The 288358-nt window shown below is 44.4% G+C and overlaps 5 protein-coding genes, 1 long non-coding RNA gene, 1 other non-coding gene and 1 pseudogene across 17 annotated transcripts in view; 5 read left to right on the forward strand and 3 right to left on the reverse strand.

Annotated features, from left to right (window-relative positions):
- The first annotated feature begins 3041 nt into the window (after positions 1–3041).
- Positions 3042–48970, forward strand: GFPT2 (glutamine-fructose-6-phosphate transaminase 2). The gene is made up of 19 exons (XM_043466976.1): positions 3042–3159; positions 18557–18664; positions 22111–22209; positions 23092–23217; positions 25480–25538; positions 26188–26322; positions 28028–28089; positions 29615–29694; positions 30130–30247; positions 34659–34822; positions 36196–36291; positions 36371–36468; positions 36740–36860; positions 40459–40616; positions 40767–40881; positions 43554–43681; positions 45543–45710; positions 46757–46918; positions 48116–48970. The coding sequence occupies exons 1-19, from the start codon at positions 3153–3155 to the stop codon at positions 48158–48160; spliced, it is 2049 nt and encodes a 682-aa protein (XP_043322911.1). The 5' UTR covers positions 3042–3152; the 3' UTR covers positions 48161–48970.
- TRNAC-ACA lies at positions 15193–15264 on the reverse strand. Its single transcript has one exon. It is a non-coding gene; the product is annotated as a tRNA-Cys (tRNA).
- On the reverse strand, positions 20013–21564 carry LOC122440573 (protein tyrosine phosphatase type IVA 1-like). The gene has a single exon (XM_043466983.1). It carries the CDS (start codon positions 21031–21033, stop codon positions 20521–20523), a length of 513 nt encoding a protein of 170 aa, XP_043322918.1. The 5' UTR covers positions 21034–21564; the 3' UTR covers positions 20013–20520.
- On the reverse strand, positions 40225–40540 carry LOC122440574. The gene is made up of 2 exons (XR_006269125.1): positions 40427–40540; positions 40225–40274 (listed from the first exon to the last, which is right to left on the reverse strand). It is a non-coding gene; the product is annotated as an uncharacterized LOC122440574 (long non-coding RNA).
- An 8584-nt stretch (positions 48971–57554) lies between the features above and the next one.
- MAPK9 (mitogen-activated protein kinase 9) lies at positions 57555–123013 on the forward strand. 5 transcript variants are annotated; one of them, XM_043466978.1, is made up of 12 exons: positions 57561–57802; positions 72413–72583; positions 84070–84199; positions 88531–88589; positions 91457–91595; positions 108789–108954; positions 110400–110471; positions 113954–114136; positions 115562–115686; positions 117049–117112; positions 118364–118435; positions 119967–123013. In XM_043466978.1, the coding sequence occupies exons 2-12, from the start codon at positions 72462–72464 to the stop codon at positions 119981–119983; spliced, it is 1149 nt and encodes a 382-aa protein (XP_043322913.1). In that variant the 5' UTR covers positions 57561–57802; positions 72413–72461; the 3' UTR covers positions 119984–123013. The 5 variants fall into 5 exon arrangements, with proteins under 5 accessions (XP_043322914.1, XP_043322913.1, XP_043322912.1 ...); XM_043466977.1 differs by having other exon boundaries at positions 57562–57802; positions 119972–123013; XM_043466982.1 differs by lacking the exon at positions 57561–57802 and adding an exon at positions 73037–73240 and having other exon boundaries at positions 72447–72583; positions 119972–123013.
- Positions 123014–138895: 15882 nt separating this feature from the next.
- RASGEF1C (RasGEF domain family member 1C) lies at positions 138896–232966 on the forward strand. Of its 5 annotated transcripts, none has more exons than XM_043466987.1 (14): positions 138896–139468; positions 195858–196040; positions 196209–196331; positions 197468–197605; positions 203871–204071; positions 204976–205050; positions 214344–214433; positions 215994–216096; positions 216638–216717; positions 216799–216894; positions 220336–220431; positions 222352–222475; positions 229007–229079; positions 229578–232966. In XM_043466987.1, exons 2-14 carry the CDS (start codon positions 195864–195866, stop codon positions 229600–229602), a joined length of 1401 nt encoding a protein of 466 aa, XP_043322922.1. In that variant the 5' UTR covers positions 138896–139468; positions 195858–195863; the 3' UTR covers positions 229603–232966. The 5 variants fall into 5 exon arrangements, 4 of the variants coding, with proteins under 4 accessions (XP_043322922.1, XP_043322919.1, XP_043322920.1 ...); XR_006269126.1 differs by lacking the exons at positions 138896–139468; positions 229578–232966 and adding exons at positions 139475–139661; positions 228420–228584 and having other exon boundaries at positions 229007–229062; XM_043466984.1 differs by lacking the exon at positions 138896–139468 and adding an exon at positions 139475–139661.
- LOC122440576 lies at positions 168654–169382 on the forward strand (annotated as a pseudogene).
- A 34776-nt stretch (positions 232967–267742) lies between the features above and the next one.
- RNF130 (ring finger protein 130) overlaps positions 267743–288358 on the forward strand; it is a 140126-nt gene continuing 119510 nt past the window's right edge. The window contains exon 1 of one of the 3 annotated variants that reach the window (XM_043466989.1): positions 267743–268430. In XM_043466989.1, coding sequence (XP_043322924.1) covers positions 267986–268430 — 445 coding nt within the window. In that variant the 5' untranslated portion in view covers positions 267743–267985. The remainder of the gene's footprint in view (positions 268431–288358) is intronic. The other 2 variants (XM_043466990.1, XM_043466988.1) reach the window with 2 other exon arrangements.

Raw genomic sequence — 288358 nt, forward strand, 5'->3', positions numbered from 1 at the left:
CAAGGTTTGCTTGGCATTTCTGCTCCCAGAAGGGTACAAAGAAATAAGGAGGAAGAGGTCATCACTCCAAGCTGTCCAGGGGCCACAGCCCAGCTGGGGCAGTTGGAGACTGGTGGTAAGGTCCTTGATGGAAGTCCCTGGGAGCTGGTGACAGCCCAGTCAGGACTTCTGCTGGAGTCAGAGAGTGGCTTTCATCATACCATGGACCCTGCAGTCCTCCCGAGGCTCTGACAGAAATGTCACAGCTGAGAAAACAGCTGAACAGGGCTTGTGACCAGGAGATAGCAGGTACCTTCCGTGTCCCCCAGAACAGCCACAGGACTCAGATGAACTGTGTACGGGGTGCAGGAGAGCAGATCTTTGGGCTCTTTGGAAGAAATCAGATCAATGAGCAAACCGTCTGACTTTAAAAGTTGACTTGAGGGTGAAAAAAAAGTGCAGGAAAAGAAGCCCTCTCTGTGGTTGCCATTTGCAATGCCGGTGTAAGCTCCCCACTGGCCACAGGGGTCACTCCTAGCCATGGCGATCAGCCTGGGCACTAGACAACCAGCACTCACTGGGAGTGGGCTCAGGGCCCTGCTCCACCCGGCCCTGTGGGCTTCTGACTCCAGCTACCCAGGGTCACCCTTCTGGAAGCACAAGAGCAGGGCCAGGCTGGGGAAGGTATCTCTGAAGGGTCCCATATCCTCCCTCCTCCGAGAGGAACCAAGTTGAGTCTCTTGATCCAGACCAGCCCCCTGGCTCCTGGTTTTGTGACTTTGGTCAGATTGCTTAATTTCACCAAACCTCAGGGCCTCCTGAGCTGCCCCCACCCAGACAGGTCCTGGACAAGGTGAGACCAGGAAGGGGCTCCAGTCAGCAAGACCTTATGTGCTAGGGCCACCAGCAACCTAATTGTTCTCTTGGACCTCCTCTGGATCCCAGTTCCAACAGATTGAAGTAATTAGGATTAGACTTGGTTGCAAATGACAAAAGTCACTTCAGAGTGCCTCAAGTGAAGACAGGAATTTACTAAGCCCTGATATTAAGAAGCTAGGGATAGATTGTGGCTTCAGGTTGAGCTCAAACCGGGGGCTCCAAAAATATGTATCTTTCTCCATCCTAGGGATCTGCTTTGCTCTGGGTCCTTTGCTCTCAGAAAGCCTCTCCCCACGCAACCCTGGATGTGACAAGAGTGTTCTAGGCATCACCAGTCTGCCAGCTGGACAAGGGACAAGCTCGTCTTTTCTGTTGACCTCCCTCATGTCCATAAGCAGATTGTCAAGGGCCCAGCATGGGCCACACATTGATCCCTAAACCAACAGCCGAGTTACCTATCGGTTATGTGGCCAGCCCCAGGCCACTGTCCTCCCAAAAGTCTCCCAGGGACTGGTCCCCAAAGCAGGGCAGCACTGCAGATACCCCTACAGGGGTCCTAGCATTCATGCCATTCACCAGAGGGAGCTGTGAATTCCTGGGGAGGATAGGGGACAGATGTGGACCCTGTTAGGACCTCAGGGCTCCTGGTGTCTTGGTTCTATCAGAGGGCCTAATAATATCACCCTATTCCCTCCTCAGTTACAGAGGGTGGAGGTCAGTCTGGGGCAGAACAGCCTCATCTCCCAACTCAAGGTCTAGCCCTCAGCCCCAGGATCTTTGCACGTATCAGTACCTCCCTTCTTGAGTCTGTTGACTTCCTTTGGCAACTGCCCTGGTTCTATACTGACCTGCACCAGCTCCAGCCCCTGCCTAGCTCCAGGCAGCCTGGCACCCTCCACATCAGCCAGGTCTGTCCGCTCTCCCTATACCCCACCCAGAACTGCCCAGCTCTCTGTGACACTGGACCAAGTGTCTGCCTCCCCACCACTTTGTAAGCGCCAGGAGGGCCCAAGTGAGATCTATTTTTACTGATCTTTAGGGCCTACTACTAGGACAGGCACGAAGCCAGCTGCTCAGGAAAGAGGGAAGGAGTGAGTGAAAGGGACAGAGCACTGTGGAGGGGAAAAGCAAATGTGGCAGCTCCTGAAAACCACCTGTTTCCCAGCAGCTCTACCCAACCAACCCCCTCCTTACTGTTGCTCAGCCTCAGTTTTCTCAAAGGTCCAATGGGTACAATAAACACTTCCGCCTGCCAGGTCCTGCAGAGTCTTATGACGCTAGAGACAGATTACACCAGGAAAACTGTTCTAGACAAGACGTAAAAAGCTTCGTTTTTTTTTTTCCCCCTCTAATACGACTTAAGAGTATCTGTTTAGAATTTCAAGATTTTTTTTTTTTTAAGTAAAATAAAAAAAACACCAGATGGCCTCAAAGTACGCAAATGTTGGGGCAGTTCTCGTGACCTTCCTCCGGAGACCAGGCTGAAAGCGCAGAGAGGGGCGGGGGTGGGGGGGGCAGGAACTCAGGCTTCGGTGACTCACGGCGGGGCCAGATTAGGGTTCCCGAGCTTAGACCCGCCGAGCGCAGGCCAGCTGCGCCGAGAAGTGGGCCAGCACACCTCCCTCCGGGACTGGGCGGCTTCCTAGGCTCCCCCAGCTTTGCTCAGTGCTTGGGGAATCCCGGCCTCCGATTTCCGGCTCTGCAGTAATCCCAGGTTCAAGTTCTGACAGCGCCCCCTCTGCCGGATTTTGGCAAAGTCCCATTCCATCTCTGAGCCTACCTGTGCGCTGAGAGGAGTCTAGCACGCAGAGGGACGCACACTCGAAACGCGGTTTATTATGCGGGACGTAGGGCTCTGTGACTTACACTGGAAACCACATTACATCTCGGGAGGTAGGTTTCATTGCTATGCCCATTCTACAGATGGGGAAACTGAAGCACAGAGCGACTCAGGCCCCTGCTCGGGGTCCCACCACACCTACTCTGTGGCTGAGTCTCGATCTGAACTCAGGAAGCTCCCTGCGACCTCCCGCCTGTTTCCTGCACCCACGTGTTACAGCGCCGGAGCCGCCCCTCGTAGGCGGCTTGCAGACTCGCGGGGGCCGGGTGCCCGCCGTTGTCACGACAACCGGCGGCCAATGGGGAGCGGACAGGCGGGAAGAGGCCCCGCCCCGGCCCCGCCCCTGGCGGCGGGCTCCCGCTATAAGGACCCGAGGCCCGGGCGCGCTCGGGAGAGACGGCGGTTAGCGGCGAGCGGAGGCCAGGATCCAGCAAGGGCGCGAGCAGCAGCAGAGATGTGCGGTGAGTGCAGTGCCCACCGCCGCGGCGGCCGCGGGCTCCGGAGTCCCAGCATCTCAGAGCCTGGGCCCGAGAGCCGGGTGCCTCGGACTGGAGGTGGCGCGAAATGGGGGCGCCGACTGAGGAGGGGCTCTCGCGGGCTGGGCCTGCCGCCGAGTTGGCCGTCCCACTGCAGGGTGAAGGAAGGGGTCGCCTCACCCCAGTCTGCAGCCCACATCGGGGAGGGAATTGGTCCTGTCCTGGGCCCTCGAAACACAGAGGTGTGTTTCCTCTGCACCTCATGTCCAGTGGGGAAAGCGCCCCCAAGTCTCCCACAAAGGCGGCCAAATGCAAGCTAGCGTGCTCCCTGGGCTCGGGGTGCCCATCTGGCTCTCCATCTCCAGCAGCTGAGGAGAGGCGACCACACCTGCTCCGCCCCAGTGGTGTGGGGAGCGGCCCCTGGTGAGCCCGGGAAGGGCCTGTGCGTCCTCCTCGCTTCCCAAAGTGAACTTCTTGTCCCTAGAAGGGTGGATTCCGTATTGTCGCCCCTTCATTGCAAAGAGCGCTCGACGAGGCGCAGGGAAGGAGCAACAGTAACCGCCGAGCGTCGGGCGAATCTGGGAAAAGAAGCCCTAAACTGGGAGAGGGCTGGGGCCCCGCCTCTTGAGTACCGCGGTGACCCCTTAACGGTGGGGAGGGCGGCCCAGCCCGGCGCGCGCATCAACGATCCCTTACTCTCTCTGTTGGGTCGCCTCCCTGCTGGGGACACGGCTGAGAACTTCTGCTGGGACAAAAGGTCACTGTGCTTTTTTTTTTTTTTTTAATTGAGTGGGATTCAGTTACCCATTTCAGCCTCCTGTGGGTGGAGGACCTGTTGGAACGTTTGAAGCCATGAAAGGCCTCTGTCTGACTTTGCTGAGGGCTACTGGGGTGGAGTGTGCCAGCGGTGAGCTGTGGGCCAAAGTCTGTACAGGCCTTGTTTCTGAGGCCAGGCACTCCTGTAAACCGGGAAAGGGACCGACTGATGGAGGAACAGGCCCCAGACTTTTGGGATGCCGCTGCCCCAGGTCAAACAGACATCAATTTAAATTCCGGAACTCTCAGCAAAAATGTCAAGATTCCTGGGCATCATTGGTATTGTATATAATGGGTTGCCTGTAGGCCATTCCTGGGGAGAGAGAGAAGGCAAAGGTGGCAATTTTGCCAAAAGGCTTTGGGTTCCAAACTCCTTAGTGTGGCATTCAAGGCCCTTGGCCGCCTGTTGGTCTTGGAGCCAGACCGAGATCCTCCCACTGGGTCTGCCCCTCTAGCATGAGCAGCTTCCCTCCTTCCTCTCAGATGCCCTTTTGCCCTTAAGACCACCTTGACTTTCATCCCAGCTTCAGTCTGTAACTGACCCATCAGGGCTCTAACCCACCCTCCTGCCCTCAGTGAAGTCAAGTCTTGTGGAGTTACTGCGCGGGAACGTTGTTTCCTTTTCTTGTAGCCAAGAGAAAGTCTTAGCTGGGCGCTAATGTGTCTTACATATTTCTGATTCTTGCACAGAGGAAGCTGTCCTGAGCTCGGAGCTTACAGAAATAGTGGGCTGGAATTGAACCCATTGGTTTGGTTTGTTAGTGTTTTTCTTGATTATTGTATGGTCTGTATATATATGGCAAGTGATACTGGTTTTCCTTTATGTCTGTTTTCCTTTTGTAATGAATTTACTTATTTAAGTTTTGGAACTTTTGTCAAATTTATAGAAAAATATTCAAGAAACGATTGTGCATTTGGTACCAGGATAGTGCAATAATCATGAAGGTGCTCTTGGAATAAACCAGTTACCCCCTTCACTTTACATTTGGGGAAATTGAGGCCCAGGGAAATCTGTGCACATCTTTGAGCAGTTGCTTTCTTTGGACTGACTGGCTGTGGCTCCACTGGGATGCCACCTCGAAGCCATCTCAGAGCTCAGATCTCTGGAGCTGGTTCTGCAGGGGTCAGCAGGAGTTGAACTGGAGGTCTTTCCTTATCAGTTGCTGATGACCAGGCTCTCAGTGGCTCCTGATCCCCCTTCTCTTTGCTGCTTCTCCCCTAGGAAGCTAGACCCAGTTTTAGTTGACCCTTTGTGCACTATGCAGATGACCCTCAAAGTTTCAGTGAACTGAGAAGTTTAGCCTGGCAGCCCCATGCCAAACCAGCAGACAGACAGCTTTCTGTTTGGTGCAGAAACAGAAACTTTATTTTTTTAATTACTGTACTTACCAAGCTACACAATTGGGAGATTTCACATAATTAGGTAGGATTTTGACTTCCCTTGAAAAAATCCAAAGATGAGCAACTCTGAGTCCATGTTTCTGAATAGTTTACAGTGGCCCCTGGAATGACAGGTGCAAACTCCCTTGTTCTCCCACGCTGACTCAGCTGCCTCACTCACACATGTTAGCTGATGGCCCCCGTGCAGTCTGAGCTTGGGACCCCAGCGTAGTGGAGACAGGGACACTGACTTTCCCCAGAAGAGAGGGAGGGGCCTGGGACAGTGCCACAGGTCTGATTTCAAGATTGAACTCTCCCGAGAGAAGAGGATGATAGGCATACCAGACTGAAGGCACAGCATATGCAAGGGCATGATGGCATGCATGCGTGGGGGTTTGACAGAAAGAATTGCATGTCCTGTCTGTGAATTCTTAAATCTTCCCTGTCCTTCATATATATGTCTGTTTGTGCTCAGTCACGTCTGACTCTTTGCAACTCCATGGACAGTAGCCCTCCAGGCTCCTCTGTCCATAGAATTTCCCAGGCAAGAGTACTAGAATGGGTTGCCATTTCCTACTATAACTGTATATGTTTAGTAACCTTTTTGTGGGCTATTATTCATCCTACTACAGTTGGATTCTTGCTTTCAGATGCTTTCCCTAAGAATAGTCCAGTGCTGCCAATCCCACATAGCAACAGATTGTCCGGCTAGCCAGAAGCATGGTGACCAGAGGGCTCCTGGTCAACACCCACCTCCTCTGGTCCCAGCACTCCACTCTCAAACTAGAGCCGCTGCAGTCAGAAGGTGAACATGGGCATCAGTTAAATACCCCTTCCTTCACTGGCATCATGCTACATACCCAGTTGGACCAAGTAGTTTTCATACTCTCTCTAAAAGTCAGTTCCCATGTCATATAAATAATGTGCGTCTTGCTCTCCATGCATGCAGGTGATACCCTTTCCACTTACCTCCTTCTGCAAGACACAAGCATGGTTTTATTCCCCAGAATCAAGACAGGCCAGGACACACACACACTACACACACCGTGTGTTTACTGCACAGTGGTCTTTCAGGAGAGTTTGTCAGTGCTTATGGGGGTTTGCTTGCCTCTTGTCTTAGCGGAGGAAACAGCAAGTCAGGGAGATTACTTGACTCAGGAGAGCTCATCTTTTTGTCCCAAAGTTCTTTCGGCTCTCAGAACCCTGTCATATTCGACACTCCCTTCCCCCTTGTAACAGTTCAGTTCATGAATGGATGCCTCAGAAGAGACTGGGCTTGAGTTGATAGAGCTCAGACTCTGGGGTCAGGTCACCTAGCTTGTTGCCTCTCCAAGTTACAGGAATCCTGAGAAACAGAATCTCCTACCCAGTGATGTGCTGATAAATGTTAAACAACTCTTTAGCTCGTTCATCAGTTTCTGTGGTATGAATACTCTTACCATGGCTGATTTCAGGTAGGTCATCAAATGTGAGGTCCCTGAGCTTAGCACTGGGAAGCGATGCACACAGCTGGTCCTTAGGAGCCAGTCTCAGCAGCTTCCGAACACCAACGCCCCTACTTGTGGGACTTTTTTGGCACTCTCGTGCGGAGGGCTGCAGCGAGGTTGGCAGAGCAAGGACTCTGCACAGACTGCTACCCTCCTCCTCATCCTCCTCCTGCTCCTCCTCCTCTCCATCATCATGCCATTTACCCGTCAGTCTTATTCATCAGGGGTTTCCCGAGTTCTGAGAAACCTTCTGGAGATTTTGTGATATAAGATTAGCAAATGGGGCTTTTTAAATTGAGTTTATTTTTATATTTAGCAAAATTTGCTTATAAAGGAATAGGAACTTGAGGTTACAAACACTCTTTGGAGAAAGTTCTGAAGACACATTAGGTGCAAAGCCAAGAAATTTCATCTAGTCATCTGCCTCTTTAATTTTCAAAGGAAACATTTCACTGTAAAGAAAAAAAAAAAAACCAGTCTAGCCTAATATGGCAGTTTGAACTATTTTCTTGAAAGTTTTTTAAGTACAGTTTAGAGTATTTATGTGTCGCTTCCCCTTTGTTTTGGTGAAGTGGTGAAATGCTGATGGCACAGGGACACCACGAGTTTTTTGAAAATGCCTTGCTCACCTTTACCGCAGGAAGCAGAGTCTCCTGTTATTCCCGGGGTTCAAGCGCTGTAGTAACTTTAACCCTCGGAGCCCCGAGGAGGCCTGAGGCAGGGTAAGGCTGTCCCCAGAGGAGCCAACCCCCTCCTGACCCTGAGCCAGGCCTCGGGGCTCCTCTGCCTCCACTTGAGGACCCAGCTGTGGGACCTCCGTCTTGACTCACTTTACTCTCGCTCTGCAGGGAAGCAGCAGGAATTGTCCTCCCTGCTTCATGAATAAAGTAGCCACCCCTGGTCTGCATGAGGGAGGCCTGGACATCCAGAGAGGCCAAAGCCCCCTCTTGCAGCCCTTGTTCTTGGCCTGGTGGCCTCCATCCTGGGGGGCTTCACCTGGAAGAGTATAATCCTACCTCCCCTGGCATGCCACACACACAGACACATCTGACACTCAAGCACAAACTCACACACAGGTGCTCACTCACACGATACACACCCAACACACATACCTGGCACTCAAACACACACATGCACACACTCTCTTACACACACACACACACATACACCACACACATGAATTCTATGAGGCAGAGATCTCACTGGCCATGCCTTCCAGTTTAGGACTCAGAATATTGTCTAATCTCTATGAGGCTCATGGACTGAGGACATCAGATGCTTCAATTCTGAAAAGCATTATTGGTAGTAGTGGAAAGAGCAACCTCTGACTGGAGGGTGCCAGCCTGGCTGGGTGGTGACATAGCCCTAATGGAGTAAGCCCCTACCCTGTGTGGGGTACAGGTGGTACTCTGTCTGGGACTGTCCACCCTCAATCATAGGGCAGTGCTTTTCACTGGGAAGCTGATCCTTGGAAAGGTGGAGATGTTTTCCAAAACTGTAGCCACAGAATCAGAATATGGACCCCAATCCACCCTCTGTGAAGTTAGACCTTCTTCCCTCATTGTCCAAGCCCCAAATGACCCCTCTCCCCATCTTGTACCCCTATACCCCAGGGGTGGTAGGTTCCATGAGTTCAGTGATCCTAGTTCTGACTAGAAATCCAGAGACATTGCCCCTCCTTGTGGTCATTGTTATAATAACAAATTCACTTGAAGGTTTAAAGCACCCCTGCCTTCATGGATGGATCTCTGAGGTGCGTTTGGTCCTGAGTCCCTAGATGATCTCTCAAGCCATATTTGAAGGGAGCATTAGAATTCTCAGACCCCCAAGGTGGGCTGGGCCAAGGGGCTGCAGTCCCCTCTCAAAGGGCTTGCCCCTGTCCTGCATCACATGTGCAGTCTCTTCTGGAGTCCCTCTGTGTTTATCTGTGTTTTTTTTCCCTTTAGAACCTTTTCTCACTCTTCTCATCAGTTTTAAGAGTGGGACCCTGAAAACACAAAAAACCTCAAATAGCCAAAGCAATCTTGAGAAAGAAGAATAGAAATGGAGGAATCAACCTTCCTGACTTCAGACTATACTGCAAAGCTACAGTCATCAAGACAGTATGGTACTGGCACAAAGACAGAAATATAGATCAGTGGAACAAAATAGAAAGCCCAGAGATAAATCCACACACCTATGGACACCTTTTCTTTGACAAAGAGTCTATAAATATAACAACGGAGAAAAACTTTAACAAGTGGTGCTGGGAAAAACTGCGGTCAACCGACCTGTAATAATAAATGAAAGTAGAATACTTTCTAACACTGTACAGTCACAAGTCAAAAAAAACATAATAACTTACACAAATCTGGATTAAAGATCTAAATGTAAGACCAGAAACTATAAAACTCCTAGAGGAGAACATAGGCAAAACACTCTCCGACATGAATCACAGCAGGATCCTCTATGACCCACCTCCCAGAGTAATGGAAATAAAAGCAAAAATAAACAAATGGGACCTAATTAAAAGCTTTTGCACAATGAAGGAAACTATAAGCTAGGTGAAAAGGCAGCCTCCAGAATGGGAGAAAATAATAGCAAATGAAGCAACTGACAAAGAATTAATCTCAAAAATATATAAGCAGTGCATGCAGCTCAATACCAGAAAAATGAAAAAGTGGGCAAAAGAACTAAACAGACATTTCTCCAAAGAAGACATACAGATGGCTAATAAACACTTGAAAAGATGTTCAACATCACTCGTTATCAGAGAAATGCAAATCAAAACCACAATGAGGCACCATCTCATGCCAGTCAGAATGGCTGCCATCAAAAAGTCTATAAACAGTAAATATTGAAGAGGGTCTGGAGAAAAGGGAACCCTCTTACACTGTTGGTGGGAATGCAAACTAGTATAGCCACTATGGAGAACAGTGTGGAGATTCCTTAAAAAACTGGAAATAGAACTGCCATGTGACCCAGCAATCCCGCTGTTGGGCTTACACACCAAGGAAACCAGAACTGAAAGAGACACGTGTACCCTAATGTTCATCGCAGCACTGTTTACAATAGCCAGGACATGGAGGCAACCTAGATGTCCATTGGCAGACGAATGGATAAGAAAGTTGTAGTACATATACACAATGGAATATTACTCAGCTATAAAAATGAATACATTTGAGTCAGTTCTAATGAGGTGGATGAAACTGGAGCCTATTATGCAAGAGTGAAGTAAGTCAGAAAGAGAAACACCAATACAGTATATTAACATATATATATATATATATATATGTGGAATTTAGAAAGACAGTAACAACAACCCTATATGCAAGACAGCAAAAGAGACACAGATGTAAAGAACAGATTTTTGGATTCTGTGGGAGAAGGAGAGGTGGGATGATTTGAGAAAATAACATTGAAACAAGTATATTACCATATGTAAAATAGATGACCAGTGCAAGTTTGATGCATGAAGCAGGGCTCTCAAAGCTGGTGCTCTGGGACAACCCAGAGGGATGGGGTAGGGAGGGAAGTGGGAGGGGGTTCAGGGTGGGGGGACACATGTGCACATGTGGCTGATTCATATCGATGTATGGCAAAAACCATCACAGTGTTGTAAAGTAATTATCCTCCAATAAAATAAACTTTTTAAAAAAAGAGTGGGACCCTGAAAAGCTGTTTGGAGGCTCTGGATGCCAGGATGGCAGAGTGGGTACAGGGTATACCCTGAGCTGCAGTGGTTGGGCCAAGGTAGCCTCTGCCCCAGGACTGGGCATTTCTACAACCAGCTTGGAGGGATTTTGCTATCCCTCTTGGGCAAGAGAGGGAGTTATGTAGTGAGAGCCTGCCTTGCTGTGGCTTGCCTCTGCTCTGTGGGGAGGGGACTGGATGAGAAGACAAAGCTGGAGTCAGAAAAAGGAGTGTCCCATGGAGACCTCCTAGGGGTCAGGGGAGGGTGTATCAAGGTGGCCTGGACCCCACCAGGGAGTTCTGAGTGTGTCCATCAGCAGCCAGGTGGGCATCTCCCCACAGGCCAAATCCCATCTGCTAACTATTTCTCATCCCTTGGGGGTAGGATTCTGAGACAGGTCTTATGCTAATTGGGGGAGCAGCAGTGTTGCGCCGTCTGAAGTCAGGTACACCTAGTTGTGAATTACTCAACTCTTTGGCCTTGGAGCCAGAAATGCCCTGTCTGTCCATGGGAGCCACAGCCTGAGCATAGGCATTGTGAGGTTTAGATAAAATGAGATTGACACATGGGAACGCTTCATAACCGATCATAGTAATGGTTGTGATTTACTCTGCAGCCCCTTCTGGGATCCTTCCTCAGGACATGGTCCATTTATCTAGAAGGCTCTCCACTCCAGCCCTAGGATGCTCATAGTACATGGTAGCTAGGGGTGGGTAATGCTGGGGCATATGTCTTTGTGCTTGAGTGTCTTGGGATTACCACTGGAGCAGTGCCTTCCTGCCCCAGTGAAAGGAGCTAACACGCAGGGACATCAGGCTCAGCACTACCTACCTCTCTGACCTTTGTGTCCCCAGTGTTTACACTCCGGGGTTCTCACTGCTCATGCGTTGAGAGTGGCTGTCTCCAGCCCAGCTCAAAGGTCACCTTCTCTAAGATCAACTCCCTAAACCTGTTCACTTATTGATACATTTATTCATTCAAAAAAAATAGTTACTGAACATCTAAAATGTACCAGGCTCTGCTCTGGGTTCTGGGCAATGAATAAGCAATGGATAGACAAACAAGACATGTGTGGTCTCCATCCTCATGAAGGTTATAATCCTGAAGGGAGTCAGACAGAAGATGAGAAGGGAAGTGCTACACGGAAAATAAAGGGCTGTGTGACCTTTTAACAGTTGGGAGAGGGGACAGCCTGCAATAGGCCAGGTGGGTGACCTGTCAGCTGGCCCCTGCAGGATGAATTGAAGCCACCTCTTCAGAGAGCCAGGCCAAGAGTCCTCTGCCCCTTTCCCACCTCTCAGCATCTAGCCTCTCTGCCTGCAAATCTCCTGAGCAGGGGGATGGTCCCTGTGAACCACGTCCTCTCATGACTCACCCTGCAAGGCCCCCTGACTGGGCCGTCTCAGCAGCACCGAGCTCAGTGATGTGGCCCCTGTGGGTCAGAGAAATGTGTATGGGATGATTTACATCTTAATGAAGCTGTCACCAGATCACACATTTGGTTTAACCATCATTTCCCCAAGGAGAAAGCCAAAAACAAATAACAGTAAAATGGTACTGTTTTCCTTGTGGTTTTATTTAATCACTTTTCAAGAGCTTCTTGTGCCGTATGCATACCTGCATTTGTGCCACATTCTCCCCAGGAGGAAGAAGCTCCTCGCCTGCTCCTTTTTCACAACCACAGACACTGTTCCTGCTGCTTTACAAAGACTCCTGTGAATTCTCTCAATAGCCCTGGGAAGTAGGTGCCGCCATCACCGTGCTCCCCTGGGAGCTCAGTGACTTGCTCCAGGCCACACAGACAGAACAAGGGGTGGGCTGGGATTTGAAATCAGCATTTGGCAAAGGCAGCAGGTGGTAGCTGCTGCCTTCTGTGCTTCTCACCATCACAGACTAGTGAGCAGGCGAAAGAGGAGTCACTCAGGTGGGGTGACCCTAAGGCTGTCTTTTTCCATATGAGACTGGCTGTAAGACAGGGCTTTCTCACTTGTGGAGGCTACTGTTCCTCCAGGTGAGCAGAGCTGGGGAGCTACAGTGAGGTCGAACTGGGCTAGATGACAATCCTGTACCCACCACTCTCTAATTATATATGTACAATATGTATAGCAGCGCATAGTAAAATACTATATGCAGGCACATGGCAAAATATCCTGACTGTACACTAAGGACATATGCAGCAGAAAAGAAATCTCTGCCTCTTGTCAGCATCCTCATCAGAGGCCATCACTGTTCCCTGGGTCTCCCAGCAATACTCTGCATGTCTTCCTGCCCCACCTTAGATAATTTACACATACTCTGCAGGCCACTGTTGCGCTTGACACATCTTGGAGATGTAGCTTGTTTTCCAAGAGAACACACAGCTTTACCATATGCTCTATGTAGGGCTGCCTGCCTGTGACCCCGCAGTGGCCGTGTGTGGCTGCGCCATCACTTACTTGGGCCCTGCTAGGCATCAGGCTGTCCCCAGTCTTCAGCTACCACAAACAGCACTGAGCAATTATCTTCATGCGTGTACACTTGAATCTCAGCACAAGTATCTGCTGGATGCATTCCTAGAAGTGCAGAAGCTTGATCACCAGATGTGTACATTTTAATTTGAGAGATTGCAAATTGCCTTCCAAGAGAGTGCACAAATTTAAACTCTTATTGTCAAAAGCTGGTTGATCTTAACTGATTTCATAGGTAAAAAATGGATTCTGTCTGCAACTCTTATTGCTGATGGAAGGGATTCCAGAAGGGAAATCTGACATGAATAGCAAGCAAGATTCCTGAGAAAGCAGCTTTGTATGCTATATCATTATTTTTAAAACAGTAAGAGCCTCATGGAGGTGCTGGTTTATTCACTCTCATCTGATAGCATGCAGGGAGAGTGCAGCCAAGAGCAGAGGAGAGAAACAGTGCTTAAAAGAACTTACTGAACACATGTTGGTATGCTAGAGATTTCATGTTAAAAGTTAGATTTATGCCTTCTTGCGCAAAGACCTTGAAAACCACTTCTTGGCAACCCCTCTCACCACAGTAATCAACCAAACAGTGTCTGAGTGGCTGCCAAGCCTCCCAGCTGGGTGTGGACACAGCTGGTGCTCCTGAGGGCCAGGACCCTTTAGCCGTTCCAGCTTGTTCCAGCCCATCAGGGACTGTGGAGCAGCAGTCAAGGCAGCCGCAACCAAGGAGGCTGTTGTAGATCTCAGAGCCAGAGATGTGTATGTGCCTGACATGAGTTCAGAAGTGAAGTGTGACCCAGAGGAAAGGGAATTACAGGGGAGAATTTAAGAGCAGAGCCATATAGCACTCTTTCGGAAGGGTATTTTGGATTTAAAATAACTGGCCTGTGGGTGGGCCTTTGTGTCATTTGCAATGGCTGTTAGCTCCGTTTTGCGAAGTGCAGGTATAATTCTAGAACAATTCCCAAGGTGCCAGGAAAGTTTCACAGTTTAAAAGATACAAGAATGGTTTGTGAGTTGCTCCATCCTTCATACAGCCATCTCTCTCATAGCTGTGTGCTCTTTACATTGACTGGAATTTCACCATATCCCTCCAGGGAACTTCCTGCTCTTTTTGCAAAAAAGTTAATATTATGAAAAGTTTTACCTAATCATAGATTTTGGTGATGGCTACACAACTCTGTGAATATACTTAAAAACCATTGTATTATATACTATTTCAAGTGTATAATATTATGGTATGTGACTTATGAGAAATGCTGGACTGGATGAGGTACAAGCTGGAATCAAGATAGGTGGGAGAAACATCAACAACCTCCAATAGGCAGATGATACCACTCTAATGGCAGAAAGTGAAGAGGAACTAAAGAGCCTCTCAATGAAGGTGAAGGAGGAGAGTGAAAGAGCTGGCTTAAGACTAAATATTTAAAAAAACTAAGATCATGGCATCCACTCCCATTACTGAATGGTTAATAGAAGGGGAAAAGTGGAAGTAGTGACAGATTTCCTCTTCTTGGGCTCCAAAATCATGGTGGATGGTGACTGCCGCCATGAAATCAGAAGACGATTGCTTCTTGGCAGGAAAGCGATGACAAACCTAGGCAATGTGTTGAAAAGCAGAGACATTACTGAAAAAAGTCTGTATAGTCAAGGCTATGGTCTTTCCAGTGGTCAGGTACAATTGTAAGAACTGGACCATAAAGAAGGCAGAACGCCAAAGAATTGATGCCTTTAACTGTGGTGCTGGAGGAGACTGCGGAAAGTCCCTTGGAGAGCAAGGAGATCAAATCAGTCAATCTTAGGGAGATCTATCCTGAAAGTTCACTGGAAGGACTGATACGGAAGCTCTAGTAGTTTGGTCATCTGATGCCAACAGACAACTCATTGGAAAAGTCCCTGATGCTGGAAAAGATTGAGAGCAGAAGATGGACGGCTGGATGGCATCACTGTGCAATGAAAGTGAACTTGGTCAAACTCCGGGAGGTGGTGAGGGACAGGGAGGCCTGGTATGCTGCAGTCCATGGGGTCACAAAGAGTCAGACGTGACTGGGCAACTGAACAGCAAAAACATATGACTTGTATCCCAACGGTGGTTTAGTTGCTCTGTCGTGTCCAACTCTGTGTAACCCTGTGGGCTATAGCCTGCCAGGCTCCTCTGTCCATAGGGTTTCCCTGGCAAGAATACTGGAGTTGGTTGTCATTTTCTTCTCAGGGGATCTTCCCAAACCAGGACTTGAACCTAGATCTCCTGCATTGTAGGCAGATTCTTTACCAACTGAGCCATCAGGGAAGCCCCTGTATCCTATTAGAACTGTTAAAAATTTACATTAAAAAGTAATGGTCTTTTTTTATATTTAAGTAAGTTGACAAAAATACATCTTGTGGCCAGACATGTTTAGGTTTGAAGTGTAGGATAAATCGTGAGCTCCTGAAGCACAGATGCTTAGCTGGGTAAATGCTTCTCACCTGACCTAGAAGACAAAAATAACTGACTACCAAAATTATCCTTGGCCATTTTTAAAGGAAAATGTCTGTAACTGCTCAGAAAGCACACTGTGCATGTTTTAAAATATAAATTCTGCATCTTAATACTTGTGTGCAGATATATCCTATATACAGTAGCATACAGTACCTAGAAATGCAAAATATAATTTTTAGCACTGTATATTTTATCATCTTTTTTTGACTGTGTCTAGATTAATTTTAGCAAGTTATGTTTCACGTGATGTGACCCTTGTTACTGCTTCAATTCAGTTCAGTTCACTTCAGTTGCTCAGTTGTATCCGACTCTTTGCAATTGCATGGACTGCAGCATACTAAGCCTCCCTATCCCTCACCATCTTCTGTAGTTTGCCCAAGTTCATGTTCATTGATTTGGTAATGTTGTCCAGCCATCTTCCTTGTCTATCACCAACTCCTGGAGCTTGCTCAAACTCATGCCCATCGAGTCGGTGGCATATAATATTTACTTAATTGAAGTTTAATCATTCATTCAATTATACAGTATTAACTTGAATCTAATCTAGAAACATTACAGAAATATCACATGAGTGGTTTGCTATATAATCATTATCAGTCCTCAGTTATATGCTGGCAGTTTGCCCTCTCCAAGGTTTATCTTTGGCAAATTTTTTCTCCAGTTTTATTGAGATATAGTTGACATATAGTTGACATGTAAGTTTAAGGTACACATCAGTTCAATTCAGTTGTTCAGTTGTGTCTGACTCTTTGTGACCCCGTGGACTGCAGCACACCAGGCTTCCCTATCCATCACCAACTCCCAGAGCTTGCGCAAACTCATGTCCATCAAGTCGGTGATGCCATCCAACCACCTCATTCTCTGTCATCCCCTTCTCCTCCTGCCTTCAATCTTTCACAGCACCAGGGTCTTTTCCAATGAGTCAGTTCTTCGTATCAGTTGGCCAAAGTATTGTAGCTTCAGCTTCAGCATCAGTCCTTCCAATGAGTATTTAGGACTGACTGGTACACAACATAGTGATTTGTATATGTATATATGTATTGGTATGTGTTATATAGGTATGTGTTTATGTGTATACATGGGCTTCCAAAGTGGTTCTAGCGGTAAAGAACCTGCCTGCCAATGCAGGAGACATGAGAGACGTGGGTTCAATCCCTGGGTTTAGGAAAATCCTCTGAAGGACGGCATGGCAAAACCCACTCCAGTATTCTTACCTGGAGAATCCCCATGGACAGAGGAGCCTGGTAAGCTACAGTCCATGGGATTGCAAAGAGTCAGAGATGACTGAAACAACTTAGCATGCATTCATGCATGTATATACATGTTGCAGAATGATTACCCCCAGTAAGATTAGTTAACATTCATCACCTCACATAATTAAAAATTTTTCACTGTGATAAGAGCATTTAAGGTATACTATCTTAGCAACTTTGAAATATACAATAGAATATTATTAACTGTAGTCACCATGCTATACATTACATCCACAGAATTAATCTTATAACTGGAAGTTTCTACCTGTGGACCACCTTCACCTAATTCCCTCACCCCTTACCTACTACCTATGGCAACCACTAATCTGATTTCTTTATTCATGAGTTAGTTTTTTTTTAGATTCTATATATAAATGAGATCATACAATTTTTGCCTTTCTCTGTCTGATATACTTCACTTAGCATATTGTCCTTAAGATTCATGCATATTGTCACAAATGGCAGAATTTCTTTCTTTTTATGGCTGGATGATATTCCATTAATATTACATATATATATATATTCCACAGTTCCTTTGTTCATTCATCCATCAGTGGACTCTTAAGTTAATACAGATTTGTGGTCATTTTATTCAGCACCCCTGGAGGCTCAGACAGTAAAAGAATTCACCTGCAATGCAGGAGACTCGGGTTCAGTCCCTGGATTGGGAAGATCCCCTGGAGAAGGGAATGGCAATTCCCTCCAGTATTTTTTTCTGGAGAATTCCATGGACAGGGGAGTCTGGCAGGCTACAGTCCACGGGGTCTCAAAGAGTCGGACACAACTGAGCAACTAACCCTTATTTCCTTACTTAACACTATTCCACATGCATTTATTGAACAAGGACCATGTGCCAAGACACAGTAAGAAATATAAAGATAGAAGCACCTGTCTGTGACTTTGTCAGGAGATTTAGATGTCTCAGGATGTAAGAGCACTGGGCACCACCTGAGTAAGTGAACTCTTCTGGCCAGGGCCCGGATAAGCCTGCCCCAGAAGGTGGGGTTGGAGCTGAACTGTGAGAGAGGCAAGTTTTCCTGTGTAGGGCACAAGGACAGAGAGATGATGTTTTGGAACACTCCCAGAGCAAGATAGACACAGACCCAGGGTTCATAGTCTCAAGCACTGGAGTGGAGGAGTTTGAAAAGAACCAATATGATGACTGTTTTTTCCTATTTGGTAAAATCTTGTTTTGATATATGATTGCTGAAAATAAAGCCAAACAAAATCTTCTTGACTGGTAGGCCTTCCTTGATGATAAGGATTCTCTGTGGGGCCAAGAGATGATTTTATGCTTGCTATTGTGTAACAACAGTGCTTGTTGAATGTAATGCTCCAAGCCGCAAGGCCAAGTGGAAAGTGGAACTAAGGTCCCAGCCCCTGCTCTTACCTGTGGCGGGAGGCCGGGGTGATCTCCTTATCACTCTTCCTAGGAGTGTTCGGTGCAAACCAAGGAGTTCACAGAGCGGGGACTTCCAGGTGTCCCTAGGTAGTTGCTTTGTTTTGCTGATCTTTTCTGTTATAAATGCTGCCACAGTGAACGATGTCTTCTGCAAGTATGTCCATCAGAGAAATCATGGAATTGCAAGGCCATGCTGTGTGTGTGTGTTCTTCACAGGCTTCGTGAGTCCTTTAGTCACTGCAGGAGGACTGCATACCATACCCTTCTAGAAGCAGGAAGGGAGTTCGGCTCTTCTTCCGCTGTGTCTGGGGAAGGCCACACCGTCCTCTGCAGGCAGAGGAAGCTCTCCGATGAGGCACGTCCAGCGGTGTCTGTGTCCCCAGAAGTGTTTTCTTCTAAACATGAACCAAGTGTTTTGTAAATGTATGATTTCCCCCTCTTTTAACAGGAATCTTCGCCTACATGAATTACAGAGTCCCCCGGACAAGGAAGGAGATTTTTGAAACCCTCATCAAGGGCCTGCAGCGGCTTGAGTACAGAGGCTATGACTCAGCAGGTAAGCTCCAAAGGAGACCACCATGCAAACATAATGCTTGTTCATTAAAGAAATTTGAAAATTTCTATAGAAAAATAGAAAGGAAAAACAAGGGTAAGAAAAAATCCACCAAAAGTGCCCGCCATCAATATCAATACCTCTTCTGGTCATCTGGGGTCTGGGGACAGTAGAAGTGTCATGCAGTTATTTATTGTTTTTACCTAATTACAATTATGCCGTTCTGTAATTTTGTATTCTTCTTTCACTTGCCTTGTCATTTTCCGTTATCCTCAATGCTTCCTAACATAATCTAAGTGACTGCACAGTACTCTTCTGGATGGCCATCTCACAGTTCACTTCTCCATCCACATAAGAGGTGGCTATTTAGTCTGTTCCCATTTTTAATTAAGCAGCCTTAGGAGAAAAAGAAGAGCCAGATAATTATATATCCCTATAAATTCTTAATTGGAAAAGGAAAAGGCAACCCACTCCAGCATTCTTGCCTGGAGAATCCCATGGACAGAGGAGCCTGGCAGGCTACAGTCGCATGGGGTCACAAGATTCATACACAACTTAGCGACTAAACCACCACCACCACCATAAATTCTTTTTTTTTTTTTTTGACGATAAACGCATATCATCATTTATTTAATGTTTAAGCTCTTGCACTAGATTCTTACAAGCTGGTGAACACTGACAAATTATTTCTCCCACAGAACTATAACCACTTGTTCCCGGACAGTATAAATATATGGTTGAGCTAACATTAATACACATCACCATTTTATCAATTACATAATAAAACAAATTGTCAAGTATCCAAATATTAAGTTACACAGCTCAAAAGGTATATAAAATATTAAATGTCTGCTCAATTCATTAGCAGAAACCCACTTTTTTTTTTTCTGAGGGGCTGGGAATCACACTTCAAACAAAACTAAGTCGGTAAACAACTTCAGTAAGTATGAAAAAAAATTACAAGAATTTCAGAAATTTTGATTAAGAATTATTTTAGTTACAGTAACAAAGTATTTCTACCTTTTAAAAAAATATTTACTAAATTAAAGCATATATTCTACATGTTCTGCACAAGACAAAGGCAACATTTTACTAAAAATACTTAATAGCCCCCTCCCATTCTTTTTTCAGCCCCTCCCTGTAAGTTGCACCCCAAAGTGCAAACATTAAAATGAACTGTAAGGCTTTTGTCTGGAGACATTAAAGACATGTGCTTCTGTACAATGTAGATTTTCAAAATGGAGGCCTTCTACAACATAAAATGAGATTTATAGAAAGATATTAAATAATCACTGTAAGACTTGGTTAATTAAAAAGGGAGCAAATCTGATGTATACTGGTATGAATGTGGGCGATGTAAACATATTGTGAGCAAACAAACCTCATAGGCCCTACTATGTTTGAAATGATGCAAGGAATAAACCACATAAGGTCCAGAGTGTTCATAGTTCCTGGGATTTGTTCTATATGATACTAAAAATATACAAGTATTGTGCTGGGTATTTTGGCACCTAGTTTTTCTAAATTTCTTACGTATTGGTAAGATTCTGGCATGGAAACAGATTTAATGACATGACTCAATACTGCATGATTTCAGGAAAGGTCAACTGGTACAAATTATAAGCACATATTAATGCTGAACAGCAAGAATTCTTTACTAGTATTCAAATAGGTTGATCATAACCTGAACAGAGACTGCAATTCTGCCAGGCCTGTGGCCTGGTAAAACTGCTTTTCAACACTCCTATGGAAGCTTCATCAGACTTATTCACCAAGTCAACTGGGCTATCTGCTATGTATGACAAATTCCATCGTGTCTCAGGTTCCACTTCCAAGCAATGGCATCATGCACCCTGGTTTTACTGAACACAACAGTTGTTTCTATGCCCATTGGAGTCTTTGAAGCGCAGCCGCATTTTAGGACGATACTTCTCCAAATACAAAAGTTGCTTGCTGTTAAAAGCTCCTCGTCTCTTTTGTCTTATGAACTGTATTGCATCTTCATATTTCATTCCACCTTCAATTAATGCTAGGGCAACAAGCACTGGAGCTCTGCCAAGGCCTGCAACACAGTGAACAGCAATACAACAACCAGGGTCTTCACGAAACTTAATCTTCACAAGACTTAACCAATCATCAACAATTTGGTTAGATGGTGGTGCGCCATCATCAAAAGGCCAATCGAGAACATGGATGCCTTCTTTCTCCACAAGAGTAGTGTCATAAGTTGCTTCACATACTCTTACGATTGTGGTAACTCCATACTTCTTAAGTTCCTCTATAAATTTGCTTAACGTTGCATTAGTTGGGTTGTGTGTAATAAGAAATCTCATGTTCCTGTACGTAACTTCCACAGGAGCTGGGCGGTTCATTCAAGCCATGTTAATTTAGTTAAAAAACACTCAATAGGGATATGAAAGAATTTAAAAAATTGAATACAGAAATGATGCAAAGAAACGCAGTCAACTTCAATATACTCCACTTGAAATTCTCAGTGCTTTTAAGTATGAAGTTGGGAATAATGAATGAATGAACCTCTTAACAAGAAGCAGCAATTCTTCAATCCAGTAATACTGAGGCAATAGAAAGGAAGTGCACTGAGGTTTACCCCATCCAGATCAGAACTCTTGTAAAAAAATGCTCTGTGGATTTCAATTCAACACTTCTGTGTCCAGGTTAACCAGTCTTACGGGGGCTTCTTGGTTGAGCAGTAATGAATTTCTGCAGTTCACTTGTCTGCATAGAGGTCGTGCTGTGCCTGGCAGTAATCTCCACTGCCCTTCAGAAACTCCATAAATGTGTGACCGAGAACACCACAGAACTGAGGAATATGTCTACTCATTGAAGATTGTGGCCTAACCATACAGCCGGTCCCGAGGCGGAGGCAGCAGCGGGGCAGGGGCGGCGGCGGGCGTCGTGCGGCGGCGGCGGCTTCACGGGCGGCGGCGGCGGCGGCACCGGAGTTGGTTCTGCAGTGAGCGGCCCGGGGAAGAGCGCGCAGCCTCGCCGCCCGCAGCCCAGGCACCCAATGTCCATAAATTCTTAATAGAAAGCAAGATGGAAGATTGTAGGAGCACTAGTGCAGTGGAAACACTGTTGTTACAGTGCCAGAGTGCAAAGCACAGAAGCTTCCTTAAGTGAGCCCACTGCCCTTGGTGGCAGACACGGTGGCACGCCTCCTGCAGGCAGGCTCCCAGGAGTTACCCTGGGTGAGCAGCCGCAGCAGGGCTCAAGCGTGTGTTCCCTGCCTGCTGGGAAGCACTGCCACAGCCGTGGCCTCCTCTTTCCAAGCTGATGTTCTAACACTGTCTGCTTCTCTTCTGGGCTGCAAGCCTAAGGAATGAGAACTAATAAATTCACAGTTGTATAGCCCTCCCCTGGGTTGCTCCCTATAATGACGTGTAAGAGACAAAACAAATTCCAATACAAAAATCATGTTTACTTTACAGGTGTGGCAATTGATGGAAATAATAATGAAGTCAAAGAAAGGCATATCCAGCTAGTCAAGAAAAGAGGAAATGTCAAGGCCCTTGATGAAGAGCTTTACAGTAAGTGGAGGACTTGCCGAGTTCGTAGCAAATACAGCCTAGGCTGCTTGAGAAGCTCTCATCCCAGCAGCATTGGAGACTAAAGACGTTAACTTATTCGTCTTTAGGAGGAGGGTTAAATCCATGTTGCAAAACTGCTGCCCAGAGCCTGGGATGGTTTATTTCAGGTGACGGTGCTCTGAGTATCTCTTTTTTCAATATTTAGTACTTGTGTATTTTAATTTTTCTGGCAAATGATACTGCTTTCCCATTTATGGTGAGTGAAGTCGCTCAGTCATGTCCGACTCTTTGCGACCCCATGGACAGTAGCCTGCACCAGGCTCCTCCATCCATGGGATTTTCTAGGCAAGAGTACTGGAATGGGTTGCCATTTCCTTCTCCAGGGAATCTTCCCAACCCAGGAATCGAACCCAGGTCTCCTGCATTGCAAACAGACGCTTTAACGTCTGAGCCTTAATTTTTTTTTTTTCTTTAATTATTTATTTATTTAGCACTGGGTCCTAGCTGCAACACGTGGGATCTTTTTTATTATAGTTGAAGCCAGCTCTTAGTTGCAGCATGTGGTATCTAGTTCCCTGACCAGGGATCAAACACGGGCCCCCTGCATAGGGAGTGCAGAGTCTTAGCCTCTGGACCACCAGGGAAATCCCTGAGCCTTTATTTTTAAAGTGAGTTTATTTCAAGTAAGTGAGTTAAGTTATTGATAAGTACTAAGTAACACAAGGGTCTGGCAGAAACTCCCAGAATGGGGCCTTTGTGGTTTATGATGGAATGTACTTTTGGTGTGGCTGATGTTGTCTCCGTTTAATGAAGCCACCTTAGGTAACAGCATCATGTCAATGCTTATTTTTAAAGTGTGGCAAACATTTTTCCTTCATCTAGAACAAGACAGCATGGACTTGAAAGTGGAGTTTGAGACCCACTTTGGCATTGCCCACACACGCTGGGCCACTCACGGGGTGCCCAATGCTGTCAACAGCCACCCGCAGCGCTCAGACAAAGGCAACGGTATGTAGTACAGCCTTGCTCCCCTGTCCCAGGGGCGTGACTGGCCCTGTGACGTGTGTGTCAGACTTGATCGACACTCAGCACCACCTGGCTTCTCAGCTGCCCTGTCTTCCCTGAGTATCCAAACTGGTGACCCTGGGCCCTGGACAGGAGGCAGATTCAACCTGGCCTCCTAAGTGCAGATGCCTGTGGGTAGTGCTGACTCCATGGGCATCCACAGGAACACAGTGGCCCTTCCCACAAATTCTGTTGGCCCTGGGGACCCAGCCTCAGGGGGACTTGGTGGTGCAAAGGGTTGAAGACCTGGGCATTGTTTCTCGACTAGGGACCAGGGTGTTCCAGAGGGCAGAGTGCCTGAGGAAAGGTTTGAGTTCATCTCTCATCCGGCTGTACCCAGCCCTGCCTCTGAAGAGAGTGGTCCGCACCAGGGCAGGTAGAAGTGCTGGTCTTGTCTAACACCTGAGGTGCCTGCTCCAATCCTGACCTTCCAAGTCCCCTTGCAGCACGTCAGCCGCCAGTAGGCCTGGGCCCACATGGCTTGCCTGAGCCCCCAGGACGGCTCTCTGTGTGGCGGCTCCCTTAAACGGTGCCCCCAGCTCCTCCACACACAGGCAGGACGTGTGGGTTCGGGGCTGCCGCTGGAAGCTCTCGGAGACTCTGTGCTCAGCCCCCAAGGGTGATAGGGCCTCTGGGAGCAGGACACATGGGCATATGAGAAGGCAGGGGATAATCCCTGACTCCTTACAGGGCTTCAAGGGCGACAGAGGTCTGAGACATCATCTAGAGGGTCACCACTCTAGTTTGGGCCTGGTCAGGTCGGAAAACCCCACAACCCACACCTGGTCATGATGGGAAGAGTGTCCGGGAGAGAGAATGATTTCTGGAGTCAGCCAGGGCCCCCAAACCCCAGGCTGATTCCCGAATGCAGCATAATGCAAGTTCTTGCCAAGCATCGTATTAGAGCAGGGGTCAGATACATAAGAGTGGCTGTGGGGTATTTAATGAACATGTTGAACATGGTAGTCACTTCAGTCGTGTCCAACTCTGTGTGACCACATGGACTGCAGCCCGCCAGGCTCCTCTGTCCATGGGGGTTCTCCAGGCAATAATACTGAAGTGGCTTGCCATTTCCTTGTCCAGGGAATCTTCCTGACCCAGGGATCAAGCCCTGGTCTCCCGCACTGCAGGTGGATTCTTTACCATCTGAGCCACCAAGGGTATTTATTGTGTTGGCTGAAAAATTTGTTCTTTAACATCTTAGGGAAAAACCCTAAACAAACTTTTTGGCCCACTCAATACGATTAACTAAACACTTGACAAGCCTCACTTGCTGTTAATTGTTGTGGAAGTCAGGCCACAGGAGACAGCACCTCCCTGGTGCCTTTGCCCCTGTTCACACTGGTGCCTGGAGGCAGCTTCCCCTGCCCAGTCTGGGAGGGTGAAGCCTCTTCCAGAGAACAGGAAAGCCCAGGGCATGCCTCTCAGCAGAGCAGCCGCATCACCCCAGCCTCCTGCCCACTCACATGATAGGGTGGACCCCACCTCAGTGCAGACAGTGAGTCTGTGTCCCCAAAGCAGGGAGGCTCCAAGCAGATACCCCACACCCAAACTTGGAAGTGCCTGCCCTGACTCAGGATGAATAATTGAAAAGAAAACAACCGGGAAATAAGATTCGTAAGGTTTCTCTAACTCATCACTGATAGCCGAAGAGCATTCTTTCAAGGAAGACTAATACCCAACAGCTGCATTGCATACAAAAATTACACAAAGAAGTCTTTTACAAAGAAAACACAGATTCTTGAAAACAAATTATTGATGAGAAGTTAAGACAATAGGCTCTGATGAGAGAAAGTGTGACAGGGTTAAGAAAACAATGTGAGGAAACAATGTCACAATAGACATGGAAAAAAATGGAGAAGGGAGTGGATATGAAGACAGTTAATAGATAATGAAGGGTTAATCATCTCACGTGACATAAATACCAACGTCTATTTCATGATATTGTAGCCCACAAATCAGAACTCAGTGCATGGCCAGGCTGATGGATGCTTTTTATCAAAGGAGAAAGGTGTTATTTCCTCGGGTTTAAATTGAAGTCATGGCAGATGTCAGTTCTCATCTCTATAAATGAAGTTTGCTTAACACAAGTTTCTGTATAAGCAAAGTTTGTAGAGTTTCAAGCTGTCAAATTGTCTGTCTTCACATCTGACTTGAACTTCACATCTTCATAGCATTTCTCTCTTGACTAAACTTTTCTTCCAGAATTCGTTGTCATCCATAATGGGATCATCACAAATTACAAAGACCTGAGGAAATTTCTGGTAAGATACGGCCCCTGGGTAACATCTAAGTCAAGTGATATTGGTCTTTCCTAGAAACTTTCCAACCGTCTTATTTCCTGCCAGAAAAAAAGGCTGGAGCAAATTGCCATCCACTCTTGGCCACGTCACCACACTGGACGCAGACCTTATCCCTAGCTCAGCCTCCTTCCCAGATCTCCCTGGAGGAGAGGGAAGGGCATTCACATTTACCTCAAATGTTGTTTCAGATTCACAGCAGATTCTAAAGAACAAAGTGTATTCACTAAATAACACACCGACTCATACACCAAATGGAATGCAGGGTGGGAAGACAGACGCAAGTGTTTCAAGTATGAAGAGGTTGTGGTATTGGTTGGGAGGTGGTGGATTTGACTCAGTGTATTTGATCATTTTGATTGCTACATTTTTTGCAATGTCCAGATTAATTGCAAGGACAAGCTTCTGAGGCGGGATGATCTCAGGGAAGACTAGAGTGACTCAGCTGTGTTAGGCTGTGGGATTCAGGCAAACATTTCTCATCCCTTCCCTGTTTTCCTTGTTCTCGCCTTAAGTCACTCCAAGGACAAGTCATAAGGGAGGAGAGGGAGCTGGCCAGGCCAGCATTGCACAATGCCTGTTATCTGACACTTTGTCCAACCAAATATTCCAGGAAAGCAAAGGCTATGAGTTTGAGTCAGAAACAGATACGGAAACCATTGCCAAGCTGATTAAATACGTGTTCGACAACAGAGAAACTGAGGACATTACATTTTCAACTCTGGTAGAGAGAGTCATTCAGCAGCTGGTAAGTTACAGTTCTCAGTTGTCTAAACCCTCCCTTCATTCCTTTTCAGTTTTCATCGTCATTTATTAGGCAAACCCGCACCAAGGACCTGAGGACTAAAGATGGCTTATCCACAGTGTCTGGCCTTAAAAGGTTGCATCCTTGTAGATATGGGAGGAGTTCTGAGGTTTGGTGGGGGACTGCCCAGGAGAGACCCCTCTTTGGAGAAGGAGGTAGAGTAGGCCCTCTGTGGGATGGTGGAGGAGGAGGAGAGGGCTCCAGACTTGCTGGAGTCCACCCTCTGAGCGTCGGTGCCGTCCGTAGTTTCCCCAAGATGGGGGCAGTTTGGAGACAGTGTTCAGGGCCAGGAGTCTGGAACATCTGGGGTCAGAGGCTTCTTTGGGTACAAACACTGCAGTTTAAAATATGTGACCCTTTGGTCTTTTCAGTTTTTTTTTTTTAAGTAAGTCTACTGTTAAACCCTTTGCCCTATGACTCCTGTCTTGGGGGACCTTAATTTAGAGAACATATTTATAAATAAAAGCCTGTCCCATAACTAATGCACAGTGAACCAGTTTAGTTTTGCAGCACAGTATTTCCTCTTTCCCATTTGTAATTTTTTTTTTTTTTGTAATTTTAAATTTTGGGAATGCATCCCAGTGGTGGCCCTTTTAAACGTCAGCGGTGTACCCGTAGCAACACAGAGCTCTTTTTGGCAGAGACTGGGAAGAACTTTTCTGTTCAGTCCTACTTCATTGTTGACAAACCAGCGGGATGAATATCAGGCTCCTCAGATTCTGTCTAAACCCCCTTCATCTGGGGCAGTTTGAAAGACCCTTAGAGGCCTGGAGTTGCTGGCCCTGGGTATCTCTGGCACACTGGCCATAGCGTGAGACCCTGGGTGTGCCCAGGTTCCCAAGTCTTAGAAATCCAGACTGATAGCTGGTTGTACATAAGGTCAAGTAGGGCCCTGGTTAGTATGGATGGTCAGAATGTAGGAGAGAGTTTTGCATCAAGGTTTTAAATAGGGAGAGTATTTGGAGTCTGGAGATAGGAGAGCTGTATTCTAATTCTGATTTGCACAAACCAACAAGGTAAGACACAGAGTCGTTACTGCCATAGAAATAATAATTATAACAACTCATGCTTCCATGGCAGGCACTGTTCTAGGCACTTAAAATGCTTTGGCTCACAGAAATCGTACAGGATGGCCGCTCACCACGAGGCACAAAGAAGGCTGAAACGATTGCCCAGTTGATGCGAGGAGCCCGAATTTGAACCCAGGCACTAACGTGTGTGGCGCTAAACATAGTCCTAGTTTAGCCCCTTTCATCCTCATGATTGCTCCCTGAGTAGGTACAGTCCCTGAGGCCCAGGGCCGCACCCCTGCAGTTCTCATTTCCTAGCCGCAGCAGTCCACCCAGGTCATCACAGAGCCAAAAGCTGTTCCTTCTGGGCCTGGACAGGGTGATGTGTATTGCTCCCAGTGAAATCCACAAGTTCCGGGCTTTGGTGCTTGATTGTGGTGTGGTCGGTTTCTCGTTCCCCTCCTGACATCCCTGTGCATGCGCCATCCTGCATTCAGAACCCTGAGTGAGTGACCCCAGGACCGCCTGCAGTGAAGAGGCCCCAGGGAGAGTTGTCTGCAGTCGTGGACTGACTGGGCTGCAGCAGCCTAGCTTAGCCAGAGTGAGTTGTTCTTCACTCTCCTTTCTTGTCTTTTCAGGAAGGCGCATTTGCCCTGGTTTTCAAGAGCATCCACTACCCTGGAGAAGCCGTGGCCACAAGGTAAGGCAGAATGCACTGACATTTCCAGTTACAAATAAATAAAACAAAATCACTTAGCTTGAGGCACAAGGTAGGAGCAGGGCCTCTGGCAAAGTGGACGGTACTAAGGGACAACTGTGGCTGGAGTTTCTGATTTCTTTAAAAGAGAAACTAGAAAATTGGATATTTATTTGAAATCTCTAGATTTTTTTTTTTTTAGGAATTGACAACAAATTCCAACTGAAAATAAAATTGTATAGCAAGGGCAGATCCAGGTTTCAGGTCAGTTTCAAAGATTCCCTTTAGAAAAAGCATGTAAAATTACGAACATGAAATTAAGAACAAAAATGAATGTTGATTTGAGTCCAGTAAAGAAGAGGCCTTGAAAGCCAAGAGCTCAAGCTTCATCACCTTCATGCCGGGTGTGACCCAAGAATCAGCTGAGAGGGCCTGGGTCAGCCCACATGTCCTTCTGTTAGAGCCCAGTACTGTGTGGGTGCAATTATACCACCCACCTGTCCATCTGTCTCTCCATCCACCATTTGTCTATCTACTCATTCATCTGTCCATCCCTTCTATCCATCCATCTGTCTATCCATCCACAGTCAGTCTGACCATCTACCCATTCATCTATCCATCACTCCAACCAATACTTGTTGAGCACTTACTGCGTGCTGAGCCAGGGACCCAGGGACACTGGACCCTTAAGGACTGGACAGTTGGTTGTGCAGGAGGGCAGACCTGGGCTGAGAATGTCGTTCTCTGGATGGGGGCTGGGAGGCAGTGCACAGGGGGCCCAAGGGGAAGCAGGTGTCGGCCTGGGTAAGGCAGGCCGAGAAACCAGCGTGAGCAAGGAGCCTCGAGTGAGGGATCTGCAGTTAGGCCAGGATGGTGACAGGGAGGGGCGCCGGTGGGACTTGAGGCTCCTATAGTCTCAGTGTGCACTTACTGACACCTTCTATGTGCCCGGCATGGGTGACAGCAGCAAGCAGGGCTGTCTGGACACTACCCCGTGAAACCCAAGAGCTGGTGGGGAGCCGGGAGGTGGCAGAGGTCCAGCTCCGTAGGATCTAGGCCGCCCTGTGGGTGCAGGCTTCATGCTGAAGGTGCTGGGGAGCCATTGAGAACGTACCTGTGGCCCAGACTATCACAATATCAAGGCAGGAAATAATGTGAATGTTTTATAATTTTATTTTTCCTTGAACAGGAACTAAATTGCCATTTGGAATTTAAGTATTTCAAATTATAGAATTATAAAATGCTCGTTGGTCCCTGTCACATTTTGAAGCTCCTTTTAAAGTCTGTTATCATGATGTTACTATTTTGAATGCAGAGGAAGGTAGTGTGAAGAAGCAATAAAAGTTTATTTTTCTAAATTATCTATAATTAGTGGTTCTATAACTTCTGGGACAATCTTTGGGATCTTGGAGTTACTTTGCCCCGGGAAGGGGGCTCAATGTGGGTACCATTTCAGTGTTCAGAGGACATCCAACCCAGCCCAGGGTGTCAAGGCGATAGGTAACTCAGTTCCCTCTTATTCTTACAGGAGAGGCAGTCCCCTACTCATCGGAGTAAGGAGCAAATACAAACTCTCCACAGAACAGATCCCCGTCTTATATAGGACACGTAAGTTTCATGAGAAGGACTTGAACAGCGCCACAGTGTTCGGGGGCAGCAGCTCCCCTCAGAGGCAGGATGCGTCCCTGCACTCTGCTGGGACCAGGTCCAGATGGTCTTCATGCAACTGAGACTTGGCTCCGTGTTTTCAAAAGCTTTTTATTGTGTATATTTTCAATTACGTACACAAGCCAAGGGAGCTGTATGTGGTTCTGTTACATAAAGGCACCCATGTCCTGATTTGAGTGTTGATTTGGTTTGTTTTGTTAGCAGTCAATTCAGAGCTCTTCCTATCTGGAGATCTTTTACACAATTTGGCTGATACAGACAGAGCTAAAAATTGCACATTTCTGCCACACGTATTCAAAGGGGAAACTGGCTTCTTCCTGTTGTTCAGAGGAAATAGTTTGAACAGGATTTGTGATCCTTCCCTTCATTTTCTAGGCAATATTGAGAATGTGAAGAATATCTGTAAAACGAGGATGAAGAGGCTGGACAGCTCGACCTGCCTTCACGCTGTGGGCAATAAAGCAGTGGAATTCTTTTTTGCTTCTGATGCAAGGTAGCCAGACCTTGTTTCCTTTCTTTCCGAGGATTATGGAATCAAGAAAGACTGGCTGAACACCCTCCTTTCTTACTTACCCCCTCATTTGAGCTGCTTTCTCAAAGCTCAGCAAAGGGAAGAGGTGACGGCCCTCCCGAGGGAATCCTCGCCCAGTGACCACTTTGGGCATGGCTGGCAGCAGCAGCCCTGGTGGCCAAAGGCGAAGTCCACTGATCTAACAACATATGGGGCTGTACAGAATAATTGAATTAGTTGCCAACATTGTAAAACTGGGAAATTTTCCATAAAAATCTAAACGTCTGACTTTCCTGGATAACCAGCAGACTTGAGCACACCAGACAGCTCCCTCCAGTCATTTCTGCAGCGATTCAGAGGCTGCTCCCTTTAGATGAGCAAGTGTCTCCAGACCTTCGGTCCTTCCTGAGCCTCGCCTGCCTTTGCCAGAGTCTGCCCATTCATAAAAGACAGAGTCAAGATTGAGGGTTCTGGCCCAGTGGATCCCAAAGTCCACATTCTCATCAGTACACCAAACAGTAACTCTGAAACTTGAGAAAGTATGCTTCATGCCCATTTTAGTGTATCCAAAAAATGGATACACACAAATACACTCAGAAAAGACAGAAGCACTTTCCTGCTAGTTGAAATAGAAAACCATCATGTGCGCTTAGTCGCTCAGTCGTGTCCGACTCTTTGCAAGTTCATGGACCGTAGCCTGCCAGGCTCCTCTGTCCATGAGGATGCTCCAGGCAAGCACACTGGAGTGGGTAGCCATGCCCTGCTTCGGGGGATCTTCCCAACCCAGGAATCGAACTGGGTCTCCTGCATTGCAGGCAGATTCTTTACCAGCTGAGCCACCAGGGAAGCCCTAGAAAACCATCATAAACACAACCATTACTACCTCCTTTATCCAAATCTTCATTATGCCTTTTTTCCCCACCACCCTCTGGCAGGGCCTCGATGTGAAGCAAGACCTCCCCAGGTGAGGTCTCCCGGGAAACCTGAAGTAACGGGGATCTGCAGCCCAGGCTGCAAGGCCTGTTTCAGCCCCCAGCCAGCACTGTACTTCATGCTGATTAGGAAAGGGCAACAGTTCCCAAACTGTGTTTCTTAGTGCACCATTTCAATGAGAAACTAATATTTCAGTGCTTCTAAGATATAGTTATTTTATAGATTTTAGCATCTATGAGTAGCATCTTGCAATTATAATTTGCTATAGTTTTAATTTTTTAGAAGCACATAAAATAATCACAATCTTAAGATCAATATTACCTTGTATTCAGTGAAGTACGGTAGATGTTTCTCAAAAAAAAAAAGCCATACATGAAAGATTAAGCAATTATTTATGGCAATATGATCATATACTTTTATATGATTATATAAAGTCCACCTGATAGGCTGTCAGAAGTAATACTTATGGGTCTTCAGAGTATAAAGACGTGGAAATTTGACATCCCAGGAGTAGCCACTTTGCTGTCAGCTCGAGATGGGTAGTAGGGGACCACATCCACCCTATCCCCCACTCATGTCTCCATAAGTGACTGGTACAGTTGACTCTCAGCAAAACTTTGTTGAACAAAAAAAGTAATCTATTTACCACAGCTGGAAAAAAATAAATTTAAATAGAAACAATTCAGAACCTGTTTGGAGAAGACTGCAAAAGTTTACCATAAGAAACAAGAAGAGATTTGAATACAGGGAGAGATTCCACATTCCTTGGTAGGGAAGTCATGTCCGACTCTTTGCAACTCTATGGACGATGCAGTCCATGGAGTTTTCCAGACCAGAATACTGGAGTGGGTAGCCGTTCTCTTCTCCAGGGGATCTTCCCAACCCAGGGATCAAACCCAGGTCTCCCACATTGCAGGTGGATTCTTGTACCGTCTGAACCACCAGGGAAGTCCAAGAATACTGGAGTGGGTAGCCTATTCCTTCTCCAGTGGTTCTTCCTGACCCAGGAATTGAACCAGGGTCTCCTGCATTGCAGGCGGATTCTTTACCAGCTGAGCTACCAGGGCGGTCCTAAAATAAATTTAAATAAAAATAATTCAAAACCTATTTGGAAAAGACTGCAAAAGCTTACCATGAGAAACAAGAAGAGATTTGAATAAAGGGAGAGATTACCACATTTCTTGGTAGGAAGGCTTAATGTTGTTATGAAGACATTAATTGGTTTACAGTTAATTTCATAATTTAAAATTATTATTAAAGAAATTTACTCTTCTTAATCTGTAAATTCAATTCTATCATTGAATCTTTGACATTCTTTTGTTTGTGTAAGTTTTTGGAACTTGAAAAAGTGATTCTACAGTGTGCTGTGTGTATAGATGAAACAATACGTATTGGAAAATAAGAGTGACGGAGGTGACCCTCTGGTGTATGAAGGCATGCTGTGGAGCTCTCGTGACAACAGTGACCAGCTTGCCCTGTGCACTGGAAGCTGGACACAGTGAGGAGGGCTTTACCAAGACTCCTTGTAGTCGTCACTACAGACCTCTAGAGGAGGCACAGTGGTCACCTTCCATTTTGAAGTTGAGGAACCCAAGGCGGGCTTAGAGGGGTCGTGTCTGTGTTGTCCAAGGCCACAGGCTGGTGAGAGACAGGGATGAGGACTCCACCTCAGGTCTAACTCCTGGGCCTGTAATCTTGATGACTCCCCATCCATTCTGTAAATTAAAACAGTCGTTATATTTAAACATGCAGATTACATGCACACGTAAATCAAGCACACATGTTAAGCCCTGTCTGAAGGAAAGTACAGTCAGTGTAAGCGGTATTTCTTTACTAGAGATTGAATCAGGCCATTTTTACTTCTTCCTGTTGTTGACTGTGTTTTCTGCTTTTTATTCAAAGAACATTTATTGTTTAAAATATTTTTTCTAGTGCAAGCGCGTTCCATCCTACATTATCTTTCTTCGCTAGGATCTGGAGATGCCTCTCTTAGAACCATAAACTTGATTGTTTTCTCTTTTTAGCTTTGTATCAGCAGTTTTAAATCTCATTTTTCTGCGCAGGGCACATATTGGTGTAGCACTTGGCGGAATGAGCGTTTTTTCCTCTCATGGCCCTTCAAGCACCACCTTCAGGGTGTTAAGTGTGAGTTGCTCAGTCATGTCTAAGTCTTTGCAACCCCATGGACTATAGCCTGCCAGGCTAGTCTGTGCATGGAATTCTCCAGGCAGGCATACTGGAGTGGGTAGCCATTCCCTTCTCCAGGGGATCTTCCTGACCCAGGGATCTCCTGCATTTGCAGGTGAATTCTTTACTGTCTGAACCACCAGAAAAGCCCACTTTCATGGCTTTTAGCATATCTGTGTACCACCTGTACTATTGCTTACCTTTCTTTTTCATTTACCATCTCAAGGGAAAAATCGTTACTACTTTCCACACAGAGAAAGTTAATATAAAAATAAACGCCAATGACTGCACATTTCATTACTGGGTAGATCTTGCAGTTACCTTTAAGTCCCTCCCTTGGCTTGCATGCATGTATATGTGTGTACAAGAAGAGTCATTTGTCCGAATGAGTTTCCCACTAAATGGATTTTGTTGTGTGCCTCCTCCGTGGTCTTCTGTATTTCCTGCAAACAGGAGTTTACAGTTATCTAGAAACTTGATCATCAGGTTTGATTTTTTTTTGGCAAGACTATTTAATAGGTAGTGTGTATTTCCATCAGGAGGCTCTCTGTTTCATTGTCCTTTTGTAGTGCTGTTAAAATCGGTATCACCGGCCTTATTCATCCATTATAAAGCTGCTCTCAGAGTTTCATCTCTTCGTGTCAGTAGCCACTGATAGACCTTGATTAGAGCTATTAACAATTATAAGTTCATAGGTTGATTATTATAATTCTGTCATTCCTTATTAGCTGTATTTACCTCCTCTAAAGAGAAACTTGTCTTCGTAAAATGTGGTTATCCTGAAAGACAAATCATTTGGAAAGGCAAGATAAATGTTTCATACTTTCCCTTTATGATTCAGAATAATATGTTAGTTCTTGAACATTCTCCACAGTTGACATTGTTTGGATCCTGATTTGAAGAAAACAATTATAAAAGGACATCTATGAGATTATTGGGGAAATTTGAACCTACTGGATATTTGATGATATGAAGGAATAACTATTACTCTAAGATGTGATAATGGTATTAGAGTAGGGTTACAAAATAGTTCTTATCTTTTAGAGCTATAAGCCAAAAGGTTTACAGATGATTTGATGTCTGGGGCTGGCTTCAAAGTAGTTCTGGGGGCTGGAAGGGACGAGAGGTATGAATTAGTGTAACTATGGCATATGGCAAAATGCTCTTCGGTCCTGCTGATACGGACCCACAGTTGAGACGCAGTGAGTAACTGCCACCTTGTAACTGTCAAGGGTCGGCCCTGTCTCTGACACCCATGTTTTCCTTGCTCCAGTGCTATCATAGAGCACACCAACCGGGTCATCTTCCTTGAGGATGATGACATTGCCGCAGTGGCTGATGGGAAGCTCTCTATTCATCGGGTCAAGCGTTTGGCTAGTGATGACCCATCTCGAGCCATCCAGACCTTGCAGATGGAATTGCAGCAAATCATGAAAGGCAAGTGTCTTTTGAGAGTCCCTGTGCAGCAACCTCAGGGGCAGGTACTCTGTGGGGGAGACTCTCTTCCCAGTCCAGGGCGGGCACCACAGCCTTCCTGCCTGCTCTAAGCACTGGGGTGGGGCCGCAGGTGGTCTGTGGTTCATGTAGCTCAGGGAATGTGGGGTGCCTGGCCTGGCTACTCCAAAGGGAATGTCTGACTGTGTCCAGGCACCAGGTCTTCCTGCTTGATCTGACCTCAGTCCATCAACTACCTCCCCTCAGAACTCTCTAGGACACATTCCTACAGGCCTGCGGTAAACAGGACTGCTTTCTCCTCGCCAGGGGAGCCCGTCTTCCTGCACCCACACTGGTCTCTGTGCACACGCTTCTCCACAGGGCCACCTGGGTAAACTTTTAAGAGCGCAAATCATACCCCCTTATCCTGCTGCGTAAAGCCCTCCGATGGCTTCCCACTGCTCCTTGAATAAAACCCACACTCCCAGCAACAGCCCACAACCACCCACACCCAGCCGGGCACCACCTCATGCAACCCTTTCTCACTATGCCTCTGTCCACCCATCCGGCCCTCCTCACCGTTACTCAGACAAGTGGAGTGCTTGCTTACCTGAGGGGGGCACTCACTCAGCTTCTCACAGGACCAGCTTCTTTTGGTCATTTCCCCCAAAACGTCGCTCCCTCAGAGAGCCCTTCTCTGATCTGTATCTGCTGCGGCCCCACCTCTCCTCACTTGCTCTGTTTGCTTCGTGTCACTCTTTCTACAAGTTCTCTGCCGAGGGCAGCATACGAGGACACTGCAATGCTGGGCATCGTGCATCTGTATGTCACAGAGGGCACTCACCCTGTTTGCACACCTGTTGACAGGCATCAGGCGTAACACCTGTCAGGATGTCTGGGATATTATCTGGTTTCATTCACATCAGAGCCCTAGAAATATGTGGCTCAAAAGGTTTTTTTGTTTTTCATTTCAATACAGAAGTTAGGAGTGTATTTGGTTTTAAAAAGTGGCCTATTTCCTTGGACTTGCTTCATGCGTACTTTCCTAAGTAGGAGGGTAGAAGGAAGGAAAGCATTATGCTTTCTTGTGGCCTTGCCAAGAGGAGCATGGCCCAGGAAGGCCAGCCACGCGTTTGTTGCTTACATCCCTCCCTCCTTCAAGCTGCAGGGTGTGATATGCACAGTGAAGACAGTAAGCATACCTGACCTGACTTGTCACCGTGAATCTCAGATGGGACAATACCTGGAGATACCCTTCGTAATCTGTAGTGGCCTTTATACGTGTCCCTGTGACTGCATAACTTTTCTTAAAAGCTAAGCAGTGGTAGTGTAACAAAATTAAAATTGACTCATCTTGTTGATGCTTGTTTGACCAGGTAACTTCAGTGCATTTATGCAGAAGGAGATATTTGAACAGCCAGAATCAGTTTTCAATACCATGAGAGGTCGAGTGAATTTTGAGACCAACACAGGTAATCCCTCATCCGAGCCCTAGGCCTATGCGTGGTCCCTGCGTCATGTCAGCATTAATGCCCTGCATGTGTCCTGCAGTGCTCCTGGGTGGCTTGAAAGACCACTTGAAGGAGATCAGACGATGCCGACGGCTCATTGTGATTGGCTGTGGGACCAGCTACCACGCTGCTGTGGCCGTAAGTGCGACAGGCTCGACCCTCGATTGTGCCCAGGAGGCAGTGTCGGCTAGGGCATGATGAGTCTTAGATCCTGTCCTGTGTTTGGCCTTCCAAATTTGTTGCCATGAGCCAGTATGAGAACTGGCATGGAGCCATTTCTTCTGCAGTTTGGCCTGTGAATGCCTGAATTTCCCTGCCCACCTGTATGTAGCGATGTCTTAGAAGCTCAGCTGTCTTTGTCCCTGTAGTGTCTGTAACTGACTCCAGTTCCCATTTTTGTTGGCTTTAGACGCGGCAAGTTTTGGAGGAACTGACCGAGCTCCCTGTGATGGTTGAACTTGCTAGTGATTTTCTGGACAGGAACACACCTGTGTTCAGGGATGACGTTTGCTTTTTCATAAGCCAGTCAGGTAAGGGCTATAGGTTTCCATTAGTTCACCTCAGGGCTCTGTCCTCCCAGTGAGGCACTCCACAGCTCCCCCCTCCTTCATCCAGTGATGTTCTCTGCACAGACTGTGCACCACATGCTCTGAGGCTCAGAGTCACTTAACCCTCAGAGTCATCAACTACTGTCCCGTTTTATGAGGAGGGCCATGCAGCAGTTTTTCCTTCTCCTGACATTCCAAGTCCAGGACTTAAGAGCCCCCTCACCGAGGTACTCATAAATGTGTGTTGGGTTTAAATTAGAGGAAAGTTTAATGCTCCTGGTTGATAGTCCCTTTGAGAACTGCTTGGGCACCATGCAGTGCTCACGCAGTCCAGCAGTTGGAGGCATAGACACTCTTCACATGTAGAGAATCCAGGCTACCCTCTCTCAGCTCAGGAAACCCCGCCAGGGTGACTTTCTAACATTCTGGAGCATTTGTTCCAGCTCAAGGCAGGACAGAGGGTCCGGGAGGTGATCCACAGCTGTGTGCTTGGAACTCATATGCATGAGCTCTGGGAGAATTCTTATAACAGTTAACTATGCAGAATTCCAAACCTTTATAGAAGAGAGTCTCGCATGAGGAAGCACCTAGCCTAAGCAGTTATGTTATGAAATAGCTCACCCATTTTGTATCATCATAGCCACTTTAACCCCTCTCTTTCACTGGCTTATTTAAAAGTCTATATGAAACATGTTATTTTATCCATAAATATTTCAGAATGTATCTGTAAATGATAAAAGAAAAAATATAACAACAGTGTCATTATCACAACTGCAGCATTAACAGAATGCCCTAATATCTCTTTATGCTGTTTTCAGCATGAATTATCAATAGCGTTTCCATTTCAGTGACAAGCTAAGAAAAACTAACACTGACATACCCACTATCTAGCTGACCACCTCGTTCCCAGGTGCTGCCCTCTAGCTTCAGTTGCCACTTACCTTTGGGTTTATAATTCTGTCAGAGCCTAAAAATGTTTCATGAATTGATGGAAGCCATTAACCAAAGAATGGAGGTGCATTTAGTGTGGAAATTTTGCAGTGGTACCTCATGAGTGACTTCATAGAAGGAGTTTAAAGTTTCATTTTGTTTAGCTCTTTACATTAAAAATTTTAAAACTATCAAAAATGGGGATACTGATGAATATAGATATGTCCCCAACTCCCAGCCCTGGCCCCCACTGGTGCTGAGAAAGGGCCACGTGGCCCATTGTGCTAGATGCAAGTCTGAGTGGAAACAGGAAAGGAGAAGTGGGCCACAGTTGCACCAGCCCGCGCTGGAACAAAGTTAGGATGGCAGAGCCAAGAGCGGTGGCTGTGTGGACATTGAATGTTTGATTTTATGTTCCGGATCATATCTAATTTCACTTGAGTTCTTTAGGACTAACCAACAGGGACTTCTTGCTGTTTTATGCGTGAACCTATTTAAGTTGTTTTTTAATAAAAATAATTTGAGTCCACACTTGGAGGCTACAAGAAATGTTTTCCTCTAAAACAAGATCTGTTTGAGAAGCACCATTTAGGGTCATTCTTGCTTTTTAAATATTAAATTTCAGCCCGTTCTGAATGAGATCATTTAGAGTCCAAAAAAGAATACTGGGAGCCAGGCCCAAGCCAGGCCTACTCCATCACCTATAGCTAATTGGCCTTGAGCAACTGAGGCATTGATTTCCTCCATCTCTGAATACCTCATCCTAAAGGGGAAATGGAGGTGATGCCTCCCATTGGGGAGGAGCTGTCATGAGAATTCAGTGGGACAGTGGGTGAGAAACTACTTGTCACATAAATAGTAGCGAAATCTTGAACCTGAGAATCCACCAGGGCACAAGGCCAGACAGAGTGGGTTAAATAGAAAATGGAAAGTGAGATAACAGAAGAGTAAGTATAAACCACTCTGTCTTATACGATTCAAGAAAAATTAGAGAAGACCAGGGACAAGAGAGTCTTAAGCCATTTTTATTTTTTTTTCATTTATTTTTATTAATTGGAGGCTAATTATTTTACAATATTACAGTGGTTTTTGCCATACATTGACATGAATCAACCATGGATTTACATGTGTTCCCCATCCTGAATCTTAAGCCATTTTTAGAAAAACTTGTCTCACATATTTTTCATGAAAACCTCAATTATGGAATTTAAATGTTCTGTTTAACATTCAACCACACACAGACTTTTAATAAATTCCTTCCAAATTAGTTCCACTTAGGAGTCAGCTTTCATCTAATTACAGAAATGATCACAGTGAACCACATTAACTGCATTACTAAACACCCAAGTGATCAAGTGATTCCCATATGCCTCTGCGGTGGCAGTCCCCATGTGGAGGCCCCATCCTGTTGAATAGTTTGCCAATTGTCATGATCAAGGTTTCAACAGCCCTAGAACATGCACTTCACACTAAACAGTAAAATGAGAAGTGATAAATTAATTTCAAACTTTGAATCCAAATCCCCATGAATGTTTTATTTTCCTATTTACTTTTAAGACTAGAGAATTCTCCTTTTTTTCAAGATCTAAGTGCTAATTGTGTCTCTGGCATTCAGTTCAGTTCAATTCAGCCGCTCAGTCGTGTCCGACTCTTTGCGACCCCATGAATCACAGCACTCCAGGCCTCCCTGTCCATCACAAACTCATGCCCATCGAGTTTACTCAAACTCATGCCCATCGAGTCGGTGATGCCAAGCCATCTCATCCTCTGTCGTCCCCTTCTCCTCCTGCCCCCAATCCCTCCCAGCATCAGGGTCTTTTCCAATGAGTAAACTCTTTGCATGAGGTGGCCAAAGTATTGGAGTTTCAGCTTCAGCATCAGTCCCTCCAATGAACACCCAGGACTGATCTCCTTTAGGATGGACTGGTTGGATCTCCTTGCAGTCCAAGGGACTCTCAAGATTCTTCTCCAGCACCACAGTTCAAAAGCATCAATTTTTCGGCGCTCAGCCTTCTTCACAGTCCAACTCTCACATCCATACATGACCACTGGAAAAACCATAGCCTTGACCAGACGGACCTTTGTTGGCAAAGTAATGTCTCTGCTTTTTAATATGCTGTCTAGGTTGATCATAACTTTCCTTCCAAGGAGTAAGCGCCTTTTAATTTCATGGCTGCAGTCACCCTCTGCAGTGATTTTGGGGCCCAAAAAAATAAAGTCTGACACTGTTTCCACTGTTTCCCCATCTATTTCCCATGAGGTGATGGGACCAGATGCCATGATCTTAGTTTTCTGAATGTTGAGCTTTAAGCCAACTTTTTCACTCTCCTCTTTCACTTTCATCAAGAGGCTTTTTAGTTGCTCTTCACTTTCTGCCAGAAGGGTGGTGTCATCTGCATATCTGAGGTTATTGATATTTCTCCCGGCAACCTTAATTCCAGCTTGTGCTAATAAAGAACATCTTACCTTAAAAAAAAAAAAAAGAATCAACTAGAAAAAATTGTTGACCACACATTTTCCTTTCTAAACACACACAAACTGTCTGGGCACCAATTTCTGCCTATGAGCCAGAAGCAAATGAGTCAGGGGTGGAGGTTAAGGCTGGCAGAGCCACATACCTGTGAACTGAAAAGAAGGATCTGTGTGGCAGGGGAGACTGCAGACACGCTCCTGGCACTGCGTTACTGTAAGGACCGCCGAGCTCTGACCGTGGGCATCACCAACACTGTGGGCAGCTCCATCTCCCGAGAGACTGACTGCGGCGTCCACATCAACGCAGGGCCGGAGATCGGTGTGGCCAGCACGAAGGTAGGAGCCACGTGGGCACCCACAGGAGGGCCTCTGCTGGGTGGGGAGCAGAGGGGAGCCCTGGAGGGGAGCCCCAGGATCTGTCTCATCTTGAGCGGTCACCACATGCACATCGCCCCAGTTCTGCTAGCAACACTCTTCTGTCCTCAGGCTTACACCAGTCAGTTCATCTCCTTGGTGATGTTTGGTCTGATGATGTCTGAAGACCGCATTTCACTGCAAAACAGAAGGCGAGAGATCATCCATGGCCTGAAATCTCTGCCCGGTATGTTCCAGAGCTCACCTGCTCGTTGTCAAATCCTGTGGACTGTTCCTGGCTGCTCCTTTGCCTGACTCTCTCCATAAATGATTCTGTTAATCATTCCCTTCTCCTCAAAACTTCTACTTACTGCTAAACTGTAGCAGCCCCCTCACTGGGCCAGGATTCCAGTCCGCACTTGTCCTTAGGCCTTGGAGCCCTGCACGCTGGGCCCCTGTGCCTCTGACCCTTGCCAGCTCCCTTCCCTTCCGGGGCCTCCCTCACCAACCTTCTGATCTTCAGCAATGCCAAGCGCTTTTCACCGGAAGACATTTGTACTGGCTCTTTCTTCTACCAAAACCCTCTTCCTCCAGCTCTTGATATGACAAACAGCTCCCGTCACCCAAGTCTTAGCTGAAAAGTCGCCTCCTGAGACCCTCCTTGGTAACCTTAGTAGGGGCCTTAATCTGTGCAACACCATGGATTGTACTTTCCAGGCTCCTCTGTGCATGGAATTCTTCAGGCAAGAGTACATGCCCTCCTCCAGGGGATTTTCTCAACCCAGGGATCGAACCGGGTCTCCTGCATTGCAGGCAGATTCTTGCCTGCAAGAATTGGGAAGCCCAATCCCCTGCTTAGCTCTCTATAAGCAGGAACCCATTTCTTTCCTTTATAGCACATGCCGTGACTTGAAATTACCTGTTCTCCTGTGTATTGGCCTGTCTTCCCCAACCGTGTCAACCTAGTGAGCACCAACTCTACGTGTCAGAGTCACTGCTGGTGTCCAGGTGCCCAGCCAGGGCAGACAATCAGGAGTTGCTCAGGAAACATGAACGGCCCCAAGGCTCTTCTGGGCGGGGCTGTTCCCAGTCTTACCAGACTTTCTTCTGCAACCAAGGGCAAAGAGAAGGCAGTGAGGGAAAACCACTGTGTAGCCATACAAGATCTCAAGGTCTGAATCTGACCAAGACAACGTTCTAAAAATTTATTAACAAGAAAAGCATTTTAACTTTAAGCCAGGTAATAATCCTGCAAGAACAGGACTCTCTTCTGGTAAGTGGGCAGTTATCAAGATGTGACCCAAAGATCCTGGGGGTCTAAAAGACCCTTTCAGTGAAAACTATTTTTGTAGTAACATGGTATTCATGATAAATAAGATGCTTTGCCTCCCCCTCCGTGTGGACATTTACAGTACATTACAGTGGCCGCCACTGGCACTTTCAGCAGTCTTCAGGGCTGAGGCAGTACAATGTTCTCATGACCAAAATGCAACAACTTCACTTAGCAATGTCTTTGATTATGTGGCAAAATGCATTAATCGTACTAAATTGTAACACTTTTTAATATTCTATGTGACAAATGGGACGTATGCAGAAAGTGCTTCTGCTGCACCCTGAAGTCCGACGGTTGTTCCAGAGAAAAGCGCCCTGTGGTTGACTGAGTAGCAAGCTGACTTGGTACTTGGCAGACATTTTCTCAAAAGTGAACCAACTTAGCCCAAAACTTCAAGAAAAGCTGATGATAGTATCCATTGCCAACGATAACCTTTGAGCTTTCAACCAAAACAGGATCTGGAAAACTTGCAGCTGTCAGCTCAAGTGTGACGACCTCCCAGTACTCAAAAACATCTCTGATAAGCTCACAGTGATTTTAACAAGTCTGATTTTTTTTTAAAAAATATTTTATAATGTGTCCATTTTTGGAAGATTTGAATAATCCAGTGAATCAATATTTTGCAAATGGCCAATGCAGTGTTACAAAATTATGCACATGTAAAGATCCATTTAAGCAAGTATACATTTTAAGTTGACAAAGTAGGAAATTTTTATTGATATGATCTCAGATACCACATTTGCACTTACTATTTTAAGAAATTGTCACTTCTTAAGTTTGTCATAATATCAAAGACATTCACAATTATTTGAAAAATTTATTTAGATACTCTTTCTTTCTCCAGCTACAAATCTGTGAGGCCAGATTTTCTTCAACCAAAAAACATATTGCAATGGATTGAATGAGGAAACAGATAAGAGAATCTGTCTTCTATGAAAAAGTCAGGCATTAAGGATTTACAAAAATGTAAAACAGTGCCACTCTTCTCACTGTTTTTTTTTTTTTTTTAATTTCATGGGTTTATTGTTATTTTTAAATGAGTGATTAATTTTCTCAGTTTCTAATCTGGTAAATATTGATAGATAAATCCCACAAAAATAAAGGCAATAAAGGCTCTTAGAAATTCACAATAAATTTTAAGATTATAAAGGAATCCTGAGACCAAAGAGTTTGAGGAGTGCTGGTCCATCTCACACAGGCTTTTTTTCCAGACATAGCACATGGCCAGATAAGGAGTATTAATCTGGAGTGTCAGCTCTGGCTGGCCAGCTGGAGATTTAGCCTCACTGACCCTCTGTTGCCTTGCCTGTAAAATGGCGCTAGAAATAACACTTCCCTGCTTACCTTATGTGGTCAGGAAAATATGAACACAAATACAAATCACCGTCACAATAAAATCCTAGCCGATAACAGAAGCTGTTTCCCATAATCCGCATTTAAAATTCTTTTAAACTAATGCAAGGGAGACAAGTGTGTAAGCGATGTGAGTTCGAAAGCCTTGTCTTATACACCATGACTTTTCTCTGTGAATCTTGCTCTATAATTGGTGTGACTGGCTCTCCCCCTCTGCTCTGTGCTTGACTTAGAGCTGATCAAGGAAGTGCTGTCCCTGGATGAGAAGATCCACGACCTGGCCCTGGAGCTCTACACGCAGAGGTCGCTTCTGGTCATGGGGCGAGGCTACAACTATGCCACGTGCCTGGAAGGAGCCCTGGTGAGCACCCTCTGCCCAACCCCCACTTCCACCGGCCCCTGAGTGAGGGCAGGCGCAGGAGACACCTCAGGAAACGGACAGGAAGGGGGGCAGGGCATTGGGCTGGGGGAGGGGAGGGTGTCGCTCTCTGACCCAGTGTTCTAGCCCTGCTGACACAGAGATGCTGGTCTCTCCTGCAGAGAGGGGCAGGGCCCAGAGCCCTGGGGTGTGAGCCTGCACCAGGCGCTATCCGGGATAGCCCATTCAAACCTCATGAGCATCTTCTGAGAGACTGGCAGTTATTGTTCATGTTTGACCCAGGAGGACATTGAGCCTCCAAAAAATTCACCTTGCTCAAGATTACATAGTAGGAGTGATCAAGCTAAAATTCAAACTCAGTTAAAAAAAAAAAAAAAACACTTTGCTCTTTTCTATTACCACAAGAAGTCTGTGTGGGAGGATTTGGGCAGACCAGAACTGCAGGGTAGAGTCTCTACAAAGTTGCCCGTGTTACTCCTCAATCTTCTGAGGTGAGGTGCAGGAGATAAGCATAGAAAGCCGTGCACTTTTTATATCAATGACTGGCTGTTTTGCCCACTGCAGCAATAAAGATGTGGCTTGAGAGAAAGCTGATGGAGTAGGGGCAAGATACCAAGACCACAGGGCTACTAAGAGGGTGGAAAGAGATGCACAGAGACCCAAGCCTAGAGCTTGGCTTACTCACTCTCCACTTGCTGTTTATGGGTCAGATGATCAAGCAAGGTAAATGGGAGACAGTGTCAGAAGGGCGGCAGCATCTATAACTCAGCTAGAACCCCCTCCTCTCCCTGTGGAGCAAGTGCCTATAGCCCACCACTGCGCCCAGTTGGAATAATGATGCCACTGGTGGGAAACAGTATTACAGGAGGTAGGGAATTGGGGTGAGGTGCAAGCCATGAGTTGCCTGATTGCAGTAAGCTTCAGCTCCCACATCCTTCCAGTGGAGATTCTGGCACCTCTGAGAGGCCAGGCACACAGCTGCTCAGGAGCAATAGTCTCATTGCTCGGGCGGGGCACCTTTTGGTACCTGGGGTGCTCAGCTGCAGCTCCTGAGTGTGCTGGTGAAAGATGCATATTCAACTATGTCTCCAAGTTAGTCCTGGAGGAAAGAAAGAAGCTTTTACACTGCTGCTGGCACAAGTCCGTGGCCCCTCTGTGGTCGCTTGGGTACAGTACTTCTGCTGTCTGCAGCATCCAGGGTGGAGCCACACTTCTAACAATGTTTCCCTGACCCAAATAGTTCTAGGGGAGTTGAGAAATGTTTTCTTCAACACTCTCACCAGTTCAGTGACATGGCTTTAATGGTAACTGGAAAAAAAAATGGATCTCTCTAAACATAGGGGGAAACTCCATTAACACCCCAGTGTGTGTCTTTTTGCTTGATAGTTAAGTTGGAGCAACACTTTAGAAGTTATTAATGATCTAGAATTGAGGGATTAGTTAATCAGATAATTAAATGAAGGTATAGAATACAATGCCATCATTACAAACTATGACTGTTAGGGAAACCATGGGGCTGGCTCAAAAGGAAAGGGGAAAAGCTAGATTGATACTGACTTGCCCATCACGGTGGGGGCAGGATGGCTGTGCCCCAGAGCTAGCGACTGAGGATACAAGCTGTGTGCTGGGCTTTGTGCGTGCTCTAGACAGCAGGTAACCCTCTTCCCTGGGCCTGGCCTCACTGGCTGCCCTCAGTACCACTGACCACTCCAGTGTGTCCATCTGCCTGTGGACCTCGGCTCCCTGCTTCCTGGATCATCCTTTCCCTGGCTTCCCTTTCTCCCCACTGGATGATCTGCTCCCATTAGCAGCATTACACTGATTCCGCCTCATGTTTCCCCAGAAAATTAAAGAGATAACCTACATGCACTCAGAAGGCATCCTGGCTGGAGAGTTGAAGCACGGCCCCCTGGCACTAATTGACAAGCAGATGCCTGTCATCATGGTCATCATGAAGGATCCTTGCTTTGCCAAATGCCAGAACGCCCTGCAGCAGGTCACAGCTCGCCAGGTGAGGCCTTCCGCCAGGCTGGGTCACTTCTCTCCTGTTCTCTTCCACTCATGCCCACTTCACCCACTGTTGGCCAGCACCAGCAATGAGTGTTCGTTCCTGCTGGTGAGCAGGTGTGAGCACACACTTCTGGGATCCCTCACGCATGGTGCACATTCAGAAAATGGCTGGCCAGCCTGCAGCCATGCCCACAGAAGCTCCTAGGTGAGGCCCAGTGATCCAGACGACCCGGAGGGGTCCTGGATCCGAAACATGAGACCAAAGGAGGTCTGGTAGAGATCCCTGGGGAGCAATTCTGATATTGGCCACCCAGAGTTAGATTTCACAGGTGAAGGACTCTGTCCTCTACAAGACCACCCTCATGTCAGCCACCAACTGCAGCCTTTCGGCTTCCCAGCCCACCCACATTTCTGACCAACTGGATCCAAATTCAGGAGTTTCCATTACTGAAACCGCCCCCCACCCCCAGTTTCAGTAGTCCACTAGAACTTGGAAAACACAGGCTGCTTCCTCTGCCCCAAACAGTCTTCCCACCTTTCTTCCAGCAGTTGGCCTCTCATCATTCAGGTCTCTATACAAATGCCTCCTTTTCAGAGAACTTCTCAAACCCTCCCAACTGTCTCCCAATCATGTTACAGGGTTTTACTGCCATGGTGACATTTATCGGAAATTCACTGCTATTTATTGGTTTGCTTATTGACATTTTTGTTTTCCTACCACTTGACTATGAGCCCCTAGAGTAAGGGGTAAGAACTCCTGCTCTTTGCAAGGCACACTGAAGCCACTCAATAAATGCGTGCTGAATTAATGCAGCAGGAGGGTGCCCCACCACCACAACCCCGGAAGCATAGGAACCTTTTTGACAAAAGCCTCCAAACTCTTTGACCTTTACACAAATCAGATACCTCACCTGACCCATAACTCCAGCAAAGACAAAAGATCACTGTTATTATTGCAATGCGTTGATCTTAGAAACTCTGCTGTGTGTGACGGATTGCTCCTTTCAGAGATGACCTGCATCTTGTGATCACATTTCTCTGTCTTAGGGTCGCCCGATTATACTCTGCTCCAAGGACGACACCGAGAGCTCCAAGTTCGCATATAAAACGATCGAGCTGCCCCACACCGTGGACTGCCTGCAGGGTATCCTGAGTGTGATTCCACTGCAGCTCCTCTCCTTCCACCTGGCTGTACTCCGAGGATATGACGTACGTCTAAAAATTGCACCTCATCCAGCAAAGGGGAGAGACATAATCCCAGAGTTCCATTTGGCTCTTAAATACTTATTGGGTATAAATATTCATAAGGGCAATATTTTCATTTAAAATAGTTTTTTAAAGTAACTTATACCCCCTGAAAACAACGACAGGAACTGCAAGATGTGTGAAGACCGTATTAAACCATAAGCTTCTCACCCAGAGGCAATTTGATGAGCAAATTTAATATCTTAGTTTGGTCTTTTCCTTGTGCCTGTAAATTTTTTAAGATTTTTTGAGATAATATCAAGGATGAAATTTCACAACTTTCTTTTTAATATATTACAAGTGTATACAAGTTCTCAGATCTTGAACTTGTAAGCAGCATTTGATCATTGCACAATATTCCACCACAGTCTTATAACATAGATTTTAACAGTGACTTAATCAGTCTTCTATTGGTTAAACTGTTTCTAATCTTTTGGAATATCTGCATAAATAACAATTGCAGTGAATTATCTTTGTGCATATGTACATCTTCCTCCCATATTAGAAGGTTTATCCTCAATCTAGCAAATCATTCAACATTTTGGGATTCCTATTTCAATTTCTGTTCCAGAAAAGAACCAATTTATGATCTCACCAGAAAGTGTGTGTGCAGATAGAAGTTTTATTACAATTTTATTCTGAGGAGCTTTAAAAAATACATATCAACACCAAAAACAATATAACAAACATCCGATGGTACATACATCATCCATCATTGACATTTATTTCTTCTCTTCTTTAATGTTATTGTAAACAAAATAAGACCCTGTAGATAAAGTTGAAGCCCACTTTATCAACCATCCTCAGTCACATTTCCTTCCCAAGCCCCACCCTTAACCAATATTTTAGTGTGTCTACTTCCAAGAAAAGTGAATTTTTAACAGTACAAATTGAGCTAGCTGTTTTTAATAGCATGAATCATATCCTTTTAATAGTGTTAACACTGCATGACAGATATCAGGTGCACCATTAACGTTTACTGTATAAACATAATTGTTTCTAGAATAAGAAATCCCTTCCAAGATGCAGGTCTCAAGGAGCTCATGGTTGGAGGTGCCCAGGAATATTCATCTTCCTATTGTAAAGTACATTGAGAGCTGGCTTTACAACAGTGTGTTGCTGAGACCTGTGGGTCTGAGCAGCTACTTTCTGTTGTTTTAGGTTGACTTCCCCAGAAATCTGGCCAAGTCTGTAACCGTGGAATGAGAACAGAGAGGAGACCACTGCCACCTTGAAGACCTGTCCCAGTGAAACCAAGTGGGAAGAAAAGCTGGCATTCGGCGTGTTCTCAGTAGATCCCGATAGAGCTTGACAGCTTCCATGTGCCTTGTACCCAAGTGCTTTGCTTACAGCAAGTAGTGTTTTCTCTGTGTCCTGACGTTGCCAGAGGAGAAGGGAATCATTGTTTACACATGGGGATCTGAGCAGACTCTTCCAATACCGTGCAATAGAGATACAGCTCTCTTCAGAGTAACTGTGAACCTTTTTTAACCAACACTAGTTAAAGACAAAGTATTTATAATGACAGTTGTATAGCTTTTAAGTTATTTTTCTAGTATGTGGCTTTCTGTAGCCAACGGTGCCCTCAGGCTACCCAGTGCACCCGGCCCCCTGGCAGGGAATGTTCATCTCAGATCTGAGTGCCAGGCATTGCCCCTCTGGACTCCTTTCTCCTGTCCCATCCTCTCTTGGCTGCTACTGAGTCCTGTGCCCTGACCTCGAGGAAGCTCCCCCCCACCATCTTCCTATGCCTCCATAGGTCTATCACATTGCAGCTCTTTTCAACAGTGTCTTCTCATCTAAATCTCTCCGACTGTCCAACTTCTCTTTCATCTCATCATGGTTCTTTTTCAGCCCAGGCAACATTTTGGTCCCTGCTCCTGCCCATAGTAAAAACAGCCCAAAAAATCCCATGCAAGAGAATAGTTTCAAGTGGGCTACCTTGCCCTCTATTTAAAAGCATGCACAATCAAAGTACTATGCAATTTTAAGACAATAAATAACAGTAAAATTTTGTGTGCGTGTGTGTGTTAATCTTGTTCTTTTTGTGTACATATTTTTGAGGGCCCCTCAAAACAAACTGAGCAGTAACTCATGGGGGCGGCCCTGTTTCTTGGTAGCCACTGGCATTGCCCCCATACCCATGACCCGTATGCTTCTAGGAGGAAAATGAGGACTGTGTCGGGGTGGAACAAAATGCAGGAGGTTTGGAACTCTGGAATGAGTATCCACTCGACAGAAGTTGGAGGGGGTTGGGCCACGAGATGCTGCTTGAGATGGCTGCCCAGAGCCTGCACACAGCATACAGAGGTGAAACTCAGATTTGTACTTTTTTCCCCAATGATCCTATAAAGTTACCAATTTTATTAATAGAATCAGGCAGGAAGATAGAAAGCCAGAGAGGCAGTTCTGCAGTTGGAATTTGGCTCCCTATGAAAGTGCCATCCCAGATAGCTCGAATGGTGTCTTCATGGCAACTAACTGATATGTCGGGCTCTAGAATACCATCAGATCTTAGTTCTGAATTACCTGTGGGCTAGTCAGTGACTTTTCCATCTCCTCCTAGGCTCTCCCCTGTATAACGGGGGTTGGAAACTGGGGGACTACATTTCCAGTTAAATTCCACCAGTGAGAAGCACTCCCTGGAGATTTGAAAGTTTAGAAATTGTATTATTCTTTGAGAAATTCGTATCACTTATTTCTGCTCTGGCAGAAGCAGATGGGGGGTCCTATTGTGGCCCTTAGCGCTGATACACCCACTATGGCAGTGCTCCACACTGCTGGCCACCAACAGAGGCTTCCTGTGGCTCCTCCAGGATCCCACTTCTGAAGAGCTGGCAGGAACCCGAGGGGCCCTGATGGCCTTCTCAGACCTTCCTTCTGCCCTTCTTACAAATAAACAAGGGTGTAAGTTCTGCTGGAAATGCCTGCTCTGGTTTCTGTCCTCCTGACCAAACAATGACCAGAACAACTTTTGAGGTTAGGAGACTACAAACTAGCCAGAACATCTTTATCTGAACAGGAACCAGAAAAATGTATTTCATCCTTCACTTCTGAAGTGATGACTATCCTCACTTCCATACTAATTGATCCCTTGCTTTTCTTTATAGTTCTGTTTATCATATTCACATAATAATATTCAAACAAAATTACTACCTAGTCTTGAAATCAGAGGACAAGCACACATCAGCCATGCAGGAAGAGCAGCACTGGCCCCGCTGGGCAGAGGCTCCCAGAGGAGGTGAGCAGAGCAGTCCTGGGGCACGGTCTGACTTCCGTTTCTCCAGGAGGTGACAAGGCCCTTTCTGGGGAACTTGCAAGCAAAACCACGAGTGGGTTTGAGAAACAGGGCTCTCCACAGACAGGTGTCAGCCAGGTGCTGGACATGCAGCAGAAGCCGGGTCAGTGAGAGTGGCTGCTCTGTCTTCTCTACTCCTGAGCCCACTGTGGTCTACTTCCTGCTCTCGGGGAAAAGCTGAAAACCCCTGTGAGTGATGTGTGTGTCCTCAGCAGAGCCTAAGAGGAGAGACCCTCCTTACACATGGTCAAGGCAAGCTCTGATGAGAATCTGGGCCAGTTCTCCTGAGCATTCTGTCCTCAAGTAAAGAAGGTGACCGGATGGAAATGGGGGTCTTGGTGATGACAGGCCATGTGGTTCAGCTGCCCTCCCCATCAGCAGCAGAGCTGTCACTCTGGGGTCACCTTTCATCTTCCTCCAGGAAGTCCCGCCTCATCGCTCATCTCTCTTGCTTCCTGTCTCATAGTCTTCTTCTGAATTTTCTTTTTTGTTCTAGTGGAGCACATCCTTCTTGAGTAAAGATGCTGGGAGGTAAATGTTTTGAGGCCCAGCATGTCTAGAAATGACTTGATTACTCACACTTGATTGAAGGTTTAGCTAATTATATAATTCTAGGTCAGATAAAAATGTTCCTTTCAGAATCATAAAGGCAACGATCCCTTATCATGTTCTCAGTATTGCAGCTGAGGAGTCCAAAGTCCCTCTGGTACGCCTGTGTCAGTGACCTCCTTATTTCCTTCCTTTTGGTCCCTATGTTCTCAAATATCACAACAAGGTGCCTTGGATCTCTCTTCATTTAGTGTTGACTTCAGTCTGATTACTCATAACTGTCAGGTCTGGATGTTCTCTTGAGTTACTTTCTTGTAGACTTCATTTTGCTTCTCAAGCCTTTCTGTTATTCAGAGGTGAAGCTGCTGGAGCATATATCTCAGGGGTAGAGACTTTGACTACAGAAGTCAAGCTACTAGAATGACCTGTAATTTCTCATCCTTTCTATGATTCATCTTAGCTTTTTGTGCTACTAACTGGGAGGTTTTTTCAGTTTTCTCTCCCAACCTGTCTACTACCAAGATTTTTCATTTCTTCCAAATGATTTAATTTCCAAGAACTCTTTTTTTTTTTTAAGCTCTGATATGTTTAACTAAAGCCCATAATTTATTCATATGTCCATAATTTGTCTCTAATTCCCTTTTCCTATTCAAGGACATCACATGTCTCCTTCTGGCTATGAGAGTTTCTCAGACTTCCCTTGTTTTTTATTACTTTGACAGTTTTGAGGACTATTGGTGGATATTTTGTAGAATGTCCTACACTTGTATTTGTCTGATGCTATTCTCATGGTTCTCATGGTTAAGACTGGTGTTCTGTGTTTTGGAGAGGAAGACTCCAGAAGTAAAATGCCATTCTCATCATTTCACATCAAGGGTACATACTGTCAAAATGTCTTATCACTGTGATGTTAAACATGGTCATCTGACCGAGGCAGTGTTTGTCAGATTCTCTATTCCCCAGGGCTTTCTGGGGAATCTGCTTTCCATACTGAACTCTTTAGAAGGAAGCCACAATACCTACCCCACACTTAAAGAGCAGGGAGTTATGCTTCACCTCCATAGGAGGGACGTATCCACATAAATTATTTGGAATTCAGTACAGATTTGTCTGTTCTTCCCCACTTTTTTGTTGTTAAATCATCTATTTCTATTACTATGAAACTCATGGATATTTATTTTCATACTTTGAGTCACAACCTAGAACTAGGTTACTTATTTTGTTGTTCAAATTTTCCAGCGATGGCTACTGGGACTCCTTCAGTGGGCTCCTGTGGCACGCCCCCTTGTTTGTGGATGTGCTTCGGAAGCACTTCCTGTCTTGCCTACAGCCTGCTCTAGGCTCATCTCGGATACTCCCAGACCCTGCCCTAGAATCAGCCATTGCTCTCAGGACCCCTGGTTTCCTTTATTTGAGAATGGCATTAGAAACAAGACTTAGGCTCTGAGTGTCTTACTCCCGGGATGTCATTACTTCTAAGCCATCTCAGCTGAGAGCACAAGACATAGTTTGTGCGCTGAATTTTTTTTAATGGTGGTTCTTGTTTCAAGGAGGCAATATTTTTTCATATCCTCTGAAGCTTGCGAAGATTTTTTTTTTTTCCTGTTGGAATTTCCTTCTCTACATAGCCTATTTTTCTATTTGATTTGTCTTAGTTTTCTTTGCCATGTGACCATGGACTGTTCAGTCAGATTCAAGGTAGGTGGAACAGTCCTGGGCACACAGTGGCACTTACTTTGATGCTGAGATTCACCACTGGTCAATGTGGTGGGGGACTTGTGGGCAGATGGGGGGTCAGGCCTTTCCTTTAGTCTTCAGGGTTGGTCAGACTTGCAGAAAAGTTTTCCAGTCCCTTGCGTTTGAGCAAGGGTCCAGCAGCTGGTACTCTGGGAAAGACCTGGAAGAGGAGTGCTGAGGATCATGGCATTCAGTCTTGGGGCCATGGGGTCCCCATTTGCATACAGCTCCCATACTTTCAGCTATGCCCCCAGCTCGGACACCCTGCTTCTTATCACTGGAAAGTAAAATCCAGACTTCTGCCTTTCCCAACTGTTTTCTACCCTTTCTCTTTCCATGTCCTCATATGAGGCTGACTGACCAGCACAGGGGTGGGAGTGAGCTATTCGAGTCCTCCTATGGGGGTTTTTCAAACTTGATTTGAGACAGAGGGCCATCCCCTCAGGTGGTGGGACAGCAGAAGGTGATATGGGAAGAAGGAAGCTGACACAGAGGAATGGGATGGGACAGAGAGCCTCCCTCTGGCTGCCAAAGCCTCACCCTAGCTCTCAAGCCTGCAGTACAGAGACTAGCTTTACCCCTGCAATCCCTCAGGTGCTACGGTGCAGGAAACTCCCCACATTGTCCCCACTGGCTTAAATGCAGTGTGGCTTTCTATAACACAACTGAGAGTATTGACTTGAACCCTCTGGCACATCTCTGGTCCTGGTAAGGGTTGGGGAGAAGACAGAGGAGGGCTTAGGGGAGTGGAGGGAGAGCAGGCCATGTAGGGGGAGACTGAAAGCCCACTCCACATGGAACCAAGGCTAAGAAAAGCTAATCCCTTGCCCAAAGGACCATAACTGAAGTGGAGAGCCTGACTGGAAACCAGGCAAAGAGGCCCATGTGGGATGGGGAGGTGGGCAGTGTCTGCAGCATCCAGGGCAGGGAAGGGCAGCCAGAAACAGATTCTAAAGGGCCTCCTCATGGGCAGGCCAAGGGCAGAAGTCCCCAGTCAAAAACCAAGCCAGGTTTTCCTGACTACTCCTCTCTTAGCCCTACACCCTATCCCCAAGACCCAACAATTTCACCTCTTAAAGTTTTTTTTTTCCTTTACATTAAGTTTTCTTTGTATAATTTACACACATTAAGTCATCTCTTCTTAGGTGCACAGTTCTGAGTTTTGATACATATATAGTCATACGCCTGTGTGCTAAGTCGCTTCAGTCATGTCCGACTCTGTGCAACCCCATGGACTGTAGCCCATGAGGCTCCTCTGTCCATGGGATTCTCCAGGCAAGAATACTGAGTGGGTTGCCATTCCCTTCTCCAGGGGATCTTCTGGACCAGGGATTGAACCCATGTCATAGTCATATGAGGGCCACCATAATTAAGATAAAAATAGAGTATACCCAATATCCCAAAAAGAAAGCTGACTGTGGAAGAATTGATGCTTTTGAACTGTGGTGTTAGAGAAGACTCTTGAGAGTCCATTGGACTGCAAGGAGATCCAACCAGTCCATCCTAAAGGAAATCAGTCCTGAATATTCATTGGAAGGACTGATGCTGAAGCTGAAGCTCCAATACTTTGGCCACCTGATGCGAGGAACTGACTCACTGGAAAAGACCCTGATGCTGGGAAAGACTGAAGACATGAGAAGGGGATGAGAGAGGATAAGATGGTTGGATGGCATCACTGACTCGATGGACATGAGTTTGAGCAGGCTCTCAGAGTTGGTGATAGACAGGGAAGCCTGGAGTGCTGCAGTCCATGGGGTTGCAAAGAGCTGGACACAACTGAGCAACTGAACTGAGCGGAACTGATCATCCCTAAAAATTCACTTGTGGCTCCTGGTAATTATCTCCCCCCACCCTCTACCTTGACCTCTGGCAACCACTAATATGACTTTGCTTTTCCCAGAAGGTCATATATATGGAATCATATGTGGTCTTATGTTTGGTTTCTTTCACTTACTGTTTTTAGTACTTTTCCTTGTTGTGCACTTGCCATCCGGCCAGCTGTCAGGCAATATCCTACTGCACGGATATACCACAGTTCCTTTCCATTCACTGAATTATGGACACATGGGTTGTTCCTAGTTTTTGACTGTTTTGAATAAAGCTGATATGAACATTCTTTATGTGAACATGCTTTTATTTCTCTTGGGTATATAGCCAGTGATGGGATTGCTGGGCGATATGACAGGTATATGTTTAATGTCATCAGAAACTACCAAACTGTTTTTCAAAGTGGATAAACCAGTTTGCTTTTCCACCAGCAGTGTATGAGAGTTCCACAACATTGCCAACACTCGCTATTGTCTTTTTTAATACAGCCACACTATTGGGGTGTGTAGCGGGGTGTGTACTGATAGTGGGTTGTAAATTAATTTGCATTTTCTTAAAGTTTTGAAACAATTTTAAAATCAGTTCCTTCCTCTTGACACCTGCTGCCTTGGACCCAGGCCAGCTGTCATCTTCTCTTACAAGGGCTTTAGCAATAGCTCTTTAATTGGTCTTGTGATCTTACGTCCCTCAGCCCTGAAACTTCATGTGCCTTAATGATCTTTCCAAAACAAACATCCCATCACATTGCTCACTTCCTTTCTTAACACTCCACAGCAGCTGCCCATTACCTCCATAGCCAGGTCTCCACCCTGTGATGCCCCAAGGCCCAGTAGGAAAGGGGTGAGTGAAGTCGCAGGCAGAAGTGGGTAATAGGGAGTTAAGACTGTGGTGAACTAGGGTCTCACCTAATGGGGCAGCTGCCACTCAGTTCCAGCTGAAACTATGGGAATGTGAGCCTCACGTTGCCAGAGCTTTAACTATTAGCCAGACAGTGAAACCAACAATTTGAGAGTTTTCAAGGTGAAAGCTCCCAATTTCTAAATGGTGGCAACTAAAAAACATAGAAACCTAGAAAACTCTCAGGGTTAAACAAGGCACTTAATAAGCTGAAGCCAGCCTATGGGCCTCCAGTCACCCATGCCAGTCCACCCACCTCAAAGCCCCCATAACTTTCCAGTATCCCTTCTCCACCTCCAACAAGAATAGCTGACGTGTGGTTCCCTGAACACAGCGTGTAGGTCTTCACCTCAGAACCGCTGGGTCTGAGTGCTCTGTCTGCCTAAAGCACTGGCCCAGCACATTCCTGCTGCCTTTCCATCCTCAGCTGAGGCTTCCTCTTGTCCAGGAGGCCTTCCTCAACTGCTTTTCCCCACCTGGCAGGCTAGATCAGCTGTCAGTCATGCCCATATGTCCCCTTCTCCCCCATCCCTGCAGTTCTCAACATACTTGTGGCAGAATCTTCTCACTTGTTAGCCTCCACTGGAATTCTGTACACTCTTCCAAGTACAGGCCAGCTCCCTGACCCCTATCCTGTCACTTCAGCTGTGTCCATAAATGTTCACTGCATGTCATAAGCCAGAAAAAAGCAGAATCCTTTCAGAAAACTACATGACATGCTCTCCTCTGATGTGTACAATGATTTTTGGAACTCACTTTGCATGGGGTGATTGCTGCAAAGTCAGGACTGCAGTGTATCTGAGAATAGGCGCTCCTTTCTAATCTGAGAGGCACCTAGGAATGCTCCTTTGTAAACCAACAGCTCCGACAGCCAGACCTCATTAGTTTCCCATAATCCTTGATGGTGGCAATTGTTGCTTCCTATTTTCTGTTGTGCATCCAGAACAGGTATGGTTGGGTGTGGGCAGGAGCCTATCAGGTGGGCCCTTATCAGTGCAGGCAACACTCAGGAACTACAATTTCAAACACAGATGGGCCATACTTAGTTTTAGAAAACTGGCTCTGGTAGCCAAGATGAGGGTGGCCTAAGGGGAACTCTGTACCTGGATCCCTTCCTCTACACTACCCCCCTTCTGAGGGCCTGGTGCCCCCAGCCTGGCCCTGGGTCACAGGCTTGCCAGCCTACCCAAATTCTGCCACTCTGCTCGGAACCCCTTAGCCCCTTAACTTCCCCATTTGCAGAGTCCTGCTCCTTCCCTCCAGTTTGGCCCTTGCCCTGGCCACCCTATGAGGGCTGTTCCTCCTTTACAGTTCACAAGTCTCCCCGTCCCCAAAGTCCTCTCACCCCACCCACTGACCTCTGAGATCTTCCCCAATGGGTCCAGCCTTCGTGCCTCACTTCTAGCTTTGCTAATGGAAACACGGATCTGACAACAACTCTCCCATCATTTCACACCTTCAGACCTGCTGGAACCAGATCCAGAGGCTAGCTGGGGGAGATGCCTCTGAAGAAGGTCACTGCCAACAAATCACAGGCCCTAAGGGCCCTCAGCACTGCACTCCCTTCCCTCCATTTCTGACTCTGCCATTCTCTGAGAAGACCCAGGAATGATCCTTTGTAAAACTACAGCTCTGAGAGCCAGACCTCCTGAGTTTCCCATAATCCTAGATGGTGGCAATTTTTGTTCAAGAGGCTTGAACTCTGCTCCAGGCTCACCAGCCAGTCTTCTCCTCCCCTCTGTCACTGACCTGCCGGGCCCTGGTGCCTACACATGGCCATCTTCTCCCATGCCTCGGCTTCTGGCAGCAACCCTCAAACTCCTTCACAGTGAGAAAAGGAATCCAAGGTCCGTTCCTCTCGTCTCCACGTCCTTGCCGCCTCCGCCTCCCAGTCCTGGACGCCAAGGCCCGTCGCCCTGGCCCTCCCCTCATGGACCTTCTCCGCCTTCCTCCAGACCGACTCGCCGCTGTCAGTCTGCACTTGCAAGCCCAGCGGCCAGGCTTTCGGTTCCGTCAGTCCCCTTCTCTATCGCCTCCCAGCGCGGTGTTCGGCCGCCGCATCGCGGGCGCCTGTAGAGCTCAGTCGGCGCGCCGAGCCGGGCCTGCGTCAATAAGACGCAGAGCGATCGGCAGCGCGGCCGCCGAGCGCCGCTCTCCGAAGAACTGGTCAACCAGCGCGGGGCTGGCCCCACCTCTCCTCCGGAGCCGCCCGGCAGTAGCCCCAGCCCCGCGCGCGCGCGATTGGCCGCGCCCGCCCAGCTTCCCGCGCGCTGATTGGCCGGCGCACGGATCGGTCAGGCCGGGCGCCGCGGCGGCGGCTGCAGCGGAGGAGAAGCAATCCAGACCGGAAGGGTCCTAAGCGCCCCGGCGCCCCTCACACCCTTTGCGGCGGCGGCGACGGCGGCGGCGGGGCGGAGCGGTGCAGAGCGGGGCGGGGCGGCCGGCCGAGCCCGGGGCAGCGGAGCCGCGAGCAGCTAGCGCGCTGCGCCGCCAGTCCGCCCGCCTGCCCTCTCCCTCTGGCGCGGCGGCGGGGAGGCGAGGTGAGCCCGGCGGGCGGGTTAGGCCCAGCGGGGACTCTGGGACCGAGCCTCGCCGGGGAGGGGCGGCGGGAAGGCCGCGGGGCCAGGCTCCGCGGGGACAGGGGGGTGCGGAGCGGGAAGACCGAGTTCTGTGGGCCGACCGGGGTCTGCGGGGTGCTGGCGACCCCGGCCGCAGCCCCTCGTCCTCCAGGCTTGCCGCAGTCACCCCCTTAACGCCCGGCTGTCCTCGCCCCACAGCTGCGGGCTCGCTACCCGCTCTGGCCCCGGCAGACCTGCTGTAGGGTCTGTGGGCGCCCCCTCCCCCGCCCCGATTGTTTGGCACCCAGCTGCATACCTCCTCCCGGATGCTCAGAAGCCTGGGATCTGATTCCTGCGACCTTGGCGAAGGCACTGATCCTTGCTGTTCCTCTGTTTTCCCCTCGGCAAAGTGGGGGAAATGTCTCCCCTTTTTGGACAGGGTTGTTGTCAAGCTCTATGAATGTGTGTGAAAGCCCCTGGGCAGGAGCCCGCCCGGTGCACACTTGTGGAAAAATGGGCGGGATCCTGCTCCTTGCTGGTTTGAGTGTAGCAGAGTCCGCCCAGAGTCCTCCATCCGCGTGCTCCCCAAGTGCCTTGTCATTGCATACCCAGTGCCCAGCAGTGCCTGAGCGGGCCCTGACCAACTCACCCCCCGACAAGTCCCCCAACCCGGACCACTGGTCTCCTAACCTACCCATCTTACTGGCCTTGAACATTCAGCCCTGTTTACCTCAGGACCTTTGCACTTGTATCCAGTGATTGGAGTTGCCTCCCGGATCTTTGCACAGCTGACCCCTTCTGGTCCTTCTCCTCACATGTTTCAATTTACAGAATGCTGTTCTTGACCACCCTTTTTATTCCTTTAGTCATTCTGTCTCATTACCTTAATTTTCTTTCCAGTATCTGGTTTGAAACTATTCTATTGATTTGCCTGTTTATTTTCTGTCTCTCCCATTAGGATTATAGCTTTATGAAAACAGGTAGTTGTCTGATTTGTCCACTGCTTTATCCCCAGTGCTTAGAAAGCACGCAGTAAGTACTCAGTAATATTAGTTAAGTGAGTGAATGAATGAATGAATGACGCTGCCAGCCTGTTGCCTCTGCTTTCTCTGTTTGTTTAGTGACTTCTGACTAACTTGTGAAACTTGTATGCAGATGGTAGGTTGCTTTAGTTTTGTGAAACATTTTAATGTCCTTGACCCCTTTATTTGGTAACTATCAGAACAAGCTGTAATATAAAATCTGACATTTTTATAGTGTTTTAGCTCTAACTTCCTTCCTCGCATTCAGGACACATTGACTGAATTCTACATTATCTAGGTCAGCTTTCTGCTCAGCCCTGGGGACACAAAGGCAGTAGCAACAGGGTCCCTTCCTCCAGAGAGCCCAAGAGCCCTGTAGAGAAAGCAGACATGCAGACAGTGCTGGGACAGCTTGCTGTAGAGGACGGGCTGTGCTGTGGGAACTTGGAGGAGGTGGTGGTGCTTGGCTGGTGCTGGAGTTGACTTGAATGGCGATGAGAAACTTGTCAGGTCTAGGGGAAGGCAAGAAGTGGGGAAGGGCAGGGTGAAGGGGGAGCTTCAGCCCAGTCAGTTCAGTTCACTCACTCAGTCGTGTGCAACTCTTTGAGATCCCATGGACTGCAGCACGCCAGGCTTCCTTGTCCATCACCAATTCCCGGGGCTTGCTTAAACTCACGTCCATCAAGTCGGTGATGCCATCCAACCATCTCATCCTCTGTCATCCCCTTCTCCAATATTCAGCCCAATATTGGGGTCAAAAATCAGCCTGTGGGGCCAGGTGTGAGAGATCGGAGTAGTGGAGACCCTTGAGAACCAGACGCCACTTACCCAGCAGTTTTTAGAAAGAAGTCAGAACTTGAGATTTGTATCTGTACTCTCTTCATTTTTAATTGTTGGCAGTAGCTTATTTTAAAATGTTTTCAGTGCTATGAGCCAAGCAAATGCAGACCTCATTCAGTTTTATTTCAGGATTGTCGGACTCCGGACTTCAAGGCAGGTTGTTTAGGAGGGAAGAGTTGCAGTGAGCTAGAAAGGTAGCCCAAGATTAGGGGAGCTAGGCCCTGTTTGTCCAGGAACTCTCTTTTGTCACTGGAGCCCTGTGATAACAGCTAGGAAGCCTGCTAACCTCCACTTTCTACACAGGAGGAAACAGAGGCTCCCAGAGTTTGGGCAGTCTGTTTTGTACCAAGCAGCTGGAAAGTGAAATTTGAACCCAGGTCTCCCATAGATCAGCATTCTTTCCTGAGTCCCTTAGGTCTGAGTATTTTCTTTGGCTCTTAATTTGTTCTGGAAGAATTAAATCCAATCTAGATAACGTTTCCCTTTAACCCTTTTTTTCCCCTTCAAAAGGATCCTACAGGGTTAAAGACAATCCTATTTTGGCATAGTTGTTTCTGAAGAGTGTTGATTTTCCTGAGTTCCTTGAGGAGAATCCACTCCTGAGAACTTAATTTTCAGGTTGCCGCTTTGAATAATTTGTTGACAGATTGAAATGTGTTTATTTGACCTTCCTAAATAAGTGTTAGAGGGTACACCTCAATTTGTCTGTTTAAAATAAAATGTCTTAACTTTCTGGATAGAGAAAAGTGCAGATGATGCAATTACTAGTGAGTAAACCAATGTATTTCATGATATATGAGGTAAAACAAAACCACATTTTTTCCTTCACACTGTCGATTTGGCAGTAGGAGGGCATGGCAGCTCACTCCAGTATTCTTGCCTGAAGAATCCCATGGGCAGAGGAGCCTGGCAGGCTTCAGCCCATAGGGTCGCAAAGAGTTGGACACGACTGAAATGACTAACACACATGCACGCACAGCTGTTTCTGATCTAGTTATACTTGGTTAAGAAGGTGACATTTTTACATAATTTTCCTTAAGAATTATTAAATTTGTATTTGGCCTTTTGTGATTGTATGAACTAGTTTCAACAACAGTCTTTGTTATAACTGTTTATTATGAGAAATTTCAAACATGTAGGAAAGGGAACAGAGTAGTATCCAGCTTCAGCAATTACTAACTACTGGTCAACCTTGTTCATCCCTGACCTCATGCCTACAACTCTCATACACTCCCCCCCACACACACACACTGCACTTTTATTTTCAAGCAAATCCTAACTATCATGTCATTTCACCCATAAATTTTTCAGTTTATGTCTGAAAAATTTTTTAAATAAGAATTCTTTTAAACTTGGAAAAGCAGAAATTAGCCATTCTGTCATATCAAATAGCCAGTTAGCATTCAAATTTCCAGTTGTCTCATAAATTTTATAGTTTCTTTAATAGTTTCTTTCTTGGAATCCAGATAAGGACCATTTATTGTGTTTGGTTGATAATATCTTTTAATCTGTAGATCCCTCTTTATTTCTGTTTTTCTTTTCCTTGTTGTTTATTTGTTGAAGTGATAATATTTCTGTTATTGGGATTTTACTGATTGTACCTCTGCAATGTAATTTCTCATGTTTCTCTGTATCTCTTGAAAATTTGTAGTTGGATTTAGACTAGGTTTGGTTGGATCCAGGGAGCCTTCTTAGGTGGAGTGTGCGCTTCCTCTAGAGGCAAGTAATCTTGCTTGACTCACTGTGATGTTAGCCACTGTTGACACTCAGTGCCTGGGCCCTTTGATTCATTAAAAGGCCAAATATTTGGGGGGACAAGTTTGTGTATCTTTTGCACAGCAAGAATTCATTTTTTATAAAGTACTGTGGGTCTTCTCAGATTTTATATTGGCCTTTGGATTGCCAGTTAAAATATTTTTAACTGGTGCCTCAAATCCTCTTTGGAAAATGTTGGACTATAAATTAATAGATATAGAAATAATCAGCAAGAGTAGTCTCAATTTTAGCATAGGAATTCCTTATAGCTAAGGAAATTTACTAGATATTTGAAAGTGGAATTTAGCAAATTTGATTTTCTTTAATTTCATTTGGTTTTTTGGTTCATTTTCTTGGTTTTGGATTTTATAAAATATTCTACTCCCTCTTTCTCCTAGCTAATTTTACCCAAGAACTTTTCTTAAGTAAAGACTACATGCTCTAAAACATTTCAGGCATAATAAAAATAGATTCTAAGGCTATATGGATTACAAATGAGGTGGGGTTTTTTTCCCCCTCCGTTGTGGCTCAGATGGTAAAGAATCTGCCTACAGTGCAGGAAATCCCGGTTCAATCCCTGGGTCGGGAAGAACCCCCGGAGAAGGGAATGGCCACCCACTCCAGTATTCCTGCCTGGAAAATCCGAAGAACACAGAAACCTGAAAACAACTGAGCAACTAACACTTTCAGGTTTTCAAAAGCGAGGTGTTAATGTTAACTGTCTTTATGTTAAATAAATTCTGGCCTGTTTTAAGGTTGTTATTTAAAGTATTTCCATACCTGAATTATTTGGCATTAGGAGAATGAACAGTGTGAAAACCACCTGTTAGCTTGTCTTTCCAAAGGCCAGCATAGGAAAAACCTGGGGATTTGGTTTAAAAACATATTTTTACTTAGAACAGTTTGTTTAAACAGCATAGCTCCACTATCTACAATGATTCTGAGAGAAAGAACAAGAATAATTGCCTTTAAAACAACTCCTTTTCCCTAAAATATATATGTTTATACATACACATATGTTTCTACAGATTTGTAAATAATTTAATATGTTACACTATTTGAATATTGTGTATCTAAATTGATGCTGCTACTAGTTTGATTTCAGAATATCTAGGCTTAGGGATGCAAACCAGATAGTGAATCCCCTAGCTCTGATTCTGGAATCAAATCTGTTTTTCTAACTCTTAACTGTCAGAAACATAGTTACTATTATATGTTGTAAAGTGGATGACTTCTAAAAATTTCATGACACATCATCTATCTGCCACACCCTAGAATGAAAAGTAAATTCTGTGCGTTGCTTCCTATCGTATCGTTCATGGAGGTGCTCACCAGTATTAACCATGTCAACCTTTGCACTTACCAGGTTCTAGTTCACATTTTCAGAATGCAGATATTTGTTTGGAACAAGCAGAATGAGTGTGGTAATATCTGTTCTGAGGTCGGCTAAGGTGAAACCATGGCCTGTGCTGAGCACTGCGCTGGCTGTCCTCAGAGGTAGACTCTGCAGTTATCCCGGTTCTACAGATGAGTGTAGTCACTTGCCCAGGTTCACTCACCCTGACTCCAGAGCTGCCTTACACTTACCGTCCCATTTAGTTTTCCTTTAACAAGGATTTACTGGGCACTCACTGTGTAATTAGCAGAGGACTGAGAAATAGAGGAACTCACAGAGCAGAAGGAGAGATAGACTTGCAAGGCAAACGAATACAGATCGTGGGGCCTGGAAAAGGGGGAGTGCCTGGCACAGTTGGAAAGGAAGGCCTACTGAGGGAGACTTGCAGGAAAAGCAGGTGCTTGCCCTGGACTTAGGAGGATGAAGTTTGGCCAGGAGCACAGAACGGGGAGGGAAGTCATATCAGGCAGAGAGACCTGAAGGTGTGTAGTAGCTGGTCTGCTGCTCCCAGGGGGGTTGATAATGCTTGAGAGTGAGCCAGAGGCCCTACAGAACTCCTCTGCTGTTCGCAGGATTAGAATTTTACTCTTTTTTTTTTTCCCCATTTATTTTTATTAGTTGGAGGCTAATTACTTTACAATATTGTAGTGGTTTTTGCCATACATTGATATGAATCAGCCATGGATTTACATATATTCATCCTGATCCCCCCTCCCACTTCCCTCTCCACCCGATCCCTATGAAAAGAATTTATGATTATACTACCCTTATGTTTGAGTTCCTTCAATAGTGACCGACTGTGTTAAGAGCAAAATTCTAGTACTGTGTTAAGAGCAAAATTCTAGTGCTCAGGGCTGGTGCACTAGAATTTTGCTCTTAACACAGTCGGTCACTATTGAAGGAACTCAAACATAAGGGTAGTATAATCATAAATCCTTTTCAACAAATCTCTTTTAATTCTTATTTTGAAATAATTACAAATCCTAAGAGGTTGCAAAAATAGTTCAGAGAGGTCCTGTGCCCCCTTCACCCAGTATCCCCCGACGGTTGCATGTTTATGTAGCTATAGTACGATACCAGAACCAGGCAGTTAGTGTTGGTACAATGTTTGTATAGTTCTATGTTGTTTTATCACATATGGAGGTTCATATAACCACCGCCATTGCCATCAAGATACAGAACTATTTCATCATCCCAAAGATCTCCCTTGTACTACCCCTTTATAACCACACCTCCCCCCGTGCCCCCCACCATCCGTAACCCCTGGTAGCCACTAATCTGCTCTATATCGCTGTAATTTTTCATTTTAGGGATGTTGTATACATGAATTATGGACCTTTTGAAATTGGCTTTTATCACTAAAATTGTCACTAAAATTTCATAATGCCCTATGACCTACCCAAATTGTTGCTGAGTATCAACAATTCAATCATTTTTAGTGCCGGGTGGTAGTCCATCGTATGGATGGATGTACAGCAATTTGTTTAACCATTCACCCACTGAAAGACATCTGGATTTCTTCCAGTTTTGAACTATTACATATATAACTGCTTGAGCATTCGTGTAAAGGTTTTCATGTGCACAGACCATGGATTGGAGGTATCAGGAATGGAGGCTGGGAGAGCACTTTGGCTGTTGGTGTGTCTTGGGCACAATGAGGCGTTTACTCACAACACTGGGTATCCGGGCTGGAGGTGGGGGGGACTGATGACTGCAAGGGGCCAGTAGGAGATATTCTTGCTAGACGCTTAGGATCCAGCTGTGAGTAACATGATAGCCAGCTACTAGCTGTTATTCTGTGTCTTAGCATATGCCATAACTTAAGAACTGATGTTCAAAAGAGTGGCTCTGAGATGCTGTAAGGTTTCTGGTTATTCAGAAAAGATAAAGTTGTGCTAAGATCCCTGGAGAAGGGAATAGATACCCACTCCAGTATTCTTGCCTGGAGAATTCCATGGACAGAGGAGCCTGGTGGGCTACAGTCTTTGGGGTTTCAAAGAGTGAGACACGACTGAGTGACTAACACACACACAGGCATACTATTTTTAATGAGAATAAAGTAGGAAGAAAGAACAATTTGATTAAAACTTTTAGCAGCAAGCATTGAAACAAAGAAGGTGATTGTGAAAATCTGCTTTTAATCACAGCAGTCAGTTCATTTAAATATTGAATGCCCTGGGTGTTCTGAAGCATTAGTGTAATTAAAGGTTTGATTCTGTGGATCACTGCATTATCTTCATCATCAGAAGAAAAGTGTCTAGGTGGGTTGAAACCAACCAGATGTGAAGTCCTGTATTATTTTGTCCTGGTCCTAACTCGCCCTTTGACAATCACTTTACTTTCTAAGTAAAATTAGAGATATTCCAGTACTATATTGGGAAGAGCATGGATATTGTAGTCAAATACACCTCAATTCAAATCCAGGCTATGCTACTCTCCAGCTGAGAATCTGGGCAAGTTACTTCCTGTCTGCAAATTGTTTCTTCATTTGCAGGGTGAGGATAGTACCCTGGATCTCACAAGCTGTTCAGTTCAGTTCAGTTCAGTCGCTCAGTCGTGTCCGACTCTTTGAGACCCCTTGAACTGCAGCACACCACGCCTCCCTGTCCATTACCAACTCCCGGAGTCCACCCAAACTCATGTCCATTGAGTCGATGATGCCATCCAACCATCTCATCCTCTGTCGTCCCCTTTTCCTCCCGCCTTCAACCTTTCCCAGCATCAGGGTCTTTTCAAATGAGTCAGCTCTTCACATCAGGTGGCCAAAGTACTGGAGTTTCAGCTTCAACATCAGTCCCTCCAATGAACACCCAGGACTGATCTCCTTTAGGATGGACTCTTTGGATCTCCTTACAGTCCAAGGGACTCTCAAGATTTTCTCCAGCACCACAGTTCAAAAGCATCAATTAATTCTTCGGCACTCAGCTTTGTTTATAGTCCAACTCTCACATCCATACATGACCACTGGAAAAACCATAGCCTTGACTAGGCGGACCTTTGTTGGCAACGTAATATCTCTGCTTTTTAATATGCTGTCTAGGTTGGTCATAACTTTCCTTCCAAGGAGCAAGTATCTTTTAATTTCGTGGCTGCAGTCACCACCTGCAGGAGAATGTATGTAACTGTGTACTGAGCCTGGCCCTCTTGCCTCCCTGTCTCGTCTCATCTACCTCAAATCCATTCTCTGTAAAGGGGTCAGGGTGACCATTCTTCAGCTTTTTATTTAAAGTGTTTAGTTTTTAAAATGTGAAATATGTGCATAGGTAAAAGAAAAAAAAATGTTATAATGTCAGGAATGAAAGTCTCATTTTCCACTGTTTCTCTGCACTTGCTAGTGTATTGGCTGTGTTTGTGTATTTTTCTGTACAGTGGCATTTACTGCATGTACTCTTCTTTGACTTGTTTTATTTCCTGATACATCTTAAACATCTTTCCATATCAATGCCTAAAGTCCCTGCATTGTTAATGGCTTTATTATGCTTTTATGCCATAATTTATTCAGTCATTCCAAGGGTACTTTTTAGATGATTTCTAGTTTTTTGCCTGTTACAAGCAGTGCTGTAAACATCCTTGCACAGTTGTCTTTGCATCCTTGTACATGTATATTTGTCAGGTGCATTTATATAGAATTGTAGTTGCCAGGTTAGGTGTCATGCAGATTTTTCCTTAGATATTACCTATTTTACTTCCAAATAGTGTTTTACTAATTTATGTAATTTATACTCACCAGTATATGTGAAAGTACATGCTTTGTCACAGCTAGGTTGTTACTTGCATACAGGTCTTGCCTCCTCCAGGAAGCCTTCCTCTGCGTCTGCCTCTCACTCATGCATTCCACTTGTTCTCTCCCTCTGCACACCACTCTGCTGGACTTCTGCCATGCAGACAGCGCATACCCCCAGGACACTTCCTGTATGGTATGATAATTACATGTTGGTGGTTTGGAGGGAAAGGATTGTCTGACTAGTACTCCATGGTTTCCTTGGTGGCTCAGAGAGTAAAAAATCTGCCTGCAATGCTGGAGACCTGGGTTCGATCCCTGGGATGGGAAAATCCCCTGGAGAAAGGAATGACAACCCACTCCAGTATTCTTGAATGGAGAATTCCATGGAGAGAGGAGCCTGGCGGGCTACAGTCCATGGGGTGGCAAAGAGTTGGACATGACTGAGCGACTGACACACACACACTCACACTCTCACACACACACTCACGTGCGCGCACACACACACACACTCACACACACACACTCTCACACTCGCACACTCTCACATTCTCACACACACACACTCACACACACTCTCAGACACACACGCTCGCACGCACTCACACACACACACACTCTCAGACACACACACACACACACCCTCAGACACACGCACACACACACTCTCACACTCACACTCACACACATTCACACACAGACACACTCGCACGCACGCGCACACACTCGCACACTCAGACACACACACTTGCACACACACACACTCACACCCTCAGACACACACTCGCATGCATACACACACACTCACACACACTGTCTCACACTCACACACACTCACCCACTCACACACACTTTCACACACACACACACATCCCTCATGTTTGGTTCACAGCAGGCTGTCGGGAAATGTTTGTTGGGAGAACTCAGTAGTAAATAGTAGCTGACATCTCCCCGAGACTCACACTGCACGCTCCCCACTGTTGTTTCCCATTTAAATGTTGTAACTGTGTGAGGCTGTGCTGTGCTAAGTCACTTCAGTTGTGTCCGGCTCTTTGTGACCCCAGGGACTGCAGCCCGCCAGGCTTCTCTGTCTATGGGATTCTCAAGGCTAGAGTACTGGAGTGGGTTGCCATGCCCTCCTCTAGGGGATCTTCCCGACCCAGGGACCAAATCTGTGCCTCTTACATCCCCTGCATTGGCAGGCAGGGTCTTTACCACTGGTCTTTACCACTAAGCCCCAGAAAGTGATAGTTAGAGCTAATTTTTTTATTTAGAAAAGTTAATCAGAGATTTAATACTATGTTTATAATACCTGAATTGTTTATATTTAGAATACTAGAGGTAAAGAAAAAATTTTAAAGCATTCCTTACTCCAGGCTCTAAATAGATAGGAATGTTCCTCCTGCCCAGTGTTTGTTCATAGAGTGGGTAGATTTTACTCCAGTATCCTGTAGGATACTACAGGAGTCTCCAATCTTGAAGAAACAGAGTTTTTCAGTTAGAGCAATTCATTTGACAAGCATTCATGAAAGCAGCATGGTAAGTGGGGAGGGTGTAGACATGAGGCAGTTGCCTTTAGCAAAGGCCATGCCGCTTCCTAACCTTGAGGCATCCACTCACCACGCTCAGGTCTGTAAGCGCAGAGTGTATCCTCCTAGGAGCTTTCTCAGTGGATCATTGGTTGGCATTTAATAATGTCATATGAGAGGGAAGACAGGCCCTCCCTCCCTTTGAGGAGCTCCTCGCCTGGCAGAGAGGGGCAGAGGCAGACCTACTGAAGCTGAGTGACAGGCAGCGGGTCCCACTGCTGGGCGCCGAGGTGAGGAGCCAGCCCCTGCTGGGGATGGGAGTCAGGTCAGGGACTCTGCCTTCCGTGTGTTGGTAATGTGGGTGCCTGAAGAAGTCTTACACTGCTCAATTTGTAAATTGTCTTCTGAAACCTGGTTGATGTCCATTTTGTTTGTGACTGTTTCTTTTGTTTGTTGTTGTTTTTTAGTAGCTGAGTAGTGTCTGACTCTTTGTGACCCCTTGGGCTATAGTCTGCCAGGCTCCTCTGTCCATGGGATTTTCTAGGCAAGAATACTGGAGTGGGTTGCCATTTCCTTCTCCAGGGGATCTCCCAACCCAGGGATTGAACCTGCGTCTCCTGAATTGGCACGTGGATTCTTTATTGCTGAGCCCCAGGATCACGAGGTCCATTTTGTTGAAATACATCTCAGGAGTTGATTTCATTAACAGTTAATTTGTATGTTTTCTTCTTTGGGCTTGGGGTTCTTTCTCTTGCTCTCATGAAGCCCAGGCTTGGCAGAGGAGGTGGCCCTAACAGATTCTTTGTTAACTGACTTTTTTTTTCCTGCCTGATAAAGGCAACTTATTTTAATTTAAAAATTATTTAAAATCTTGAGATGAAATTGTATTATTGATCTAATGATGTAATATAGGGGGCTTCCCTGGTGGCTCAGATGATAAAGAATCTGCTTGCAATGCAGGAGACCAGGGTTTGATCCCTGGGTTGGGAAGATGCCCTGGAGAAGGGGATGCCTATCCACTCCAGTGTTCTTGTCTGGAGAATTCCATGGATAGAGGGCCCTGTGGGCTACAGTCCATGGGGTCGCAGAGTTGAACACAACTAAGAGAGTAACACAATGATGTAATATACTTCCCCAATTCACAAAAGCTAATCTAATACTGTACCAGTCAGAGTATGGGTTACAACAGCTGTAGAGAGAGATTTCCAGAATTATTCAACATGATCTAGATTAATTTATGCCAATCTCAGTGTGGACAGGTGGACCAGAATGGCCCAGCTCTGTTCCACACCGGCATTCAGGACTCTGGCTCTTGGGTGATTCTAGTGTCTTCAGCATGTAACTTCTGGGACTACAACTGCTGATCACCCAGCCACCAGCAAGGGAGAAAGATAGATTGAAAGGCAAGCAGCTTTCTGTTTAAAAAATGATCTAGAAGTAACATCCGTCATTTCTGCTCACATCTTATTAGGTAAAAGTTGGTCGTCTGGCCACACCTGGCTGCCAGGAAAGTGGCCAGATGTCTTCTCTAGCTGGACAGCTGTTTGTCCAGCTGGAACAGGATGGCTCCTATTATTAAAGTGAAGGGAGGAGTGGATCCTGGAGTAGGTCAGCAGCCGGGCCCTCTCATACTGTCCCTGGCCTCTTTAGACCTATCCAAAGTCAAACTCTCCAACTCTGCAGTTGTCTCCTGCCTACCTTCCACTGTTTCACCTTTATTTCTCCCCATCTCCTACAGGGCAACAAGTTACATACATTCTTCCTCTAAGCCATGCATTTCCTTCTTTTCCCCACCTACCAGATCCTGCCGTTTTTTGTCAGGTCTGCCTGTTTTGAGCCCTGCTCATTCCAGTCAGTCCCTTTCTCAGCTTCCCGAATGACCTCTCTGAAAAGCAAGTCTGAGAGCCTGTGCCTCTTGTGCTTTGATGCCTCCACAGCCGTTAGGCCCAGGTCCAGACCCAGGTGGCTCCCAATGGCTTCCAAGGCTCGTGATGATCTGGCCTTGTTTTCTGTCTCCAGTTTTTCCTGTAAGACCCAGCAAGACCAAATCTCAAATGACTTGTCATGCTTAGAAGGCACCTCCAGCTCTCTGCACATGCTCCTTCTCTTCCCTGCACCTTAAACCCCCGTCCTTCTGGCTTTAGGGCCCTCCTTGCATTCACTCACTTCTGGGTGTACACACAGTGTGCACTCTCTGTAAATTCGAGACCCAAAAGGCAGGCAGGCTGGCTGTTCTGGCAAGGGACATGGTCCACAGTGGTACTCAAATGCTTTGTGAATGACCATCGTTGCTGGTACATTACTATATGGCAAAGAAACAGCAGATTGTATTGACTCCTGGCTTTTCGCTGAGTCTGTCTCTGATCCTTTGCATTTGTACTCCCCTGGTCAAGCTGAGCCCCGTGTCTGAGCACAGACTGTGAGCTCTGTGCTTCTACTCTCTGGCAAGATTGTCCAGGGCCAAGGCCTCCTCTTCCATGAAGCTCTTCTTGTTTCTGCACTCCTGCTCTGTGGGTTGAACGTCTTTTGCCTTTCAGATTTGTTTACATTTTGCTTATGGCCCTTACCTCTTTGTAACTTAGATTACAATAAAGATAACAGACTCATTACTCATATTTCTTCCTCAAAGAGTGAATTAGATGATGCTTCAAGACCAATTCCTGGTTGATCTTGCCATGTCTTTTGTATTATTTATCACTTTCTTGTTCAAAGGCACCCCACAAATGTTGAAATGAATTGCCTCAACCTCTTAAAAACTATAAATAAATTAAGAGAAGGATATTCCTTCAGATGTCAGTAAAATGGAGCAGCATCATGAGGGAATCATGAGCTACAGTATTATAGGGTCAGATCAGCAGAAGTATATTGAATGTTAACTCTGTCCCAGGGCCCAGGCCCTCCCTGTCCTGGAAATACAAGGTGCCACGGTGATCAAGATGGACCTGCCCGTACCCTCTTAGAGCTTAGGCCAGCTTCTCACAGCTGCATGGCTTAGCCAGCTCACTAAGCTTTGGGTCGCTGCAGTGTAGCACGGGGCTGGCGATCCCTATGGGTCATCGTGAGCACTATGTCAGTTTATCTGGTGCAGTGCTGGCCTCCCAGAGACAGTCCTCAACCAGTGTGCAATGGCTCTTGGTCAGAGTGGCTACTGGTGCTAATAGCTGTGCCTCAGTCACTGCCCTGAGAATGGTAAAAAATACATATATATATGAAGCAAATATAAATTTTATGAAATACGTATCACCAGTACCAAAAATCCCATGAGTAGACATTAAATGTTAGGTGGTGGAACAAACAGGCAAGAAGTTGGGGCAGCTGTAGAATAAACTTTAAATTCTGTGTTTTTAAATAGTGTGGAATACTTACCTAAATGATTTTATTGTTGGCTTTTTAATTTTTAAATAATGACCAATATAAATAACTTGCTAACTTTTGAATAAACATTGTCAGACAGGAGCCAGGAAACTAAGTAAGGGTAGCTTCCTGCCAATTGATTTCTGTTTTTTTTGTTTTCTGTATAAAATCACAGAGGCTCCTGCAGCGTAGAAATCTTAGCTTACTGTCTGAACCACAAAAAGGCTGCTCTGGGGCTGCGAGTTTATACTCATACCTTGTGATTAACATCACAGTGTCCATGTTATTGACTGTAGGTTATGACAGAATTCTCTGTCTGTATTGAAGCCCACTAGTGACGTGGGCTGCCAGGAATATAGGCTAGCTCCAGAACCAGCTCGAAAAGTTAGGAACACACTCACCAGTATGCATGGTGCTCACAGATGTCGCCAGCCCTCCAACACCCTGCTGTCCTTTAACTTAGCACTTTTATAATCACTTTGACATCAGATTTGCTTTCTGGTTCATCCCTTTAGCCTGAATTTGCGGACAGAGCAGAAGCCTGGTTCATTTGTTTTTCTGCGTGGACATAGACATGTTCATTTTGCAACATCTCCGGAACACCTCCATGTCTGTTTGAGACAGTTCAGCATAATCTGGCCCCACAGGAAACTGATGCGAATTACATAGTGACGTGGTCTTGTCATGGCTAGTAAAAATGTGCAGATTCTTTTCTCCAAAGGTGGTGGTTTCCTAATCCAGTCCCTTAAGATGTGGTCATGCGGGGTCTCAAAGTTCCTTCCCTTCATAATAGTCTTGTACATTAAGATAGATGTCTTTGTATTTTTTGATTATTGCTTAAGTTCAGAACTTGGTCTGAGTTTTATCAGCTTATAACCATCATGTCTTATATACCAAAAGTTTGAAACACTATTAAGTGAGCTATGCATGTATAATTTCAGTAAGAAGGCATGTTCATTGTTTTTTTTTTTCAAGGAATCTGACGACTGTACCAGTTCTTTGGAATATTATATGACACTACATCATGAGTGACAGTAAATGTGATAGTCAGTTTTACAGTGTACAAGTGGCAGACTCAACTTTCACTGTCCTAAAGCGATACCAGCAGCTGAAACCAATTGGCTCTGGAGCCCAAGGAATTGTTTGGTAAGTATGGTCTGTTTCAGTAGTGTAGATTGAGTTTTTGTTGTAATAAAAACTTAATAGTTCTAAGCTGTCAGAATTTAGAAAACACTGATGATAAAAAAATACTCTTTGCTATAGGTTTATAAGCTAAATTGAATCAACCTCTTGCTTTAGTTACATATAGTCAGATTATAGGATGCAAACTCAAATTCTTAAAAATGCTGCATAAATTTAAATAGGTAGAAATTTTTCTTTTTTCTTTGTTTCTTTTTTCTTTTTTTTTTTGTTTCCCTTTTCCATTCCCCCTGTCATAATGGTATTAGAATAATAGGTATGACAGTGAGTTGTAACCGAAATTTGGAGTTTTATTCATTTCTTCATCCTGGCCACCCTTCCCCCCTCCCCCTTTTATTCCCAATCACTCCTATTCATTTCTAGGCGCCATCATTGCAGTGCCTTGCCCTTCATTGGCAGGATGAGGCCAGTCAGTGTCATTATCACCCCATGGATTAACCAGGAAGGGATGCCGTATGAGGGGTTGGGCTGGCCGTCTCTTCCTTGGTGTCTCACTTCAACTATGTGTCCAGCCCAGCCGTCAGAACCGTTGGTCTGACCCTGAACCTTAGTCTCTTGCTTGGTAAGACAGTCAGCTGCCGCGACATCACTGGCCAGCTAAAGGTAAAGTTTTTCACATTTTCTAGACTACAGTTATCGGCACCTCCCAAACTTTTTATCCCTTAGTTTTCTGGGCAATATCTTTTCTTCTTCTTTTGGTCAATAAAAACAAGATTGCCTTTACGTCTAAGAGGAACTGTGGTAAAGCTAATGATTACAGCTGGTAGGTGAAGGGAATTCAAGATAAAAGAGAACTCTTGAATGTTCTGGTTGGGGAGTTTATACTTTATTAGAGGTATTGAGTTTAGAGAATCTGCATCTGAGGTTTGTAACTGATCCTCTGTTGTAGAGACATATAATCAGGGAAGGTAGTTGTTTTCTTCAGCCTAGGTAGTTAGAGGTCCTGGGAGCTGAGGAGTTGGTAGTCCAGAGATTCCTAGAAAAACTAATGACGGAGAAGGGGCTGTTGGGAAAGAATGCCTGGCTTGCATCTAAAATAGTGGTGATCTTAACTTTCAATGGATAACTTGTTATATTGGTACTTAAAAACCCAATGTACCAAGAGAATTTTTAAAGTGAATGGATGGCTCATATTAGGATACTTTGATGTCAGTAAGAAATTCTAGATGTAAAATATTCTTTTGATTTATAATATATCTCTTATTTGGAACTGAATGGTAATTTGACATAGGAAATTAAGCAAGACAGATGAAAAGGACTTTTAATGTAATAACCACATTTAGAGGTTGATTAGAAGTTCATAATTGTAAATGGAGGTCTTTATAAGGGTTAGGCAGTTAAAATTAATGACTTCATTACAGCATGGTAAATGACAACGAACTTACATGCTACTTTATAAAATACTGTTTCTCAGGGATTAGTTTTGATTTCCAGTTTGCATATACTACTTCTCATCTTTGTTTTTTTAAAGAAATGTTTAATAATGAAATTACTCACCATGGGTGTATATTTTTCATTAAAAAATTCTAGTTTTGAAATGAAAGCTTCTAAATGTACCATTATAAGCTAAACCTCCTCTCATAAAAGCATTGGTAGAATTATAATATAGAAAGTTCTGAATTTTGAAAACATTTTAAAAACTAGGAGTCCAGAAAATCATCTGTAGGCAGTTGATTTTCAAAAAGGGTACCAAGATTATTTAAAGGGGAAAGAGCACTCTCTTCAGCAAATGGTGCTGGGACAACTGGATACCCACATGCTAAAGAATGAAGTTGGACATCATGTGGAAATTTAGCTCCAAATGGATCAATGACCTATATATAGGACTTAAAACCATGAAACTCTTAGAAGAAAACAAGAGGGGAAAGCTTCATGACCTTGAATTTAGAAATGACACCAAAAGCATGAGCAACAAAAGAAAAAAATTGGACTTCATAAAAAAATTTTTTTGTGTGCATCAAAGAACACCAACAAGAGAGTGAAAAAACAACCCACAAATGGGAAAATATTTGCAAGTCATATATCTGACCAGAGTCTAATACTTATAAAGATCTTTTACAACTGAGTAACACAGAAGACAATTTTAAAAAAAGAGCGGACAAAGGACTTGAATAGACATTTCCCTAAAGATTTATGGCCACTAAACATGAAAAGATGTTCATTGTTAGTCATTTGGGAAATGCAAATCAAAACCACAGTGAAGTACTTCACACCCACTAGGTAGCCATAATCAACAAAATGGAAAATAACAAATTTTGACAAGGACGTAAAGCAATTAGAACCCTCATACATTGCTGGTGAAAATGTAGAATGGTACGGCAATTTGTAAAAACCAGTTTGGCGGCTCCTCAGCAAGTTCAGTTCAGTCGCTCAGTCATGTCTGACTCTTTGCAACCCCATGAACCACAGCACACCAGGCCTCCCTGTCCACCACCAACTCCTGGAGTTTACCCAAACTCATGTCCATTGAGTCGGTGATGCCATCCAATCATCTCATCCTCTGTCATCTGTCATCGCCTTCTCCTGCCTTCAATCTTTCCCAGCATCAGGGTCTTTTCAGATGAGTCAGCTCTTCGCATCTGGTGGCCAAAGTATTGGAGTTTCAGCTTCAACATCAGTCCTTCCAATGAACACTCAGGTGTTAAACACAGAATTATTATATGACCTAGTAAATATTCCTAGATATATTCCCAAAAGAATTAAAAACAGATGTTCAAAAAAGACTGTATATAAATGTTCATAACAGTACTGTTCACAGTAGCTGAAAGGTGAAAACAGGCCAACTGTCCATCAATAAATGAATGGATACACAAACTGTTATATACATACATGGAATATTATTCATAAAAAGAAATGAAGCTCTGATGTATGCTGTGACACAGATGATCTGCAAAAACATGTTAAATGAAAGAAGCCAGACCCAAAAGGTAGTACTATTATATGAGTCCAAAGTAGGTACATCCATAGAGAGAGGTGCAGATTGGTGGTTAACTAGGACAAGAGAGAGAGGAATGGGGAGCAACTTCATAATGGGTATGGAGTTACCTTTTGGGGTGATGAAAATTTGGGGGTTTATTTAAAGGTGGTGATTGTACAACACTGAATGTGCTAAATGTTACTGAATTGTTCACTTTAAAATGGCTCATTTTATGTTTATGTGATTTTTTTTGAAAAAAAAATGTAAGCTGAAGGATGCCTTAAATTAAGGATATTTGTCATTTAATAGATACTCTAGTATTATAATATTACATTAAATATTATAATATTTTCATTTATACAGTAAAATATGTTGTCATTTTTTGTAACTTATTTAAATTCTTTTAAAATTATTTAAAAGAAAATACTAAGAGTTAAGTGAAAGTACGTTTAACTCTTAGTATTTTCTTTTAAATAATTTTAAAAGAATTTAAATAATAAAATTTTAAATAATTTGTTGGCAATTTTATTAACATTTGTAGGAGCAACTGTCACCTCACATACATGTAGATGCTAAAATTTTAACACCATCCTGAATCTCATGTCTTGCAAATTCCATTTCCATAACCTGAATTTTTATTTTAAGGAAAGATCAAAAAATGAGTTTTGCCCATTTCTCCTTAAGAAAGAAGTCATTATTTTGAACTGATTAAGGTAGCTCTAAATGAACCCCTGCATTATAAAATAAAACAGTTTATTTTATAATCTTTGATGTAGTTATTCACTTAAGTTTGTAATCCAAGCTAGTTATTCGTTACCAAATCAAAACCTTTAAGTTGGGTTAACGTTGCTGATTCATGAAAAAGGGGTTAGTTAATTTGATTCAGATTACTGATACTTTCTTTTAGAAATGTTTGTGCAGGTACGAAAATTATTCTTAGACTTTTGGGATGTTTTCTTTTGGCGTTTAGATGAGGTGCTATCATAAGAGCTGGGCCTAGATGATTGGAGACCTGGTCTCCATTATTACTTTATCGCTCCTTTCTACCAGAGCCTGTGCTGGCTTTCTATCAGCCGGGGAGGTGGGTGACTTCTCACCTTCTTTCTAGGCTTGAGGCTTCACGGTTCCCCTGAATTGCAACACTGATGGTGCTGGCAGTCCTAGTTCCAGACTGACAAAAGAGAGACTTCCCCCACTTGTCTTCGGAGGATTTTTTTTTTTTCGGCCCGTTTTGCACAGCATCTTGAATATTGGCATTATGCTTTAAAAAGTCCTCAGAAGAAAAGTGTTCTTTTTGTACAAGGCATAAGGAGAGGGTATTTTACCTTGTACTGTTTAGATGAAGCAAGAAACTATGAATGGTTCCAGTCAGACTCCTTTCTTCCTTATCACTGTTAGAAGGGCCTGAGTATCCCTACCATCAAGCCCTGACTTTTAGCCTCTTCCCTCCAGTGGTCCCTTTTCTGCAAACCTGACAGAATCTTTCCCATGTCCATCACTTTTGTCCCCACTGCATCTCCTGGTTGGGGAATTCTCTGCAACCCTGCTGGTCTATCCAGACACTATCCCCGGTCTTTTAAGACTTAGCTCTGAAACTCCAGATAGTCTCGGTTCATGCCTGGAATAGAGCCTTCTTTCTGGTTAAACAAAATGCTGGACTGATGCACATGTGCACACTCGTGTGCACATGCATGCTCCAGGACTGTAAAATAATAAATTTGTGTTTTAAACTAGTCAATCTGTGGTAATTTATTATAGCAACAATATTAAATGAATATATGTGTGTTCTTACATTTTTGAGAAATAAAATATCATAGTAGCAATAATGCATGGTTTATAAAAACTTGTTAATCATCTAAACTAGAGCTTTATAAAGACATTGACATTGAAGTCGCTCAGTTGTGTCCGACTCTGTGTGACCCCATGGACTGTAGCCTACCAGACTCCTCCATCCATGGAATTTTCCAGGCAAGAGTACTGGAGTGGGTTGCCATTTCCTTCTCCATTATAAAGACATAGGGACAGGTAAATTAAAGTGCAGGTACTGATATAAGATTAAATGGAGGAGCTGGGATCCAAATAAAATATTTTGACTCCTAATTCTGAATTGTAAAACAGCTGTCTGATTTATTTGCTTCTATGTTTTTGTTGTTCATTAAAACTGTTAGTAAAATAATTAGGAAGTAACTTTTTAAATGTTTATCATTTGCAGTATTTATAAAATTAAGTTATTAGTAGAATTAAATAGTTACAAGCTCTATAGGAAAAATGTGTGCATGTTTCTTTCATGTAAATTCAGTTTTTTTTTTCTCTCCATCTAAAATCTCAAGCTGTTAGTCAGAGCACTAAGGAGTACTTGTTTTACAAAACAATTCTATGAAGTGTTTAACTTCTTTTTTTTTTTTTTTTTGCTTTTTAAAAAAAATTTTAATTATAGTTGGTTTACAGTGTTGTTAATGTTTGCTCTACAGCAAAGTGGTTCAGCTGTATGTATAAATGCATTCCTTTTTTAAAATATTCTTCTCCATTATGGTTTATCATAGAATACTGAATATAATTCCTTATGCTATCCAGTAGGACTTTGTTGTTTATCCATTCTGTATATAGTTTGCATCTGCTAACCCCAAATTCCCATTCCATCCCTCTCCAGCCCCTCTCCCTCTCGGCAACAAGTCTGTACTCTATGTTTGTGAGTCTGTTTCTGTTTCATAAATGTTTATTTGTGTCATATTTTAGTTTCCACATATAAATGATATCATATGGTATTTGTCTTTCTCTTTTTGACTGACTTCACGTAGTATGTTAATCCCTAGTTCCATCCTTGTTGCTGCAAATGGCATTATTTCATTCTTTTTTTATGGGGGAGTAGTGTTCCATTGTATACATGTACCTCATCTTCTTTATCCATCCATCTGTCGATGGACACTCAGGTCGTGAACAATGCAGCTGTGAACATAGGCGTTGCATATGTCTTTTTGATTATAGTTTTGTCTGGATATATGCCCAGGAGTGGGATTGCTGGATCATGTGGTAGCTCTACTTTTAGTTTTTTAAGGAACCTCCATGCCATTTTCCATGGTGACTGCACCAGTTTATATTCCCACCAACAGCATAGGAAGGTTCTCTTTTCTCCACACCTTCTCCAGCATTTATTTGTAGACTTTTTAATGATGACCATTCTGACTGGTGTGAGATGGTACCTCATTGTAATTTTGGTTTGCATTTCTCTATTAATTAATGATGTTGAGCATCTTTTATGAAGTGTTTAAGTTTCTTTCTTAAAAAAGTGTATAACATTAGATCTGAGAGTGCTTAGAAGTGACAGTTACAACCTTAACTTGAAATGGTTGGTGTAGCTTATTCCTTTTTGCTTTCTCTGGTTCTGTATAAGCATGAATGTTGGCCTGTTCTTACACTGTTTTATTTTCTGTTAGTTTATATAAATGAACATAATGCCCACAACAAAATTTTTGTGATAAAGTAGATTATGATATAAGGTATAGGAACGCTGTGATTCAGGAGAATCGAGTTCTAAGTCCAGCTCAGATCCTCATAGCAGTAGTTCTTAGTTACCTTGGGCAAATCATTGTGTCTTTATGGACCTTAATAGTTACACCCCTAAAATAAATGTTTTGGAACTTCTTATGTAAATTGGTGGATCAAACACCTAAACAAAGAAACCAGGAGGGCAGTAATCAGTGGATATGAAAGCACATTTAACAAGTTTCTGCAGAGGAAGTGAGAATAAGTAGATGAGACATTTGCCACCAAGAAGAGAACCTATCTATAGTAGAACTCAAGAGAGGTTTTGGGTCTAGAGATGCCAGATACAGAAAACAAAGATGAAACGGGTGGCTGGAAATACGGATGTTAATTAAACATGTGTCTGCAAAACAGTTTTGCTAGTTGTCTCCCAGCCTTCCCAGCCCATCCCCATGCTCAGCATTTGCCCCTAGAAAATGAGTAAGTAAATGAAAAATTATTAGGCTAGGATCTGGGAAAGGAGAAGCCTAGTCAGAGGAGCCCAGGATTTGGGGTGGTCTTTCCGTTGAGGGCATTTGAAAATTCTGGAATGGGCAGCTGAGAGGTTTGAGAGTCCTTTGGAGTGTCTTGTGGGGCTATAGGAGATAAGGATTGGAGTCCGGGGCCCTCACAGGGGCTTAGTGATCCTCCTTTGCTTTGAATGGGGTCCAGGAAAGGGCTGCATGCTAGAGGTAAGAACAAACCGGAAGGTAACAGGCTCTTGCAGGCACTGCCACTTAGCTTCACATCGTCTCGTTTGCTGAACTCAAGGTGAGGTGAGCCCAAATTGCTAGTGTCGAGGTCCAGCAGAAATAGATGTAAATTCTACCTGGAGGAAGACAGCATCATACTGGTTATCAAATTATTTCTAGATAGCAAACAGTTTTGCAAGTTCAAGGTCCAGCACATAGTCAGAAATAACTAGTCACAGAAGGAGATTAGATGACATTCACAAAATCCAACACAGAGAAAAGAAATAGATCCATAGGAGTTATTGGCCCTATTGGATCCAAACTTCCAAAGAGCTGTGATGTTATGTTGATAAAAGACAGTATGAAAAATTTTGGGTGGAAAATGAAAACTTTAAAAAACTAAATAGAAATTATAGAACTCAAGATATAGTAATTGAATTATGAAGTTAATGGGTGGGTTTAAAAGCATATTATTAATAAGTATAACTGAGGAGAGAATTGTGATCTGAAAGATAGGTAAGGAGAAAAGTGTCCAGAATGAAGGCTGAGGAGACAAAATGTTAGAAACATACAGAAGAGAGGATGTATTTGTTTTCTACTGCCACATGACAAATTACCATAAACTTAGGGATGTAAACAAAGCAACAACCATTGGTAATTTCATAGTTCTGTGTAGGTCAGAAATCTGGGTGGGCTTCCCTGGGTTCTCTGCATGGCATTTCCCAGGGCTGAAATCAAGGTATCACTGGACCAGGCTCTTATCTGGAGGCTCTGGGGAAGAATCTGCTTTCAAGTGCATTCAGGGTTCTTGGCAGAACCCAGTTCCTTGCAGCTGTACCTCGGAGGTCCCTATTCCCTTATTGTCTGTCAGCCAGGGACCACTCTGCTCCCATTCCTTCTCAAGACGGACCCCCCACCTCCATCTTGAAGGCAACAATGGCATGTCTCGTCCTTCTGTGGATTCATGTCTCTCTGACTTTCCCCTCTTCCCAGCCAGCCAGAACAAACTTTGCTTCTAAAGGGCTCCTGTAATTGGATTAGTGCCCCCCTACCCCTTCCCTTGTGATCTCCCTTTTGTTGAAATAACATTTAGTCCCCTTATGGGACACAGGGTGAATATACTGCAAGAAAACCAAATGCCTAGAAATCGGTAGAACAAACCACTTCGGAAAACAATTTGGCATTATCTACTAAAATAAAACATGCAGTCCCACTCTTAGCTATCTACTTGTTAAAAATACATGCATAGGGTACCCAGAACCATGTACGAGAATGTTTATGACCATTCTTTGTTTTTTGTAATTGCTTTGCAAACTGAAAACAACCAATATATCTATGAACATTATGTCATATAATCATAATGAAGGAATGTTATAGCAATGACACAGAATGATCGGATGTATATCACAACAGATGTATCTCATAAATACCACATTGAGTGAAGGAAGTCAGACACAGTTTCAAAAACCAGGCAAAAATAAATGATGCAAGGTCTTAAAGATGCATGTTTGCAGGGGCTTGAAGATGACTGTTTAGCAGGTTAAAGCAAGGAAATGATTCTCATGAAAGTCAGAAATAGTTACCGTCTTTGGAGGGCAGTGGGAATAGTGATTAGTTAGGAGACGTGAGTAGGGGACTTTGGGGGTGTTGACGAAGCATGATTCTCTGTGATAAATCATTAAGATAAGGAATAAAAAAGGAAGCAAAAGAATGAATACCAGACAGGCATAAGCCTTCTGTGCATAACCAACAGCACTCAACTTTGGCAATCCCAAGAGAAAATTGATTTCAAACTTAGAAGATAAACTATCAATCAAGGATAAAGGAAGAGTAAGATAATTTATCTTCTATGTGCTTTTTTCCTAAGGAAATTCCCTTAGGATATATTCCAACAAGAAAGAGAATACAAGAATGTATAACAAGTAATAGTGGAGGCCAGTGAAAAGAAATCCCAGAGTGATAGCCGCACATCAGGCATTTGAAACTTCAAGAAAAATGTCTTCCCCTCCAAATGGAATAGATTCCAAACAATAGGTAATTTGAGAAGGTAGGAAGTACTACTGACAGGCTCTGGCGAGATATATTTGTCTTCTCTTAATAAGAAAAAAAAAAGTTTATTAGAAACTTGTAGTAGAAAAGCTAGAAAAAGTCATGATCTAAAAAGGAAATAAATTTAAAGTAACATGAGGTTTGAGAACTGGTAGAATGTAGGAAAGAGAATCCGTTTAACCTTAATATTGGAAACAGTCTTGTTCTTTTATGAGTGACAGCAAATCATGTGATCTTTAGAAATGAAATGTAATCCTTACTCTGCAATTAGTAGTGTTTACATGTGCGTACATACATACACTTCATATCTTGATTTTCAACTTTTAGACACATCCTACGGAAGAAACACAGAAGACCTAATTATAGAGACTGAAAGATGTGTTATCAAACTTGACCATTTAAGGCAAATGTGGAGGGAAAGAGAGCTGGAAGTAAAAGAAGATGAAGTGTAATATTCTCATTTTACATACTGGGCAGGAAGAAATTCCTTTAAAAGTTGATGAAACAAGTTTAGGCATGTTATTTAAAGTTACAGTGGTGACCAAGGAAAAAATTAAAAATAACATGAGAACAAAAAGCTCTGAGGTGTCCTTGGGGGTTTCAGATAAGTGACTAAATCCTCAGTTTTCATAATGGGGAGTAAATAGATAATTTCTAAAGTTGATAAATGAAGAAAGAGTGATAAAAGTATATTTTTGGAGTTGAGACATGACTACAAGAAGTAAAGCCAGGAATAATTGAAGATAGCTCCTCCTGGAGTTGAAACTAGGAAACATGTGTCTGCTCAGGTAATTCAGAGTTGGTTCATTTGTCTCACTGGACAAAAACTTGTTTGTCCAAAAAAAGATGTCTGTTTTTAAATTCTTAAGACTGAGATATATATGTGCTTCCCAGGTGACTTACTGGTGAAGAATCTGCCTGCAATACAGGAGACTTGGGTTCACTCCCTGGGTCAGGAAGATCCCCTGGAGAAGGGAATGGCAACCCACTCCAGTGTTCTTGCCTGGGAAATCCCACGGACAGAAGAGCCTGGTGGGGCTACAGTCCATGGGGTTACAAAGAGTCAGACACGACTCAGCAACTAAAACAACAGTTTTATGTATATACACACACACGCACGTATAAGTGTACAAATCACACATATATATTAATGATTTAACAGATTTAACTTTTTAACATTTTATAATTCATATGAATATTGTATTTGCATACATCTGTGTATACGTGTACACATAATGTGGACTGAGTTAAAAAACAATTCCAAAGTAACTTGACAGCTTTCAACTTTAAAAAGTTAAAATTAAATTAAGTTTGAGTTTCTTGGCAAACAGATTATTAATAGAAGTGAATAAGTGTAAACAGTGTCATAAACTGAATAGAATAAATAAATAGAAACAGTGTTTTAAATGGTGCTTGGGTTCTCAGATGGTCTTTAGCAGCTTTTAACCCCCAATGAGGAGCCAGAAGGTAACAATAACAGCAATTGATGCTAGCGCTAGCTTGAAACTAGTACAAAAAGTATTCAATTTTTCCTGTCTATTTTTTCTAGGAAAATGAATCATAAATTTCAGCTGGGAACTTGAGATGCTAGAAACAGATCCCCTAGAAGATTTTATTTCTTACCATAGTATTAATAATATTAAGAGGTGTTTCTAGTAGAATTTTATATATATAGCAATTGCTTATGTTAGGGATTTTGTATCTTGGGGATTCACCATGAGCTGAGATTTTGGCTTCTGCTTTCTTTTTAGATTCTTTCATCTAGGAAAAACACAATCAATCAAAACTTAAATTTATAATATTACATTCTTCTTAGGAGCTCAAACCATTTTCTCCACTGTGATATTCCAAAATATATTTTATTTTGTGATACCAGTGAGTTTTTTCAACTTATTGACATATTTAAACTGAAGACTTTGTTTCCTGACCAGTCTCATGTGCTCTATATCAAATTACCTGGTTCTGAAGATAGTAATCTCAACTAACATAATGCAGTGTCAGTGTGCAAAGGATTGCTGAATCCCATCCTAGCTGCAGCTGCCAGGTCGGTGCCTCTGAAAGGAGTCAGTTCATCCTGCACTGTTAGCCCACTCACTTTGTTCTTCATGTGCAGAAGTGCCCTGAGTGAAAGCAAGCAGATGTTTCCTTATTTGTTATTCAGTTAGAAAGATAACACATTGAATGTACATTCTGCATTGCTGTATTTTCCAGAATTATCCTAATGGGTTGCTTATTATATTTCTTAATTATAGTGCTGCTTTTGATACAGTTCTTGGGATAAATGTTGCAGTCAAGAAACTAAGCCGTCCTTTTCAGAATCAGACTCATGCAAAGAGAGCATATCGTGAACTTGTCCTCTTAAAATGTGTCAATCATAAAAATGTAAGTAATGTCTGTGTTTCCTCTGTATACTTTAATGTTGTCAATGATACGTGATGATCTTCTGGGTCTTTGAAGATACAATGAGTTTAGACCTAGGGTAAGCTAGTGATAAAAGTACTACTTAAACATTTATATTTTATTGATAAAATTGTTAATCAACATTGGGGATATTGAGTCAACAAGAGGAATCGTGGTCCATAGGAATTTAGGTCACTCATTAGGAATAGGAATGTCCTTGTTACCGTTTGGTTTTCACTATTTCAGTGTGATAAAGTGGCAAGAGTTATTGACCTGACCAATTGAGAAATAGCTAAATACTTTTTAGGAAAACACTGTTCCATAAGTAGCTTTTACATATTCATATTTATGGAAATAATTGTTATTAGATGATGCTTTGTTCAAGGTAGTTCTTCTTGGCACAGAAATCAAAGCATTGTACATTGTAAGGAAAAACAGTATCTCCCTAGAAAATGAGGTACTCAGTCATGTTCTATGTTCTTTTGCTGATCCCTGAGTATTATGTGGAACATGATTTTGATAGCCTTGCCATGTTATAAGATTATAAGATGGTAAGTCTAGAAGGGACTTTGGAGACCCCCTCCCATCTGACTTCTCTTTGTTGCAGAGTTGAGGGGATAAGTATCAGGTCCTTTTGTTGTGATGTTTCTGCTGGATTTTTCTGGTGTAGGGACAAAAAACTAAGATAATTTCAATCTTTTGAGTCTGTGATATGAATTTGTTTTTAATTTCTCCAGTGCATGCTTTACTTGTTCAGTTGCTAAGTCATATCCAACTCTCTGCGACCTCATGGACTGCAGCACTCCAGGCTCCTCTGTCCTCCACTACCTCCCAAAGTTTGCTCAATTCATGTCCATTGAGTCAGTGATGCTGTCTGTCCGTCTCTTCCTCTGCTTCTCCTTTTGCCTTCAGTCTTTCCCGGCATCAGGATCTTTTCCAATAAATCAGCTCTTTGCATCAGGTGGCCAAAGTACTGGAGCTTCAGCATCAGTCCTTCCAATGAATATTCAGAGTTAATCTCCATTAGGACTGACTGTCTCATCTCCTTGCAGTCCAAGGGGCTCTCAAGAATCTTCTCCAGCACAACAATTTGAAAGCATCACTTCTTTGGTGATAAGCCTTCTTTACAGTCAGACTCTCACATCTGTACATAACTACTGGAAAAACCATAGCTTTGACTTTATGGACCCTTGTTAGCAAAGTGAAGTCTCTGCTTTTTAATATGCAGGTTTTTGTGTCTAGGTTTGTCACAGCTTTTCTTCCAAGTAGCAAGCATTTTTAATTTCATGGCTGCAGTCACCGTCTGTGGTGATTTTGGAGCCCAAGAAAAGAAAATCTGTCACTGATTCCATTTTTTCCCTATCTATTTGCTATGAAGTAATGGGACCAGATACCATGATCTTAGTTGTTTTTTTTTTTAATGTTGAGTTGCAAGCCAGCTTTTTCACTCTCCTCTTTCACCCTCATCAGCAGGTTCTTTAGTTCCTCTTTACTTTCTGCCATTAGAGTGATATCATGTGCATATCTGAAGTTCTTGATATTTCTCCCCACAGTCTTTATTCTAGCTTACGATGCATCCAGCTCAGCATTTAGCATGATGTTCTCTGCATATAAGCTAAATAAGCAGGGTGACAATATGCAGCCTTGTTATACTCCTTTCTCAATTTGGAACCAGTCTGTTGTTCCATGTCCAGTTCTGTTGCTTCTTGACCCGCATACAGGTTTCTCAGGAGACAGGTAAGGTGATCTGGTATTCCCATCTCTTTAAGAATTTTCCACAGTTTGTTGTGATCCACACAGTCAAAGGCTTTCACGTAGTCAATGAAGAAGTAGATGTTTTTCTGGAACTCCTTTGCTCTCTCCATGATCCATCAGTCATGCCGATTTGATCTCTGGTTCCTTTGCCTCTTTGAAACCCAGCTTGTACATCTGAAAGTTCTCAGTTCACATACTGCTGAAGCCTAGCTTGAAGGATTTTGAGCATAACCTTGCTAGCATGTGAGATGAGCATAATTGTACAGTAGTTTGAACATTCTTTTTCATTGTCCTTCTTTGGGATTGGAATGAAAACTGACCTTTTAGAGTCCTGTGGTCATTGCTAAGTTTTCCAAATTTCCTGCCATAATGAGTGCAGCACTTTAAGAACATCATCTTTTAGGATTTGAAATAACTCAGCTGGAATTCTGTCACCTCCACTAGCTTTGGTTGTAGTAATGCTTCCTAAGGCCCACTTGACTTCACACTCCAGGATGTCCGGTGTCTGGTTCTGTGTATTCTTACCATCTCTTCTGCTTCTGTTAGATCCTCACCATTTTTGTCCTTTATCATGCCCATCCTTGCATGAAATGTTCCCTCGGTATCTCCAGTTTTCTTGGAGAGACCTCTAGTCTTTCCCATTCTATTGTTTTCCTCTATTTCTTTGCATTGTTCACTTAAGAAGCCCTTCTTATCTCTTTACTATTCTCTGGAACTCTGTATTCATTTGAGTATATCATAAAAGCAAAAGTAAAAAAAATTTTTCTTAAAATATGGTGGAATGTTGCTAGATCTCATGTACATTAATGAACATAGATATAAACCATTTTTATATAGCTACACAGTACAAATGCACAGTAATTCATTTAACCAATTACTTATTATCAAATATTTAGATTGTTTCTAGGTTTTTACTACTATAAGCAGTGCTGCAGTGAACATCCTTATACAGGTGAATTCTTTGGCCAAGATTCTGGGTCAAAAAGTATGCATATTTCTGGTTTTAATATATACTGACAAATTGACCTCAAGGAAGACTTATCAGTTTTACACTTTCATTGAGTACCTGAGTATGGCTTTTATTTCAGAATACTTCAGAACTACATATTGTTGATTTTTTTGTTTCACCTTACCAAACTGATAGATGACAAATGATACCTTATTTTTATTTGTGAGGTTGATTTTCTTTCCATATCTCTTCCAGCCTTGTATTTTTATTTCTTGAGCGTTTGTTTTCCATGACCTTTGTCCATTTTTCTCCAGGCCTGTTGGTTCTCTCAATGCAGGAGATGCAAGAGACGCAAGGGGGAAGAAAAAACTGGATTCACACTTCAATCTTTACACCAAGATAAACTTAAAATGGAATTAAAGTTTAAATCTAAGGCATGAAACCATGAAACCTTAAAATATTTATGAAAATATCCCTTGCCAATGCAGGAGATGCAACAGATACAAGTTCAATCCCTGGGTTGGAAAGATCCCCTCAAGTAGGAAGTGGCAACCCACTACAGTATTCTTGCCTGGGAAATCCCATGGACAGAGGAACCTGGTGGGCTACAGTCCATGGGGTCGCAAAGAATCAGACATGACTGAGTGACTGAACACACATTGGTTTCTTTCTTATGCATTTAGAGAAGATCTTTGTATATTAAAACTATCAACCCTCATTTCTTTTCCATTTGACCTAATTTAGGTTGTTTTTGCCATGCTGATTTTTGTCGTCATTTGATGTAATCAAGTCTTGTGGATTTCTTGTCATGCTTAGAACAGACTTTTCTACATCAGAGTTGTATGAATGTTTATCCATATTTTAAAGTTTCATGGTTTCATGCCTTAGATTTAAGTTTTTGTTCCATTTTAAGTTTATCTTAAATAAACTTAAAGGTGTAAACGTTAAAGTGTGAATCCAGTTTTCTTTTTTCCCTCTTGGCTCTCTAGCCACTCCAATCTTCAGTCTTTTATACTGAATAATTCAAATTTCCCTCAGTCATTTGAAATGATTGAGGATGTGTTTTTGATGCTCAAGTAGCAGAATTCATTGTTTAACATTGGAGTACCAGGACCAAAGCCTGCGATGGGGTCAGTTTTTGAACCCTCTTTAGGTAAATACATAATACTGTGAGGCATTTCATCTTTATTATACCAAAATAGAAGCTTAGCCCTCATATTTCAAAACTTTCTAGAAATTTGCACATTGTATTTAAGTTTTCAGAGTTAACATATTGCTTTATTTAGTGTTTTTCTACTTGTAATTGCTACTTTTTTATGTTCAAAGCTGGAAAGCATTGTGTCAAAATTCTGTAATAATAAGTTACTAGGGACACACAAAAGTGATTTGATTAAAAGTGCATCTTATTTCCAAGGTGAGAATCTTAATCATTTAACTTTTGAAATGCTGTATAATAGAATGTTTTGGTAAAAGCAGTAGCAGTAATAAAATTACAAAGCTCTGCTGTGATTTTTTTTTTCCTAGTTTTTACTACATTTTAATGTTAAACTTAATTTTTATAGTCAAGTAGAGTTGTTTGACATGCTGAGGTTTAATTTTCTCTTTTCAGATAATTAGTTTGTTAAATGTGTTTACACCACAAAAAACTCTAGAAGAATTTCAAGATGTGTAAGTATAATTTTTATTCAGTAATACACTGTGCATGAAAGATTGAAAATTTAAAAGAGAATATGACTGCTTTTTTTAACTTAGGAAATGCAGACAATAATACATTTTTAATGATATCTTGGCCACTTTTCACTATGAAATAGAAGCAGTGAGGAAAATGAATAATAATATTCAACCACTCATGCCTGTGGACTTCTCAGGTGGCACCAATGCAGGAGACAAAAGATCCTGGCTCGGTCCCTGAGTGGGGAAGACGCCCTGGAGGAGGGCATGGCAACCCAGTCCAGTATTCTTGCTTTAGAACCCCTTGGACAGAGGAGCCCGGCAGGCCACAGTCCATAGGGTCGCACAGAGTCAGACACAGCTGAACCAACTTAGCACGCATGTGCTTATCCCTAGATGGTTATCATTTCTACAACAGGTAAAGGATGACTGAAAGTGGATTCCTTGGAGAAGACAGTGCCATTAATACTGCTGATTTGCTTTACTGAAATATAAAATGTTTTTCTCTAGTCCCCTAAAATCCAGGATTGTAGGGTTTAGGTGTTTATAGTTATTATTTGAAATGGGTAAGTGATTAAATATTGTATATTTTCCAAAATCTGAAATAGAATTGTCTTACTAACAATGAAATGAAATATTAATTTATTATTGAGATACAATGTGCAATTTTATCCTAAATTCATTGGTTTATTCATTCAACAAATATTTGATTGCCAGAAATTCCCTGGCAGTTCAGTGCTTAGGACTCCATGCTTTCAGTTGAACAGCCAAAAGGAAAATTTGATTGCCAGCCGTGTGCTAAGCACTCTCTTGAACTTGACAATTTAGTGACCAAAACAGGCAAAAATTCCCTTCATTATTTAAGAATTGCAGATGATTGTATTTCTTCCTAGAACTTGAAGGAAGACCAGGGAAGATAATCAACATAACAAATAGGGAAGTGATGTCATTCACTAGAATGTGGCAAATGCGGAAGAAATGGAGCTGAGTGAGGGGATCAGAAGTGCTGGGGTTGGGAGTCAGGCTGCAGCTTTAAGTGGGATAGTTAGGGAAGGACCTCATGGGATTGGTGACATTTGCAGAGGCCTTGAAGGAAATGAGGGGGTTAGTCCTACAGATATTTTGAGAAAGGTAGTGGCAAGAAAGAAGGAATGGGCTTCCCTGGTGGCTCAGTGCTGAAGAATCTACCTGCCGGTGCAGTAAGCAGGGGTTCGATCCCTGATCCAGGAAGATCCCCCATGCCACGGAGCAGCTAAGCCCATGTGCCACAACTCCTGAGCCAACTCTCTAACACTTGGGAGCCACAGCTGCTGAGCCCACGTGCTGCAACTGCTGAAGCCCACGAGTCCTGGAAGCCGTGTTCCACAAAAGGAGAAGCCACCGCAATGAAAAGCCCACGCGCTATAAGAGAGTAGCCGCTGCTTGCCGCAACTGGGGAAAACCTGTGCATCAGTGCAGACCCAGCACAGCCAAAATTAAAATAAATACAATTATATTTTAAAAAGATAGAAGGAACAAGCAGCGTAAAGGAGCAGATGTGGGAGTGTGCCTGGTGTGTGCTCTTGAAGAGCAAGAGCCTGTTTGCTGGATCGAAGGAAGCAGAGGAAAGTAGAAGAGGTCGGCTCAGAGAAGTGGCAGGACCGACACTGCTGGACCTCTAGGCCATTGTAAGGACTTCCCTTTACAAGTAAGACTTTCAGTGGAAGAGTGAGTTTATCTAACTTACATTTTAAAATAACTTGGTTTCTGGACTGAGAACCCACTTTATGGGATAGAATACAGAAGACCAGTCAGGAGGCTATTGTAATAGTTCATGTGAGAGATTATTGTGGCTACATTTAGACTGAAGGGGTGATAGGATGGTAAAGGCACGAGATTGGATGTCGATACTGTTTTGAAGGTAGAACCCCAGCGTTTGCTCTTAGAGAGGCTGTGTGGTTTGAGAGAAGGAGTTGCTGAGAACAACATTTGGAATTTTGGCTCAGGTGCTCACCAGAAGGATAAAAGTTCTCTCAAGTGAGATGAGGAAAGCTACGGGAAGAACAGATTTGGGGCTGGCGTAGAATCAGGAGCTCGGTTTTAGACATGGAGTCTGTTGGGCACCCAAAATGATCTGTGAAGCAGTCAGATAAGTGAGCCTGGAGTTCAGGTAGGATATCTGGTTTGAAGGTATTAATTTGGGAGTTGACAGTCTATAGATGATATTTAAAACCTTGAGGTCAGAAACCAGGGAAGATCGTCATGACAACGAGTACAGTAGAGAAAAGAAGGCCAAGAAACAGGTGCTGGCCCTCCAACAGTAAGAGGCCAGTGGTAAGAGAAGGTCACGGTCAGCCAGGATTATAGAACTAGCCACTGCGTTTAGCAACACGGGAGGTGTCAGGAGCCTTGCAGACAGTTTCAGCAAAGTGGTGGGGGCAAACGCCTGATTAAAGTGAGATTAAGGAAACATGGGAGAAAAAACTGAAGATGATGAGTGTAGATACCTCTTTGGGGAGTTTTGCTTGCAGGAAGACCAAAAATACAGGATCGTAGCTGGTAGGGGAGGTAAGGTCAAAAGTTTCCTTAAGATGCGAACAGTAACGGCATGGTTTCTGTATTGGTAAGAATGACCCAATAGCAAAAAATTTTACATATAGGAGACTTTGAATGTTTGAGATTCTATTTACTGTGATATAAAGATTGCTTCTTTTCAAGATAGCTTATAAATCAAGATACCTAATAAAAGCAAGTTATCTTTTTACTTTAGCCAGTACAGTGACTAGGTATGAAGTTATTACTTTTTTAATAAAAATCCTGATGTAATACCATAAAGGAATTTGGATAATTTTCATGTGTACATGGCTGATCATTTATTTCCTCAGGTATTTGGTTATGGAATTAATGGATGCTAACTTATGTCAGGTCATTCACATGGAGCTGGACCATGAAAGAATGTCCTACCTTCTTTACCAGATGCTCTGTGGTATTAAACATCTACATTCAGCTGGGATCATTCATAGAGTAAGTAGTGATACTGTATTGGTTTTTTCCTTTTAATTAAAATCATTTTGTTATTGTAATCTTCAGATACAAAAGAACGTATTTTTTAAAACTTTGTCAATGTTGAAAATCCAAATAAACTTTGGGATCATGTTACTTTCTCAAAGATTGTTGAGATGAGAAGACATTTGTGGAATGCCTGGTTTGCCTGGGCCCATCTGAGCCACCCTGGGTGCAGATATGAGCCAGCTGCCCAGACTCATATACAGAAAAATGCTTCTTTTTTTTTTTTTTTAAGTTTTTATTTGGAAATAACTTAAAACTTAGAGGAAAATTGCAAGAATAGGACAAAGAACTTCCAAATACTATTTACCCAGATATCCCTGCTGTTAATAGTTTTGTCATACTTTAAATACTGTTTTTAGTGCAAAGAATTTGAATTTGGGGTGGGGGAAAGTTAAAGGCCAAGTAGTATATGATACAGTTGCTCTAGAAGTTTTATATGAGTTATTGCCCAAGTATTCATTTCTTACATCATAAAGTTCTACCACTCCAGCATCCCAACCATACTGGTAGGAACTCTTGGAAAGGCTCCAGGCAGACCTCTTGACTAGGCCAAGGCTGCAATTTGAATGGTGGTGTTGCCTGTCAGGGAGAGAGGTTCTCTAAGCTGGTTTTATGAGCTTTTATAATTTTTTGATTTGTACCACTGTGTAAACAATCATGATCAAGTTTTTGTTTGTTTCTTTGTTGTTTTTTGTTTTTTTTAGCAACTGAAGTATTGAGTGAGACAGGGGGCAGAGATAATAGCTGTATTGAAAGGTTCTCAGTGTTCCTTAAATAGTTACTGTACTGATTTTGTTGACTGTCTTTTGATACTATGTTTCAATAGCAAAAAGTTGTATTTTCTGTGAACTGAAGTCTGTGGAGGGAAGAAGTGAGACAAGAACAATGAAACCTCTTCATACACAAAAGAACAGAGAGATTTTTGATGGTATAATAGTAGTAATTCTTTTGAATCTGTTGGATGGTTCCATCGCAGCCACTGAACGGAGGCCTAACACAGTAGCAGAGCCCACAGTTCAGAGAGGGCCAAACCCTTGCCCCTTGCGAACATGAGGTCTGAGGCCTGAGTGAGGTCTGCCGCCTGAGACCAGCCCTGGCCCTCCCAGTGCCTACTGGGGGCCTGCCGCAAAGATTCCTGACCGGTCTTCAGTCATTTAAATAATCGCCTTTGCTGCTGTCATGTGGTCAGTTAAAATAATATAAATTCAGTTGATGAATTTGCTTTAAAAATAGTGACACTAGTCCTTTTAATTAAAAATAAAGATTTCCTAGCATACCATTCTATTTCTTTTCCTAAAATATTCACAGACCTTTATATAAATTAAGGCACTCCTAATTTCTCTTAAATACATATTATATTAAAGTCTTGCCTGAGAATAAGTTCTCAGATAATTAGGCTTAATTATGTTAAGCTTTATTAATTTTGCACAGGCGGACGGTTTGTCTTGCTTGTGTCTCCCCTCTTGGGCCCAGACGTACATAGGGAAGCAGTATCCTTTCGTTCCAGGGGTGGCTTGGGAGACCTGTGGCATTCACGTGCCTCTGTTAGGTGATGTCTGGCCCCTGCAGTGTAGGCCCACACCGGCAGACCAGAAAGTCACGTAGGGTCAAGGAGGTTTTGGTGTACACAGCATGATCTCGCTGACCACCCCTCCATCCTCTGTGTCTCCCCACCGGCTCTCCCTGCCTTGTCTTACACCTTCCTGTGCACACATTAGTAGGACTGCGGACTTCGTGCTTGCCTGAAAGCACCGTGTGCACATTGGGGGAAGGTAGATAAGGCCCCTGTTTGCACACCCACCACTGCTCCAGGTCCCAAGAGGTGATCAACCACACTTACCCTTTAGCGTGTTAATGGTTTCCTGCGAACTTTCCCTGTCCTTTTTTCTGTATATGATACCATAGACGAAGAAGGAAATGGCAACCCACTCCAGTATTCTTGCCTGAAGAATCCTGTGGACAGAGGGGCCTGGTGGGCTGCCGTCTGTGGGGTCGCACAGAGTCGGGCATGACTGAAGTGACTTAGCAGCAGCAGCAGCATATAGACAAAATGTGGTCCACTGGAGAACAGAATGGCAAACCACTTCAGTATTCTTGCCTTGAGAACCCCATGAACAGTATGAAAAGGCAAAAAGATAGGACACCGAAAGATGAACGCCCCAGGTCGGTGTGTGTTTGTGTGTAGTTCCTTGGTCATGTCCGACTCTTTGCAACCCTGTAGACGGCAGCCCACCAGGCCTCTCCATCCATGGGATTCTCCAGGCAAGAACAATGGAGTGGGTTGCCATTTCCTTCTCCAAAAGGAACTATAGAAAGAAAGAAAGTGAAGTCGCTCAGTCGTGTCCGACTCTTTGCGACCCCATGGACTGCAGCCCACCAGGCTCCTCCATCCATGGAATTTTCCAGGCAAGAGTACTGGAGTGGTTGCCATTTCCTTCTCCGCCCCAGGTCGGTAGGTGCTCGATATGCTACTGGAGATCAGTGGAGAAATAACTCCACAAAGAATCAAGAGATGGAGCCAAAGCAAAACAACACCTAGTTGTGGATGTAACTGGTGATAGAAGCAAAGTCCAATGCTGTAAGCAGCAATATTGCATAGGAACCTGGAATGTTAGGTCCATGAATCAAGGCAAACTAGAAGTGGTCAAACAGGAGATGGCAAGAGTGAACATCGACATTTTAGGGATCAGAGAATTAAAATGGACTGGAATGGGTGAACTTAACTCAGATGTCCATTATAACTATTACTGTGGGCGTAAATCGCTTAGAAGAAATGCAGTAGCCATCATAGTCAACAAAAGAGACCGAAATGCAGTACTTGGATGCAATCTCAAAAACGACAGAATGATCTCTGTTCGTTTCCAAGGCAAACCATTCAATATGATGGTAATCCAAGTCTATGCCCTGACCACTAATGCTGAAAAAGCTGAAGTTGAACAGTTCTTTGAAGACCTACAAGACCTTTTAGAACTAACACCCAAAAAAGATGTCCTTTTCATTACAGAGGACTGGAATGCAAAAGTAGGAAGTCAAGAAAACACCTGGAGTAACAGGCAAATTTGGCCCTGGAGTACAGAATGAAGTAGGTCAAAGGCTAACAGAGTTTTGCCAAGAGAACCCACTGGTCATAGCAAACACTCTCTTCCAACAACACAAGAGAAGACTCTATACATGGACATCACCAGATGGTCAACACCAAAATCAGATTGATTAAATTCTCTGCAGCCAAAGATGGAAAAGCTCTATACAGCCAGCAAAAACAAGACTGGGAGCTGACTGTGGCTCAGATTATGAATACCTTATTGCCACATTCAGACTGAAAATGAAGAAAGTAAGGAAAACCACTAATCCATTCAGGTATAACCTAAATCAAATCCCTAACGATTATACAGTGGAAGTGAGAAATAGATTTAAGGGACTAGATCTGATAGACAGAGTGCCTGATGAACTATGGACGAATGTTCATGACATTTAACAGGAGACCGGGAGCAAGACGATCCCCAGAAAAGAGAAATGCAAAAAAGCAAAATAGTTGTCTGAGGAGGCCTTACAAATAACTGTGAAAAGAAGAGAAGCAAAAAGAAAATGAGAAAAGGAAAGATATTCCCATTTGAATGCAGAGTTCCAAAGAATAGCCAGGAGAGATAAGAAAGCCTTCCTCAGAGATCAATGCAAAGAAACAAAGGAAACCAATAGAATGGGAAAGACTAGAGATCTCTTCAAGAAAATCAGAGATACCAAGGGAACATTTCATGCAAAAATGGACTCAATAAAGGACAGGAATGATATGGACCTAACAGAAGAAGATATTAAGAAAAGGTGGCAAGAATACACAGAAGAACTGTACAAAAAAGATCTTCACAACCCAGATAATCATGATGGTGTGATCACTCACCTAGAGTCCGACATCCTGGAATATGAAGTCAAGTGGGCCTTAGGAAGCATCATTACAAACAAAGCTAGTGGAGGTGATGGAATTCCAGTTGAGCTATTTCAAATCCTGAAAGATGATGCTGTGAAAGTGCCTCACTCAATATGCCAGCAAATTTGGAAAACTCAGCAGTAGCCACAGGACTGGAACAGGTCAGTTTTCATTCCAATCCCTAAGAAAGGCAATGCCAAAGAATGCTCAAACTACTGCACAATTGCACTCATCTCACACGCTAGTAAAGTAATGCTCAAAATTCTCCAAGCCAGGCTTCAACAGTATATGAACTGGTTTTAGAAAAGGCAGAGGAACCAGAGATCAAGTTGCCAACATCCACTGGATCATCAAAAAAGCAAGAGAGTTACAGAAAAACATCTACTTCTGCTTTATTGGCTATGCCAAAGCCTTTGACTGTGTGGTCACAATAAACTGTGGAAAATTCTGAAAGAGATGGGAATACCAGACCACCTGACCTGCCTCCTAAGAAATCTGTACGCAGGTCAGGAAGCAACAGTTAAAACTGGACATGGAACAACAGACTGGTTCCAAATAGGAAAAGGAGTATGTCGAGGCTGTATATTGTCACCCTGCTTATTTAACTTATATGCAGAGTACATTATGAGAAATGCTGGACTGGATGAAGCACACGCTGGAATCAAGATTGCCAGGAGATATATCAATAACCTCAGATATGCAGATGATACCAGGCTTATGGCAGGAAGTGACGAAGAACTAAAGAGCCTCTTGATAAAAGTGAAAGAGGAGAGTGGAAAAGTTGGCTTAAGCTCAACATTCAGAAAACAAAGATCATGGCGTCTGGTTCCATCACTTCATGGCAAATAGATGGAGAAACAGTAGAAACAGTGTCAGACTATTTTGGGGGGCTCCAAAGTCACTGCAGATGGTGACTGCAGCTGTGAAATTAAAAGACGCTTATCCTTGGAAAAAAAGTTGTGACCAACCTAGACAGCATATTAAAAAGCAGAGATATTACTTTGCCAACAAAGGTCCGTCTAGTCAAGGTTATGATTTTTCCAGTAGTCATGCATGCATGTGAGAGTTGGGCTATAAAGAAAGCTGAGCACCGAGGAATTGATGCTTTTAAACTGTGGTGTTGGAGAACACTCTTGAGAGTCCCTTGGACTGCAAGGAGATCCAACCAGTCAATCCTAAAGGAAATCAACCCTGAATATTGATTTGAAGGACTCATACTGAAGCTGAAACTCCAGTACTTTGGCCACCTAATGCGAAGAGCTGACTCATTTGAAAAGACCCTGATGCTGGGAAAGATTGAAGGCGGGAGGAGAGGAGGACGAGAGAGGATGAGATGGTTGGATCACATCACCATCCAACCAATGGACATGAGTTTGAGTAAGCTTCCGGAGTTGGTGATGGACAGGGAGGCCTGGCGTGCTGCAGTACACGGGGTTACAAAGAGCTGGACACGACTGAGCAACTGAACTGAACTGAACTGAACTGATACCATAGGCATAGATACACATGTTCAGTTTTGCTTACTAAGATGGTTTCAAACTAAACATACAATTTAATAACTTGAAAAATAAAAGAGCCATTATTCTACCACTTTTATGTTGTATAATTAAAAGCAAATGGAAAGGAAAGTCCCCCAGCCCTCCATTGTCACCTAGAAGAGGCCATTGATGGCATTTGGGTGTTTTCTTCCTGACTTTACACTGATACATCTTCTTACTTAGATAATACCAGCATATCTGTTTATACTTATGTCCTTTATAACTTATATTTTTAAAAAATAGGATCATCTTGTACATGATTGTTCTGCAACTTGCTGAATGAGTTGATCAATCTGTTTTTTTATTTTTATCAAGGATAACTTATTAAAAAGGAACCCCCACTTTCTCCCTCCTATTTCTCTCTCCCCAGAAGCACTCATTCAGTTCTTTTAGCTGTTATTCTGTTGTTTATCTCCATATCTTGAAATAATATGATTAAATCTCTATTTGTTTTTTCTTTTAATTGCTACCTGCATTGTTTTTCTTTCCCCTGAGGTTTTTTGTTTTGGTTTTTTTAGTATATTTGATCTCTCACTGTTGTATGTGAGGCTTTCTTCAAATGTCTTGTGACTTTTTGTCACTGGTCCTGTTTAAGACTGAAACATTAGAAGGCCGAGTGAAAGTGCCTCAGCTGAGATTGTTGAATGAGAAGTTTTTCTCTAGGGCAGCAGGTAGCCACGGTGTCTCCGTTTTCAGATCTTTTCTCTGGACATTATTTTTCTAGAAAAAGGCTCTGGTCTCTTGACTGAGGGAGAGCAGCCTGGTTGCTGGTGTGAGGCTGTGTGGGGTGGGGCTGAAATCCTCGTGTGGCAAAGTGCAGACCTTCACTACAGTGCCCTGTCTTCAGGCTGGGCTCCTAACCCATGCCCTTACTGTGCCTTATATCAGCAGATCTGTTGGTATTGTGCCTGAGGCCTGAGTCTGGAAACTTGGTTTTGGATTTTGTAGATAGTAGGACAGTGGAAGTGAAGATGTGAGAGTTGGACTGTGAAGAAAGCTGAGCGCCAAAGAATTAATGCTTTTGAACTGTGGTGTTGGAGAGGACTCTTGAGAGTCCCTTGGACTGCAAGAAATCAAACCAATCAATCCTAAAAAAGTCAATCCTGAATATTCACTGGAAGGGTTGATGCTGAATCTCCAATACTTTGGCCACCTGATGTGAAGAGCTGAATCATTGGGAAAAAAAACCCCGATGCTGGGAAAGCCTGAAGGCAAGAGGAGAAGGGGATGACAGAGGATGAGATAGTTGGATGGCATCACCGACTCGACAGACGTGAGTTTGAGCAAGCTCTGGGAGTTGGTGATGAACAGGAAAGCCTGGCGTGCTGCAGTTGGACACAGCTGAGCAACTGAACTGACTGATGAGAACTGAAGAAAGAACCACGACCTGTGAGGATCTGAGAGGTCTACCTTGACCTTTCTGAGAACCTTCCCCCCCACCTCTGTCCCCTACAAATCCCTCAACATCCTGCTCCCTACCCCATCCTGCCTTCTGCGGTACTTGTCATTCAATTCCACAGCCCTTTCCAGAGTTGTGGCCCACATTATCTCACTGTGGGCCACTCACTGAGGGTGGGATTACTCCACTTGGCCAAGGTGTTTATTCCTGTGTGCTGACTTCCATCCCAAGCATATGAGATTTTTCATTGAAGGCGTTAGTGTGCCATGATGGCCTTAGACATGCAGGAGATGCGGGGAGAAGGCCTCTGAGGAAGAACAGAAAGAGGGAGTCAGAGGAGGTGGGAAAGCTGGCAGGGGACAGCACAGTCTGACCCTTTGGCACAGAGAGGGTGTGAAGAAGGATTGGAAGCTGTCTGTTAGAGGAATCCAGTGTCTGATAGGAAAGGACCTCCTTCTCCATGCAGTTCCTGGGCAACAGCCGCTGTGGGACCTGTGGCCTTGTCGTGAGTGGAGGGGAGGGTTAGGGCCCCTCAGCGGGGTGTCTGTCAGTTGCACGCCCACAGTAGAGAGATGGACAGGCATTTTCATGGCTACCACTGTCCACCCTTGTCCTTGTCAGCTCTGCTTCTGTACACAGGTGAAGAGCAGCCCCCTCAGGCTCCTCATGAGCCTCCCTTCCTGAGGGGAAGAGACAGACCACAGTCCCTTTCACCAGGTGGTTGACCTCGGAGCCACAGCAGGTCCTCATTCTCTGCATTGTTCATTCCTGAAGTGTACAAGTCTGGTGGTCCAAAGTGGACCACGGGGTCCGTGGACCCATGCAGCAGTCATCTTCCCAGTCCTCAAGTATGTGATTGGAACTGATACACGTGACAGTTGATACTCCTGGCAGATTGACCCCTGCATTTGTTCTTTGGTCTGGAGTTAAGAGTCATCTTGATTGGAAGGCCAAGTAGAAACATGAAACTGCCGCCCTCAAGATAGTACATCAAAAATGTTGCTGAACTCTGGAGATGGGGGAGAGTGGAGGAGATTACTAGCACCATTAGAACCTAAAAATGTCAGGGGGTGGTCCCTCCTAGCTCAGTTTAATTCACTAGTCCAGCCCTTGAAGAAACTAGATGGATGCTAGAGAATGTCGACCCCCGAGACCGAGCTGACCAGGGGTCCTGATTTTAGCTGCTGTGCTGGACACGGTGTTGCCAGAGCAGATTAATAAGGCCTCAGCTGTGTCATACAGTCATTGATTTGGTATGCGTTCTCCCATACTGATTAGAAAAGAGGATCAGAAGCCTTGTAAGATGGACAGCAATCTTCTTTCACAGTTTTGCCCCAGGCCTGTGTCATAATATAGTTGGAAGAGGTCTGAACCAGTCTCCATTGATTAGCTAGCCTCCATGACCACTCCCTACCACCAGCTGGGGGAGGCATGATGTTGTTTTGCATCTTTGACTTTCATTGTCCACTTAGAACTTATGTCTAATACTTCTCTAAACGTCTAGTTAGGCTCCTGTCCCCAGACACAATCACCCGAGTAAGCGGTCATAGGTGCATGTGAGGAAATCAAGTCAGTGGACAGTTGTTACACTTCTTCAGTCAGCGGGTCTGGATGGAGAACTGATGAGGAATGACAACACCCTCAGCCTCGACGCCTCTGCCCCCGCCCTTGTTTGGTTGCAGGTGTTTTGTATACCCTTGTTGGCTGCCCCAGGGCTGCCATCACCATCCTCTGTGCATCAAGCCCCCAAATTTAGGTGTCGTTTGTATTTTACTGTGTATTTCTTGTTTTCCTTGTCTGGGATGGTTTTCAGGATTTGGAGGGCGGAATTGTCTTTACTCTGCCATCTTCAAACTAGAAATCCACTTCATTAGTGGAAAGCTGCTTCTGGTTGTGTGTGGAGACTGGTGGGAGAGTGGCTGTGCATGTGGGGAACCCTCAGGAGCCCCGGGATCTCTCTAGGCACCTTCCATTGCCTCCCAACACGGCCACCTCTACCATTCCGGCCAGGACAGCAACCCACACCTTCCCACAGCTTGATTCCACAGGTTTGCATTTGACTATCATAGTTGTCCAGTAGATGGCAGTAAAGTCCATCTTTACTTGGATGGCAGTTGGTCCAACAAAGTCAGTGCAAGAGGACACTCTTCTGACAGGTAGAGGTGGCTGGCATGGGCACGTTTTCTAACCACACAGCAGTTCCTCAGGCTGGATGTCACTACTCTGATCATCCTTGTTCGTGTGGCTGTGTTAGTTCAAGGCCAGGCTGGATTTCAGCCACTGCTGGGTGGTCAAGTATGTTGTTAAGTCATGTGGCTAAGTCATGTCCAGCTCTTTGCAAGCCCGTGGGCTGTAGCACGCCAGGTTCCTCTGTCCTCCAGTATCTCCTCAAGTTTGCTCAAATTCATGTGCATTGGATCAGTGGTGCTATCTAACCATCTCTCCCTCTACCACCCCCTTCTCTTGGTTTCAGCCTTTCCCAGCATCAGGATCTTTTCCAGTGAGTCAGCTCTTTGCATCAGGTGTCCAAAGTATTGGAGTTTCACCTTCAAAATCAGTCCTTCCAGTGAATATTCAGAGTTGATTTCCATTAGGATTGACTGTCTCATCTCCTTGCAGTCTCACGGACTCGAAAGAGTCTCCTTCAGCACTACAACTCGAAAGCATCAATTCTTTGCAGCTCAGCCATCATTATAGTCCAACTCTGACATCCATACATGACTACTGGAAAAACAATAGCTTTGATTATATGGACCTTTGCTGGCAAAGTGATGTCTCTCCTTTTTAATATGCTGTCTAGGTTTGTTACAGCCTTCCTTTCAAGGAGTAAGCATCTAGTAATTCATGGCTGCAGTCACTGTCTGCAGTGATTTTGGAGCCCAAGGAAAGAAATTCTGTCACTGCTTCTACTTTATCCCCTTCTGTTTGCCATGAAATGATGGGACTGGACACCATAATCTTAGTTTTTTTATGTTCAGTTTCGAACAAGCTTTTTCACCCTCTTATTTCACCCTCATCTTTAGTTCCTCTTCACTTTCCCCATCAGAATGATATCATGTGCATATCTGAAGTTCTTGATATTTCTCCTGGCATTCTTGATTCCAGCTTGTGATTCTTCCAGCCTGGTATTTCCATGATGTACTCTGCATATAATAAGCAGGGTGACAGTATATATAGCCTTGTTGTACTCCTTAACAAATTTGGAACCAGTCAGTTGTTCCACGTAAGGTTCTGATTGTTGCTTCTTGGCCTACATACAGATTTCTCAGGAGACAGGTAAGGTATTCCCATCTCTTTGATAATTTTCCAGTTTGTTGTGATCCACACAGTCAAAGGTTTTAGCATAACCCATGAAGCAGAAGTAGGTTGTTTTTTTGGAACTCCCTTGCTTTCTCCGTGATCCATTGAATGTTGGCAATTTGATCTCTGGTTCCTCTGCCTCTTTGAAACCCAGGTTGTACATCTGGAAGTTCTCATTTCACATACTGCTAAGCCTAGCTGGAAGGATTTTGAGCATAACCTTGCTAGGATGTGAAATGTGTGCAATTGTATGGTAGTTGGAACATTTTTTGGCATTGCCTTTCTTGGGGATTGGAATGAAAACTGAACTTTTCCAGTCCTGTGGCCACTGCTGAGTTTTCCAAATTTGCTGCCATATTGAGTGCAGCCCTGTAACAGCATCATCTTTTAGGATTTTAAATAATTCAGCTGAAATTCCATCACCTCCACTAGCCTAGGTCCTAGTAATGCTTCCTAAGGCCCACTTGACTTCACACTCCAGGGTGTCTGGCTCTAGGTGAGTAACCACACCATCACGGTTATCCTGGTCATTAAGATGTTTTTTCTATAGTTCTTCTGTGTATTCTTGCCACCTCTTCTTAATCTCGTCTACTTCTGTTAGGTCCTTAATGGTAAGGACCTTCTGTCCTTTATCATGCCCATCCTTGCATGAGATGTTCTCTTGATATCTCCAGTTTTCTTGAAGAGATCTCTAGCCTTTCCGTTTATGTTGTTTTCCTCTATTTTTTTGCATTGCTCATTTAAAAAGGCCTTCTTATCTCTCCTTGCTATCCTTTGGAACTCTGCATTCAGTTGGGTCTATCTTTCCCTTTCTCCCTTTCCTGTATTCGCTTTTCTTCTTTCCTCAGTTATTTGTAAGGCATCCTCAGACAACAGCTTTGCCTTCTTGGATTTCTTTTTCTTTAGGATGCTTTTGGTCACTGTCTCCTGTACAATATTATGAACCTCCATCCATAGTTCTTCAGGCACTCTGTCTACCAGATCTAATCCCTTGAATCTATTCATCACCTTCACCATCTAATTATAAGGGATTTGATTTAGGTCATACCTGAATGGCCTAGTAGTTTTCTGTACTTCAGTTTAAGCCTGAATTTTGCAAAAAGGAGCTTGTGATCTTAGCCACAGTCAGCTCCAAGTCTTGTTTTTACTGATTGTATAGAGCTTCTCCATCTTTGGCTTCTAAGAACATAATCAAATTTTGATATTGACCATCTGGCAATGTCCATGTGTAGAGTGGTCTTTTGTGGGTTTTTGAAAAAGGGTGTTTGCTATGACCAGCACATTCTCTTGGCAAAACTCTGTTAGCCTTTGTCCTGCTTCATTTTGTACTCCGAGGCCAAACTTGCCTGTTATTATGGGTATCTCTTGACTTCCTACTTTTGCATTCCAATCCTCTGTGTTGAAAAGAACATCTTTTTTTGGTGTTAGTTCTAGAAGGTTTTATAGGTCTTCATAGAACCATTCAGCTTCACCTTCTTCAGCATTACTGGTTGGGCAATAGACTTGGATTACTGTGATCAAGATTGCTGGGAAAAATATCAAGAACCTCAGATACGCAGATGACACCACCCATAAGGGCAGAAAGTGAAGAACTAAAGAGCCTCTTCATGAAAGTGAAAGAGGAGAGTGAAAAAGTTGGCTTAAAGCTCAACATTCAGAAAACTAAGATCATGGCATCCGGTCCCATCACTTCATGGCAAATAGATGGGGAAACAGTGGAAACAGTGGCTGACTTTATTGTTCTGGACTCCAAAATCACTTCAGATGGTGATTGCAGCCATGAAATTAAAAGACGCTTACTCTTTGGAAGGAAAGTTATGACCAAGCTAGAAAGCATATTAAAAAGCAGAGACACTACTTTGCCAACAAAGGTCCATATAATCAAAACTATGGTTTTTCCAGTGGTCATGTATAGATGTGAGAGTTGGACTATAAAGAAAGCTGAGTGCCGAGGAATTGATGCTTTTGAACTGTGGTGTTGGAGAACACTCTTGAGAGTCCCTTGGACTGCAAGGAGATCCAACCAGTCCATCCTAAAGGAGATCAGTCCTGAGTGTTCATTGGAAGGACTGACGCTGAAGCTGAAACTCCAATACTTTGGCCACCTGATGGGGAGAGCTGACTCATTTGAAAAGACCCTGATGCTGGGAAAGATTTAGGGCAGGAGGAGAAGGGAATGACAGAGGATGAGATGGTTGGATGGCATCACCAACTCAATGGACATGGGTTTGGGTGGACTCCAGGAGTTGGTGATAGACAGGGAGGCCTGGCGTGCTACAGTTCATGGGTCGCAAAGATTTGGACATGACTGAGCAACTGAACTGATGTTGAGTGGGTTGCCTTGGAACCCATTCAGTCACTTTGAGACTACACCCAAGTACTACATTTTGGACTTTTTTGTTGATTGTGAGGGCTACTCCATTTCCTCTAAGGTATTCTTACCCACAGTAGTAGATAGAATGGTCATCTGAATTAAATTCACATATTCATGTCTGACTTCCTACTTTTACATGCAAAAGTAGGAAATCAAGAGATACCTAGAGTAACAGGCAAATTGGGCCTTGGAGTACAAAATGAAGCAGATCAAAGGCTAACAGAGTTTTGCCAAGAGAACATACTGGCCACGGCAAACACCCTCTTCCAACAACAAAGAGAAGACTCTACACATGGACATCACCAGATGGTCAGTACCAAAATCAGATTGATTATATTCTTTGCAGCCGAAGATGGAAAAGCTCTATACAGTCAGCAAAAACAAGATTGGGAGCTGACTGTGGCTCAGATCATGAATTCCTTGTTGCCAAATTCAGACTGAAATTGAAAAAAGTGGAGAAAACCACTAGACCATTCAGATATGACCTAAATCAAATCCCTTATGACTGTTCAGAGGAAGTGAAAAATAGATTTAAGGGACTAGATCTGATAGACAGAGTGCCTGGTGAACTATGAATGGAGGTTCGTGACATTGTACAGGAGGCAGTGATCAAGATCACCCCCAAGAGAAATGCAAAAAGGCAAAATGGCTGTCTGAGGAGGCCTTACAAATAACTGAGAAAAGAAGAGAAGCTAAAGGCAAAGGAGAAAAGGGAAGATATACCCATTTTAATGCAGAGTTCCAAAGAATAGCAAGGAGAGATAAGAAAGCTTCCTCAGTGATCAATGCAAAGAAATAAAGGAAAACAATAAAATGGGAAAGACTAGAGATCTCTTCAAGAAAATTAGAGATACCAAGGGAACATTTCATGCAAAGATGGGCACAATAAAGGACAGAAATGGTATGGACCTAACAGAAGCAGAAGATATTAAAAAGAAGTAGCAACAATACACTAAAGAACTATACAAAAAACGTCTTCATGACCCAGATAATCACGATGGTGTGATCACTCACCTAGAGCCAGACATCCTGGTATGCGAAGTCAAGTGGGCCTTAGGAAGCGTCACTACAAACAAAGCCAGTGGAGGTGATGGAATTCCAGTTGAGCTATTTCAAATCCTGAAAGATGATGCTGTGAAGGTGCTGCACTCAATATGGTAGCAAGTTTTGAAAACTCAGCAGTGGCCACAGGGCTGGAAGAGGTCTGTTTTCGCTCCATTCCCAAAGAAAATCAATTCCAAAGAATGCTCAAACTACCACACAATTGCACTCATCTCACACACTAGCAAAGTAATGCTGAAAATTCTCTAAGCCAGACTTGAACAGCATGTGAACTATGAACTTCCAAATGTTCAAACTGGATTTAGAAAAGGCAGAGGAACCAGAAATTGCCAACATCCATTGGATCATAGAAAAAGCAAGAGATTTCCAGAAAAGCATCTACTTCTGCTTTATTGACTACGCCAAAGCCTTTGACTGTGTGGATCACAACAAACTGTGGAAAATTCTTCAAGAGATGAGACTACCAGACCACCTGACCTGCCTCCTAAGAAATCTTTATGCAAGTCAAGAAGCAATAGTTAGAACTGGACATGGAACAACAGACTGGTTCTAAATTGGGAAAGGAGTATGTCACGGCTGTATATTGTCACCCTGCTTGTTTAACTTATATTCAGAGTACATCATGAGAAACGCTGGGCTGGATGAAGCACAAGCTGGAATCAAGATTGCTGGGAGAAATATCAATAACCCCAGATAGGCAGATGACACCAGGCTTATGGCAGAAAAAGAAGAAAAACTAAAGAGCTTCTTGATGAAAGTAAAAGAGGAGAGTGAAAAAGTTAGCTTAAAGCTCAACGTTCAGAAAACAAAGATCATGGCATCCGGTCCCATCACTTCATGGAAAATAGATGAAGAAACAATGGAAACAGTGACAGACTTTATTTTCTTGGGCTCCAAAATCACTGCAGATGGTGATTGCAGCCATGAAATTAAAAGACAATTGCTCCTTGGAAGGAAAGTTATGACCTACCTAGACTGCATATTAAAAAGCAAAGACATTACTTTGCCAACAAAGGTCCACATAATCAAAACTATGGTTTTTCCAGTAGTCATGTATGGATGTGAGTGTTGGACCATAAAGAAAGCTGAATGCCAAAGAATTGATGCTTTTGAACTGTGGTGCTGGAGAAGACTCTTGAGAGTCCCTTGGACTGCAAGGAGATCCAACCATTCAATACTAAAGGAAATCAGTCCTGAATATTCATTGGAAGGACCTCTACTGAAGCTGAAGCTCCAGTACTTTAGCCACCTGATGCGAAGAACTGACTCATTAGAGAAGACCCTGATGCTGGGAAAGATTGAAGACAGGAGGTGAAGGGGACAACAGAGGATGAGATGGTTGGATGACGTCACCGATGCTATGGACATGAGTTTGAGTAAGCTCCGAGAGTTGGTGATGGACAGGGAAGCCTGGCATGCTACCGTCCATGGGGTCGCAAAGAGTGGGACGCGACTGTGCAACTGAACTGAACTGATTCCTGTCTGTTTTAGTTCACTGATTCCTAAGATGTCAGTGTTCACTCTTGCCATCTCCGGCTTGACCATCTCCAATTTATCTTGATTCATGGATCTAACTTTCCAGCTTCCTATACAGTATTGTTCTTTACATCAGCAGACATTACTTTCACCACCGGGCATATTCACAACTGAGTGTCATTTCCACTTTGGCCTAGCCACTTCATTCTTAATTGCCCTTTGCTCTTCCTGATAGCGTACTGGACACCTTCTGATCTGGGGGCTCATCTTCCGGTATCATAGGTTTTTGCTTTTTTATACAGTCCATGGTGTATAAAAAGGAGAATCTCCTTGGAAAGAGGAGCCTGGCAGTCTACAGTCCATGGGGTTGCAAAGAGTTGAACACGCCTGAGCGACTAAGCACAATTAATTTATATTCTGAAATACCCGTTCTTCCCATATTCTTTGGTTCTGAAAAAGGAGCCTAGGAACAAATTGGTTTGTTTTACCTTAGCTGCATTACTGCCTCCTCACAGGAGAAGCTCGCTGGTTTGAGTGTGGTGCCTATTCTTCCCATGCTTTGTTTTATACGGCCTTGCAGCTGTGGGTAGGGTCGGCCATTCTCCCGTCAGCACTTCATGTTGGGACATGCATGGAGGAAGCACTCTGGGGCAGCCAGGGACCAGTGCATCTGCATGGGCTTGGTAGGAGTTTTCATTTTGTTTTCAAGCAATGCATAGTTATGTTATAGTTTACTGAATTCTGAATGTTTAGAAAGCAAGCCCTTAGCAGTAATGAAACTTAGTTTTGACTGATGTAAATTTAAATGTTTTTCTACTTATCCCAGTAACATTTGGCAGCTGTCACTCAAGGCACACCTATGCCCATTGGTGACGCATCAACTGGAAAGTTTCAGCCAGGTGCTGGTCCTAAAACATCATTTACTGTGTGATGTGACTTGGCAATTTGACATTGTAGCTACACATTAGAAAGCACTTGTGAAAATAATAGATATGGATTGTTTAGAAGTCATAGTTTCTAGGGTGAGTTTTCAGGCGAAGTTCCAGGCAATAATCAAATTCTTGTGACTTGAGGAAGGGTAGGATGTAGGGGATCACCATATAGAAAGGCCCTAGAGTAATGAGGGAAAAAGCCGCAGAAGTTGTGATGAGTTGCGTTGAGAGTGTGGTAGAGTATGGTGTGTACATTCACCTGGCAAACATTTTCTGAGAATCTGCTGTGCCAGACTCCATGCTGGGAGCGCAGAGAGACCTTGAGGCCTCCTCTCACAGAGCCCTGCCTGGTAGGGGTGAAGAAGGGACTTTAAGAGTAGTGTGTGTGCCAGGGAACGGTGGGTCCCAGGGGATGGGAAGTTGGTGTTGGTAATCATGGGATTCTTCTTCCAAAGAAAGAAGAAGCCTTTGGGACATTCCAGGGTCTGAGAATTCTAGCCCTATGCTGTCCAGTGTCATAGCCTCTAGCCACATGAAGCTATTAAGTACTCAGAATGTGGCTATAATTATAAATAAATACTGGATTTCAAAGACAGTACCAAAAAATGTAAAATATCTCAATAATGTTTATATGTTGGTTACATTTTAGAAATGAATACTATGGAAATACACTGTATTGAATTAAAGAAAATATTAAAGTTAAATCTTACCTTTTCTAGTCACTTTTTTAAGGTGGCTGTCAGAAAATGTAAATCACACATGGGGCTTGAATTATATTTCCGTTGGATAGCAGGGAAGAGCCAGAATGTTGGGAACTGAAGGATGACCCAGGCGTGGAAGGAGGGCCGAGTGGATGTTGTAGAGACTCTCAAAAGGATTTAAGCAAAGTAGTGTCATGCAGGTTTCCACACAGCAGAGAAGGGCAACCATCTGGTCTCTCTAGACTGATTTGTATTGGTTTCAATTTGAGAGTTAGGTTTTCCAACATGATTCTAAAATCCCAGTATTCAATTCTAACTTTCTTCCTTCTCCCAGCACTCTCACATACTTAAGTGGTCACTGACCTCACAAATCCTTACCAACGTGAGATTGTTTATTTAGCATGCTTTGGTTCGCTGTATTAATTTAAACCTTTTCTGTCCTAGGATCTGAAGCCTAGTAACATTGTAGTAAAGTCAGACTGCACCCTTAAGATCCTTGACTTTGGCCTGGCTCGCACGGCGTGCACCAACTTTATGATGACCCCCTATGTGGTGACGCGGTATTACCGGGCACCCGAAGTCATCCTGGGCATGGGCTACAAAGAGAACGGTGAGTACAGACAGAACTGGAAGAGGCTGCGATGTTTAAAATTAGTGCTATTAGTCATCACTAGTTTTTTTCTCTTTCCTGTGAACTGTATGAAATATAACACGGAGACTGTGTTAAGCGTAGATCATCACAGTTCACAGACAAGAAATAATTTTATATTTCCATTGGTTAAAATTATTCATTTTTGAAATGAATATTTTGGACATTTATCAAAGTATAATATGCTTGCAAAAAAATATGCAAATCCCAAGTGTGCCGCTCAGTGGAAGCACACCCACGTAACCAGCAGCATAACGGAGGCCTCCCCGGAACCCTTCTGGGTCTCAACCCCCAAGGGAAGCCGTTATCCTGATTTCCAGCACCATAGATTGATTTTTCGTATTTTTGAACTAGATATAAATGGAACAATACAACATGTGCTTTTTGTGTGTAAAATTGGTGTTTGTTTGTTTGTTTAACAGCAAAACTTATTCTAGCAATATCAGAGCTCTTTGAAACTTAGCTTTTGAAAAATTTGTCAAAAAGAACTAAATCACACTTACTTATAAAAAAAAAAAAAGAGTCTGAAAGTTTGCCTAAGTCATCAGAAATGAGTTGAGCTTCAAGTTTATTCAGATGTTTTAGAACTTGTGCTCCTCCTATTCAGAGAGACACAAGCCTGTGGCCTTCCAGTCCTCTATGGACATGAGACAAAATTCTGTCCCCTGTTAGCGTCTCTCAGCCCACCTCCACCGGCAGGGGCACTGAAGAGCTCTCTGTCTGGGCTTCTGAGGCCTTGATTCATCTGGGCCCCGCAGAGGAGGGGAACAGCCAGAAGGTGAGGCGCCTCTGGCCCTCTCCGGAACCCAGACAAGCCTGGCCCTGTGGGGCCCCACTGACTTGACAGTTTAGAAACGGATCACTCCGAGGCATGGTGTTCATACTTCACACAAGTCCTACTAACAAGCTGGGTCTGTCTTTGTTTGGGAGGGGATTTGAGAAAAGACATGCGTGGGGGCGGTCTCTGGCTGGTTTTAATCACCTGGTATTTGGTAGTGGACATCTGGTCTGTCGGGTGCATCATGGCAGAAATGGTCCTCCATAAAGTCCTGTTCCCAGGAAGAGACTGTATCCTTCACAGGGAGATACCTGGTGCTGACCACAAGGCCGGGAGCCGGGGTGGGCTCGTGCCTGGAAGCAGCTTTCTGGGGACAGGCACTCCTTATTTCTGGGACTTTGTCTTTGAAGCTGTAAAGTGTTGGACTCTTTGGCACTGAAAGCCCAGATTGCTGCAAACTGAAAGCCAAAATAGAGGTCAGCAATCTTTCATACTGTCTAAAACAGTTCACCCTTAACTGGCCGTTTATTTTCCATATTTATATATTTAGTGCACTGTTAGAAACCTTTTCCTCACCTTTGTTTTGTTCATGGCACTTCATAATTTTGTCATTTCACTTTATTTTCAGTTGATATCTGGTCAGTGGGTTGCATCATGGGAGAGCTGGTGAAAGGTTGTGTGATATTCCAAGGCACTGATCGTATCCTTCCCGGGGACCTTCCCGGCCATGTTTTCCATAAATACCAAAGGCAGCAGGAGCTCAAAAGGAAAATGTCGTAATTCTAGACTGTATTCTAAGGAGGTCTTGATTATATTTGTTAAATTAGCGTCACAGATCAAATGGTTCAATTTTATGTTTTCTTTTTTACTTGACTAACGATTTTATTGAGATGTAGAATTAAACCAATTTACATTCTTAATTTTGTTAAAAATAGCTTATAAGAAATGCATTTACTCTTTGACAAATGTATTCTGGTGTTTAAATGAAAATACTGTTTAGTTAATTAATTTAACCATCTAGGGAGTTGTCTAAATTTAATAGGCCAATATTCTTGTGTAATTTGTTTAATATACTATTTCATCAGTTACCAGGATGCAATAGAATATTTTCCTCCAAAGTAAGAACTGAAGCGTGCTACATAAGACCTAAAGGGAAAAGATTAAAGTGAAAAGTTTGTGAGGAACAGTATTTGCTAAATTTTTTTGTTTGTTACTCTTCTGACATTTCGTAGAAAATTTTAGAAGATCCACTTAGATGGTTATTTGTGACTTCCCTACTGGGGAAGTCTAAATAAATATAAAATGCAAAAGGTTAACTTATACTGTGGTCAGCAAATCATATTAATGATATGTAGCATAAGGAAGAATAGATATATAATAGTTTCAATAGCCTTCTTTTCTCATATTCCTCATGTTCTTCCATCTTCAGTATTTTTTATTCTAACTTAGTTCTTCACATATACCCTTTTTCATTTGTGTTCTCACCACCTAAAATTTTCGTTAGTCTTTTGATTTTATTTTTTCGTTATGAAAGCTTAAAGTAGTCTCTGCTGGCAGATTGATGGTTATCTTTAAGAGAAATTAAGTTGTGTAGTCAATGTTTTGTATATATTTTATTAATTTTCATTTTTATGATTTTATGAGGGTGATTTTCTTGTAATATAAATCTTCACAACACAAACTTGAAATGAAAAAATTTTATCCCTATCATTTTATTTACCTTCCTTAATAGTTTTCACATCATAGATTTTATGTGAAGTTAAACATAGCATTTTATTTTGTTCTAATACATTTTCTAGCAATTTTTCATAGCCTTACCTTAGATTCAGTTGTTTCAAACTATAAATAGGAGATATTTAATTTGAAAATAAACTCAATATAAAAAGGAAAAATTGATGTATTCTAAAGATACATTTATTTATTATGCCACAGTACGAGGCTTGTAGGGTCTTGGTTCCCCAATCAGGGATTGAAACCACGCCCTCAGCAGTGAAAGTACTGAGTCCTAATCACTGGGCTGTCAGGGAATTCCCTAACGATACATAATTAGAAGTATCAACTTAACATTCACTTTGTCTCAATTTTTAATTTATTTTGCATCTTTCCTTTCTTTAACTACTTAACTGTGTTCTTCAGATAGTACAGATGTGAAAAGTGTGGGGACTTTTTGGTGCATTATTAAATAATTTAAAGTTCTTAATTTACATATTAACATCTTACAATATCAGTAATAATAATTTTATGTATAAGGTCACCTAATGTCATTCTTAGAACACACACAGAGATTACCATCATTTTCCAAAGACAATTTTGCTCTTTTTTTCAAACATGAGATAGAAAAAGATTCTGGAAACCAGACTGCAGTTGTCAGAGATTTGTTTTAGGTCCATAACCGAAGGTAGAAAAGAACTCCTTGTGGCTGATAAGAAAGAGAAAGCTTCTGCCAGGTACCTTTCAGGAAGTACAGGACACTGGAGGCCCAGAAGCAGATTACTGAGGGAGCACATGAACACTGTCAAAAAGGTGAGGACTGAGAACTGAGGGGCGGTCACCTGCAACTTTGATGGGCACAGTTTTCATGAAATGATGGCTGAAAAGAATGGTTAAGAGAGAATGACAGGGTGGGAATTAAAGATATAGACAACTCTGTATTGCTGCAAATGGGAATGGTAGCTAAGCTACGGAAGTTCAAAGGAAAGTGACTGTTCAAAGGAAATTGACTGTTGTTTTAAGATGAGAGGGAAAAAAATTATGTTTGATTGGTGATGGAATGCACCAGTGGAGAGCAAACTGGTGATGGTATACCAGTAAGAAGAAAGACATTACAGGAGACAAGAGGGCCTCCTCCTTTGTTCTTTGAAGAACATATGTTTGTTTCTGAGGTTCTTTCACAGTGATATCACAGTGATATCATTTTATTTTTCGAAGACATGCCTCAATCAATCACTTTTTAAAGATTCTATTTATTTATTTGATTCCTCTGGTTTGTGTTCTCTTATATAATATTTATGGTTTTAGAATCACTTTCCACATTCATCTTGCCGGTTATCTCAAGCTTCCAGGAAAAGAGACAAAGCTGGCATTGTCTACATTTTACAAATAGGAAGATGAGACCCAAGGGGACTGACTGCCTGACACCTAGTGAGTGACTAACACACAATGGAGTCTGAAACCTAGATCATGTACTTTGAAAGGAAATAAAACACACTTATTTATATTGCAATGATGGCCAGAGTCAGTGCCAAGTAAAACTTAATGACCTCTCAAAGCTGGCGCTGCTCAATGTTGTAAGCCCAGCTACAGTGGGAGATGACATGATGAGGGCTCAGAAAGTACCCCGGCTCCCGCCCCCTCCCTTGTGCACGGCATCCTGCCGAGCCCGCAGGGTGGCTCCCAGCTGTAAATTGAGCAGTCAGTTAGGTCTCTCTATTTTAGGGAGCTTTATATCTAACATAGCTTTATTACAAGAAGTGGAAGCGAAGTGAAAGTCACTTGAAAGACACTCAGTCTTGTCCAACTCTTTGCGACCCCATGGACTGTACAGTTCTTGGAATTCTCCAGGCCAGAATACTGGAGTGGGTAGCCTTTCCCTTTCTCCAGAGAATCTTCCCAACCCAGGGATCGAACCCAGGTCTCCCGCATTGCAGGCAGATTCTTTACCAGCTGAGCCACACGGGAAGCCCAAGAATACCAGAGTGGGTAGCCTATCCCTTCTCCAGGGGATCATCCTGACCCAGGAAGCGAACCAGGGTCTCCTGCATTGCAGGCGGATTCTTCACCAACTGAGCTATCAGGGAAGCCCATTATTATGAGAACTGATTTCCATTTGCCTACATAATTATTACCTACTTTCATGTTTAAGCCTTTCAGTCATAGGTATTCTTCAGCTTCAAGATAACTTTATTTTGATCTAGAATAGGAAGCCATAAAGACTTCATTGTGTTGATTTAATAAACTGTGACCAGAGTTTACATGGTGCAGAGTTTGTTTTTTTTAAATAGTCTTAATTAGAAACCCAAACCTTATTTGAATATTATTTTGGAATGCTTCTGCTGACCCAGTGAGCTGGCCTGATTAATTATTCATTGATAAGTATAATTTAAGTTTCTCTTTGAATGATGCAACTTTATGTAATATGAATATAAGGCATTTCAGTTGTATTTTCCTCAAGAGACTCCTTAGATATTGATCAGTGGAATAAAGTTATTGAGCAGCTAGGAACACCATCTGCAGATTTCATGAAGAAACTTCAGCCAACTGTGAGGAATTATGTAGAAAACAGACCAAAGTATCCTGGAATCAAATTTGAAGAACTCTTTCCAGATTGGATATTCCCATCAGAATCTGAACGAGACAAAATTAAAAGTAAGATATCCTTTTTTCTTATACTTGTTTTCATTATCTGGTGAAGCTTTTTTTATGTTTGCATTCTAAAATCTGTGAAAACTGAAAGATGAAATAGTTGAAAACCCTCAAAGTCATTTATAGGCTAGAATGAAGGCATTTCAGAAAGAAAGCTTAAAGACCTAGAAGTTTTGTCCTCAATAAAGGGGACAAAACTGAAGCCTGTGGTCACAATATTTACATAGTCTGAAAGATTCTTATATTAGTTACAGCAAATGGAATTCAAACTGTTATCAGGTGTAAAGAATACTTGAATAAAGATTCTCACCCATTTGAAGAGTCAGAAATTTTAAAAGGCCTTCTCCCCTTATCCTGTGCCCATCACTAAAATGTATTTTAAGGGAAAATAATAGATGTGATTTTCTCTACATCAAGACAAACTGTGCCTCATTCAGAAGAGTTCCATCTCTCCTTTGCCTACATATGTGAACTTTATTTGGTTTCGTATTTATTTGGCTGTCCCGGGTCTTAGCTGTGGTGTGTGGGGTCTTGGGTTGTGGCATGCAAGCTCTTAGGTGCAGCATGTGGGCTCTAGTTCCCTGACCAGGGATTGAACCTGGTCCCCCTGCACTGGGAGTGCAATGTCTCAGCATCTGGACCACCAGAGAGGTCCCACCTGTGAATTTTAATCGCTGAAACCTAGGTGAGCCTTGTATTTAACCAAATTATTGAGCTTGTTGAATTTTTTTCTAACTACTAATCTCTAGATTTTTTTAAAAAGTGTACATTGTATACAGGTAGGCAAAGCAGAGGGCTTCCCTGGTGGCTCAGTAAAGAATCCGCCTGCAGTGCAAGAGACCTGGGTTCGATCCCTGGATTGGAAAGATCCCCTGGAGAAGGGAATGGCTACCCACTCCAGTGTTCTTGCCTGAAAAATCCCAAGGACAGAGGAGCCTGGGGGGCTACAGTCCATGGGGTTGCAGAGCCGGACACGACTGAGCGACCAAGCACAGCACAGGCAAAGCAGAGATATCTGTGAAATGTCTGTATGAGGCAAATGTGAAATCTTTGTGCGGCTCAGTCTGTTCAGTTTCACTTTGATGTGGCATCAGAAGAAAAGGCCTGCCCGTGCTTCATGCCTGCGCTCTCGGCAGCGCCCCCCTCAGCTTAGCCCCTGTGCCCTCGCTGTCCGCGGTTTGTCAGCTTCATGCCCTGTCCTTCCCCCCACCACACTCGGGCCAAAAGCACTTTTGAAAGCCTGGTTTGTAGTGGAAATGGCTGCCTGATTTCCTCTTACAGAAAGAGACTGATAATCCTGAATCTGTCACCAGTTTCCCAGAGTTAGTATATTTTTGTTCTGTCTGTGCTGTCACATTTAGTTCTTTATTGTGTGATTCTCAGGTTAAAATTGTTACTTTATTAATCTAATATTTGTTTTTACCCTAGCAAGTCAAGCCAGAGACTTATTATCAAAAATGTTAGTCATAGATCCCGACAAGCGAATCTCTGTAGATGAAGCTTTGCGTCACCCTTATATCACTGTTTGGTATGACCCTGCTGAAGCAGAAGCGGTAAGCATCTATTTTGAAAAGAGTTGTGTGTAAAGGCAGGGCGTACATTTCGCTGGATCTTCTGTCTGTCAGTCTGAAGTGGCTACACAAAGATTTAAGGTTAAAAGGACTCCTGATTACTTTGAGGCCGTAGCAGGGATCCAGCCCCTTTTAGGACCCGTTACTGGGGCTGAACCCTGAGTACCTCAGGAGTAAACATGCTTATGCTGTGGTGATAGAATTGTCATTTATGTCCATGCTGATGTGTGATCATAGGATCACCTTTTTTAGGCATCCGTTTGTGTACCTGGTACTGTGCCTGGGTTTTGCTTTTATTATCTTGTTTAGGTATCCAGTCAAGCTAAGAAACTTGCTGAAAATGACAGGTCTGTTCGTCCTTTCCCAGAGGTACCTATTAGAGAAGTTCCACTTCTGAGTGTGGTGCTCATGTGCATTTTTCTGTAGCATCCCTGGTATGAATGGTCTTTAGTTGAAAGTTAAATAATTACATAGTGTCATGCTCATTATTGGGCTTCCCTGATAGCTCAGTTGGTAAAGAATCTGCCTGCAATGCAGGAGACCCTGGTTCAATTCCTGAGTCGGGAAAATCCGCTGGAGAAGGGATAGGCTACCCACTCCAGTATTCTTGGTCTTCCCTTGTGGCTCAGCTGGTAAAGAATATGCCTGCAATACAGAATACCTGGGTTTGATCCCTGGGTTGGGAAGATCCCCTGGAGAAGGGAAGGCTACCCACTCCAGTATTCTGGCCTGGAGAATTCCAGGGACTATATAGTCCATGGGGTCACAAAGAGTTGGGCATGACTGAGTGACTTTCACGTTCACATACTTATTTTTAGGTTTTGTCCTATGTATTTAACCACCATTTTATTCATTGTTTTATATGAAAATAATTTGATTTACAAACATGATTTTAAGTAAATTTTTGAAACAGTCCACTTAAGATTTGGGGACTGAATTTGGGAGTTCTAACAGGAAGAAATATAAACTTGAGATATATTTTGCAGCTTCTGTATTTCCTAGCACAGTACCTTGTCCAGAATGGATCTCTAGGAAGCAACCTGTGATTGCTAATTTTATAATTACATTTGGGCAGATGTCCTTAGAGTGTAATTATTAGCAGGACTATAATAGGTCTATTTTTTGGTTAATTTTTCCGTAATTATTTTGATTTTGAAACCAATGTAAATATCATACTTACAAAGAAATCTTTAAGCTACATATTGAATGAAACTGCATCAACATTATAAATATTTTATTTTATTATTTTTTATAAATATTTTAGAAGTCTTACAAGTGATTAATTTTCTTCAGGCCCCATTATTTTTTCAACTATTAACTTTACCTGTAAAATTTAATTTTTAGCCACCACCTCAAATTTATGATGCCCAGTTGGAAGAGAGAGAACATGCAATTGAAGAATGGAAAGGTAAAGATGGAATTTATTTTGATTGTTACACATTTTTTGAAATGGGGCAACTTAACACTTTTTGACAGTAGCCTTTCTAAGGGAGGGGTGGAGACCCTTCACCCCTTACCCTCTCTCTTCCCACTTCCCAGCAGAAAAAGAACTTGAAGATAGCAAAATTAGAGAGGAACATGTGTGAATTGCATATTTGCTTCAGAAGACAAAAGCAAAGGTTTTTCACACATCTCACATTATCAAATCTTGACTTGTAAACTAAATTCAGTAAGTGTATTACGCTTAACTTGATAACATGTTGGAAACTATTGAGTAACCCCCGTTCACAGGCCCCTGTAAAGCAGATATGAGAGACCCTGCTGGGGTCATGTGAACTTCTGCTATATTTGTAAGCCTTGTAGTTATATACACGTTTTAAAATAAGAGTTTGGGGGAAATTGCAGATCAAAAATATGCAAATGGTTATTATTACCACTCTAACCAGACAACCCACAAGAAACTAAACCAGTAATAAAGAGGTTAAACTAAAAATATTTCATTAAAAAGCAGAATCAGTAATAGTTGAGAACTGTGGTCAGCGCAAGTCAAACGTGGTGGCGTGTCCTGCCCAAGAGCCCCTCCGTGGGAGCAGGGATGCCGGTGACCTGCCGCACGCACACCCACAGGCCTCACTCGGTGCCTGCAATGGGCTAGTTTTATTTCATGAATACCAAACTTTTAGGCAGCTGCTGATATCTTACTTAACAGGCAGTTGTTCTGACACATGAAAATTGAGGAAAACTGAGATTGAAACCAAGAAAAAACTTAGGTAACTAGACCAATTTCTGGCCAATCTGGAGGAGTTACATTTGGAGAACCACAATGTTGGAGGAAAAACTGTGCAAAAAGATGTGAGAATATCCAGTAGTTAAACTGTTCTGTAGAGTCACTTTGCTAGTACTTTTCCTTCTTTTCCCTACTCCCCATGTCTCTCTTCCACTCTCTCCCTACCCTCAACTTGGTAAAACCCACTAGTGGATCCAGAACTACCCTACTTTTATGGCCTTCTTAATTGGCTGGTTGAAAAGATATAATTGGTTTGAAAAGATACAAGGAATCAAATTATATTTTGGTCTAGGTAAACTATTAGTTGTCCGTCTATCACATTTAAAAATAGCACATCACAGTGCCCTTGGAGTGGTTCTGGTTTATTTGGAAGCAGGGTTTAGAGATGCAGAGAAACTGATGAAGCATTCTAACTTGCATTTCTATTTGAAGAGCTAATTTACAAAGAAGTAATGGATTGGGAAGAAAGAAGCAAGAATGGTGTTGTAAAAGATCAACCTTCAGGTTAGTGATTGCTTTAATAGTTTGATTGCATAATACTTTTCTTTCTCTATTTTTTTAAGTGCCAGCTTGACCAGCATTGGATTTGAAAACTCTTTGTGTGAAATAGTTTTCTCTTTTTGGTCTGCTCTGATTGTGGCAGCTAACATTTTACTGATGCCAGGCAGTGAACTAACTGTATTGTGAACATTCTTGGTTCATCCTTGTAACAGCTACTGTCATTTTCATTTATAGATAGGGGAATTGAATTCAAAGGTTTTTTTGTTTTTTTTTTTTAATTCAAAGTTTTTTCAACGTGCATGACCTTCTTTATACTGCCCCCAACCAATTAAAAAAGAAAATTAATATGAGTCTAGATAAAGTGGAATTTGGTTTTCTTTTGAGAAAATTGTTCATATAATTCTCCCATCTTTCTGCTTGATCTTCTTAGTGGTAGACGTCTGACGTTTTAACAATTAGGAAGCTGTATGATTATTAGAGGCATAATATATATGGTATTAACTTTTAATACCATCTCTAAGGTTCTGAAAGTTAACGTGAAATCGCTTAGTCGTGTCTGACTCTTTGCGACCCCATGGACTGTAGCCTACCAAGTTCCTCTGTCCATGGGATTTTCCAGGCAAGAGTACTGGAGTGGGTTGCCATTTCCTTCTCCACTCTAAGGTTCTACCTCAAACAAAATTCTTTACTTACGTTTATTTCACATTTGTATTCACTCCACTCCCACTGGAAAGCACATGCACACCACACACACATGTAAATACATACGGGGCTGTTTCTTATTCTTAAATTTTATATTCAGCATGACATGTGTCAAGTGTCTGGAGATTATATAACTTCAATACAAATTTAGGTGCTTATAGTTAACTAAGCACAAATTTAAGACTGACCTCTGAGACCCTGGATGTTTTGTTTTTGTTCAAACCAGGCTAAAATATAGATAGTAGGAAATAGGTTAGTTTCATTTGCCTTAAAATGTCAGTTTTGGGGATTTAGAAGGCAAAAATTAAATGAACAAGAGTCCACTAAATTTTGTTCCTATTTTTTTCTTGTTTGTATCATTCCTTCTTTTAGAAGGTTTTTTTTTGCAAAAGAATTCTTCAAAGGTTGATGTTTTTTCCCTTGGATTAAGTGTTTATGATTATAACTGAAGTGTCTGATGACACTTGAATCCTATTTGGACTTGAGCCTTTTGTGATACTGATAGTTTTAGGATAAATTCAACAGTTTTCTTTTAATATCTTTTTAAAACCAGAAGGCATTTTTAAAGTAGTTAACATGACTATACATGTGTGTGATATTTAGCCACCAGGAAGAAAGAGAATATTGCAGTGAAAGACAGAGGACTATTTGGGACTTTGAGCCTAAAGAAAGACTCCACAAAAAGTTCAAAATGTATAGTCAGCTAACTTCTTGTTTATACTAATAGTGTAGGAAACTGCAAAAGGACAGAGCTGAGGAGTGGCCTGACGTCTCACTGCCGGGATCCGCAGCAGTGTCGTGCCTCAGGTTTTATTATGTCTGGTTTTCTCAGCACAGATGCAGCAGTAAGCAGCAACGCCACTCCTTCTCAGTCCTCATCCATCAATGACATTTCATCCATGTCCACGGAGCAGACGCTGGCCTCGGACACAGACAGCAGTCTGGATGCCTCGGCAGGACCCCTGGAAGGCTGTCGATGATAAGTTAGAAATAGCAAGCTTGTCATCAGTGAAGGAACTCTCACTTCCATGGGCGTGAAATGCTTGGGAGTTGATGGAACCAAACAGAAAAACTCCATGTTCTGCATGTAAGAAACATGATGCCTTGCCCCTACTCAGTTGTACTAGGCTTGCCTTGCTTAGATTATAAAATGAAGCAGATTATGTCTAAAGAAAAAAAAGTACAAACCACACATCTAGAAATTTTGTTCAAGGTCATTTCAGGTGAGCAATTAGAATATATGAATTTTTTTTTTTAAGTTGTGAGGTAATAGTGATCATTTCCCATCTTCAGTAACTGTTGGGATTTATATGCATGACACAAATGCTTGCTTGGATTTGCCCTCTAGCACTTTGGAAATCAGTATTTATAAAGCCAAATAATCTTCCAGGTAGTGCTGCTTCTAGAATTGTCTCTTAACCCTCTTAAGTAATTTTGTGTTTCTCCAGAAAAAAATAGATTTATATGTATTAATTGGCCACCATCATATTATAATATCTTACCTTCTTTTAGGGTATGAATTAACTTTCTTTCATATTTCAGAAGGAATATAATTAAATCTATCTAATTAAAAAAATGTAACTTTAATTTGTCATGTTTTAGGCTGAGAATTATCACTGCTAAGACCAGGATACTTTGTTTTCTCTAAATTGTGTTAGTCTGGATGACTGTACATTCAGTTTTACTGCATGATAGCATTTTAAGTTTTGTTTTATGCTGCTTAAAACATATATATGTTTAAAATCCTATCTATGCCATCTCTTTTTCCTTGGTCTTCTGGACTTACTAATTTGAAGTGCTACCTAGAACTTCATCTTCTTTATTAGCCACCTAACACCCATGTCAATCATATGATGGCAAATAGATTCTTGACCCCATCACCTGCTGTTAGAGTAGAATTTTACGAAGTGATCACTAAAGATGATGGCAGTCACTTGCTGAGTGCTTGTTTTGCTTGCGCCTGGACTGGGTCCTATCTTACCTCCTCTAGGGTAAGATACATGATTTCACAAGGCAAAGTTTCCCTCTTCCAACACAGCATTCTTCCTCGACTTTCTTTCACAAAAGAAAGCACCCAAATCCCCTTTGGTCTGTTTTTGGAAGCAGGCTGACTCAGAATGCCTGTTTGTGGTCGTCCTCCAGTTTGTGGAGTCATTTCCTTTTCCTGAGGGGAGGCCTTCTGAGGGATAGGGAGGAACTGTCCTAAAGGGTAATTATTAACTGTTAAATATTTCCTGATTTTAAGCTGCTCACCTGAAATTGATACTTTCAGACTAATATGGAAATTATTCAAGATTCAGTAAAATCCTGAGTATTGAAGTGTCATTGCAGAGATGGAGTTATGATGGTCACACACGGCTACCTGTGCTCGTGATGCTTCCCCTGAGCTTATTCATATCTTTTGTTCAGTTATTTTGGAAGCTATTGGGTCAACATTGTCACATTCTATAGAATGTGTTCTGAGGAGGAGCTTTGTTAAGAAAGTTTATTATAAATATTATCTAAAATATATGATTCTCTCTATACCATTTGTATCTTATTGGTCTTATCACTGGAAACTGGAACCCTTGATGAACAAAATTAATATTGAAGTAATAAATAGTTTTCTATTGTGATGTTTAGACATGTTCAGCTGTAAGATGGAATACTAACTTGGATTGGGGCAGAAACACCTGTTACATAGCTGAGGATTATTTGGCTTCAGAGGCCTGATGGTATAGTGAAGAAAGTTATCGCTGTACATATATAAACATCTTAAAATGACCTAATACACATTCCTTAAAAAACTTGACTAAATCTATCTTTGAAAAGAAAAGGAAAGGGGAGAGTTTTAAAAATACATTATCTGTCCTCAGCTTATGTACATGCAGCAGAGGAACGGGAGGGCACATGGAAGTCCCACTGGGTGACTCTACATTCAGCCAGGTGGCGTTTATAAATGGAGCTAGGTGCCATACCAAGTGACTTTCTGCTCACTGATTCCTCCTTTGTTCACCGATGAAGTCCATGATGGTATGGACGGGTTTCCTGCCAAGACCACCTTCCATCAGCAAGTGATGAGTGCACCCCGGCAGGCCACGGTGCTGCAGACCGCAGAGCTCCTCAGAAGTACCTCACCCTAGTTCAGGGTCCTCCCTCCTGAGCTGGGACGTACTAGGGACCTGGTGCAATGCAGATGGTTCCACACTGCTCTCCATGGATAAATTCTGGTGTTGGATAAAGAACTGAAAAATGTGCTCAATTTTTCATCTTTTCTATTTTATTTTTGTAATTTATATTGTACACAACCCTGGAAGTAACTATTTTGGACACATATTTTTATAAACCAGGTAATTTATTATTAGCCTGGAATTTGGACTAGGTTCATTTTGTTTGTTGACTTAGTTTTTTGTTAAAAAGGAAATGACTGCCTCCCCTGTCAGGTCTTGATTTCAAGTGCAGGCTCCAGAGAGCAGACAGTCTGTCAGAGTAGGAGAGCATTCTAGAAACATCCTGCTCAGCGTTGATCAGCTGTGGAGACAGGAGACAGAATCAAGGCTCTGTGCTTGCCTGTGCACCATGGCGCTCAGAGCCGCATCCTAAAGGAGAAAATGCTTGGTAGGCCCCTGCTGACACCCAGAGTCCAAAGTTGAAACACTGAATGGGAGACTGTTTTAATCCAGATTTGATGCTGTGTAAAGTCATGGTAATGATATATGATGATGAGTTCATATGGTTGATTTCTAATGTAACTCCTCTGGTGTTTCATACTGGTAGTAAACACAGGTGTGACCTTTCAGATTGCATATCTCAAAAGTAACATTGCCTAATGTTTTATAATAAAATATATTACGTGTGTTTTGATTGGTGAAAATAATACAAATACATTTTAAAAGAGAAGTATATAACATGTCCAATTTTTGTGTGTTTTTAAATGACATGTGACTGTGTATTTCTTTTTTTTTTTTGCTTGTAAAAATATATATGATATATTTCTATTTTTAAATCTACGCCAGAAAAATGACTGTGCCATCTCCACTCACTCCATCAGGGGCCTTCCCCATGGGTCTGTGTGGCTTGTACCAATGCAGGCCAGGGGACAGAGGGAAAAGGGAGAACAGCGGTGGCCAAAACCTAAGTGTTGCTTTTGGATGGATCCTGAACAAGAAAGAGCAGAGAGTGAAGGGGCCCGGGGCCATGCACACCTTCCACCACACTGTCCCCCTGTGGCGCTGGCTTTCCAGGGGCTTTCACTAGGAAGCAGTTAAGCCACCCACCCCCTCCTTTTTTCTCTTCACTCCTTTGGTGTCAAGGATTTGTGGAAAAGAAACAGAATATTCTTTATACCCATTTCTAATTTCTAAATTTTCATGGGATATTGAAACATACAGCGAGTGGCCCAAAGGCTGCTGCAAAGTTGAGGGGGGATAAAATCTGAAGATTACAAGATAAAAAATGAATCCCTCCCCCAAGTGAAAAAAACAAAGGAACTGGTCTTCCAGTTCCATGATGTTCATGATGTTCCAGCTATCATGTTCATGATAGCTACCAAACGGGAGACATTAATATGTCATGAACCAAAGAAAGTGGGTCATCTGACCTCTACAGTGGGGCGTGTTCAGGCCATTTCAATCACCCTACAAGAAGCCAAGGAGATCCCGGGAAATCCAGCTCCTTATACTGATGCCAGTCAGTAGACCTGGGCAAGTGAGACAAGAGAGGAGAAAGAGTATGTTCACGACCTGACAGGCCAGGGTGAAAGACAAAGTAGGAAGAGTCACATAAACACAGAGGAGAGAATTATTTGCTCTGACAGGAAAAGTCTTTGCTACCCTCATATGTACTGCCAGTGCCAATAAGCATTTCCAGGTCCAAGAATGGGAAAAAGTCAGCTGTTGGTAATATAATAATATCCTTTCCCTGGAGCTAAGTTTTTATTAATGCTTAATTTTTACTTGGGCTTTCCTGGTAGCTCAGCTGGTAAAGAATCTGCCTGCAATGCAGGAGACCTTGGTTCAATTCCTGTGTCGGGAAGATCCCCTGGAGAAGGGATAGGCTACCCACTCCAGTATTCTTGGACTTCCCTGGTATTCTGAGCTGAGCCAGTAATCTTGGCTCAGCTGGTGTTACTGTGTATTTCTACATCACCATCTCTGATTACAGATTTAACATGAACACAAGCAGATATTGGAGTGTTGTCATCCCACTCAATATTAATAGATGTTTTTAAATTGAAAAGCAAAATATTTCTGCTAGATCCCTTACTGAAAATATTCTGCAACTTCCTGAATCTAAATTTTCAGAAACATGCAGTGCAAGATTGAATATTTGGAATAATTGTTTTCTCACAAGAGTGGCCAGAAGAATCACCGATCAGTCTTTCCTTGTATCATTTAAAATCCTTAACGGTGCCTGTGTGCTTGTGGTTTTCTGCATGGATTAGCCTCTTTCATTTTGCTTCTGGTTTTGAGGTACTTTAGGATTTTTACTACTTAAAACCACAGGAACAGAAGGGTGCACAATGGCTCACTTTCTCCTTGCTAGGACTAGAGTCATTCCAGATGGGTGAGTATCGGTCTTATTTTTAGAGATCTCTAGGAAAGGAAAGTGGAAGTCCTTCCGTCGTGTCCTACTCTTTGACTATATAGGCACATGAATTAGGAAAACATTTCTCTTGATAATGACCTGGGCTCCATTTCTCTTACCCTCCCCCTTCCTACTTTCAATGTAGATAGTACTGAAATACTTTAAATTTATTGACTTAAATGGTACATACAGATTTTTGTGGGATTTTTTTAATGGGAAGAGGTGTGGTGGTGTTCAGTCGCTAAGTTGCGTCCAACTCTTTGCTACCCCATGGACTGCAGCATTCCAGGCTTCCCTGTCCTTCACCATCTCCCGCAGTTTGCTTGAACTCACGTCCATCAAGTCAGTGATGCCATCCAACCATCGCATCCTCTGCTGTCCCCTTTTCCTCCTGCCTTCGATCTTTCCCAGAATCAGTATTTCAAAATAACTTACTGTATACTTTCCTGAAGATTGTATTTTGTATTTAAGTGTAAGCTTACCTTTGGCAGTAAGGCAGTTATTTGATATTTTTGGTCTTTCATCAGGAAAGTTGGTAACCAAATCAATAATAACAGTAACAAAGTGGCAACAAAGTGGCCAGTAACATCTCTTTGAAGCCAAATGTGATCATGACTTAAGAGGATATGCCTGTCACAGCAGCCACTGGGCACCTGTCACTCACTCTTTCCCCGGGGCCCAGGGAGTCCTTGTGAACAAGGGTATTTGCTCTGCCATTTCTGTGCTGTGGGACTTTAGCATTGGAAGGGAAATTCAGAATCAATTTTCCAACCCCCTGCACAACAGTTGAGGCTGTAGCCACGTCGGGAAGGGCACCACAGGGCCACCCTCAGACTCACGCGGGCCTCACTCTTCTCACAGTCATGGACACCCTTGAGAGTCTACAGAACGCTGTCCCACTCACGTGGGCCTCACTCTTCTCACAGTCATGGACACCCTTGAGAGTCTACAGAATGCCGTCCCACTCACGTGGGCCTCACTCTTCTCACAGTCATGAACACACTTGAGAGTCTAATGAAAACAGTGACCGCGCCCCCCCCCCACCCTTAGAAAAAGGCCATGAGCACAAGATTTTGCCAAACTTTCTGAGGAATCCTGAACCCTGGTGGTTACCATGTTAAGAGCCCCTTTCTAGAAGCAGTTTCTAGATGCTTTGTGATCTTAGAGGGAAGCAGAGCCTGCAGGAGGGTTCTCCTAATCTCTGCTCTACATGGTTCTGACACTTTTGCAGACAGATCTTGGGTATAGATACGGACATTTTTACTCTCAGCCCCAGCATAAGTTGACATTCTTGTTCTGTGTTCAAAAGAGCATATAGAGACTCAGTTCAGTGAAATGGGTTGTTACCAGCATTCCTTCCACATGGAACTTAGCTGCAACATAGGAACTGTAGGTTTATAATGCAGAATTCATAGAAACATAGATATGATTAAATGCAGCTCTTCATTGTAAAGAAGTAGTTCTGTGCTGAGTTTTGAAGTACGGTCTTGGCTCTATTTTGTGTATGCACTTCGATTTCATTGAGAACAGGAATGGACAAAGAGGTTCTCCAGTTCACATTGCCATTCATGGCTCTGAAGAAGTTATCCACCCTCTGCTCAGATGGTTTTAATGAAGAGAATGTTCCTCCCACTGCATATTTTTTTTATAGTTTTGACTGTTAGAAAGTTCTTTCCTGGGACTTCCCTGGTGGTCCACTGGTTAGGAATTCTGCCAGTAAACAGGACATGGTTTCGACCCCTGATCCAGGAAGATCCCACGTGCTGCGGGAAGCTGAGCCTGTGCACCACAGCGACCAGGCGAACACTCGAGCCCATAAATAAGCCTGTGCCCCCAGAGCCCGCGCTCCACGACAAGAAGCCCCTGCAGTGAGAGGAAGCCCGTGCACTGCAGCTAGGGAGTAGCCCTGGGCCCCTACTAGAAGCCTGTGTATAGCAAGGAAGACCCTGTGGGGCCAAAAGGAAAAATAAATAATAAGGTAAAAAAAATAATAAGTTCTCTAACTGAACGGAAAACTTGGTTCCCACAACTTCCACCCACTGGTCCAAGGTCTTTCCTTTGGGTGAAATAGAGTGAGTCCGACCCATTTTTACGAGACAGGCTTTAACACATTAGTTGAAAAGATACGCTCCAAGTCCTTCCTTCTCTAGCTTAAACTCAAAGTTCTCACAACCCTCTTTCATATGAAAAAGCACCCAGAGCCTCATCACCTCAGGGCACCCTAAAATTATGGACGCAGATGTGAGTGTAATATTTCTGCACAGCCTGAGCACACACCCTCCAAGCGAGGCCACACTCATGAACACAGTCTCAGGTGGCCTGAACTTTAAAAGCCACGTTCCACTAGGGGCCTGTAGTCTAGCAAAATGACTGGGCTTTGTGATGCTGCGGTTAATCCTGATGCTGTCATTCCTCATAAGCATTCCGTCCGCCAGCTTGTGACATCCATCAGTTTTATGAGCATGAACAGGCCTTCTGAAAATGTATCCACAAGGTGACTGACTGCCTTGAGTGGCAGGACCGAGTCTTGAGGCAGACCTAGCAGTCACAGTGACCAGAGCCACGTGGCCAGCACTTTGCCAGCCTCCTCACTAGAGTTCTTAGCCCAGTGGCTTGTCATTCAGCTCTTGTGGAGTGTTATCTTGCCACAAGGAGAGGAGGAAGCATCTTGATGGACACTGTGCAGAAATAATGAAAACACTTCAGCAGCTGCCTCTGATCTGCTTGCTTCAAGAAAACAAATTAATTTGGCAATTGCACTGGTTTTCAGAGGTTATGCTTCTATTTTCTCTTGGGAGGATCAGGTAGTAAGTGCCAGCTTCCTCTTCATTTCTACACCTTTGAGATCTTGTGGCCACTAAGAAGTGTGACCAATTGCTGTCTCAGTATTCACAGGTCGGTGCATGGGCAGGGGAGCAAGGCAGAAACATGTGTTGGCCTTATTTTGTTTCCATGAGAATAAAGCAGCGTGTTTTGAAGAGTACACAATCGTGATTCCACAAGAGGTCAAGCTGCCATCCAGTGGCTGTTAATTAGAGAATTGTGTCCATCCAGCACAGCCTGGCTCAAGCTGGGCCTGACTTTAGAAGTGTATCCCCTTGAGCACACCTTGCCATTTTTCACCTAATAGCAGTCATGCTACTTTGTTTTTATTTGATTTTAATCTAGGCTAGAGTTGCAATATAGAATTTCACTAATAGTTAAGTTTGTCCAGCTCTCTGTTGATTTCTGGGGTGTTTTAAGCAGCAAATTATCATTCTAAAGATGCTATTAAAAAATAACTATTTGACCAGAACACTTGGTTGTATGTGTTTGCTCTCAGGTATTCTCAAAGATAGCTCCCTCACCGTACCTGACAGGAATAGAATGCAACAAGTGAAGGTCTGGCTCTTCTCCCCTCACCCACCCTCCTTACCTTGACTGTCCCTGCTCCCATGAAAGCTGACCCCGCCCCTGTCGGGAAGTTCACTCCTACAATCACCTCTATCCCGTGTCGTCACTGCCCCCTCCTCTGCTCCATCTTTTTTCATCTTTGTGTTACCTGCATGAAAAAGAAAAAGCTGCTTAACCCAGCATCACCCTTGAGTTGCTCCCCTTCACAAGAGAAATTGAAAAGCAGTTTCGTTTTCTCTGCCTTCTCTTATCTCCTCTCTCATCTACTCCCTTTTTTAATAATATGTGTGTGTGTACACACACATATGAAAACATAATCAAGAATGGGAAACTAAACATATTACCCCATCTGGAGATGACCACTCTTGATACTTAACTGTACTTGCAGATCGTTTTCTATGGACACATACATATCTAGATGATTTTTTGTTTTGCTTCTTGCCCAAATGAGGCCATACTGTGTGTGCATGCTAAGTAATTTCAGTCAAGTCTGACTCTTTGCGAACCCATGGATTGTAGCCTACCAGGCTTCTCTGTCCATGGGAATTTCCAAGCAAGAACACTAGAGTAGGTTGCCATTTCCTTCTCCAGGGGGACTTCCCCACCAAGGGATCGAGCCTGAGTCTCTTATGTCTTCTGCATTAATGCTGACAGGCAGGTTCTTAACCACTACTGCCGTCTCGAAGCCCAGTCATTCTGTATGAGCCTTTTATAGCCTTCATTTTTCAGTTAATGGTCTCCAGCTGCCCATATCAGTAAGCCTTCATCAGGTTTAATAGCCAGGGCCTTGGGATTTCCCTAGTGTCTCAGAGTCCTTTACTACTGTGTCCTGCCAGGATCCAGCTGAAGCCCTTGCATTCCTGGTGTCTGGTTTCTGGTTGTCATGTTCTTAAGATTCTCCTAACCCTCCATGACACCAACCTACCTTGTCAGGCGGGTCAGCCGGCAGTACATGCACCTTCTAGCTCTGTGTGGCTGCTTCCACGGGGTTGCATTGACCATGCCCTCTGTCTCTGATCTTTTTTGGATCTAGAAAGCATATCCAAAGGTTTGATAGATTCACTGGCATCTTTGGTTATTTAAATGAAATTTAAGTGACATTGTGTCATTTATATATATATATATAAATATACATACATATATATATATATATACATTATATATATAAAGGGTCAGGGGTCCCCAACTGGACCATTGACTGGGGAACCAGAGGTGAGTGGCAGGCGAGTGAGTGAAGCGTCATCTGTTTACAGCCGCCTCCCATCGCTTTCTTTACTGCATTATGACAGTGTGATAATAATAGAGATAAAGTGCACAATAAATATAATGTGCTTGAATCATTCCGAAACCATCCCCCTCCCTGGTCCATGTAAAAATTGTCTTCCACAAAACCTGTCCCAGTTGCCAGAAACATTGGGGACCGCTTGCTACTTTATATGAACTCCCAGCAGAAGACGTTTAACATCTTTTTGACCCACTGTCAATGATGCTAAATTGACCTCTGGGTTCAGATAGTGCCGGTCCAGTCCTCTGTCACGCAGTCATGTTTTGTCTCATAACTAGAAAGTCGTCCACATGGGCTTGCTTTGGCAAGGGGCCCATCCACCATATACCTCATGCAGTTATTAACCTCAGGTGATAATCCTTGCCGTGAGCAGGAATTTCACAATTCGTTCATCCCGTTGATATCTTTCACCACCACTCTGTCGTCAGGGAGAGCTCCCTGGCATCAGCTCTGGCGGGAAGGCAGGGTCCACACCTTGTTCCTTCCCTTCAGCAACCTGTGCCCGGAGTAGGGTGTGGGTTCAACCGCCACCTCAAATGGTATCACAAGAGGGTTCATATTTCTATCTTTGAGTGTTCCCAGTCATTCTTTTTGAGACTTCAATTGTTATAACTGGGGCCAGAGAAGCTGATTCCTTCCAGTCTTTTTGACCGACTGCATTAAGTTCTTAACTTTTTATTTTGAAATAATTTTGAACTGACAGAAAAGTTGCAAAAATAGTCCAAAAGGTTCTTGTATATTGTTCCCTATCCCAGCTCCCCAAAGGTTAACATTTTACATGTGCTTGAGCCTTCTTTGTCTTCATACATACAGTTAGTTAGTACACATGCATGCATGCACATCCACTTATATAGATGCATATGTTCCTATATACACACATTTATGCTGATACATAGTCACTAATTTCCCTCCACTGATTGTTTTTACATTCAGCCTGATTTTTTAGTGTTTGTAAACTCATGAATAATGAGGTTTATGCATGTACTTTACAGACAAAGACAGGTGTATATTATGGTATACTTGTAATGTATACTGCTACAAGTATACATAAACATGTAAATAAATACTGTGTGGATATGTTAGTAGTATTTATAGTAGGCATCATTCATGTAGGTAAATGTGTCCACATGACTTAAGAGAACTTTAACTAAAGAATGTGTGTGTTTGTGTGTGTGTGTGTGTGTGTGTGTGTAACGATTGACAGTACCAAGGGTATAAACAAATTTAAAAGGTAGTGGAAATCTGAATACTTTCTTCTCAGTAAACTGACAGGTCAGGCAAAGATCTAGAAGACTGAAATGCCAGTTATTTAACTTGGACTCATAATAAAGAATATTATACCCAATAGGTAAATTCCTTTTGATCACACATAGAATTTAAAGGAAACTGACTATATACCAGGTCACAGAGGATGCTCAATAAATTCCGAAGTTAAAAATACACAACTGTTTTTCTATGATAATGCGATAAATTTGAAAAGATCTCCGACATCTGGAAACTAAACAATACACAGAGCAATCTAGGTGAAAGAGGAAATCATAAGGAAAATTATGAAATTCTTAAAAGTGCATGACCTCAGAATTGCACTGCATACCCAATTTGATCCAGCTAAGGCTTAAATACTCTTATCAAAAAAGGACAGTTTTTTTTTTTTAATGAGTTCAGTGTTCAAGAGATTGACAGAAGACCAACAGAGCAAGCTCAAAGGCAGAGAAGAGGAGGAATAATAAAGGCAGGGACTAGAAACTAGAAAATAAAAATGAGAGGAAAAAAATCAGTGAAACTGAAAGATTAATAAGCTAGACAAGCTTCTGGCAATATGATCAAGAAATAAAGAATATGTAAGTAACAGACAAAGTGGAAAAGGCAAGTTATGATAGACATTTTTTAAAAATCTATAGTATTCTAACAAATGTGATAATCATCAAGAAATAGATAAAATTTCTTTAGAAATTAAGCACTAAAATTGTCTCAAGAATGCTGATACTAAGCACATCATATATATGAACTTATTTAATCTTCTCAACAGGTCTATGAGGTTGGTATCAGCTCCATCTTAAAATTTGGGAAATGGAGGCAGGAAGAAATCATAAATTCCCACAGCCAGAGTATGTAGAAATGGAGTCTGAGGCCAGAGCAGCTGGTACAAGCACCATGCTCTTAGCCACGGTGTGCTGCATGACCTCCCAAAAACCTGACTGGATCAGTGGCCATCAGAGGAAGTGAAGTGGTCGTCAAAGAGTTCCCCTCCCACCCCCAAAGACTCTCCAGGAAAAATCAATCTCACAGACCAGTTTTCACTAAATTTTCAAGAAACACACTATCTTATCTAGCTTTTCAAAGCTACCCAACTCAAGTTTAGGCTGGATTAATCTTGATTCCAAAATTGGATAAACACAGATCAAGATTATGCTCTTTTAATGGATGCTAGCTGATTCCAAGATTGTGTTGTTTATTTCCAAATTCAAGGGTGACTCAACACAATTGTTTCAATAAATAACGTATTTTTGTGTAGTTTTTAAACTCCCAGAAAACTGAATAGAAAAGAACTTCCTTTGGGGAGTGGCAAGGCTTATTTTGAGAAGAGCAGGAGACATCAAATGGTCAAATGTGCATGGCTGAGCTAACAGAGGGTACAGTAGCCATGAGAGACCACCTTGGACCATCAGACCAGGAGAAACTAGCGTGGTCATGATGGGGACAATGGGAGGAGGTGGGGCTTGTGGCTGAGCTCAGGCAGGCAACCTGGCCGAGTCTCTTCCCGGTCCCCTGGTCTAGAAACAGCCCAGCAGCTAGCTGGAGGCAAAAAGCTCCACTCCCCAAGGACGCACTGACACCTCTGCAACAAAATCAAAACGCATCCTTCTGCAGAACTATGTTGGGAGTCCTCATCTGGGCCAAGATGCTTCCCCGGAGCCCCCACTTCCAGGACCGTCTCTGTCGCCGCTTCCCCTGCAATGCCATCATTTTTCAACAAACGCCTGCTGAGAGGCTCCTGTGTCCCATTAATAGGACACAAATGGTTAATCCAGCTGAGCTGACGACTGAAGACAAGAGGCTGCCTGGGCAGAGGAGTCTCCAGTCCTGCTGGCTTCATCTCCAGCAGACGGCTCAGCAGTGGCCGTGATGCTCCTGGCTTCCACTCTGGTCCAGCCACCGCCAAGCCTGTACCTCTCCCTAGACTGAGCCTGCTACACGGAAGCCTCGGCCACATGTCCCTGCCTCTGTGGCAGCCCCCAGGGGTCCCACTTGACCAGACGAGTGCCAAACCTGGGCTCCCACTGCCACATTGCTCACACACACTTTTACATGATCAAGGTTGCCAGCATCACATTTAGGATATTTGGCTGCCCTAAAACCACTTTCTGTGTTTTTATCCTGCTGGTAGAGTCTAAACAATTGAACGTCAGTAAACCATTTTGACCACATCCATTTGACCATAGAAGAAGCAAGAGAATTCCGGGAAAAAAAACATCTACTTCTGCTTCATTGACTGCTAACACCTTTGTGTGGATTACAACAAACTGTGGAAAGTCCTTAAAGAGATGGGAATACCAGACCAGTTTACCTTTCTCCTGAGAAACCTGTATGCAGGTCAAGAAGCAACAGTTAGAAGCAGACATGGAACAATGGACTGGTTCCAAATTGGGAAAGGAGTACGTCAGGGTGGTATACTGTCACCCTGCTTATTTAACTTATATGCAGAGTACATCATAAGAAATGCCAGGCTGGATGAAGCTCAAGATGGAATCAAGATTGCCAGGAGAAATATCAATAGCCTCAGATATGCAGATGACACCACCCTTATGGCAGAAAGCAAAGAGGAACTAAAGAGCTTCTTAATGAAGGTGAAAGAGGAGAGTGAAAAAAGCTGGCTTAAAGTTCATTCAAAAGACTAAGATCTGGAGGAGGAAATGGCAACCCACTCCAGTATTTTTGCCTAGAGAATCCCATGGACAGAGGAGCCTGGCGGGTTACAGTCCATGGGGTCGCAAAAAGTCAGACACGACTGAGCGACTAACACTTTTATTTTCTTTATGTACTGTGTTTGCAGTGTTCTGAATTAGCTGAGGAAATTGAATTGTGGACTTCAGACGTTATGATCAAATTATGTTAACAGGGGTTCTTTAGCTTTTAAAATGACTTACTTTGTTTTAGAGAGGTAGGAACCAGTCATTCTTTGATTCTTGAAATGTTGGATGGAATCCTGAACCGCAGATGCCTGCCATTTTCCTTTTCGCTAAGGTTCTCAAAGCTATTTTTACTCTGGAATCAAGTATTTTAAATTGTCTTTATTTTATTTTAATGGCCTCCCACAATGATTGTCTCTAGCAACCGTTTTATAAAGTTCTGGACCTGGAGTTCCCTAAGAACTGCATGTTCCTTTCAATTAGGAATATCCACTAGAAGAAGGTGTATGTTCCGTGCAGTTTCAGAGCAATAAGCACAGCCGGCACATGTGTAAAAGTTGACTTGGGTGCTGAACCTTTTGATAGCATCAGTGAATTTTTTTTTTTAATGATACATAGAAGAAAAATGACTAAATTCTACTTAAAACACACACACACACACACACAAACACAAAACACTAATTTCTCATTTAAATCGATGACCTTCCCATATATTCAAAATGGAGCAAAAACCCCAAACTCATCATTTCTATTAACATTGCTTTTTTAAAAAATCAGATCTTTCAAACGTTAGAAACAATGGTATGAAGTGCCCTTATCTGCTCAAACCTAAGGAAGAACATTTTTATAAAGTAGTATTACACGGAAAATGATTAGGTTTCAGTTTTGTAGTAGTTTAAAAGTGCTACATATTACTTGAAATTATTGTTTACAGATTAGTGACACGGGCTGGAGGGAGGATCCGGTCGGCCTCTGATTTCCGGATGCCCTCACATATACAGTACTTCCAAACTCAAGTCCAGCCATAAGCTATTTTGCTAACACGTCAGAGTAATCTGTATTTTTGTATGTGATTTCTACTTTTATAGACTTGTTTTAAAATAAAACACATTTTTATAAAAATGAAAAAAAAAAAAAAGACTAAGATCATGGCATCCAGTCCCATCACCTCATGGTAAATAGATGGAGAAAAAATGGAAACAGTGACAGATTTTTATTTCCTTGAGCTCCAAAATCACTGTGAACAGTGACTGCAAACATGAAATGAAAAGATGCTTGCTCCTTGGAAGAAAAGTTATGACCAACCTAGACAGCATATTAAAAAGCAGAGACATCGCTTTGCAGACAAAGATCTGTATAGTCAAAGCTATGGTTTTTCCAGCAGTCATGTATGGATGTGAGAGGTGGACCATAAAGAAATGTTGCGAAGTAATTAGCCTCCAACTAATAAAAATAATTGAAAAAAAAAAAAAGAATGCTGAGCACCGAAGAACTGACGCTTTCAAGCCATGGTGCTGGAGAAGACTCTTGGGAGTCCCTTGGACTGCAAGGAGATCCAACCAGTCCATCCTAAAGGAAATCAACCCTGAATATTCATTGGAAGGACTGGTGCTGAAGCTGAAGCTCCAATACTTAGGCCACCTGATGTGAAGAGCTGACTTATTAAAAAAGACCCTAACGCTGGAAAAGATTGAAGGCAGGAGAAGGGGACGACAGAGGATGAGATGGTTGGATGGCATCACTGATTCAATGGACATGAGTTTGAGCAAACTCCAGGAGATAGTGAAGGACAGGGAAGCCTGATGTGCTGCAGTCCATTGGGTCACAGAGTTGGACACGACTGAGCAACTGAATAATGACAAAACCATTTTGATGCTGTGATGCAGATTCCTGGGTCCCCACACAGACCCTCTGAGTCCAAAGTCTTGGTCATCTGTGCTGTCAATGAGCTCCCAAGGAAGGCCCAATATGTGTCCACTCTGCCCCGGTGTGGGCCCTTCCAAGGGCAGCAGCTTGATCCTGACCTCCCTGCCTCCTACTGTGCCCTAGGGCAGTTAATGGGAAGCCTGCGGGGTTTGGGCCCCCAGTTTGCGCTGCCACCTCCATAAGTTGCCTGCCTGCTCTGAGCCTCTTTTGTGAAACAGTGTCTGAGTTTCCCATTACCACTATCACAAATTACCACAAACTTACTGGTTCAAAACAAGTGAAAGTTGCTCAGTCGTGTCCAACTCTTTGTGACCCCATGGTCTATACAGCCCATGGAATTCTCCAGGCCAGAATACTGGAGTGGGCAGCCTTTCCCTTCTCAAGGGGATCTTCCCAAACCAGGGATCAAACCCACATCTCTGGCATTGCAGGCAGATTCTTTACCAGCTGAGCTACATGCAGGTGTATTCATGTACAGTTCTGTAGGTCAGAAGTTTCCCATGGGTCTCACTGGGCTTAAAACAGGTGTCAGCAAGGTTGGGTCCTGCTACAGGCTCTAGGGGAGAATTAGTTTCTTGCCTTTTACAACCAGCAGAGGCCTCCCACATCTCTGGCTCGTGGCCCCTTGCCACACACTCAGAACTAATAGAGTAGCCAGCATCTCTCTGACCCTGCTTCCACACTCACTTCTCTCTCCCTGACTCTTCTTCCCCCTCTTCTGCTTTTAAGCACCCACTGATTACACGGGGCTCACCCTGATAATCCAGGGTGATCCTGGGTCGAGGTAATCCCCAGCTCAAAGTCACACCTGCAAAGTTCCTTTTACCATGGAAGGTCACATATTCACTGGTTCTGGGGTTTAGGCCTTGGGCATCTCTGGGGGCCATTATTTTGCCCATCACCGATGGGAGGGTCCACCCTGTACCCCCTTGTAATTAGCGTTTCTCGAAGTGTGACCCATCTTCTGCCTGCATCAGCCTCACCTGGGGCTCTCATCCTAACTGTGGAGCATGTTCACCAGACCCACTCAGCTCAAGAAGCTGCCGGAGGCGGTGACCGCAGCACCCGCTGTACTGTATTCTCAACACAGGCTCCAGCACCGACACAGGATACACAATACCGGGGACAGCGCTGACCTCCGGGGCAGTGAGAAATGATGAGTTTTCAGCAGATCCAAGAATGGGCGAGTTAGGAGTTTCACTAATAAAAGGCACTGGCCAGAGGCTGAAATTGTCCTTGCTGTTCCCTGACTTTACGGTGACAGCACTTGGCAGCCCGCTTGGTGTAATCTGGTTCCTGAGTCCCCCGCTGCACGTGGGCCAGCACTGGGGCAGGCACGCTGCAAGGCCCTCGCAGGCTGCAGCGCTGCGTGTCTGTGGCAGGGGGGACCACAGGCTCGCCTTCCTCCACCTCATGAAGGCCCACACCAGACTTTGCAACCGCAAGTCCCGCGGCCTCCAGATGGCCCCCCCGTACCTCTCTGGCCCCACAATCTCAGCAAGTCCCCCATTCACCCTGGCCACACCCAGCTGCCTCTGACTTCTCCCACCTTCTCTGCATCTTACCATCACCCACGCCCCCAGCCTCTGCCCCAGACCAGGGCGTGTGCTCCTCAGATGCCGCCTGCCTGCCATCTCCTCCCTGCCATCCCAGGGCTGGGCAGATAGGACACACTCAGGTGGTCCCAGAGTCAGATGTATCTGGGAGATGCCATCTGGACCGTGGATGGCCAAAGCAGGCACCGGGGGTGCTGGGAAAGGCCTTCTGGGTGTCACAGCCAGCAAGCCTCCTGCTCGAGGGGGCTACTCATGGGGTTGGGGTGGAGCCTGCCCTGGGCCACACCCAGAGAACAGAGTCCCAGCTCCTTGCCCACCGGGAGGCCCAGCCTGGCCCCGACTGCTTACACCAGGGCCTCCATACCCTCCCCCCACCCTCTGCTCCAGGCGCACCTGCCTCCTCTCTTTGTCACAAAAGAGGAATGAATGCTGCCCACAGGGTCACTGCTCCTGCCACCCTCTCTAGCAAGGACCATCTTCCCACAGACCCTGTAGGGCTGGCTCCTCCTTCAGGTCTCAGCCCAGACCCCCTGTGTGCAGAGAGGCCTTTCCCGAGCCCTCCCATCTAAAGTAGGCCCGAAGACACTCTACCACCTCACCTTGTATTGGTGGCTTCATGGCACTTAGCATTCTCTGAAATGCTTGTTTTTATTATCCTTTTGTGTGTAGGATTAGTCTTCAGTCTTCTCTCTCTAAACAGTGGGCTCTGAGGCAGCAAGAACCACGTGTCCTGCTCCCCGCGGGATCCCAGCATCCAGCCACGGCGCCCGGCGCACACAGGCCCTCAGGAAATATCCACAGAGGCGTGTCTCGGGGCAGGGCTCAGGCCGAGGAGACTGAGCCGAGAGCTCCCCGGGGCACTCACCCTCTGTCCCGGCACTAGTCCCTGGGCAAGGACTGGAGTGAGAAGATAGGCTGGAGAAGGGCAGGTCACAGGGACTTGATGGATGAGGCGGGCTAGGGAGGCGCTGGGGAAACATGGGGCCTGGGGTGGCCCAGTCCTCTCCCAGGGTCCAGGCACGGCTCCCGCAGCCAGTGTCCGCAAGCTGGGGACAACTCGGACTGGAACTCCCTGCTGGCCTCAAGGTTGTTCAAGGCCTGTGAGCTGTACCCTCAACACAGCCTTGACCTCAGGGACAGCAAGAGAGGCTGCAGGAGGCATCAGGAGGCACAGTCTTCCTCCCTGTCACAGGAAGAGTCCTGCTCACTCACATGTCTCACAATAGCTTGAGACATGTGGGGTGGCCACCGGCAAGTCCACCCTGGGGTTTCAGTTCCTCCACCAAGCACTGCCCTGACTTCAAGCAGCCCCGCCACTCCACCCAGCATGACAACAGCTCCTCAGTGGTCCCCAAGTCTTTGCTCACAGACAGGGTGGGCTGGAGAGAGACCTGCCCTTCTCCTTTGAGCTGCACTCTGTGAGGGGGGCCCTGAAGTTGCTACTCAGGCCCTAGCGAGTCACAGGTGAGCGGGCTCGCCCTTCCGAGTTTTCTCATGCAGCCCTCTCTCCCGAGAACCCCAGCATGCCTCCAGCAGGCATGCAGGGCCTGACCTGAGGGCTCCGGACATGGGGTGAGAATCCAAGAAGATTCACTGGCCTCAGGACTGGTCTCAGTACCTAAGCCCCAAGGCGAATCTATATGCTGGGACTCTCCCCCAACCTTCCTGTTTCTCCTTTGTCTTCACCAGCTGACGCTGGTCTCAGGCATGACCCTCACTGGGACCAGCCTCTGGCCCTAGCCTTGTCATAAAGCTCTGCTGCCTCCCTGCCCAGCCCATCCAACTCACCTGCCCTAGTACACCTATGTGCCCCAGACAGATGCCTTCTGTCTCCAGGCCTCAGTTTTGCCACCTGTACAAGATACAAGCATTGCTGTTTTTATTTGTTTAGTCTTCTACAAATAGCCATTGGCGCATGCTGGAGTAGTTCCCTACTCCATCTTCAGGCTGAGCACAACGGCTACTTCACCTTTGGTTCCAGGGAGGCAACACCTAGGCCTGTAATCCTCATTCTTCAGGACTTTGGAAATGGCCAGAGCCGATCTCTTCGGAGCCTGTGTGGCAGTTCTGCGGTTTCCAGGGAGTATCAGGCAGGTGTGCTCTTTCTGACAGTGTCAACCCAGACAGAGCAGGCCTAGGAGAAGGGAAAGCTGGATTCCTATTCATAATGTCTAAGTGTCTGGACCTAACTGTTCCTGAAAGCAGGATATCTTGACTTTTAATGCTTTGTAAGCCAATAAATTATTTTTGCTAGAGCTAGTTGGGTTGGGTAACCTGCCCCATCTCCTTAGGTAGGTCCTGACTGAAGCAAAGGACAAGATATCCCGACTTTTACGCTGGGACAAACCAGGACACTTTTAATGTCCAGCTGGAGCCAGCTGAGGAAGGTCACCCGATCTCGTTCAGGCTCCCTCCCCCCATTCTAAAAGTGAAATAGCAACCGGTTATCCTCCCAGCAGCTCAGTGTCTTCAGAGTGGTGAGCCACCCGCCCCGTGGGCCAGTTCCTAGGACCACCTCCGCGACAGAAGACGCTTGGAGGGTGATGAGCAGTCTCCCCCATCCTTTGACGCCCACCCCTTGCCCACCAGACAGGGGGCACAGACACACCACAGATCAGCGGCCATCACAGGAGGAGAGTCCAGAGCAGCGGCCAGAAAAGCAGGTGCCCCGGATTTTAGGCTCTCAGGGGTTTTCCAGGTGAGCGAGTCGGTAGCGGGGAGGGGCCAGTTCAGCTGCAGAGTCCAGCAGGGCCATGACGTGGAGGGTGGCATCTGATGCTCGTAGCGGCTCCCACCTCCAGGGGGTGGGAGGCGAGTCACGGCGGAGGGTCCTGAATGCAGGGCTGGACTTACGGCCTGGACCCCGAGGCCCGCAGCAGAGCAGAGGCCGGGTGAGCGGGGACGCCTCCGGGATGGGTGGCCTCAGAAGGGAGCGGGAAGGGAGCCCCGAGGCAGGGTCCCTCGCAGCCCCACCCGGAGCTCTGCGCGCCCCGCCTTCCCCGTGCGGCCGCGAGGGGGCGCCGCGCCGCGCCGCTTAGGGCCGGCCGCCGGAGTGAGGCGGGCTGCGCCCCCGGCCGCGCGCGGCGGGCGGCGGGCGGCCGGCAGGGTCCGCGGCGCCGCGGCTCAGCGGGAGCGGCGGGCTCTGCCCATGGGCCGAGCTCCGACACGGGGCGCGCCGGGAGCCGGTGAGTCGGGGCGCGGCCGGGCGGGGTGCGGCGCGGCGCTGCGGGCGGGGGCGGCGGCGGCGGCGGCGGGACTCGACGCGGAGAGGCGCGGCTGCGAGCCCGCGGGCCGGCAGGTGTCCGGGCCTCCGCGCGGGGACTCGCGGGCGGACCCAGGGCACAGGCGCGCGTGGGTGACAGCGCGTGGCCGGCCGGCTGGCGGGGCCGGGGAGCCCCGGCTCGCCGAATTGTGCGCCCTTCCCGGCAGGGACGGTGGAGGAAGGGGCTGCGGGGCGCGGGTGCGTGCGCGGGGTGGGCGCCAGGAGGAGACCGGCGGAGGGCGCACCCGCGGCCGCCGGGGCTCGTGACTCACTCTGCTGCGCGTGCACCGCCGCTCGCCTTGGCGCGAGGAGCAAGATTCCTCAGCTGCTCGATAGGCAGGAAAAGCCAGCCTGGGCCCAAAGCCTACCCAACACGAGACCTCAGTTTTCCCGGACTGTGAAATGGGAACAGGAAGGCTGACCTGCCGACTGACTGCTTGTGAAGATGACAAAGGGTCTTGTGGGAGAAGAGGGTGTTGTCACCTCTAAAGCTGGGATAGGATTGAGGGAAGGATCGATGCGAGAGAGCCTGCAGGGGCAGTGGGGTCAGCCTCGGGTTCTGGGTGTGTTCCTCACTAGTGATGGTGGGCAGGGCCAGGGAACCTGGAGTCCGCTCCACTCTGAGTCCACGTGGGGATTGGGAGGCCTGAAGGGGAAGAGGCCAGGGGAGGCTCCTGCTCCTGCCCCGGGCTCCTTGCTCCAGGGGAGCAATGTTAAAAAGACAGACAAGCCAGCTTGGGGTATGGAGGGGTCACCCCTTGTCCCTTGCCCCTGTCTCCTGGTTCTCTGAGGCAGGTGTTCTGCGGCGTCTCAGGAGTCAGAGAAGTGTCCTGGGAAGATTAGCTTGCAGGGCAGGCGTTGTGTCTCCGTCTTAGGTGAAGTTACTGAGGCTTAGAGCAGTCACAGGACTTCTTCAAGGTCTCAGGACCATCAAGTGGTAAAGTTGGAGTTTCAACCATGGTAGGACTGGTTCCAAAAGCCATAGTCCAGTCACCGTGCCAGGTAACCCGGAGAGCCCTGGGTTTGTTGCCTCACTTGCCTGCAGCATTGCATTCCTTAAACTCCTGTGTGCTGTCTGCTGCTGACCCTGAGGAGTGCTTACAAGCAGATGTGGGAAAGGGGAGCTGAATAAGTCGTCTAAAGAAAAGCCAAGGTAATGGCAGGAGCTAAGTGGTAGGAAAAAAAATAAAACAGAGTAACTAGGGTGGAGACTGGGGAGGGGGTGAGGAGAGGCTTACCCTGGTCAAAGAAGATGTGTCTGAGCTGTGACCACTGACCACGACTGTGATGTGACTCCCACAAAAAAGGTCCAAGGGGGCAAGTTCCCTGAAGCAGGCACAGGTGGGAGGAGGGAGGAGCTGAAAGAGCCAGTTTTGTGAGCTGTGGAGTTTGACCTTTCCTCCAGGTGCGATGGACAGACCCTGGAGGGTTTCGAGTTTTGAAAGGATGTCCCTAAGGTGAGTGGAGAGGACTTTTGAAAGGATGTCCCTAAGGTGAGTGGAGAGGACTATCAGGAGCAGGAGAGGGAGCAGGGAGGAGGCTGTTGGAGTCTGCCAGAGATTCTCAAGGATAGCCAGTTGGCTGCCAGATGTGGAGTCTGCCAGCTTGGCAGAGCCAGGGGCTCAAGAAGGGCATGGTCCTCTGCAGGTGGTGGGGCTGCTAGCTGTGGTGGACAGGAGAACCAGTTTGGTCTGAAGCCCTACCCATCTTCCTGCGTCCTTCTGGGTGCCCATCTCAGACCTCCCTGTGCCTGGCAGGGGAAGGAGTGCCTGCCCCAAATGTGTAGAGATGAGATGCTAGGTGTTCAGGTCAATCTCTGCATCCTTTCATATGTTCCCATAGGTCTTTGAGCTAATCCAGCTCTGACTTGTACTTTGACCCAGGCCTAGAGTCAGCCATTTCTCAAGAAGTCTTGGTGTCTTTTAGTGGGGTTGTGGTGGGGGTTAGAAACCAGTTTCTGAGCATTAGAAATGCTCATTGCTACCGTGGCGTCATGGACCCTAGACCACCTCAGGGGACTGAACCAAGAACTCCTTTTTTAAAACTGAAAGTTAATAGTTTCATCTCCTTTCTCCTACAGTAAGAACCTGGTTCCCCAAAAATATCAATATAAAAGTTGAGTTATATTTTATTCGATAGAAATTCAGGACTTAAGCCCAGGAGGCAGCATCTCAAGTAACTCTGAGAGAACTGCTCCAAGGAGGCAAGAGGGGGAGCCAGGTTATATAGAAGTTTTGCAACAGAGGGCAAATAGTCTAAAGTCAAAAGTTTACTGTAAATTAAAGAAAACCAGATATCTCAAGTTAAGGAACTAGCGCTTTTCTATGTATGGGAAGATGCGAGAGTCTGGGCTTACTGAAATCATTCCTTTGATATGCTCCTCAGCTAGTATCCTGTGTTTTCAAATCCCAAGTTTCCTCCAGGCTCATCATGGGGAGTGACTGCAGCCTGATGGCTGCTGATGGCAGGTATTGTTCTTTCCTGAGGTCCCCCAGGGCTCACCAGCTCACCTTCCGTGCTGGCTGCAATTGCTAATGGCTGTGACATCCTTTGTTTACTGATACGGCAGGAATAGTCCATTTCTCAGTAATAATTTGCTTAACCCTAGAATATAGTCAAAATAGTTTCAAAATCACTACATCCAAACCAACCAAAACCTACCGGGTCAAGTTCAGGATTTCTTTGGCTGTCAAGTCAGCACTATGTACATATGTTATCAGTTTGATATACCATTAGTTTCATTTGTTTGCACACAATTTGTTTTTTCCCCCTTTATGATATAATTTAATTTTTGAACATTTGTTTTACATGGTACAAAGGTCAAAACTAAAAAAAAAAAAAAAAGCTGTATTTGCAGTCTCAGTCCCATTCCTGTCTCTTTCTTCTTGTCCCCATACTATGGTATTTGAGATAATTTCAGGTTTATTCTTCCTGGGTCTCTTTGTTAAACCACTTATAAATTATTACAAAAGTTAGTATATATACATCTTTTTTGTGCCTTGCTTTTTTCAGTTAGAAATATCTTTTTACTAGTTCATAGAGACTCTCCTCATTCCTTTGTAGACCCACATCATACTCCGTTCTGAGTCTGTTCCGTACTTATTCAACTATCTTACTCATTGACATTTGGGGTTTTTTTTTTTTTACAAGCCTTTGCTATTAAAAATAATGGAATAATAGATAACCTTGCACATAGGTTGCTTGTATTTGTGGAGGCATATTATTGATTCCAAGAATAAGAGTAAGTAAATATTTATTTTGTTAACTATTCTTGATTTCCCTCTCCCCAAATTTCGCACTCCTACCAGCAAGTTGTGACAGTGTCTATTTCCCCCACACTCTCATGGATCTGAGAGCCAGTAAATAGTGCTTCAATACATTTTAATTTACATTTCTATTATTATGAGTGAAATTAGACAGCTTTTCATTTGTTCATGAGTCATTTGATCATCTTTTTTCTGTAAATTGCCTGTGCATATATTTTGTCCATTTCCTTTTGGATTTGAGGGTGTTCTTTTCTTTGGATTTAAAATTTTGTCTAAAATACATATTAGAGATATTAGTGCTTTATCTTTGTAAAATTGTGACTGTTTCTCCCAAGGTTCTTTTTACTTGTTCGTAGTGAGTTTTACCATTAAAAGCTTCTGTTCTGAGACTATTAATTTAGTCATTCTTTTCATTTATTGCATCTAGATTTTGAATCCTAGTTAGAAAGGCTTTTCTCAACCCAACTGTAATGGAATTCACCTCTGTTTCCTATAGTCTTTTGGTTTTGTGCTTAGTTTACAGATCCAATTTAATCTTTTTCCAAATGTTTATCCCAACATTTTTTTTAAAGGCCATCTTTTGTCTTGTGATCTGAAATGCATTTGTGTCATATACTAAATATCCAAGTGCAGTTGGACCTGTTTCTAGCCTGTCACAGAGCTTTATCCCTTCCTGTGCTGGTCCCACGTATAGGAGTTACACTGTATGTGTCTGTGTGTGTCTGTGTGAACAGCAGGGAAGACTGTATCTACAACTGTTGCAATAGAGGAAAGAGATTGAACTCAATTCCCTTTATTATGTTTTGATATCTGGTAGGGCTAATCTTCCTTCCACTGCTTTTATTTCAGGGTTTTCCTAACTATTGTAACATGTTGCTGATATCTTTTGTTAGGATCACATTAACTTTATGTATAACTTCAGGATAACTGATGTTTTTATGAAGTTGAGTCATCCTGTCCAAAAACAAGGAATGTCTTCCTTTATATTGAAGATTCCTTAGTTTTTTATTTGTTCAAGACCACTTTCAGGAGCATTTTGAAGCTTTCTTCATGGTCCTTGTCAAGTTTATTCATGAATATTTTACCTCGTTTGTTCCTATTATGATAGGGAAAACTTTTTTCCCCGTGATGTCTTTTTTTCATGGCTTATATCTTTTTATTTCTTTTTTTCAACATAATTAAGATTTATACAATTCTCACACAACAGTATGATGCAAATTCTACTCAAATTCCCATAGATGCTAAATTAGGAAACACTAGAACATATTCAGGGACATAAAACAAGGTGCAAAAATTACATGATCTAAAGATATTGAAATCATGCAGACTCTGTACTCTTAACACTATGGAATTATGCTAGAAATCAATATTGAAGATATTTGAAAATAACCCACACATTTTTAAGTGCAGTATGACGTTTACCGAGAGATCTTCAAGTTAGGCGTCAACAGCCTCAATAAGTTAGACTGAAAAAAAACAGAGGGTGTTTGCAGAGAATAAAGCATTGAAATAAGAAATTAATATTAAAGATACTTTAAACAAAATCCCGTGTATTTGGAAATTAAATTATGGGTGTTTCTAAGAAGCCATAACAAGAAAAATTAGACAATATTTGTAATAGAATGAAAATGAGAAGAGAGTTTACCATAATTTATTTCACACAGCTGAAGCTACTCAGTGCATTTAAATACAAAGTGGAGTCTTGAATAAGATATGAAAATGAATAATGGACAGTGGCATAAAACTTTGTGAAATTTGAACAAAAGCTGAATTTTAGGTATCTCTTGCTAATTCCTGTTGTTTTCTGTTTTTTTTACAACTTAGTATTTCTTTATATTCTCTGAATTGGTTTAGAAGTTTCAAGCCTCATTCGCAAATATTTTTAATCACTAAGATAAATTGTCTAGACTTTTAGCACTAATACTAGATGCTAAAAAGCATGGAACTATATCAAAGTTTTGAGTGAATATAAATTAGAAATCTAGCATTCTACATATACTAAGTCAAACAAATGGAATCAAAATGTCATAAATTTTTTAGCTAGGCAAAAATTCATAAATTTTCTAAAATATATATATTATATATACTGTATGTATGTATAAAATATATGTGTGGTGTGTGTGTGTGTGTTTGTATGAGAGAGAGAGAAAACCTTTTCCACTAGGTAAAGGCTTAAGAAAGAACAACAACAAAAAAGAAGATGTGGAGAAATTGGAAAACATAAACTAAATGAAATGGGAGCACTGAATAGGAAATAGAAAAGGAGAAACAAACTAGATAAAAGTAAAAGATCCTCATATAATCTGTTATTTTTAAACATGGCTGCTCATTAGAAACATATCTGGAGGTACCTGGGCATTGGTATTTTTTCAAAAAATTCTAAGATAACTCTGTTGTGCATCTGGATTTTAAAAAATGATTACAGATTTTTCTATTAAATGGTAGTTTTGATGATACAGAATTCTGTTATTTTCTGTTGATTAATCAGGATACAATTGTATATAAGCTCCAGTCAGTTCAGTTCAGTTGCTCAGTCGTGTCCGACTCTTTGCAACCCCATGAGCTGCAGCACACGAGGCTTCCCTGTCCATCACCAACTCCTGGAGCTTGCTCAAACTCATGTCCATTGAGTCGGTGATGCCATCCAACCATCTCATCCTCTGTTATCCCCTTCTCCTGCCTTCAATCTTTCCCAGCATCAGGGTCTTTTCCAATGAGTCAGTTCTTCCCATCAGGTGGCCAAAGTATTGGAGCTACAGCTTCAGCACCAGTCCTTCCGATGAATATTCAGGCTGATTTCCTTTATGATTGACTGGTTTGATCTCCTTGCAGCCCAAGGGACTCTCAAGAGTCTTCTCTAACACCACAGTTCAAAAGCATCAATTCTTCGGCCTTCAGCTTTCTTTATGGTCAAACTCTCACATTCATACATGACTACTGGAAAAACCATAGCTTTGACTATACAGACCTTTGTCAGCAAAGTGATGTCTCTGCTTTTTAATATGCTATCTAGGCTGGTCTTAGCTAGCCTAAGACCAAGGCAAGTGTCTTAATTTTATGGCTGCAGTCACCATCTGCAGTGATTTTGGAGCTCAAAAAAATAAAGTCTGTCACTGTTTCCATTGTTTCCCCATCTATTTGCTATGAAATGATGGGACCAAATGCCATGATCTTAGTTTTTTGAATGTTAAGTTTTAAGCCAGCTTTTTCACTCTCCTTTTTCACTTTCATCAAGAGGCTCTTTAGTTCCTCTTCACTTTCTGCCATAAGGGTGGTGTCATCTGCATATCTGAGGTTATTGATATTTCTCCCAGCAATCTTGATTACATAATCACAATAGTAAAAGATGTTTATCAGTTTTCACAATCAATACCCAGACAAAAAATAACAGATAATTAGAATTGCAAGCCATAATGGAAGCGTGATTAACCTAATAATATGAAATAATTAGATAAAATTTGAGGGATTTAATAGAGTGATGTGGTAAGTGAAAATGCCAGTCTTACGTTTGGTTGGTGCATTTGATCCATTTACAGTTAAGGTGGTTATAATATGTATAATCCTATTAACATTTTCTTAATTGTTTGAGGTTTATTTTATGTAGGTCTTTTCCTTCTCTTGTTTCCTGCCTAGAGAAGTTCCTTTAGCATCTATTGTAAAGCTGGTTTGGTGGTGCTGAATTCTCTTAAATTTTTGCTTCTCTGGAAAGCTTTTGCTCTCTCCATCAAATCTGAACGAGTCTTGCTGGGTAGAGTATTCCTGGTTGTAGGTTCTTCTCTTTCATCACCTTAAATATATGGTGCCATTCCCTTCTGGCTTGTAAAGTTTCTGTTGAGAAATCAGCTGATAACCTGATAGGAGTTCCCTTGTATGTTATTTGTCATTTTTCCCTTGTTGCTTTTGATATTTTATCTTTAATTTTCATCAGTTTGATTACTCTGTGTCTCTCTGTGTTCCTCCTTGGGTTTATCCTTTCTGGGACTCTCTGCACTTCCTGGACTTGGTTGACTATTTCCTTTCCCATGTTAAGGGAGTTCTCAGCTCTTCTCTCTTCAAATATTTTCTTGGTTCCTTTCTCTCTCTTCTTCTTCTGGGGTGCCTATAATGCAAATGTTGGTGCCCTTAATGTCCCAGAGGTCTTTTAGGCTATTTGCATTTTATTCCATTCTTCTTTCTATATTCTGTTCTGCAGCAATGATTTCCACCATTCTGTCCTCCAGGTCACTTATCTGTTCTTTTGCCTCAGTTATTCTGCTATTGATTCCTTCTAGTGTATTTTTCATTTCTGCTTGTTCTTTAGTTCTTCTGGTGTTTGGTAAACATTTTTTGCATCTTCTCAACGTTTGCCTCCATTCTTTTTCTGAGATCCTGAATCATCTTCACTGTTATTTTTCTGAATTCTTTTTCTGGAAGGTTGCCTATCCCACTTCATTTAGTTGTTTTTGTAAGGTTTTATCTTGCCCCTTCGTCTGGGACAAAACCCTCTGCTTTTTCATCCTGGTTAACTTTCTGTAATGTGGTTTTGTTCTCGCCCCTGAGGGATTGTGGGTCTTCCTGCTTCTTCTGTCTGCTCTCTGGTGGAGGAGGCTAAGAGGCTTGTGTACCCTTCCTGATGGGAGGGACTGGTGGTGGGAAAAACTGGGTCTTGCTGTGGTGGGCAGGGTCATGCCCAGTAAAACTTGAATGCAGTTATCCACTGATGGGTGGGGTTGTGCTCCCTCCCTGTGAGTTGTTTGGCCTGAGGGGACCCAGCCCTGGAGTCTGTGGGCTGTAGGTAGGGTTGATGGTGACCTCTAAGAGGCCTGACACTAAGGGCGTCTTCCAGGACTGCTGCCGCCAGTGTCCTTGTCCCCACAAAGAGCCACTGCTGACCCTCACCTCCACAGGAAGCCCTGCAACAGCAGCAGGCCGGTCTGGTTTAGTCCCCTGTGGGCTCACTGCTCCTTTCCCCTGGATCTTGGAGTGCATGCGATTTTGTTTGTGTCCTGCTACAGTGGAGTCTGTGTTTCCCCAGTCCCGTGGGAGTCCTGCAATCAAATCCTGCTGGTCTTCAAGTCAGATTCCCTGGGGATTCCCAGTCCCTTTGTCAGATCCCCAGGCTGAGAAGCCTGACATGGGCTTAGAACCTTCACAACAGTGGGAGAGCGTCTTTGATGTTATTGTTCTCCAGTTTGTGGGTCACCAACTGACAGATATGGGATTTTATTTTATCATGTTTGTGCTCCTACCATCTCATTGGGGCTTCTTTGTCTTTGGACATGAGGTATCTCTTTTTGGTGGGTTCCAGCAGCCTTCTGTTGGTGGTGGTTCAACAGCTAGTTGCAATTTTGGTGCTCTCACAGGAGGAGATGAATGCATGTCCTTCTACTCTGTCATCTTGAACCAGAAGCTGGAATTTAATTTTAAGAAATGATACAAATGAACGCATTATAAAGAGATGGACTTACAGATACTGAAATCAAATTATGGATATTTAAGGGGAAATGTTGTTGAGGGGGATAAATCAGGAGCTTGGGATGAACATACACATACTACTATATATAAGATAGATAACCAACAAGGACCTACTATTTACCTATTGTATAGCACAGGGAACTCAACTCAATAATCTCTGATAATCTATATGAAAAAATAACCTATAAAGGAATGAATATATATATATATATATATATATATATATGTATAATGAGTCACTTTGCTCTACATCTGAATCTAACAAAACATGGTGAATCAACTATGTTCAAATAAATTTTAATTTTAAAAATAAAAGAATAAAAGTAAAAAATAAACCATGTTGTTTTCTTAAGTTATTTTTCAGAGTGTTAATAGTATATTGTGTCTTGAGCCAGTATTTTTGCATCTTTGCTAAATTTATTAGCTCTAGTAGTTTTTTGTACATTCTTTGGGATTTTGTATATATATATATGGGGTCATGTCATCTCTGAATAGAGATTTCCTTTTAATTAATGCCTTTTATTTCTTTTTGGTGCCTCATTGCTCTGTCTAGAACTTCCAGTAGAATACTGAATCGCAGTGTTGAAAGTAGACATCCTTGCCTTATTCCAGATGAGAAGGCTTTTAAAAACAGTTTCAATTTCTTTGATTGATATTGGGCTATTTGTTTGATCTATTTCTTCTTTCATGAGAGTTGGTAGTTTGTATACATTGAAAAAATTTTCTGTTTTATCTAAATTGTCAATTGATTGACAGAAAGTTTTCCATAATATTTCCTTTTTAACCTTTTCATATCTTTAGAACTTGTATTAATGTCACTTCATTTATGATATTGGTAATATGTGTAATCTCTTTTTTCCTGATTAATCTAAATAGAAGTTTATTCATTTTTTTTATCTTCTCAGAGAACCAGCTTTTTGGTTCATAGTTTTGCTCTATTGTTTTTCTGTTATATGCCTCATTGGTTTTTGCTCTGAGTATTATAATTTCCTTTTTTCCACTTACTTTGGGTTTCATTTGCTCTTCTTGTTTCTTAAGATAAAAGCTGAGGTCATCAATATGAGTATATGATTTAAAATCTACTTTTTTCTAATATTCGCATTTACTACTATAAGATTTCTTCTAAATACCTCTTCAACTGCATCCCACATGTACTGATATGTTGTGTTTTCATTATATTCAGATCAGAATATGTTTTAATTCCTTTATTATTTTTTTCTTTCATCCATAAGTTATTTAGCAGTGTATTATTTAGCTTTCAAATATTTGGGGATTTTCCAGATACTTTTGTTAATTATATCTAATTCCTATGTGGTCAAAGAACACATTTTCTGTAACTTAAGTCCCTTTAAATTTACTAAGAATTGTTTTGTGGCCTAGAATATAGTCTGTCTTGTTGAATGTACATTTGAAGTGAATGTGTATTCTGCTATTCTTGTATGACGTTTTCTACAAACATCAGTCAGTTTGTTGCTTGGTAATGTTTTTTTTTTTTTTTTAATTAGTTGGAGGCTAATTACTTCACAACATTTCAGTGGGTTTTGTCATACATTGATATGAATCAGCCATAGAGTTACACGTTTCCCGATCCCATCCCACCTCCCTCTCCACCCGATTCCTCTGGGTCTTCCCAGTGCACCAGGCCCGAGCACTTGTCTCATGCATCCCACCTGGGCTGGTGATCTGTTTCACCATAGATAGTATACATGCTGTTCTTTTGAAACCTCCCACCCTCACCTTCTCCCACAGAGTTCAAAAGTCTGTTCTGTATTTCTGTGTCTCTTTTTCTGTTTTGCATATAGGGTTATCGTTACCATCTTTCTAAATTCCATATATATGTGTAGTATGCTGTAATGTTCTTTATCTTTCTGGCTTACTTCACTCTGTATAAGGGGCTCCAGTTTCATCCATCTCATTAGGACTGGTTCAAATGAATTCCTTTTGACGGCTGAGTAAAATTCCATGGTGTATATGTACCACAGCTTCCTTATCCCTTCATCTGCTGATGGGCATCTAGGTTGCTGTCCATGTCCTGGCTATTATATAAACAGTGCGCGATGAAGATGGGGTGCAAGTTCTCTTTCAGATCTGGTTTCTCAGTGTGTATCCCAAAGTGGGATTGCTGGGTCATATGGCAGTTCTATTTCCAGTTTTTAATGAAATCGCCACCACTGTTCTTCATAGTGACTGTACTAGTTTGCATTTCCACCAACAGTGTAAGAAGGTTCCCTTTTCTCCACACCCTCTCCAGCATTTATTGCTTGTAGACTTTTGGATAGCAGGCATCCTGACTGGCGTGTTGGTACCTCATTGTGGTTTTGATTTGCATTTCTCTGATAATGAGTGATGTTGAGCATCTTTTCATGTGTTTGTTAGCCATCTGTAAGTCTTCTTTGGAGAAATGTCTGTTTAGTTCTTTGGCCCATTTTTTGATTGGGTCATTTATTTTTCTGGAATTGAGCTGCAGGAGTTGCTTGTATATTTTTGAGATTAATCCTTTGTCTGTTCCTTCATTTGCTATTATTTTCTCCCAATCTGAGGGCTGTCTTTTCACCTACTTATAGTTTCCTTTGTAGTGCAAAAGCTTTTAAGTTTCATTAGGTCCCATTTGTTTAGTTTTGCTTTTATTTCCAATATTCTGGGAGGTGGGTCATAGAGGATCTTGCTGTGATTTATGTCGGAGAGTGTTTTGCCTATGTTCTCCTCTAGGAGTTTTATAGTTTCTGGTCTTACATTTAGATCTTTAATCCATTTTGAGTTTATTTTTGTGTATGGTGTTAGAAAGTGTTCTAGTTTCATTCTTTTACAAGTGGTGACCAGTTTTCCCAGCACCACTTGTTAAAGAGGTTGTCTTTTTTTCCATGTATAATCCTTGCCTCCTTTGTCAAAGATTAAGGTGTCCAAGGTTCTGGATTTATCTCGGGCTTTCTATTTGTCCATGATCTATATTTCTGTCTTTGTGCCAGTACCACACTGTCTTGATGACTGTGGCTTTGTAGTAGAGTCTGAAGTCAGGCAGGTTGATTCCTCCAGTTCCATTCTTCTTTCTCAAGATTACTTTGGCTATTCGAAGTTTTTTGTATTTCCATGCAAATTGTGAAATTCTTTGGTCTAGTTCTGTGAAAAATACCGTTGGTAGCTTGATAGGGATTGCATTGAATCTATAGATTGCTTTGGGTAGAATAGCCATTTGACAATATTGATTCTTCCAATCCATGAACACGGTATGTTTCTCCATCTGTTTGTGTCCTCTTTGATTTCTTTCACCAGTGTTTTATAGTTTTCTATGTATAGGTCTTTTGTTTCTTTAGGTAGATATATTCCTAAGTATTTTATTCTTTTTGTTGCAATGGTGAATGGTATTGTTTCCTTAATTTCTCTTTCTGTTTTCTCATTGTCAGTGTATAGGAATGCAAGGGATTTCTGTGTGTTTATTTTATATCCTGCAACTTTACTATATTCGTTGATTAGCTCTATTAATTTTCTGGTAGAGTCTTTAGGGTTTTCTATGTAGAGGATCATGTCATCTGCAAACAGTGAGAGTTTCACTTCTTCTTTTCCTATCTGGATTCCTTTTACTTCTTTTTTTGTTTTTTTTGCTGTGGCCAAAACTTCCAACACTATGTTGAATAGTAGTGGTGAGAGTGGGCACCCTTGTCTTGTTCCTGATTTCAGGGGAAATGCTTTCAATTTTTCACCATTGAGGGTGATGCTTGCTGTGGGTTTGTCATATATAGCTTTTATTATGTTGAGGTATGTTCCTTCTATTCCTGCTTTTTGGAGAGTTTTAATCATAAATGAGTGTTGAATTTTGTCAAAGGCTTTCTCTGCATCTATTGAGATAATCATATGGTTTTTATCTTTCAATTTGTTAATGTGGTGTATTACATTGATTGATTTGTGGATATTAAAGAATCCTTGCATTCCTGGGATAAAGCCCACTTGGTCATGGTGTATGATTTTTTTAATATGTTGTTGGATTCTGTTTGCTAGAATTTTGTTAAGAATTTTGCATCTATGTTCATCAGTGATATTGGCCTATAGTTTTGTTCAAGTATTCAATATTCTTCCTGACACTATCTATTTATTCTGTCTATTATTGAGTAGGGATGTTAAAATCTCAGCTACAATTGTAGATTTGCCTGTTCTCATACTTCTATCTTTCTTGCTTCATATATTTTGAAACTCTGATATTTAGATAGCACATGTTTAGGATGATTATGTCCTCTTAATAAACTGACCCCTTTGTCATTGGAAATGCCCCTGTTTATCAGTTCTGAGAACAATGTAGACATGCCAACTTTCTTTTTTTCATCTTTTTGCCTTACCACTATTTGTGTTTGTATGCTTAAATAGAGAGTTCTTTGTTGGTTCTAGCTTTCTTATCCAATCTGAAAGTGTCTGCCTTTTCATTGGGTTCTTTGGACCATTTATATTTAATGTGATTATTGATATTATTAGATTGAAATTGACCACCTTGCTATTTAATTTTTATTTATTTCATATGTTTCTCATCATTTTATCTTCTTTTTCAGACATATTTTGGGCTAATTGGGTATTTTTTAGTGATTACACCTTATCTGCTTTGTTGACATATTAGCTATTAATATATCCCTGTGTTTAGACCTTCATTTAGGTATAATCATATACATTGTATTAATTTTTTTATTGTTGCCTAAAGCATTAAAACAATTTTGGAAACATTAAACAATATACATTCGTTATTTTAGGGTTTCCATGAGTCATGTTCCAGGGAGAGCTTAACTGGGTCCTCTCCTCAGAGTCTCATAGGCCTGGAGTTGGAATTTCATCTGAGGCTTAGGATCCCCTTCCAAGCTCATGTAAATGGTGTCAGACTTCATTTCCTGGCAGCAGTAGTGCTCATAGTGACTTACTTTCTCAAGGACATCAAGAAGAGGCTGTGATGGAACTCTCAGACCTCTAGACCTTCTTTTTAAAGAGGTTGTCTGATTAGGTCAGGCTCACCCAGGATGAAAAGGCACAAAGATAGGACACTGAAACATGAACTCCCCGGGTTGGTAGGTGCCCAATATGCTATAGGAGGTCAGTGGAGAAATAACTCCAGAAAGAATGAAGAGATGGAGCAAAAGCAAAAACAACACCAGCTGTGGATGTGACTGGTGATGGAAGTAAAGTCCAGTGGTGTAAAGAGCAATATTGTGTAGGAACATGGAGTGTTAGTTTCATCAATCAAGGCAAATTGGAAGTGGTCAAGCAGGAGACGGCAAGAGTGAACATTGACAATTTAGGAAATCAGAGAACTAAAATGGACTGAAATGGGTGAATTTAACTCAGATGACCATTATATCTACTACTGTGGACAAGAATCCCTTAGAAGAAATGGAGTAGCCATCATAGTCACCAAAAGAGTCTTAAATGCAGTACTTGGATGCAATCTCAAAAATGACAGAATGATCTCTGTTTGTTTCCAAGGCAAACCATTCAATATCACAGTAATTCAAGCCTATGCCCCAATCAGTAATGCTGAAGAAGCTGAAGTTGAACAGGTCTACAAAGACCTACAAGACCTTCTAGAACTAACACCCAAAAAGATGTCTTTTACATTACAGGGGACTGGAATGCAAAAGTAGGAAGTCAAGAGAAATTTGGAAAAACAGGCAAATTTGACCCTGGAGTACAAAACAAAGCAGGTCAAAGGCTAACAGAGTGTTGTTAAGAGAACCCACTGGTCATAGCAAATGCCCTTTTCCACCAACACAAAAGAAGACTACACATAGACATCACCAGATGGTCAATACCAAAATCAGGTTGATTATATTCTTTGCAGCCAAAGATGGAGAAGCTTGTACAGCCAGCAAAAACAAGACTGGGAGCTGACTGTGGCTCAGATCATGAACTCCTTATTACTAAATTCATACTGAATTTGAAGAATGAATTGAAGAAAGTAGGAAAATTGACTGAAATTGAAGAAAGTAGGGAAAAACCACTGAACCATTCAGGTATGACCTACATCAAGTCCCTTATGATTATGGAGTGGAAGTAAAAAATAGATTCAAGGGATTAGATCTGATAGAACGCATGAAGAACTATGGACAGAGGTTCATGACATTGTATAGGAGACAGTGATCAAGACCATCCCCAAGAAAAAGAAATGCAACAAGGCAAAATGGTTGTCTGAGGAGGCCTTACAAATAGCTGAGAAAAGAAGAGAAGCTAAAGGCAAAGGAGAAAAGGAAAGATATACCCATTTTAATGCAGAGTTCCAAGGAATAGCAAGGAGAGATAAGAAGGCCTTTCTCGGTGATCAATGCAAAGAAATAGAGGAAAATAGAATGGGAAAGACTAGAGTTCTCTTCAAGAAAATTAGAGATACCAAGGGAACATTTCATGAAAAGATGGGCACAATAAAGGACAGAAATGGTATGGACCTAACAGAAGCAAAAGATATTAAGAAGAGGTGGCAAGAATACACAGAACTATACAAAAAATATATTCATGACCCAGATAACCAAAAGGGTGTGATCACTCACCTAGAGCCAGATGTCCTGGAATGCAAAGTCAAGTGGGCCTTAGGAAGCGTCACTATGAACAAAGCTAGTGGAGGTGATGGAATTCCAGTTGAGCTATTTCAAATCCTAAAAGATGGTGCTGTGAAAGTGTTGCACTCAATATGCCAGCAAATTTGGAAAACTCAGCAGTGGCCACGGAACTGAAAAAGGTCAGTTTTCATTCCAATCCCAAAGAAAGGCAAAGCCAAAGAGTGTTCAAACTACCACACAGTTGCACTCATCTCACACGCTAGCAGAGTGTGAGCTCAAAATTTTGGAGCTCAAAATTCTCCAAGCCGGGCTTCAACAATATGTGAACCATGAACTTCCAGATGTTCATGGTGCATTTGGAAAAGGCAGAGGAACCAGGGATCAAATTGCCAATATCCATTGAATCACTGAAAAAGCAAGAGAGTTTGAAAAAAGCATCTAATTCTGCTTTATTGACTATGCAAAATCTTTTGACTCTGTGGATCACAGCAAACTGGAAAATTCTTCAAGAGATGAGAATGCAAGACCACCTTATCTACCTCCCAAGAAATCTGTATGCAGGTCAAGAAGCAACAGTTAGAACCAGACATGGAACAACAGACTGGTTCCAAATCGGGAAAGGAGTAGGTCAAGGCTGTATATTGTCACCCTGCTTATTTAACTTATATGCAGAGTACATCATGAGAAATGCCAGATTGGATGAAGCACAAGCTGGAATCAAGATTGCTGGGAGAAATATCAATAACCTCAAATATGCAGATGACACCACACTATGGCAGAAAGTGAAGAAGAACTAAAGAGCCTTTTGATGAAAGTGAAAGAGGAGAGTGAAAAAGTTGGCTTAAAGCTCAACATTCAGAAAACAAAGATCATGGCATCTGGTCCCATCACTTCATGGAAAATAGATGGAGAAACAATGACAGACTTAATTTTCTTGGACTCCAAAATCATTGAAAGATGGTGACTGCAGCCATGAAATTAAAAGATGCTTGCTCCTTGGAAGAAAAGGTATGACCAACCTAGACAGCGTGTTAAAAAGCAGAGACATTACTTTGCCGACAATTGTCCATCTAGTCAAATATGGTTTTTCCAGTAGTCATGTATGAATGTGAGAGTTGGACTAAGAAAGCTGAGTGCTGAAGAATTGATGGTTTTAAACTGTGGTGTTGGAGAAGACTCTTCAGAGCCCCTTGGACTGCAAGGAGATCAAAGCAGTCCATCCTAAAGGAACTCAGTCCTGAATATTCATTGGAAGGACTGATGCTGAAGCTGAAACTCCAGTACTGTGGCCACCTGATGTGAAGAACTGACTCATTGGAAATGACTCTGATGCTGGGAAAGATTGAAGGTGGGAGGAGAAGGGGATGACAGAGGATGAAATGGTTGGATGGCGTTACCGACTTGATGGACATGAGTCTGAGTAAACTTCAGGAGTTGGTGATGGGACATTGTGACCTGGCGTGCTGCAGTCCATGGGGTCACAAAGAGTTGGACATGACTGGGCAACTGAACTGAACCCAGCTGATTAAGGCGCTTGATTAAATTTGCAAAATTCCCTTCACCTTTGCCATATAACTTAACCTAGTCATAGGAGTACCATCGATGATATTCATGGGTCTCAGCCACACTCAAGAAAAGGGGATTCACAAGGCATGTACACCAGAGGCTGGGAGTCTGGAGGGCCATTCTAGAATTCTTCCTGCTACAACTTTAGCTCAGCACTGTCTGCCTTCAAGTAGTCCTATGCTAGTTCACATACAGTATGAGCGCCCGATGCCAGGGTACTTCCCTTGTCTCTCAACCTTTGTGCTTGTATTTGTTTCTTAGAGTTGTGTAACAAAGTACTGGAAGCTGGGTTGGCTTAAAACAGCAGAAATTTATTCTCTCATAGGGTAGAAGTCCAAAATCAAGGTATTAACAGGACCATGCTTTCTCTGCAACCAACAGGAAAATCCTTCCTTGCCTCTTCGTAGCTTCTGGTGGTTTGCCAGACGTCTTTGACAGTTCCTTGGCTTGCAGCTACATTGTTGCGTGATTTCCTCTCAAGTGTGTCTGTGTCTTCAGATGACCATCTGCTTTTAAGGACATGAGTCATATTAGGTTAGTGGCTCACCTTACTCTAGAATGACGTCATCTTAACTAATTAAATCTACAGTGACCCTATTTTCAAATAATGTTACATTCAGTGATACTAGGGGCTAGAAATTCAACATGTCTTTTGGGGGACACATTACAAAACTATTGTCATATGTTGTATTTCCACATATTTACAAACCCCACATACATTATTTTTGCTTTGCACAGCCAATTACATTTTAGAGATACTTAAACAAAAGGAAAAAATGTCTATATTTATCCATGTAGTTCATGTTCTTGCTTCTTTTATGTAGGTCTGGGGTGGGATTGAGGTTGAACAGGCTTGGCACATCCCTAGACAGCAGCCTCTTGACCACCAGTAATGAGGGGCAGAGTAGCCCCAAGCTGGGTATGCAGCCCACCATGGCCACACAGGCAGGGCATGTGGGGCCCCTCCTCATCTCCTCTCTCTGCACTTAGTAGTATCCCTCTGGGTACAGCTCATATCAGGCTTTGTCCTAACAGTGATGGTTTTCTACCTCATGACCCCTCTTCATTTTTCTAACCAGTTGAATTTAAGGGTTAATGAGTGGAAGGGAGCCCAAGCCAGACTTTGGGGAGCTGGAAACAGGCTCTTTCTCCACCTGAGTGCCGGTTGCACAGGCGTCTTCACTTTGGGAGTGAAGACACTTCACCTAGCTGCACACTTCAAATGTGTGTGCATTTTAGGATATATGCTATACTGCACTAAAAACTTAAAACACAAACTAGTAACAATAACTAAGACTGGAAGAGAAGTTGAGGGTCCCAGGGGCCCTGCTTGCAGGAGTGGACTTGCTGGTCCCCTGGGCAGGAGCTGGGTCCTGGGCTGCTTGTCAGTGGCCAACACGTGGCAGGGGCTCAGCTCCCTCAGGGGATAGACCGGGACCTGGGACACAGAGGTGATGAAAGGACTCCAGAAGCTGTAAGATGTTGTACACATGCCAGGCTGAACCCCTAAAGGGCAGTTTGCGTTACAACCATTTTGAGTCTTGGAACTCTTCTCAGAGAGCAGTGGAGGCAACACTGGTTTCAGAAAAGAGGTGGCGTTGCAGCTGTCGGGCGCCTGAAGACAGTGGCTGGGCCGGCCCGTGCATCGGTTTCTGCTTTGACAAATGACCTGGAATCAGTCGCCCCTGCTTTTCGTTCAGCCCACATGTGCACGGCATTCTTCTGTGTGTTATGATGGACTCAGGCCAATGAGTGCCTGGAGAGAGAGGAATTGGCCGCCTTCCCCAAAGCTGACGGCTCCCATAAGTTCCTCCTCCTGGTGCCTGGTGTCATGCTCCTCCTCCATCACCTGTCTGCGCTCCATTTGTCTTTCCTTCCTTTTTTCCCAAAATGAAGAAACCCTTTGATGCCTCTTTGTAAAAGTAATACAAGCCATTGAAGCAGAAAGTGTCAGAAATGTAGAAAGCGGTAAAGGAGAAACCCAAGCCACCCCTTAGCCTGTTAAGGACAAGAATCACTGAATGTGGTGGGCTTTCTCTCTGGGCTTCCCGGATGGCTCAGCTGATAAAGAGTGCCTGCAATGCAGGAGATCCGAGTTTGATCCCTGGGTTGGGAAGATCCCCTGGAGAAGGGAACTGCTACCCACTCCAGTATTCTGGCCTGGAGAATTCCATGGACTGTGTAGTCCATGGGGTCACAAAGAGTCGGACATGACTGAGCGACTTTCACTTTCTTTTTTTCCCTCTGGGTATGTGGAGGTATATTTTTCTTGTGCAAAACTTCACTCATTCTAAGCATAGCCTGAATTATAACTGGCTTTTCTCAGTCCTCAGCTGCAGATGCACCCATCATCCCCTGTGCTCCTCTGACTACTGCATGGTGTTCTGTTGAAGAGAGGGATGACCCTTTGCTTAGCCAGTGCCTGTGGCCAGGTGCAGTGTGGTGGATGTCCTTGTTCTTGGCAGGCGCCATCGATGGGTGCACTCTCCCTGGATAGGGCCTCAGAGTAGTTACTGTGGTCAAAGGTGTACATCCGTGCCAGCTTCTGCCTTCGCTCTGGAGCCCGTCCTCCAAACGATGGTGCATCACACAAAGGGTCACCGTGCCCTCATGCTCTCCTCCTCCGTCCATGTGGCTGGCCCAATAATCAGCCTTGTCTTCCTCCACCGCTCTACTCTGGGCTTCCCCCCACTCCCACATCTTCTTCCTGCGGTTTCCCTCATGTCAGTCAAGTCCCCCAGATGGCCAAGTGCCAGCCTGAGTAGCCGCATCCTTGCCGTCCACACATCAGCGTGGCCTGTGGGCATCCCCTGCCCGGTCTGCCCGGGATGCAGCCCACTTCTTCCAGCCCCTGATTCCAGCTCATCCTACAGTCATGACTCTCCCTCTGTCCATGCTTCACCCAGCAGAGACCTACCGGGGCCATCCCCCAACACTTGACCAAACCTTGCTCATCCCGTGCCCCGAGGTGAGGGTGCCCCTCACCTGGCTCGCCACAGCGGCCTTGCTCTTCTCGGCTTGCTCCCTTCTCTGGGCCGTGGCACCTGCTGCCTCCCTGAACAGCCCTTCCCCAACTCCCAGGATGCCCCTCCCATTCTGATCCTTCCTTCCATTGAGTTTCAGAGCAGATGTCGCCTAGGCACGTCAGCCTGTGAGCTGGGCTCCTTAGATCCTGTTCCATTAGAAGAGAATGTAAGAGGTAAAGTGACCTCCCCAGAGACTCACAGCTAAGGACCAAATGTATGACTGCCCTGCTTAGCCCGTGTGTTCCCACAGCCCATAGCTGATGGGGTGTAGCCCACCCCCTGCTGGTGACGGTGAACTCCAAAACCAAGTCTGTCTCCAGAGCCTCAGGTCTTTGGATTCTTTGCGTTGCATGTGCGGAAACTCAGCTCAAGCAGACGGAGCTGAAGCACAAAAGGGGAATGTCTTTGCATCTATAAATAAAAAGTCTAGGGATGTACCTATGGCTAATTCACATGATATTTGGCAGAAACCAACACAATATTGTAAAACAATTATCCTTCAATTAAAAATAAATAAATATTTTAAAAACTAAACAGAAAAAAAAAAAAAAACTAAACAGAAAAGTCTCGGGGTGGACATCAGACATGGACAGATCTGGGACGTGGCCTCTGGCTCTACTTTCTCCACTTGGGCTTCTTTTACGAGAAGGCCCTTGGCAGCCTTACATTTACCTCCTGTCCTTCCTTTCCCCAAGCAGAAGGTAGAGTCTCTGCTCCAACAATTCAAATTCATGTCCCAAGAATTGTCTGCTGGCCCACCCCAGTGAAGTGCCTCCTCATGGATCTATTCCTGAGTCTGCGGGTGGCACGCAGTGAGTGGCTTGCTCTGAACCACACGCCCATCCCAAAGCACTGCAAGGAAAGCTAGTTCCTACCCCAAGTAGCCACTGGGGCCATATGCCCTTAATACCGCAGGCAAGCACGAGAGGACAGAATGGTCTCTGTTGCCATAAGGAGGAATAGATGCTGAGTAGGCAGAAGCCACAGAGGCCCGTGACCTTGGACAGCAGCAGCAGAGCCAAGTCTTGGTGTGGACAAGATGTAATCTAGGTGCTTCCTCTCACTTCCATGCCCTAGCCTCACTTAGTCCTGGAACCACTGCAGCCTGGCCAGAGGGACTTTGCAGACCCTCACCCGACGGCCTTTGCTGAGGCTGCTGGGACTGAGAGGAGGCTAGAAATGGAGCCAGCTAAGAGGCTGCTTCCTTAGAGAAACTGTTTCTCTAAGGAAACCCTTGTTGTCCTATGGCCGTTGTTAAGTAGCTCCTGTTGTTCTATGGCCTTTAGGCTAGCATCCCCCTCCCTGCCCCTCTGCCAGCCACTCCTTTCTCTCGCTGAGAGTCTCACCCCCACATCTCAGTCACCCACATGCTGTCAAAGTTGTCATGCCTGGAAGCCCCCACCTCCAGGACCAGAGCGGGCCAGGAGGGTGCACAGATGGGCCTGGCCTGGACAGCTAACATTGCCAGTGCAGTGATGTTTTCAGAGTGTCTTTGTGGCAGAGTCTTTCTGAGGTGTTAGCCCCAGAAGTGGCTGTCCTCTGAGCAGCAGGGCCCATCTGCACAAGCGGTGATTCCTCCAAGCCTTATCCTGGTGAGTCTTGGAGTTGTGACATGTGGTGCCTGGGCTGGCCTGGCAGCCCGTACAGAGCCTGGACTTTGTTGTCCCAACAACACGGCTGCTTGGGCCAAGATGAAAGTAGCACTCAACGTGGCTGGACCATTCAGTGCCCTGCCAGCCCCTCTGTGGGCTGGAGCCCACGTGGAACGTGTACCTAGGGGAGGGCATGGCCTGTGTGGCCTCTGCCTCAGGGGCCACCTGCTGCTGGAGGTTGTGGCCAGCTGAGGCTCAAAGACATGGGTTCCTGTGGGTCTCGGGCATGTGAAGGAAGCAGCTTGCTTCACCTGAGAGACTCTCAGACTGGAGGACCTTTAATCCACCTCAGCGCCAGCCGTTGTCTTCAGGGGCCAGCAGTGCTGAGGACTAACTGCAATACTTTAATTCAGTCTTCAGTAACTCCAGCAATGCTGAGGACTGACCGCCATAACATTATTCACTCTTCAGTCACTGACATGTGTCCACATGTTTATTTGAACACATTTTAAAAAGCACATGGCCAGCACATTAGACCCGTGAGTTCATAGATATTATCAGTAAGAATGATACTAATTTTAAAATGTGAATTGATACGAAGAACATGACCAAGTGAATAGCTGTGCAGAGAGTCGTCAGGCCTGGAAATATGAAAATGGTCCTGGAATGTGTCATTCAGAAAACACTGGAGTGAAGGGTTTCACGTCCTGAAGGTCCTGAGCCTGGTTCTTGGAGGGCTGCAGGGGGCTGCACAGAACAAGTGTGCAAAAGACAGGTGTGCACAGGGGAGCCTCACCCCTGTCACCCTTCTGATAGCTGACATATAGGTGTCCCCAGCCCTGCGAAGACTTCTCCTCCTGGTGGCTGTCCTCACTTCTTCACACTCCTCCTTGGCGACTCCTTGCACTGAGACATGTGGCCCAGGGCCCAGCATGGAGGAGGTGGGATGAGCTGGATTCTGCATCACACACTGTGTGCTGGCCTGGCTCCCCCAGCTCCCCACACTGCAGTGCACAAGTCACTCAACCAGGGTTGCCTCATATGAAACGGGGAGGATGAGAGCAGTGGCATGGCTAGACACAGAGGTTTGAGGGAGGAGGTAACCGTATCTGGGCTGTGAGGCAGCTGACTCACACCAGGTCTTCCTGTCCACAAGTGAGGTGGTGTGCTGTATCCACTTTATTAGGAAGCTCTGAGGGGGCTGGGCCTTGTCCAAGGGCTCTCAGATGGGTGGCAGTCAGAGGGTCCCCACCTCTGGGACTCCTCTAGGTGGAGGATTTGGCTGGTTGGGCATCAGAACCACCTGGGCTGTCCACAAGCTGGCGTGAGACCTAGGCATCTGCAGTTTCCAGGAATGCAGCTCCAATTGATGACCAGCCTTCCCCAGATACTGAGGGCAGAGACAGATGTCCAATGCTCACATCTTATCAGGATGACCCTACCCCCAGGATGTGGTGTTGGAGAAGACTCTTGAGAGTCTTGAGAGTTCCTTGGACAGCAAGGAGATCAAAGCAGTCCATCCTAAAGGAAAGCAGTCTGAATATTCATTGGAAGGACTGATGCTGAAGCTGAAGCTCCAATACTTTCACCACGTGATTCGAATAACTGACTCACTGGAAAAGACACTGATGCTGGGGAAGATTGAAGGCAGGAGGAGAAGGGGACAAGAGAGGATGAGATGGTTGGATGGCATCACTGACTCAATGGACATGAGTTTGAGCAAGCTCTGGGAGTTGGTGATGGACAGGGAAGCCTGATGTGCTGCAGTCCACAGGGTCTCAAAGAGTCGGACACAACTGAGCAACTGAACTGAACTGAACCCCCAGCGTGAGAGGTTTCAGCTTTTGAGGCAGAGGCTCACTGGCTTTTGCAAAGGTGGCCATGCCCAAGTGGCGTCTTTACACAGGACTCAAGTTCTAACATCATTGCCTCCCTGACTACCTTTTAGGACAGTGGCTGGGGAGGCCCTGCTCTGCCTGGACCCCCAGTGTCGGCCATGTGCACAGCCTCTACTGCCTGTGATCTGAGGAGCCCCCCATCCAGCCTGGGCCTTTCCCCACACAAGCTGCCTGGGTCTCTGCATAGAGAACCTCTCAAGTCAGAATTCGTCCTGGCTGTGGGCTACCCCAGACCATTTCAGAAGTCAATAAAAGCCCAGTATTAGTTTGAATCCATGGAAGGGGTGGGGGCTATCTTGTCCCCCACCCAGTCCAGCTAGGTGACCTAGCACAGGTCAGGCCCTCTCTCTGAGCCTCAGTTTCCCCTTCTGTGACAACCATAACGCCCCTTCTATGTCCCCTGTAGGTGGAACTGCTTCTCAGCAGGCCTAGAGGGAACCAGATTCACAGTCACATTTGTTCACATGCTACATGTTGTTGGCCGTGGACGAGGGCCCCACATGTCCAGAGGCTGCAGCACAGGCCAGGGACTGACCCCAGAATGCCCAGTGGAGCCACCGGTCTGGGCCTTGGATACACTCATACATCCTCCCAGCCTCTCTGACAAGAGCCTTTTCTCTGTCTACTCAAGGTTCCTGAGAGAAGCCGGAGAAAAACAGTATGTTTCTTTGTTTTATTATAACATGGATGACTTCATCTTCCCAGAAAAGACAACAACGAATTTGTTAAAGTTCAGCTGTGAGAACTTCCTCTTATAGCAAGAATGAGAGGTATTTATTTAAAAGCAGCTTCTTGCTTCTCGGAGTTATTTTCAGATGAGTGGCCCTGCCTGGTGTCCGTCTATGGGGGAGGAGGCTGCGGCGCTCTCTCCTGGTCATTCAGCTGCCCAGTTCTCTGGGACCATCCCATGGGTTTTAATTACTTCCTTCAGATTTCCAAATTCAGGGAGAAATGAAATTATTTCTCTGTCCATTAAGATCTTTCCTGCCTTTCGGCTGGAACCGCCATCTTCCAGTAATTTGCCAAAATAAGCAACACAAGGGGGAAGAGGAGGGACACCGCTGCATGATCTCTAGGCCTTCTAGAAAACCTGGAGCTGTTCCTTTGGCCACATTCATGCGAATCTACAAGAAGGGTGATATTGTGGATATCAAGGGAATGGGTCCTGTTCAGGAAGGAATGCCCCACAAACGTTGCCGTGGCAGAAGTGGAGGCATCTGCAGTGTTACCCAGCATGACGTTGGCATCATTGTAAGCAAACAAGTTAAAGGCAAGACTCTTGCCAAGAGAATTAATGTGCGTATTGAGCATATTAAGGACTCTAAGAGCCAAGATAGCTTCCTGAAATGTGTGAAGAAAAATGATCAGAAAAAGAAGGAAGTCAAAGAAAAAGGGACTTGGGTTCCGCTGAAGCGCCGGCCTGCTCCACCCAGAGGAGCACACTTGTGAGGACCATGGAAAGGAGCCTGAACTCCTGGAGCTGATTCCTATGAATCCATGGCATGATGGGTGTAAAAATAAAGACCTAGACTGTACAAATGTTTCTCTTACTTGAGTAGAGGTGTTGTGTCCCTTCCCCAAGGAAATGCTTAAGGCACATTTTAATTGTGTCCAAATTCAGTGGGTGATGTGTTTTGAAATTTAGTGCTTTTTCTTCCTCAAAGATGTAAGATAGCTTGCTGTTCAAGCTAATAAACTACTATATATATATATATATATATATCTTTCCAGACCCTTGACAGACATCTCTAGCTAGAAGCAAACAGTCCTAAGGAGTGATGTCTGTGTGACCTCCAGAGAGGTGCAGTCAGTGTGATGGTCTGGTCTCTAGTCTCCCAGAACACCAGGTCCCCTGAGGTACCCACACCCCAGGTGGCCACAGAGGGTTTAATCAGGCCAGCCAGAGTGATGGCAGACAGATGATGGGGACAGCGAGGTGCTGGCCTCCCTGGGTAGAAGGACAAGTGCCAGGAAGGAGTGGATGCTTGATGTGGCTGGCTCTTCTGAGCTCTTGAGTAAAGGCAGAAATGCTGATTCTCATGAAAACCCTTGTGTAAATAAGGTCAGCAGATCCACCATTTACAGGGGCAGGACACCTGGACCCCTGCTTGTCAACCTCTTGATTTACCTAGAGTGACCATTGTGGATGCACTTGTCACCTGTCCGCCTGGATCAATATGAGGGACAGAAGTGGTGAACTTCACTCTCCCTGGCCGTGAATAAGTAGGTGAGAGAGCCAGACAGGGACCACAGGCCTTGCCCAGGGACAGATTGCCCAGAGGCAGTCTGTGAATGGCATGGGAGCCCAGAACGGGAGCTGTGGCCATTAGCAGGACTGAGAGGCTTGAGTCAGGCTCCCTGGAGGAAGGCTCTGCCATCCAAGAAGAGAGTACAGCCGTCCAAAGGCCTCGAGGCAGGGAGGGTCCAGAGAGGCGGGAATGGAATGTTGGTGGGCAGATGGAGGCCACACACGTGGGGAAGAGATCCAGGCGGGCTCCAGCTCCCAGGGGGAGCCTGGCAGGAATTCTGGAGAAGGGAGAATGTGGACCCGGTTCTTTTCAGGCTAGGGCAGGAAGCCCCTGACTGGGCTTGACAGGAGGGTCTGAGGGGAGTCAGTGGGCAGCAGCACCTGTGAGTTTTGCACACCCCAGACTGTCCTAACTGCTGGGGATCCCTACACCTCCATGCCCCCACTTCCTCAACCACCTCGTGATTCCTGGGCCCTGACCAAGGCAGCTTAAGGTGCACTTGGCCAGCTCAGAGAGGCCTGAGCTCAGAGAAAGGCCGGATAACCCAAGTGGCAGTGGGAGGCTAGGCAGCCGGGGCAGTTCCTGCCTGAAGGAGGCAGAGGAGCAAGCCAGTGTGACCTCCTGGCCAGGAGCCTGAGTGCCTCTCATCACAGAGTGGGGCAGCACCATGTGACTCTACTTCTGACCCCAGTAGATCCACCAAGGCGGGCTATTATGAGCCCACTTTATAGATGTGGAAACTGAGGCTCATACAGGTGAGGAGGCTGTTCCACTACCAGGCAGTGAGGAGGACCCCCTGCCTGCTCTGTGTAGCCCACGGAGCACATCCCCAAGCCTCCCAGGCTTGCCTCCCCAGATACTGAAACAAATCCCAGAAACCACAGGAATAAAAAATAAAGCCTTTATTTTTACCAACTGTTTCCTGTCTTTGAAAATGCCTGAGAGGTTTTTGTCAAGAGGTGTGGGTGACTCATGCAGAACTTGGAGATGCGATTAGCTATTTTTGCCTCAGACTCCAAAGACAGATGGGCAGCATCCCTGTGGGTACGCAGGCAGTGGGGCTGACCCTCAGCAGGGAGGCAGGGCAGTGGTCGCCATGCACAGTGGCCTAGGCAGTCCCAACGTTGCCAGCATTGATGAAAGCAAATCTGTCCCCCAGAAGGCTGGCTCTGGGTTTGCTGGGGTGTTGTTATCTCCAGGCTTATGTTGGCTTCCAAGGCCACAGGAGGTGGGGACAGTGGTCCTTGTTGATGTCCCCTTCCTTCCAGTCTGCAGTGCCTGAACGTGAGGCTCCTCCTGCCCTCCACCTCTAGGCGAGCAGGCCCCAGGCCTGGGACCCCATAAATGGGGTCCTGATTCACACCTTCCAGGTTCACCTGAGGCCTGCCTTCAGGGCTCAGCCGTGGAAGCTGAACGTCCCAGGCTCTGTCATCACATTCAAGACTCAGGCCTGATGACAAGGAAGCCACAAAACCTAAACTGAGAATGGGTTCCTCCTCTGGTGCCAATGGGGTCCTCCCTCCCTCAGGAGGCTCTAGCAGTGGGGATCCCGCTTCTGGGCTGGAAGAGGGCCCCAGGATGCCTGGAATGGGGAGCCATGGCCCGGGTCTCACCATGTGGCCCCTGAACCTGGAACTGGGGCCGTGGCTTCCGACTTGGTCTGTCTCCAGCTCTCTGGGGCTTCCCTGGTGGCTCAGATGGTAAAAAATCTGCCTGCCATGTGGGAGACCTGGGTTCCATCCCTGGGTTGGGAAGATGCCCTTGAGGAGGGCCTGGCAACCCACCCCAGTGTTCTTGCCTGGAGCATCCCCATGGACAGAGGAGCCTGGTGGGCTACAGTCCTTGGGGTCACAGAGAGCCGGACACAACTGAGCAACTAAGCACCAATTCTCTGGGACTCGAGGGCCCCAATTTGGGACGGCTCTATAGTGCCTACAGGAGCCCCTGTCCTCCAGGCTCTAACTGGGCAGGGCCCATGAAGGGTCATCTGCCATCAGACCTGATGAGGAGGAGAGCAAGGGAGGAACATGACCCGGCGGCCAGTGCAGCCCCTCGGCTGAAGCACAGAGTGGCTCGGCCGAGGCCTGGGGCCCTGAGAGCCATCAGGAGGCTCAGCGGGAGAGAAACCTGGGGACGGCTGACTCTGATTGGTCACAGGAGGGTGGGGAGCCTCACTGGGATGGGTGCTCCCTCAGGGCCCAGGCGGGGGCCTGGGCAGGACAGGCAGGGCTGTGCCTCTCAGCTGGTGGGTGGGGGTTGGGAAAAGACTCAGCTGAAGAACAGCTAGCGCTTTCATTTCTGCGTCCTTGATTCACGCATCCCAGTGACAAATGTGTTTTTCACACAGTCTTGAAATTCACTCTCTGGTAAATAAGACGCTTGTTTCCCCCTCACAGAACAAGCCACTCTCCTCCCTGGCAGCTGTCGCCTGGCTGGCCGGCCCCGTGGAGCAGTACGGTCACCACTGGTAGCCTTGGCCACTGGCCAGGCGCCCCTGGGCACTTTCTCTGCCCTCCTTGGTCGGGAGGGCAGTCACCTCCTCGGGGCTGTTGTTTGTTCATTCATTCATTCCTTTATTTAGCCCTTCAGCAAGTGCTAGGTGAGCCCTGTTCCAAAAGTTGGTGGTGCAGCCTTGAGTAGGGCTGGCAAAGCCACACCCTCAAGAACTCAAGGTCACATGGGGAGAACAGGGGACAAACAAGTAAATAAGATACACAATGACTTCATGCCACAGGAATATGAAATGGGGAGGAAATGGCAGCCAACTCCAGTATTCTTCCCTGAAAAGTACCAAGGACGGAGGAGCCTGGTGGGCTACAGTCCGTGGGGTCTCAAAGAGTCGGACACGACTGAATGGCTAAGCACAGCACCAGTGTGGAGGATGACGGGGCAGTGAACGCCATGTGAACCTGCGGTCAGAGAAGGCTTCCGTCGGGGATGAGAGGGAAGCAGCCGGTGAAGGCCTGGGGGAAGGGTGTTCCCGGTGGGGGAAGCCCTGAGGTGGGAATAAGCGTAGTGGACGCAAGGAAAGGATTCGGGACGAGGTTGGAGAGTGGGCTTGGAGCCCCGTTGGTGGGACTTCACGGGGCATGAGAAGGACTTCAGAGGAGGGCCCAGCCGTTCCGTGGGGTGTGACCAGTGACGGTTCTGATCAAGGTCCAGTGCTGCGCTGGGCACGGTCACTCACAACCTCTCCATGCGTCATGAAGTATGGGGGGAAATTGTAGTTGCCTTAAAGAAAGACAGCTGCTGGGAAGGATGATGATTAAAAAGACCCGCAGCAAAGAAAAATGCAATGCCATTGTAGACAGCTGGCCATGGGATTGCAGATTGTCCTGCTGCCCTTGAGAATCAAGAAATGGGCACTGGAATATGTTACCAGTGTGGATCCACAAGTGCAAGGTTAAAGTAGACCCAGCTCCTGGTGAACTTCCTTTTGCAAAATGTTTTGTTTGTGGGGAAATGGGACATCTGTCCATATCTTGTCCTGTTAATCCCAAAGGACTCTGTGTTCATGGTGGTGGCTGCTGACTGTGTGGCTCTGTGGAACATTTGAAGAAAGATTGTCCTGAAAGTCAAACTGAGATCAAATGATCACAGTTGGTCACTGGGGCAAAAGGAATGAGTGCAGACTATGAAGAAATTTTGGATGTGCCTAAACCACAGAAACCCAAAACAAAGATACCTAAAGTTGTTAATTTTTGATGATTAGTACTGTTGTTTGTTCAACTTTCTGAACTGGGCCTACTTCACAACTTAAGCTGGACTGTCCCTTGGAGGCCTGTATTGTATATATCAGTATAATTCAGGTATGGCCAAACCAGTTCCTGAGTTCAGTCCATCAAGGAGCATTCTGCCATTGTTTGGAGAAATTCACTGGAAAAAGTATAAGAGGTTTAAAATGGATTTTCTACAAGAATATATTTTTGACCAATAGAACTTAGGTGTAACTAAGTGGCTATATACCTGATTGTAACATCTTTTTTTGTAATCATCCTTTTCTTAAAAACAAAAATATATATTCATATAAACTATCCCTAAACATAGGATAACCACTTTACACTTGGAAATACATTTGTGGCCCTATTATTTTCTTGGTTCAAAGTATCAATTTATTATTATGTTAGAACTTTATTTACACTTGCCACAAATGTATTATTTTTAAAATATTAAATAAAAACTCATTTTCAATTAAAAGAACAGGACATGGAACAATGGACTGGTTCAAAAGTCAGAAAAGAGTACATCAAGGCTGTATATTGTCACCCTGCTTATTTAACTTATATGCAGAGTATATCATACAAAATGCTGGGCTGGATGAAGCACAAGCTGGAATCAAGATTGCCATGAGAAATATCAATAACCTCAGATAGGCCGATGATACCACTCTAATGGCAGAAAGCAAAGAGGAATTAAAGACCATCTTGATGAAGGTGCAAGAGGAGTGAAAAACCTGAAACTCAACATTCAAAAAACTAAAATCATGGCATCTCGTCACATCACTTCATGGCAAATAGATGGGGAAAAAATGGAAACAGTGGCAGATTTTATTTTGGGGGGCCCCAAAATCACTGCAGATTGACTGCAGCCATGAAATTAAAAGATGCTTGCTCCTTGGAAGAAAAGCTATGACAAACCTAGTTCAGTTCAGTTCAGTTGCTCAGTCATGTCTGACTCTTTGCAACCCCATGGACTGCAGCACGCCAGGCCTCCCTGTACATCACCAACTCCAGGACTTTACTCAAACTCATGTCCATCGAGTTGGTGATGCCATCCAACCATCTCATCCTCTGTCATCCCCTTCTCCTCCTGCCTTCAATTTTTCCCAGCATCAGGGTTTTTTCAAATGAGTCAGACTTTCGCATCAGGTGGCCAAAGTATTGGAGTTTCAGCTTCAACATCAGTCCTTCCAATGAATATTCAGGACTGATTTCCTTTAGAATGGACTGGTTGGATCTCCTTGCTGTCCAAGGGACTCTCAAGAGTCTTCTCTAACACCACAGTTCAAAGGCATCGATTCTTTGGCACTCAGCTTTCTTTATAGTCCAACTCTCACATCCATACATGACTACTGGAAATGCCATAGCTTTGACTAGACAGATCTTTGTTGGCAAAGAGATGTCTCTGCTTTTTAATAAGCTGTCTAGGTTGGTCATAACTTTTATCCCAAGGAGCAAGCATCTTTTAATTTCATGGCTGCAGTCACCATCTGCAGTGATTTTGGAGCCCAAAAAAATAAAGTCTGTCACTGTTTCCACTGTCTCCCCATCTACTTGCCATGAAGTAATGGTACCAGATGACAAACCTAGACAGCATATTAAAAAGCAGAGACATCACTTTGCCAACAAAGGTCTGTATAGTCAGAGCATTTGACTATATATATATATAAATGTATAGGCATTTCCAGTAGTCACATACAGATATGAGAGTTGGACATTAAAGAAGGCTGAGTGCCAAAGAATCGATGTTTTCAAAGTGTGGTGTTGGAGAAGACTTGAGAGTCCCTTGGACTGCAAGGAGATCACACCAGTCAATCCTAAAGGAAATCAGCCCTGCATATTGATTGGAAGAACTGACACTAAAGCTGAAGCTCCAATACTTTGGCCACCTGATGCGAAGAACTGACTCACTGGGAAAGATCCTGATGCTGGGAAAGATTGAGGGCAAGAGGAGAAAGGGGAGACAGAGGATGAAATGGTTAGATGGCATCACCAACTCGATGGACATGAGTTTGCGCAAACTCCTGGAGATAGTGAAGGATAGGGAAGCCTGGCGTGCTGCAGTCCATGGGGTTACAAAGAGTTGGACATGACTTAGAAACTGAACAACAGCAAACCAAAGCACAAAATAGACTGCTGTCCATGTCTCAGATTAGCTGCTGCATGGCACATAAATTTGAACATCAACTTAATGGCTTTGAAAATAAAACTAACATTAAAACCACAACCCCATCAGAGCTTTAGGAACAAGCCCCTCTGAATCAATTGCCTGCCAAAACAATAGCATACATATTCTCCACAGGATTTTTAAAAGAATAAGAATTTGTAAACATAGTATTCAAAATGTCTATAACACCATCCAAAGTTACTTTACATGTGAAGAACTAGGAAATCTCAACTCACATGGGAAAAGATAGTGAATAGATGTCAATGCTAGGATAAACGGAGAAGGCAATGGCACGCCACTCCAGTACTCTTGCCTGGAAAATCCCATGGATGGAGGAGCCTGGTAGGCTGCAGTCCATGGGGTCGCTAAGAGTCGGACACAACTGAGCGACTTCACTTTCACTTCTCACTTTCATGCATTAGAGAAGGAAATGGCAACCCACTCCAGTGTTCTTGCCTGGAGAATCCCAGGGACGGGGGAGCCTGGTGGGCTGCCGTCTATGGGGTCGCACAGAGTCGGACATGACTGAAGCGACTTAGCAGCAGCAGCAGCAGCAGCTAGGATAAAACCAAGCAAATTCATATTAATCTGCCAAAGACTTTAAACCAGCTATTCTAAAAATGCTCCAACAAGTAAGGGCAAACACTTCTGAAATAAATAGAATGATAGAGTATATCAGCAAAGAAATAAGAGATATAAAGAACCAAATGGAAATCTTAGAACTGAAAAAACAACAATAACCCAAATCTAACAGAATTGGAAATGAGAGAGAAAATGATCAGTGATATTGAAGAAATTATCCAGAAATTAACTAGAAATTATCCAGTCTGAACAATGGAGAGAAATTGAAAGAAAAATTAACAGAACTTGCACCTCTAGAATAACAGCAGAAGTCTAACACTTATGTCACGAGAGTCCCAATAGGATAGGAGAAAAAGTGTAATTCTGAAAAAGTGTTTGAAGAAGCAATGGCTGAAAGCATCTCAGTTTAATCAAAGATCTAGATCCACATATTCACAAACCCCAAAACAAGGTGTATTCCAAACAGAGTAAAACATAAAGGAACTCGTGCCCAGATACATCATAACCAAACCACTGAAAAATAAACACAAAGAAAAAATCTTAAGAGCAACCAGGAGAAATGATGCTTTACTTACAAGTGAAGAATGCGTCACGTGATTGTGGTTTTCTCACTAGAAACCAAAGAGGTCAGAAATAGTTGAAACAACATTTTTTGACATGCTGAAAGAAAAGAACTGTTAACCCACAGTTCTAGAGCCATTGAAAAGATCATTCAGGAATGAAGATGTTATAAGAAACACTCAGGTGAAAGAAAACTAAGAATGTGTTGCCCACAGACCTGCTCTTTTGCATCGTTAAAGGAAGTTGCCCTGGCAGAAAGGAAATGATGCCAGAAGGACACTTAAAACATCTGGAATGAAGGAAGGGTAATAGAAATGATAACTGTCTATACAAATACAACAGACTATTCTCCCTTTGAATTTTTAACATGTGTTCGATGGTTGAAAACAAAGATGATAGCATTGTCAGATGAGGTTTTCAGTGTATGTAGATGTAACACATGCTGCTGCTGCTAAGTCGCTTCAGTAGTGTCCGACTCTGTGCGACCCCATAGATGGCCACCACCAGGCTCCCCCATCCCTGGGATTTTCCCGGCAAAAGTACTGGAGTGGGTTGCCATTGCCTTCTCCTGTAACATGAGATTCTTACAATATAGAGGAGAGCGGGTAAAGCACCCTAATGGTGGCTAAGTTTATTTCACTTGAAGTGGTGAAAAATATTGATTCTAAATAGACTATGAAAGGTACATACAAACATACTTCATTTTATTGCACTTTGCAGATGTTTCATTTTTTACTAATTGAAGGTTTGTGGCAACTCAGTGTCGACTTAAAAAAAATAGTCACAACCTAAAAGTTAAGAGTTATGTTTTATTTGGTGGGAATTTTTAGGACTTCAAGCCTGGGAGACAGCATGTCAGGTCTCAAGTCACCCTGAGAGAACTGCTCCAAGGAGGCAGTAGGTGAGGGGGGAGGAGCCAGGCTATATAGAAGTTTGCAACAAGGGGCAGGTAATCTGAACATTAAAAGATTGTTGTTAATTAAGGGAAACCAGATAGCTCAATAAATTTAGCACTTTTCTGTGTATGGGAAGATGCAAGAGTCCAGGCTCACTGCAATCAGTCATTTCATGCGCATCTCAACTATCTGGGGCCAATTTTTCAGTGCAGATCACAGGTATTGTTCCACAGGTGTTCTTCCTGTTTGCCCTGGAGAGCTGGAATCGCTGATGACTGTGACGTTCTTGTTTATTGATAATGGCAGGAAATGCTCCATTTCTCACCTGTGTCAAGCAGTTTATCCAACAGCCTTTGCTCACTTTGTGTCTCTGTGTTACATTTTGTTAACAATATTCCAAACTATTTGACTATTACTATAATTGTTATGGTGGTCTCTGATTAATGATCTTTGATGATACTATTGTCTTGAGGTACCACAGACAGCACCCATAAGGTAACAAACCTAATGTATATATCCTGACTGCTCCACCAACAGCCTGTTCCCCAACTCTCCCCCTCTCCTCCAGCCTCCCTATTCCCTGAAACACAACAATATCGAAAGTAGATCAATTATAACCTTACAAGGTCCTCTAAATTTTCAAGTAAAAGCAAGAATCACACATCTCTCACTTTAAATCAAAAGCTAGAAATGATTACACTTAGTGAGGAAGGCATGTCAAAATCCAAGATAGGCTGATCGGTAGGTCTCTTGTGCCAAAGTTAGCCATGTAGTTAATGCAAAGGGAAAGTTCTTGAAGGAAATGAAAAGTGCTACTCCAGTGAACACACAAATGATGCAAAAGTGAAATAACCTTATGGCTAATATGGAGAAATTTTAGTGTTCTAGATAGAAGATCAAACCAGTCACAACATTTCCATAAGCCAAAGCCTAATCCAGAGCAAGACCATAACTCACTTCAGTTCCGTGAAGGCTGAGAGATGTGATTTTGAAGCCCAAGAAAGTAAAGGCTGTCACTGTTTCCATTGTTTCCAATCTATTCGCCGTGAAGTGATGGGACCAGATGCCATGATCTTAGTTTTCTGAATGTTGAGTTTTAAGCCAACTGTTTCATTCTCCTATTTCACTTTCATCAAGAGGCCCTTTAGTCCCTCTTTACTTTCTGCCATAAGGGTGGTGTCATCTGCATATCTGAGGTTATTGATACTTCTCCCGCAATCTTGATTCCAGCTTGTGCTTCATTCAGCCTGTCATTTCATATGATGTACTCTGCATATAAGTTAAATAAGCAGGGTGACAATATATAGCCTTGACATACTCCTTTCCCAATTTTGAACCAGATCATTGTTCCATGTCTGGTTACAATTGTTGCTTTTTGACCTGCACACAGGCTTCTCAGGAGGCAGGTAAGTTGACCTGGTATTCCAGTCTCTTTAAGAACTTTCCACAGTTTGTTGTGATCCACAAGGTCAAAGGCTTTTATGTAATCAATGAAGCAGAAGTAGATGTTTTTCTGGAATTCTCTTACTTTTTCTTTGATCCAGCAGATGTTGGCAATTTGATCTCTGGTTCCTCTACCTTTTCTAAATCCAGCTTGAACGTCTGGAAATTCTTGGTTCATGTACTGCTGAAGCCTAGCTTGAAGGATTTTTAACATTACTTTGCTAGCATGTGAAATGAGTGCAATTGTGTGGTGGTTTAAACATTCTTTGGGATTGCTCTTTTTGGGGATTGGAATGAAAACTGACCTTTTCCAGTCCTGTGGCCCCTGCTGAGTTTTCCAAATTTGCTGACATATTGAGTGCAGCACTTTCACAGCATCATCTTTTAGGATTTGAAATAGCTCAGCTGGAATCCATCACCTCCACTAGCTTTGTTCATAGTGATGCTTCCTAAGGCCCACTTGACTTCACATTCCAGGATGTCTGGCTCTAGGTGAGTGATCACACCATCGTGGTTATCCAGGTCATTAGGATCCTTTTTGTATAGTTCCTCTGTGTATTCTTGCCACCTCTTATTATCATCTGCTTCTGTTAGGTCCACACCATTTCTGTCCTTTATTGTGCCCACCCTTGCATGAAATGTTCCCTTGGTATCTCTAATTTTCTTGAAGACAACTCTAGTCTTTCCCGTTCTATTTTCCTCTATTTCTTTGCAATGATCACTGAGGGAGGTTTCCTTATCTCTCCTTACTATTGTTTGGAACTCTGCATTCAGATGTGTATATCTTTCCTTTTCTCCTTTGTCTTTGGCTTCTCTTCTTTTCTCAGTTATCCTCAGACAACCATTTTGCCTTGTTGCATTTCTTTTTCTCGGGATGGTTTTGATCACTGCCTCCTGTACAGTGTTATGAACCTCTGTCCATAGTTCTTAAGGAGCTCTGTCTGTCAGACTAATCTCTTGAATCTATTTCTCATTTCCACTGTATAATTGTAAGGGATTTGATTTAGGTCATACCTGAATGGTCTAGTGGTTTTCCCTACTTTCTTCAATTAAAGTCTAAATTTTGCAATATGGAGTTCATGCTCTGAGCCACAATCAGCTCCCGGTCTTGTTTTTGCTGATTGTATAGAGCTTCTCCATCTTTGGCTGCAAAGAATATAATCAATCTGATTTCAGTGTTGACCATCTGGTGATGTCCATGTGTAGAGTCTTCTCTTGTGTTGTTGGAAGAGGGTGTTTGCTATGACCAGTGGGTTCTCTTGGCAAAACTCTGTTAGCCTTTGCCCTGCTTCATTTTGTACTCCAAGACCAAACTTCCTTGTTATTCCAGGTGTTTCTTGACTTTTGCATTCTAGTCCCGTGATGAGAAAAACATCTTTTTTGGTATTAGTTCTAGAAGGTCTTGTATGTCTTCATAGAACCATTTGATTTCAACTTCTTTGGCATTAGTTGTCAGGGCATAGATTTGGATTACTGTGACATCGAATGGTTTGCCTTGGAAATGAACCGAGATCATTCTGTCATTTTTGAGATTGCACGCAAGTACTGCATTTCAGACTCTTGTTGACTTCGAGGGGTATTCCATTTCTTCTAAGGGATTCTTGCCCATAGTAGTAGATACAATGGTCATCTGAATTAAATTCACCCATTCCAGTTCATTTCAGTTCACTGTTTCCTAAAATGTCGATGTTCAGTCTTGCCATCTCCTGTTTGAGCACTTCCAATTTACCTTGATTCATGGACCTAACATTCCATGTTCCTATGCAATATTGTTCTTTACAGCATCGGACTTTACTTTCACCACCAGACACATCCACAACTGGGCACTGTTACCGCTTGGGCTCAGCCTCTTCATTCCTTTTGGAGCTATTTCTCTGCTCTTTTCCAATAGCATATTGGGCACCAACCAACCTGGGGAGTTCATCTTTCAGTGTTATATCTTTTTGCCTTCTCATACTGTTCATATATTCTCAAGGCAAGAATGCTGAAGTGTTTTGCCATTCCCTTCTCCAGTGGATCTCATTTTGTCAGAACTCTCCACCATGACCTGTCCAGCCTGGGTGGCCCTACACTGCATGGATCATAGTTTCACTGAAGTAGACAAGGCTGTGATCCATGTGATCAATTTGGTTAGTTTTCTGTGGTTATGGTTTTCATTCTGTCTGCCATCTGATGGATGAGGACAAGAGGCTTGTGGAAGCTTCCTGATGGGAGGGACTGGCTGTGGGGAAGACTGGGTCTTGCTTTGGTGGACAGGCCATTCTCAGTAAAACTTTAACCCAATTTTCTGCTGATGGATGAAGTTATGTTCCCTCCCTGTAGTTTGTCCTGAGGCCAAACTACGGTAGGGTCATGGCAACCTCTTCCAAAAGGACTGTGGCAGTTAGTGTCACTGACCCTGTGGCAGACCACTGTCAACCTCCACCTCCACCGGTGACTCCTGGACACTCACGGGCAAGTCTGGCTCAGTCTCTTGTGGGGGTCACTGCTCCTTTCTCCTGGGTCCTGGCGCACAGGTTTCGTTTCGAGTCTCTGTTTCCCCAGCCCTGCGGAAGCTGTGTGTGCGAACCCCACTGGCCCTCAGAGTCAGATTCGCTGTGGGCTCTCAGTCCCTTTGCCGGAGCCCCAGGTTGGGAAATCAGAACTTTCGCAACAGTGCAAGAACTTCTTTGGGATAATTGTTCTCCGGTCTGTGGGTCGTCTGCTCAGTGGCTTTACACTGGGGCTAATGGCGACCTCCTCCAAGAGGATTTACGCCATACACTACGCCTCCCAGGTCTGCTGCAGCCAGGCCACAGCTGACCGGTGCCTCTGCAGGAGACACTCAAAGGCTCAGTCTCTTGTGGGGGTCACTGCTTCCTTTCCCTGGGTCCTGGTGACACAAGGTTTGGTTTGCGCCCTCTGAGTGTCTCTGGCAGGTATGAGGTTTGATTTTAAATGCAGTTGCACCCCTGCTACCATCTTGTTGCAACTTCTCCTTTACCTTTGGACATAGGGTATATTTTTTTTGGTGGGTTCCAGCATTCTCCTGTTGATGATTGTTCAACAGCTAGTTGTGATTTTGGTATTTTCACAGGAGAAGATGAGCACACATCCTTCTATTCTGCCAAATGCTCATTTACCCCTCCCCCAAATCCTAGGGCCCTTAAGAACTATGCTAAATCTGCTCTGTGTGTGTTGTATCAGTGAAACGACAAAACCTGGATGACAACACATCTGTTTACATCATGGATTACTGAATATTTTAAGCCCATTGTTGAGACCTACTGCTTAGGAAAAAAGATTCCTTTGAAAATATTACTGCTCACTGACAATGCCCTTGGCCACCCAGAAGCTCTGATGGAGATGTACAATAAGATTAATCTTGTTTTCATGCCTCCTCACACAAGATTCATTCTGCAACCATGGACCAAGGAGTAATTTCAACTTTCAAGTCTTACACTTTAAGAAACACATTTTGTAAGACTATGTGTGTATGCTCAGTCACTCAGTTGTGTCTGACTCTTTGTGACCCCATGGACTATAGCCTGCCAGGCTCCTCTGTTCATGAAATTTTCCAGGCAAGAATACTGGAGTGGGTAGCCATTTTTTTCTCCATGGATCTTCCTGACCCAGGGATCAAACCCTTGTCTTGTGTGTCTCCTGTATTGGCGGGTGGATTCTTTACCACTATACCACCTGGGAAGCCCCTTTTGTAAGGCTATCACCACCATCAGTAGTGTTTCCTCTGATAGATCTGGACAAAGTAAATTGAAAACCTTCTAGAAAGGATTCACCATTCTAAATATCATTAACAACTTCTGTGATTCATGGAAAGAGGTCAAAATATTAACATTGACAGGAGTTTGGGAAAAGCTGTTTCCAATCCTCATAGATAACTTTGAGGAATTCAGGACTTCAGTGGAGGAAGTAACTGCAGATGTGGTGGAAACAGCAAGAGAACTAGAATTAGAAGTGAAGCCTGAAAATGTGACTGAATTGCTACAATCTCATGATAAAATTTTAATGAAGGAGAAGTTGCTTCTTATGGATGAGCAAGGAAGGTGATTTCTTGAGATGTAATCTACTTCTGGTGAAGATGTTGTGACAATTGTTGAAATGACAATGAATAATTTGTAATGTTACATAAATTTATTTGATAAATTAACTCCAATTTTGAAAGAAATTCTACTGTTGGTAAAATGCCATTGAACAGAATTGCATGCTACAGAGAAATTATTCATGAAAAGAAGAGTCAATCAATGTGGCAAACTTCATTGTTGTCTTATTTTAAGAATTGCTGCAGCCACCTCAACCTAGAGCAATCATCACCCTAATAATTTAGCAGCCATCAACACTGAGATAAGACCTTCAACCAGCAAAAAGAATTATGACTCACTGAAGGCTTAGATAATGGCTAGCATATTTCAATAATGAAGTCTTTTTAAAATTAAGGTATGTACATTTTTTGACATAATGCTATTGGACACTTAAGACACTCTAGTGTAAACATAGCTTATATATGTGCTGCTGCTGCTGCTGCTAAGTCGCTTCGACTCTGTGCAACCCCATAGACGGCAGCCCACCAGGCTCTGCCATCCCTGGGATTCTCCAGGCAAGAACACTGGAGTGGGTTGCCATTTCCTTCTCTAATGCATGAAAGTGAGAAGTGAAAGTGAAGTCGCTCAGTCGTGTCCGACCCTTAGCAACCCCATGGACTGCAGCCTACCAGGCTCCTCTGTCCATGGGATTTTCCCGGCAAGAGTACTGGAGTGGGGTGCCATTGCCTTCTCCATTGTATATGTACTAGGGAATCAAAAAATTTCAGGTGACTCAGTTTACTGCAATATTTGCTTTATTTTGGTGGTCTGTAACCAAACCCACAATATCTCCAAGGTATGCTTGTGTATTGTGATCCCTAGCACAACCTTTGAAAAACTATACAAAGAGATACAGTAAAAAGCCAAACAGATAAATTAAAATAGAATATTTTAAAATGTTCAAATAATTCCAAAAAGGCAGAAAAGGGGAAATAAAGTTAAAATGGAGGCAACACATAGAAAAAAATGGTTTCTGTAAACTTAAAACTACTCTGAAAATAAAGCATGTTTTTAAAAATACAAAATGTTAGCCCTTATCCAAACACATCAATTAATACATTAATTGTAAACAGTCTAAGCGTACCAATTAACAGATAGAAATTGTCAGAATGGATTTTTTTAATAATCCAATTTTATGCACCCTAAGTTCAGTTCAGTCACTCAGTTGTGTCCAACTCTTTGCGACCCCATGGACTACAGCACTCTAGCCTTCCCTGTCCATCACCAACTCCCGGAGTTTACTCAAACTCATGTCCATTGAGTCGGTGATGCCATCCAACCATCTCATCCTCTGTTGTCCCCTTCTTCTCCCACCTTCAATCTTTCCCAGCATCAGGATCATTTCAAATAAGTCAGTTCTTCGCATCAGGTGGCCAAAGAATTGGAGTTTCAGCTTCAGTATCAGGCCTTCCAATGAATATTCAGGACTGATCTCCTTTAGGATGGACTGGTTGGATCTCCTTGCAGTCCAAGGGACTCTCAAGAGTCTTCTCTAACACCACAGCTCAAAAGCATCAATTCTTCAGCGCTCAGCTTTCTTTATAGTCCAACTCTCACATTGATACATGACTACTGGAAAAACCATCGCTTTGACTAGCTTTGACACAAAGTAATGTCTCTTCTTTTTAATATGCTGTCTAGGTTGGTCATAACTTTTCTTCCAAGGAGCAAGCATCTTTTAATTTCATGGCTGCAGTCACCATCTGCAATGATTTTGGAGCCCAAGGAAATAAAGTCTGTCACTGTTTCCACTGTTTTCCCATCTGTTTGCCATGAAGTGATGGGACTGGATGCCGTGATCTTAGTTTTCTGAATGTTGAGTTTTAAGCCAACTTCACTCTCCTCTTTCACTTTCATCAAGAGGCTCTTTAGTTCTTCTTCGCTGTCTGCCATAAGGGTGGTATCATCTGCGTATCTGAGGTTATTGATATTTCTCCCAGCAATCTTGATCCAGCTTGTGCTTCATCCAGCCCAGCGTTTCTCATGATGTACTCTGCATATAAATTAAATAAGCAGGGTGACAATATACAGCTTTAATGTACTCCTTTCCCGATTTGGAACCAGTCTGTTATTCCACGTCCAGTTCTAACTGTTGCTTCTTACCCTGCATACAGATTTCTCAGGAGGCAGGTCAGGTGGTCTGGTACTCCCATCTCTTGAATAATTTTCCAGTTTGTTGTGATCCACATGGTCAAAGGCTTTGGCACAGTCAATAAAGCAGAAGTAGATGTTTTTATGGAGCTCTCTCACCTTTTCAATGATCCGACGAATATTGGCAATTTGATCTCTGGTTCCTCTGCCTTTTCTAAATCCAGCTTGAACATCTGGAAGTTCACGGTTTATGTACTATTGAAGCCTGGCTCGGAGAACTTTGAGCATTAGTTTGCTAGCATGTGAGATAAGTGCAATTGTGCAGTAATTTGAACATTCTTTGGCATTGCCTTTCTTTGGGATTGGAATGAAACTGACCTTTTCCAGTCCCATGGCCACTGCTGAGCTTTCCAAATTTGCTCCCTAAGTAACTTATTTCAAATACAGTTGATCCTTGAACAACACAGATTTGAGCTGTGCGGGGCCACTTATTTGTGGATGATTTTTCAGTACATACATACTGCAGTGCTATACAATCAATGGTGGTTTGAATCCATAAGTGCAGAACTGCATATTCAGAACTACAGATATGCAGTGCTGACTATAAAGTTAAACATGGATTTTTGACTGCATGGAGGGTCAACACCACCAAAACCCTGCATTGTTAAAGGGTCAACTGTATATTGACTTAGTTAAGTTTAAAAAAAAAAGAATGGTAAATGGTATACCATGAAAATATTAATCAAAAGAAATCTAGAGTAGCAATGTTAATAACAGTAAACTTCAGAAACTTACAAAGATAAAGAAGGATATTACATGATGATAAGAGGGTCAGTTTAAAAGAGTGCATAACAATCCTAAATGTGTATACTTCTAACAGCAGAACATTTAAATACATGAAGCAAAACTGAAAGAACTGAAAGGCAAAATAGACAAATCCGCAAATACATTTTACTTACGGACCTCAAGGCTTCTCTCTCACTAAACATTAGAACTAGTCAACAGAAATGATCAAGGATACAGAACTGAACAATGCCATTAAGCAACTGGATCTCATTGATGTTTACACAACACTTCACCCAGCAACAGAATACACATTCTTTTCAGATGCACATGGAATATTCACCAAGATATATTATGTTGGATTATAAAACACATCTTAACAGACATAAACACACTGCACTACAAATTATGTCTTCTGACCATAAACGAATTATATTGGAAATCAAATATAGAACAGTAACGGAAAAGTCTCCAAACACTTAGAAATTAAACAACACATTTCTAAGTAATTTGTAGGCAAGAGGGGAAATCTCAAGAGAAATTAGGAAATACTTTTTGCTGAATGAGAATGAAAATATCAAAATTGGGGGGATATGCCTAAAAAAAAAGAAATTGATAGCATTAAATTCTCACATTAGAAGGGAAGAAAGCCTTACGTCAGTAATTAAAACTTTAACCTTAAGAAACTAGACAAAGAAGAACAAGATAGAACCAAACCAGACAGAGGGAAGGAAATAATAGAAATGTAGAAATCAATGATTTTAAACATATACTGTGCCCACAGGGAACACTCAACATAGTAAAGCTATCAGTTCTCCCCAAATGAACCTACAGATTTGCTACAGTTCCAATCAAAATCCCAACAGGATTTTTTGTAGGTATAGACAAGGTCATTCTGAAATGTATATGAAAAGGCAAAGGAACTTGAATAGTTTAAAACACCAAAATATGAGTAGTAAAAAAAACAACAATCTATCACAATGCATGCCTGTAAAGAAGCTCTGCTGATTACCAAATGTTACTAATGAAATGCTGTTTGGCTTTGAGTTGCTCATGGTGACACAGAGGAGATCTAAGTCAGGAAGATAGTTCTGTTTTTGGCTCTGAGAAGAATCTGAGACTCCCACCTCAGTCTGCCAGGCATGGTGGCTTGTGGTCTGTGGTCCCCCTTTCCACTACTGAGGACTGGGAATCCTCCAAGTTGGGAACCAGAGCTTGGACCTGTAGTGCGAGTGTTCCCTCTCTGGGCCTCAACTTCTCCACCTCCTGGTCCACCTGTATTCTCACCTGGCACTTTGAGACTCAGAGGTAAATTCCCAGCCTCTACATGGGACCTCTGTGGCCCAGAAAGATGGAGGGATCTAGAGGCACACAAACATCCTTTCAGAAATAAGGCAGGAGCTGTGGGCAGAAAGCCAGGTTGCTGTTGACATTAGGGGGCAGTCCTCGCGCCCCTATGCAGACCAGAGCAAGACAAGGTCAGGTACCTTCCCACTCCAGTCCCACCAATTCAGTGAGAAAATGAGGCCCAGAGAAGGGAAGCATTCTGTCCCAGGCTATACCATAGATCAGTGGCCAAAATAGGACCAGGATCTAATAGTCATCCATCCACTTACTCATTGCTTCATTTTAGATGTGTTTGGGGGTATAGTCACAGCTATGGTTCTTCCATTAGTCATGTATGGATGTCAGAGTTGGACCATAAAGAAGGTTGAGTGCCAAAGAAGTCATGTTTTCAAACTGTGGTGCTGGAGAAGACTCTTGCGAGTCCTTTGGACTGCAAGGAGATCAAAGCAATCAATCCTAAAGGAAATCAACCCTGAATATTCATTGGAAGGACTGATGTTGAAGCTGAAGCTCCAATACTTTGGCCACCTGATGCGAAGAGTTGAGTCATTGAAAAGGACCCTGATGCTGGGAAAGACTGAAGGCAGGAGGGGAAGGAGGAGACAGAGGATGAGATGGTTGGATGGCATCACTGACTCAGTGGATGTGAGTTTGAGCAAACTCCTGGAGATAGTGAAGGATAGGGAAGCCTGGCATGCTGCAGTCCATGGGGTCGCAAAGAGTCAGACATGACTTCGTGACTGAACAGCAACAACCATGTGCCTAAGCACAGTTCAGGCACTGGGGATGCTGCAGTGGACATGAAAGACTGTTCCAGGGTTCTTGATCTTGTAGGGAAACAGAGAAGAAGTAAGTAAACAAACAGACATGAGAATTTTGGTAGGTATCAAAGACTGTGAGAAAATAACCCTGGTGATGAAATGTCTAAGGCCTCCAAAGGAGGTCTGTATGCTGTGATCTGAGATCCAGTATGCATTTCTCCTTTACTCTCACACTCACAACATTTCTGACACCAGTTGGGTGTCCTACAATTCAGATTTGTTTCCTAAGCACTCTTTCTCAAGAAGCTACTGGAGGATGAGCTCCATCAAAATGAGGAAGTAAACCAGAAAAGAAGACATGAGCTACAGAAAGCAGGAGACCCAACACAAGAGAAATGATAAGGGAATCCTTTGGAGGATGGTGAAAACTGTTCCAAGATAGTGGAATTTGGACCATGACCCAAGTCAGACCATGACCCAAGACTCCTCCACTCACCTCCTCTGGTAGCCTCTGCCCAGTGAGGGCAGTGCTGCTGTTTCCTTGCATGGCAGGTGTGTGCTATCCCTCCGATTTTAAGACTAAGAAGTATGTTGCTTGGGGTAGATGCACAAGATGCTATAAAGAAAAGCAAGGGAACAATTAACACAAAAACCAGGATGGTTTTTGCCTAAAGGTTAGGAAGTCACCTGATTTATTAGGGAAAGTGCATAGGGATTTAATGGTACTGGTAATTGTCTTTTTCTTAGCCTGGCTAGCAGTCCACAGATGTTCATTCTTATTGTTACAATAATCATAAAAGTAATTCTTATTTAAATTGTAGATGCATTTAAAGAATCTTTTGTGTTTAAGAGGAAAGAGTATCAAGAGAACATCTCTGTGGTTGTCTCCAAGCATGGTCCCATATTTACTCTGGTTGGATAACCTGGGTGGGTCCCTTGCTCAGGGATGGGATGAAGGGCCTACCGGAGGAGGTGAGTGGAGGAGTCTTGGGTCATGGTCTGACTTCCTGAGGTGACAAGACCCTTTCTGGGGAACTTGCGAGTAAGGCCATGACCAAGCCTTGGGAGACAGGGCTCTCCACAGTTGGGTGCCTGGCAAGACTGAGGTGTCAGTCAGGCACTGGACATGCAGCAGAAGTTTGAGCAGTGAGAGTGGGCTGCTCTCTCAATTCTGTTCGCTTTCATTCACCAGCACCCAGTTTACCCCCACTAGTCCCACCCCTCCCTAACCAGGTTCTAGCCAGTGGGGATAAATAGTTCCTGAAAGTAAGAAAACATGGCGGTTAGAAGGGTAAAACAAAACCACTTCATTGTAGTTTGGGGGAGCAACTGGCCAGTGTAGTTTGATTCCCTAATAAGAACTGGTGTCTTTCAGCCCAGTGAGGTCCCTTCTAGAAGTATGTCCTCAGGAAACAGTGTCAAGGTTATAGACCAAGAGTAAGGAACTGACCGGAAGGATTATGGAGCAAGAGAGAGACCAGCTTCCCCTTTTCGAAAGGCTCTGTTTTTACTTACTGACCTCTGGTAAGTATTGCTGCTGTCAAGCTGCACTCCACAGATTGCCTGCAAGCTGAGCCCTGGGATTTCAGAAACCCTAGCTTCCCAAGATACGGAAGCAGCAGGCTCTGTCAGCAAGAGCTGAGGGCCATATGGAACACAAAAGCAACCCACCCCAGTCCTCTCCTCACAGTCAACTCTGTTGGCTGGCCTCCCAAAGGTAAGGCCAGGTGCACTCCCATGCTGGGTAAGTGCAACCTCTGGGCTCAGGTCTGGGGGAGACTCTAGCACCCTCACGGTGTTCCCTTCAAACAGCAGGGAACAGGGAGGAGCCCTTCATGAGACCCAAACTGAAGAGAGATGAGTATCCCAGCTCCAGGCTTTGCTTAGGGAAGGAGGGAAGGAGGACCACAGAGTTTGTTGGGCCTTGGACAGATGCTGCCGCAGCTCAGAGCAGCCAAGCATGAGATGGCATAGTCCAGGCCCTTACCTCAGTTGGACCCTTGCCTCCTCTGAGGTTCCAGTGAGTCTGGGGGGAAGGGCTTGGCCATATGTTGCAACTTCTTCTTGAGCTGAGTCCTTTAGGGGCCGCTTGGGGTTTCCTGCCTGCTGGAGGCTAGGCCATGCTGAGATTCCAGTAATCAGGTTGCCATCCTCAAGCTCTCAGCCTCTGAGCACAGCTCCCCTGTAAATCTCTGAGCTGTGTCTGTCTTCCACTCAGCATTTTCCAATCACCTTCCCAGGGCCAGGAGTAGAAGCTGGGCCTGGAGTCTGGAATCTGGGTAATAGTTACTAGCTGGTAACCTTGTCCACTCTACTTTACCTTGTAGGGCCCAGATTTGCTCATCTATGGAAGTGGACGATGAGTCCCGTATGGTCATTTTAAGGACTAAATGACATGTGAGAACAAAAGACGCATAAAGCCTGATGTAGAATCTGGTTCTTCTTGAAATGAAACCCCTGAGAGTCAGAACCTGTCTGGATCAGGTGGAGCAAGTACTTGATCCAGGACCCTTGAAACAGCCCCAAGTTTAGCTTCCCTTCCCCTAGGGCACAGACTTTCCCTGTTCCTTCCCAGTCAGTCCCAATCCCAAAGAAGCCCCCTTGACTCACTCAGTCACACCGTGGGCCAGCAGAGGCTCCAGATGCCCAACCTGGGGAGTGGTTCTTGCCTGGACCCTGTGAGAAAAGCCTGGAATTGAGGCATCTTCTTAGAGTTTCAGATAGCCGTGCACAGAGGGAAGTAAAACTGAAATATGGGCCTGAAGAGGCCATCTAGATGGTTAGCTCTTTCTTTCTTTTTAAATTATTTTTAATTGGAGAATTGCTTTAAAATGTTGTGTTGCTTTCTGCTGTACATCAGTGTGAATCAGCTATCAGTTCAGTTCAGTCACTCAGTTGTATCCAACTCTTTGCGACCCCATCAATCGCAGCACGTCAGACCTCCCTGTCCATCACCAACTCCCGGAGTTTACTCAAACTCATGTCCATCGAGTAGGTGATGCCATCCAGCCATCCCATCCTCTGTCGTCCCCTTCTCCTCCTGCCCCCAATCCTTCCCAGCATCAGGGTCTTTTCCAATGAGTCAACTCTTCGCATGAGGTGGCCAAAGATTTGGAGTTTCAGCTTCAACATCAGTCCTTCCAATGAATACCCAGGACTGATCTCCTTTAGGATGGACTGGTTGGATCTCCTTGCAGTCCAAGGAACTCTCAAGAGTCTTCTCCAACACCGCAGTTCAAAAGCATCAATTCTTCGGCGCTCAGCTTTCTTCACAGTCCAACTGTCACATCCATACATGACCACTGGAAAAACCATAGCCTTGACTAGACGGACCTTTGTTGGCAAAGTAATGTCTCTGCTTTTTAATATGCTGTCTAGGTTGGTCATAACTTTCCCTCCAAGGAGTAAGCATATTTTAATTTCATGGCTGCAGTCACCATCTGCAATGATTTTGGAGCCCAGAAAAATAAAGTCTGACACTGTTTCCACTGTTTCCCCATCTATTTCCCATGAAGTGATGGGAGCAGATGCCATGATCTTAGTTTTCTGAATGTTGAGCTTTAAGCCAACTTTTTCACTCTCCTCTTTCGCTTTCAAGAGGCTTTTTAGTTCCTCTTCACTTTCTGCCATAAGGGTGGTGTCATCTGCATATTTGAGGTTATTGATATTTCTCTTGGCAATCTGGATTCCAGCTTGTGCTACTTCTAGCCCGGCGTTTCTCATGATGTACTCTGCATATAAGTTAAATAAGCAGGGTGACAATATACAGCCCTGACGTAGTCCTTTTCCTATTTGGAACCAGTCTGTTGTTCCATGTCCAGTTCTAACTGTTGCTTCCTGACCTGCATACAGGTTTCCCAAGAGGCAGGTCAGGTGGTCCGGTATGCCCATCTCTTTCAGAATTTTCCACAGTTTATTGTGATCCACACAGTCAAAGGCTTTTGTGTAGTCAATAAGGCAGAAATAGATGTCTATTCCCACTAGTATTGTTTTTGTTGGGGTTTTTTCCATGGTTGGTTTCTGGAAAATCCAAGACTATTAGAATTAATGAGGTATAAAAATCCATATACAAAACCCACTAGCATTACTCAATTAAAGATATAATGGGGGGACATAGGGGAAGATAGTGGCATAGGAAGTACCAGGATCCCATCCCCAGCTATATGACAGTAAAGCTGACATAATCTGTCTAATGTAATTATTTTCACACTCTGGAGTCTATTTAAAGGCTTGCAACTCCAAGAGGAAGACTTAAACCGTGAGTCTTAATTAATTTTGGTCAGTTTCAGGTCTGAATATGCTAACAGTGTCCTCCACCCTTCAGCCTCATGGCAGACAGCTGTGCCGGTGGCGAGCAGTTTGCCCGTGGTTTATGGGAACCAGGGTGGGCAATAAAGCCCTTGGTCTCCAAATATTGGGGACCTGAACTTTTATGCTTATTGCTTCTGATCATGGAGGCACAGATGCAGAAGCAAGCCAACATAAACAATCCCCACTAGCTGAATAGGCTTCAGGGAATATAAAGAGCCAGAGCCTGGTTACCCCTCCCTTCTTTTTTCTAATATACCCCTTTAGGGAGCCAGACATTCAAGGATTAGGACTTTTTATTTGTTGCTTAATAAAAGCAGCCACATGTAGGGGAGAATTTTTAAAGTTACTGTACATGCCTGTAGAAAAGTGCAGGTTCAAAAAGATCCAAAATTTTAGATCTTAATTTTACACATTAGGCTGATCCCAGCACAAAGGTACTGTGAAGAAATTAAAAAACAAAACAAACAGGAAACCCTGGGGAAATCTGATTTCCAGATTTCAGTTACTACATTGTAAGACTCAAACATCCAGTTTTCAACAAGAAATAAAAAATCATAAGGCATACAAAGAAATGGACCATTGAAAGGACAAACAAATCAACACAAACCATCCCTGAGAAAGACCAGATGATAGACTTATTAGACAAAGATGAGGTGACCAGTTAAGAAAACTATGCAGAAACAAAATAGAAATATCAATAAAGAGATGGAAAACATAAAAAAGAACCAAAAGAAGTTTTGGAGCAGAAAAGTACAGTACCTGAAATTAAAAATTCACTAGATACATTCCAAAGCAGATTTGAACAGATAGAAAAATCAGTGTACTTGAAGTGAGGATGACTGAGATTACTGAGTCTTAAGAGCTAAAGGAAATAAAGGAAAAATACTGAAGAAGAGTGAACAGAGCTGAAGGAGCCTGGGGGACACGAGTAAGCAAACATACACTCCCAGAAAGAGAGATAAAGGAGCATAGAGATTACATGAAGAAATGATGGTTGGAAACTCCCCAAATTTGATGAAAAACATGAATATAAGTGTTCAAGGAGTTCAATAAACTCCAAGTAAAATGCACTCAGAGAGACACACGATGAGATACATTGTAACCAAATAGTGAAAGATAAGACAAACGGAATATTGAAAGCATTAAGAGAAGCAAATTGCCACCTACAAGAGACCCTCAATAAGATTATTTGCAGATTTCTCATCAGAAACCTTGAAGGCCAGAAAGCAGTGGGTTGATAGAGTCCAAGTTCTGACAGTAAACACATTGCCAACCAAGAATTCAATATATAGCACAACTATCCATCAGAAACTAGAAAAAGAAGAGCAATCGAAACCCAAATCTAGCAGAATGAAGGAGTTTATGAAGATCAGAGACTAAATAAATAAAATATGGAATAGAAAACAATTACAGAAAAATCAATGAAACCGAAGGTTGTCTCTTCAAAAAGATTAACAGAAATGGCAAGCATTTAACTAGATTGACAATAAAAAAGGAAATTACTCAATTATTAGTTAGAAGTGAAAGTGGGGACATTACTTTCAATTCTACAGAAATAAAAAAGGTGTGTTAGGAAGTACTGTAAACAATCGTATGAAAACAAAATGGATAACCTCAATGAAATGTACAAATTCCTAGAAACAAAAAACCTACCAAGATTGAATCACAAAGAAAATCTAAATAAACCTATAATTAATAAGGAGATTGAATCAGTAATCAAAATCCTTCTGACAAAGAAAAGCCCTGGAGCTGATGGCTTCACTGATTACTTCTACCAAACATTTAAAGAAGAATTAACACCAATCCTCCTCAAACTTTTCTTAAAAAGAAGAGAGTACACTTTCTCATTCTATGAGAGCAGCATTTTTCTGATGTGAAAGCAAGACAAAGACACTGCAAAAAAAGAAAACTTTAGACCAATACTTCTCATGAACATTGATGCAAAAATCCTCTACAACATACTAGCAAATTGAATTCAGCAGCATATTAGATGGACCCAGTGGGATTTATTCTTAGAATTAAAGATGACTCAACATGTTAAAATCAATTAATGTAATGCATTAAGAGGAAGAAGGAAAAAAATCATTTTGATTGATGCAGAAAAATAATTTTACAAAATCCAGTATCTTTTAATGATAAAAACACTCAACAAACTAGGAATAGAAGGAAAGTACCTCTACATAATAAAAGCCATTCATGAAAAACCCACAGTTAACATTATACTCACTGATCAGGAACAAGACAAGGATACCAATTTTTGCCAATTCTTTTCAACATGTTGTTGGTGTTCAGTGGCAAAATCATGTCCAGCTCTTCAGGACCCCATGGACTGAAGAACACCAGGCTTCTCTGTCCTTCACTACCTCCAGGAGTTTGCTGAACCTCATGGCCATTGAGATGATGAAGTCATCCAACCATCTCATCCTCTGTTTTTCCCTTCTCCTCCTGTCCTCAATCTTTCCCAGGATCAGGGTTTTTTCCAGTGAGTCAGTTCTTTACATCAGGTGGCCAAAGTATTGGAGCTTCAGCTTCAGCATCAGTCCTTCCAGTGAATATTCAGGGTTGATTTCCTTTAGGATTGACTGGTTTGATCTCCTTGCAGTCCAAGGAACTCTCAAGAGCCTTCTCCAGCACCACAGTTCGAAAGCAAGACTTCTTCGGTGCTCAACCTTCTTTATGGTCCAACTCTCACATCCATACATGACTACTGGAAAAACCATAGCTTTAATTGTATTCAGCATAGCTTTAACTCTATTCAACATAGTGCAAGAATTTCTAGCCAGAGCAAGAAAAAGAAATAAAATGCAGCTAAATTAGAAAGAAAGAAGTAAAATTAGCTGTTTGCAAATGAATGGCCTTATATGTGGAAAACCCTAAAGATAGCACACCAAAAGAAAAACAAACAAACAAACAAACAAAAAAAACTGTTAGAACTAATTAACAAATTCAGCAAAGTAATAGGATACAAAATCAACCCCAGAGAATTAGTTGTGTATCTATACACTAACAACAATCCAAAAAGGAAAATAGGAGAAAAGCTCCATTTACAATAGCATCAAAAAGAATAAGCTCAGAAACTTACATTTAGAAATCAAATCAGTTTAGCCCAGGAGGCAAAACACTTATACCCTGAAACCACAGAACTTTATTAAAAGAAATGATACCAACAAATGGAGACAACCTGTGTCATGGATTGGAAGACTTAATGTTATTAAGATGTTGCCGCTGCTGCTGCTGTTAAGTCGCTTCAGTCGTGTCCGACTCTTTGCGACCCCATAGACAGCAGCCCACTAGGCTCCCCCGTCCCTGGGATTCTCCAGGCAAGAACACTGGAGTGGGTTGCCATTTCCTTCTCCAGTGCATGAAAGTGAAAAGTGAAAGTGAAGACGCTTGGTCGTGTCTGACTCTTAGTGACCCCATGGACTGCAGCCTACCAGGCTCCTCCATCTGTGGGATTTTCCAGGCAAGAGTACTGGAGTGGGTTGCTATGCCTTCTCTGTGTTAAGATGTTAACACTATCCAAAGCAATCTGCAGATTTAATGCAACCTGTATCAAAATTACAATTGTGTTTTTTGCAGAAATAGAAAACTATCTAAAATTTATTTGGCATCTTAAAGAACCCTGAATAGCTAAAACAATCTTGAAATAGAAAAACAAAGCTGTAGGAGTTGTACCTTCTGATTTCAAAATTTACTAGAGTAATCAAAACAGTATGGTTTTGCTGTAAAGACAAACACATAAACCAATGGAATAGAATAGATAGCCCAGAAATAAATGAGAGTGTATAGTCAAATTGTTTTTGACAAGAATGTCAAGACCATTCAATGGGCAAAGAACAATCCTTTCCCAAATGATGCTGGGAAAATTGGATATCCACATGTCAAATAATAAAGTTGGGCCCTTTTCCAACACCATGTACAAAAATTAATGCAAAATGAATAAAAGACCTAAACATAAGAGCTGAAACTATAGAACTCTTAGAAGAAAACACTCGGGAAAAACTTCATGACCTTGCATTTGGCAATCATTTCTTATACATGACATCAAAGGCACAGGCAACAAAAGAGAAAAATAGATGAATTGGACTTCACCCAAATGAAAAACTGTGGTGCATCAAAGAACACTGTCGTCAGGGTAAAAAGGCAACCCACATAATAGAGGAAAATATTTGTAAAACACAAAACTAATGAGGTATTAATATCTGAAATATATAAAGAACTCTTCAAAGTGAACAACAACAACAAAAAGCTAAACACAAAAATTAGCCAAGAATTTGGACATTTCTCCGAGGAAGATGTATATGAATGGCCAATAGGCACATGAAAAGGAGTTCAACATCTTTGATCATTAGGGAAATAAACATCAAAACCATGATAAGATGGCATTTCATATCCTAATGGTGGATCACATCACATATAAAGAAAATGTGCACATCAAAAATAAAAAAAAATTGATATTAGCATGGATGTAGAGAAATTGGAGGAGAAGGCAATGGCAACCCACTCCAGTTCTCTTGCCTAGAAAATCCCATGGACGGAGAAGCCTGGTGGGCTGCAGTCCATGGGGTCGCTAGGAGTCGGACACGACCTGAGCGACTTCACTTTCCCTTTTCATTCTCATGCATTGGAGAAGGTAATGGCAACCCACTCCAGTGTTCTTGCCTGGAGAATCCCATGGACAGAGGAGTCTGGCGGGCTGCAGTTGGGGTTGCAAAGAGTCAGACGTGACTGAAGCGACTTAGCACCCATGCACACCAGTGACTCTACTGGACCCAGACTTTTCCTGGAGCGTTTTTTGATTACTACATTGTAGAGAAAAAGGAAGTAGATTAGTGGCTGTTTGATGACCACCTGCTTGTGGCTGATTGCCTAGTAACTGCTAAGGGGATGAGGGTTTCTTTTCTGAGAGTGACAAAAGTATTCTAAAATTAGCTTGTGGTGATGGTTGGACAACTGTGTGAATATATTAAAAACACTGAATTGTTCACTGAGTGAGTGAACTCTATGGTATGTGAATTATATTTTAGGAAAATTGTTTTAAAAAGCAAAAAAAAATAGTTAAAATGGTAAATTTTACATTAAGCAAAAAAAATAACTATATGCTTAACAATTTTTGAAAAAGATATAATGGAAGAGAGGGAAGAAAGATTGGAAGTCAAATATGTAAACGTGTAAATGTCTACTACACAGGAAAGCAAGGCAGAAGTGACTCTGATTTGAAGTTGTGACCTGCCACAAGGATAATCCCCAGCAGCTATTGATAGCTGGTTTCAGGAGCAACCAGCCACAAAGCTGGATGAGCAGGGTAGAGGGCGGTAGGCCACAGCCAGCTTGGACAGCCTGGTGAAGCTCAGGAGTACTGTTGACAAGGCTTTCCGGCACAGATCTCCACTAGCATTTGGAATGATTACTCACATTGTGTTCTAGGCCCCTGCAGGTGGTGAGTGCCCACGGGGAGGACTGACCTTGCTGGTCCTTTCTTCTCCATGCCAGGTACTGTGCTGAGTGCTTTGTGTAGGTTCCTCTCCATAAATGGAAGAGGAGAGATTCTCTTCCTGTTCTCAGGGCACAAAGGCACTTTTCAGGGTCACTTTCTAGGGGTGTCCTCTCCCTCTGTCCCCTTGGTCAGGCCAGACCCAGTGCCCACTCAGGAAAGGATGCTTGAGAGAGCATCTCTTCTCCTGTCCCCTGGACTCGCTGCACTAACCAGCTGCACACATTTCTTCCGTGGGTTCTTCAGAGTTCCATTTATGGAGGCCTTTTTATGCCAACGACCAGTGCTGGGGGTGGGACCAGCAGAATGGGTCTTGTAGACTGGCCACCCAGGAGCCAGAGATGTCGTTTCTAATCAGAATTTGCAACAGGTTACAGGGAGAAGCTCCCAGGTGTCTGGCAGGAGAAAGCAAATCTTGCTTGCCTCAAAAGGGTTCTATTAATATGTAGTGGAACTGGGCTCCAGTTTCGGGCTTTGCATGAGGGGCAGAGGTGGCACCCACCCCAGAGCTGACCAGCATACCCCACTGAGCACTGGCAGTCCCCATGTATCCACATGTGCAGCTGCTTGCCCACTGAGGGACAGGAGACAATTTTGTGAAATGTTTAGTCTCATCAGCTGAAAACTGAACACCCACCGCTTTGCTGGAAAGGTGAAATCAAGCTGGGACTGCCCAGGCTGCTGTCTCCACTGGTTCCCACACCCCCAGCCCCTGTACCCCTATTTGTATGCCCTCAGGACAGCCCTCTGTGGGGCTCCTTCGGGCACCCAACCTCAGCTTGGACTCTCCAAGTCCTTCTGACTCTGCTTTCAGGGCCAGGTCACCCAGAGGACAGAAGTCAGAAACAGGCTGGGGCCAGGTCTGCCGTGGGGGTATCCAGGCTAAGGCGAGCAGGGTGATGGGGAGATGAATCCCTGGAAGGCCCCTGGAGTGAGCCTGCAGGACTCCACAGTTAAGACTGTGGGGGCAACTTGAATGTCACATGGCGGACGGTTAATCAGTCACAGGCTTGGCCAGGACTTGTTCCCACATCTGCCCCAAAGGCTTCATTCAGGAAGACTGCTCAACAGGGATATATGTAGAGCCCGAGAGAGGAAGCCCTGTCCACTGCACTCTCATGGATGGGCCCCTGCTGCAGGCCGGGCCCTTGACTTAGTACTGGATCAGAAGTGCCTGAAGTCAGCTTGATTTCACCTTTCCAGTGCCTGTTCTGCCCCCACCTGAAGGAGGTCTGGCTGGAGACTTTGCACCAGTGCTGGCTGCACCCCAAGCACTCCGCAGTGCTGACAAGGAGAGGCTTCTGATGTCCACCAGAAGTCAGGCCCAGCCTTGACGGGGTCGCTGCAGGGAAGCTTTCAGCCATGTCCAGAGGGAACGGAGGATTGAAGATGATGGGAAAGCCTTCCTGCAGGGGGGGACAGCTGCACAGGTCACTGGGCTCTCATCGCAAAGAGCCCGGAAGGCCAAGCTGTGGAGGCTGCACCTGAGAAGCTCAAACACACTCAGGTTACGGAGCAGTCCACAGAGCAGCTTCGGGCACAGCAGGATCCAGGCCATGGCCACTGAACTCAAGAACGTGCTTTCCTGGCTCCTTGAGGGACAAGATGGTCCAACAGTGCCATTGCATCAGCTCAGGGACCTAGGGGAAAGAGCTTTCAAGCGTGTACACAAGTTCTAGGATTGCATCTGAACCCTCTAGTTAGGATCAGGTCCGCCTCTGATTCATTCTTGTGGCCAACAGCACGGCAAATATGCTGATGGTCTAAGCCTGGTCAAAAACAACCTTCACTGTAAGACTCGACACTGGAAGCAGTCAATCCCTAAACGGCTAGGACTGATAATGAAGCAGAGATGGCTCCTGGGGGATGCAGCGGCTTGGGGGGCTGCCGTCCCTGGCAGACCTCCCAAGAAGTGATCACTGGGCTCAAGTGGGCGCAGAAGTGCCCGTGGGAGGCAGGGCCTGCCCAGCCAGGGATCCTGGCGGACCAGCGGATCCAACCGCCACCTTGCCATTGCAGGTGGGCATGCCCCGGACACTCAGCGCGTCCGACATGGTCACCCCGGGCAGCCTCGGCCCACCCCCCAGCGAGCCCACGGACGGCGAGCAGGCTGGGCAGCCCCTCCTGGATGGAGCTCTGTCCTCAGCCTCCCTGGACACCCTGATCGAGCACCTGGTGCCCACCGCCGACTACTACCCTGAGGTGGGTGATCCACCCAGTGGGGAGGAGGGGTAGCAAAGTGGGCTCTGTCCCACCGTGCCGGGGGAGACGGCAGAGCTGGGGCTGGCTGGGCCTGGGGGTGCCGGGGCTGGCTGGCACATCCTCCCGGGCCTTGTGAACATGTGCTGCCTTTCTGCTGTGTCCCCCCAGAAAGCCTACATCTTCACCTTCCTGCTGAGCTCTCGCCTCTTCATCGAGCCCCAGGAGCTCCTGGCCCGGGTCTGCCACTTGTGCATCGAGCAGCAGCAGCTGGACAAGCCAGTGCTGGACAAGGTGAGCGGCAGGGCCGAGTAGCGGGCCTCTGAGTGTGCGGCTCTCCCCTGACATGCCCCTGTGAATCCGTATCTTGGATAGGCAGAGATTGCCCCTATTCACCTGCCAGGGGGTTCTGACTTGTCTGAAGCCCAGAGCCAGAAGGGCAGAGTCAGAGTCTTTAACCCCAGTGCTGTCTTCCAGGGTCTCAGGGGAGCCCCTGGGCTCACACAGCCCAGACCTGGGCCCCCAGAGGACCATGAGGCAAGCCCCGTCTGTGGCCGGGGGTGGTCCTGCAGCGCCTGCTGCGCGGCCTGCCCCCCGCATCTTCTGTTCCATCCTTCCTTCTGCCGGTCCGCTGATGGCTCAGCCTTCCCTCAGTGCCCCCCATCCTTTCCTCTGTCCCTCGCTGTATCCCACGGGCTGCGACTGTACCTACACACGAGTCAGGAGGGTCCCACTGTCCCGTGACAGAAACCTGATTTCAGCTGACCTAAGGCCAAGGGGCTGCACTGGCTTACATAACTGCAGTCTCAAGCTACTGCTGGCTCCAGGGGCTCAAACATCAAGTGGTCTTTTTCCCCTAAGACCCGTTGCTTTGTTCTCCTCTGGGCCAGACTCTCTCTTGCTAAGGCAAGTTCTCTGCCTGGTGAGAGGCGGCCTCTGCGGATCCAGGGTCCTGGTCTGCCCTTCCCAATCCTATGGGAGGAGGACTCCAATAAAGATCCTGATCTCGTTGGCTTAGCTTAGGCAGCATGCCCCTCTGTGGGCCAATGCCATGCCCTGACTGGCCAGCACTTGTCTGGGATGTTCCTGAAGCCCTGGGGTAGGGCCAGCTGGAAATGGGGGAGAGGGGGCCCCCACAGGCGAACTGAGATGTGGCCACCACAGAAAGGGAGATAGGATGACTGGCAATTATGAGTAAGAGATGACCCCCATTCCAAACATGTGTCTGTCCCCCTCTGCTCTCCGTGGTCAGCCCCCATGCCCCGTCTGTCTCCTGGGACAGAGGAAGGAGAGGCCCACCTCCCCCGGCCATCGCTGCTGACCCCCGGGCAGCCACATGCACAGTTTGTGGCTGAGGCAGTGGCCGCTGCGACCACCCACCTCCCATGCATCCCTCACCACATGCAGACGACCCTTGGCTTGCCTTGCAGGCCCAGGTCCGGAAGTTTGGCCCCAAACTGCTCCAGCTGTTGGCCGAGTGGACAGAGACATTTCCGCGGGACTTCCAGGAGGAGTCAACCATCGGTCACCTGAAGGACGTGGTGGGCCGCATCGCCCCCTGTGACGAGGTGGGCAAGCCAGGCCAGAGTCCTTTCAACCTGTCTCCACCCTCACACCTGGTTCCCAAGCCTCTTCCCAGGCTGGCCTCTGTGCCCTCATCTCCCCACCCGCACCCTGGGGCCCCTATGAAATCAGCCCCTTCCTGTCCCATCAGAGAACCAGGCACTGGCAGAGCTGGCAGGGAAATCAGGCCTCTAGGTCCAGACCTGGTCTCTTGAGCTCTCTCCTATCCTGGTCTCATCAGATGGCAAGCGAAGGGCTCTTAACAGCTGCCTGGTCAGGTCAGTGGCCCAACAGGCTGGCTTGGCAGAACCCTCTTCCCCAGTGGCTTGGGAGGCAGCCTGTGTACAGGGCATCAGGTGCCTCTGCACCCCACACCTTGCCCTGTTCTCCCAGCTCATTACTCTGGGGAAGGCACTTAAAGGTGAAAGAGGAACAAAACTCCCTACCTCCCAGGATTGGGGTGAGAAGACTGAGCGGGGACTGCATGTCACTTGCCTTGGGAAGAAACCGAATGTGGCAAGTTGATAGCCCCAGAGTGGGTCTGCACCCAGAGCCAGCAAGAGCCAAGGGAAAACTGCTAAGGCAGGCTGAGCAACAGGAAGCTGCAAAGGCCAAGGCCCAATGAGGCTCAGAAAGGGAGGCCCTGCCCTGGGGTCGTTTCAGAGACAGAGCAGGCAAGTTAGTTGTTCCGAGAGCTTGATGAGATGAAGGTCATCTCCTCCTCTGCATCCCTTGATCCATCTGGGGATTGATTACTACACTTGGCTTAGGTGCAGCAGGCAACAGGTTCAGGGAAGGCTCTGGATGATTAGTTGACTGGATGGATTAGGAGAAGGAAGCAGGAAGGGGAAATGCTGACTGACTGATTTGCTACATAGTTGGCTACTTTGATGGGTAACTGGAGGGGGGAAGAGAGATGTTTGGGCAGTGGGGTAGGCAGGGAGATTAATAGGATAAGTGGCTGTGGAAGACTGATGGAAAGAAGTGAAGGAGAAAGGCAGAATGATAACTAGTGAGTGGGTAGATGGATGAACAGATGGATGGGCGGGTGGGTGAATAGATAGGTGGACGGGTGTGGATGGGTGGGTGAGAATATGGATGGGAAGGTGGGTGGGTGGGTGGATGGATGGCTGTCGAAAGCAGTCATCCACCAGGTGTGGATTTTCAGAGCTGAATAACTCGTTTAGGGAAGTTCTCATCCCTTCCCGTGGAATCCAGTTAGTTTTGCTAAGTGATGTAACCCGGAACTGAGATTCCCTAGTCCCCGTGCTACCCAGCCAGGCAGAGGCCAGGGATGCCCCATCTGTCTTTGTGAGTCCCACATTGCCCTTCGGAAAGCACTTACTCCAAGGGGATGTGCAGTAGACGTTACTTCCCTTTCCCGGTGCTTCAGGCAGCCTGCAGGCTGCTCCCTTCCCAGCACAGGCTCAGTCTCAGCTGAGAAAGGAGCTGGTGAGCTCTGAACCAAACTGGTAAGTCAGGACCCACGGGACTCAGAACGTGAGGTCAGGGTCAGACCGTCTGAGACCACAGCGCTGTGACTTTGGGTGAGGTGCTTCCCCTCTCCAAATGTCGGTTTCCTCATCAGTCAAATGGAGATTATAACTGTTCCCACCACACAAGCCTGAGGCAGAGTCCCCGCACTCAACTGTGCTTGCATTTCAGCACTTGGTAAACGTAAGCTGTGATGAGGAACAAATTCTTTCCGAAATCCAGGCACATGGGGATTATTCTTAACTTTTATGAAGCTTTGTTATGGAACTTTTCACACATATACAAATCTAGATAGTAGTAACCATGAACTCCTGTGTGCTCACTGCCTGGATTCATCAGTTATCAACATTTGGCCAAACTTGTTTCTTCTCTCCTTTCACACACTTCCTCCTCCGTCCAAATGTTTTTGTTTTGAATCATAGACATTATATATTTTGCTCCAAAAACATTTCGGAATCATCTTGTAAAAGATTTCTGGTACAGAGATGACAGGATCAAACGACGTGAAGTGTGGCGCACAAAACAGTGGGAAGCACACAGGTGTTTTCAGAGCGTGTGTGTCTTGGGGCAAGTTCCCTAACCTCTCTGGGCCTGTGAGAGGGACGATGACGATCCCTCCCTCGCAGGACGGTGAGGAAAACGCTGCTCGGGGATCTGGAGGAGGTGGGACAGGCCAGAGGGGAGCGCGGCTTCCCCGTCAAAGCGGCTGTGAAAGGTGACGCCGCTCTCTTTCTGCCTGACCCCTGCCATCTCCTGGAAGCCTCACGGTCTCCCTGTGCTCCCCGCCACCTCTCGGTAGCCGGGGACACGCGGCTGGAGGGGCTCTGAGGGGCCCTCTTCGCGCCTGTGGAGTCTGAGCTGCTCCGGCTTCGGGCCCCGCTCTGCCGGGCAGGAGACCCGGCCTTAGACGGTGGCTCGCGCGCCCCCTCTAGAGGCTGGGCTCAGCCATTTCACCTTTTGGCGGTGCCAAAGCTGAAAGAGACTGGGGACCCCCCAGGGAGGCCTAGAGGGTCGGAGACCTGGTGAGAGAGACAGGGCGGGAGGACAGCAGTCCCCTGGCCACACGCGCTGGGCCCCTCGGAGGAGACTGGCCGGGCAGCCCACTCGGCCAGCAGCCTTGCTCCCCGACTCACACGGCTGGCTGCTGGCTCCCCAGGGGCGCGGGTGGCGGCCGCCGACTTAGACAACAAGCTGGCGATGGGTGCAGAGCCCCTGCCTGTGCTGTTGGACATCGGCCACGGGCTCGCTCAGGAGGGAATTTCAGGAACTTAGAAAACAAGAGTCTTTACTTGTCTGGATGGAAACCGACCCTAATCACAGAACACTACGTCCAGGAGAACTTGAAAGCACCTGGAGAGCGCTGCCCCTCACCCAGGCCACCCTGCCACGGCGACCTCCACGCTGATGCCGGCTCTGCACGCAGCGGGCGGCACAGTGAGAACGACAGAGAAAACAGTCCGGCCCCTGCCCTCCGCCACTGGGGGAGCTGAGGCGGCCGGGCGGCCCGGCGCTCCGGATGTGGGCACCAACAGCGACAAGGAACACCTGGGCTTTCTCAGGGGTAGGTCCCCGGGCCTGCCTGCATTCACCAAGATCACGCAGCCTGCGTCCACACGGGGTAGAGATCACTGAGCAAATGAGACAGGGTCAAATGCCCGCCCCACATTTGGAAGATTCACCAAAAAAAAAAAAAAAACCAACAGATAAGCTTGAGGTTAACACCACTAGAAAATTTTTAAATGAATTAGCACACAGTAAGTGGCAATTTGGAGTGGATATGGGTTCTATAGAAACAAGTCCTGCTAAATTGTTTGCATATTTTTAAAAATAGGGGCAGTGCGCGGCTCTATCAAACTATAGCCACAGATGTACTTCATTCTTGACTTCAGTAGGCTCTGCAGTCTGCCTTGGAGAGGCTGACTGACGAGAAGCAGGTGGAGGCCGGGTTTGTCCAATCTGGTAATGTGTGTGGGTCCCTCCTGTTCATTCTGGGCACCAGCAGAGAGAGACCCAGCATGGCCTTTGTGGAGCTGGTTCTCCAGTGAGAGGCTTGGGCAAGGGCTGTGAAGGAAGGGAACGCAGCTCGGAGGAAGAAGGCTGTACAGGTCCTGCCTTGGCTGTGGGGCAGGAGAGACGGTGGGTCGGAGGGGTGGGGTGGCCCGTGTCTGGAGCACAGACAAGAGGAGCAAGGCCACACGGAGGCCACTCAGCGTGGCCAGAGCTGACCTCAGGACCCCGAGCCACTTCGGGCTTTTGTCTTTGCAAAAGTTTAGGGGAGGAGGGTGCAGTGGTTAGATGTGTGTTTGGAACAGAACGCTCTTGCGGCAGGGTGGAGTAGACAGAGGCTGGCGGGAATGCACGGGGCCCACCGAGGAGGCGGCTGCAGCCACCAGGGAAACAACTGTGGTGGAAGACACGGAGAGAGAAGCAAGCAAAATCAAGAGGGCTGCTGATGGTCTGGAGCGGCCTGAGGGAGGTGGTTGAGGATGGCTCCCGGCCGGGCGCCTGAGACGGGGGGCAGCCCTGCGGAGGATAGCATGACTTCTGATGGCATGTGTCTGGCCCAGGTAGCCCCTTACCCATGTGGCTCTGGAGATCAGAGGAGAACTCTGTCCACACACTGTCCATACAGTGTCCATGCTAAACGACACTCTGGAGGTGAACCAGAAAACCCAGGAGTGAAGTACAGAGGATGATCAAGAGAGGAGATGAGGCAGGAGGAGCGCAGCATGCAGCCACAGGGCAGACCAACAAGCCCGCGGACGGCCCAAGGCAGGAGAGCTTGGGGAGCCCAGGCAGACACTGCCTGAGAAGCAGCGCCCTGGCTCTCATGACAGCAGGTCCTCGATGACAGCGAGGGTCAGCCTGGCGATGAGTACAGTCAGGTGGGCTGGTGGAGGGCTGAGTGGGAGATGCAGGAACTCGAGAGCCAGTGTAGCCCCCTCCAGACTGAGTAGCGGAGAGATGAGGGGCGGGTGGAGGTGTAGGGGCTCTCTGGTGACCAATGTGTGTTCTGGGGCTGACTTTGGCTGGACCTGACTCACTGTCTTCCTGACACTCAGATGAAAATCTGGGAGGCAGCATGTGCGGTTGGGATACAGCCCTGACAGCTCCGTTGGGAAAGAATCCGCCTGCAATGCAGGAGACCCCGGTTTGATTCCTGGATCGGGAAGATCCACTGGAGAAGGGATAGGCTACCCACTCCAGTATTCTTGGGCTTCCCTCGTGGCTCAGCTGGTAAAGAATCCTCCTGCAATGCAGGAGACCTGGCTTCGATCCCTCGGTTGCAAAGATTCCCTGGAGGAGGGAACAGCTACCCACTCCAGTATTCTGGCCTGCAGTATCCCATGGTCTGTATAGTCCATGGGGTCACAAAGAGTCGGACACAACTGAGCAACTTTCACTTTCAAGTTGAGAGGGGGGTGTTCCTTCCACTGGCAACAAAGGGAAGTCAGACCTCAGCTCACCCACACACTGGGTGCCTTCTTGGTCTGTCCCTCATGACTCAGAGTCAGGGTCAGCATTAGCGTTTGGGTTCAGGATCAGGCTCCGTGTGTCCTGAGGGCTCAACTGAAGCTTCCTGGCCACTCCACAGAGAAGCCCTTTCATAAATTGTGGGGACACCATTTCCAACAAGGGTGGGCCTCAGTGCTCCTCCGAGCTCCGTCAGAGACTTAAGGGACTGCCGAGGTCCCCAGGCAAGCCCTACACCCTGCTGCCCACCTGCAAAATGCCTCTGGGATTGTGCGTATGAAGAACATGCATTTTTTTCTATTGGAAATTACCTAGCAGTGCTGACTATTCACGACCTTCTCCTGAGGCATCTGGGACCCGGCCCCACTGGAAACCCCATCTGCCTGCCTGACACCTTTTTGCTGCCAGGAGTCCAGACCCCAGATGCCCACTGATGCTCCCAGGCCAGTTCCTGGCTTGAGGGGGTTGAATCTACCTCTGGGGGATCCATTTGCTGACAAATTGGGGGGCCTGTTCTGTGGGTTATTGACAGCCTTTGGGAAGGTGAGGACATCTTGCTCTGTAAACCCAGCTAGTCTGAGGTGACTCCCTTGGAAATAGGGGTCTCTGAGGGGCAATAATCGGTTTCACTGTGGGGTGGGAGGGTGGTCCCTGCACCAAGCCCAGGGCATTTGAACTGCATGGTGAGGGGCCCTGTTGCTACAGTAAATGGTTATCAGGTGTCCGCTGCATGCCCAGAGCTCTATCACAGGTCAACTCCGATTCCCTGCTGTTGCCGAGCTATCACTGCAGGGGAGTAAACAATCGCACTCATCTCCTACAGTGGTCCCACAAGGAAGTCACGTAGGGTGAGCTGGAGAAGAGTGCACGGGGCAGAGGATGGACAGAAGGCTGGGCAAGGAAGGCCTCTCTAAGCTAGGCCTGGGAGACAGGAAGGGACACCTATTAAAGCCAAGCAAAAGGCTAGCATCCAGGGAAGGGCCTGTCCCACGCCTCCCTTCCTCCACTCCCTGGCAGTGCCCAGCCCACCTAGACAACTCGGGCTGCTTTGCACCCCATTCATCCTCCCTGAGGTGTGCTCTACTCAGCTCCCACCGGCGATCCTGCGGCCTTTGCCCCAGCCAACCTTGACTGTGAGCCCCAGCCCCAGCCTGTCCTGAGCTGGGTCCTGCTACAGGGTGGGAGCAGGTACAGGTGCACCTAGGAGTAGCCCATCCATGTCAGCGGGGAAGCCTTCCTGTCTCAGACATTGCTATGCGAAGGCGGGTTTCCCAGCTGAGCACCATCTCTACCCCACTCCAGGCATACAGAAAGAGGATGCACCAGCTTCTGCAGGCTCTGCACCAGAAGCTGGCGGCTCTGGGCCAGGGACCGGAACACCTGCTGGGCACCGACAAGCCCGTCTCCTACAGGACCAAGCCTCCAGCCTCCATCCACAGGGAGCTCCTTGGCATCTGCAGCGACCCCTACATGCTGGCTCAGCAGCTGACCCACGTGGAGCTGGTGAGCAGGCCCACGCCACCCTCCACCCAGACCCAGAGCCTGGAATGCTGAGCGTAGCCAGCCACCCCTCCCCCATCTGGTCCCGCATCTCATCTCAGCCTAACCCGGGGTCTGAACCCATCCCTTCAGGGCCACCCCGGCATCTGCAGAGGGCCCTGACTCTGGAGCAGTCTCTCCCCATGCCTGGGGCGAGGAATAGAAGGGCTGCAGGTACCAACCTTGCCTGACTTTGACCTCTGGCCTGTCTGAGTCCAGGCCTCAGACAGAGGAATGAGGTTCATATCCTGGCTCTGACACCACCAGATGTGTAATCAGCCCCACAGCTAGCACTTTCCCCGCCCAGGTCTCAGTTTTCCCCATCTAGGACTCACACAGCCACTGCACACACCCCAGCTTTCCAGAGAAGCCCTAACAGCCTTTATGGTCAAGACTTATATTCACTGTCTCATTTCATCTTCCCACCACCCGGCCAGGTAGGTATTATTATTATTCTCCTTTCACAAATGAGGAAGCTGAAGCCCAGAGCTTTAGTTTAAGTGATTTGCCACAAGTCACACAGCAGAAGGAACAGAGCCAGGATTCGTTTCTGACCCAGACCCCATGCTCTGAGCCCCCAGGCCTACCCTAGAGGGAGCGGATTGTTGCGATGACCCAGTTTTGAGCCTGGTCTCCTAGGTATCTCACCCCACAAGCACTCCCCTTGGAGACGCTGCCCCTGCCCCTATGAAATGCAGCAGCTCCTGGGCATAGGAAGGGAGGGGCTGACACCTTCGGGATGGTGCTGAGCTCTGACAACCCGGGGCAGGGCTATGGACCCCCTGTGAGAAGGGCAATGGGCCCATGCCAGGCGGCCAGCGGACATCCCCTTCTCCTTTTCCTGACCCCTCTTCTCTCTCCGCTGCAGGAACAGCTGCGGCACATTGGACCTGAGGAGTTTGTCCAGGCTTTTGTGAACAAGGACCCTCTGGCCAGCACAAAGGTAGAAGGCCCGTGGACGGACTGTCCAGGCAGCGACCCCTACCCACAAGTCCCTCTGTGGGATTCCCAGAGCACCAGCTCAGCCAGCTCCAGAGGGGCCCGGAACAGAGCAGATGGGCTTGGCGGGGACGTGCCCATTCCACCCATGCCCCTAGCCTAAGGCTGGCACATCCCAGCAGCCCTGAGTCCCAGGGAAGCCTGGGAGGACGGGATGAGTCTGACAGGGTCAGCCACCCAGCGAGGGTCAGGGGCAGTCCACTATCCAAAGCCCTGGGTGGGTTAGAGGGTGCTGCTACAAGACCCCCGGTGTGCCCTCCCGGTGTGTCGTGGTGGGCGCTGATGCCCTCTAGTGGCCATTTGGGGAACGCAGGCCGATGCATGCTGTCCAAGAAGTTCAGGGCACACGCTCTTCCCTCCGAAGGCGGATTACATACCGAATTTCAGAGCCTGCCCCTCTCTCTGAGAGCCCATTCATCAGTCTACCTGGTGTTTATTAAGGAGTTAAATCTGAAGCAGAACTGGAAATATTATGTCTTCTTCCCTGGCACCTAATAAAAGAAGTACAAACTAAATGTACAATTGAATTTCACCTCCAGGGTAAGCAGAGATTAAACATTGTGGGTGTAGGGAAAGGAGTAGTCTCACAAACGGCTGGTAGGGGGTGAAATTGGCACAGCCACTTTGGAGAGCAACTTGGCAATAGAACCAACACTTGAAATGTACACTCTGGATCCCGGCTTTTCACACCTAACAATTTATCCTACAGGTATATACACACATGTGTATACACAAAGGTGTACACACAGAGATATCTGGGATATTTTACTGTGTTTTATGACCAAAGGCTGGAAGCAAACTACTTTACCATCCACAGGGACTCGACTAAATATCGTAATACATCCATACATGGAAGGCTGTGCAACGGTTAGAATAAGAGCGTCTGTAAGAATGGAATGAAGGACATGGTCTCTTTGGTGGCTCAGACGGTAAAGAATCTTCTAGCAGTGCAGGAGATCTGGGTTCAGTCCCTGTGTTGGGAAGATCCCCTGAAGGTGGGAATAGCAACCCACTCCAGTATTCTTGCCTAGACAATTACATGGACAGAGGAGCCTGGCAGGCTATAGTCCTTTGGGGTGCAAAGAGTTGGACATGGCTAACACTTTCTGGGGCCTCCCTGGTGGCCCAGCTGGTAAAGAATCTGCCTGCAATGAGGGAGACCTGGGCTCGATCCCTGGGTTGGGAAGATCCCCTGGAGGAGGGAATGGCAACCCACTCCAGTATCCTGGCCTAGAGAATCCCCATGGGCAGAGGAGCCTGGCAGGCTACAGTCCATGAGGCCACAAAGAGTCAGACACGACTGACTGACTAAGCAAAGGACACAGCAAGAATGGAATATTTGCAAAAGATCCATTGTTGAGAGATGAAAAAGTAAAGAGCAGTGACGAAGAGCATGTGACCATCAGTGTAACAAAGGAGGACACATAATACACACCTGCTTGTATGTATGTGTGGACAATCTCTAGGAACAACGGAACTCTGAGGAGCTCGTCATGGACCTGGGAGCAGGAGTGGGGAGACCTTGCTGCTCTTAGCGGGTTGTTTGTCTTTCTGTTTTGTTTTGTTTGGGGTTTGGGCCATTTCCAAGTATTATTTTTTATTGTGAAAAACATCATGATTGTTTACCCACTCTACTGTAAATGAACATTTCTGTGTTCTAGCCTCTCAGCTATTATAGATATTGCTGCTATGAACATTCTTATACATTTCCTATGTATGTGGGTACATTTTTTTCTAGAGCATCTGCTGTCAAGTAGTTTAGTCCCAGGACAGCTTTCAGTCTTAAAAATTATGGAGGACCCCAAAGAACTTCTGGTTATGTAGATTAACTACAGAAAGTTCCCTACATATGAATGACTTCCATTTTGAGAGCACGTTCATAAGTCCAATTGGTTCATAAGTCCAGCAAAGTTAGCCTACATAGCCAACTAACACAATTGGCTATATAGTACTCTGCTGTAATAGGTTTGTAATACTTTTCACACAAATAATACATAAAAAACAAACAGAAAAATAGAGAAAACATTTTAAATCTTACAGTACAGGACAACAGCTGGCATACAGGGGCTGACTGGAGAAGGGATAGGAGGTGGGAGATGCTGGAACTGAAGGATAAACAGCAATAGGAGATGGAGGGCAGGCTGCCACTTCGCTCATGTCTGATGTTGATGGAACGCACATTCACATCTTTGAAAGTTCACAACTTGCAGGTTCATATGTAGGCAGCTTATTGTCATAACAGCTACCTGTATTTATTATATTGGGCTTCCCTGTGGCTCAGAGGTAAAAAATCTGCCTGTCAATATAGGAGACATGGGTTTGATCCCTGGGTCAAGAAGATCCCTTGGAAAAGGAAATGGCAACCCACTCCAGTATTCTTGCCTGGGAAATCCCATGGAGAGAGGGGCCTGGTGGGTTACAGCCCATGGGATTGCAAAGAGTTGGACAACACTTAGCAACTAAACAACATTTATTATATTAGCCTATGAGGCCAATAACTTTAAAAAATGTTTATTCAAAGTCATAATAATCCATTATATGTTAATAAGTTACATATTTTATGAAAAATAACTCTATTTTCCAAAAAAAATTAATGAGAAGAGTGATACTGCTTTACAGTATTTTTAAAAATTTCTCTCAGTTCAGTTCATTCGTTCAGTCATATCCAACTCTTTGTGACCCATGGACTGCAGCACACCAGGCCTCCCTGTCCATCACCAGCTCCCCGAGTTCACTCAAATGTATGTCCATTGAGTCGGTGATGCCATCCAACCATATCACCCTCTGTCATCCCCTTCTCCTCCTGCCTTAAATCTTTCCCGGCATCAGGGTCTTTTCAAATGAATCAGCCCTTCACATCAGGTGGTGAAAGTATTGGAATTGCAGCTTCAGCATCAGTCCTTCCAATGAATATTCAGGACTGATTTCCTTTAGGATGGACTGGTTGGATCTCCTAGCTGTCCAAGGAACTCTCAAGAGTCTTCTCCAACACCACAGTCCAAAAGCATCAATTCTTTGGTGTTCAGCTTTTCTTTATAGTCCAACTCTCACATCCATCCATGACTACTGGAAAAACCATAGCTTTGAATAGACAGACCTTTGTTGGCAAAGTAACGTCTCTGCTTTTTAATATGCTGTCTAGGCTGGTCATAACTTTCCTGCCAAGGAGTAAGCGTCTTTTAATTTCATGGCTGCAGTCACCACCTGCCATGATTTTGGAGCCCCAAAAAGTAAAGTCTGTCACTGTTTCCATTGTTTCCCCATCTATTTCCCATGAAGTAATGGGACCGGATGCCATGATCTTAGTTTTCTGAATGTTGAGCTTTAAGCCAACTTTTTCACTCTCCTCTTTTACTTTCATCAAAAGGCTCTTTAGTTCTTCTTCACTTTCTGCCATAAGGGTGGTGTCATCTGCATATCTGAGGTTATTGATATTTCTCCCGGCAATCTTGATTCCAGCTTGTGCTTCATCCAGCCCAGTGTTTCTCATGATGTACTCTGCATATAAGTTAAATAAGCAGGGTGACAATATACAGCCTTGACATACTCCTTTTCCTATTTGGAACCAGTCTGTTGTTCCATGTCCACTTCTAACTGTTGCTTCCTGACCTGCATACAGGTTTCTCAAGAGGCAGGTCAGGTGGTCTGGTATTCCCATCTCTTGAAGGATTTTCCACAGTTTCTTGTGATCCACACAGTCAAAGGCTTTTGTGTAGTCAATAAAGCAGAAATAGATGTTTTTCTGGAACTCTCTTGCTTTTTCGATGATCCAGCGGATGTTGGCAATTTGATCTCTGGTTCCTCTGCCATTTCTAAATCCAGCTTGAACATCTGGAAGTTCACAGTTCACGTACTGTTGAAGCCTGGCTTGGAGAATTTTGAGCATTACTTTACTAGCTACTTTACTAGTGAGATGAGTGCAATTGTGTGGTAGTTTGAGCATTCTTCGGCATTGCCTTTCTTTGGGACTGTAATAAAAACTGACCTTTTCCAGTCCTGTGGCCACTGCTGATTTTCCAAATTTGCTGGCATATGGAGTGCAGCACTTTCACAGCATCATCTTTTACGTTTTGAAATAGCTCAACTGGAATTCCATCACCTGCATTAACTTTGCTCGTAGTGGTGCCTCCTAAGCCCCGCTTGACTTCACATTCCAGGATGTCTGGCTCTAGGTGAGTGATCATGCCATCGTGATTATCTGTGTCATGAAGATCTTTTCTGTATAGTTCTTCTGTGTATTCTTGCCACCTCTTCTTAATATCTTCTACTTCTGTTAGGTCCATACCATTTCTCTCCTTTGTTGTGCCCATTTTTACATGAAATGTTCCCGTGGTATCTCTAATTTTCTTGAACTAGATCTCTAGTCTTTCCCATTCTATTGTTTTCCTCTATTTCTTTGCATTGATCACTGAGGAAGGCTTTCTTATCTCTCCTTGCTATTCTTTGGAACTCTGCATTCAAATGGGTACATCTTTCCTTATCTGCTTTGCCTTTCGCTTCTCTTCTTTCATAGCTATTTGAAAAAAAAATCTCTCTAATGACTGACAGTAGAAGACTGCTGAATTCTCTTAATTTTCATTCAATCTCTTGACCTAACATTATATTGATTGAAAATACAACTTCCTCACACAGATATGTTGTTGGAAAAGGAAGGAATATATTACGGCCTTTTCAAGTAATTGTGAATATTCTTCTTTGATACTACACTAAAACTCAACAAGCGATAATTTTTTACAATTAATTGTAGTTTGGAATCTGAACTCCATCACATTAAAGTCATTGGTCCATCTTGAAATGACAACTCACTTCAGTATTCTTGCCTGGAAAATCCCATGGGCAGAGGAGCCTGGCAGGCTGCTGTCCATGGGGTCACAAAGAGTTGGATATGACTGAGCAACTAAACCACGCATCTTGAATGGATCTTTTTGCCCATGCATGATTTTGACATATATTGACCATTTGGAAAATATGGGTTCAGCTAATCAAGCAGATCTTCTTCTGAATGTTGACATATTTCATTAGATAATATTTTAAAATAATATTCATGTATATATTCACTACTAATATCATCCAAATAAGTTCTGAAGTATTGGGAAGCTGTCAAGCTCCAGAGGCAGATATGTGTTTTTTAGGTCCCCAATTTTCTCTTGAAAACTTGAATTTTATCCTTGGCAACAAATACTATCAATTGTTTTCCTTGAAGTTACAGGATGATTTTAACTGATTTTAAAGGCAGTATCAGCCAAATAGTGAAATGTGAATAACCATAGTGGGTCAGTCTTTTTTCAGGTAAGAATGGTGCTCCGTGGGTAAAGGTCAGCTCACGCCGGGTGCACCAGCGCGCTTCCGTAAGAGTACCGTGAGACCTGTGTATACAGTCCTCGCTGCATACCTGCAGCTTCTGCAACCACAGATTCCACCTCTCAGATTAAAAATATTAGAAAAAATTAAAATTCAAGAACGGTCTAAAAAAGCAAAACTTGAATTTGCTGTGTACCAGGCCACTATTTACACAGTTTTTACATTGTATTGGGTATTATAAATAAGCTAGAGGTGATTTAAAGTATACAGGAGAATGTGCATGAGTTTATGCAAATACTATGCCATTTTACATAAGGAACTTGAGCATCCTCAGATTTTGGTATCCAAGAGGGGTGGTGGAACCATTCACCTAAGGATACCCACAGATGATGGCACTCCCATCCTGTCACACAGAATATGAAAAAGACATGCACTCAAGGGTTGAGATTTAATAAAACATAAACTGAAGTTTATGTCCCCAAGAACATTCTTAAGTCACACTCACTTTTTTCTTTTACTGTGAGTGTGTAGTGGTGAAGAACACAACGGTATCATTTGGGGATTCTGTCTCAGTGCAGGCTAAGGAAGCAGTAACTTTACCCATCATTCTATTATGTATCAGTGCAAATGTTACAACAGCGAAAAGGCAGTAATATTTTATGAATATGAAGATAGGTTTGCCCTTGTGGACCTCCTGAAAGGGCCCTGGAGACCCCCAGGAGTCCAGGGACAACACTTTGGGGTGTTGCTCTAGGATATACCTGTGAAAGGAATCACTACGAAAGGAATCACTGCCTACCCTGTGTCAATCACAGGGTAGACAGATGGTCAGCCTTACCAGGTGATGCCAAGTGAGGCTGTGTCCATTTACACTGCCACCAGGGAGTTATTCTTGCTCCACAGCCTCATTAACACTTGAAGTTGTCAAACTTTAATTTTTGTCAAACTGTTAAATGGAGCATCTTTTCATGCGTTTTGGACCTTCTTGTTTTCTCTTCTATAAAATGCCCTAATTTCCCTTCAGTTTTCTATTACTGATTTGTCTTTTTTCTTAAGGATTTTTAAGAGTTTTGTGTGAGTATTTAAAATATGTACTAGTTAATTATCCCTTGTCAGTTAGATGTACTGCAAATTTTCTTCCCCTGGTTGATTGCTTTGCCTTACATTCTCATTATTGTGTCTTTTAATGAATAGGTGTTCTTAATTTCCTCCTTATAAGGAATTTACATTTTTGGATTATTTCTGCCTTCATATTTTGAAGCTATGCTATTTAGTTAAGTTCAGTTCAGTCGCTCAGTCATGTCTGACTCTTTGCGACCCCATGAATCGCAGCACATCAGGCCTCCCTGTCCATCACCAACTCCCGGAGTTTACTCAAACTCATGCCCATCGAGTCAGTGATGCCATCCAGCCATCTCATCCTCTATCGTCCCCTTCTCCTCCTGCCCCCAATCCCTCCCAGCATCAGGGTCTTTTCCAATGAGTCAACTCTTCACATGAGGTGGCCAAAGTATTGGAGTTTCAGCTTCAGCATCAGTCCTTCCAATGAACATCCAGGACTGATCTCCTTGAGGATGAACTGGTTGGATCTCCTTGCAGTCCAAAGAACTCTCAAAAGTCTTCTCCAACACCACAGTTCAAAAGCATCAATTTTTCAGTGCTCAGCTTTCTTCACAGTCCAACTCTCACATCCATACATGACCACTGGAAAAACCATAGCCTTGACTAGACGGACCTTTGTTGGCAAAGTAATGTCTCTGCTTTTTAATATTCTGTCTAGGTTGGTCATAACTTTCCTTCCAAGGAGTAAGCGTCTTTTAATTACATGGCTGCAGTCACCATCTGCAGTGATTTTGGAGCCCCAAAAAATAAAATCTGACACTGTTTCCACTGTTTCCCCATCTATTTGCCATGAAGTGATGGGACCAGATGCCATGATCTTAGTTTTCTGAATGTTGAGCTTTAAGCCAACTTTTTCACTCTCCTCTTTCAATTTCATCAAGAGGCTTTTTAGTTCCTCTTCACTTTCTGCCATAAGGGTGGTATCATCTGCATATCTGAGGTTATTGATATTTCTCCCGGCAATCTTGATTCCAGCTTGTGCTTCATCCAGCCCAGCGTTTCTCATAATGTATTCTGCATATAAGTTAAATAAGCAGGGTGATAATATACAGCCTTGACGTACTCCTTTTCCTATTTGGAACCAGTCTGTTGTTCCATATCCAGTTCTTAACTGTTGCTTCCTGACCTGCATATAGATTTCACAAGAGGCAGATCAGGTGGCCTGGTATTCCCATCTCTTGAAGGATTTTCCACAGTTTATTGTGATCCACACAGTCAAAGGCTTTGGCATAGTCAATAAAGCAGAAATAGATGTTTTTCTGGAATTCTCTTGCTTTTTCGATGATCCAGTGGATGTTGGCAATTTGTCTCTGGTTCCTCTGCCTTTTCTAAAACCAGTTTGAACATCTGGAAGTTCATGGTTCATGTATTGCTGAAGCCTGGCTTGGAGAATTTTGAGCATTACTTTACTTAAGTGCAGACAAATTTAAACTCATGCTATATTCTCAATAAGTCAAAAATTTTATCTTTATGCAGTTACCCTTGAAACTCTTCTAATGCTTCTTGCCTTAGAGTCTTTTTTTGACTTAAAGTCTATTTTGTCTAATATTAAGATAGATATGTGATATTTATCATGCATATTTTTCTATTTTTATTTATATCCCTGTGTTTGGGATGTAGCTCTTAAAAATAGCAGGTGGTTGGATTTTTTTTTAATTAGTGACTAAACAAATCCATATAGAGTAATTTCTGATATGTATGGATTTGTTTTTACTGTCTTCTGTTGTGCCTTGCCTTCTTTACCTATTCTTTTTTCTTTCTTTGCTTCTTTTGGATTCTCTGAAATTGTGATACACTTATACAGTGAATTTATAAAATTATGTTTCCATTTTTAAAATTATGTTTCTAAAAGCTCTTTGATAGCACATGAGAAGGTTCATGTGGGAAAACATGGAAATATATATACTTATAGATAGAAACATACATACATACATACATACAAAAGATTAATCCTCATTATTTGCCATCTTTATATCCTATAGTCATCATGATCACTGAAGTGGCAAGTACTGAGTCCTTACTCCTAAGGAAAATATAAGATTAGTTTCCTTGCAAGCCTCTCATCACAGCCTTTTCATCAACCAGTCAATGTATAACCTTGATTTGTGTCTCTGTTTAATGAGACGTTATATTGTTGACTCAGTAACACTGAATTCATGGCCAACAGTACTACAACGCACGTCTGAATGAAGCTTGTCAAACACATTTTTTTTCCTTAGCGCACATGTCAGCCTTCGTGTGCTCAGGAACACAAGACCGAGAGCACGGCAGTGCTCTGCTTGAGGGTTCCACCTCTGTGCTTGGGGCCACTTTGACCAGTGAAATCGCCAACAGATATCACAAAAATGCAAAAACTGACACTAAATAGACTAGAAAAAGGACTCTTGTTTACAGTACAGAAGCTGAAACCAGAAGTCAGGGCATCAGCCCAGCCTCAGCCGGGAGCGCTCAGGTGCACTGGGTGACGGAGGCCTTCCGCTCCGCGCATGTCCACAAGGGACCAAGAAGTGACATGAGGATGAGTTTGGAGGTTACAAATGAAGTGAAAGTTTAGGAAGCAAACACGAAATGTATGCATAATGAGAGTTAATTGTGTGTAGGGGTATATGATATATACATACATTAAGTTACATCTTTAGGTGTATAGAAAATATAACTAGAAGGATATGTCAAATCATTGATATTTGTGGATGGTTTTGAGGTTTCGACATTTCTGAGATCATCTATAATGATGATGGCTGACTTTTTAAAAGTTATTCGTGTTCAAAAAGTTATTGACAAAAAATCTGAGCATGGCTCTTGTGTCTTTCCTAGCCTTGTTTCAGTGACAAGACTAACAACCTGGAAGCTTACGTGAAATGGTTCAACAGACTGTGTTACCTCGTGGCTACTGAGATCTGCATGGTGCGTAGGAAGCCAGCCCCTGAGCTGGCATGGCCAACGCTGGCCAGGGCTTGAGAGGAGCCCACCGGGGGGGAAACAGAAGGCCATGATGAGCCCATCTGTCTCCTAGCCCAGAGCCAGGATGGGCACCCTCTGGGACACCAGGTGTTACCTGGCTTGCCTGTAGAGACATTTTCCCCCTGGGTAGAGCCTGACATGAAGCCACCTGCCAGTCACAGAGGGAGTCAGAGAGATTCTTGCTGAGGGAGAGGGGAGTAGGCTATCCGCTTCTCCCACCTGTGCCTGGGGTGGCCTGGCCTGCAGCTGAATTCTCTTTGGCTCACTCGGGACTTAGAGGTAGAAATAATCCAGCTTTAAGAAGTGGGAGCGATCTCTTTGAAGTCCAGGTCCCTGGCATCTCCCAGAAAGCGGGGAGACTCGGCAGCACCGAGCCGGACGTGCTCACCCCTGGATCTCAGCCCCGCAGAGCCAGATGCTGCCGAGCCTCCCCCTCCTTACGGCGGCGGGACCATCTCCCGAATCCATCCCTTCACTGTGAGGCGAAGCCCAGGGCCCCTGTCTCAGGGACAGTTTGGAGGTAGCACATGTGCTGGGGTGCGCTCTCTGGAAGCAGACAGAGCTTGGGGGGTAAGAGGTTTGTTTATGAGGCCAACGCAGGCAATCGAGAAAGTGGGAGAGGCTCCAGCTGCTCCCGTCACGACGCCCGCAGCGCCCACCCCAGTGGTCGAGCCTGCTCGTCCACCTTGCTTGGTCATCATCGCCATCGCTGTGGGGGCCGCCCTCCAAAGCACAGCAGGACCTCAGGTGGGCAGCTCTCTGAAGGTCAGGTGTCCCAGCTCCACCAGTAACACAACACTCGTCTCAGCGGCAGTAAAGACCACGGCCGCACGTCTGGGAGGCAGGCGATCTCCTTGGAGAGGACAGTGTGGGGTTCGTGAGCCCTGCCTCTTCTGACGTCGCATCACTGGCCTGGGAGCGAAGAGAGATGGGGCTTTACCTGAGCAAAACCTGGACTGAGTCACCAGAGCCGGCAGCACTCGGCCCGGAGAAGAACACGGGTCTGCTTCCGAGCGGTCAGAGGCCAGAGTCTCACTCACTCAGCTGGAATTGGGGGTGAAGTCACACAGTCCGTTGACAGAAAGCAGTGGTGGGGCTGCTAGGGGACAGGGCCTCGGGTCACTGTGTGGCCCCCACACCCCATGCAGAGTGAAGGCTGTTTGGTGCTGGGAAGAGAGGTGAGGTGGCTCTGCTTCCTGCATCGCAGGGAAGAGATGCTGGAACTGAGCCTGAAGGAGGGGGACATGAGGGGCCCGCATGCCCCCCATGTTGCAGGTGGCTCGTGTGTCCCCACAGGAGGCCCACCACCCCCCACTTGACCCTCTGTGCAATGGACTCTGTGCTGCCTCCCCCTGGGGCGTGGTGAGACCCTGAGTCCTCAGGCTGCAGATCGCCCTGGTCCCAAGCGTCTCAGCTGGAAAGGTTAATGAGGGGCAAGATGCGTAAGCAGGTCAGCGTGGGGTGGGGGCCCTCGTCACTGAGGCTCCGGTGCCCTGTCCCCAGCCAGCCAAGAAGAAACAGCGGGCCCAGGTGATCGAGTTCTTCATCGACGTGGCCCGGGAATGCTTCAACATCGGCAACTTCAACTCCCTGATGGCCATCATCTGTGAGTGGGCCGGCCAGGCCCGGGGCCCCCAGGGCAAGTGCTCCCAGAGAGGGCGGAGCAGGCGCAGCCAGGCGGTGGGGCGCAAGCCAGGATGTGTCTCTGAGCAGGAGGCGGGTGCAGGCTGGGCCCCAATTCCCCCACCCCGCCCCACAGGCCCTGGGGAGGTGCCCCTTTAGAGGCGAGCCCAGCCCTTTCAATGTGCTTGGTGAGAGCTTGGCGGTGTGTACCCAGATTCAGGGTGAGTGGGGACCCAGAGCAGGCTCCTGATCACAGTATAAGGCCTGTACTGTGGGCACGGGGACAGGGGCTTGCACATACAGAAGCCAGGCCGACCTGGACACAGTCCGTTAGTGCCCACCCACCCCCCATCTGGCAGGCTGAGGCTCCCCCAAATGTCAGCCCTGATCAGGGTACAGCCTGAGAGGATTAGGGGATCAGCCAGCTGGGGGCTTCCCAGAGGAGCTGTGTAGCAATAAAACTATGCAGCCCAGAAGAGCCCTGCCATCCCGGCCCTGCCCCAGCTCAGCCATCCCTCTTCCAGCGGGCATGAACATGAGCCCAGTCTCCAGGCTGAAGAAGACTTGGGCCAAAGTGAAGACAGCCAAGTTTTTCATCCTCGAGGTAAGCAAGGCTGCTCGACTGCTGGGTGCCGCCAGCATCCCCAGGACACAGTTGCCCAAATGCCTCCCTGTCTCCTTCCAGCACCAGATGGACCCAACGGGCAACTTCTGCAACTACAGAGCAGCCCTGCGAGGGGCAGCCCACCGCTCCCTGACTGCCCACAGCAGCCAGGAGAAGGTAGGTCGGAGGCTTGCCTCGCCCTCAGATCTGCTCCTGTTCCAGGCCCCCTGGGCTCAGGAGGGCTGTGTCAGAGATCCTAGGTAGGGCTGGAAGACCACTTGGTCCAATCCCTGCCCTTCTACCACCCCTGTAATAGAGAGTCATGCCACCTTGCTTGAATGTCTCCAGTAGAGGGAACTCACCTTTTCCCCAAACAGATCAACACACTCCCCAGCAGCTCCAGCTGGTAGCTAGATGGATGGATGGGTCAATGGAAGAATGGATGGAAGAAGGATAAATAGATGGGTGGAAGGGTGCGAGGAGGGGAAGGAGGAGAGATGGAAGGAAGAATGGAAGGCCAGAGGTTGGAAGGAAGGAAAGAGGGAGGAAATGCAGGCGGAGAGGAAGGGAGGAAGTTCCCCACAGCCCTCAGTTCCCCAGGCTGGAACTTTGAGGCCAGAAGTTCACTCTGCTTTCTTCCTGCCTGTGGCTGGCTCCTTCTGCCCCTCCCGCCCACCCCCCATCTCTGTCATGAAGCCCCTCCACACAGGTCTCTCTGGGTGACCTCCGTGTTGAGCTGGGTTCTGATGGAACTGCTCAGGTCCAGAAAACAAGGGCACAGGTTTGCAGTCGTGAGGACACACAGAAGTGGTGAAAAATTCTCCCGCCTGGGAAATGCTGCCAACCCTGAGGACTGCTCCAGCGCCCCTGCCTCCATGAAGCCTGCACCAGGCACCCAAGGGGCCACCTCTGTCCCCAGAGCCTCACTGCCCTTAATCCCCACCCTCTATCCATCTCAGCAGGGCTCCCCATTCCAACTCCATTTAGCCATCACACCCCGGAACTGGACTAGGCACTCTGCACCACAGAGAGGGGCTGGAGACGGGTGGAGACCACCCCTCTCCAGGCCCACTGAGGAAGAGGGTAGGACAGCGATCTGGAGCAGAGCCCGCTGGTCCTGTCCTGCGTCCACTGCTTACTGCTCTATGAGCTCCTATGAGCTTCTGTACCTCAGTTAGTAAAGAATCCACCTGCAATGCAGGAGGCCCAGGTTCAATTCCTGGGTCAGGAAGATCCCCTGGAGAAGGGATGGGCTACCCACTCCAGTATTCTTGCCTGGAGAATCCCATGGACAGAGGAGCCTAGGAGGCTACAGCCTAGTCCATGGGGTCGCAAGAGTCAGACACGACTGAGCAACTAAACCACCACCATGAGTTACTTACCCTGAGTCTCAGCTTCCTCATCTGTGAGCTGGGGTAATAAAAGCCCTCCTTCACAGGACAGTGATGAGGATGAAATGTGATCCCATCTGTACACAGCTTACAACACAAAGTGCTCAGGCCCACCCCTGACGCCCCAGTGACCAGGGTGGAAGTGGAGACAGCAAGGGTCTAAACATGGCTTGGGGAATGGTAAAGACATCCCTCATTGTGTAGGTTGTCTCCCACCATACTGGTATCAGGAATGAATATTTGTGACGTGCTCTCACTGTCTCCAAGCCCTGACAGAGAGAAGACATGGGCAAATGGTTGCTGAATTGACATAAATCCAGGGTAACCAGTTCATCCCGTTTTGCCTGGGGCTGCCCCAGGTTTAGCACCACAAGTTCTGCCTTCTGGGAAACTCCTGTTGTTGACAAACCCTAACGAGCCTGGCTCTGCTCCTGGCTTAGTGGTCACTAGCTAGATGACCTTGTGCCAGGCCCTGACACTCTATGGGCCTCGGTTTCCCCCTCTGCCCTGCCCAGCTGAGCCACCCATGCTTCTGTGGTGTGCCGAGTGGTCAGTGCTCAGGCTCCCACCTCAAAGCCCTTGTCAGCTCGGATGGGGAATGATCTAGGCATTCCCTGGGCCAGAAGTGTCAGGACTTGAGGGATGGGCTGCAGGACTGGCCACATGTGCCCAGCTCTGGAGCCTGAGGGCAGAGCAGATGTGATATTTCCTGGGCTGGCAAAACACAGCACATAAACTAGGTAGCTTATAACAACAGAAATGTGCTATCTCACAATGCCAGAGGCCAGCGGCCAAAGTCAAGCATTGGCAGGGCCACGCTCTCTCCGGAGGCTCTATGGAAAGGTTCTTCTTTGCCTCTCCTGGTGTCCGATGGCCACAGGCATTCCTGGGCTTGTGACTGCATCACTCCTACCTGTCTGTTTTCACATGACTATGTGAAACAGATAGTACATGTCCAAATTTACCTCTCTTTATAAAAATACCTGCCCACCTAATCCAGTGTGACCTCATCTCCACTTGATCCCATCCATAGCAAGACTGTATCTCCAAATAAATTCCCATTTGTAAGCACTGGGGTTTAGGACGTGAACATGCCTTTTTTGAGGGGCATGATTCAATCCACACATAAGGTAGACCCAACTGACCCCCCAACGGTAGTCTGAGCGGTCAGCAGTTGGTCTCCTTTCTTCGTGCTAAGAACTGAGTCGCTTCAGTCGTGTCTGACTCCATGTGACCCTGTGGACTGTAGCCCACCAGGCTGCTCTGTCCGTGGGATTCTCCAGGCAAGAATACTGGAGTGGGTTGCCATGCCCTCTCCAGGGGATCTTCCCAACCCAGGGACTGAACCTGCATCTCTTATGTCTCCCGCTTTAGCAGGCAGATTCTTTACCACTAGCACCACCTGGGGTCACCAGGTGCAGAATAAGGAGGGAGAATCAAGACGTCTGACAATGAAACAGACACCTGGCCCTTCTCAGGCTGAGTGCAGAAGCCCATCCCTTCAGGAGCCAGAGTAGGGATGTTTCCTGGCCTTGCCCTGATATGGCAGGATCAGATCTTTAGCTTCAAGAAAGACATGGAGTAGCACGTGGTTAACTCTATTTGTAATGGAGGCCACAGAATTTCACAACAGACGATTCACATTCCATTTTTTTAATTCATAAAACCAAAAACTTTAAAAAAAATTGTTCTATTTCCATCTATTGATTCTTGTTTTCATATTTATTTTATATTTAGCAGTGTGCTCAGCACACACCATTCCTCCTGGGGCACGTGAGTGGGGAGGCCTGTCTGTGGACCCGTGATCTGTGGGGGGAAGCTCCCACTGGCTTCTCCCAACAGACGATGGGAGAAACGTTCAAAGGCCACTGAAACTCTGCATCTTTCCCTCGGCCCCAACATGAGTGGGGAATGGCATTGTATACAGTAGGAGCTCAATCAGCACTGGGGTCCGATGGGGACTGGGAGAAAATAGTCTGGCTCCAGTTTCTGCCTCCCTTCTTTGTGGTTTCCACATTGCCCGCCCCCCGCCCCCCATATACACTAAGTAGTCTGTAACCCATGGAGCTCTGAGACTGGGCCGCCTTGCCCGGGAAGTCTCTCCTGCCCTCTGCATGGGGGTATCTGAGGGCCCTGGGGCAAGGGGCTGCCGACACAGCTGCCTCTCTCCTGTGCAGCCGCTGTGGGGAGGCCAGCTGAGGGCTGACCTGCACCCTCTCCCTTCCAGATCGTCATCCCCTTCTTCAGCCTGCTCATCAAGGATATCTACTTCCTAAATGAGGGCTGTGCCAACCGCCTCCCCAACGGACATGTCAACTTTGAGGTAGGGTCCAGGGCCTCGGAGGGCCTGCCACCAAGTTAGGCAGACTGATAAGAGCTCCCAGAGCAGAAGTTCTGGCCCCGAGTGGTTGGATTAAGGTAGGAGTCTGAGGCGGAGTGCAGCAGTTTGCAGCCAGCATCAGGGCGGGACTGTTGGGGACTCTCCGCATCTTCCACAGGAAGAGATTGAGGCTCATGAACACGTGGATCCCCTCTCTGTAGGGACCTTGTGCCCAGCACAGGTGAAATAGCATAATTTTCAGCCCTTGAGAAGCACCAGGCTGGTGAGAGAGAGAGCCGTGCAGACCCACAGTGACCCCTGACGAGGTGCTGTGACAGGAGCTGCAGAGGGAACACAGTTCAAGGTCAGGAGAGGCCTCCAAAGCAGGGGCCCTCGGCAGCAGGAGGAAGTGATCGGGCACCGTGGAAAGACGGAAATGAAGACTCCCTCTCCCTCTGCAGATAACTCACCCCCGGCAGCTCACGTGTTCTTCCCTCCTCCAGGAAGCCCCCACTGACCTCACAGGCAGAGGAAGGCCGTTTACATAGTGGGCTGTTAGTCCATCAGTCCCAGGCTCTTTAGAAGCAAGGCCAGGCTGATCCACTCTATGTCTTGACCCGACACACAGACTCACCCAGCACATGTGTCTCAAAATGGCCTGTGGGCTGGGCATGGAAGGGGAGCCCCAAGGGCACAGGCTCGTGATAGCAGGCGGTCACTGAGTCAGACCAAGCATTGCATGAGCAGTCATTCCCATCCACAGGGAAGCAGGGGCTTTTCTCCTGCAAGAGGGCCAGCCCTGCCCTGGCACAGCCCCACTCATTCTCCCAGTGGCAGCAGTTCTGGGCGGGCCCCTCACTCTGTCCAGGTCTCAATCTCGGCTTCCACCACGACCACACAGAGGGCCTGAGAGGAGTGGACTTGCAGCAAGGCTGGCCAAAGGTTCTGCCACTACCTCCTACTGACAGGGCCCACAGTGAATGCCTGGACTTTCTCACCTGGAGCTGCCTCTGCTGTGGGCCTCACCTGGACACCCCAGCAGGTCTGCACGTGCTACCCACAGGCCTGATGACCCCTGAGGGCTGGGCATAGCTGGACGAAGCCCAGTTCAGCAGGTGGCCTGGGTGCCACATCCCAGGGTCACAGTCCAGGCTGCAGGCAACAAGGAAGAGGCTGGGCTTGGGAGAGACCACTGGGGCTAAGGGGGCCAGGGAGTTCACAGTGCACACCCTGTCTTTTGCCTTTCTTGAATTGGTCCTTATAACCATGGCCTAGGAGGAAGGGTGTCTGGTTGGACAAGAAGGCAAGGTACTTACGTGGCCGCAGATCCCTGGGCGTCAGCAGTGGGGGCTGGAGGCAGGCACCAAGGCTGATCAGAGGAAGCCACAGACTGGGGTTCTCACCCAGTCACAACTCTGTGTTTAAAAAGCCTTCTTTAAGTTAGCAGTTTTTAAATTTTTAGATAAACGTATCTAAATTTTACTCAAAATTCTACTTAAATGAGTTAAATTTTATTTAAATACATTTATTTAAATCCATTTACATCTCAGACTTGCTGTAAGTAGGGATATATCACTTGCCATAAGCTGAGATAACCACAAATAAAAGCAGAATGAAACTAAGGTAGTGGTCACCTCTAACTCAATGCACTGCCTGCTGACGGCCATAGCCCAAGACAAGAGAGGGGGATGAGCCTTAGGTATTGGGTGTGGCAAGTTCTTCACAGAGCGTAAAGAGATATGACCAGCGTCCAGCTTTCCTGATGAGTGACTGTCGTTTTCTGCCCCTTGACCCCACTCTGCCTGCCCTAGAAGCAGGCCGCACTGGGAGTGACGAGAGAGGATGAGCCACGGCCGGCCCCCGCTGTGGGTGACCTCCAGGCAGTAAGGGTACCTGCATTTTATGTCTCCATGTCCTTGGCAGAAATTCCTGGAGCTGGCCAAGCAAGTAGGAGAGTTCATCACCTGGAAACAAGTGGAGTGTCCCTTCGAGCAAGACCTCAGCATCACCCACTACCTGCACACTGCCCCCATCTTCAGCGAGGACGGTAAGGCAGCCCCTGGCCTCCCTCACCCTCAGCCATGAGACTCACGGGTGGTCTCTTAGTCACATCACTGTCCAGGGCCCTTGCTGTGAGCAGGGATGCGCCACACCCAAGTGTGCTGGTTCTGGGGGGAAGCAGAGAAGACTGCATCCCCCAACTGGATAATTGCTGCCCCCAGAGCAGAGGGCAAGGCCTGCGGAGACGCAGGTTGTGCCCCAAGGACAGGCTGCTCCCTGGGCACCGTTTAGACGCTGTTGGATGTTGTAAATCTGAGCGATGTTTGACCCCAATTCCCTCATCAGGAAAGTGGGCATGATGATAAAAACAGTCCTCTCAGGGCTCATGTGGGGATGGTAAAGCACGAGGCTGACTGTGGGTCTTTTCACAGCTGGTGTTTGTGTGTGTATGTATGTGCACAATATGAGCACCTGTGTACATGTGTGTGCATGTGTAATACACACCGTCATTAAATGAGGCACTGTTGATGTCTGTCCCCTTAAATAGGTTAGCATTTCCATCTGATCATTTGTCAGATACAACAGATTTGCTTATGAATTTACTGAGTATACTCCCAGAGCTGCCTCCTCCGGAAAGAGAAAGTAATGGAGAAGCAAATAGTCATCTGGGGCTGAGTTGATAACCAGTGTGGCCCCATGGTTAGCTGCTTTCTAGATGCAGGATGTCATGAGACCACCCTGGGAGGACCCTGCTTAGCACACAGGAGGCCTGATTCTCATCATGGCAGGCATTCTACATATGGACCCACACCCATGCTCAGGAAAACATCATCTGCCAAAAATAAAAAATTAAGGGAAAGAATTTTTTAGTGACTTGCTTCTGAATTAATATTTTCAATTTGGCCATTTTACTTTTTGTATTTTGAAATTAGTAAATTTGCGGGGGGCTCTCACCCATATCTGGAGTCTCCCTTACCGCACATAATGATAAGCTCATCAGCCTGGGTGCTCCCACCCTAGAAGTGGTGTTACCTATTGGCACCTATTGCATCTATAAAGTTGGGTAATGAGAGAAACTACTTCCTAGGGCCATGGTGAGAATTAACTGACGTGGCACCAGCAAAGGCCACAAGAACTACTTTCAATCAATACTAGTTGTATTAATTTCTTATTGATGTTGTGACAGATCACCACAAATTTGGTGGCTCAGAACAACACAGATTTATCCTCTTATGACTACAGAAGTTAGCAAGTGTGAAATCAGTTCTACTGTGCTGAAATCGAGGTGTTGGCAGAACTGGTTATTTCTGGAGGCGCTGGGGGGAAATCCATTTCCTGGCGTTTTGCAACTTCTAGTGGCTGCCTGCCTGAATTCCTCAGTTTGTGGCCCCTTCTTCCATATTCTTCTTATACCAGCCTCTGCTTCCACCATCATATTGCCCTCTGAAGTCAAGCCTCCCTCTTTCCCTCTTGTAAGGACATTTGTGATTGCAGTTAGGACCCACCCAGATAATCCAGGATAGATAATCTCCTCATCTCTAGATCCTTAACTAAATCATATTTGTGAAGTCCCTTTTGACCATTTTCAGGGGATTAAGACCTGTATCTCTGGGGCCATTATTCAACCTACTACACTAATTATTATGATGATTATTGTCATTAGTCAGTGGAATGTGGGCAATAAAATGTGTCAGAGGCACATTAGGAGAGAGGTGGGGAGAGTCTAGGGGCAGGAAGAGGAGAGGTTTGGGGGGTGCATTTCATTCACTCCTGTAGTCAACAATATTTCTAGAGTCTGCTAACTGCCAGTCAGACAGACTGCCATGAACATATAAGTAAAATCCTGGCCCTTCTGGAATGCCCTTAGAGGGAAGCACCTTCCATTTTGACCCTCCTTTCTTCCTATCCTTCCCTCCACCCTCCCCACCCCCACCCCCGACACACACACACACACACACACACACACACAATAAGGCTGAGAAAATCAAGAAAAGGAACATAAGATGTATTAGCCCCCAGTTAGGATGGTCAAAGCCTCTGACAAAAGCCTGGCCCTGCCCTCAGTCCCATCAGACCTCTCCTGACAGGGCATGCTGGCAATCCAGTCAGCCCCAGGCTCCCTGAAACAAGAGAAAATAGAGAAAATCTCAGCAGAGACATAGAAGATATACAGAAGAGTCAAATGGAAATTTTTAGAACTGAAAAATGCAACAACTGAAGTAAGAAAACTGAACGGATGGGTTCAATAGCATAATGGAGAGGACAGAGGAAGGAGTCAGTGAGCTGAGAGACAGAGCAACAGAAACTATAGTCTCAGCAACAGAGAAAACAGACCGCACCAAGCCCGGGGCCAGTGGGGCTGTGACAGGAGACCCAGCACTCGTGGCGACAGAGTCTGGGAAGGAAAGGACAGACTGGGCGTGGCTGGGAAGCACTCAAAGACGGAAAGGCAAGAAACGCCCCTGTGTGGAAAAGATGTAGACCTATAGATTCAAGAAGCTGAGTGAACCCCAAACAGGATGAACCAAGAGAACCCATACCAAGACATGTCGTAATCAAACATCTGGAAGCTAAAGAAAAAGAAACAATCTTGAAAGTACTGAGAGGGAAATGACAATACCTATATGAGAAAAACAATTCAAATGACATCAGGTTCATCATCAGGTAACATTTTTCAAGTGCTGAGAGAAAACAACTATCAACCCATAATTTTATATCCAGTGAAAATATCCTTTAGGAACTTACTGTAGATGTCAAAATGGAATTCTAGAAACTGTTCAAGGAACCCATAAGAAAAGAAGAAAAAACACAGAACAGAAAGAAAACAATACATGAGTAAATAAATAAACAGGCAGACTTAAGCTCTAACATATCAATACTTGTATTAACATAAGTGATCCAAATACAGAGACTGGCAGACTAAATTAAAAATGTGACCCAACTATATGCTGTCTACATGAAACTCATTTCCAAATATAATGATATAGACAGGTTAAAAAGTAAAATGATGGGGAAACATTAATCAAAAGAAAGCAGAAATGGCAGTATTACTGTAAGATAAATTACTTCAGAGCAAAGAAAATTTCCAGAGACAGAGAGGAACATTCAGTTCAGTTCAGTCATTCAGTTGTGTCTGATTCTTTGCAACCCCATGAACCACAGCATGCCAAGCCTCCCTGTCCATCACCAACTCCCGGAGTCCACCCAAACCCATGTCCATCGAATCAGTGATGGCATCCAACCATCTCATCCTCTGTCATCCTCTTCTCCTCCTGCCCTCAATCTTTCCCAGCATCAGGGGCTTTTCAAATGAGTCAGATCTTCACATCAGGTGGCCAAAGTATTGGAGTTTCAGCTTCAGCATCAGTCCTTCCAATGAAAACCCAGGACTGATCTCCTTTAGGATGGACTGGTTGGATCTCCTTGCAGTCCAAGGAACTCTCAAGAGTCTTCTCCAACACCACAGTTCAAAAGTATCAATTCTTCAGCACTCAGCTTTCTACACAGTCCAACTCTCACATCTATACATGACCACTGGAAAAACCATAGCCTTGACTAGATGGACCTTTGTTGGCAAAGTAATGTCTCTGCTTTTTAATATTCTGTCTAGGTTGGTCATAACTTTCCTTCCAAGGAGTAAGTGTCTTTTAATTTCATGTCTGCAATCACCATCTGCAGTGATTTTGGAGCCCAGGAAATAAAGTCAGTCACTGTTTCCACTGTTTCCCCATCTATTTGCCATGAAGTGATGGGACCGGATGCCATGATCTTAGTTTTCTGAATGTTGAGCTTTAAGCCAACTTTTTCACCCTCCTCTTTCACTTTCATCAAGAGACTCTTTAGTTCTTCTTCATTTTCTGCCATAAGCCTGGTGTCATCTGCATATCTGAGGTTATTGATATTTCTCCCAGCAATCTTGATTCCAGCTTGTGCTTCATCCAGCCCAGCATTTCTCATGATGTACTTTGCATATAAGTTAAATAAGCAGAGTGACAATATACAGCCTCTACATACTCCTTTTCCTATTTGGAACATTATGTAATAATAAAATGGTCAGTCCCCCAAGAAGATGTGGCAACCCTAAATGTGTATCCACCAAGCAACAGAATTGCAATGTTTATGAAGCAAAACTCAATAGAACTGAAAGGAGAAATAAATAGATCCACAATTATTAATGTAATTGGTGACTTCAACACCCTCTCTTAACAACTGATATAACAGCTAGGGAGGAAATCAGCAAAGACAAAGCAGGACTCACCAATACCATCAAAGAGGATCCAACAGACATTTATAAGCTATTCCATATAACTACAGGAGAATACACATTTTTTTCAATTGCCCGTAGAACTTATACCAAGATAAAACATATCCTGAGCTACATAAGACAAAGTGCAACAAATTTAAATAACTGAAATCATATGGTATATATTATCTGATCACAATAGAATCAAACTAGAAAGCAATAACAGAAGACAACAGGAAAATCTCCAAATTCTTAGAGTCTAAACAGCATACTTCTAAATAATCCATGAGTTAAGAAGTCTCAGGGAAATAAAAAATAATTGAACTAAATGGAAATGCTATCAAAATTTATGGGACATAGCTAAAGAAGGGCTGAGAGAATTTTACAGCATGGAATGCATACATTAGAAAAAATGAAACACCTTGAATCAAGCATCTCAGTTCCCACTCCAAGAACCTAGAAAAAGAGGAGCAAAATAAACCAAAAGTCAGCAGAAGGAAAGAAAGAAGAGCACAAGAGAGCAGAAATCAATGAAATGGAAAACAGAACCACTTAAAAAAGTTAAAGAGCTTGTTCTTTGCAAAGCATAATAGAATTTCCATCCTCTAGCAAACAACATCTTGACAAAGAAAAATGAGAGAAAGACAGAAATTACTAATATTGGGAACGAAACAGAGTATCACTACAGACTCTGCCAACATCAAAAGACTCATAAGGAAATACTATGAACAACTATATGCATGTAAATTTGACAATTTAGAGGAAATGGACCAATTTCTCAAGAAACACAAACTTCCACAACTCAGCATAAATAGGTAATTTGAATACCCCTATAGAGAAGGAAATGACAACCCACTCCAGTATTATTGCCTGGAGAATCCCGTGGACAGAGGAGTCTGACAGGCTACAGTCCACGGAATCTCAAGAGTCGGACACAACTTAGCGACTAAACCACCGCTACCACCGCCATAGCTATTAAGAAAACTGAATTTTTCATTTAAAAGCACTCCAAAATGAAATATCTGAGCCCATATGGTTATACTAGAGAATTCTAACAAATATTTAAAGAAATAACACCGACTCTGTACCATCTCCTTCAGAAAAAGGATGAAGAGGAGGGAAGTTTCCAGTTTGCCTTATGAAGCTAATATTATGATATCAAAATCAGACAAAGACAGTACAGATAATACAGACTGATGTCCCTCATGAATACAGGTGCAAAAAATCCTTCAGAAAATACTAGCAAATATAATTCAGCAATATATAAAAATAATTATATATCATGACTTATTCCAGAGATTCAAGGCTATTCAATATTTAAATAGATAACAGAGAACCCAGAAAGAGACCCACACGAATATTCCAAGTGATTTTTAACAGAAGTGCAAAAGCAATTCAGTGAAGGAAAGATAGTCTTCGCAACAAATGATTCAAGTGTATCTGGACAGCCATAGGGCAAAAAATGAACTTCAGCCTAAGCCTCACATTTTATATAGAAATTAACTCAAAATGGATCACAGGCTTGAATGTAAAACTATAAAACTTTTAGAAAAAAAAAAAAGAGAAGCAAGAGAAAATCTTCAGAATGTAGAATCAGACAAAGAGTTTCTTATAATACTAAATATGCAACTACTATATGACTCAGCAATTATTCTCTTGGGCGTGTATTTATTCCAGAGAAATGAATGTTTACATGTTTTCACAAAAACTCATACACCAATGTTTACAGAAGCTTAATTTGTTACAGCCAAACACTGGAAACAACCCAGATGGCCTTCAGTGGGTGAATGGTTAAACAAAGTATGGTATGGAATACTATTCAGCTACAAAAAGGAATGAACCACACTGATACACACTACAGCATGGATGAATCTCCAGAGAATTACAGAGTGAAAAGAGCCAATCCCAAAAGGTTACATACTGTGTGATTCCATTTATATAACATTCTTGAAAAGACAAAATAAAGATACAGGGAACAGATTAGTGGTGATCAGGGATTAAGGAAGGAGTGGGACTGGAAGGGAGCTGGGTGTGGCTGTAAACGGCAGCATGAGGGATCCCTGTGGTGAGAGGATGTTCTGTACCTTGACTATGTTGACACCAATATCCTGGTGATAATCTCGTCCTATAGTTTGGCAATTGGTTACTGTTGGGAGAGACTGGGTAAAAGGTGCATGGACCTCCCTGTGTTATTTCTTACAATTGCATGTGAATCTGCAGTTACATCCCAATAACAATTTAATTCAAAAACAAAAAGCAGGTGAGACTGTTGAGTGTAGAATAGGTTATTATCATTGGTCAGAAATGCATAATATCACTTCATTTTCTGCTTAGGTCTTTATTTGGCTTCTTATGAAAGTGAAAGCCCAGAGAACCAAACAGAAAAAGAGAGGTGGAAATCTCTAAGGTGAGTCTATGTGCCAAGACAAGGTTGGGGGGTGGGGAGGGCAGGGTAGAGGGAGGGATAGGGTGCTTGGGGCCAAGTCAGAGCTGAGGGACTTCATCCATACCTGGTTGTCAGCCTCCTGGGAGGCCCTCCGTGGGGGTGGGGGCAGGTCAGACCAGGGTCTTAGTGGTTAGGCAGGAACTCAAGCATTGGGGTATGGAGAAGAGGCGAGGACCATGACCCCCCAGAGCTGGAGGCTGCCTCGTGGGCAGCTGAGATGTGTGACCCAGGGCCTGGAACCCCAGTCCATACTCATGCTAGAAAGTTAGACATGCACCATCTCTTCTTGTTCAGCCTGTTAATACAGCTGAGCAAGGTCAGAAAGGAGGGGCAGTGGTGGGCTCTGAGGACTGAGCTGCGAAGAAGGCACATGCCCCTCTGGGGGAGGGGTCTCCGGGGTGTATAACCACAGGCCAGGCCAGCAGGTTCTCACCACCCTCAGCATGTTTAAATCTGCAGGTCTTCTATTCTGGGGAAGACATGAGAGGCACTGAGCTGGAGAAGGAGGAGGAGGGAGAGGAAGAGAGGAAGCCAGCCTTCTGCAGCCCTGCCTGCCCCAGCCAGCCCAGTGGGAGGCAGAGGCATTGATGCGTCACTGCCTTGCAAACTGTGATCCTGTGGCCTGCCACCTGCCACAATGACCACACGGCCCAGGCGAACTCTCTCCACCTTTTGTGAAGGGCCCACAGCCTCCAAACATATGAGGGGCACATGCCTCAGGGGCCCTGCCTTCAGAACAGTGGTGGTCACATTGCTGGTCAGTCTGTCTGTCCTCTGCAATGATCCAAGAGGTTGGGTGGCTATGATCTCACCCTCGCCATGGAGGTAGACACCTACCTATCTCCAGGTGACCTGGGAGCCTTCATATCTCCAGCAGACGTCGTGGTGGCATGAGAGGGGCCACAGCCCACTTGTGGCCCCTGCTATTTTACGAATGGACCCAACCCTGCCCAGTGAGATGGGCTGGTTTCTGTAGCCCTGTGTATACCCTTTCGGCATCCTGCTGGGATCAGGACAGCTTCCTGGTGAGAGCTATGATGCCGGTCAGCAGGACAAATTTGAGTCACACACTTGACCACATGTACAGTACATTGTAAATTTTAGAGTTGGTATAAATACATTGGTATACCCTGTGTATTCACATCCACTTCACATCTGTCACTGGTGACCTTCTGCCAGGATGCAGGGCAATGTCCCAGTTCAGGCCCAGGAACGCAGTGACCACAGGTCAGGAGGGGGCCTTGGGGGCCAGTTCCACACCATAGACTCCATATCCTGCTGAAATTTGCTGGTGCACAGTAGGTATTTGGTGAGCTCCAGTGAGCAGATCCTGACAGCCACGTGTGGGGCCAGATGCCTCGCTTGTCTAGGTGAATAGCGATGGAGTCGGGAGGACGCACAACCCGCAGGAGGCCCTCCCAGTGGGCTCTCACTGTGCCCTTCACACACTGAGCCACATTTCTGGGCCTGGAGCAAATGGGTCATGGGGCTGCTGAGCCCCCACCTGGCATGGGACTAGGTCATCCAGTCAAGAAGTCAGGGAGTGTGATGTGCACCCCCATTCCCAGTTGTCCTGAGTGCAGAGGATTGTGTTGAAGATGCAGTGATGCATCCTGGCCAGCCCCTGACCACATCAGGCCTCTCAGAGTCCAGACCCAGCTCAGCTGGGACCAGCCTCAGCTGTCCTGGCAGTGTGGCCTTTGGTCCCACCTGGGGGACAGGCAGAGACAGAACAACCAACACCCCAGATGCCTCCCCAACTCGAGGCATTCTGCCTGATGAACCCAGGACCTCAGCAAGGATCCTGCAGCCTGACAGAGGCGTGGGAGTGTGCCTGTTCTGCTTGAATGGAATCTGCTGTACTCCAGAACAGCCTACCCCTTTCCATCTGAGACCCCAGAGAGGCTGAGGAGTACAGTGGGTAGCAAAGATGATCCGGTTTTCAGTCAAGCCCAGGCTCCCTGCCTGCCTCACACCACATCTAAGCTCTCCACAGGGGTGGGGATGGGGTTCTGAGAGTCCCGGGAGCTAACTAGAAGCACTTCCTGACCCCCTCAGGTCTGCCCAGCACACTCCCTTGGTGTCTGGCATCCCCTGGGGCAGCACTAGACCAGACTCCTGAAGATGTCAGCAGGGGCCATGTGTGTGCCCCAGTCACACCGAGCACGGCCTGTCAGAGGTTGGGACAGGTGCGCAGAGTGGGTTAGTGGCCTGGAGATGCGATGGCAGGCCCAGGGCTGAGGCCTGGGGAGCTCCGGGAGGCCTCCCCAGGTTGTCTCCTTCCCTCCTCCGCAGCCACAGGGAGGCAGGACACGCTGGATGGGGCCCCCAGTTCACCCCCCAGGCCCAGGCCTTGCCAGCCACCTGGCTCCAGCTCCCTATTCTTGAGCAGCTCAGTTCAGGAGCCTGTGAGGAAACCCCAGAATACTGAGCTTCAGGAAGCAGCAGGTGAGGTCAAGGAGCCGGGGGCAGCTGACCACAGTGTGTTCTTTGCCTCATGCTATCCTTCACCTGGGCCCAGGATTCCAGCTCTCTCTCCAAGGCCAGACCCCAGATTCCTCCCCTCAGCCATACCCCTCAGAGTCCTCTCATCTCCTACCAGAGGACTGCAGCAGCCTCCTCCAGGCTGTGGGGAGCATTAACAAAGGATGCTGGAGGGATTGGGATGGGGAACACGTGTAAATCCATGGCTGATTCATGTCAATGTATGACAAAAACCACTACTACAATATTGTAAAGTAATTAGCCTCCAACTAATAAAAATAAATGGGAAAAAAAAAAAAGAAAGGATGCTGGAGAAGTAATACAGGCCTGTAGCTGGAACTCTGGAGGTTAGATGTGAGGCAGGTCAAGAATGTCACTGCTGATAAAGGCCTGAGGCTGTTTCCTGTTCCCTAGTTCTGTGGCCTCGCAGTGGGTGTTCCCACTGCCCGGCATGCTGTAGCTCAGGTCGTGATCTAGTAAGAGCTGCAACCTCAGACACTGCGGTCCCCCTTCCGGGGAGGGCCCCTGACTTGCAGCACGCACATCCACAGCTGCCCCCTCCAGCCTGCCAGTCGCTTTGGCCCAGGGCAGAATAAGTGTCAGGTGAGGATGGCGAGGTGAGGCCTGGGCTCATCCCCGTCTCAGAGAGAGTCCCGGCAATGAGGACATCCAGCCCCACAGAGAACACGGGGCCAGGGGACTAGAGCTGAGTGCACTTGTATCTCGGATTTATCCAGGGACCCTGCTCCCCACCTCTGTGAGCAGCCGCTTGGTACCAAGCCCCCAGTGCCCAGGCCAGGAGGAAGACCTTGACTCAGTAGCTCCACAGGTGGGGATCCTGGTACCCCTTCTCCAAGTGCAGCCTCAGGGCCCAGGGAGGATTGGTATCTGGCTCATGGCCTGTCGCCGGTTCCTTCGCCACATCCAGGACTCGTGGCCCCCCTTCCAGAGGCCCTGCTGTCTGCCTGCTTTTCCTAGCCTCAGTCCCTGTGGCCAGGTCAGATGGTCTACCTGGGGGGCAGCAGATGGCGTACAGGCCAATGGACCAGGTGTCAGCCACACAGGTGGTGCCCGAGTGTGATGCCCAGAGGCTCAGTCTGGTGCCAGGTGACACAGCTCCCTGCCACACAGCAGGTCTGCGGTACCCAGATCAGCACACTGCAGGCACCAGGACGCAGGGCTCGGGGGCAGCCTTCATCCCCACTGTGCCCAGGAGGCCAGCGAAGATCGGGGGCTGTGCTCATTCTCTGTGGCCCTGTACTTTTTCTCTAGTCTTTCCCATCCTATTGTTTTCCTCTATTTCTCTGCACCGATCACTGAGACAGGCTTTCTTATCTCTCCTCTCTATTCTTTGGAACTCTGCATTCCTCAGGGATCAGTGCAAAGAAACAGAGAAAAACAACAGAATGGGAAAGACTAGAGATCTCCTCAAGAAAATTAGAGATAGCAAGGGACCATTTCATGCAAAGATGGGCTCAATAAAGGACAGAAATGGTATGGACCTAACAGAAGTAGAAGATATTAAGAAGAGGTGGCAAGAATACACAGAAGAACTGGACAAAAAGGATCTTCACAACCCAGATAATCACGATGGTGTGATCACTCACCTAGAACCAGACATCCTGGAATGTGAAGTCAAGTGGGCCTTAGGAAGCATCACTATGAACAAAGCAAGTGGAGGTGATGGAATTCCAGTTGAGCTATTTCAAATCCTAAAAGATGATGCTGTGAAAGTGTTGCACTCCATATGCCAGCAAATTTGGAAAATCAGCAGTGGCCACAGGACTGGAAAAGGTCAGTTTTCATTCCAATCCCAAAGAAAGGCAATGCCAAAGAATGTTCAAACTACACCGCACAATTGCATTCATTTCATATGCTAGTAAAGTAATGCTCAAAATTCTCCAAGCCAGGCTTCAACAGTACGTGAACTGTGAACTTCCAGATGTTCAAGCTGGATTTAGAAAAGGCAGAGGAACCAGAGATCAAATTGCCAACATCCGCTGGATCATCGAAAAAGCAAGAGAGTTCCAGAAAAACCTCTATTTCTGCTTTATTGACTACACAAAAGCCTTTGACTGTGTGGATCACAAGAAACTGTGGAAAATCCTTCAAGAGATGGGAACACCAGACCACCTAACCTGCCCTGAGAAATCTGTATGCAGGTCAGGAAGCAACAGTTAGAAGTGGACATGGAACAACAGACTGGTTCCAAATAGGAAAAGGAGTATGTCAAGGCTGTATATTGTCACCCTGCTTATTTAACTTATATGCAGAGTACATCATGAGAAATGCTGGACTGGATGAAGCACAAGCTGGAATCAAGATTGCCGGGAGAAATATCAATAACCTCAGATATGCAGATGACACCACCCTTATGGCAGAAAGTGAAGAAGAATTAAAGAGCCTTTTGATGAAAGTGAAAGAGGAGAGTGAAAAAGTTGGCTTAAAGCTCAACATTCAGAAAACCAAGATCATGGCATCCAGTCCCATCACTTCATGGGAAATAGATGGGGAAACAGTGACAGACTTTATATTTGGGGGCTCCAAAGTCACTGCAGGTGGGACTGCAGCCATGAAACTAAAATAAGCTTACTCCTTGGCAGGAAAGTTATGACCAGCCTAGACAGCATATTAAAAAGCAGAGACGTTACTTTGCCAACAAAGGTCCATCTAGTCAAGGCTATGGTTTTTCCAGTGGTCATGTATGGATGTGAGAGTTGGACTATAAAGAAAGCTGAGTGCCAAAGAATTGATACTTTTGAACTGTGGTGTTGGAGAAGACTCTTGAGAGTCCCTTGGACTGCAAGGATATCCAACCAGTCTGTCCTAAACGAGATCAGTCCTGAGTGTTCGTTGGAAGGACTGATGTTGAAGTTGAAACTCCAATACTTTGGCCACCTGATGCAAAGAGCTGACTCATCTGAAAAAACCCTGATGCTGGGAAAGATTGAAGGTGGGAAGAAAAGGGGACGACTGAGGATGAGATGGTTGGATAGCATCACCAACTCGATGGACATGAGTTTGAGTAAACTCCGGGAGTTGGTGATGGGCAGGGAGGCCTGGCGTGCTGCAGTCCATGGGATTGCAGAGTCGGACATGACTGAGCAATTGAGCTGAACTGAACTGAACTTTTCCTCTCAACCCTCCAGAGAAGGAACAGAGATGTTAGGATGGGAAGATATTCCTGACTGGGGTTTGCCTCAGAGACCCCTGGGCCTGGCTGGGGTTCAGAATCAATTCATCTCATATGGGTAACCTATGGGGAAGCCCCTGCCTCCTACATTGCTTCCCTATCCACCTAGTTTCTTGGGGCAGGAGACACCACTGTGGCTACTGTGGCCAGTGACTAACCCCAGGAGCTCAGCCACATCCAGGCTCCTGCGGAGGCCCGTCTATCACACCTGAGAGCTGTCCAGGGCAGGACCCCAGAAAACCCCAGGGTGGTTCTCAAAGGTGTGTCCAGTTATCCCAGGGGACACCACAGGCTGTTTCCCTAACAACCAGAGACAGACAGCCACAAGCGTGGCCCCTCGTCCTTCAGATGCCTCAGGCAGGTATCAGACCTTGGGGCGCTGCATCCCCTGTGCTACAGGGCTCATGTGAGGTTCCCAAAGAAGGGGCACCCCACCCACAGAGCCCCCCAAGCAGTACCCTTCCCAGTCTCTAACTCCTGACCACTGATATTCCCCATCCACGAGTCAAGGGGGCACAGTCAGATAACTCAGTCAAGAGCCACAGTCAGGGTGTGCCTCAGCTGGAAGCTCCATTTCACCCCGAAACTCAAATGTTTCCAGGCTTCATACACAGCCTAACAAATCCCATGACATGGGGGCTATCACCATCCACCTTGGCAAGTGACAAAATGTGGGCTCAGAAAGGCAAAGCCTTTGCCCACAGACCCCAAGCATGCAGGGACAGAGCCTGGCCCCAAGGGTCCATTGTCCACCAGGCTCTGCTGTAACAGTGCTGAGAAGCCAGGAGGAGCTCTGACTGGTGTCTGGGTCTTCCTACAAGCACACAGTGACACGCATCTTTCCTCCACTCTTGCCCCTTCCTTTCTGGAGGGTTGCTGAGTTCCGCAGTATCCCCTGGGGTTTCAGGTGAGCCTCTACTGTCTCATGCCTGCTCAAGACAAACCTCCCAGCTGCACACAGCTCTCTGTGGGCCCTGCTGGGCAGTCGGGCCTCATCCCTAGCAGGAGAAAGCAGCAGGCTTCACTGCATCCCCATCATGCTACCCTTTGTCCCCGCATCCATACTGTAAGGTTAGCATCCTACTACACAATGTTTTCAGTGAAAATGGCTTCATTTTTCACTTCCAGGACTCAAATGGGAACGCTAGATCCCTAGGCCCAGGATCAGATCCAACAGGGAGACCTTGAAACACACACACAAGATGCTTCTCAGCAGAACCAGGCCCTTGACCTCAGGCTGAGCAGAGAGTCTGGCACTGCCTTCAACATCCAATCTTGGGCCCAGGCAGGACCAGAAGGTGGGAAGATTAACTGGGGATGAATAGACCTGAGGCCTAAACTAGAGCCCTCACTGCTGACCAACAGACCTGCACCAAATAAGCAAGCTGGGAGACCAGTTCAGCAGAGAGAGAGGAGACAGGAATTTATTGTGTCAGGGGCAGAGTGCAATGTCTGGAAAGACTCTCAGAGGCCAGATTGTGAAAGACCAACACTCCTCTGCTGGGGTGGGGGAGACCAAGGAGCTTCGCGTTTACCCTGAAGCTCCAGGTTGGGGCAAGAGGGACCCAGAAGAGTTTCAGGAGATGATGTAATTGTTAATTTTATGTGTCAGCTTGACAGGACCACAGGTCCCCAGATATTTAATCAAACATATCCTGGGTGTGTGAGGGTACTTCTGGGTGAAATTAAAATTTGAGTCCGTGTGTAGTCAGCCATGTCTGCCTCTTTGCAGCCCCGTGGACTGTAGCCCACTAGGCTCGTCTGCCCATGGAATTTTCCAGGCAAGAATACTGGAGTGGGGTGCCATTTTCTACTCCAGGGGATCTTTTGACCCAATCTCCTACACTGGCAGGCAGGTTCTTTACCACTAGCACCACCGGGGAAGCCCTTTTGAATCAATGGACTCGGTAAATCAGATTGTCCTCCTCAATGTGAGGGGGCCACATCCAATCATTTGGAGGCCTGAATAGAACAAAAAATGGAGAAATTACTGGCTGTCTACTTTTGACCCTGGGACACAATTCTCCTGTATTTGGCCTGAAATTCACACCACTGGCTCTCCTGACTCTCCAGCTTACCCACAGCAGATCTTGGGACTCTCAGCCTCCACAATTACTTGAGCCAATTCCTTATCATCTAACTATCTATAATCCATCTTCTATCACCCATCCATCTGCCATCTCTCTCTCTCTCTATCTCTCCTCTTGGTTTCTCTGAAGAACCCAAACTAATACAGGAGCTAACATGGTCAGTTTTAGAAAGATTTCTTTGATACCTTTTGACACAATAATTCTAATTTTGTAATTTATCTTAAGGAAAACAACCTGATTAGCACAGTATTTGCATAATAGAGAAGTAACTAATGGTTACATTGTTCCTATTCCTATGACAGCAGGTAGATTTTGCTCCCCAGCCCAGCCCAGAACCTAGAAAACCCACTCTTGCTAAAGAGGAATGCCTGAACCTCTTCTTAGAGCCGAAGTGGGAGACTGGTGCATTCTCCTGGCCTCTGCATGCACGTTGGATGGACTGTCTGTGAGGGGCTAAGTCAGCGATAAGATCAGGGCAGCACAGCAATGCAGAAAGCTCTGCAACCGATTTACTTCCTCTTACTGCTTTTGTAGACAGTTAGGTCCCATTTATTTCCATAGTTATTTGTCTCTTTGCATTAAAACATAAATAAAATACATCAGCATAGAGCACAGTTTGGTTTAAATTAAGATCTCTTAACACTAACATATACAACATCTCTGTCTAGGTCTATCTTTGCAGTTAATCACCAGACCTCACACACTCAGGCATTTTGCAAAGAGACCTGCTAGGAGGCCCTGACAGGACACAGGGGAAAGAAGAAGGTAGGCTCAGCCAGAGTGTGGCAGTGGAGATAGAAAACATGGCCAGGTTTGGGATACATTTTGAAGGTAAAAATTTCAAAAGGTTTATTGATGGAGTATAAGTCAATGTGAAAGAAAAATAAAGGTCAAAACTGACTCCAAGGTTTTGGGGCCTTAGCAAACAGGAATGACACTGCCACTTCCTGAGCTATGGGAAGACTGGGAGAGGAATAGGATTATAGAGGAAAATAAGGAATTTGATTAGAGGAGAACCCATGCTCAGTTTTTATAGGCTTCCTAGGTAGCACTAGTGGGAAAGAACCTGCCTACCAATGCAGGAGACATAAGAGATATGGGTTTGAACCCTGGGCCAAGAAGATATTCCCTGGAAAAGGGAAGGGCAACCCACTCCAGTATTATTGCCTGGAGAATCCCATGGAGAGAGGAACCTGGGGGGCCATGGTCCATAGGGTTGCAGAGTCAGACATGACTGAGCGACTTAGAACACATGCATGCTCAGTTTGAGATGTCCATTAGGCAGCCCCGTGAATATGTCGAGTACAGATTAGACTGACATGATCCTGGCGTTCTGAGGGCAGGTCTGGCCTGGGTATATAAATCTAGGGGCTTCCTGTGCAGGCTGTTTTACAGCCAGGGGCCCAGATAAAGAATATAGAGAGTAGGGCAACTGAGCCCTTTGGGGCATTTGAATGTTTAGAGGTACGGGAAATAAAGCATATCCACCAAAGGACATTGAGAAAGAGTGCCTAGAAGTTAAGAGGAAAACCAAAGAAGAGACGAAAGCTGTTAAAGAAAGATTCAAGAAGGAAGGAGTGTCCTGTGCTACTGAAAAATCAAAGAAAGAATTAAGAGCTAACCGTCACACGGGGTAGCAGAGGTAAACAGCGACCTCAAAAGGAGGGGTTTCAGGGAAATGCTGGAGGTGAAAAAAGTGAGAGTTAGTCTAACAGTCATGTCCGACCCTTTGCGACCCCATGGACTGTAGCCCACCAGACTCTTCTGTCCATGGAATTTTCCAGGCAAGAATACTGGAGCGGGTTGCCATTTCCTTCTCCAGGGTATCTTCCCAACCCAGGGATCAAACCTGGGTCTCCTACGAAAGTTTGAAGACAATTCAAAAGAAAATGGAAAAACTGACTCTCCGATAGAAAAATGGGCGGAAGATATGAACAGTTTCATAGAAGAAGAAATGCAAATGACTCAAACTTATGAAAAGATGCTTATGGGTGACAGAAATATTCAACCTCACTCAAAGAGGACCACATTGGTATGCTGTTTTCACTGCTTAGATTGATAGAATAATAATCGCAAAATTGGGGAAACAGATACTCCTATATTGCTCTTCGTGTGTGTCCATGCTTAGCTGCTATTGTGTCTGACTCTTTGCTACCCCATGGGCTGTAGCCTGCCAGGCTCCTCTGTCCATGGGGATTCAGTAGGTTGCCATGCCCTTCTCCAGGGGAACTTCCCAACCCAGGGATTGAACCCAGGTCTCCTGCATTGCAGGTGGATTCTTTACCATCTGAGCCACCACAGAAGCCCATGTTGCTCTTTGGCATGTAGTTAACACAGTTCTATGGAAGTGAATTTGGCAATCTTCATCACATTTGCAAATATGTATCTGCTGTGATGTGGTAATTCCATCTGTGACGTGGTAATTCCATCTCTTGCAATTTATCTTACCATCATGCTTGTACTCCTCCAAATGAGTAAGCCTGCATACATCTATTCATTGCAGCACCATTTGACAGCAAAAGACTGAAAACAGCCCAAGTGTCAATAAGTAGGAAATTGGTTAAATCAATCAATGCACAGCTCTACTATAGAATACCATGCAGCTGTAATGAGGATGCTCTTTAGGTATTGATATGAAAAGTTATTCAATATATGATACAGGTATATAAAAGCATGTATAATATATTATCATTTGTGTAAAAAAGGATGAGAAAAATACATATTTACATTTGCTTATATTAAATAAAATCTCTTAAAATTTTAAAACATTTTAAAATAAACAAAAGTCTAATAATAGTTAATTTTAGGGACATGTAAGCTGTGGACAGAAAAAGACTTTTTGCTTTTGAACTAAGTAATTCCTGGATTACTAGACAGGATCTATATATTCTTAATTTCAAAGAATATTGCAATATTACTTTCCAGAATATTTACCAGTCTATACTCCCACCAACAGGATTCAGGAGGCCCCCAAATCCTTGCCAACACTTAATATCACCAGGATATGTTCCTGCTGCAAGATATGTGTACAAAATAAGGAGTCAAATTAGAAAGATGATGAGCATCAGTAATCATAGGCTGCAACACAAGGGGAGAGAACCAGACAGTGTCAAGAGAACACCCAGACCAGACTGGAGTAAATAAGGGCATGGGTTCCAGGAACAGCCTGCACTGAGAGATGGTTGACAGGTGTGACCATCCTAACTGACAGTGTTCCTGGGGAATGGAAAAAGAAAAGGACAACGAAAAAAAAAGTCAGGATAACTGACCTTTATTATATGCCCTTTAACACTATAAATTATTTTCAAGTAGTACTTTGATTTTTTAAATTAATTCTAAAAATAATTTCTAAAGTCAAATTATAAAATTCCATACAAACATTATACAGCAAAAGATTACAATAAATCACTGTAGACGGTAGAATGGGGCTCCTAAATACCTGAGAGGACTTGTGTACTTAGCATAATGAGAAAAGAAATGAGCAAGGGCAGGGGCAGCAAAAGATGGGTTTGTCTCTCAGAGGTTATCTCTTTCCAAAGTAACATGATTCCGAACACATAGAGCTACCAGAGGAGGAAATACATGGGGATAGGTGATTGCAGGGCCTATTTTGCCAAAAGTTTTCATTTTGTTTCAGGTTCAAAGGACTTGTTAACAAAAGAAACCACTTGTTAGACACAAATAAACAATTTAAACATTTAGTAGAGGGTTTTTTTTTAACTTAATTTCAATGTATAATCATTAAAAGAAAAGAGAAAGAGGGAAGAGTAGCAAAGCAGCACATATGTCACCAAATTGGGCCAACAACTGGGCCGACCCACACCCAATCTTAAACAGCACTGGGAAGTCCCGTGTTAGCAATCTGGAGTCTCAACTGAGAAAGGGTCCTCGGCAGTGTGTCCACGCCATGAGTGAGACCTCAAGTTGTAGTTTCAGGGGCTCCCGCTTATAATCCGTGGTCACAAACTGATATCATCATCAGTTTGTGTGCAAAAAGGTGGCTCTGGTTTTACTTTAACCTTTCTACAACACTGTTCATTTCACCTTGTGAGTCATAGGATTTCATTAGACTCCAGGAGGTTCTGACCCTCTGATTGCAGGCAGCCATGGAATCCAGGCAGTATCCAGGCAAGCCAGAAGCAAGGTCAGAGGTCTGCTCTCCTGCTTCTGAAGATTGAACAAGACTTTCTCCATTTTAATTTCCATAAAAGGACCAGAAAAGTTTCTCAGAGCAGTGATGATAAAAAGTCTCTTTCAAGCATCAGAAGCAGAAATATCAAAGAGATATTTACTTCTAGAATGGTCGTGTAAGGCGGTCCAGGGACCCACTTCCCAGCAAAACAAGCATAAGTGGTTTTTTTAAGTTTCTATAAATTGTCTTAAGAACTTAAAATAAATGAAATGAAATAAATAAATAAAACAAATGAAAAAAATATTTTAAAAAATCTACTGAAACTCAGTAAGAACAATGAAAGCTTGTGGTGTCTGAACCATGACCCACTTCCTCACTCTTAACTCTCTGCTCAACATGATAGAAGCTACACTCCAGGCAGGAGCAGCCAAGAACACATAGGGCTCCCTCTCCCCCCAGATCCTGGCCAAGGGTTACCATATCTCTTCAAGGGGGGCATCCTGCCAGTATTTCTCACCCCCATCTCCCAGTTCCATGTTGTGCATGTGTGTGCCAAGTCTCTTCAGTCACATCAGATTCTTTGCAACCCCATGGACTGTAGCCCACCAGGCTCCTCTATCCATGGGGTTCTCTAGGCAAGAATACTGGATAGGGTTGCCATGCCCTTCTGCAGGGTATCTTCCTGACCCAGGGATCAAACCCATGTCTCTTGCATCTCCTGCATTGACGGGCAGGTTCTTTACCACTCGCACCACCTGGGAAGCCCCAGTTACATCTCATAAAGGCTAAATCCTGAGTGAGTATAGATGAGAGGTCAGAGGCTCCCTTCCTCCACCAGCCCCTGTTCATAGAGTGGACACTCTACTCCAGGTGCTTTAGTCAGAGAATATTGGAACCCTGATTACCCTCACTCCAGTTCACTTATAGGGTGAAGTTTCCATGCTGGGAGAGGCAAGCCAAGAAGACCAAAGACTACAGCCTCTACCCAGTGCTCTACTCATAAAGAAAAGATATCACTCTAAGAAAGCAGGTCGCTGTCCCCATCACCCATGATGGAACTTTACCCAGAAGAGAGAGGTAAGCCGTCAGAACAGAGAACTCTCAAACTTTACCCAGAGGAAATTATTTTATTTGGAATGTAATGTAGCAAAGTTCAAGCCTAAGGACACTCTCAAAAACAATAGAGATTTTGGTAGTAAGCAATTAGTAGGAGACTAGTAGTTTCAAAAGAACTATAAGCTAAACCATAAAAGAGCTAGGTTCCAGAAAGATACGAAGATGCACAGATGATGTCACCCTTATGGCAGAAAGTGAAGAAGAACCAAAGAGCCTCTTGATGAAAGTGAAACAGGAGAGTGAAAAAGTTGACTTAAAGCTCAACATTCAGAAAACTAAGATCATGGCATCCGGTCCTATCACTTCATGACAAATAGATGGGGAAACGATGGGAACAGTGACAGACTTTATTTTCTTGGACTTCAAAATCATTGCAGATGGTGACTGCAGCCATGAAATTAAAAAGATGCTTGCTCCTTGGAAGAAAAGCTATCCTCAACCTAGACAGCATATTAAAAATCAGAGACATTACTTTGCTGACAAAGGTTCGTCTAGTCAAAGCTATGGTTTTTCCAGTAGTCATGTACAGATGTGAGAGTTAGACTGTAAAGAAAGCTGAGCACTGAACAATTGATGCTTTTGAACTGTGGTGTTGGGGAAGACTCTTGAGAGTCCCTTGGACTGCAAGGAGATCCAATCAGTCCATCCTAAAGGAAATCAGTCCTGAATATTCATTGGAAGGACTGATGCTAAAGCTGAAACTCTTGATACTTTGGCCACCTGATGCAAAGAGCTGACTCATCTGAAAAGCCCCTGATGCTGGAAAGATTGAGGGCAGGAGGAGAAGGGGACAACAGAGGATGAGATGGTTGGATGGCATCACCAACTTAATGGACATGAGTTTGAGCAAGCTCTGGGAGTTGATGATGGACAGGGAAGACTGGCATGCTGCAGTCCATCAGGTTGCAAAGAATCGGACACGACTGAGCAACTGAACTGAACTGAACCAGAAAGAACCATGGAAAAAGGCAGTTATGAAGAATCCAACTAGGGTCAGAATAAAACTCAAAAACTGGCCTTTAAAAATACCCCTGAACCTAGAGGGGTGGGATGAGGAGGGAGATGGGAGAGAGGTTCAAGAGGCAGGGGATGTACTATGGCTGGTTCATGTTGAGGTTTGACAAAAAACAACAAAATTCTGTAAAGCAATTATCCTTCAGTTAAAAAATAAATAAATTAAAAAACAAACTACCCCTGAAAGGGGGGTTGCATTTAATTGGGTCAGACTGTAGAACAATTTATGTTCCAGGAAATTGTCAAAAACAATAGGAAAATCATCCAGGAATTAGTGGAGCTTAGCAGAGGGTGTGATACCAACAAAGACAGACAGGTAACAGAGAGACAAGGGAAACAGACAGTCAAAAAGAACCCTGCCAAAGCCACTGTCATCCCAGGGAGACTGTGGACATGCCCAGCACTGCACACTCTGGGGAAAAACATCAAAGGCTTCACACTGCCATCAAAATAGATATGCTTCTCTAAAACAGTCCAGCTAAGTCACCAAACAAATAAACAAGCAAACAACAATTAGCCTGAGGGGTGGGGATGAAAACCAGTATCCAGATTCACTAACAGATATTTTCTAAAATTTCTAGTTTCCAACAAAAAATTTTAAGATGTGAAAAATAAAACAAGAACCTCTGCCCATGTATGGCGGGGGCAGGGGGGGGAAGACAGGCAATACAAGCCAACTGTGAGAGGACCCTGATGCCCAATGTAATAAACAAAAACTTCAAAGCAGCCATTGTAAATATGTCCTAAGAGCCAAAGGAAACCATGCTTAAAGAAATAAAGGATGAAATGGTGACAATGTCTCATCAAGTAGAGAATATAAGAGATATCAACTATAAGAAGGAAGAAAATGGAAATCTGAGGTTGAAAGCATAGTAACTCAAGTAAAGACAATTACTAGAATGGCTTAAGAGTATATCTGAACTGGCATAAGAAAGAAATAGCAAACTAGAAGATATGTTGATACAGATTATCCAACTTGAAGAACAAAGGGAAAAAATAATTTTTTAAAATGTGACTCTATTAATCTCACAAACATATGCATAATGGGAAGATTAGAAGGAGAGGAAAGAGAGAAAGGAATGGAAAAATTTGTTTGAAAAATAATAATAGCTAAAAATTGTCAACTTTGATGAAAAATATTAATGTATACATCCAAGAAGTTCAATAAATTTCAACCAGGATAAACTCAGACATCCACATACAGACAAATCATAGTAAAAATGCTAAAAGACAAGAGAAAGATGTTTGAAAATCTTCGAAGCAGCAAAAGAAAACAACCCATCATGTATAAGAGAATGCCATCAGAGTCAATGATAAGCAGGGAGATGATGTATTCAAAGTGCTGAAAGAAAAAATATGTCAACCAAGTATCTTATATCTAGCACAGCTGTGTTTCAAAGGGTAGGCTGAGCTCTTAGAAGAGTCTTGTGATTAAGTGACAGATACATGAGTGGGGGACAGAAAGCAAGCAAAATAGGTGGCTAATGCACAGAGAGTTATGCTTTTACTCCATAACTCCTTGGGGGTCAAGGATCACAGTCCCTGGCAGGGCCACATTGTTTTCCAGAAATGTGGTCATATAATCAATGTGCTAGGTGGAAAAGGATTCAGCTGAGGACAGAGAGGCCAGCAAAGAATTGAGAAAGAGGGTGAGAAGTGAGGGAGAGAAACATGGCTGGATGAATAACTGGATGAAGCAGAAGTGGAACAGACCATGCTAAAGAAGTGGACTGGCGGGAACATGCGGTCGCTTGATTGTGAGGTGGTACTGTGAGAATAGGATGCTGAAGACCAGAGCATGGAGAAAATAATAAAGATCAGAGCAGAAATAAATAAAATGAGATAAGAAAAAAATATAAAAATCAATGAAACCAAAAAAAAATTTTTTTTTTTGAAAACATAAAATTAATAAGCCTTTAGCCTGGCTCATTAAGAAAAAAAGAGAGAGGACCCAAACAACAAAATAAGAAAGATAAAAAGAGAAATCACAACAAATAACACATAGACACAATCATAAGAGGAAGCTACGAACAGTTATTTGCCAACAAATTGGCAACCTAGAAGAAATGGAAAATTTTCTAGAAACACATAATCTTCCAAAACTGAATCTGGAAGAAATAGGTAACCTGAACAGACCAATTACTAGTTTTGAAATCAAATCAGCAATCAAAAAACACCCAACAAACAAAAGTCCAGGACCACATAGCTTCACAGGAGAATTCCAGCAAACACATGAAGAAGAGTTAATACCAATCCTTCCCAAACTATTCCAAAAAATTTAAGAGGAAGAAACACTCTCAAATTTGGTCTACAAGGCTATCATTGCCCTGATACCAAAACCAGATAAAGACACTACAATAAATAATAAAATTACAGGCCAATATCTCTGATGAATATAAATATACAAAAATCCTCAACAAAATACCAGCAAAACTGAATTCAACAATATAGAAAAAAGGATCATACATGATGACCCAGTGGGATTTATTGCAGAAATGCAAGGATGGTTCAATATCCGCAAGTCAATCAATATTATACACCACATTAACAAAACAAAGGATAAAATCACATGATCATTTCAATAGATGCATAAAAAATGCTTTTGACAAAATTCAACATCCATTTATGATAAAAAAAAATTCTCAAAAAGTTGATATAGAGGGAATATATCTCAACATAATAAAGGCCATTTATGCCAAACCTACAGCTAACATACTAAGTAGTGAAAAGTGAAAGCTTTTCCTCTAAATTCAGGAACAGGAAATGGATGCCCACTTTCACCATTTCTATTTAAAATAATATTGGAATTCCTAGCCACAGCAACCAAATAAGTAAAAGAAATAAAATGCATCCAAATTGGAAGGGAAGAAGTACACTATCACTATTTGCAAATGGCATCACCGACTCAATGGACATGAGTTTGAGTAAGCTCTGGGAGTTGGTGATGGACAGGGAAGCCTGGAATGCTGCAGTTCATGGGGTCACAAAGAGTTGGACATGACTGAACAACTGAACTGACTGACTAATTAATTTACAAATGACATGATACTATATACAGAAAACCCTAAAGTCTCCACAAAAAAAAACTATTAGAGTAAACAAATTCAGTAAAGTTGCAAGATACAACTTTTAAGATACAAAGTTACAAGATTTACATACAGAAATCTATTATTATTCTACACATTAAAACAAACTATCAGAAAAAGAAACAAAACAATCCCATTTATAATCACACCAAATAGAATAAAATAAGTAGGAATAAACTCAATCAAGGAGGTAAAAGATCTATACTCTGAAAACTATAATATATTGATGAAGGAAATTGAAGATGTTTCAAATAAGTGGAAAGATACCCCATGTTCACAGATTGAAAGACGTAAAATTGTTAAAATGTCCAGACTACCCAAAGCAATCTACAGATTTAATGCAACCCTTCTGAAAATATCCATGACCTTACAGAACTAGAACAAATAATGCTAAAATTTGTGTGGAACCACAAAAAATAAACAAGCAAAAACGAATAGCCAAAACAATCTTGAGAAAAAAAAAAAAGAATAAAGCTGACGGTATCAGACTCCTTGACTTCAGACTACTCCAAAGCTACAACAATCAAAACAGTATGTTCAGTTCAGTTGCCTAGTCATGTCAGCATCAAACTCATATTCATCAAGTCAGTGATGCCATCCAACCATCTCATCTTGTGTCATCCCCTTTTCCTCCTACCTTCAATCTTTCCCAGCATCAGGGTCAGCATAAGGAGTCAGTTCTTCACATCTGGTGGCCAAAGTATTGGAGTTTCAGCTTCAGCATCAGTCCTTCCAATGAATATTCAGGACTGATTTCCTTTAGGATGGACTGGTTGGATCTCCTTGCAGCCCAAGGGACTCTCAAGAGTCTTCTTCAACACCACAGTTCAAAAGCATCAATTGTTCAGTGCTCAGCTTTCTTTACAGTCCAACTCTCACATCTGTACATGACTACTGGAAAAACCATAGCTTTGAATAGACAGGCCTTTGTTAGAAAAGTGATGGCTCTGCTTTTTAATATGCTGTCTAGGTTGATGATAGCTTTTTTTCCAAGGAGCAACTGTCTTTTAATTTCATGGCTGCAGTCATCATCTGCAGTGATTTTGGAACCCAAGAAAAAGTCTCACTGTTTCCATTGTTTCCCCATCTATCTGCTATGAAGTGATGGGACCAAATGCCATGATCTCAGTTTTTTTGAATGTTGAGTTTGAAGCCAGCTTTTTCATTCCCCTCTTTCACCCTCATCAAGAGGTTCTTGAGTTCCTCTCTGCTTTCTGCCACTATGCAGGTTCTCTGCATATAAGTTAAATAAGCAGGGTGACAATATACAGCCATGACATACTTCTTTCCCAATTTGGAACCAGTCCATTGTTCCATGTCTGGTTCTGATTGTTGCTTCTTGATCTGCAGACAGGTTTCTCAGGAGGCAGGTAAAGTGGTCTGGTATTCCCATCTCTTCAAGAATTTTCCACAGTTTGTTGTGAGCTACATAGTCAAACACTTTAGCATAGTCAATGAAGCAGAAGCAGATGTTTTTCTGGAATTCCCTTGCTTTTTCTATGATCCAATGGATGTGGCAATTTATAGATAATGCTTAATAATCATTAGGACCAGGTGGCCTCTATGCCCCCAAACAAAGATGAAAAGCATCACTGACATATTCCTAGTGCCCATGAGACTATTTACCCATTCACAAATCTTGACTTAGGAATGTATGTCCTTATCCCACTTGTCCCTTGGTGATATGGTGTGCAACTATAAATACTTCTGATTGATTATTACTTCCCAGTAACAAGCTACCCTATAGCAAACTGATCCATGGGTTATATGGAGATACTGGCCTCCTTTTTTGGTCACCAGATGCCTTCCTTCTCAGTTCAGTGGGCACTTTTCATTCCTTCCATCCTCTAACAAGAATAAAATCCAAAGTCCTACTAGAAATACTGGCTGGACAACAGACCTGGGGCTGAATTCATTTACTCATTCTTTCAGTCAACTTTCACTGAGGGTTGAAACCAGTGATCTAAATGAAAGCACAAATAGGGCCTACAGGGCACACAGCGATGACACAGGTGGCGAAGGAAACGTCCGGTACTTTAGTGTGTTTCATGTTTCCTTGAACTTTGAATTGGTGGCCTTAACTGTAGTCACCAGTCTATACATTAGATCCCCAGAACATATTTGTCTTATGACTGGAAATGTGTACCCTTTGACCAAAATGTCTTCATTTACCCCACCTCCCACCCAGCCATGAGTTCAGCTTTTTTAGATTCCATATATACACCCAAACCTCAGAGACATTGCAGGTTTAGTTCTAGACCACCACAGTAAAGCAAACATTATGATAAAGCAAGTTACACACAATTTTTTGTTTCTCAGTGCATAAAAAAGTTATATTTACACTATACTGTAGTCTATTAAGTGTGCAATAGCATTATGTCTAAAAAAAAGGTGAATACCTTAATTTAAGATGCTTTATTGCTAAGAAATGCTAACCATCATCTGAGCCTTCTGCAGGTCATAGCAGCAACATTTTATTATACTATAAAAATATAATAATAGTGAAAAAGCAAAACATTGCAAGCATTACCAAAGTGGGACACAGAGACAGCACTGATTAACTTGCCCACACAGGGTTGCCACAAACCTCTAGTTTATACAAACCTCAGTATCCACAAAGTACAGTAAAGGGAAGCACAATAAAACAAGGTAAGCCTTTAAGTGAGATGATGTGATTTTTCTCTTTGACTTATTCCATTTAACATAATGCATTCAAGACCATCCAAGTTGTTGAATAAGGCAAGATTTCCTTCTCTCTATGGCTGAATAATATTGCACTTTTGGTATTGAGTTATATGACTTCCTTATATATTTTGGATACTAACCCTTTATCAGATACACAATTTGCAAATATTTTCTCCCATTTCATAGGCTGTCTATTCATTTGTTGATTGTTCCTTTGGCTGCACAGAGCTTTTTAATTTGATGGAGACCCACTTGTTTATTTGTGCTTTTGTTACTTACATTTTTGGTGTCATATCCAACAAATTGTTGCCAAGACCAATGTCAAGAAGACTTTTCCCCTATGTTTTCTTCTAGAAGTTTTACAGTTTCAGGTCTTATGTTTAGGTCTTGAATCCATTTTGTGTTTATTTTTGTGAATGGTGTAGGACAGAGATCCAATTTCATTCTTTTGCATATGAATTTCCAGTTTACTGAAGAGACTATCTTTTCCCTCATTGAATATTCTCCCTTGTCATACGTTAGTTGACCATATAAGAGAGATTTTGTTTCAGGGTTTCTTGATTCTGTTACATTGTGTCTGTTTTTATGTGTATCATATTTCTTTGATTACTACGGTTTTATAATATATTTTGAAATAAGAAATGTGATGTCCCCAGCTTTGCTCTTCTTTTCAGAACTGCTTTGTCTGTTAGAGCTCTTTCGTGGTCCCACACAAATTTTCAGATTGTTTTTACTTCTGCTGTGAAAAATGTCATTGGAATTTAGATAGAGATTGTTTGAATCTGTGTATGGCTATACCAGCCATACTTTGGCTAGTACGGACATTTTAACTATATTAGTTCTTCTAATGCATGAAGACAGCATTCAAAGTTTATTCTTATCTTTAGTTTTTATTAGCCTGGTTATAATGTGTTTCCCTATGAGTGTGATTTTCTTTGAATTTATCCTCAAGATTTTACAGATTTTCTTGAATCTGGAAATGTTTGCCTTTCATCAAATTTAGGGATTTTTCAGCCATTATTTCTTTAATTTTTTTTTCTATACTAGTCACTTTTTCCTCTCTTTCTGAGACTCCAATGAGTCATACATGTTTTGATATTGCCCCATGATCTCTGAGCTCTTCATTTTTCCCACATTTTGTTTGTATTTTTCAAATTGTATTTCTAGTGCTCTACCATCATGTCAATTATTTCCTCTGTCATCTCCATTTTGCTATATAGCTCATTCAAGGAATTTTTCATTCAAATATTGGGAAGGGTTGTTGTTCTAAAACTTACATTTGTTTGTTTCTATTTCTATGCTGAAAATATTTGTCTTTTTTTTTTAAATAGTGTTACTTTTACTTCTTGAAACATAGTTATAATAGCTGCTTCAACATTTGGGTTATCTGGGAGCTGGAATCTTTGCTGATTGTCTTTTTCCCTTAAGAATTAGTCACATTTTCTTTATTATTGGTACATCAAGTAATTTTGGATTGTATCCTATACATTTTGAATACCATGCTGTAAGGTTTGGAGTACCATTAAAATTCTCTGGAGAATTGATTTTTTTGTTCTTGTGGTAGTTTTGGCAATCAATCAGTCCTGGTTAGGTTCAGACTAAAAATTCTATCTTATCTTCTGTGGGTAGTAGGTCCAATGTCACCTTAGTTTTCAAAGACTTTGTTTGGCAGGAATGTAAAGTGGCACAACTGCTCTGGAAAATATTTTGGCAGTGCCTTATAAACTAAACATGCACTTGCCATAAGACCCAAGAATTTCCCTCTTGGGCATTTATACCAGAGAAATGAAAACTTACATTCACACAATACCTGTCTATGGGTGTTCATAGCAATAATAGATTTATTCATAATAGCCCCAGACTGGAAACAACTCGAATGTCCTTCATCAGGTAAATGGTCAAATGAAGTCTAGCACAACCATACAATGGAATATTGCTCAATGATAAAAAAGGGAACAGGCTACTTATACACATCACAACTTGGATGGATCTCATAGGAATTGTGTTAGTGGAAAAAGCCAGTCTTAGAAGGTTACATACTGTGTGTCTTCACTTATATAACATTCTCAAAATGAAAACACTACGTGAATGTATACCAGGGCGAGTGGTTGCAGAGGACGGGGTGGGGCGGGCACAGCTGTAGAGGGGCAACAGGAGGGGTCTGTCTGTAGGGCTGGGGCCGTGCTGTCCACACAAAGGGTAAGCCTGTACAGAACTACACACACACACGCACACACACAGATATACAAGGACACGTAAAAGCTGATGAAATCTAAATAAGTCCTGTATCTAGTTAAAACAATCGCACCAATGTCAGCTTCCTGGTTTTGATGTTGCATGTGTAAGTTATATAAAATGCCTCCATTGGGGAGGTGGGTGAAGGGTACATAGGATTTTTAACCTATGGGTTTATGCAAGTGAAAGTCGCTCAGTCATGTCTGACTCTTTGTGACCCCATGGACTATACAGTTCATGGAATTCTCCAGGCCAGCATACTGGAGTGGGTAGCCTTTTCCTTCTCCATTGGATATTCCTGACCCAGGAATAGAATGAGGGTCTCCTGCAATGCAGGCAGATTCTTTACCAACTGAGCTATCAGGGAAGAATGGATTTACAATTATTTCAAAATAAAATAATTTTTAAAACTTTGCTATGCTACTTTGGGTCTGCTCTGTGCAGGTTGGAGGTGAGCCAGTTCATCCACAGAATCAGGGATCCTTCCTTCAGCTCTCTCCTCTCTGGGATTGCCCCACACTCTGGCTCACATGAGTTTCCCCTTGAAGTTTAGGTATTTACACTGCTACCACAGTAGTGCAGCTTTGCAACTAAGGCTGTCCTCGGGGCAGGAACAGGATAGGGAAAAAATGGGAAAAATAAACTGAATCCAACGATTTCCCCACACACACTTCATCCTGCAGAGGCCCCTTTCCTAGTCCTCTGGCTACAGGGATAGTTCCTCTGCACAGTTCTATACTGGGACTGACCTCAATTCAAAATTGGAAGATGAGAGAGGAAAAGAATCTGGGAATCTTGTCCCCATTATGGGTTATTCTTCAAGTTTTGGCTCTTCTCTCCAATTTGCCTGTCATTGCTAACATGTTTAGAGTTATTGTAACTGATGAGATCGATAGAATTTAGTGGTTTTACTTTATCTTGGCCAGCTTCAGAACCCTTAAATAGAAAGTTTAATCTTCCCAGTTATCATGTGAGATCAATATTAATTTTATTTTAAAGATAAAGAAAGTGAAAGTATTCATCCCTCAGTCAAAGTCCAACTCTTTGCCACCCCATGGACTGTAGCTTGCCAGGCTCCTCTGTCCATGGAATTCTCCAGGCAAGAATACCGGAGAGGGTTGCCATTCCTTTCTCCAGGGGGTCTTCCCAACCCGGGATTATAAAGGATATAACTCGGGAACAGCCAAATGGAAGAAACTTATAGGACAAGGTATGGGGAAGGAGGGTGGGTAGAGCTTCCATGCCCTCTTAGCATGCCATCCTTCCAGCACTTTGCTGTGTTCACCAACCCAAGGACTCTCCAAATCTGTTGTTTAGTAGTCTTGTGGAGGTTTCAGTACGTATGTATGACTGATGAAACTGATGGCCACTGTTGATTAACCCAATCTTCTCACTGGAGATTGGGGGATGCGGCTAAATATCCCAATCCTCTAACCGTACCTTGGTCTTTCTGGCAATCAGCCTCCATTGCTAAAGCTATCTAAGGACTCCCAGCCATCTCGTCTCCTTTGCACACAAAAGACACGATCACTCTGTAGATGGCAATGGTTTTAGTGGCTATGTGACAGGAACCAGGGACAAATACCAAATACTTATTTTTTTACTGTACCATACCATCCATCCTCAGTCTATGGGGTTGGGTCAAGGGGATTCCATGTCTGCCTCCCTGAGTGAGCATATGGTAAGGTTTGACCAGTCAGAGCATTTATCCATTTGGTCATAATGGTCATCTTGGTGGTGAACTCATGATATAAAGACAGACTCAGAATATAGAATGGAAAGTCCATTGAGAAAGAAAAGCACTTTCTCTCCTGCTATTCTCTCCTAGGATTCTGAAAGAACACAATGAACCCCCCTGGGCCTGTTGGAGCTCATCTCACACCCACATGGAGAGAGCTTACTTGAGAATGAATGAAGGCAACAAAGAAGAAAGAAACGCTGAGAGAGAGAGTCACCAGAAGCCCAGCTCTGATGACATCATTTGACCTCTTGATTCACTGATGCCTAAGCTTACACCACGCCCAGACTTTTCATAAGCGGTCACAAAAAATTTCCTCCACATTGAGCTGGATTTCTGGTACTGCAACTAAAATGGCCCTAGTTAGTACATACCACCCCATACCTACAGGGCCACCAGTCTGTTTCTGGACCCTCCCCAGCTTCCCTCTTTGTTTATACCCCAAAATCCCCACTCCTTCATTCTTAGAGTTGAGTGCCTTCAGTCAGGAGAACTAATTTGAGCATCTTCTAAAATGAACAGAAGAGGGGAGATTTATCTTCGGATGTTAAGACACCCAGAGGCCAGGCATAGAGATTTTCTGTGCCCCCACTTTTCTCTGTTTACATCAGTCAGGTTTGCTTTCAGATACAAATAATGGGAAATCTTCTACACAGCAGTTTAAACAAATAAGCACAAAAGAATACAGAAGGACCCAGGCTCCTTCACCCTTGCTTCTCCACCACCATTAATATATGGTCTCCATCCTCATGATCCCATGTGGGCAGAAGAAAGGGTAAGACGTGGCAATAGCAGACCTTCCCTCCCAAGACACTAGCCAGAAATGCATCTTGCCTAGCATGTGTCCTGAGGGAGGGGATCCTTATTTGCTTACATATTCCAAATTCTTAGAACTGCTGCTCAATGAGGGACCTGAATGAATGAGTGAATGGATGAATGGATGGATGGATGGATGTACAGGAAAACCGAGTTTTTACCTCCTATAGCCCTTACAGTAGAATCAGATAAGATAGGAGGGGCTGGAATAACCACTGAGTAATACCTCACAGGACCTGTCAACTCATTCCTCAAGCTGGTGTGCAGTCTCCTGGCATTCCCCATGGGCCTTCATCCTCTACCAATAGGATCTCCTGGGAGGTTTCTTTTTTTTCATACATCTGAGCAGATCTGGATGCCCCACCCCAAACTTTCCTAGGAGGTTATGATCCACAATGGGGCGTACGCTTCACTGGCACATGTGTTCTCCACCTATTGGTAACTTCTCCCAGGACAAAAAAACGATTGGCAGGAAGGACATTCAATTGTGACTCCAGCAGGGTAATGAGCTGGTCCACTCCGCCTTCAGCAACAACATTAAAAACCAAACTGGCACAATTCTTGAATAAGGACTTACAGGAATATAGCTTGTATTCATATCCCATGTGGTGCAATCGTGTGAGATTTATCTTCAGTAAGGATGCAAAGTCAATAGACCAAAGTTATGCCTATTTTTGCTTTAAGAGCTGGGTATAGAATCACTAAATATTTGGACAATATTAAGCCTGTGTAGGAGAATTTTACTGAGGGTCACTGGAAGCCACTAGCCCACAATTCAACCAGCCCAACTTTGTATAAGCTCCTTAACCTTGGCTCCACAACCCTCCTTCTTCTAATAGGTTCCTCAGTGGTCTCATGATGGGTCATCAGAGATAGCTTTTTTATAATTGCAAAAAGAACACAACATTTTGAAAACAGAAAAAAATGCAAAGTAAAAACAATTACCCATAACCTTCCCGAATAAATCAAACTATTTTCACTTTGCTAAAGCTGAGCGCCAAAGAATTGATGCTTTTGAACTGTGGTGTTGGATAAGACTCTTGAGAGTCCCTTGGACTGCAAGGAGATCAAACCAGTCAATCCTAAAGGAAATCAACCCTGAATATTCATCGGAAGGACTGATGCTGAAGCTGAGGTTCCAATACTTTGACCACCTGATGGGAAGGACTGGCTTATTGGGAAAGACCCTGATGCTGGAAAGATTGAGGGCAGGAGGAGAAGGGGATGACAGAGGATGAGATGGTTGGATGGCATCACCGACTTGATGGACATGAGTTTGAGTAAACTCTGGGAGTTGGTGATAGACAGGGAGGCATAGCGTGCTGCAGTCCATGGGGTCAGAAAGAGTCGGACACGACTGAGGGACTGAACTGAACTGAACTAAGCTTTCCTTCTTGGCTGTGTTCCCATAGGTGGACTTAGTCTACAGAGTGACCACCAGAGATTTATTTCATATTCTGTGTCTGCACTCGACATTACATCATAAGCGTTGGTCCCATTACTACAACTTGTTTGATATAGTAATAACTACATAATCATCCTCAAATTTGTACCATAATTTGCTTAATAAAAAAATGAGTTTATTCCCAACTTTCTGCCCCTATAATAAATGCTGCAATAAGCATCCTTGTGTACATAGTTTTAGTTGTCTTGTGTTTCCTGTTGTTTTAAAAGTAGCATGAAGGGCTGGTGTCAGCTCTGGGCTGACAGTTTGCTTTCCACTACTCCACCTGAATTCCCAGGTCAGAGAAAAGCTGATGGGATTCTAATACTAGTCTTGCAGACAATCTCACACACATACACACACACACACACACACACACACACACAAATTGGAAGTGGCATGGCCTCCAGCTGGATGACATGCCTGAAGAGGCAGACTTGTAACTCCACCTCTACTTCTGGAAGAGATCAGCGGCATCCACCTGGCAGGAAGTGGGATAAGCAGCCCGTGTGGTTTTCCTGCAGCGGACAGAGCCGCCCTTGCCTCCTGGGCCACACGTGTGTCTGTGCCTTGTCTCCACTGGCATTGGGCTGTGCCACTCTGGGGGCTATTTCTCCTCCACTCATGTTCCCTCAGCAGACTGACATAAAGGTGCCTTGCGTTTCTAGGATCAAGTGATCTAGGATCACTTGACTCAAACTAGACAAGTCAGATGCTTTTTTCCCTGAGGAGTGCAATGTTAACTTCATCCAACAGCTGTGCCTTGATGAAGCCACCCCTCTGTTCCCACTGCCCAGATCCCCAGGGTCGGCCGGGTGCTGTCCTTTCTGAGACTGGTCCTGCTGCCCTGTCTTCACCAGACAGCTTTCTAAAACTCTCTCTGTACACATCTCCAGCCTGTGAACAGAAAGCCCTTCCAGACACAGCAAGGCACCCTGGCAGGGGACCCTAGGAGTTCCAGGGACCACCGCCCCAGGTCAGCAGACATGAGGGCTGCTCTTCCCAAACAAGCTCAGCCCAGCAGGCATCTCCTCTCTCAGCTCCTGCTGGCGCAGTCGTTCATCACTCTGACTAAATGAATCCTGACAAAGCATTGGGCGATGCCTTCGATTCTGCTAAAAGGCTCCCAGTCCAGCAGCCTGTGCCCACTCAGCATTGGCCCCAGGCCCCACCCAAATTCCTGGAGAGAGCCTCTGGCTCCCTGGTCTGAGCATTGTCTGAATTCCTTAACCTGGCAGTAACCTGCAGGAGTGAGCAGAGTGAGGGTCGTGGAGCCAGCCAGGACTGGGCTCCACCCACGGGTACCACCTCATTAGCTGGGGCAAGGTCACTGGACAAAAAGCTCACTTCTCTGAGCTGGCTTCCTCATATGCAGAATGGGCATACAACCTCCATATTTGAGAGTCCTCAGGAAAATCAAATTCCAGCCCAGGACCATGACTGGTTCGAAATTTGAGCCATTTTGTCTCTCATCAAAGTCCTCTGTCTACAGAGACTTTCACGATACCACTTGACCCAACACCAGGCCCACCCTTATGGAGGTGGCCTATGAACACTGCTGGGCTCAGAGGACCACCACTGTAGCAGGCCTCCTCTCTCCACATCCTGCCATTACTTCCCTAATGCCACCCAACCAGGAAAGGGAGAAGGGGCAGCCATTTCCTTCCTCTAGTGACCCTTTCGGAGGTGAGAGGACCCTGGGTCACTTCCGTTTTTTGAGGTTTCTGGTACGTTAAACATGAGGAAAGTTGCAGTCACTGTGGTATAATTTAAGTGTCTACACATAAAAGTATGACACAACAGTATTCATACTATTGACAAAGACGACCACAAAAAATGCAATACATTTTCTGGTGAACTCCAAGTGGTATATCTAGGATACAAGCTCGGGTCTGGAGGACAGTCATCTGTTTCTTATGATCTGCTGGTACTGGGCCTGTAACCTAAAAGCCTGAATTTTTAGTAAAAGACATAATCGAACCCAATGCAGAAACTTCACTGGATCCCATTCAAAGAAAACAGTGGGGTGGGGCGGCATTTTTGGATGCTTGGGAACATTTGAATAGGGTAAGATATGGATTATTTTACAGAATTACTACTTATTGTTTTGGTCATAGTAATATAGGAGAACAGGCCAAGGGATCATAAAATGGTTCAGGAAAACAATTTTAAAATAAAAGCAATAGATAAAGCAAACAAATGTTAACAAAGGTTGAACCCAAGTGATGACATACAAGGGCTTCACTTGCCAACTTCCAACTTTGTCTTATAACTTGAAGTCTTTAGTTAAGAAAGATTAAGTGTTTTGGACTACCAATATAAATATAGCTTACATTTTTCTAAATAAAATGCTGTTACCTTGTGCCCCTGCTAGCAGGGGGGCTCCGGGTGCCTGAGAATGCAGGACACTGGCCAGCCGAGGGACTATCCACTCAGGACCATCTGTTCTGATTAATGCTGTAGGACGGCAGAGCTGCAGTTCTTACCTAGGCAGCTATGCGAACCCTGCACCAGTCCCTGTGCCTGTCAGTCTCTGAAGCCCCTTCTCTTTTCCTTGTCAGCATTTCCCTCACTTTGATCTTTTGCACATCACTTTTACATCACATCCTTGTTCTACCTTATTTTTTTTCCCCCGAGCTGAGAGGTTTGCCAAGTCCTAGTTCCTTGCCCAGACACTGAACCCATGCCCCTTGCAGTGGAAGCACAAAGTCCTAACCATTGGACAACCAGGGAATTCTCCTATTTTTTGTTAGATACTCTTCTCTAAGATACCTCAGTTTTTAAAGACAGGTGGTATTACTATCAGCGAAAGTGAAATCACTTGCTATAAAAAAGAAGGTAATGTTAAAATGAACACTTAATTGTTAAATCAAAAATGTTCTTTGCACTTCCCCTTTCTGTGGGCTGGTCCAAGCAACCCAGAGGCTACACTCTGGGAAAATGGAACTTGTCTCGCCTGCCCTCTGGAAAGGGGCCTGGCATGTCACTGGGTCTTCCAAAAGGAGGAGGTAGCAAATGTGTTGTGAATGTAAAAATGCTCAGGCAGTATCCAGAAATGTGTCTTGTACAGTCTTAATGTCTCCACAGGGCTCTTTATCTGCTGCATCTCTTGGGACTTTAGGATCCATGAGGAACACACTATGAACAGCTTCTCCATGATGATCTCTCCCGTGGGGATTAGACTAAGTTTCCACAATCATCTCATCCATGGCCACAGTTTAGCAAGGGGAGCGTGTGATAATCAGCAGCAACAGCAGGGGAAGCTGACATCGACCAAGACCTTCAAGGGACAGCACCCCAGGGGAGAAACAGAAAAGAGAGGCTGAGACTAGGGATGGGGGAAATGGAGAGAAGCTTAGAAAAATAGCACTAGTATCCACCAAAGCTAAATACACGCTTACCCTATGGTGCAGCCATTCCACTCCACATTATATACCCTCAGAGAGGCCTACACATGTCCACCAAATGACACACAGAGTCTTCGTAACAGCTGTGTTCATAAAAGCCCCAAATGGAAATCAATACAGATGCCTATCAACAAAAAAATGAACAAATCCACTGTGAAATAGTATACTGCAAAGAAAAAAAGCAAAGTACTTCACTAAATGCAAAAAAAGAAAAGAATCTCGAAGATATACTTTTAGGAAAAAGAAACCAGACACCAAAGAGTACATATTATATGATTCTATTTCTATAAAGTTCAAAATAGGCAAACTTATCTCTGGTAACAGAATCACAACAGTGGGATGCTACTGACTGAGAAGTCCAGGAAACCTTTGAGGGTGCTAGTAATGTTCTCTAGCCTGATCTTGGTGGTGGCCACAAAGGTGTTTTCACTTATTAAACATCTGTTGATCTGTACAATAAGATTTGTTTGCATTTTAGTACAAGTATGTACAAGTACAGTATAAAATTTAACATATAAATGTAAGAAAAAGGAAAAAACTCTAGCATAATGATGAGTTAAGAGAGTGAAAAACAGAATGACCTCTATAACCAATACTGTTTAATAATTAAGAAGTACATGTACACTAAAATAACACCACCATTTTGCAAGAACACCAAAGATACATATTAAACATTGGAGTGGTTGCCTGTAGGGTAAAGAATGAGAGTGCAGGGTAGTGATAAAAGGGAACACATAAATAGTAACATTGGGGTCTTCTTAGGACCAGAGAGGACCATGTGCCATTTAAGAAAGAATGGAAGAGAAGAAGGGTGAGGAGGAGGAGGACTGAGATTTTTGCACAATCCTTTGAGGTTTCCAACATTGCCCAGGGAACCCAGCTTGGGCTCGGATCCCTGGAGCATCTCCACAAATGTAGTATACACAGGATACCTTTGTTCACAGGCCTGGGAAGGCAGTTCTGAAGGACTCGAAGCTGGAAGGCTGGCAACTGGGCCCACTGGAGCTCTGCAGAGAAGGAGAATTTCAGTTTGGGCTTCCAGGTGACCTGGAACTTATTGCAAAAGCAGGGGAGAGTTATATGTGGTAGAGCCAGAGAAATGGCCCCAAAGAGGTGGGAGGCTCATGGGCAGCTCACTCCCAGGCCAGCATGGGCCTGAGTCAGACCTCAGAATGTGTCCTTCACAAGATCTGTGATAGCCAAGTATCACTTGTGCTTTTAATCAACTTACTATTTTTAATCAACTAACTCTTTTTTTCACTTGAATAAATATTTCAAAGGGTAGTTTTGTCCAAAGTGTTGGTGTGAGTGTGGAGACATAGGAACACTTGTGCATGTTTGCTGAGAATGTAAAATGGTATGGATGCCATAGAAAAGAATATAGCAGTTCCTTAAAACAAACAAACAAACAAACAAACAAAAACATAGAACTACAATATGACCTAGCAATCCCAATTCTGGATATTCATGCAAAAGAATGAAAATAAGAATCTTAAAGAGGTATTTGTACTCCATGTTCATTGAAGCATCATTCGCAACAGCCAAAAGATGGGAATCAATTCAAGTGGTCATAGACAGACTGATAAACAAAGTATGGTATATACATACAAAGGAATATTATTCATCCTTAAGAAGGAAAGACTCAAAGACACAACATGGATGAACCTAAAAGACATTTTTGTTGTTCAGATGCTAAGTCATGTCCCACTATTCATGACCCCATGGAATGCAGCATGCCAGGCTTCCTGATCCTTCATGCTCTCCAGGAGTTTGCTCAAACTCAGGTCCATTGAGTTGCTGATGTTATCTAGCCATTTCATCCTCTGTTTCCCCCTTCTCCTTTTGCCTTCAATCTTTCACAGCATCAGGGTCTTTACCAATGAGTTGGCTCTTCACATCAGGCAGCCAAAGTATCGGAGCTTCAGCTTCAGCATCAGTCCTTCCAATGAATATTGACGACTGCTTTCCTTTATAACTGACTGTCTTGATCTCCTTGCTGTCTAACGAACTCTCAAGAGTAGTCTCCAGCACCACACTTCGAAAGCATCAATTCTTCAGCACTCAGCCTTCTTTATGGTCAAACTCTCACATCCATACATGACTACTGGAAAAACCACAGCTTTGATTATACAGACCTTTGTCGGCAAAGTGATATCTCTTCTTTTTAATACACTGTCTAGGTTTGTCACAGCTTTCCTTTCAAGGAGCAAGCATCTTTTAATTTCATGACTGCAGTCACTGTCGCAGTGATTTTGGAGCCTAAGAAAATAAAATCTGTCACTGTTTCCACTTTCCCCCTTCTATTTGCCATGAAATGATTGGGACAGATGTCATGATCTTAGTTTTTTGAGTGCTGAGTTTTAAGCCAGCTTTTTCATTTTCATCTTTCACCCTCATCAAGAGGCTCTTTAGTTTCTTTTCACTTTCTGCCATCAGAGTGGTATCATCTGCATATCTGAGGTTGCTTCTATTTTTCCCAGCAATCTTGATTCCAGCTTGTGATTCATCCAGCCTGGAATTTTGCATGATGTATTATGTATATAAGTTAAATAGGCAGAGTGACAATACAGCCTTTTCCTACTCATTTCCCAATTCTGAACCAATCAGTTGTTTCATGTCTGGTTCTATCTGTTGTTTCTTGACCTGCATACTGGTTTCTCAAAAGACAGGTAAAGTGGTCAGTACGCCCATCACTTTAAGAATTTTCCACAGTTTGCTGTGATCCACACAGTCAAGGTCTTTAGCTCAGTCAATGAAGCAGATGTTTTCTAGAACTCCCTTGCTTTCTCCATGACCCAATGAATGTTGGCAATTTGACCTCTGGTTCCTCTACCTTTACTGAACCCAGCTTCTACACCTGGAAGTTCTCAGTTCACACAGTGCTGAAGCCTAGCGTGAAGGATTTAGAGCGTAACTTTGCTAGCATGTGTAATGAATGAAACTGTACAGTAGTTGGGACATTCTTTGGCATTGCCCTTCTTTGGGATTGGAATGAAAACTGACCTTTTTCATTCCTGTGGCCATTGCTGAATTTTCCAAATTTGCTGACATATTGGGTGCAGCACTTTAACTGCAGCATCTTTTAGGATTTTAAAGCTCAGCTAAAATTCCATCACCTTCACTAGCTTTGTTCATAGTAATGCTTCCTAAGGTCCACTTGACTTCATACTCCAGGATGTCTGGCTCTAGGTAAGTGACCACACCATTGTAGTTATCTGGGTCATTAAGACTTTTTTGTATAGTTCTTTTGTGTATTTTTGCCACCTCTTCTTAATCTTTTCTGCTTCTGTTAGATCCTTACCACTTCTGTTCTTTATTGTGCCCTTCCTTGCATGAAATGTTCCCTTGATATCCCCAACTTTCTTGAAGAGATTTCCAATCTTTCCCATTCTACTGTTTTCCTCTATTTCTTTGCATTGTTCACATTAGAAGGCTTTCTTATGTCTCCTTGCTATTCTCTGTAACTTTGCATTCAGTTGGGTATATCTTTTCCCTTCTCCTTTGCCTTTCACTCCTCTTCTTTTCTTAGCTAGTTTTTAAGGCCTCCTTGGACAACCATTTTGCCTTCCTGCATTTCCTTTTCTTTGGGATGGTTTTGGTCAGCACCTCTTGTACAGTGTTATGAACCTCTGTCCATAGTTCTTCAGGCACTCTCTTGAATGCCTGAATCTTGACCTCATCCCTTGAATCTATTCATCACCTTAATTGCATAATCATAAGGGATTTGATTTAGGTCATACCTGAAAGGCCAACTGGTTTTCCCTACTTTCTTGAATTTAAGCCTGAATTTTGAAATGAGGAGCTGATCATGAGCCACAGTCACCTTCAGGTCTTGTTTTTGCTGACTGTATAGAGCTTCTCCATCTTTGGCTGCAAAGAATAGAATCAATTTGATTTTGGTATTGACCATCTGGTGATGTCCATGTGTAGAGTTGTCTCTTGTTTTGATGGAAGAGACTGTTTGCTATGACCAGTGTGTTCTCTTGACAAAACTGTATTAGCCTTTGCCTTCTTCATTTTGTACTCCAAGACCAACTTGCCTGTTACTCCAGCTATCTCTTGACTTCCTACTTTTGCATTCCAATCCTCTATGATGAAAAGGACATACTTTGGGGGTGTTAGTTCCAGGTCTTGTAGGTGTTCATAGAACCAGTCAACTTCAGCTTTTTTGACATTAGTGGTTTGGGCACAGACTCGGATTACTGTGATGCTAAAAGACATTATGCTAAGTGATATAAGCTAGTCACAGAAGGACAAATACTGTATTTGTTCCACTTATATGAGTGGAATAGTGAAATTGGTAGACACAGAAAATAGAACGGTGGTCCCAGGGCCTGGGGGAGGAGGATGTTATTGTTTAATGGGTACAGGGTCTCAGTTTTACAAGGTGATAAGAGACTGGAGGTGGATGGTAAAAATGGTTGCACAATAATGTGAGTGTAAACCCCTTGTTGTAGTAAAAGTGGCTAAAGTCACTTGTACCATGCAAAAGAGGTATTTATTCTCTTGTATAACTACTAATTAATTCATTATATTTTATATTATATAAAATTCAACATTGATTTATGATAATAAAAAAAAAGCCCTCCAGAAAGCAGGCATAGAAGGAACACATCTCAACATAATAAAAGTCATATATAATAAACCCACAGCAAACATTATCCTCAATGGTGAAAAATTGAAAGCATTTCCCCTAAAGTCAGGAACAAGACAAGGGGGCTCACTCTCACCACTACTATTCAACATAGTTTTGGAAGTTTTAGCCACAGCAATCAGAGAAGAAAAAGGAATAAAATGAATCCAGATTGGAAAAGAAGAAGTAAACCTCTCACTGTTTCCAGATGAGATGATCCTCTATATAGAAAACCCTAAAGATACCACCAGAAAATTACTAGAGCTAATCAATGAATATAGTAAAGTTGCAGGATATAAAATTAACACACAGAAATCCCTTGCATTCCTATACACTAACAATGAGAAAACAGAAAGAGAAATTAAGGAAACAACTCCATTCACCATTGCAAGAAAAAGAATAAAATACTTAGGAATAAATCTACCTAAAGAAACAAAATAACTATATATAGGAAACTATAAAACACTGATGAAAGAAATCAAAAAGGACACAAATAGATGGAGAAATATACCATGTTCATGTATCAGAAGAATCAGTGTAGTGAAAATAAGTATACTACCCCAATGCAATCTATAGATTCAATGCAATCCCTATCAAACTACCAACAGTATTTTTCACAGAACTAAAACAAATAATTTCACAGTTTGTATGGAATTACAAAAAACCTTGAATAGCCAAAGCAATCTTGAGAAAGAAGACTGGAACTGGAAGAATCAACCTGACTGACTTCAGACTATACTACAAAGCTACAGTCATCAAGACAGTATGGTACTGGCAGAAAGACAAAAATACAGATCAATGGAACAAAATAGAAAGTTCAGAGATAAATCCACGCACCTATGGACACCTTATCTTTGACAAAGGAGGCAAGAATATACAATGGAGAAAAGACAATCTCTTTAACAAGTGGTGCTGGGAAAACTGGTCAATCTCTTTAACAAGTGGTGCTGGGAAAACTGGTCAATCACTTGTAAAAGAATGAAACTAGAACACTTTCTAACACCATACACAAAAAATAAACTCAAAATGGATTAAAGTTCTACATGTAAGGCCAGAAACTATAAAACTTCTAGAGGAAAACGTAGGCAAAACACTCTCTGACATAAATCACAGCAGGATCCTCTATGACCCACCTCCCAGAGTAATGGAAATAAAAGCAAAAATAAATAAATGGGACCTAATGAAACTTAAAAGTTTTTGCACTACGAAGGAAACTATGATCAAGGTGAAAAGACAGCCTTCAGGATGGGAGAAAACAATAGCAAATAAAGCAACTTACAAAGAATTAAATCTCAAAAATATACAAGCAGCTCACGTAGCTCAATTCCAGAAAAACAAATAACCCAATCAAAAAATGGGCCAAAGAACTGAACAGACATTTCTCCAAAGAAGACATACAGATGGCTAACAAACACATGAAAAGATGCTCAACATCACTCATTATCAGAGAAATGCAAATCAAAACCACAATGAGGTACCATCTCATGCTGGTCAGAATGGCTGCTATCAAAACATCTACAAACAGTAACTGCTGGAGAGGGTGTGGCAAAAAGGGAACCTTCTTACACTGTTTGTGGGAATGCAAACTAGTACAGCCACTATGGAGAACAGTGTGGAGATTCCTTAAAAAAACTGGAAATAGAACTGCCATATGACCCAGCAGTCCCACTGCTGGGCATACACACTGAGGAAACCAGAATTGAAAGAGATATGTGTACCCCAATGTTCATCACAGCACTGTTTACAATAGCCAGGACACGGAAGAAACCTAGATGTCCATCTGCAGACAAGTGAATCAGAAAGCTGTGGTACATATACATAATGGAATATTACTCAGCTATTAAAAAGAAGGCATTTGAATCAGTTCTAATGAGGTGGATGAAACTGGAGTGTATTATATAGAGTGAAGTAAGTCAGAAAGAAAAATGCCAATACAGTATATTAATGCATATATATGGAATTTAGAAAGATTATCACAATGACCCAATAAAAGAGACAGCAAAAGTGACACAGAGACAAAGAACAGACTTTTGGACTCCATGGGAGAAAGCGAGAGTGGGATGATTTGAGAGAATAGTATTTAAACATGTACATTACCGTATATGAAATAGATCGCCAGTGCAGGTTCGATGCATGAGACAGGGTGCTCAGGGCTGGTGCACTTGGATGACCCTGAGGGATGGGATGGGGAAGGAGGGGGGAGGGGCGTTCAGGATGGGGGACACATGTACACCCATAGCTGATTCATGTCAATGTATGGCAAAAACCACTGCAATATTGTAATTAGCCTCCAGTTAAAATAAATTAAGTTTTTTAAAAATGAAAAACATCTTGCCCTAACAGAAATGTTTCCATTAAATTAAACACAATTACACCCCACATGCAGGTTATTTTTAATATTGTTCTAGGTGCTGGTGCCTGCTATGGTTGTGTGCAAAGACCTAATCCCACTTTGTTTGAAAGAGGGATTATCAAGTTCCAGAGAAGTGTTAAAAGCACTTTAGATCTAATTTTCTTCTTGACAGATTCAGAAGGAAGGGCCCAAAGAAAGCTTTAAAGAGATGCACTTTCTCTCCAACTGATTTAATAGGGTGGTGTTTCTGGGTCTCTATAAAGATCTCTCGTGCCAGGAGGCATAGGCACCTTACACTTTGAAAGACCTTTTTAAGGACAAGTGAGTAGGCGGCATGAGTTTCTCAAGCAGGGGCAGGGCAGGGCAAGTTAAGAGACAAGAGCAGAGTAAGAAAACCCTCACTAGGGAAGAGCCTACCATGTAGGCCCTAAGTGGTCCAGGGCTGTTTGGAAAGGGAATCCTGGCTCTCAGTGCCTGAGCAAGGGTACTTTGAGTCCAAGGACTCCTTGCCCTGAGAGGGGTCCAGCTGTGAGAGAGTCTCCTTAAATACAGGGCCTAGGATTGTGACCTAGTTGCTTAATTTGTTGTTGTTGTTCAGTTGCTAAGTTGTGTGTGACTCTTTGGGAGCCCATGGACTGAAACACACCAGGCTTCCCTGTCCTTCACTATCTCCTGGAGTTTGCTCAGATTCATATTCATTGAGTCGGTAATGCTACCTAACCATTTTATCCTCTGCTGCCTTCTTCTCCTTTTGGCTTCAATCTTTCCCAGCATCAAGGTCTTTTCCAATGAGTCAGTTCTTCCCATCAGGTGGTCAAGGTATTGGAGCTTCAGGTTCAGCATCAGTCCTTTCAATGAATATTCAGGATTGATTTCCTTTAGGACTGACTGGTTTGATGTCCTTGCAGTTAATTACTGTATGCAAGTAAATAAAATGCAGTCTCAAGACAGGGCATGGACGAGACAAACAAACCTGGTGGGGATAGAAGGAAAGGAACTGGAGGAAGAACTTGTTAAGAATGTTGATAAGGCAGCACCAGTGGACAGCTGTGTTGGCCTGAACTGCATCTATACCCTTTCACTGGAAACAGCAGCTCACCTTTCCTTTCAGAAGTAGCCTCTCTCTCTGATTCTCAGTACTTTTGGTTGTGCAAGGCTGACTTCATCCCCTTGCCACCACAGAAGGCAGGAGATCCAAGCCTGACTAGTCAGAAGATACCATCCTTCCTCCCCGTCCTCAGTTGTTCAGTTGTGTATGACTCTTTCTGAGCCCATGGAGTGTAGACCACCAGGCTCCTCTGTGCATGGGCTTTTCCTGGCAAGAATACTGGAGTGGCTTGCCATTTCCTCCTACAGGATCTTCCCAACTCAGGGATCAACTGACATTTCCTGTGTCTCCTGCACTGGCAGACATAGTCTTTACCTCTGAGCCACCTGAGAATCTCCCTTCCTCTCCACTTCATCGCAATGATGAGTGTACTGCCCACTAACATATAAACTCCTGAATTCAGCTGCACCTGAAGCTAGAATCCCCTTTCCCTTTCATCTATGCTTTAGAAAAGTCCATAGCTTAACTGACATGGACTGACACGGGTGTGTGTGTGTGTGTGTGTGTGTGTGTGTGTGTGTGTGTGTGTGTGTGTGTGTGTGTGTGTGTGTGTGTGTGTGTGTGTGTGTGTGTGTGTGTGTTTAGAGTTGTGTGTGTACTGGGGGAGGGAGGTGGTGGGAGGAGCGAGCCTCACCATAATGCCTGTCTTGTCCAGTGCCTCTGGAGATTTCATCTAGTCTGTAGACGTCCTTTCCGGATAACTCAGATATCCTTAAAGATCCGGGTCCAGTGAGCTCCCGTATTCTTTTAATTGCACAGAAGCATTCCCCACCCCCTCCCGAGATGCCGATTACATGACTTGGAGGTGACCAGCTGAAATGTGAAATCCCACAGACATTTAATTTTAAAAATAATTTTAAAGTTTTAGCTATTTTTCTTTTGTATCCTCATCTCAAACTCTTCCACAGGGTCATGGAAAGCCCCCAGGCTCCAAGCCAGACGCGCGTCCGGCCTGACGTACAAACATGGCCGGGTGTGGGGCAAGCGAGCTCAGGGGCTTGCAGGGCCCTCGTGCCGGCGGGCGGGAGTCGACAGGCGCTCGCACGCAAGCGCAAGAAGGTGGGGCTGAGTCCCAGGCCTGCGCCGTGCCACTCCACAGGCAGGGGGCGGGGCGGCGGGGAGCGCGCGCCTGAGGCGGCCGCCGGGCGCTGAGGAGTTGGCGCTCCGGAGACCTTCCTTCGGGCGCATCTTCCCCGCCGGCTGCGTCCTCACGAGGCGCCCCCACTCGGCGGGACCGGGCCAGGGGATGGAGTGGGCCCGCCGACACGGCCCTGGAGGGACCCAGAGGAGACGACCGCGCGAGCCCTGACCCGCCGTCCTCGCCGAAGCGCCCATGGGCGCGTCCCTGCGGGCGGGCCGTGGCTCTGAGGGTGGCGAGCGGCGGGGCCGCGGCGCCGAGAAGGGCTGCGCTCGTGCCCGGCCCCGCACAGGCCGCGCGCGTGCGCTCCCGCTGCAGGGCCGGCCGCGCCCGCCCCTCCTCTCGGCGCCGGCCCGGGAGCCCGGTCCGCGAGCGGCGGCGGCCGGAGGGACGATGAGCGGCGCGGCGCGGGCGGGCCCGGCCCGGCTCGCCGCGTTCGCTCTGCTGACCTGCAGCCTGTGGCCGGCGCGGGCGGACAACGCGAGCCAGGAGTACTACACTGCGCTTATCAACGTGACGGTGCAGGAGCCCGGCCGCGGCGCCCCGCTTACATTCCGCATCGACCGCGGGCGCTACGGACTCGACTCGCCCAAGGCCGAGGTCCGCGGCCAGGTTCTGGCGCCGCTGCCTATCCATGGAGGTGAGTGCCTGGCAGGGAAAAGAGGAGCCGTGGAAGGCGGAGGGGGGCAGGGTTTGTCCCCATCCCCCAGGAGCCACAACCTGGGCGCGGAGGCGGCGGACGCGGCGCCCCCACCCCGGCCCGGATTGATGCGCCGCTCGGCGGGCGGCCCCAGGGTCGAGGTTCCCGTCGTGTCCTCCCCCGCCTGTTCGCTGCTGGGAATGAGCGTCCAGACGTGTTATTGGGTTCTTCTTTTCTTTTTAAAAAGACTTTTTTTTTTTTTCCTTCCCTTGGTTCAGTTAGCTTGTTTACAGGAAGGCATTGAACTGCGAGTTTGCAGGGACAGCTCAGACAAAGGAGGTGGTGGAAGAGCGCAAAACTAGTTCGTGATGGATGAAGTCTCAACCTGTATTTCGGAATCCGCACAGATTCCTTCCCGAGATCACAGACTATGCTGTATTGAATCTGGAAGGATGAGGCCCTTTTCTTCCGTAAAAACGTGCCGTTTTTCTTAAGTGACAAGTGGAAGGAGGGTGGAGGAGGAAAATGGGCATCTTCCGTGTTGCTTTTGGCTCTTATTGTGCCCCACCAGCTTTACTGTAATTTGACGCCTGAACATCTCACGTTACGACGAATCCGATACCAATTGGAACCTGTACCCAAGTCTTCAGGTCATGAGAGTCTGCCAGAGGGGAAATAGGTAAAATTTTTGAGAGTTGTCTTTGAAGACATTTGGCTTAATCTTACGTCTACCATTTGCTCTTTAATAATTTAGTATAAAGCATATATTTGTACAAATTTCTGGTAATGTTTTAAAAGAAACTTTTCCCACACTGTGGAGTATGATTTTGTTTTTGGCCCACAGCAGACTTTTTGGAAAAATGTCTACTATCTTCTCCATCCCTACCCACTCTCACTCTGAGAATGCTTAGCGGGGACTTTTTTTAAAGCTGCTTTTCATGTTTAGATGACCTAAACTAGGCAACCTACATAAGGTGTTTGTTTTTATACTCTAAACTGTTAAAACATCACGCCGCTTCTGAGATACGTGTTTGAAAGCGAACATGCTAAGCTGTTTTTTTCTTTGAGGCAATCTAGCTAGGGAAGAAGAATCAGGAAGGGGTTTCATTTCACCAGTTTACACCTTCCTTTCACACGTTCATTTTTACATCAGTAATCAGTTGCTCAGTATGCACTTCTCATCTCCACTTTGTTAAAAAAAAGGCAGTTAGGGTCCTGCCTTGCCCACAGTAACAACTTTGGCCTTTGGTTCATTCAGTAAATATTTGCTTGCTTGTTCTGTGCCAGTCACTGTGCTTGGGACACAAAATATTGCCAAACTGTGGCACTGACAATGGTAGTCTGTTTTCTGGGGTTGAGATCTGTGAGGGTCACGTGGAAAGGGAGGGGCAAACTGTTGTGGAACAAGGACTGGCCCTGTGCAGTGTTTTGAAATCTGTGGTTTGTCTTTGGGTTCCTCTAGGCACCTCGAATCTATGATCCTCGCTTTAGATACTTGCCTCATAAGTGATCTGTGTTCTGAAACTACTTGTTGCTTGCCTGTCATTCCAAGCAAAAGCCCCATTTTCAGAAAACTTGTTTTAGGTGTTTGGCTGGAAGGGTATTGGACACTGATGGGTGGTAAAGGCTGGTCTTGTTCCTCTGTCAGTGGGGAGGTTCCAGTTGTGCTATACATAAGCCTTATGACACTGGAGAAGTACTGTGTGAGTTTAGGAAAGTAATTTGGCCTTTTAGCCTCAATTTTGTCTGCAAAAGGGAATGATGAAATAGTTACACCTTAAGTTTATTGAGGGGTTTCTCTGGTGGCTCAGATGGTAAAGAATCTGCCTGCAATGTGGGAGACCTCCGTTCAATTCCTAGGTTGGGAAGATCCCCTGGAGGAGGGCATAGCAACCCATTCCAGTATTCTTGCCTGGAGAACCCCCATGGACAGAGGAGCCTGGCAGTTTGCAAAGGGTTGGACTCGACTGAGCGACTAAGCACAACACAAGGTTATTGAGAGGCTTAAATGGTGCCTGCATTCTTACAAGAGGAGATTTGTTAACCTAAATGAATCTCTGAATTGGTGGAGTTTTAGACATGGCATCAGTGTGAGTACATTGGAGCAGTCTTGGAAACTTGAGTCTGCAGTCAGTTCCCCTGGGTGTCTATCTTCTCTTCGTTTCCTTGTTCTCTAGGGGCTCATTTTGTATCTGCACATCATGAGATTGCTCAAGGTTTTTTCATGGCATTGGTGGTGGAATCCTGCAGGTAGTTTGGGTCTGGCTTTCTACTAAGGGATCTGCACACATAGGTTCTTTCAATCCAGCAAATACTAATTGAAAACCTGCTGGTCCCAGCCACCCATCCAAGGTACTGGGGAAGAGGGAGGGGCCCCAGAAATAAGCAAAACAAATTATTTCTCTTCTTCCTGAAGCTCACGGTCTAGTGGCATTTTTATGTCAGTTTACCTATAAACTGTTTCTAAATCAATGGACTAACATGAAATCTAAGAAGTTTTTGTGCTTTTGCAGCAGGAATTTAGGAATGTACTTTGTTTTTTTGTTTTTGTTTCTTGGCCATGCTATCTTTAGCGTGCAGAATCTTTAGTTCCCCCGAACAGGGATCGAGCCCACACCCCCACAGTGGAAATGCAGAGTTCCAACCACTGGACCACCAGGGAAGTCCTAGGAATGTATTTTAAAAAACAAGAATGGTGGTAAAAATCTGTTAAAATTTTTCATGTGTAAGGAAATAGCTTATGTCTATTATGTCAGTGTACTCTAGTCACTCAATCGTGTCTGGATATTTGCAACCACATGGACTGTAGCCCACCAGGCTCCTCTGTCAATGAGATTTCCCAGGCAGAAATACTGGATTGGGTTGCCATTTCCACCTCCAGGGGATCTTCCCGAGCCAAGGATGGAACACGGGTCTCCTGCGATGCAGGCAGATTCTTTATTATCTGAGCCACCAGGGAAGCCCGTTATGTCTAGTATACCTCAATTTAAAAAAAGAAAATAGCTTAAAATTTGAATAATATTTGGTTATTTCACATTATGATATTCTCAATTTAGTCTCAAATTTTAGTGCTTTTAGAAAAAATAATAGATTCTGACTCTGCGTGCTTGTAATTTTAAATTGAAGAGAATTCTTAGTGTGTTTATTGAAGATTTACTGAGTGTTGACACTAAACAAAGTGATGTTCAAATTACAAAAAAAATAGTTATGAGACAGAATTACTGGCCAAAAAAGAACCAGTCATGGTCAATAGATGGGAAGTTAATAAAAATTAATTTTGAGGACAAGTGTTTGGTGAATATAAAGACAAAATTAGTTTTCCTAGAGCTTAACATGGCAACTCGTTTTAATTCTTTGATTAGGTTGTGAAAGTAAAAACCTCTCCAGTTATTTTGCATTATTTCTGTAAGTTAGGCATATATGAATTACTGGACAAGATTTATTTGTCCTATATCTTTAAAGAGTAATTTGGCAATTTCTTCCTAAATGCTTTGGTATTTTAGAAGTACATTTTGAAAAGTGTTAAACTTTATAAAATATTTCATAAACAAGTGTTGTACTTTGAAAATACATTCTTTATCATTAGAGTACATTTTAAATGGAGATTTATTTGGTGATAACAAATTTCATATTTTAACTGTAAAGAATTTATTTTCTGAAGTGAACTTTTGCAGGAACATGCCTTATATTTATTCACAGATACTGGTTGTTGTTCATGGTTGCTTTCTTATTACTAACTTACTCAAAGGGTGAGCCTAGATCTAGAAACAAATGTAAAATCTAGCTAACATTTACTGTGGAACAGACGTTGTAGATGTGCTTTGTGTGTGTGCACACTAACTTTTTGTTTGAGCCTGGGTGTGGGGGTTGGGAGAGAAGGCCCTGTTGTTGATGATGTCATTTTGTATGCAAATATGCTGCTGGGAAGAATTTGGAATAGTCATTTTCATTGAAATTTTCAGGATTGGATGTTTAAGCCTTGGACAACAATTTTACCAAGTAATAAAATTTTTTTTGGTCATCTGGTTGACTAAAGGGATGCCATAACATTTTTAAAAAATCTTAGATTCTTATGTTTTATATATGTGATTTTGTTGGATGAATCCATTAAACCTAAACTTGGTTTTCAAAATTCTGATTTTAGCGTGAAGGCAGTCGATGTGGAAACAAGATCTTGGATGAAAAGGGCCATGAAATGTTAGATTGTGTGATGCCAAAGGCAGGGGCTACCGGATATAGAGATTTCAAAATATTCAGAAAAAAAGTAGGTGTTATCCTGGAATCAGAGACCCTGAAAGGAAAGAGAGTTCAGAAGGAGCTGGAGGCTCTAAAAACCAAATTTGACCTAAAATAGATAACCAAGCAATATATGATAAATTGTATTTGTATTAAATTTTAACAATTTAGAAAATATTTTTACATTTTGTATTTTTCCTTTGCTTTTGGATGATTCATTAGCATATAAAATTTGAATATATATTTTTAAACCTCCGCACCAAATACGTATATCCTTCCTCTGTTCCATCTTTCTGTTTCTCTTTATAGCAAAGTGTTGTCTGTACTTTCTGCCTTAGAGTTTTCATCTTGCTATTCTTCACATTGTGAAGGTCTTTGTTGTGCCAGTGATTTGATAAAGACGTGACATATTTAACTTAAATATTGGACGGCAGGATCCTCAGCATCTCAATGTATGGAATGGTGGGCTGAAACTAAGAGAAAAGTTAATAGAAATTATTATGTAGTCTTGAATTTGGGTAAAAAAAAATTAGCTGCAGTGAAAGGAGTTGAGGGGAAATAAGGCTTCAAGCTGCATGTCATAGGACAAAGCCTCTGTGCACTCACTGACCAGCCCATTCTAATCTTGCATGCATTTGAGCATCATATCCTGGGTAACACAGGTCCCACTTCATTATAGGCCAGGCACACTTTTAGTGCATGTTCATTTCTGAATATGAGTTTTAAGGGATGAACAAATCTACAAAACACTGTTTTGAATATTATAAAAGGGAAATCCTTCATTTGAAGGAGCATTAGATTAGATGGCTTGTAAGATCCCTCCATCTTGAACAGGGGTAACTGTAAAGAAGTAAGACGAACCTTGTTAAACAAAGTGCCAGATATACCCGTTAAGGATATTGTGTTCTTTTCATGCCAGTCACATGGGTGTGTATATGTTTCTATGTATACACACATATTTTGCAACAATGAAAAATTTAAACACTCTCAGAATTTGTTTTGTGAGGTTATCTTTTTGATTGAACCATTTGGAAAATGCATACAGTTTATCAAATATCTTTTCTGGATAGATTTTAATTTTGACAATTGAAAATTATTTTTGAGGCAGTCTTTTAATGTGCCTGTGAATTCTCTCTTTAGATAATTCTCAAAGAAGTCTGATAGTGTTTTGGACCATGTCCACACCTCTGGGGTGCATTTCCACCTACCAAATCTTAGAGGCAAACCTTAAAAGGATGAGATTTATTCAAAGTACCTAATTGTACCAGTCCTCAGAGCTGGTTCTTTTAAGTATAGCAACCTTGACTTATTTACAAAATGAAATTAAGTTTTCAAGATCATCATTTGTTTGTTTTATCATCCTTATTTTATGCACTAAACCTTCATTTCTTTTCCATAAGTCATAGTAAGTGTAGCTTTCTTTACTGTTGGAAGCAATTTTGAACAAAATAAAGGGATCCCTTCAAATGCCAAATTAAATAAATTAAAAAGTCCTTAATAAACTCCTCTGAGCTTGCATTATGCAAGTTCTGTGGTGTGTGTGTGGAAGATATGGTATGCAATTCCTGCCTAAGAGAACTTGCCGGGATGGCACAAATAGGACATGCCATTGTAGAAGATGGTGCAGGCTGTCTGCAGACACCAGCAAGGGGACCGGCCGCATGTTATTGTAAACAGAGTTTGTTGGAACACAGCTGTGTCCATTCATTCACGTGTCTGTGGCTCTGTGAGTGGTTATTACAGGAGCCTATATAACTTCCAAGCCTATACTGCTTGTTCTGTAGCCCTTTAAGAAAATTTTGACAAGCCACAATCCATGTTCTGAAGGTTCATTTATACCTTAGTTTTTCCCATTAAAACTATGTTATGGATTTATGGGTGAGAAGTTGATTCCTAAGTTGTCCCAAACTGTGAGTTCTTGGAAATTAGGGACAGCGTCGTCTTTGTTTTAACCAAATACCTCAAACTGTGCCTGGCACTAGCAAGCCACTGTAATATGTGGTTGCATTTAACCCTGTGGTGCTTTGTCTGGTAGTGAAACTGATGACAGGTGTTGCTGGAATCTGTATGATGGGATGGGGATGGTGGGGTGTTGATAGAGGGCCTCTGTTACTGTAGGGCTTCTGTTATTGTGCTAGATCAGTAAATGGTACAAAGATCAGAGAAACGAAAAATTATTTGGACTTGTAGTCTAGAGAGGTTTCATTGAAAATGTGGAAATTGAAATTAATCTTGATCAGTTCTTCCTCTAGCCATAATGGAATAACAGACACTAAGTTTACCTTGCCACCTCAAGTGACTGAAAAACCTGACAGTTATGAAACAGCAGTTTTAGAAATAGGTCAGAAAACAGCACAGGACAGTGATCTCTGAGAAAAAGGAAATAAACAGCAGAGTTCTGTGACTGCCTCAGCTTACCACCTAGAGAGTTTCTAAACTGAAGCTCAGGGAAGGGGAACCCAGAAAGAATCTAGTGGTCTTCCTGAGTTGATGAGACAGAGTTCAGAGCTCAGAGAGGTGAAGGCAGCTTGAGTAGACTTGAATGTGTGAGAAGGTCAGGTACAGGAGAGGAGGGAGCTACAAGGGGTTCATTCACTCAAGCCTTTGATCGAGTACTCTTCTGCTCATTTTATGGAGACCTGTCAGAAATTAGCAGGTGGAAGAATTCTTGGGAGCTCACACAAGGCTGGGAATAGTTCATATTCTCACTAATCAAAGTAGAAAGACCTAATGGATGAGGCATGGAGTAAGGCCAAATTAGCCCTGGAGAAAAGCCTGTTCTGGACCCACCTACCAAATCTTAGAGGCAAACCTTAAAAGGATGAGATTTATTCGAAGTACTTAATTGTGAACAAACCCTAACAATATCTGAAGGGATTAGAACAAAGTCCAGCTCCCTAAAACATGAAATCCAATACCAGCATCCAATAAAAAATGAGCAGACAAGCCAAGTAGAGAAAATATGACCCATAACCAGACAGAAAACTGTCAGCAGAATCATTCCCAGAAGTGGGACAAATGATGGAATTGCAAATAAAGGTGTTGAAAGGTCTATTATAAATATACTCAGTTTGTTCACGGAGGTAAAAGGAAACTTGAACATGACGAGGAGAGAAATGGATCTAAAAATAGACCTACATCAAACTATGAGCAAGGTGAAAAGACAACCCTCAGGATGGGAGAAAATAATAGCAAATGAAACAACTGACAAAGGATTCATTTCCAAAATATACAAGCAGCTCATACATCTCAATGCTAGAAACTCAAACAACCCAATCAAAAAGTGGGAAAAAGACCTAAACAGACATTTCTCCAAAGAAGACATACAGATGGCTAATAAACACATGAAAAGATGCTCAACATCGCTCATTATTAGAGAAATGCAAATCAAAACTACAATGAGATATTACCTCACACCAGTCAGAATGGCCATCATCAAAAAGTCTACAAACAGCCATGGCAATGTATGGCAAAAACCACTACAATATTATAAAGTAATTAGCCTCCAACTAATAAATGGGGGGAAAAAAAGTCTACAAACAATAAATGCTGGTGAGGGTGTGGAGAAAAGGGAGCCCTCTTGCACTGTTGGTGGGAATGTAAATTGATACAGCCACTATGGAAGGTGGTAAGGAGATGCCTTAAAAAACTAGGAATAAAATCACCATATGACCCAGCAATCTCACTCCTAGGCATATACCCTGAGGAAACCGAAATTGAAAAAGACACATGTATCCCATTGTTCATTGCAGCACTGTTTACAATAGCTAGAACATGGAAGCAACCTAGATGTCCATGGACAGATGAATGGATAAAGAAGTTGTGGTATATATACACAATGGAATATTACTCAGCCATAAAAAGGAACGCATTTGAGTCAGTTCTAATGAGGTGGATGAACCTAGAATCTATTACACAGAGTGAAGTGAGTCAGAAAGAGATAAATACTGTATTTTAATGCATATATACAGAATCTAGAAAGTGGTACTAAAGATATTTACAGGGCAACAATGGAGAAACAGACATAGAGAATAGACTTATGGACAGAGGGAGAGGGGAGGAGAGGGTGAGATGTATGGAAAGAGTAACATGGAAACTTAGTTTGAGTTCAGTTCGGTCACTCAGTCATGTCCGACTCTTTGCAACCCCATGAACTGCAGCATGCCAGGCCTCCCTGTCCATCACCAACTCCCGGAGTCCACCCAAACTCATGTCCATTGAGTCGGAAACTTACTTTACTATATGTAAAACAGGTAGCCAACAGGAATTGATATATGGCTCAGGAAACTCAATCAGGGGCTCTGTCTCAACCTAGGGGGTAGGATGGGGAGGGAGGTTCAAAAAGAAGGTGATATTTGTATACCTATGGCTGATTAATGTTGAAGTTTGACAGGAAATAGCAAAATTCCGTAAAACAATTACCCTTCAATAAAATAAATTTTTAAAAAGTAGACCCACATCAAACTTCTAGCAGTAAACTCAAACCTGAAAAAGTGTAGGATTTATATTGATAGAGAAAAAAAGAAAGTGTATACTGAGAGGATGATAGTTCCTGCTTAGGTGATCTCTTTTTATCCCAAACAGTGATATAGTTAACATATACTGGGTACATACTCTCTGCCCAGAATGGTGCCAAGTATTGTACATGGAGTATCATTGAATTCTTGTAACAGCTCTAGGTGGTAAGATATCCTCATTCTGTGGATGGGAATTCAAGGCACTCCAGTCTCTTGGTGTTTTTGTGTTTTTTCTGTTTTTTTTCTTTATAGCACTTAATGTGGTTGGAAATTGTGTATCTATCTTGTTTGCTTCTGAAGGCAGAGATCCTGGTGTCCACTTTTGTATACTCAGTGCTGAGCCTGGAACATAGGAGGGTGGTGCTGGTAATTAGTGTTGGACAAATTAGAGTGGAGTAATCCAGCAGCTGATTCAGAAGTGATTGGATTTGATGTAGGTCTGTCTGACTACAGAGCTCATACTTCCACCATGTCTTGTACCACTTCTCAAGTGAGTTTAGTAAATTATGATCTACTTCGTGGAATGTTACACAACCATTAAAGGGGATCATGTGAAAGTTAGGTATATCCTACAAAAGTAATATCGTTACAGTGGACAGGGACTCAAAGTAATATGCAAAAATAAAAATGGCTGTGTTATGTTTGTTGGATCATGGGTAACATTTCTCATTTTCTTTTCTCTCATTTTTTTGAAGTATTTTTAATATAAAACCTTCTTCAGAGGGAAAGTCATACTCTCTAAAGGGAACAAATAAGTGTCTAAAGTTGATTTTTTTTTCCATTTATTTTTATTAGTTGGAGGCTAATTTCTTTACAATATTGTAGTGGTTTTTGTCATACATTGACATGAATCAGCCATGGATTTATTCCCCATCCCGATCCCCCCTCCCACCTCCCTCTCTACCCAATCCCTCTGGGTCTTCCCAGTGCACCAGGCCCGAGCACTTGTCTCATGCATCCAGCCTGGGCTGGTGATCTGTTTCACCATAGATAATATACATGTTTCGATGCTGTTCTCTCGAAACATCCCACCCTCGCCTTTTAATTTTTTTTAATAAGTTTTTTTAATAAAAGATTTTTTAATAAAGTTTATTCCCTAGCTTCAAGAAAAATTGAATTAATTCCAAACCATGGTTAGAATGAGTAGAAAACTGAGAGATGACTAGAAATATGCTGAAAAGTGCATGTTTTTCCCCAATAAGAAAAGAGTTAAGACCAAGTATTCTTGTCTTAACAGGAATCAAGCTAAAATGTGGCATCGTTTTTATTTATTTATTTATTTTTAATTGAAGGATAATTGCTTTAGTAGTGTGTTGGTTTCTGCCGTACATCAGCATGAATCAGCCATGGGTATACACATGTCCCCTCCCTGTTGAAGCTCCCTCCCACCTCCCATCCATCCCACTCCTCATTGGATTTGAGCTCCCTGAATCATACAGCAAATTCCCACTGGCTATCTGTTTTACATACGGTACTGTATATTCTTCCATCCTTCTCTTTCCATTTGTCCCACCCTCTCTTTGCCCCCTGTGTCCAGAAGTCTGTTCTCTATGCCCGAGTCTCCATTGCTGCCCTGCAAATAGGTTCATCAGTGCCATCTTTCTAGATTCCATATATATGCGTTAATATATGACACTTCTTTTTCTCTTTTTGACTTACTTTACTCTGTATAATAAGCTCTAGCTTCATCCACCTCATTAGAACTGACTCAAATATGTTCCTTTTTATGGCTGAGTAATATTCCATTGTTTCTTTATCCATTCATCTGTCCATGGACATCTAGGTTGCTTCCATGTCCTAGCTATTGTAAATACTGCTGCAATGAACACTGGGGTACATGGGTCTTTTTCAGTTATGGTTTTCTCAGGGTATATGTGTGGCATAGTTGTGGCATCATTTTGAGCAGTTAGTGAATCCTAGAAAGGGACAGGACTTGTCTATAATATTTTTATGATGATGATATTAATGCTTTTATTTTATTTTGGTTTTCCCTATTTAAAATCAATCTGTATTTAAAGCATGAAGACTTAACTATGGGTAATCTCCACTTTTCGAAAGTTCACCTTATGCCATTTTGCTTTTATGAAAGACCTATATTAGTACCTATTTTTGATAACCGAAAGAAACCTCAAGAGGATTTTTGCTTTTAGCAGAAAAAAGGCCAGAAGCGAAAATAGCATTCAGCATTTGTTTTGCAGCAAGATGAGCCATCATAGAGGCAGCCGCACTGGAAGCAGTGAGAGCAGCCTCCTCAAAGCTCCTTCCCCTGGAACAACACTCAGCATCTTAATGTTGAGCCCCCCATAGTTGTAAAACATGTCTCTCTGTGCTTTGTCTTGATTTATTTTGCGGGTCCATTAGCAAGATGTGTCCTCCATTTTGGTTTACAGTAGGCTTTTCCTCTTTCCACTTGTCTCCTGTCACTTCTTCCTATGTCTTTACTTTTAGCCTAGTCTTATCTGAGCTCTGGATTCATATATTCAACTGCCTACTTGGTATTTTTAACTTAAATTTCCCAAGAATATCTCCAGATTGATAAATGGAGCTTTTGATATGTGTGTGTGTGTGTGTGTGTGTGTGTATACATATATATATGTATATATATCCTGTCTACTACCACTGTTTTCAGGGTTTCCCTGGTGGCTCAAATGGTGAAGAATCTGCTTGCAATGCAGGAGACCCAGGTTCAATCCCTGGGTTGGAAAGATCCCCTGGAGAAGGGAATGACTACCCACTCTAGTATTCTTGCCTGGACAATTCCATGGACAGAGGAGCCTCGTGGGCTGCAGTCCATGGGATTGCAAAGAGTTGGACATGACTGAGTGACTAATACCTGTTTTCTAGTCTTCCCCATCTCAGCAAATGACATCACTGTCCTCTCTTGTAATTTAAACAAATTTAGGAGTCATCTTAGCTTCTTTTTCTTACATTCCACTTCTGATTGATCCTTCACATTTTACTGTCAGGGTGTATCATATCTATCTGTTGCTTGCCATTTTCACTCCTGTCATCTTAGTACAGACAGTTGCCATCTCTCTGGTCTTCCTGCTTCTTAACTTCTGTCAGTCTTTTCTCCCCAGTAGCCACAGTGATCTTGAAACTTCACCCAGTCTTGTCACTGCTTGCTTAAATTACCCCTCAGTGGCTTCTTCTAATCCTTAGAGTGGAAATCGGAACGCCTTACTGTAGTATACAAGGCACCTCCTGATTGGTTGGTTCCAGCCTTCCCCTCCCTCAGGCCATTCATCTCTCCCTTGCTCTCCGTGCTGAAGCTACCTGTATTTTGATACTCTCGTTCCTAGGGCCTCTGTGTTTTCTTTACAATGTGTGCCTTCTTGCTGGTATCCCACTCACCTCTATCTCCTAGTCTTCACATGATGGTTGCTGTATTAATAGAGCTTTATGGTTCTTTGATTCTGTATGCTGCTGCTGCTGCTGCTGCTAAGTCGCTTCAATGGTGTCTGACTCTGTGTGACCCCATAGATGGCAGCCCACCAGGCTCCTCTGTCCCTGAGATTCTTTAGGCAAGAACACTGGAGTGGGTCGCCATTTCCTTCTCCAGTGCGTGAAAGTGAAGTCCCTCAGTTGTGTTCAACTCTTCGTGACCCCATGGACTACAGCCTACCAGGCTCCTCCGTCCGTGGGATTTTCCAGGCAAGAATACTGGAGTGGGTTGCCATTGCCTTCTCCTTGATTCTATATAATGGCCAGTTAAAAGGACCATGGAGATGGAGACATGGGGAAGGAATTGTAGAATCTAAGAACTTAATGATCATCTGTAATCAAGTCTAGCCACTCATCTGAGGCCTCAGCTTTCCTATCCAGTGGTTTTACAGCTCACACTTGAACAAATGAGTGATGGAAATCTACCACATTCATCTCTGGAAAACAGAATGTTAGAAAGTCTTTTTTTCATCTGCACAAAAAAAATTGGTTCAAAAAATTTGTAGACAGTTGTTAATTTCCTTGTCTGATTGAAGTCCTCTAACCCTTAGACTTCATGTTCTTATTTCTGTTCTTAAGAATATAGTATTTTAAACCGCAGAACGCAGCTTTCCACTTAAAGGATACAGTGAGTTTAGTAACGTCCCACAAAAATTCTTGTCCACCTGGCACTTCAGAATGTGATCTTATTTGCAAATAAGATCTTTGCAGATGTAAGTAGTTAAGGATCAAGATAAGATCATACTAGTTTATGGTGGACCCTAAATCCAGTAATTTGTGTCCTTCTAAGGAGAAGAGAGAATGCAGAGAAACAAACAAAGATAAAGGCCATGGGAAGATAGAGGTTGAAATAGGAGTTATGCTGCCACAGCTAGAGAGTGCCAAGGATTGCTGGCAACAACCGGAGGTTAGGAGAGAGGCATAGGACTGTTTTTCCCTTGGAGTCTCCAGAAGGAGCCAACTATACCGACACCTTGATCTTGACTTCTGCCCTCCTGAATTAGGAGACAATACATTTATGTTGTTTTAAGTCACACATGGACATCACCATATGTTCAATACCGAAAACAGATTGATTTTATTCTTTGCAGCTGAAGATGGAGAAGCTCTATACAGTCAGCAAAAACAAGACCGGGAGCTGGCTGTGGCTCAGATCATGAACTCTTTATTGCCAAATTCGGACTTAAATTGAAGAAAGTAGGGGAAACCACTAGACCATTCAGGCATGACCTAAATCAAATCCCTTATGATTATACAGTGGAAGTAGAAATAAATTCAAGGGATTAGATCTGATAGAGTGACTGAAGAACTATGGACTGAGGTTCGTTACATTGTACAAGAGACAGGGATCACGACTACCCTCAAGAAAAAGAAGTGCAAAAAAGCAAAATGGCTGTCTGAGGAGGTCTTACAAATATCTGAGAAAAGAAGAGACGAGAAAAGCAAAGGAGAAAAGGAAAGATACACCCATTTGAATGCAGAGTTCCAAAGAATAGCAAGGAGAGATAAGAAAGCCTTCTTCAGTGATCACTGCAAAGAAATAGAGGAAAACAATAGAATGGGAAAGACTAAAGATCTTTTCAAGAAAATTATACATACCAAGGGAACATTTCATCAAAAGATGGGCTCAATAAAGGACAGAAATGATGCGACCCTAACAGAAGAAGATATTAAGAAAAGGTGATAAGAATACACGGAAGAACTGTACAAAAAAGATCTTCACAACCCAGATAATCATGATGGTGTGATCAGTCACCTAGAGCCAGACATCCTGGAATGCAAAGTCATGTGGGCCTTAGGAAGCATCGCTATGAACAAAGCTAGTGGAGGTGATGGATCTCCAGTTGAGCTATTTCAAATCCCGAAAGATGATGCTGTGAAAGTGCTGCACTCAATATGCCGGCAAATTTGGAAAACTCAGCAGTGGCCACAGGACTGGAAAAGTTCAGTTTTCATTCCAATCCCAAAGAAAGGCAATGCCAAAGAATGTTCAAACTACACCGCACAATTGCACTCATTTCACACGCTAGTAAAGTAATGCTCAACATTCTCCAGGCCAGGCTTCAACAGTACATGAACCGTGAACTGACAGATGTTTAAGCTGGATTTTGAAAAGGCAAAGGAACCAGAGATCAAACTGCCAACATCCATCAGATCATTGAAAAAGCAAGAGAGTTCCAGAAAAACATCTGTTTCTGCTTTATTGACTATGCCAAAGCCTTTGACTGTGGGAATCACAACAAACTCTGGAAAATTTTTAAAGAGATGGGAATACCAGACCCATCTGGTATCTCAAGACCTGCCTCTTGAGAAATCTGTATGCAGGTCAAGAATGAACAGTTAGAAGTGGACATGGAACAACAGACTGGTTCCAAATAGGAAAAGGAGTACATCAAGGTTGTGTATTGTCACCCTGCTTATTTAACTTGTATGCAGAGTACATCATGAGAAATGTCGGTCTGGATGAAGCACAAGCTGGAATCAAGATTGCTGAGAGAAATATCAATAACCTCAGATATGCAGATGACACCACCTTTATGGCAGAAAGCAAAGAAGAACTAAAGAGCCTCTTGATGAAAGTGAAAGAGGAGAGTGAAAAAGTTGGCTTAAAGCTCTACATTCAGAAAACTAAGATCATGGCATCTGGTCCCATCACTTCATGGCAAATAGATGGGGAAACAGTGGAAACAGTGACAGACTTTATTTTTGGGGGGCTCCAAAATCACTGCAGATGGTGACTGCAGCCATGAAATTAAAAGACACTCCTTGGGGAAAAAAGTTATGACCAACATAGATAACATATTAAAAAGCAGAGACATTACTTTGCCAACAAAGGTCTATATAGTTAAAGCTATGGTTTTTCCAGTGGTCATGTATGAATGTGAGAGTTGGACTATAAAGAAAGCTGAGTGCTGAAGAATTGATGCTTTCGAACTACTGTGTTGGAGAAGACTCTTGAGAGTCTCTTGGACTGCAAGGAGATCCAACCAGTCAATCATAAAGGAAATCAGTCCTGAATATTCATTGGAAGGACTGATGCTGAAGCTGAAACTCCAATACTTTGGCCACCAGATGTGAAGAACTGACTCATGTAAAAAGACCCAGATGCTGGGAAAGATTGAAGGCGGGAGGAGAACGGGATGACAGAGGATGAGATGGTTGGATGGCATTACCGACTCAATGGACTTGAGTTTGAGTAAACTCTGAGAGTTGGTGATGGACAGGGAGGCCTGACGTGCTGTTGTCCATGGGGTTTCCAAGAGTCGGACGAGACTGAGCAACTGAACTGAACTGACTGAAGCCACAAGGTTTGTAGTCATTTGATATGGCAGCCATAAGAATTAATGCAAAGAGAAAACAGAATTGAACAGCACTGCAGTTTGGTTTCAGCAGTACAGAAGAGAGTAGAACTGCTTTCTTCCCCATCATTCTGAACACATGCCTAGAGTCATATAGGTTATTTTGGTACCCTTAACCAGTGACTCATACTGAAATTACTGCTGATTAGACTTTCTAGGACTTTTTCATAGAGGTTGCCCTAAATCGAGTAATTTTATCTTTACTCGATTTAGGCTGGTCATTCAGCCTTTCAGGATACTTTTTGAATCCTGATCTGTCATCCAGTCTTTATTCTTCATAGCAGCTGTGTGTCACCCATGAAGGTGGTGAGCATAGTTTTTGTATCTTCACCTAAGTGATTCTTAACCTTCTGTGGTTGTGGATTCAAGACTTTAATGAAAGCTGTGGACCTTTCTGATGAAAAGTACTTATTTATGTATAAATACACCAAGTTTTCAGTAAGGTTTAGGATGTTCAGATGCCTCTTGAAACCTCAAGTGGTTCATAGACCCAAAGTTCAGAACACTGATGTAGGTTATTGATAAAAGTATCAAATATCAAAGAGTGTGAATGAATAGACCCTTGTAGTATGTTCCTAAAAACCTTCTAAGATGGTTAACATTATTCCATTACTCAGCACTTCTGGGGAGTGGAGTGGGCATTTCATAGTTTACTAATTTACTTTATTGAGTTTGCATTTGATATTGTACATATTTCTTTGTCTTATATTGTAAAAGCCAATCAAGTTCTTTGATTAAAATAAATATATATATATATATATATATTATATTTACTTTGTTCCTGATTTGCTGGGAAGGAGAAGTAAATCTTTATGGCTTAAACATAGTATGTTACTTTCCTGTTGCCACTGTGATCAGTTATCTCAAACCAGGTGGCTTGAAAGAACACAGATTTATTGCCTTACAGTTCTGGGAGTGAGAAGTCCTAAATGGGTGGCACTAAGCTAAAATCACGGTGTTGGGCAAAACTGCACTCCTCATGGAAGGTCTGAGGGAGAATCCATTTTCTTGTTTTTCCCGGCTTCTGGAAACTGCGTGCATTCATTAGCTCATGCTCCCCGCCTCTTCAGAGCCAGCAGAGAGCGTTTCTCACAGCCTTCTGGGGCGCTCATCTTCAGCCTCTCTTCTACATGTGAGACCCTGTGACTGCATGGGGCCCGCCCACATGTGATCTTACGTGTGGGCTTCCCTGGTGGCGCAGACAACAGAGGATCTGCCTGTGACAGGAGACCTGGGTTCCAGCCATGGCGGGGAGTTACCCTGGAGAAGGGAATGGCAACCCCCTCCAGTATTCTGGCCTGGAGAAGTTTTGGGCAGAGGAGCCTGGAAGGCTACAGTCCATGGGGTGGCAAAGAGTGGGTAATGACTGAGCAATTTTCACTTCCACCCACATAATCCAAGGTAATCTCTTGATTTTAAAGTCAGCTACTTCAGTTCAGTTCAGTCTCTCAGTCGTGTCCGTCTCTTTGCGACCCCATGAATTGCAGCACGCCAGGCCTCCCTGTCCATCACCAACTCCCGGAGTTTACTCAAACCCATGTCCATCGAGTCAGTGATGCCATCCAACCATCTCATCCTGTGTCGTCCCCTTCTCCTCCTGCCCCCAATCCCTCCCAGCATCAGGGTCTTTTCCAATGAGTCAACTCTTCACTTGAGGTGGCCAAAGTACTGGAGTTTCAGCTTCAGCATCAGTCCTTCCAATGAACACCCAGGACTGATCTCCTTTAGGATGGACTGGTTGGATCTCCTTGTAGTCCAAAGGCCTCTCAAGAGTCTTCTCCAACACCACAGTTCAAAAGCATCAATTTTTCGGTGCTCAGCTTTCTTCACAGTCCAACTGTCACATCCATACATGACCACTGAAAAAAACCATAGCCTTGACTAGACGGACCTTTTTTGGCAAAGTAATGTCTCTGCTTTTTAATATGCTGTCTAGGTTGGTCATAACTTTCCTTCCAAGGAGTAAGCGTGTTTTAATTTCATGTCTGCAGTCACCATCTGCAGTGATTCTGGAGCCCCAAAAAATAAAGTCTGACACTGTTTCCACTGTCTCCCCATCTGTTTCCCATGGAGTGATGGGACCTGATGCCATGATCTTAGTTTTCTGAATGTTGAGCTTTAAGCCAACTTCTTCACTCTCCTCTTTCACTTTCATCAAGAGGCTTTATAGTTCCTCTTCACTTTCTGCCATAAGGGTGGTATCATCTGCATATCTGAGGTTATTGATACTGCTCTTGGCAATCTTGATTCCAGCTTGTGCTTCTTCCAGCCCAGCATTTCTCATGATGTACTCTGCATATAAGTTAAATAAGCAGTCAACTACTTAGCAACCTTAATTCCGTCTTGTCATGTAACCTAATTGTATTCACAGGTCCCAAGGATCAAGATGGAGACATCTTGGGATGGAGAGCATTACTCATCCTTCCGCACATAGGCAGATGAACCTATGTAGGCATCCCATGATATAAGTGTCTACAAATTATTCCTTTAGTAATTATTTCTGACATTTGCTATGGTTTAATAGTACCCTAAGGAGCTCATAACTTCCACAGCCCTTCTTTATCAGTTTATAAACAATGAAGTGCTATTTACACAAGTTAGTTTTCTGATACCTTTCTTCTGTGATTCCTCAAAGTTCATTCAGTGGCGCAGTTTCTTTTCTGAATGTTGTCACCAGACTATAATTCATCTGGATCAGAAATCCTAAACTCATGTGGGACAGCTGCTTCAAATACTCATTCAGCAAATAGTTATTTAACACCCAGTGTATAGCGGTCTTAAAATACTTCAGCAGCGGCCTTGGTGCTGCTTGTGCAGGGTGCCAACTGCTGAGGGGCGGCCGGAGCGGAGTCTCCGCGGGGCGAGACCACTGGACGCTGCGGCCGATGGTCCGGGCTGCCAGCTGCAGCCGGGGCCCTGGCGCGCTGCCACGCGAGGAGGAACAAGTGTTTCTGGAGCAGAGAGGCCACCACGGGATGACATGGGTGCGGCTGCCTGAAGAGGCATTGCTGGCTTGGGAAGCAGCTTCAGAAAGATCAGCCCAGAGACGGAGGTGGGAGGAGGGTAGTGACCAGCGCCCCCAGTTCCATGTGTGGAGCCAGCAGCGGCGGCAGATCGGCCCCAGGGTGACCAGCAGCAGCGAAAAGTCTTGGGGTACCCTTGGCCCCTGGGTGGCAGATGGGCTCCGTGACGGACAGCGGCTCCAAGGTGGCCGACTGCAGTGGTGAAGCTGGGGTGCCCTCAGCTCCTGGGCCTCATCCTACCTCAGCTTCATGCACTCATTTCACATGCCAGCAAGATTATGCTCAAAATCCTTCAAGCTAGACTTCAGTAGCATGTGAACTGATACCTTCCAGATGTACAAGCTGGGTTTAGAAAAGGCAGAGGAAGCGGAGATCAAATGCCAACGAATGCTGGATCATAGAAAAAACAAGGCAATTAAAAAAAGAAAATCTGCTTCTGCTTCACTGACTAAGCTAAAGCCTTTGACTGTGTGGGTCACAACAGGCTGGAAATTCTCAAGGAAATGGGAATACTAGACCACCTTACCTGCCTCCAGGGAAACCTGTTTGCAGGAGAAGAAACAACAGTTAGAACCAGACATGAAACAAACTGGTTCAGAATTGGGAAAGGAGTACATCAAGACTGTATATTGTCACCCTGCTTTATTTAACCTATATGCAGAATACATCATACGAAATCCCAGAATCAAGATTGCCAGGAGAAATATCAATAACTTCAGATACGCAGATGATACCACTTTAATGGCAGAAAGTGAAGAACCAAAGAGCCTCTTGATGAAAGTGAAAGAAGACAATGAAAAAACTGGCTTAAAACGCAACATTCAAGAAACTAAGATCATGGCATCCAGTCCTGTCACTTCATGTCAAATAGATGGGGGAGATGCGGAGAAACAATGTCAGATTTCATTTTCTTGGGCTCCAAAATCAATGCGAATGGTGACTACAGTTACAAAATTAAAAGATACTTGCTCCTTGGAAAAAATAGCTATCACAAACCGAGACAGTGTATTAAAAAGCAGAGACATCACTTTACCAATAGAGATTCATCTAGTCAAAGCTATGGTTTTTCCAGTGATCATGTATGGATATGAGAGTTGGACCATAAAGAAGGCTGAGTGCTGAAGAATTGATACTTTCAACTGTGGTCTTGGAGAAGACTCTTGAGAGTCCCTTGGATTGGAAGGAGATCAAACCAGTCCATCCTAAAGGAAATCAGTCCTGAATATTCATTGGGAGGACTGATGGGGAAATGCCAATACTTCGCCCACCTGATGAAAGGGGAGCAAGAGGAGAAGGGGGGCGACAGGATGAGATGTTTGGATGGCATTACTGACTCAATGGACATGAGT

Source organism: Cervus canadensis, chromosome 4 (genome assembly GCF_019320065.1).
Source record: "Cervus canadensis isolate Bull #8, Minnesota chromosome 4, ASM1932006v1, whole genome shotgun sequence".
Taxonomy (NCBI): domain Eukaryota; kingdom Metazoa; phylum Chordata; class Mammalia; order Artiodactyla; family Cervidae; genus Cervus; species Cervus canadensis.

Coding starts and splice junctions, on each gene's coding strand:
- RASGEF1C (XM_043466984.1), top strand. CDS start 139,524: ATGACGTGGAGGGTGGCATCTGATGCTCGTAGCGGCTCCCACCTCCAG. Junction 205,051..214,343: donor ACCCTCTGGCCAGCACAAAG/GTAGAAGGCCCG, acceptor TGTCTTTCCTAG/CCTTGTTTCAGTGACAAGAC. Junction 216,718..216,798: donor CCAAGTTTTTCATCCTCGAG/GTAAGCAAGGCT, acceptor GTCTCCTTCCAG/CACCAGATGGACCCAACGGG.
- GFPT2 (XM_043466976.1), top strand. Junction 18,665..22,110: donor CAGAGGCTATGACTCAGCAG/GTAAGCTCCAAA, acceptor TTTACTTTACAG/GTGTGGCAATTGATGGAAAT. Junction 23,218..25,479: donor GCGCTCAGACAAAGGCAACG/GTATGTAGTACA, acceptor CTTTTCTTCCAG/AATTCGTTGTCATCCATAAT.
- LOC122440573 (XM_043466983.1), bottom strand. CDS start 21,033: ATGAACCGCCCAGCTCCTGTGGAAGTTACGTACAGGAACATGAGATTT.
- MAPK9 (XM_043466977.1), top strand. CDS start 72,462: ATGAGTGACAGTAAATGTGATAGTCAGTTTTACAGTGTACAAGTGGCA. Junction 84,200..88,530: donor AATGTGTCAATCATAAAAAT/GTAAGTAATGTC, acceptor TTCTCTTTTCAG/ATAATTAGTTTGTTAAATGT. Junction 110,472..113,953: donor GATATTCCAAGGCACTGATC/GTATCCTTCCCG, acceptor GAGACTCCTTAG/ATATTGATCAGTGGAATAAA.